This window comes from Halichoeres trimaculatus, unplaced genomic scaffold, assembly GCF_033239565.1.
Source record: "Halichoeres trimaculatus isolate MK-OKI-2021-1 unplaced genomic scaffold, fHalTri1.1 fHalTri1_scaffold_21, whole genome shotgun sequence".
NCBI lineage: Eukaryota > Metazoa > Chordata > Actinopteri > Labriformes > Labridae > Halichoeres > Halichoeres trimaculatus.
Genome location: NW_027437199.1, coordinates 7,176,700 through 7,455,763, shown reverse-complemented (window position 1 = coordinate 7,455,763; position 279,064 = coordinate 7,176,700). Strand labels below are relative to the sequence as shown.

The 279,064-nt window shown below is 41.2% G+C and overlaps 23 protein-coding genes across 34 annotated transcripts; 16 read left to right on the top strand and 7 right to left on the bottom strand.

The window, feature by feature from the left end:
- The first annotated feature begins 9,992 nt into the window (after nt 1-9,992).
- LOC141810558 (A-type voltage-gated potassium channel KCND2-like) lies at nt 9,993-88,955 on the top strand. 2 transcript variants are annotated; one of them, XM_074698233.1, is made up of 6 exons: nt 9,993-12,025; nt 78,911-79,073; nt 81,013-81,111; nt 83,758-83,853; nt 83,957-84,195; nt 84,992-88,955. In XM_074698233.1, the coding sequence occupies exons 1-6, from the start codon at nt 10,914-10,916 to the stop codon at nt 85,176-85,178; spliced, it is 1,896 nt and encodes a 631-aa protein (XP_074554334.1). In that variant the 5' UTR covers nt 9,993-10,913; the 3' UTR covers nt 85,179-88,955. The 2 variants fall into 2 exon arrangements, with proteins under 2 accessions (XP_074554334.1, XP_074554335.1); XM_074698234.1 differs by lacking the exon at nt 81,013-81,111 and having other exon boundaries at nt 9,995-12,025.
- Nucleotides 88,956-89,809: 854 nt separating this feature from the next.
- On the bottom strand, nt 89,810-96,491 carry tspan12 (tetraspanin 12). Its single transcript, XM_074698510.1, has 7 exons — nt 95,807-96,491; nt 94,898-94,980; nt 94,419-94,554; nt 93,259-93,324; nt 92,201-92,308; nt 91,673-91,816; nt 89,810-91,570 (listed from the first exon to the last, which is right to left on the bottom strand). The coding sequence occupies exons 1-7, from the start codon at nt 95,870-95,872 to the stop codon at nt 91,235-91,237; spliced, it is 939 nt and encodes a 312-aa protein (XP_074554611.1). The 5' UTR covers nt 95,873-96,491; the 3' UTR covers nt 89,810-91,234.
- A 754-nt stretch (nt 96,492-97,245) lies between these two features.
- ing3 (inhibitor of growth family, member 3) lies at nt 97,246-102,468 on the top strand. The gene is made up of 12 exons (XM_074698747.1): nt 97,246-97,394; nt 97,537-97,608; nt 98,136-98,236; nt 98,409-98,474; nt 99,481-99,577; nt 99,661-99,732; nt 99,829-99,945; nt 100,033-100,196; nt 100,285-100,475; nt 100,567-100,759; nt 100,887-100,925; nt 101,042-102,468. The coding sequence occupies exons 1-12, from the start codon at nt 97,367-97,369 to the stop codon at nt 101,156-101,158; spliced, it is 1,257 nt and encodes a 418-aa protein (XP_074554848.1). The 5' UTR covers nt 97,246-97,366; the 3' UTR covers nt 101,159-102,468.
- Nucleotides 102,469-105,522: 3,054 nt separating this feature from the next.
- cped1 (cadherin-like and PC-esterase domain containing 1) lies at nt 105,523-125,189 on the top strand. Its single transcript, XM_074697724.1, has 21 exons — nt 105,523-106,739; nt 112,025-112,199; nt 114,566-114,660; nt 114,740-114,824; nt 114,903-114,987; nt 115,061-115,208; nt 115,689-115,819; nt 115,965-116,037; nt 116,693-116,830; nt 116,957-117,061; nt 117,189-117,295; nt 117,385-117,446; nt 117,583-117,769; nt 117,843-118,011; nt 122,595-122,694; nt 122,807-122,943; nt 123,030-123,250; nt 123,328-123,429; nt 123,800-123,887; nt 123,998-124,144; nt 124,670-125,189. Exons 1-21 carry the CDS (start codon nt 106,482-106,484, stop codon nt 124,889-124,891), a joined length of 2,835 nt encoding a protein of 944 aa, XP_074553825.1. The 5' UTR covers nt 105,523-106,481; the 3' UTR covers nt 124,892-125,189.
- Nucleotides 125,190-127,530: 2,341 nt separating this feature from the next.
- On the top strand, nt 127,531-131,241 carry wnt16 (wingless-type MMTV integration site family, member 16). Its single transcript, XM_074698499.1, has 4 exons — nt 127,531-127,633; nt 128,566-128,792; nt 129,754-130,040; nt 130,618-131,241. The coding sequence occupies exons 1-4, from the start codon at nt 127,542-127,544 to the stop codon at nt 131,074-131,076; spliced, it is 1,065 nt and encodes a 354-aa protein (XP_074554600.1). The 5' UTR covers nt 127,531-127,541; the 3' UTR covers nt 131,077-131,241.
- A 2,259-nt stretch (nt 131,242-133,500) lies between these two features.
- On the top strand, nt 133,501-157,477 carry stab2 (stabilin 2). Its single transcript, XM_074698620.1, has 69 exons — nt 133,501-133,606; nt 135,047-135,171; nt 135,325-135,440; nt 136,113-136,198; nt 136,289-136,355; nt 136,435-136,530; nt 136,650-136,772; nt 136,911-137,107; nt 137,280-137,407; nt 137,491-137,624; nt 138,100-138,179; nt 138,402-138,542; nt 138,638-138,781; nt 138,859-138,921; nt 139,013-139,129; nt 139,221-139,274; nt 139,351-139,431; nt 139,594-139,746; nt 140,713-140,769; nt 140,866-140,964; nt 141,111-141,197; nt 141,460-141,571; nt 141,649-141,829; nt 141,993-142,086; nt 142,206-142,364; nt 142,559-142,654; nt 142,736-142,831; nt 142,916-142,963; nt 143,748-143,881; nt 144,056-144,158; nt 144,273-144,350; nt 144,655-144,744; nt 144,826-144,933; nt 145,025-145,156; nt 145,245-145,373; nt 145,477-145,536; nt 145,655-145,753; nt 145,846-146,041; nt 147,298-147,393; nt 147,502-147,559; nt 147,661-147,734; nt 147,823-147,948; nt 148,047-148,120; nt 148,244-148,315; nt 148,425-148,544; nt 148,636-148,680; nt 148,757-148,843; nt 150,298-150,453; nt 150,581-150,703; nt 150,819-150,878; nt 150,992-151,168; nt 151,257-151,346; nt 151,424-151,570; nt 151,717-151,776; nt 151,875-151,998; nt 153,378-153,527; nt 153,598-153,702; nt 153,782-153,889; nt 153,974-154,167; nt 154,250-154,391; nt 154,476-154,609; nt 154,699-154,864; nt 154,988-155,094; nt 155,726-155,845; nt 156,233-156,379; nt 156,662-156,772; nt 156,909-157,046; nt 157,134-157,259; nt 157,344-157,477. Exons 1-69 carry the CDS (start codon nt 133,514-133,516, stop codon nt 157,398-157,400), a joined length of 7,650 nt encoding a protein of 2,549 aa, XP_074554721.1. The 5' UTR covers nt 133,501-133,513; the 3' UTR covers nt 157,401-157,477.
- Nucleotides 157,478-158,495: 1,018 nt separating this feature from the next.
- ovch1 (ovochymase 1) lies at nt 158,496-161,726 on the bottom strand. 2 transcript variants are annotated; one of them, XM_074697823.1, is made up of 12 exons: nt 161,437-161,726; nt 161,212-161,280; nt 161,000-161,083; nt 160,520-160,703; nt 160,371-160,446; nt 160,080-160,269; nt 159,806-159,945; nt 159,446-159,596; nt 159,317-159,358; nt 158,982-159,201; nt 158,731-158,888; nt 158,496-158,653 (listed from the first exon to the last, which is right to left on the bottom strand). In XM_074697823.1, exons 1-12 carry the CDS (start codon nt 161,489-161,491, stop codon nt 158,511-158,513), a joined length of 1,512 nt encoding a protein of 503 aa, XP_074553924.1. In that variant the 5' UTR covers nt 161,492-161,726; the 3' UTR covers nt 158,496-158,510. The 2 variants fall into 2 exon arrangements, with proteins under 2 accessions (XP_074553924.1, XP_074553925.1); XM_074697824.1 differs by lacking the exon at nt 161,437-161,726 and having other exon boundaries at nt 161,184-161,261.
- A 501-nt stretch (nt 161,727-162,227) lies between these two features.
- parp12b (poly (ADP-ribose) polymerase family, member 12b) lies at nt 162,228-169,872 on the top strand. The gene is made up of 8 exons (XM_074697825.1): nt 162,228-162,562; nt 165,642-165,777; nt 166,232-166,481; nt 166,581-166,655; nt 168,466-168,592; nt 168,672-168,840; nt 168,920-169,040; nt 169,180-169,872. Exons 1-8 carry the CDS (start codon nt 162,228-162,230, stop codon nt 169,284-169,286), a joined length of 1,320 nt encoding a protein of 439 aa, XP_074553926.1. The 3' UTR covers nt 169,287-169,872.
- A 598-nt stretch (nt 169,873-170,470) lies between these two features.
- Nucleotides 170,471-185,519, top strand: LOC141810363 (UPF0606 protein KIAA1549). Of its 4 annotated transcripts, none has more exons than XM_074697820.1 (21): nt 170,471-170,768; nt 171,842-172,062; nt 175,269-176,495; nt 176,577-176,659; nt 177,979-178,278; nt 178,359-178,545; nt 178,626-178,685; nt 178,771-178,922; nt 180,060-180,237; nt 180,337-180,521; nt 180,596-180,801; nt 180,930-181,057; nt 181,162-181,176; nt 181,308-181,498; nt 181,593-181,810; nt 181,992-182,127; nt 182,257-182,550; nt 182,634-182,686; nt 182,768-182,895; nt 182,984-183,138; nt 183,250-185,519. In XM_074697820.1, exons 2-21 carry the CDS (start codon nt 171,897-171,899, stop codon nt 183,472-183,474), a joined length of 4,287 nt encoding a protein of 1,428 aa, XP_074553921.1. In that variant the 5' UTR covers nt 170,471-170,768; nt 171,842-171,896; the 3' UTR covers nt 183,475-185,519. The 4 variants fall into 4 exon arrangements, with proteins under 4 accessions (XP_074553921.1, XP_074553922.1, XP_074553919.1 ...); XM_074697821.1 differs by having other exon boundaries at nt 170,472-170,768; nt 181,575-181,810; nt 182,257-182,451; XM_074697818.1 differs by having other exon boundaries at nt 170,472-170,768; nt 181,575-181,810.
- A 2,467-nt stretch (nt 185,520-187,986) lies between these two features.
- Nucleotides 187,987-195,459, top strand: svopl (SVOP-like). The gene is made up of 16 exons (XM_074698570.1): nt 187,987-188,161; nt 189,191-189,297; nt 190,938-191,026; nt 191,123-191,221; nt 191,332-191,403; nt 191,504-191,628; nt 191,708-191,771; nt 192,018-192,143; nt 192,234-192,362; nt 194,142-194,215; nt 194,307-194,503; nt 194,617-194,728; nt 194,814-194,895; nt 194,989-195,078; nt 195,148-195,261; nt 195,358-195,459. Exons 2-16 carry the CDS (start codon nt 189,192-189,194, stop codon nt 195,367-195,369), a joined length of 1,491 nt encoding a protein of 496 aa, XP_074554671.1. The 5' UTR covers nt 187,987-188,161; nt 189,191; the 3' UTR covers nt 195,370-195,459.
- Nucleotides 195,460-195,908: 449 nt separating this feature from the next.
- Nucleotides 195,909-210,273, top strand: LOC141810402 (protein-methionine sulfoxide oxidase mical3b-like). 6 transcript variants are annotated; one of them, XM_074697918.1, is made up of 33 exons: nt 195,910-196,121; nt 197,087-197,444; nt 197,528-197,735; nt 197,811-197,927; nt 198,039-198,140; nt 198,228-198,383; nt 198,468-198,568; nt 198,667-198,924; nt 199,014-199,129; nt 199,228-199,354; nt 199,431-199,521; nt 199,608-199,755; nt 199,841-200,037; nt 200,313-200,413; nt 200,600-200,653; nt 200,822-200,986; nt 201,395-201,484; nt 201,628-201,714; nt 202,749-202,820; nt 202,958-203,108; nt 204,841-204,935; nt 205,172-205,244; nt 205,388-205,583; nt 206,055-206,245; nt 206,360-206,431; nt 206,733-207,380; nt 207,460-207,542; nt 208,250-208,495; nt 208,598-208,691; nt 208,765-208,812; nt 208,907-209,006; nt 209,094-209,167; nt 209,261-210,272. In XM_074697918.1, exons 2-33 carry the CDS (start codon nt 197,181-197,183, stop codon nt 209,443-209,445), a joined length of 4,710 nt encoding a protein of 1,569 aa, XP_074554019.1. In that variant the 5' UTR covers nt 195,910-196,121; nt 197,087-197,180; the 3' UTR covers nt 209,446-210,272. The 6 variants fall into 6 exon arrangements, with proteins under 6 accessions (XP_074554020.1, XP_074554019.1, XP_074554018.1 ...); XM_074697917.1 differs by having other exon boundaries at nt 195,911-196,121; nt 201,392-201,484; XM_074697919.1 differs by lacking the exon at nt 206,360-206,431 and having other exon boundaries at nt 195,909-196,121; nt 201,392-201,484; nt 209,261-210,273.
- Nucleotides 210,274-210,393: 120 nt separating this feature from the next.
- On the bottom strand, nt 210,394-216,732 carry lta4h (leukotriene A4 hydrolase). The gene is made up of 19 exons (XM_074697923.1): nt 216,517-216,732; nt 214,601-214,731; nt 214,402-214,522; nt 213,884-213,952; nt 213,699-213,803; nt 213,514-213,566; nt 213,366-213,438; nt 213,124-213,264; nt 212,998-213,021; nt 212,360-212,430; nt 212,127-212,238; nt 211,906-212,050; nt 211,717-211,820; nt 211,555-211,625; nt 211,418-211,472; nt 211,236-211,331; nt 211,080-211,162; nt 210,892-210,996; nt 210,394-210,769 (listed from the first exon to the last, which is right to left on the bottom strand). The coding sequence occupies exons 1-19, from the start codon at nt 216,664-216,666 to the stop codon at nt 210,643-210,645; spliced, it is 1,836 nt and encodes a 611-aa protein (XP_074554024.1). The 5' UTR covers nt 216,667-216,732; the 3' UTR covers nt 210,394-210,642.
- A 354-nt stretch (nt 216,733-217,086) lies between these two features.
- On the top strand, nt 217,087-221,355 carry dennd6b (DENN/MADD domain containing 6B). Its single transcript, XM_074698838.1, has 20 exons — nt 217,087-217,356; nt 217,808-217,846; nt 217,959-218,001; nt 218,079-218,188; nt 218,282-218,362; nt 218,474-218,579; nt 218,670-218,749; nt 218,827-218,889; nt 218,978-219,033; nt 219,218-219,340; nt 219,553-219,648; nt 219,743-219,837; nt 219,928-219,993; nt 220,074-220,138; nt 220,220-220,309; nt 220,525-220,578; nt 220,669-220,778; nt 220,864-220,966; nt 221,047-221,121; nt 221,206-221,355. The coding sequence occupies exons 1-20, from the start codon at nt 217,213-217,215 to the stop codon at nt 221,326-221,328; spliced, it is 1,722 nt and encodes a 573-aa protein (XP_074554939.1). The 5' UTR covers nt 217,087-217,212; the 3' UTR covers nt 221,329-221,355.
- A 1,728-nt stretch (nt 221,356-223,083) lies between these two features.
- Nucleotides 223,084-226,815, bottom strand: gcc1 (GRIP and coiled-coil domain containing 1). Its single transcript, XM_074697703.1, has 4 exons — nt 226,612-226,815; nt 225,628-226,089; nt 224,813-225,472; nt 223,084-224,691 (listed from the first exon to the last, which is right to left on the bottom strand). Exons 2-4 carry the CDS (start codon nt 225,997-225,999, stop codon nt 223,426-223,428), a joined length of 2,298 nt encoding a protein of 765 aa, XP_074553804.1. The 5' UTR covers nt 226,000-226,089; nt 226,612-226,815; the 3' UTR covers nt 223,084-223,425.
- A 1,196-nt stretch (nt 226,816-228,011) lies between these two features.
- LOC141810830 (ADP-ribosylation factor 4) lies at nt 228,012-231,606 on the top strand. The gene is made up of 6 exons (XM_074698659.1): nt 228,012-228,275; nt 228,661-228,741; nt 229,258-229,367; nt 230,619-230,690; nt 230,795-230,920; nt 231,003-231,606. The coding sequence occupies exons 1-6, from the start codon at nt 228,209-228,211 to the stop codon at nt 231,087-231,089; spliced, it is 543 nt and encodes a 180-aa protein (XP_074554760.1). The 5' UTR covers nt 228,012-228,208; the 3' UTR covers nt 231,090-231,606.
- A 118-nt stretch (nt 231,607-231,724) lies between these two features.
- On the bottom strand, nt 231,725-233,989 carry lamtor4 (late endosomal/lysosomal adaptor, MAPK and MTOR activator 4). The gene is made up of 4 exons (XM_074698266.1): nt 233,878-233,989; nt 233,621-233,704; nt 233,125-233,242; nt 231,725-232,169 (listed from the first exon to the last, which is right to left on the bottom strand). The coding sequence occupies exons 1-4, from the start codon at nt 233,878-233,880 to the stop codon at nt 232,072-232,074; spliced, it is 303 nt and encodes a 100-aa protein (XP_074554367.1). The 5' UTR covers nt 233,881-233,989; the 3' UTR covers nt 231,725-232,071.
- Nucleotides 233,990-234,973: 984 nt separating this feature from the next.
- On the top strand, nt 234,974-236,374 carry atp6v1f (ATPase H+ transporting V1 subunit F). Its single transcript, XM_074698265.1, has 2 exons — nt 234,974-235,241; nt 235,875-236,374. Exons 1-2 carry the CDS (start codon nt 235,084-235,086, stop codon nt 236,074-236,076), a joined length of 360 nt encoding a protein of 119 aa, XP_074554366.1. The 5' UTR covers nt 234,974-235,083; the 3' UTR covers nt 236,077-236,374.
- Nucleotides 236,375-240,946: 4,572 nt separating this feature from the next.
- On the top strand, nt 240,947-246,107 carry drd4-rs (dopamine receptor D4 related sequence). The gene is made up of 6 exons (XM_074698784.1): nt 240,947-241,012; nt 241,539-241,657; nt 241,734-241,999; nt 242,160-242,272; nt 244,238-244,923; nt 245,899-246,107. Exons 2-6 carry the CDS (start codon nt 241,591-241,593, stop codon nt 246,105-246,107), a joined length of 1,341 nt encoding a protein of 446 aa, XP_074554885.1. The 5' UTR covers nt 240,947-241,012; nt 241,539-241,590.
- Nucleotides 246,108-247,608: 1,501 nt separating this feature from the next.
- On the top strand, nt 247,609-251,879 carry irf5 (interferon regulatory factor 5). The gene is made up of 9 exons (XM_074698684.1): nt 247,609-247,825; nt 248,321-248,533; nt 248,724-248,910; nt 249,169-249,194; nt 249,275-249,302; nt 249,679-250,044; nt 250,354-250,743; nt 250,820-250,938; nt 251,054-251,879. The coding sequence occupies exons 2-9, from the start codon at nt 248,360-248,362 to the stop codon at nt 251,240-251,242; spliced, it is 1,479 nt and encodes a 492-aa protein (XP_074554785.1). The 5' UTR covers nt 247,609-247,825; nt 248,321-248,359; the 3' UTR covers nt 251,243-251,879.
- Nucleotides 251,880-252,649: 770 nt separating this feature from the next.
- Nucleotides 252,650-254,920, top strand: calua (calumenin a). Of its 2 annotated transcripts, XM_074698353.1 has the most exons (7): nt 252,650-252,804; nt 253,159-253,374; nt 253,455-253,648; nt 253,728-253,894; nt 253,971-254,031; nt 254,156-254,355; nt 254,442-254,918. In XM_074698353.1, the coding sequence occupies exons 2-7, from the start codon at nt 253,160-253,162 to the stop codon at nt 254,544-254,546; spliced, it is 942 nt and encodes a 313-aa protein (XP_074554454.1). In that variant the 5' UTR covers nt 252,650-252,804; nt 253,159; the 3' UTR covers nt 254,547-254,918. The 2 variants fall into 2 exon arrangements, with proteins under 2 accessions (XP_074554454.1, XP_074554455.1); XM_074698354.1 differs by lacking the exon at nt 252,650-252,804 and having other exon boundaries at nt 254,442-254,920.
- Nucleotides 254,921-255,222: 302 nt separating this feature from the next.
- opn1sw1 (opsin 1 (cone pigments), short-wave-sensitive 1) lies at nt 255,223-257,387 on the bottom strand. The gene is made up of 5 exons (XM_074697788.1): nt 257,048-257,387; nt 256,030-256,198; nt 255,790-255,955; nt 255,443-255,682; nt 255,223-255,324 (listed from the first exon to the last, which is right to left on the bottom strand). The coding sequence occupies exons 1-5, from the start codon at nt 257,385-257,387 to the stop codon at nt 255,223-255,225; spliced, it is 1,017 nt and encodes a 338-aa protein (XP_074553889.1).
- Nucleotides 257,388-261,340: 3,953 nt separating this feature from the next.
- Nucleotides 261,341-273,487, top strand: tnpo3 (transportin 3). Its single transcript, XM_074698701.1, has 23 exons — nt 261,341-261,617; nt 265,272-265,472; nt 265,602-265,675; nt 265,803-265,959; nt 266,093-266,236; nt 266,455-266,630; nt 266,715-266,853; nt 267,006-267,152; nt 267,488-267,595; nt 267,788-267,879; nt 267,957-268,096; nt 268,189-268,380; nt 268,477-268,568; nt 268,649-268,725; nt 268,817-268,877; nt 268,976-269,116; nt 270,448-270,564; nt 270,658-270,752; nt 270,836-270,992; nt 271,066-271,233; nt 271,317-271,429; nt 272,687-272,769; nt 272,881-273,487. The coding sequence occupies exons 1-22, from the start codon at nt 261,498-261,500 to the stop codon at nt 272,745-272,747; spliced, it is 2,772 nt and encodes a 923-aa protein (XP_074554802.1). The 5' UTR covers nt 261,341-261,497; the 3' UTR covers nt 272,748-272,769; nt 272,881-273,487.
- A 452-nt stretch (nt 273,488-273,939) lies between these two features.
- LOC141810870 (E3 ubiquitin-protein ligase TRIM35-like) lies at nt 273,940-278,793 on the bottom strand. The gene is made up of 7 exons (XM_074698710.1): nt 278,726-278,793; nt 277,433-277,874; nt 275,593-275,688; nt 275,283-275,513; nt 275,176-275,198; nt 274,976-275,094; nt 273,940-274,871 (listed from the first exon to the last, which is right to left on the bottom strand). The coding sequence occupies exons 2-7, from the start codon at nt 277,871-277,873 to the stop codon at nt 274,327-274,329; spliced, it is 1,455 nt and encodes a 484-aa protein (XP_074554811.1). The 5' UTR covers nt 277,874; nt 278,726-278,793; the 3' UTR covers nt 273,940-274,326.
- Nucleotides 278,794-279,064: the final 271 nt, after the last annotated feature.

The following is a 279,064-nucleotide window of genomic DNA, read 5'->3' as shown; positions in this document are numbered from 1 at the left end:
ACAAACATGATGAATAAATAATCTCATTTTAAGACTCAAACTCTGGATTCTGCCGAGAAAATCTCTTCAAGGCCAAACAGCAGCTTCCTCACAGTTCACACACACACACATACACACACTGCAGCAGGCCCCAGGGGCTGATGGGAAACAGGAGGAGGAGTTGAGGGGGTGCAGGGGTGTCTGTTCACACCTTTCCTTTCTAAAAATCGACCTGCAGAGCTTCTGTTGTCGAGTTTTTTTTTGCTCCGTTGGCAGCAACGACGCGAGGCCTCCTCTGAGTTTCCTCTTCCTCCTCTCGACTGTGTGAAGACGAGCCCCACGGCCTTCTGGGAAATAAAAAGTTTCTTCGTTGTGCGGCTCAGGAGGGAGCGACTTCAAACCAAGCGTCCCTGAGCTGATCTGAATGCAGAAGAACAAACAGACGGCAGGCGAGGAGGCTCAGTTTGGACTCTGGATGAAAACTGTAAAAAAAAACCTCTAACATGGAAAAAGAATTGTAACTATATTAGAATCTGTGCTTGATACGAGACAGTCTTCAGCTCAAAAAGCCTGTAAACATGACGGTGGAGAAACAGTAACATTGAAAACAGCTTCGAGAAAGTTCCTGATAGATAATGAATATATAAATTTAAATAAAGTGTTAAGTTAAGAAATGGGAAAGTTGCTCTGTTAAAACAAACTTCAAACATTAGAATTAAAATTTCAAACTATGACCTTCTTTTATGAAAGTTTATCTCCTTGTTCAGACCTCTCTGCATTTCCTGCTTCCTGTTTTTCAAAATAAAACCACCTAAGAGAAGAAGTTATTGCTGAATGTACTCAAAACTATGCTTAAAAAGGACTTAAAGTCCACTTTCTGCTAATTTTGCTCATCAAATCAATAAAGTATCAATTTACTAGAATATTCTCCATATTCACTTATTTTAGACATGCTGGAGGAAAACTCTAAAAATGATTCAAAAACTTAAATAAACTGCTTTTATAATGCTTCAGTCTTCCATTTCGTCTGACTCAGCCCTGACATTTCATCACTCTCAGCAAATTATTCCTCCATTTGGTCCCTCTTTTGACTATTTTTGCACATATAAATGCTTGAACATAGAAGATAAATTGAATATTGAAACCAAGCAGGACAAGTTGAAAAAAGCTTAAAGTTTATTACTATAAATGGAAAAAAAACATGAGTCACATTTTTTGGTGAAGTCTTATTTTTCCTTCCATTTATTCTCTCCTCATTAAGATGTTTCCACTCACTAAAAGGTGATCAGGTGGTCAGAAAACCAGAGGATTAATGTCTAAAAAGGTTTTAAATCTCTACCAGGAGCAAAACCCCATGGGGTCCCACCAATCAGGTAGCCCAGGTTGAATCCAGCCTGTGGCCCACATGTCATCCCCGTAGACCGAGTATAGAGTAGACAGTGTGGCTCCACCATTTACCATTGTATGAATTTAAAGCCAAAATACAACAGTCACAGGTGCCACCATTGGCAGCCAGAGTCTGCGCAGTAGAGACTGTGAGGGATTCTGGGAGAATCTGAGTGGAGCTGAGTGACAATTTTTTTTTTTTCTTTCGAGAGTCTAATCACTTCTTGACTCTACCTCCGGACATATTTTACAACTCCCGAAAAAAATACACAATACAGCAGCTTTCAATCATCGTTAAACGCAACATAAAACCTTGTTTTTAACCTCTTATAACTAAGGAAAATGAAACTTTTCAGAAAAAAGAGGACTTGAATACAAGGCAGCCCAATAATATCTTCAAATCACCACAACAATCGGACACGAGAAACATTTCTATGAGGCGTATTCATTTCTTAAAGTTTGACCACAGCCCATCTGGACTGACTGGGGAGATGGATTTTTTGACCAATACTGCAGCCAGCCACCAGAGGGACCAGTTTTTGTGGTAACCTTACATCAAGCCGAGCAAGATGACGTCCTTTTTGTTTTGTTTTTTTACAGTCTATGGTCATTCCCCGCTCTTACCCTGTTTCCTGCTCTGTCCACTGTCCTATCCTCTCTGATTAAAGGTCTAAAAAAGCTAAAAAAGTAACTTGGTAAAAATGAAAAATTTGAACAGAAACATGATGTGAAGGAGAAAAACCTGCAGTGAATTTGTGCTAATATCAGTTCACTCACTCCTGTTTTTGTTGCTGAAATCTGACATTAAACATGCAGCATATCAAGAAGGAGAAAAAAACAGATAAACATTTGTAAAGCTTTGCATAAATAAGTTAAAAAGTAAACACTTAAAGAAATATCGTTGCGAGGAGAAATTTACTTTCATTTCACTGGTGTACAGATTATGAAACGTGTTTACTCCAGCAGCATGAGCAGATTATAAACCAGTTTAAAGGAAGTGTGATGGCTTTTCTTTGCATCATAACCTCAAACACTGATCTGCTCCATGATCCTCCTCTGAACAAGTCGAGAGCATCCTCAGCCTGAATAATGGAGGTAAAGCACAAACGACCTCTCGGTGTGAACGTCTCTCCGGAGACACAAACAGCTGAAGAGGTCGCTCGATATTCTCTGTTTGCGTCGGAGAGGTGTGAACGTTTCAGGACAGAGTCTCCTGAGAGGCTCGATGTGCAGGAGAAGAGGAAGAAGAGGCAGAAGAATGGAGAGGATTCATATTGATTGCATTGATATGTGGTGAGGAAGAAGTGTGAAGCCTTCTGGGTAGGAAGCTCCAGGAGATGTTTAAAGGGTTTAAAAGCTGCAGCAACACAAGCGGACTGCTAATCACAAACATACAAGTGCTAAGGCATCTAATCCTCTGTATATTCGATTCAATTTTAAAAACATTATTCACCCCTCGAGAGGTAATTTAGAGACACTTAAATGTAAAGTATATCTGTATGATCAATGTTGAGCCTTTTCTCTGTGAAATAGTATCTTTAAATAGCTCCTGTTAGCTTGATGCAGAAATGTATGCAGGTATAGCAAACTACAAACTTTGAATCATTTTAACAGTTGTTACTTTTCTTTTTCAATGCACTAAAAGGAAATGCTCATATCTGTGACCAACTAGCAAGAAATGACTCCCAGTCTTGATTTCCCTCTGGAACCACTTGATAAGTAAACACTGAGACACTGAGATTACAGCTTCACTGTAAATAGTAAGTTACACAGAGGCTACACTTTGGCTTACTTTAGCAGTATGAGCCTGGAGAAGTGAAAAGTCAAGTTTTGTCAGGTCTGTACTCAAGTTAAGATGAAAACACAACTTTCCAAATGTCCATTTGCTAAACACGAGAGTTGGTTGAAAAATCCAAAAGCTGATTTTCCTCAAGTTTAAGTCTTAGGGCCTGAGTCTGTTACTTTTTGTTCAAAATTTAAGCATGTTCAGAGAGAAATCCGTCCCCGTGTTTTTGTCAGTGATGTTACCACACTGGAACTGAAACTTTTGTACGTCATTATTTTCCCAAAACAGTTTCCTGGGTTGTTTTAGGGTGGCCCTGATGTGCAAATCACAACCGCCAATAAATCAACTGTAAATTATTGAACACAACCACTCACTGTTCCCTGCGATCTCATCCCCGATCCCCCGAACCTCCGACCCCCGTACCCCAGACCACCCGAACCCCCGACCCATGTTCCCGGAGGTCTCCCTGGGGATAATGAAGGGGTGGAGGAAAGAGAGGACCACAGAGAACTTCCATCTTTTCCCTGGCTCTGCCCCTGCCCCGCTCTTTCCTCCTCTCTATCAGGCTCAAAACACCGCTGAGGAAAACACAGTCGGACTCAGTGATAGCCCGTGCAGGCAGATCCAGCTGGGAACAAATGTTTTGAGAACTTACATTCAAAACCTGTCTCCTCAGAGACTTTCAACCAAGCCTGCTCCTGTTTTTCCGGTCTCGGTAGAGTACACACGTCGTATCGTATAACTCTGGATGATGACACACCACACAGATTGTTTTCTCCTCCATCCTCCGGCGTTGGAGCCGGAGCAGGCGGCAGTTGCCCCCCAACATCGTCAAAACAATGACGTCGTGGGGGAATATTTTGAACTCGAGCGAATTCGCGTCTACCGCCCAAACGCGCCGCGCCAAACGCGCGAATCGCGCCGCCCGAGGCGAATCGGCAGCTAAACGCGTCTTTGCATTGACTTTGTATGTAATCGTGCAGCAAATTCGCGTTTGGTGTGGCCGCACCTTAACACACCAACATAAAGCTAAGATAATTAAATAAAAACACAACCCTAAAAAGCTAAACACAACTGCAAATTAAATAAAAACACAAGAGGCAAAAATCCTAATACAACCTCAAATTAAAAAACACAAGGGCAAAAAGCCTAACACAACAACTGCAAATTTAAAAACACAAGAGGCAAAAAGCCTAACACAGCAACATTAAGCTAAGGTAGGTGAGAGGTAGGACTTGATTGGATGAAGGCACAGCTCATCATTGGAATGGAAGCTACTCTGCTTTTAGCGCTATTTTTTAACATCAGCTCTACGGCAAACGTATCTGTTAATATCAAAGAATACTTTGATTGAAATATGTGTGCTAGGTGTATTTGCCTGACGTTTTTCATCAGATTATAGATCCAAAAATTGGGTCCAAAAATAACAGACTAAGTTTGATCTGGAACAAAGTGTTAGCTTCTCTTGTTTAACATCTGTTTATGAAAATGAATGAAAAACTGATGACAGCTATGGGGTTTTGTGTTCTGCCTTCTTTTGCTCTCCATACAGAGAAACCTGATTGGTCGACACTACTCAGACTACAAACAGACATGAACTACAGTCATTTGTAGAAGCTGTTGACAGAGATGAGCTCCTTTTCACTTCATCTTCTAGTACTCAGCATCATTTAAAGACCATGAAAACTTGTCTGCAGTAAAAATGAGTTTAAGATCTCAGCAAACTGCTGCTTTTCTCTCAGCATCTTTGTCTCTCTGAGTGTCTCGCTTCCTATATAAGATGTAAACACAAACAAAGGGCTGCCTGTGAAGGAGGTGACTGCTTGAGATGAAGGTTAGCTTCTTTTCATCACCATGTGAGTGAAGGTCACAGCTGAAGGTTTGTTTGGTTGGTAAATGGTCCCGCGCGCTGCTGTGAATATTTCAGCGTCTTTAAAGGCAGCACTCACTCTGGTTGGCTGCTTGATTGATCATTATAACAGTTCAAAGTGAACCATAGACCTCTCCTTCTCTGCTGCAGACTCATGTTAATGACGGCAGAGGAGCGCTTCATATTTAATCTGATGCAGCGGAGAGTCAGAGCCGCCTCAGGCTGACCTGCTCAGCACTTTGATGTCGGCATCATGTTAGTGGATCAGGACACGCTGCTCTGACCTCCATCACATCAGACTGCTCGTCAGGATGCAGCTGCAGAGAAAACAGCAGTTTGTGGTGGTTTGTTTAAAAAATAAAAAACTTTGAGGCGTCCCAGCGGGCAGAATGAGGCCAAAGAAAGTTTGGAAAGATCAGAAGTTACAGACATAGAGAATTCCAATCTAAACTGGCCATATACAAAGAACAAGGCTTCAGACTTTCATAGTACAAGTGAGAATGAGCCAGACTTCAACACAAACTTTTAACAAGACCCTAGGTGTCCAAACACTCAACTAATCCCTAATCCTTATGACAAAAGCACTTTTATGTCTGCGTTGACATAATCCATTGGTTTAGGGAGGAGCTGGAGAGCAACAAGTGGTTCCCTTTGAGAGACTTTGTCCTTCCATTCCTGGTCCCCAAAGGTCCAGCTCCACATACACCTGCTAGAGGTTTGTCTGTTTGTCTGTGACCAACATAACTCAAAAAGTAAGGAACAGATCTTGATGAAATTTTCAGGAAATGTCCAAAATGGGATAAGGAAGAAGTCATTAAATTTTGCAGGTGATCCGGATCTCTGTCTGGATCCAGGACTTTTTTTAAAGGATTCTTGACCATTGTGAGATAGGGCCATTTTCACCATATGTTTATAAATGGTCGGATTGCTTTGCAAAACAATACAAGACAAGGTCACCATAATTTCTGACAGATGTAAAAGTACGATCCAGATCCTGGCAATATTCTGGTTACTAAGACCTGGAATATGAAATATGCACTGGGTCATCATAACTTTCAACTTTCCCTTTCAGCAGACAGTCAGCTGAAAGGGAGTATAACATTAAAGTAGGACCAAAGTGTTGGTGATTATTACAATATGATTGGCGGAGGTCTGCACTCTCTGGGTGTTTTTCTAGTTTTGGATTGCAATTATTTCCCAGATGGTTTAGTGATACCTGTCAAAATGTCCAGTTACACCCTTACAATTTTTTTCCCACTAAAATGTGTTATACAATTTATGGAGTCAAATTTTTCGCAAAGGATGAACTTTTAGAATAAAAACAGACAGAACAAACGGATACACCAAGAGAGTTTTTGACATATTCCTGATCCTGAAACTGTCTGAATTTGACCATTTGTTATAAGACTCTTCAGGGACAGCTTGGTTCTCAGAGGACGAGTCTCAAAGATTTTGATGATGTCTGACCTTGGACAGGAAAACAACTTATCTTCTGTTTAATTCTCAAAACTGTTCCTGAACTCTAGTGTTTTAGTGTTCTAAGAAGACAAGATGAACATAATCAGTAAGTTCCTGAACTCTGTCCTGCTCCTCAGAGGATCAACCCTTTAAATTTTGTCACTGACATGCAATGTAAAATATGTGTATTTTGGATTTTAATTTTCATTATGAAAAATGTGCCCATGCCCAAGGAAAGTTTTTGATATCTTTCCCAAACCTAAGAAGACAAACCTTTTGATATTGACTGCTGGGTTACAAAATTCTTGAAGGACAGAAAATCTTGATTAGAGGATAAATCTTTAACCCTGTAAAGCCTGACTCATTGAAAAAAAGCCAGAAAATTTAAATTGTTTGGAACTTATTAACACTTTTTATTCATGTTTCCAAGTGAATGAATCTTGTGAGCCTCCCCTTTGAACCGCCCTTGCCAATCTCAAACACAATCTTTCTTTCTTCAGAGGCTGAACCTTTACAGTTTGAATGAGCGGTTTCTAAATGTTAGAAGTGCCTGGCCTTAAGATAAGGAGAATTTAGACCAATATTAAATCTGAACAGTGACATGAGAAACGACAAAATCTACCTGACAGCTTCGGGCCTCCTTTCCTTTCCTCAGAGGATGAATCCTCATGGAAATGCTGCAAGAGGCCAGAGAACCAGAGAATTAAGGTTTTAAATCTCTACCTGGAGCAAAAAACGATGAGATCCACAAGATGCATGGTCCTGAGAGTTTCTTTTCCTCAGAGAAAAAACTTTGTAGACTTAAATGACTGGAGCCACACATTACAACTAAATATGATGCTGAAATGTCTCAATCCTCTTTGTCACCTCTCACAGTTCAATCAGTTTGACCTTTGACCTGTGAGGTCACAGCCTCCCCGAGGCTCAGCCAATTAGGGAGGGAGACTGAAAGAGAAGAAAAAAGATGGGGGGAGAAAGAGATGGAGGACTGATCAGCCCGTCAGAGAAATTGACTGATTGAAAGTAGGAAGGGAAGCGGTAAGAGGCTGTAACTGATACGATGTGACTGTGCTTCTATTAGCCCGCTAACAGGTAAGCTGCTGATGAGGTAAACAGGAAGTAGAGACAGACAGCAGTAAGAGCCTGAAAATGTAAATTTAATCTGAAAAGAAGAAGAGAGTTATGTGTTTAGGTTCCAGAAAAGCCTTTAGTCAGCGTTTTATTCTCACAAACCCCCACACACACACACACACATCTACAAACACACACTTATACTCGCTGTTAGCTCTGCGGGGAGCCATCAATCACATCTATGGATTGATGGCTCAGTGCGCACAGAGGGGATCATGTGTGTAATGTAAACACACACACACACACACAAACAGAGCATTGATCTGAGTTCCTGCAGGCTCTTTTTGTTCACTGAATTAGAAGCAGAGTGAGAGCTCTTCCCTCAATACTTTATAAAAACCTCAGCAGCTGAACGGCTGTAGCTCAATGGTGGTTACTGGGATGACAACATCACTTGATTATCCGTCTGGTTCAACCTGAGGGGATGAATAAAAACTGGCTGATATATATATAAAAAAAACATTTTCCCAATTATTATGAATGTTCTAGTGATGCTAAGAAGAATCTCTGAGTGAAAGATAATCTAAGAAGCTCTGGAGCAAAGACAGCAGCAGACGGTGGCCACAAGTCGCACATTTGCAAGAAGAAAGAAATTTGAAAGTAAACATAAAAGAAGTTTTGAGATATTGTGGCCAAAAGTCAACATCGTCTGTTTTTTTTTTTTTTTTTTTAGCAGCATCTAGTGGCCACCTGTAGAACTGCAGTTGTAGTAACAGAGCTAGCTGGAGAGGAAGAGCTTTGACATTTCTGCTCAGGGGGCAGCCTCTTTGAGATCTTAGAGGCAAAAAAATTCACACTGGGTTTTACCACTCGTTAAAACAAGTCGTCACTCAATTAAAAAAATGGCCTAAGTCATTTTTTGACGAAAATGAGCTTTTAGTTTAAATCATTTCTTGCTAATGCTGGCCATCTCTGGCAAAATATCTTATAGCTTTAGCTAGAAGGATCATGCTCTTTAACCCCTTTATAGGACAATGGCCTATGTCAAGAGGGCGACTTAGGCCATTTTATTTCTTCCACAAGTCTTTTGACTTTGACTTAAATTTTGATTATTTAGGATAAAATGTGTGACTTGGGCAATTTAACAAGCATTCAAGAAGAAACAGAAACTTAAGTGCAGAATATGATTCTTGAATCAGGTTCAACTTATGAGTGATTCGGCTAACTATCATAAAGGTTAGGGGATAATATTGTGTAGTCATTTAGTCTAAATTTCACAGGTTATAGTTTAAATTTAAAGTAACAAATTTAGCTACTTCCAGCTAGCTACCCATTCCTGGCTAGACCACTTATTTCTGTAACCAAACATAAATGAGCACAAGGCAATATTAATAATGGTAGGGGATGTATGAAAATGCCCATCAGCGTATGATTGACCTGACGTGTTCAGTTTAGGTTGGATTTATTTACGTTTTGAGTTTGCTTTGTGGAATTAAAGGACAGTCAATGGTCAGGTTTCAAAAAGTTGTCAAAACTGGATGTTGGAAATGGGTTAAGTTCAATAAAAATCCAGCAAAAGAAGACCTGGAGGAGTGAGGACAGGGAATGTCTCCTGACCAGTTTGATTTACTTGACATTTGTTTAATTTAACTCAGGGTAATTTCAGTTTTGAGTTTGGGTTATTGAAGGAAAGGGCAGTTTAAGCCAGGTTTAGAGATGTCTAAATCAGACTAGAATGTTAGAAAAATTGGCCCTAGTCACTTTCTTCTTTAATTCTTTCTTTCAGACAGGTGTGGGCCTCTGGGATCAATCTACCTCTCTTCCTGCTTTTGTTCAGGCAAGCTATTGAAACCCAAGGAGAAAAGGAAAATGATTCTTTGTTTCAAAAGCGTCAGACTTAATTTTCTCTAAATCTAAAGCTGTAAAGCTCACTTGTGTTAAAACATAAACAAGTCCTTTAAAATCTGTGGATCATTTGAGGTGCTTCCTCCTGCTATCTCCCCTTCTTGAGCTGAATCGCTTTGTGTTTATGTGAGATGTTCCTCTGTATCTCCTTACATTTTTTTAGAATGGAGAAAAGTTTATCCCAACTCCCTTAAAGTTGAAAGTGTTTTTGCACTTAGTTAAAAGAACAATTTAAAAATGAGAAAGTATTTCTCCCCTTCGCCCACGAGAACTCATAGAGAAAATTAAAACAATAAATGAAATTAAAAGTTACAAAGCTGCACAATTCAAGAAGCAGCTTTATAAAAATAAAGTCCCTATTAAAACTAAAACTGCTGCAGGGGACAGTTAAACTCACATCAAAACCAGTGTTGTGTTCTACTTCCTGATGAATATTTCAAGGCTTCTGATTGGACGAGCTCTGCCACACCTGTCCCCTGGATTCAGTTAAAGCTGATCTGAGGTCAGATTTCATTGAATGAATGTGACAAATCTGATCTGAGAGCTGCTGACGGAGGGAAAACACCCAAACCAGCACCCTGACACGCGATCACCCAGCGTCTGTGGAGAGATTCAACCTGAGTGCGGCACCTTTCTGTGTCTGTGCGTAAAGAGGCGGAGAGTCAGCCGCGCGGGGGTTCCTCCACGGACACGCCCCCAACGAGAGAGGGAGAGAAGGAGAGGGAGAGTTGTGAGCTGCCGTTTCTCTCACCAGCACCTGTGTGACCGGAGCACGGACTGCAGCTTCTGCTCCTCCCTGCCACCTCCTCTCTTCTCTACGGTCCAGTTCGGCTCAGTTCGCTTGGCTCGCTTTGGATCTCCCCTTTGCCCACCCCTCCTTCTGGAACCACTCTGTCGCGGCGGGTGGCTCTCTGAGGGAATATCAAGAAAACCGGAAGACTCTGACAAGGAAACCCGGAGAGGAGCATGCCTGAAGCGGGTCTGAGTCCGCTTCAGGTTCTGGTCTGGAGCGTAGGATTCTCCTGATGCATGCTGGACTTGTTGCTGAAGACGGAAACGCGCGTATTTGGAGGGAAAACAAAACACAGTGAGGAGGAGAGGACTCACTAAAGATCTGGATTTTTAAGTATTTTCACAGAAAACTAAAGCGTGTGGAGTTTGTTTAGCTTCTTCCTCTTGATTGAAAGACTTTGAAGCAACAAAAACGACTTTTTTGAGGAGACGCACAGAACAGATGTGGATTTGTTTGTATCGACTTTGATTCTTGAGCTTTTTCTTTCTCACTCGCGCGTCCGTTTCGTGCGTAAAAACCTCTCCTGGAGAAACTCTGTTGATCATTCATCTGTTGCCGCATCTCCCTTCCTCTCCTGATGTTCGCTCGCTGCTCCTCCGCTCCGTAAACCTCTCTCTCACGAGCCCCACAGAGCTCCAGGACCAGGACCGGGCTCCAGGAGCAACATGGCAGCAGGAGTGGCGGCGTGGCTGCCGTTCGCCCGCGCGGCAGCCATCGGCTGGATGCCGGTGGCTGGTGCGCCTATGCCGGTGCCCCCGAAGGAGAAGCATCGCGGGACGGACGCGCTCATCATGCTGAACGTAAGCGGCACAAAGTTTCAGACCTGGCGGGACACGCTGGAGAGATACCCGGACACTCTGCTGGGCAGCACAGAGCGGGACTTCTTCTTCCACGAGGAGACCAACGAGTACTTTTTCGACCGGGACCCGGACATCTTTCGCCACATCCTCAACTTCTACCGCACGGGGAAGCTGCACTACCCGCGGCAGGAGTGCATCTCCGCGTACGATGAGGAGCTTGCCTTTTTCGGCATCATCCCGGAGATCATCGGGGACTGCTGCTATGAAGACTACAAAGACCGGCGGAGGGAGAACCAGGAGCGGATCCAGGACGATGAGGAGATGGATCCAGCCAATGATCTGGTGGCAGGAGACCTGAACTTCAGGGAGACCATGTGGCGCGCCTTTGAAAACCCGCACACCTCCACCATGGCTCTGGTCTTCTACTACGTCACGGGCTTCTTCATCGCGGTGTCTGTGATGGCTAACGTGGTGGAGACGGTGCCGTGCGGCGCCGCGCCTGGCCGCGTCAAGGAGACGCCCTGTGGGGAGCGGTACGCGCTGGCTTTCTTCTGCCTGGACACCGCGTGCGTCATGATCTTCACAGTGGAGTACCTGCTGCGTCTGCTCGCTGCGCCGAGCCGCTGGAAGTTCGTGAAAAGCGTCATGAGCGTCATCGACGTGGTGGCCATAATGCCGTACTACATCGGCCTCGTCATGACGGACAACGAGGACGTCAGCGGCGCATTCGTCACACTTCGCGTTTTCAGGGTCTTTAGGATCTTTAAGTTCTCGCGACACTCTGCGGGACTTCGCATCCTGGGCTACACGCTGAAGAGCTGCGCGTCAGAGCTCGGCTTCCTGCTTTTCTCCCTTACAATGGCCATCATCATCTTCGCAACTGTCATGTTCTACGCTGAGAAGGGATCCTCGGCTAGCAAGTTCACCAGCATCCCTGCGGCCTTCTGGTACACCATCGTCACCATGACAACGCTTGGGTAAGTGATGCTGAGGGTGAGGTTAGGCGTGGTTTTGGGTGTGTCAGCTGAAGAGTTTAGGTCTGCTGGTTTGACAGTGATGAAGATAAAAGTCTGACTTGTCATTTTGGTTTATTTGTTTGTCAGACGAAGACCTTTATATTATAGATCTGCAACACTCAGTAAAATGTTTCTGGATGTGATTAAAGTGTTTGACTTCCTCCCTTTCGGGAATCACAACACAGCTGAAGCAGAAGAGTTGGCTTAGATAAAGTCAGCAGATGTTCTACTTTAATTTTTTCTCTTGGGTCGGATTTGGTTTGGGAACTTGAGTTAAAGATGATGTATATGCCTACTTTTATTTTACAGGCCTTCAGAGCTAGGATGCTGGTTTGGTGTTTTTTAAAGGAGGAAGTCTTGGAGCAGCAATGTGCTTGAAAGCTTTGAGGCTTATTTCTTCTTGATGCTTGACGCTTGGTCTGATCAGCGGTTGCTGAAGCAGAATTAAAACTTTAGATTTTCATGGCTTATTATCATCCTGACTTAAGGTTAAAACTCAAATCATCTAAGTTTTCTTAGTAGATTTCTCGAAGCACTCGCTTTTTTGCATCTGTGTTGTTGCAGTTTTCCTGCTGTGCCTCTGTCCGTGGTGCTGAAACGAGTCAAACCTCTTCCTGTTGCTGCTGAAGTTAGAGAACATGGAATCAGATTTCAGCTTTCATTCAAGTTAGAGATTGATTTTATATCCACCTGGAGATAAAAGTTGTCTAAATTGGGGTCCCACATGAGTATCTGTGCTCAGTCAGTGTTGTCCTCTGACCCTTGACCTCACCATGCTGCGAAGTTTCCCCTCACCGACAGCTCCTCCTGCTCTAGTTCGGTGTGATTCCACGAAATAAACCTCTGAACTTCTTACCTTCAAAATCTATAAACTGCTGCAGTGGGATGTTTAAACTTGGTTTGTTGTCTCTCATGTTGGTCCTGTTAAAGTTTGGCAGTAACTTTTAAAAGTCAGTTTAAAGCTTTAAAATGTTTGATCTGAAAGTTTTGTGTCTGAGAAAGAGGAACGACTTCAAAGAGAAACAGCTTTTTCCAAAATTAACTTCCTTTCATTGAAATGAACTGAGTCACAGTCATCAATAAACTGTGTCTGTCTGTGTGTGTGTGTGTGTGTGTGTGTGTGTGTGTGTGTGTGTGTGTGTGTGTGTGTGTGTGAGTAACCGCTCAGTAACCTCAGTCTTGAAGTAAATCTCTTCAGTTGTATTTTAATTCAGTTTGAGGCTCAGTCTGTCAGAGGGAAATAAAATCACAGACTCCCTCTCTTCCCCCTCCTCCTTCTCCACCTTCTTCTCCTCCTCTTTCCTCTCCTTCTTCCTTTTTCTTCACTACTTCCTGTCAGCCTCTGATGGCAGTCACAGCTCAAACATGAACTTTTTTCTCCCATATTTCCATCAGGTTCGTGTCAGATCCAGCCTTTTGCCTCTGTCCATGGTGCTGAAACTCAAACTATCCCTACTTTTCATTGACTGAAACCTGTTTGACTAATTTTTGCGTCTTTGGCGAAATTAAGGAGAACATTTTCAAACTGGTGAAACGTAAAACAGAACAGAGCAGAATAGCTGTGCCACTGATTGGACAATGAAACAATCTCAACAACTTCTAAGCCGCCAAGTTAGAAAAAAAAATCACTCAACGTTCAGTGTGTGCCAATTATGAAATCAGCATTTTAGACCCAAGACGTTTTTTGAACCAGGCTGTAAATAAGCTTTTTAATGCCGTAAAAGTGTGTACAGAACTTCCAGTCTTTTTGCAGCCAGCCTCAAGCAGATCCTCGATGAACACCAACTTCCAGCACTTCTGCATAGGCTTTATTTTTACTAACCGGATGTTGCCCCTTGCTCATAAAGCATCTCTGCTGATTCATGCTTGACGTGTCCATGGGGTCCACACGGCTTTGTGAGGACAAATGACGTTGTTTTTGCACCTACGCCGCCTTTTTCACGAAGAAAATTTCTGTGCTGCCCACACTCAAAAATGTCTTGTCTGCTGGATGAAAACGCTCCGACAAGATAGCAGAGGAACAGGATCTTCTAGTGGTTGAAGTGCAGAAATACATGCATATGTTTGACTCTTCCCACAGAGATCACTGTGATAAGAAATAACCTCTGCAAAGAAGAGGAATCGGATAAAAGGTCCTGGAAAAATCTCCAGGACAGATATATTATGTTGTAAACAAAGGCAAACTTCTTTAACTCTCGTTTAGTACTCTGATGGACATATGTTTGTTAGACACCGCCCCCTGCAGTTTGGAAATGGACACCAATGGACGCTGAGTGGGGTGTTGAAAAGCATAAAAGCCTCACACATTCTCTTGTGCAGATCACGTGTCTTATTTCCTTGATAACGCAGCCTTCAGGAGTGTAGACTGTAAAAAAAAAATGGACGTCTGCTTGCTTGGCTCAAAGTGAGGTCACCACAAAAACTGCTCCCCCTGGTGGCTGGCTGCAGGATAGGTTAAAAAATCCGTCTTTCCAGCCATTCCCAATGGGCTGTGGTCAAACTTTAAAAAACGAATACACCTCATAGAAATGTTTCTCACGTCCGATTGTTGTGGTGATTTAAAGATATCATTTGGCTGCCTTGTATTCAAGTCCTTTTTTTCTAAATAATTTGTTTTCATTAGTTATACGAGCTTATAAAGGAGGCTTTACGTAACATTTAAAGATGGTTGACAGCTGCTGTTCTCGTGTATTTTTTTTCAGGGATTGTAAAATATGTCAGGAGGTAGAGTCAAGAAGAGATTAGAATCATGAAAGACAAAAAAGTATTATTATTTTTTTCACCTGGCTCCACTCAGATTCTCCCAGAATCACTCACAGTTTCTACTGCGCAGACTCTGGCTGCAATTGCTGCCAATGGCTGCGCCTGTGACGGGAGTATTTTGGCTCTATATACAGTCTATGTTCAGAAGGACTGGACTTGGGTGAAAACAGACTAAAATAGTTCCTGTTTATGAGTCCAAACACAGACAAATTCATCGTCAACACTCTGTGACTTTTAGTAGCCTTATACGATATGTGTTACTTTTGGAGAGCATGGCAGAAAACATGACAAACACACATGTAAGATGAAATCAGTAACAGTATAATCGGTGCCACTTGGTCCAGAGGGGGTGCCAACATCCCCATAAACACAGATTTCCTCACTGAAGCTTTAAACTCTTTCAGTCGGTTTCTGTCCATGGTGCTGAAACTGAGCTCGCTAACATTCTCCAAACTGTAGAGACTCAAAACCTAATTTCTTTTGCTTGTATGAGACTGTTCAGTTTTTGCTGTCTCATCATGTTCACTAAACAGAGGACTTTGGTTATTTTTAGCTGAGGTAATAGATTTTTTCCCCCAAAATATAAACTGATTTCCTAAACCATGTTACTGTTCTCTGTTTTGGCTCCAGCTTCGTCCTGTTTGGCTTCATCGTACTACAACATCCCACTCACTGTGCCCTCTCCTTTAAAAAGCCACTGAGAGGTCAAAGGTCATCACATGCTTCTTTCAAAACTGTCTTCAGGCATTTTAACTCCTCCTGTCAGGAAGGAGGAGGTGACTGAATCAAACACACATCTGAGATCAGCGCTGCAGATGTTCATGATTGAAGTCTACTGTATGTTTATTATGCAATCATGTTGTTTCACAGTGTGTGTGTGTGTGTGTGTGTGTGTGTGTGTGTGTGTGAGTGAGTGTTTGAGTGTGTGTGTGTGACTCTTTAAGCCATCAACTAGTAAAAACGCAGCTGCAGTCTGATGTTGTCTTTGTGTTCCTGCAGCTCAACGTGTTCACCCACAATACGAGTCTTTGTTACGCTGTGTAAACACACACACACACACACACCTGCTGCTCTGATCACAGGCTGAACAACCACAAAGAGGAGAAAACCTGAAGTCAGATTGTAAAGATCTTTTTGATGTCAGTTTGAATCAATCCGCGGATGATGATGAGGATGAGGATGAAATTCTTGTATGACAAAGAAAACTTCACATTTCCAGCAGCTTTCAGACGTGTTTCTGTTGTCTGTGTGCAGACTGAAGTAAGGAGGAGGAGGAGGAGGAGGAGGAGGAGGAGGAGGAACCTGTAAAATGTCACTGCACAGACATGAATAGTCTCTCCTCCTGTGTGGGCGGAGCTTAATGCGCTCCGTCTCGATTTTCTGTCAGCTGTTTGTCTTTTCTTTGTAGAATACTCCTCCTACTCATCCTCCTCCTCCATTTTCTTCTTCCTACCTCTTTCTCATGTTCTTCCCTCTCTAATTGACTCATTAAGTGTTTTATTCTGAGCGAGCAGTGATGCTGAAACTCTCTCTTGACACTCAGAGCTGATGTAAGGTCTGTTTGTTTATCCATCATGTCGTGGTTTTTACTCGAAGACTTTTGAAAACATCTGATGGGATTAACGCTACATTTATACAAGCGTGTGAACAGATGAAGAAATAAACTGTGAAAAAAAGCAAAATTATCTCTTTTGGCTCCATCCTCTGCAAACTTCCTCATCACCCCCTGCTGCCTTATACTGGTACTGCACTCATACTCCCAGCCCCACCTCCTCACAGCATCCACCTGTAGATTTTACCCCATCACTCCTCAGATTTGAAGACGTGAGTTGTGTGACTGAACGTGACTTTCTGGTTTCACGCCCGCTGTCAGGTTAAGAGCAGAGCTCTGTGACACATGACGGGCTGTGCGCTGGTTACAAACACACACCTGTATGTATCCGTGTGTGTGTCTCATGTTGCAGCTCAGTGACTCATCAGCAGACCTGAACAAACATACACATGTTTTATTCAGTCACATCATGACCTCCTGCTGCTGCTGCACGCACACTAACCCCTGTATCTGGTTTACCTGTTCTGGGCAAACGGGCTGTTATCTGCTTAACGTGATATGTTGCTATTTTGGTCCTCGGACAGCAGGCTGAGGTCGGTTTCGCTGATCGTATATATATGTAATGTTAAGCAACTCATGCATGGTCAGAGACTGATGCGTGATTTAAACCTGACAAGCAGCCCTCTGCCACATGTCATCCCCACCTCCCTCTTTTTCCTCCTTCGTCCTGCTGCTTTGAAGTTGGTGCTTTAACAATGGGCCACCTCCTCAACAGTATCAATATCATTTTGAGTGAGGCTTTAGCCAAACTTTAGAGTGATTGTTGGGAAACTTATGGCTAATGTAGACAATGTGTAAAATTATGTAACATTATGCGATGTTACACAACAAGACATAACACAACACATGGCAAAGCATCATAACGTAATACTGCATACCACATCTTAACTTGTCTCAGTGTATCACAACGTAACACATCCACACATAAAGCATCTCAGCTTAACTTCTTGATAAGTAATGTACCTCAATGCAACATATCACATCAAAACGTTACGTTAGACATCACATCTCTCACTAATTTTAAAAAGCTACTTAAAACCTACTTGCTCAAGCAGGCGTTCCTTTGACCAACTTGATAAAAATCTTTGTTTTATGGAAAAACATAATGTAACACATTACAGGGTAACACAACAGAACACAACAAAGCACAACACAACCCAGCGTAACATAACAGTTTAATGCAACACTATGTAGCACAATACAAAGTAGCGTAACAGAACGTGGCGTAACAGAACGTGGCGTAACAGAACGTGGCATAACAGAACATAGCGTAACAGAACGTAGTTTAACAGAACGTAGCGTAACACAACATAGTGTAACATTACGTAGCGTAACACAACGTAGCGTAACACAACGTAGCGTAACACAACGTAGCGTAACACAACGTAGCGTAACACAACTTAGAGTAACACAACGTAGCGTAACACAACGTAGTGTAACACAATGTAGAGTAACAGAACGTGGCGTAACAGAACGTGGCGTAACAGAACTTGGCGTAACAGAACGTGGCGTAACAGAACGTAGCGTAACAGAACCTAGCGTAACACAACGTAGCGTAACAGAACGTAGCGTAACAAAACGTAGCGTAACACAAAGTAGCATAACACAAAGTAGCGTAACACAACGTAGCGTAACACAATGTAGCGTAACACAATGTAGCGTAACACAACGAAGCATAGCACAACTTAGCGCAACACAACTAAGGGAAACACAACATTGCACAACACAATGTAGCACAACACAACTTAGCAAAACACAACTTAGCCCAACACAATTTAGCGCAACACAACATAACCGAACACACTGTAGCACCATACACTGTAGCACCACACAACGTAGCGCAACACAGTGTAGCGCAACACGTCATAGCGCATCACAATGTAGTGCAACACAATTTAGCGCAACACAATTTAGCGCAACACAATGTAGCGCAACACAATGTAGCGCAACACAATGTAGCGCAACACAATGTAGCGCAACACAATGTAGCACAACACAACACAATGCAACAAAACGCAACACAAAGTAGCACAACACAACATAACGTAACACACATACCACAAAGCAACATAACGCAACACAACATAATGCAGTTCACACAGTGTAACACAATGTTACACAATGCAACACAATGTTACACAATGCAACACAATGTTACACAATGCAACACAACACAACGTCACATAAAAGCATTGTATAACTCAATGTTACGTTACTTAACGCAATGTAACAGAATGTAATGTCATGCAATGCAACATGTTGAAGCTTAACACAATGAAACACAGCAAAGCCCAATGTAATGCAACTCAATGTAACCCAACTCATGTGTCTCAACTTAAAGTAACACAACATAAAGTAACACACTGTGTAACATGAAACAGCTCCCTGCCTCTTTAGGGGCCTATGAGGAAAGCCAAAGCCTGAAGTATGGAGAGCTCACCTCCCTTTTCTCATGTGTATACAGGAAAAGCAGCAGCAGACATCACTGCTGGTATCAGAGAAAATACATATGACACTGGTAAAATCAGATTCAGGGTAAAAGAAGAATGAATGAGTCCAGATCATCAAATAATCATTGCCAACCAGCGGGCAGCAGCACCTCCTCATGTAGGTGCAAGAAGCTTCACTTTAGTTTCCACCCCCAGTCATCTGGAAGGATAAAGGAGTGAGTCGTCAGCGTGTTGTTGCTCACAGGAAGCAGCAGGTGACAGAGCCTGATCAGTCGACCTGCTGGTATCCACCTTCATGTCGAAACATTTCCCCTCTGCACAGCTGTTTTCAGGGGTTACAGTTTCCTCTCCTCCTGTATTTCCCTCTTCTTCTCTGTGTGGGATGATCCGCCGTTAATGCCGCTAATTAAATTAATGCATTAGCTGCTCTGAACACACACACTCACACTGTCTGTGTGTGTAAGTGATTATTTTTAATGGGCTCTGTAATGAAGCCACCTCAGAGGAGCAGCCGAGCGGAGAAGATGGTTTGTGTCGTCAGATCGTCCCTGAACGCTGCTCCTGTTTAATTTGGAAATGACCGTTTTAATGACACTTAGAGCGACTCCGAGCCGAGTGATCCCGGACGCCCGACGATTAGACGTGGCTGACGAACGGTCTCATTAGGGGGAGTGGGAGGATTTGCATATTGGGAGAGTGATGAGGCTTTTCCAAAAACTCACAGACTGACAGGAGGACAGATGGTGCTGACCTGAAAACCAGTGGCAGGGCCCACTTGGCCCAGCTGAGAGGCTTGAGGTCACGCTGAGGATCCACATGCACATAAAAGCATATCCTGCCTCTTCCTGTCTGATCCCATTAAACAGGAGACTGGAAAAGTTCAAACATCTCTTATTGAGGAGTTTCAGTGTTTCGAGGAACATTAATTGTTAATGTGACAGCTGACTTTAGAAAGTCTTTTTTTACTCATGTGGAGCATTTTCCTCTGACACAGCTTTTGTCCTTTTGGTTTTCATCGGCCTGTTTGTGGGTTTTTGGGTTGTGTCCTGTTTTATTACCTCTGCCAAGGAGGTTAAGTTTTTGGGAGAGTTTGTCACATAACTCAAAAAGTAAGGAACAAATCTTGATGAAATTCTCTGGAAATGTTCAAAATGAGATAAGGAAGAAGTGTTTAAATTTTGGAGGTGATTCAGATCAGGAAAGGATTCTTTATCATAGTGAGATAGGGCCATTTTCACTATATGTGTATATAACTCCACCATAAATGGTCGATTGCTTTGCAAAACATTACAAGACAAGGTCACCATAATTTCTAACAGATGTTAAAGTATGATCCAGATCCTGGCAATAATCTGGATACTAAGATCTAGAATATGAAATATGTACTGGGTCATCATAATTTTCAACACTGTCAGGAAACAAATTATGGTACAAACCTGCAACTAACACCAAATTGTAGCAGACAGTCTGCTGAAAGGAAAGTATAACATTAAAGTAGGACTACTCAACCACACTTTCTCAACTGCACTGTTTACGAGAATACATAACCTCTTCTTTTTAAAACAATGTCTAAATGTAAGAAACCAAAGATTTCCGCAGCTGAAAAGTTTGGGTTTCACTTGTTTTCAACAAGTGAAAAGCTCGGGGCTGCAGGCAGGTTAGTTTAGCACCTGGACTCTTCTACTACTGAGCCATTCTGTTGGAGTTTATGCAGAATGTGGTTTGGCATTGTCTTGTTGAAATATGCATGGTCCTACACTGGAAAAACTTAAATCTTATCAAGTGATTTTGTCTTATTTTCAGGAGAAAATGTATTTTTAGATTCAACATGAGCCACATTCACCTGATCAGTCCAGAAAAATGTCTTGTTTCAAGTTATTTAAAGACAAAAGTTAGGTCTGAATTGTTTGTAACCAGTAAAAAAATCTGCCAATGGAACAAGAGAAAAGTTGCTTGTATTAAGACATTATTCTAATTTTAAGCAAATTTTACAGCAAATTTTTCTTATTCTATTGGTAATTTTTTTTACTTGTTTCAATCAATTCAGACCTCATTTTTTTCTTTAAATAACTTAAAAAAATATATTTTTCTGGACTGACCAGTTGTACGTGGCTCCTTTCAAGTATAATAAGACAGTTTTTACTTAAAAAAAAGACAAAAACACTTGATAAGATTTCAGTTTTTTGCAGTGTACCTCAAAAATACATCATTGGACAGCAGTATTTGTTGCTTCACAGGCCACAAAAAATCTCCTCCACACCATCACACCAGCAGCAGCGGCAGGAGGCTGAAGCGTTGATACAAAGCAAGATGGATCCATGCTTTCATGTTGTTTTCTCCAACCTCTGGGACGACAGACTATGGTCCAATTTTGGTGAGCCAGTGTGGATTGTCGCCATAGTTTCCTGTTCTTAGCTGACAAAAGGGTCTTTGTTGGGCCTTTGCAGACCTCGGTTGTGACCTGACAAGTTGTCTTTCTATCATCTCCAGCCTGTCCATTCTCCTCTGACCTCTGACATCAACAAATCACTTTCTTGTCCCAGAAAACTGCTGTTCTCTGGATGTTTTCTCTTTTCTAACTCATTCTCTAATCGCAGTAGATCACCACTTTCTAAAACACACAGACCAACAACCATGCCATGTTTAAAGTCCCTTGAATCACATTTCTTCTCCATTCTGATGCTCAGTTTGAGCTTCAGCAGCTCGTCTTCACCTCGTCTACATGTCTTGATACACTGAGCTGCTGCCACGTGATTGGCTGATTAGAAATTTGGGTTAACGAGCAGTTGCACAGGTGAGTGCAAACAGTATCAACAAATCAGACACTGGATGAATACTCTACAAAGAACTAAAACAAGATTTTCCTGACGTAAATTGATGTTTATTACACGGTTATTTTTATTTTTATGAAGCTGCTGCTTCAGACTCTCTGTGTTTTTTTGAAGCCATTTTTATACGATTAGAAAACCTCTGCTGTCAGATCCATTCTTCCTCTCTTTACCTTTATCACTCGTTCTCTGGAGACTTAACAACCCCCCGCCACACACATGAACACACACACACACTCACACACACATGCTTGCACACAACTACCCCCCCAGCTCCCCTTCATCGCCTCTTCTTTGTGACGAGTCAGCCAAAACCGACGGAAACAGTTTATCTGAGTCCTCTGTTAGAAGAGGAATAAAATAATCTGTGTGTGTATGTGTGTGTGTGTGTGTGTGTGTGTGTGTGTGAGTGTGAGTGAGAAGGGGGCTCATTGATCAGAGCTGGCTGTGCATATCAATGACAGTGCTAAACACACAGCTGCTGCTCATTTACACACACACACACACACACACACACACACACACACACACACACACACACACACACACACACACACACACACACACACACACACACAGAGCTCTTTTATTCAAAGCAGCAGATAAAAAAAGAGGAAAACACCCCAGAGGCTGTGAGCTCTTCATATCTCCCTCGGCATGCTGGGAGCTCGGATCAGCTGATGTCAGCAGAAGCGTTTCTTTAGAACTGGTCTGAGGTTTAATGTGGATCTGATTGGAGCCAGTCTGATGTGGATCTGGTTTTGACTCTGGTCTCAGAGACTCTGCAGATCAGCTCGGTCATGTTGAGACAGCGTATAAATTAACATGTTTATGATTCGTTTTTGAGTCTCAAATTCCCTCGACATCACGTTGAATACCTCCAGATAAAACAAGACGTCTGCCTGAATCCCTCCACTTTTTCAAGGTCATTTCCTAAAGTTCCCAAACGTCACAAATGTACGCCAAGAACGAGACATTTCTTGAAACATTAAATGTATTTTAGTCTCTATAAAGTAAACTTCTCAGTTGTGCTGATGGGGTGAATATCTCAGGAAACACTCCCTGTGAAATCAGTCAGGACGTTTCTTTTCTTTTATTATAAAAATATATAAAACATTAAAGAGTTTCTGTGTGACAGAGATAAACACAAAGCTTCTTTGTGTCTTTGACTGCTAAACAGACTTTGTTTCATTCTTCTGGAAATCCTCAAAGAATGAGGATGAGGGCTTCAGACTGGATTGGATCAGAGAGTTCCTCAGATTGACTGAGTCTTAAACAGAACCACCTGTTAAGGTCTCGTCTGATCCACGTTGATTCACTCTTGTCTTGCATTAACAGATCTGAGGTCAGAGTCGGTGTTTCCTCATAGATCTAAGACTCAGATGTCAGTTTCTGCTCCTCAACACGTGCTGGAGTTTGAGTTTCGCCGTCGGATGTTCTTCAGAAACTGGTATGACTCAGCATCTTTCAGCCAGCCGTCACATGTCCACACCGCTTTCGAAGGATAAGGGCCCATGGGGGCCTCACTGCTACCATCCATGCCTGTCTCAGACCTGGACCATGATCAGGCTCCAATTTCCTCCTCTCCATGTGTTCTCTGTGTGACCTGATCCCTAATCATGTGGATCATGTCGCTCCACGGGGCACATGTCTGCACCTGTGACCTGTGGCCCCGCCCCTTTAACCTGAGTCCCACCTGGACGAGTTTAGGAGCAACATGCAGCTGCAACGTGACGACACAGCTCAACCTGTGAAATGATGAGTCTGAAACACAATAAGCAGCTGATTATGAAACACCTGTGGCTCAGAATCTGAAGAGCAGATAGCGTTAAACTCGGCATTATTTATGAAGTGGCTCTTCTACAAAGAGCACTCGGAGCTCTCAGAGCGGAGTGATTCACTGAGGAGAAAGAGAAATGTACAGAGAAGATTAGATAACAGAGGAAAGAAAAGAAAGGTCATAGAAAGGTATCTGTAGAGCTACAAAATGTCTTCAGTAAAAACTGCCGAAGATTAGAAATCATCAGAATATACGCACAGTTAATAACCAGGGATGAGTCTGAATCTGAATTTGAGGAATCACTTCAAACTTAACAAATACTGATGATATTTTCTACTTTCAAATATGTTGGTTTATCCAAAAATATGAAAATGGAAAGTACATTTTTATGCTGTGGATTTTATGGATGTGCCGCTTGTTTCCTCCTTTGAGTTTATTCACTAAGGCCACATTTCAATCAGACATCTGTATTGTTCATCAATATAAAGCTAAACACTCATGTTTATGTGTTGATTTTGAGTCAGAAGTTTCATATTGTCCGCCAGGTACCATTGGCCACACACAGCTGTCTATCAGTGTCTGCTGAAAGTCATGTGACTGAGGGTGGATTTTTTTTCAAACCCTGCAAGCTCTATTTCCTTCTGCTTAACTCTCTGATACATAAGATATAAAAGAAAGTGTTGAGGTTTTTTTTTTTTTTTGAGCGTTTTAATAATTCTAAGGGCATGAAAAAAATAATATTTGATAATTTTTTGTTTATCTATTTGACAATGAATAAATAAATTAGAGTAATAAAAAATAAAATAACTAAATAAATAATTATAATAGATAAAAAATTAACTTCTAAATAAATAATAAATGATTAAAAATATATATAAATAATAAATAAATGATAAATAAATAAATACTAATAAATAATTATTTTTTGGCCTTGGAAAAATAATTAAAACAAAACAAAACAAACAAAAAAAACCTCACAACTCTGAAGGCAGACCTAAGCAAAGTCTGTGTTTCAGAACATCTTCAACAAGAAAAAAATAATCATTATGGGTCTTTAAAGTACTTCAAGGATGCAGGAAAGGATTCCTGTTTTCAACTGCAGTGATCACTTTGCAGGGTTAAAATCAATCTGAGAGCCCTTGGTTTAAGTGTGACTGAGTTTTATCCTCTAGTATGATAAAATCTGTCATCACTTCGCTTAAATCTGGTCTTTAACACTTCTTAAGGTAATGTATGAGAAAAGGCTGTGGCATATGGAAACCTGGTGTGGAAACTGATTATTCCTTTAAGCCACCATATGAATAATGAAACTTTGACTCTAATGAAATTGCATACAGGTAGTTAGGGATGGGTACTGAATTAGGTACTTTTATAGGTACTGAACGAATTCTGTCAAAAGTACTGGGTACCGGTTCATGTAAAATCAAAAGGTACCATGTTTAGGTGTCTAAATGCATCTTTGTGACTGTGAGGGAGTGGAAGAGTGGGTGACTATCTATACATTGCAAGGTTATATATAGAAGAATAAAAATGTTAAATTGTTAAAAAATACATGTGTTTTTTAATTAAACAAATTATTATGTTTTACCACATAAACACAAATAACTACTGAAAATTGGTGCTGTTGAGTACCTGTACCAATTGCTAGGTACCGAGCACTGGTACCGCATCATTTCAAATGTGAAAGGTACCCATCCCTACAGGTAGTATTTCATGATTATCTTAATACAAATCAACAAGTTACAACAATACTAGATCAACTTGACATCCTTGAGTCTAATATTTGTTTGCAGCTAGCTTTCACCTGGTCTCATCTTTTCTATAAGTGTCAATGCTGAGAGTGACGTCTCTGCTCACCTCTAACAGAATCGTAAACGAACTCTATGAAAGACCTACAATGAAAATAAAGGTCAGATAAAGTCCTGACAGAAGATCCAAAACTCCCTGTACCTGTGTGTCAGGTGTGAAGTGACGTCTGCAGGAAACAAACTCTGAGAGGGCAGTCTGAGAGTTCAGAGACAAACAAGAGTGGACAGAGAGGAGACAGGAGAGGAGAGGAGAGAGCTTTCAGAGGAAGAGGAGGACAGTCTGAGATGTGCCAACAGAGGACAAGGAGAGACAGAGACAGAGAGGCCTGACATTGACCTGCTGCAGCCACCGCTGAGACTTTCTGCACCTTTCAGCCACAGTTCGCTGGCTCATGATGAGATGCCTGAATCTGAGACTCTACTTAAAATAAAAAGGAAACTCAGCCAGGAAAAAAGCAAGTCATGCAGACACCTGATCTGAACCTGCTCCATGCTTTCTCTGCCACGTGTACACACATGTTGTTGGAAACATGATCACATGTGTTCTGTTCGTGTGCACACCTTCACAGGTGTTACATCACTGCAGGTATAGATTGTAGCAGAGCTTAATTTACTCATAACTGGAGTCACTGATCATGTGTTTGGTCTGCTGAGTAGATCCTGCAGAGTTTGTGTCTGCAGGCGTAAACATCCTCCCCCAGGTGTTTTACATCTTGGTAATTCCACTTGAGTGTTTAAAGCTTCACCTGAAGGGATCCTGCAGCAGTTTTCTTGTTGGAGCTGATGGAGCGACTCCTCCTGTTTGTTTCCTGAGATTAAAAACAGACTCAACGACTCCCCGAGGACTGAGGGGAAGAATAAAACTCAATAAATCTCAATAAAACCCTATAAAGAGGCATAAAACAGGATAAAAGAGTGAAAACATGTTACATCGGAGGTATTCGGCAGGATAAACAGGGTAAATTTGAACGGCGGCAGTCTTTCTGAGACGTTACGGAGAGTGATTGATGATCTCTGAGAGCACAATCTGAATATTTTCAGCTCCGTCTGATGTTTTTCTCATTAAAACAGGGAACACAAGAAGTCCATTAACACATCATCACTGCAGCGTGCAGAAACAGGAAGCACATTAAGCGCTAATATGCAAACGCTGCTATAAATCTAACAAACAGTAATAACTGCAAACAGGAGACCAAACTCCTACAGCTCTGTTATTAGAGCAGAGGAATTCTCTCTTTTAGGCGTTCTGCAGAATTTCTGATGTTGGCTTCAGACCTGGAAACACATCAAAATATCCTGAGTGATTACTCACACATCTTTTGTCTTCGCCTGAATTTAGATGTAACATCAGCATTAACGTCTATATTACTCTGAAACCTCCCATGACTCATTTTTCAATCCTTTAATTCATCACAAAAATCAAAATCCTGCATTTAATCTATTTCTCTAGACTGAGGGGTGAAGATTAACTGTGATCTGAAATGTGCTTCAATGTGCATTTTTTACAATCAGCTATTAAATCCATAAGATTAAAAGAAGTGAGAGCTATAATTTACCCTGGCAACCACAAAAAACACCAAATCTTCACTTTTGAGCAAATTAAAACTGTGGACGTTTGTCATTAAGATTGAAAATGACTGAAACAAACATTTTTAGAGAGAAGCAACAGTGACCAAAGATGAGACTAAAGTCTACACAAGAAAAACAAAATAGACTTGTTTCAGATCTTTCCTTGCTAATAAAATTTGCTCTTCACATTAGAGTTGTTAAAATTAAGTAAAGTGTCTGAAATCACACCTGCATGTTCATCATTGGCCCCCAGGTGTGTTTGGTCACAATGCTAATCAAGCTAGCACTGCAACACATGATAACTGTATTGACCCAAATATTGAAAGAGTGAAAAATTGGGGTCATCTTATAACAGGTCTAACATTGACTGTATATAGAGTTGACAGCGTGGCTTCACCATTTATCATTGTACGGTTTTGAAGCCAAAATACCCCCGTCACAGGCGCCGCCATTGTTTTCATTGGTCATAACAAATGAAAACAAAACTTTTTAGAACCAAGAGGACTTGAATTCAAGGCAGTCAAATAATATCTTCAAATCACCACAACAATCCGCCATGAGAAACATTTCTACGAGGTGTATTAGTTTTTTTTAGTTTGACCACAGCCCATCTGGAATGACTGGAGAGACAGATTTTTTGACCTATACTGCAGCCAGCCACCAGGGGGAGCAGTTTTTGTGGCGACATCACTTCGAGCCGAGCAAGATGACGTCCATTTTTTTTTACGGTCTTTGGGGTCTAACCATTGACATACGCTGACAGTTGTCTGGGGTTGCGATGCAGCTGCAACAGCGGAGGGCGCTAGCTTTTTTGTAAAGCCAGTGACATCACTGTGGCTGCGGTGATCTGTCAATCACAGCAGAGACACAGTAACAGGAAATGAGAAATGGAGGAGTGCAGTGATCATCCAGAGCAAAGTGGATCAAAAGTTGGGAGGGTTAACAGACAACTGAGACGGCGTTATAGCCCCGCAGTCTGGATTAAATCAGTACGGTGTGGTACGGGTTGGCTTGGTTAAGCCTGGTCCTGTTTGCGTTTCCACCGCCAACTGTGCCCCCTTGTGGTAGACGGTGTGTGAGCCGGTTGCCAACAGCCGCATTAGTAGCATAATAGTCTGACGCAACACAGTGTACCTCGCTAATAAATCCAACAAAGAAGAAAAACACGACACAGTAAACAAAGAGCAACGATGGAAGACTTCCACTTGTCTCTGTCATCCACTTACGATTCTTTTGACCAATCAACAGTCTGCAGTGTTGTTTCTCCACCTTCCGAGATTGAATTGGTTTAGTCGGGGACCCCTATGGAAGGGTGCCAAAAAGTGGGACAGCTCATCTCAGTTATTTGGGGATCTATCCCAGGATTAGTCAGTGGAAATGCCGTAAAATGCATGCCATGATGAGACGAACTGAACTGAACCACTTGGTGGAAACTGGGCTTTAGATGCTAATTTTAAGACAATGATGGTCAATGCAGCGGAGACATTGGATAACTATCAGTTGAGTTACTGAGTATTATGTCTGAAGATGGTGTGTCTGTAAAAACCATCTGTAGAATGCTAACTGTAAAAGAAAAGCTTATCGTGGTCGTCAAAACAGCCGCATCCAAGAGACTGACTGTGTTATGGAGAAACATGACGAAGGCATGCCTGTTACCAGAAATCTTACAGATACAGGTCTTGGTGGTTGTATTTAAAGCCAGCAATGAAAGCAGACTCTTTTTATGGTTTCAACCTCTGCTACTCAGATGTAAACCTCCTGACCATCCCTGGGACCAGGCACCAAACCTGGGGGGACTGAGCCTCCTCTGTTGCTGCCCCCAGTCTTTGGGAATTCACTGCCACAACACATCTGTGACACCGTACACCCTACTGTCTTCAAGATCACATTAATAACACACCTGTTAATAATGTTTAATGTAGCTCTTTACACACACTTTTTAACTGCATTTGTTTTATTTTCTGTGCTTGTTGACTTCATGTTTTCTTACTGTTATTTCTTCATTTAGTTGTATATTCGTATTCATTTTCAACCTGCACTTTTATCCTTTTACCTTGTGGAAACCTTCTGGAAAGCAGTCTAAAAATATAATGTATTGTTGTTATTATTATTTATCTATCAGGTTTATTATCTGGCATATAAAAGTGTGCCATCTGCAAAGAAATGACAGGAACAGCTTTAGGTTTAATGGAAATAAACGAGGCTCTGACATGGAGCCCTGTGGGACGCCACGTGGAGCAGTGTTTACTGGAAAGCTTCTCTCTCTGAGGTCCTGCTGCTTGATAATGAGGAAACTAAATCTGTCAGATAACCATGAAATAAAAACAACATCACTTGAATCTGACAGCAGAGTATGTGTGCTGTCTTTTAAACAGATGTGTAATTCGTGAAGGATCTTTGGAGTGGAAAACGTAAAAAACATGCAACATGTTTGTTTAGCGTCTGGCCCTTCTGTGCCTTGGTTAATGTAAATATTAGCCATTTGTATCAGAAAAAGTCTGGATATTTTTTGTATAAACTAAATGGAAGTCAGTTATTTCTTTCTCTTCCTCTGGAATACTCTCAGCACATAAACCAACCTATAACACAGCTTTCAATTATCTCTGAGCGGTGTGTTTCTCATGTTTTACCCCATGATATATATGATGTGTGTGTTTCTGTGTGTATGAAGCTGCTGAAGACACACTCAGACATTCAGGGGAAAGGTAAATGTGTTTCCATGGTGATGGCATGGACCTGGTCAGCTGATTGGCTGTAAACTGATTAAGTCAGGAAAAGATGATATTAAAACCAGTGGTAGAAGCACGGTGTGTTTACAACTGATTCTGGCTCAGCTGATCCTCACAGAAAAACAGCTTGATCTTCTTCTGGTTATAAATCATCATGTCATAAAACATCAAAAGAAGTTTTTTAAAGAGGGGGTTATCACGCTTTCCCATGTTTTAGGCATGGATATAAAGTCAGTATGTTGTATGTTCATACTGAATGTGCAGATTTTCAAACAGCTGGTGAAGAATTGAGGTCATCAAATAAGGATCTCCCAAGTGGTTAATGATGCATTTAAGGTGTGGGCCTCAAACACTAAGGTCTACCCATAGCTCTGCCCTTCTGAAAAGCCTTGTACAAGGCTGGCCAATGAGAGGGGAGGGGGTTTTGGAACTGGAAGCCTTAAAGAGATAGCAGCTAAAACAAAGCCTTTCAAACAGAGGCTGAAATAGCGGTTCTCTAAAACACCATATAGGGATTTTAAAAATAGGAATGGGAAGCTAACGGACTTAAAAAGTAAAATACCTCCTCTTTAAACAAAACTTTCAACATGCTTATCTTTAAAGTATGTGATGTCATCATTTTTATACATTTTTATCAGTGTGTTGCATTTTTTCACAGTTTGTGCAGAAATCTAAAGGAATATTTTCAGACTATTTGCACAGACAAACTGTCTTTTTGAAAAACACTAAGCTGCACAAAATGAGTTAAAAGATTGTAAAAAGAAATGTTTTGTGAACCTGTTTCATCAGAAATGTTTCCAGGAGAAGAATGACTGCATCAAAAACAGAAAAACTCTCAAATTTGTGTACAGAAGTGTGGACGGTAGGTGTGTTTTTGGCAGAGGGAGAACAGCAGTGTGTTTGTAAAGTATAAACACACACGCATATGCACACACAAACACAATCTTAAGTAGTGAGTCAGTGTCTGGAGAAAATCTCTTCCTGCTTAGATACATTAGGGTGTAAAGGTGTGTGTGTTTGTGTGTGTGCGGATACTACATCAGCAGACAGCAGGTTGTTTTTATTTATTCCCAGCAGTAGCAGCTCTGTCTCCTACAGACCACATTCCCACACTAATAACTCCTCACGCTTATTTAGATACTCATTAGGAATTAATTAACTGACCTGCAGCGTTGAATACACTCTGATGAAAAGCAATGTGCTGGATTTGAAGGATGAAGTCAGATTCAGATTGGGTGGGCACTGGTGGCCAGTACAGTCGAGTGTGTGTGTCTGCATGTGCAACATTTCCCACGTGTACCTGCTTATCAGCTTCTCTGTTCGAGTTGGTTGGATTCAGAATATTCACAACAGTTTATTTATAATGCCGATTGTTATTCTTTATCTACTTGACATCAAAAAAGCTCCACTCAACCCGAGGATAAAAACAACCCAGCCCTTACAAAGTGGTCCAGTTCCACCTGGACCTGCACAGAGAGGAACAGCTGACACATTTATCCACCAATCAGAAGCAGCAGAATAAAATGAAGACACTCTGACAGCAGCTGGTCCTCTCCTCCCGAGAGTCTGCAGGACAAAAGCTCCTGAAATAAACTCCACTGTTTGTTTCTGCTGTCATCCTCGCAGCCAACATCCTGTCCCACCAAAATAAAACTGCAGGATAATGAGGACAGTGATAAGTGAGCTGTCATTTTGGGCTGTACGGGACGTCGTGATGGAGCCTTGGACGTGTTTAAAGGAGTCTAATGATTCCAGGAGTCCTCGAGAGGAGTCCAGGCCTCTGCATGTCAGCTGCACGACGAAATCATTCAGAGGAAAGGAAATAAGCATGTTTTTACCTGCTTATTATGGCTCACTGTATTTATGGATCCAATTAAACCTGGGGCCTTTTTAAACTTCCTTTACACCATAAGATTTTTAGTTTTCCTAAAGTGCTTTAAATTACATCAATGTATGATTATATTACAGTAATTTACGGTACATAATATCCTGAATTTCTCCTCGGGGAAAAAGTATTTTCAATTCTATTCTATTCTATTCTATTCTATTCTATTCTATTCTATTCCATTCGACCATTATATTTCAGAAACTACTGAATACATTATATAACGGTACATAACTCGCTGTATAATATTATATTACAGTAAATTACTAAATATATCATTATATAAAGGTACATTACTGTGTTGAAGATGAGAGAACAGTACATTATTGTATATAATTAGGGGTGTTCGATACCACTTTTCTTCAGACTTACGCTTCTTAAAGTACTCACAATCAAGCGGCAACCTCCGGTCTAAGAATATGAGAGAATGCTGAAGTGCTAAAATCGGCTGTTTCTCGAGTGTTCTCTTGAGGCTGGCTATGGAAGTACAGGAAGTCACAAACACACCAAGCCAAAAAAAAGCTGTTGTCAAAGTAGAAATTAACCTATTTACAGCCTGGTTCAAAAAACGTCTCCTGTCTGAGTTGCTAATTTTATTATCAGCACACCATGTACGGAGGGTGAATTTTTTTTCTAACTCTGCAGTTCAGAGGATATTTAGATTTTGAGCTCACCCAATCAGGGGCACAGTTCAGTGTCATGTGACAGACAGGCACCCTATAGCTGTATGCAAAGCCCTTGCCACTGCCAATATAGCTGTGAAAGCTGATGTGCTTCATTTTCTGTTTCAGAAACAGATGGGTGACGTCAGGAGACTACATCCATGTTTAATTCAGTTTATGCTCACAACTCCAAGTACAGATACCACACGTATTAATCCATAAATAAAAGTGACAGATCATTTTGAACAAAGACAGCACAGTCACTCCGCCATTAAGTCCAAAATAAAACACAAACAACTCACTCTGAGTTCAAAATTTGTCTTTTATGAATTAACTAAAGTGCACAATTACTGTTGAACTGTTAACTCTCCCTGGTTTATTCATGTTGTCTGAACTGGATAGACTAATATTTGTTGTGGTGACAAACCGTAGCACTGTAGCACCAACTACCGGCAAGGAGGACTTACTGGACGTAAGATTTTTTTTGCCTTGAGTATCAGCTGCTGATAGCCTTCATATAAGGCTGGTATCAGCCTGATATACCAGTACTCACCCATCCTTTGATATAACTCTTATTTTTACCATCTTTATCATTTTAGTACAGTATAGTACTGTTAGGGATGCACAATATATCAGTATCAAAATAAGTATCAGCAGATGTGTAAAAATGGACGGATATTTACTCATTAGCTGCCGGCTATTCTCAGAGCATCTTGAACGATCTTTCAAAACCTAAATAATATTGTTTTCTCTGACTGTGTAAACACCAAAACTACCTACGACGAGTGGACATGGAAAACAATTTTGAAAATAAAGGGAGATATTGAAGAATTCAGTTTGCAGGATTTGCAGTATGTTCACAATTTGATCATTTCAGATTGTTTTTTTTATGTTTTGTTTTGTTTTTGGCCATAACAGCAATATTAATATGGGATATGGGATAAAACATAATCATCATCACAGTATCACAGTAACTTACCCTTTGTAACATTATCCTACAGTGAATTACTGTATATAATTTAACATCACATCACTGTATGTAACATTATATTTCCCATTATTGTGTTTGACGTTTCATTACAGTATACAACTGTAATATATATACAGTGCATCACTGTATATAACCTATATTACAGTACGCCACTGTATATGTTCAGTGAGTGGACGAGTGGAGTAGATTAAAGCTGTCCTGCTTCAGCGTCTGCTCTCCTACATTCAATAAAAGAGAATAAACTCCAGCAGCTGCTGCTTGAGTATTTTTAGCTTCATTGAGATAAACATCAGTCAAGCACACACACATATACACACACATACACCGATCTTTGTGCACAAACAGAGTCGCTGACCGCGTGTCTCTTCGTCTGTCTCTGCTCTTTGTAGAAATGAACAAAATCTGTTTTTATCCTGTAATCCTTTTTTAAGATTTGACATAGAAACAGTAAAACATGGAACTTGGAGCAGAAAGTTGGGATCAGCAGATTAGCTGATGTGATACTTTAAAAAATAGAGCCTTGTTTTACTTGTTTGGTCTTCTTCTTCTTTATTTTTGTAGGGTTTTTTTGTAGTTTTTAGATATCTTTGGTGAAAATGTGGGCTGTTCTGTCACATATAAAAACTCCACTGCTACAACCCTCCTGTTGTCATGCAGAACATGAATGTACACTTCCCTTACATTAGCTGAAATTTGCTTTGTAGTCATGGCTACCATCGATAGACACAATGCATCTATGTTGCACCAGTGTTCTGATTCTGTGACTTGGATGCCAAGTGTTTACTGGACATAAATTAACGTCACAACTTTAAGGCTTTTAAATGAAAGCAGCAAACTGCCACCATCAGACTTCCTGGTCTAGAAACAGTTTAAATCTTGGTTTGTTTGGGGAAAGCTTAGGAAAGCTTAAAGTCTGATTCTCCTGAAGTTATCCTCCAGCTGTGTCGTGTTTGTGTTTGCTTGAAACGTGCTGATAGATCAGGCTGTGTTCTGATAATGCAGTCTGCACTGATTGATTAAACAGAGTCAGGTTTGATATTTTCACTTTTTAACCTGATTAAACTTTGTTTGGAGTTTCAGTCTGCTGATTAATTTAAAGCTTCGTCCTCCTCATCCATCAGAGTTAACAGGTCATTATATCACCCTGACAGCCCAGTGTGTGAGTGTGAGTGTGTGTGTGTGAGAGTGTGAGTGTGGGGGGGAGTTATACAATCCTGTTTGTCCCAGAGGGTAATTACAGCTGCAGGTGTGGAACTTAAGGGAGGAACTCACCTTGTTTCTATACATAATAATACACACACACACACACACACACACACTCACTGTCACACACCTGCTGTAATTACCCCCCCGGGACAAACAGGATTGTATAACCACACTCACACAGAAACACACACACACAAAATAAAACAACAATACCTGCTGACAGCTGTTACCTGTAAACACCTGCTGCGCTCTTTTGTCTCCTTTGGAGGATAAACGCTCACTGTTTGATCAGTTTATCTAAAACCACAGAAGAAGAAGAGGTGTGACATCATTTATACGCTCTGTGTCCCCGTTACACACTGACTCGATTCCTCATGGTCTGAGTTTGTGAATCAGGTCATCAGAGTCTGTGTGTTTGGTGAGTGGCTCTTGTTGACGCCAGAATCTGTCTGTGCACTGCTCAAAACAAACTAGTGTATAAAAATATAATAATAATTATAATAATGATAATAATAATAATAATAATAAATAAATGAATAAAAAGATAAATAAATAAGTAAATAAATAAATAAATAATACAATAAATTTAACAATGATTATAAATTGAAAATTATTATTATTATTAATAATGATAATAATAATAATAACAACAACAACAACAACAACAACAACAATAATAATAATAATAATGATAATAATAATAATAATATACATTAAAAATAATATGAAAATTATTATTATTATTATTATTATTATTATTATTATTATTATTATTATTATTATTATTATTATTATTATTATTATTATTATTATTAATGGAGTGGTCCTCAAACACCAAAGTCTATCCATTCAAGTCTATTAGTCATACCTCTTTCTCTGACAGACCTTCAAGAGGGCTGGCCAATCAGAGAGTAGAGGGTTTGTGGGGATGGAAGTCTTAAAGAGACAGCAGCTAAATAAAGCATTTCAGACAGAGGCAGAAATAAGAATTTTCTAAAACAACAGTGTGAGAAAAATAAAGATATTTTTTAACTGTAAAACCATTTAAATCTACTACAGGGGCCCTGGAGGGACAGATTAAATCCTTAAAATGGCACAGTACCCCTCTTTGTTGTGTCAAAACAGCCAATGACTCCTTGATTTAAGGTTGATCCATTTGATATTTCACTGAATATTGTTATAACGTTAACATTTAGGGTGGGATGGATCTTTTGTAATTGAAATTTGTACTTTCTGTGTGTCCTTAATGTTATTCTTACAGTCAGAAAAAAATAAGTCCTGGCTCTTTTAGAGATCCATGTTTGAAGGCTCTGTTGGTCTTATTGGTAGATGTAGAGGTCAGTTTGGTTTGGAGATTCTTGAGGTCTTTAAGGTGGTCGTGTTTGTTGATCCTTTGGTTCCAGATGTTTCTGGTTGTTGTCCCTGAGGAGGTTTTTGTTCCCTCTAAGACCAGTATTGGCTTACTGTTTGTTCCACATATTTTACATCTTCTCTGCTTCCAATCAATACTGTGGTTTTAGTACCACCACGCATGTTTCCAGTGATGTATTTGAGTGTGATTGGATAGAAGCGGGTCGGCAGCTGGGTGATAAATCATTGAGTGTGTTTTGCATACAGTCTCTCGGTGATAATGTGATAACCTCTGATGCTTCCCTCTCTTTATTGGAGGAGCAGAACATTTGAGGTGTGAAGCGCTCATCTTCTGATAATGTTGATGAGAACAGCTCAGCAGAACAATAAAGCTGTGTTTCCTCTGCGTGCGTGTGTGTTTGATGTAAATGAATGTTGGGCCATGATGGACGACGTGCTGCTGTGTGTTTTTCATTGTTTCTCTGCTTTATATCGATCCCTCTGCTGTAATGTACTCGCCTGGTTAATGTGCTGCGAGAGAGCAAAAGCGCTTTGTTTCTACGGCAACAGGCGGGACGGCGGTTTGAACCCCAAGCTGACTCTGAGCTCTGTTTTAACATCTGTTTAACAAACTGCAGGAGTGTTTTTAACTCAGCCTTTAAGCCTTTAGCCCATTACATCATCCACCCCTGAAAACTTGATCAGTATTAATACTCAGATTAAGGTATATGCTAATTTTGTTCTGAAATTTGACCTCTAATTTCAGAGCAAATGGCAAAAACTACATTTTGTACAGTACAACTTTTCAAGTAATACAACTGCAATACAACATCCTACACACAGACATACTTATATTTCATTTAAGTATTAAATACATGTGTAAATAACCAAAAAATAATTGTTGTTAAAGACCTTTAAAAAAACATGTAACCTTGTTACTTTGCAGCTGAATAGATTGAAAAACACCAGATAAACCCAAATCCCTGAAGAAACTGTGTTTTCTGCATGAAATAATTGGTTTCCAGGATTTAGAACAAAATTCAATTTACAAATTACATTGATGATATCTTGACCATTAAGATTACAGATCAACTTTACAATCTTAAAAGGTTTAACTTTTGTGGGATTGACTCACAGTTCTGGAGGAAAGACATTTGTTTGTTTTTTAATGATGTGGAGAGATGATAAGAAGCAGAAGCACTTGAGCATGTGCAGCACTCAAGACCAGGACAAGTGTCCCCCCTAGGGTAAAATCAAGCATTTCTAATCAAATCTAATCATATTATATTATATGGTATCATATGACCGTAAGTCCTTAAATAGAAGCTTAGGGTTACACATACATGTCTTTACTAACATTTAAATAAGGGTATAAGTCTTAGTTACATTACAAATTACAGCTTGGATTCAGGTTTTGTTGGTGCCTGGTGCTGGTGCATGTGTGTGCTAGTCACTTCACAGTCGACTGCTTTTCCAACTTTGGACAGTCCAACAGAGGGCTAGCGAATAGACTGGTCCTGAATCCAGGCGCATCACCAACCATCCTCCAACAAACCTGGGACCCTGGAAATGTGAGTATTTTAAATGCTGTGTGCTGTGGAGCAGATGTAAGAGCTTTTCCTAAGTGTCCCCCCTGTCTCCGTGTTAGCTTCATGATGCTAACTTTAGCTGCGGTTAGCCTGTTGTTTTGGCCTGTAATGTTACGGTTAACGAGCTTCGCTGTTTTCTAAACATTGTGCACTCGGAGCTCGTGGCGCCGCTCTCAGTGACGTGGAAGAGCGGGGAGGTATCAGCAGTGGCTCATTTACATATGAAGGCCACGCCCACTAAATTACACCGTTCTGAACAGAGGGGCTATGAGAGCCTGGAAACAATGCTGCTGTGCTTGATTTATTGGCTTTTTGGACCAAAACATGTTACTACCATTTCATGAAGACATCAATGATCCATATAAAACTTCAGAAAAGGAGCAGAATATGGGAACTTTAACATAATTATTACCTCTGCCAAGGAGGTAACATTTTTGAGAGAGTTTGTTTGTTTGTCTGTGAACAACATAACTCAAAAAGTTACAAACAGATCATCATGAAATTTTCAGGAAATGTTCAAAATGGAATAAAGAAGAAGTGATTAAATTTTAAAGATGATCTGGATCACTGTCTGGATCCAGGGTTTTTTTTAAAGGATTCTTTATCATTGTGAGATAGGGCCGTTTTTACCATATGTGTATATAACTCCACAATAAATGGTCGGATTGCTTTGCAAAACAATACAAGATAAGGTCAGCATAATTTCTGACAGATGTAAAAGTATGATCAGATCCTGGCAATATTCTGGATACTAAGATCCAGAATATAAAATATGTACTGGGTCAGCACAATTTTCAACACTGTCAGGTAACAAATTATCGTAAAAAGTAGTATAACATAAAAGTAGGACTAAAGTGTTGGTGACAATCACAATATTCTTAACGGAGGTGTGCGCTCTCTGAGTGCTTTTCTTGTTTTTATATGTATTTGTTTTTATCATTATAATAATCATGGGTTGATAAATCCAGGGCTGTCTGTGACACAAAAAAGTATGTCTAAAAAAAGGACTTTTTCTTTCACTTGAATGATCAATGATGCTTTTTGCTAGCTCACCGAAAGAAGTAAGCTGGATATAAACAATGAAATTCATGCCAGCAACGCCTTGCAGTTGCAGCCCCTTCCCTGTCTCTCTTCCCCCCTCTGATCTCATTCCAAAAACCCCACAGAAATAAAACCTTTAATAAAAGCTTAATTTATAACCGAACTTTCATACACTTGACGGTTTTAGGAGTCCAGGTATATGAGGCTTTTAAAATCAATCAGACGTCTCAATAAATAAAACATCACTGTCTGCTCAGGAGGAGCGTTTGTGCTGCAGAGCTCTGAGGGTCAGCCAGCAGTCATCCTGAAGCTACTGATCAATAATTATTGAAAGATCAATACGTTATCTGACAGAATTAACAAGAGGTCACCACCATGTGCAGGGCTGGTGAATCCATTGGGGGTTGAGAACGTACACAGGAGATCTCACCAAAACTCGACCTGTTGTTGAGATTTTCTACGTGGAACCACTCACAGGATGAATCAGGTGATAGCTTCTGATTAATATGTAAGAGTTTACAGGATCAATGCTGGTTTGTAACAGGATGTCCAAAGTGAAGCGTCCACTCGTCCTTGTCTCACATGTTCCCAGAGAATAAAGAGCGTCTGAGTGTTCGGAGTGTAACTCATTTATTCTCCTGACGTTATCTGATGGTATCACACTCACCTTGGTGGGGAAACATTATCACGCAGATAAAGACACACACCCCTCACTGCCTCCTCCTTCTTCTCACCTTCCTCCCTCCTCCTCCTCTCCTGCAGCGGGTCAGCCTGACCATCCAACAGCGAGTCGATAAGTTAGATCTCTCTGGGAAAAAATGGAGGTGAGAGCTGAAGGATTGTGGAGGAAACCAGGGAGGACTCTGATTGGACGCTGGGGGATTAGATGATAAACGATGAAGGATGAAGATAATCTCAAGGATCGAGGGGGAAGCCTACTTGCATGCACACATATAGGTCAAAATAAGAAATAAGAAGTACGACTTGTCCACAGCGGTGCAGAAACCAAAAGAGCCTCACAGGAGCTTTAAATAAAAGTGAACCTCTGATGCATTTACTCTTTAAAAACCCTTTTCCTGTGCATTAATCCATGAGGCATATTTCAGTCCAATAATTAATCCATAAATAATTCCATATTAGGGTTGAACCTTGTGTTTTCTCTTGATTTAAGAAGTGAAGGTCATGTGAGGACCAAATTAGAGTCTGTTATTTCCTGCGGCGAAAACCTGTTCACTAAATTAAAGTCATAAATAAGTTTTTATCTGCAGAGAGTTAATCAGACTGAAGCTGCTGCTGCTCCAACACATCATATAATATATGTGTGTGAGAGTGTGTGTGTGAGTGTGTGTTATATGAAATCAGTGTAAAGGAGCTCAGATTCTGGAGTCAGCAGATTAAAATGTCACAGAAGAAGTAGAAATCATGTTTCTGTGTTTTGATGTATTTACTGTTTAAACACACTAATGGAATCATAACCATAATAGATTAATGTGTTTGTTTATATTATAGTCAGATTTATAATTAAAGGAACAGTCCACTGATTTCACACATGGAGCTCAGTTCTTTGGTCCTGGTCTGTCGTGCTTTAGTTCTCATTAATATGTGATCTGTCTTTGATTTGTGAGTAACATTAGACTGCAGTCTTTGCGGTTGCTTTTACCCTCTGAGAGCTTTTATACTTTTTTTTAGCATCTTACTGATTCCTTCAACATGATGTCAACATGACATCAGCTTCTTGCTGCATCTTTGCTAACCTACTGCTTGCCAACTTGTTGACTTGAAGCTGATGTATGTGTAAACATGTTGCTTACATGGGGCGCATGCACGGTGGCACACTGGTTATCTCCATCAAGGAGGTTATGTATTTGGGAGAGTTTGTCTGTTTGTCTATAAACAACTCAAAAAGTAACAAATGGATCTTGGTGAAATTTTCAGGAAATGTTCAAAATGGGAAAAGGGAGAAGGTATTTAATTTTGGAGGTGATCCGGATCACCATCTGGATCCAGGATTTTTTTAAAAAGGATTCTTTATCATTGTGACATAGGGCCGTTTTCACCATATGTGTATATTGTATGTTTGTGTTGTTCATTGTTGTAATATAAAGATTTCAAAATAAAAATTTAATGCGAGACATGTCATCCTATGTCTTTTTGACACCAAATCATTACGTTCCGACTCAAGATAAGTATTTTCATATAGCAAGAAAGGGAGTGTAACATTAAAGTAGGACTTAAGTGTTGTGTGAGAATGACAGTATGCTTAGCAGAGGTCTGCGCTCTCTGAGTGCTTTTCTAGTTTGCAGTGCTGCCCCATGGCAAGAAGGTCACAACTTGGAATTCCAGTTTAGGCAAGGCAGGCCTTCCTGTGTGAATTTTGCATGTTCTCTCTGTATGAGTGCTACGGTTTACCTCACAGTCCAAAAATATGCTCATCAGGTTAACTGCTAGGGCTGGGATGATATGCTATTCTCAGGATTCAATTGTATTGCGATTTTTGGCGTGCCGATTCGATATTTACAGTTTTTGCGATTTTCCATTTATTTTTTTAACACCAGACCATGTGAAAAAGTTAAATGATGACGATAATATCTTCAGACAGGAGCCATTTTCCCATAAAACGCATATCACATGAGTCAGAAAGAAACATTTCACCCTCTGCTGGAGAAAAGTGGAAACTTTTTTTCCAATCCAGTTTATAAACAAAGAGTGAAATGAAGAATTTGAAAAAAAAAAAATCAATCTTTTTTGACAAAGAATCCTGATTCTGATATTGTCAAACAAAATCCTGATGTATCACATATCAATTGTTTCTCCCACCCCTATTAACTGGTAATTTCTAAAGGTTGGCTAAATGATGTTGACGTGTTGATGACATGATGCTGAAGTGTTCCTGACAGGTTGTTGAGATGTTGCTGGCATGATGCAGACATGTTGACAGCATGGTGCTGTAACGCTTGACATGTTTCTGAAGTGTTGCTGACGTGTTGCCAGTATGATACAGATCTGTTGCCATCACGATGCTGACACATTTTTGATGTGTTGGCAACATTTTTGATCATGTTGCCAGCAGGATGCAGACATGATGCTAATAAGTTGCTCACTTGATGCTTTCATGTTGACATGTTTCTGAAGTGTTGCCGACATGTTGCCAACAATAGAAGCTGTCACTGCCAACATATTGGTGACATGTTTCTTACGTTGCCATTATGTTGCTGACGTGATGCTGAATTTTCCAACACTTTGATGAGTTTTCTCCTCTTGCTTGATAAACCTGGTCATCAGGAATCCCTTTTTGATACCACTTTTTGGGGCCTTTCTTGAAAACTTCCTGTTGAGTTCTTGCAAACTCATGATCAGAAACTTACTCCCAGTTTGTTACCTCTTTGCCTTCTGATTGCAAAACCTTTGTTGATGTGTTTTTAACTTCGTGCCAAATCCTCGTTATCTTGTAGGATTGTTAATTTATCATCAGGGGTCATCACTGGTCTTCCTGAGCACTCAGTGACATCTTGTTTCTGATTCACTGTTGCTCCTTTGCCAGCTTATTCTGAACTACCTGCTGATATTTTTCAGACCTCTTCCAATCTCACCTCTGACTCATCTAAAGTCACTGCCAGCTCACCGTCTTCATGTTGCTGGTTGCTGTTGCGTACAGGCGTCTTGCTGACATGTCTTATCCTGTTTCTCATTTTCCAGTCTCTCTGATTTTCCATGTTTCAAAGCAGAAAAGATCCATCACACTTTTCATCTCTCACACATTCAGCTCTGTATTTGCTACAGGGAGAAATATTTCCACGGTGGCCGCTTGTTGACCCGTGACATCACCTCCTATTTGTGTCAGGTCAGTGACATCATCAGGTGTTTAATGTGGATGAATAAAAAAATAAACCTGATGTTGTTCACAGTGTCAGCAGGTCACTGATCTCATGATAACATGATGCAAACCGGGTGTCACATGTTGGCTTACACAGCTGACTCTGTGTGTGTGTGTGTGTGTGTGTGTGTGTGTGTGTGTGTGTGTGTGTGTGTGTGTGTGTGTATGTGTGTGTGTGTTCAGAGCAGCAGAGCGTGAACTGTAAACTCCTCGCTCTGCTGTTTCACCACAGAGACCAGATGGTGCAGCTTGAAAACCGTCTTCAAGGTGACCTGGGAGCTGTAGGGGGGCTGACCCGCATCACACACACTCACACAAGCGAGTAAAATCCCTGACCTTGACTAAAAAGCAAGACCTGGACTTGGATTTGATGTAGACGCTGGAACAGAATTTGGGGATGTGGAGTCTCTGTGGGATCGCATCAGCTGAAACGCTCAGAGTAAATAAAATACAGAAAAAGTAACGTTTGTTTAGTCGTTGCAGAGCGACAGAGGAAGGGCTGCCACATCTCTGAAAGATCAACGAAGGGATGAAGGGATGAAGGAGGAATAAAAGGAAAGAAGAAAAGGGGCGGGGAGGGAGGTAAGAGGGAAGATAGGAGGAAAGAGTGAGAGAAAGAAGGATGCAAGCAAGTAAAAGAGGAGGAAAGAAAATGAAATAATTGAGGAAGGAAGGAGGAAAGGAAGAGAAGAAGAAAGGAAGATAGGAAGGAAGGAGGGAAGGAGGGAAGAAGAGAGGAAAGGAGGAAGGGAGAAAGAAATACATGTTGGAAGAAAGAGAGGATGAAATAAGTAAAGGATGGAAGTTCAGAAAAAAGAAAGGTGGGAAGAAAAACAGAAAAAAAGGTAGACAAGAAGGAAGGAAGGAAGGGAGGCTGAAGAGGATAGAAGGGAGAGAGGAAGAAGGATGGAAGCAAGTAAAAGAGGAGAGAAAAGAAAAAAAGAACATGAAAGGATGAAGGAGAGAAGGAAAATTGGAAGGAAGGACGGAAGGAAGAAAGAAATAAAGGGCTGGAGGAGGAAAAATGGAAAGAAGAAAGGAAGAATAGGGAGGGAGGAAAGAAGGAAGACAAGAGGAAAGGGAGAGAGGAAGAAAGGAAAGAGGAAAGGTAGAGAGGAAGGGAGAAAGGAGGGAAGAAAAACAGAAAAGAAGGTAGACAAGAAGGAAGGAAGAAAGGAAGGAAGGCTGAAAAGGAGAGAAGGGAGAGAGGAAGAAGGATGGAAGCCAGTAAAAGAGGAAGAAAGAAAGTGAACAGATGAAGGTAGGAAGGAGGAAAAGAAGAGGAGAAGAAAGAAAGGAGGAAAGGAAGAGAGGAAGGGAGAAAGTAAGGAAGGAGGAAAGAAGGAAGAGAGGAAGAAATACATATTGAAGCAAAGAGAGGAAGGAAGAAGAAAAGGAAGGAGGACCAGAGAGAAGGAAGAAAGAAAGAAAAACTGAAAGGAAGGAATGAAGGAAGGAAGAGGAAGCTTGGGAGGAAGGAAAAGAGAGAAAGGATAAAAGGAAATAAAGAAGGGAATCATGAAAGCAAGAAGGAAACTGGAAAAGAGGTAGGAGGGAGGGAGGATTGGGAAAATAAAAAGCATAACTGAGGGGAGGAGGAAAGACAAAGGAGGTAAGTGTTTAAGATGAGGATTAAAGGAGGGAAGAGTTGAAAAGGGGAAGGGGAGATGAAAAAAAGGAATAAAGATGGAGCCAAAGAATAATTTTCTTTGTTTTAATGAAATGTCTGAGATCACTCGGAGCAGAGAGGATGTGTCGATAGTAACTCTGACTTGATTTCCCGCTGCTCATGAAACATCAAAACATGAAATCATCTTCACCTTCACTCACAAAGAAAAGACAAAAACAGACTCCTGCTTGTGAGTCAGAGGCTCTGCCATTAGTTTCTAATGAGGCGGCTTTAATAAACCACAGAACAGGACAGAGATCAGACAAAATAACTTCTGGGCCAACGTCATTTTCAACCCAAACAACACCGAAGAATCAGGTCGAATCATTACAAAGTCTGACTTTCCTTCAAACACGGAGAGTTTCTGAACTGTGCTGCGACCTTTGACCCTTATTAGTGTGTGAGCTGAGCGTCCCTGAAACCAAACTGACTCTTTAATAACACAGTCTGGATTTCTGCAGGAGTCAGCAGAGGACGAGGAAGGAGGACACAAACAAGTTTGGGGGGAAAAGAAAAAAAAAAAAGAGCCAAAGTGTTAAACAATGTATTTCCTGTGTGAATCAATTGAATCTGATGATCAATTTATTGTAAGTTGAAATAGCTCTCCTGGTCATGTGACCTGTTCAAATGCTTACATCATTGATAACGAGCCAATCAGGAGTCATCAAGTGTTCATAATAAACAGCAGACTGCAGCTGATCAGGTGTTATTGACTGACCTTTGACCTCTGATCAGATTCTGCCTGATGATGAAGAAGATGTGTTTGTTTTTAATCCAGGAAGTTGTTCCGCCCCTCCAAAATAAAAGCTTTAAAGGCAGATTTTTTATTTTTCTCACCTGCTGATGGTTGTTTTTCCTCCTCCCTGATTCTTCTCAGTTTCCATGTTTTGGTTCATCCCCCTTCTTTCTGATCTCACAAAGACTTCACGTCAACCCCCTCCTCCTCCTTTTTTTTCTGTTCAGTTTGTTTGTGAAGCAGAGAAATCATGAATAAATCAGGTTTAAAGCCGGCGAGACAAAGTTTGGATGCGTTTCGCTCAAACTTCTCCTTCTGTCTGAGCGCTCAGAGGAGCCTCTTGGTGCGTTTCTGATCGATCTCTCCTCTTCTTCTCCTTCTCTTCACGTGTTTCATGTGGGAGCTGATGAAATCGTCGGAACGATACGGAGTCGGTCCTGTGGAGAGATAACGAGAGGGAAACTCAGCATGCGGCGGCAACACAGTACAGTTAATCTTTATGATTCTTCACATATATGCAGGAAAACATCAAACTGGGGAAGAGATGCAACAATCTAGACGTATGGAGTCTTCATATATGGGATAACATTGTGTTTTCAGAGGTGTGTTGAAAGAAGACAGGAAAAAAATGTAAAAACATCTGAGTTTCATTAAGTGTGTAGTAAAGTGTGTTGTGTAGAGAGCATTTAAACCATGAAATGAACAAATAAAGTCAAACTCTGCGACAGCACGGAGGAGGTTACCACAGCGACAGCAGCATCCCTCAGGCACACCAATGTGATTATCCCCCAAATACATCACTTCCTCTTCCCAAATTAGCAACGAATGCAGCTCAGGAAGAGAAGGATGATGAATTTCCATCCTGTTCTCAGATCAGCTTGCAGGCGTTAACAGCTGATTACTACATATTGATACAACAACAGCAGAGAAAAAGTTTGTTACACGTGTGAGAAAAGCCTTGAGGATCTAGAGGCGGCTTCAAAGATCTTAAAGAGAGAAGCTGCTGCATCCTTGAAAGGCTCCACAAGAGGTGTGTTTGTTCAGAGGTTTGAAGGACGATAACTTACAACTTGTGGATCAATAGACTTCACTGTCTCCATCGTTGGATGCTTGAGTGGATAGAGAGGAGACCCTGAGATGGTTGGAGATGTCCTTTGTTAGCTCAGGATTTCTTTATAATGTGGGATTCAGCTCAGAGAAGATGCAGTTGGTCGTCAGGGTGAATTTTAAACGTATAGATGGATGTATCCAGCTCTGCAACGTCAAAAGGAGGAGAAGAAAAAACCCAGAAGTGGGAGACGCACATCAAAGATGCTCAACAACAAACGCACTGCCTTAGCAATTTGTGTCATTTTGTGTGAAGAGATAACAAACAAACAAAAAAAGACAAAGAAGAAGACATGTAAATACAAGGAATTGTCTGGGCATGCGTTGTCAATACGGTCTCTCAATTTTCAGTGAGAACAGGAGGTAAGCATTGACAGCTAAATTGAACTCTAGACTAACTTCATCCAATTTAAGACCAACTTCAGAGATCACACATGCTCTGTGAAAGAGGTTGAGGCAAGTCGGCTCGTGGTTCTACTTTACGATAGCTTCACGAGGAGCGACCTGTATTTCAAACATGTTTGATTTTCTTGCTATCAGCAGATTTGTGATCGGGAGCACTAGTGGCAAATCGGCTCAAAACGAGCCGACAATCACACAGTGTACGTCCGGCTTAAGATGTTTTAAAGGGGACATATGCTTGTTTTTCCTTTTCACTATGCCAGACTAGGATGCCTGTAAAGCATTTCTGCCCTCAGTACAAGTCATTTAGTTCCTTCATTGCCCCACAATAGTGTTCTCAATATCCTCATTTTAGGCCATTCTGAAGATCTCGTTGAAACGCTCCGTTTCCAGAATGACCTCCAGTAACCTCGTAACGTCACAGCCCTTTGTGCTCTGATTGGTCAGTTCTATCAGAGGGGTGGAGGGGGTAGAGCCAGGGGGCGGTTTTTGCAGCATGGCAGTATTTACAAAATCGCCACACTGAATGGAGCAGACCGAGCGAGTTTGCTGTTTGCCAAAACTTCACCGTAAGGCATTGATAGCACTAATAAAATGGCAGAGTGTAGGATACGTCCTTTTGTATTGGACCCCGAGTCAGACCCGGATGGTTCTGCAGCTCAGGAGGAAGAAAATCCACCTCGACACAGATCATCGGACGCTTCAGTGTGGTGAGTCAAACTGGTACTGTAACATGTATAGTTTATACGTTTATACTCGGCTCTTGGTGGGTGTATCCCTCGGTGGCGGTTGTGTGACTAACTGACATCACAGAGGAGGAGCTGCTTTACCAGATTACTCCAATAAAAAGAAAGGATCCTTGTGTCGTCATGAGGGTCGAAATGGATAATGGTTTTAAAGGACCTTTGGGAGGCTAGAGGGATCCCTGAATGGAGTTTAAGGGTCTTTGAAAGGTTTTAAAATCGCTGACATGGCTCTTAAGAATTGCATTTCTTGTCTGGCTCTGCTCTGTTGCATGTTGACCGTGAAGGTCAACTCACATCAGCTTCAATTTTATTTTGAAAGTCACTAGGTGATTTAAGTTGGTTTCTGTGCACAACTCCCTATCCTGATCTTTCTTTTTTTTGTTAAGTGACACCTTACAGCTATGTCATCCCACAAATTTAATAATAATAATAAAAGATAAGATGGATGGGGGACAGTCAGGTTGAGTAGGCCAGAGGGAATAGATGGGTTTGAGGCGGGATTTGAAAACAGTCTAAGTCAATTGATGAGGCTTGTGTATCTGCCGCAAACTGCTGGAGCAGGGATGCAGCCAGACAACAGCAGAGTGGATCCAGTGTGAGTTAACATATTGACTTGGATAGAAAGCTCTCAGCACTAGGGCCTTGACAGATGGGAGCCAGACCGGAGATGCATCTGGTGTATTTTTGCTGGTAGTCAGACAGGTCCTGCTCTGCAGTGCTCTGTCAGAGAGAATGTTAAAACAGGTGGTTTCGTGCAGCTCATGATGAATCTGCAGTACTTTGTGTCTCACTGTCACAGCTTGTGTCTGCATGTGTGTCTGACTGTCTGACACCTGATCGACCGACACGATGTTCTACCCGCTGTTTCACACCTGAGGCCTCACTCTCTGCTGACACTCAAAACTCACCTGTCTCACACTTTCCCCTTCTTCTTCTTCTTCTTCTTCTTCTTCTTCTTCTTCTTCTTCTTTTCCTTCAGCAGCTCAGAAACTCACACGCCACAGTCTGTTCAGCTGTCACTCAGAGAAACATCAAGAATGCATTACAGGGGTTATGTGTATGTGCTGGAAACGCTATGGATATCGACACACACTCCCCTGTGTATTTACTGGAGAAAACTCACTGCCTCCTGTAAAAAAAACACTGAGCTATCCACAGCTTTAGTCTCATGTTCTAAAGATCTGCAACTCTTACAAAATAATAACCTCTAAAGTTGAGAAAGGAAGCCAAAGTTGCAGTACCATAAGCCTCCACTAGAGGCTGCCCCCTAAAGTGACTCGGTCCCCATAAAACCCCATATTAAAATGTCTAACTTTACAGCAGAAGCAAATGTGTTTACTGCATGGTACAGGAATGACTTTTTGAAATTAAAATGGAGCTTTCCAATACTTAACATGAGGAAAGTTTCAGATTCTGCAGTAGAAGTGAGTCAGAGTAATTCCAGGATGAAGCTGTAGGCTGCGCTGAACAGTTAGTTCAAAACGACACATGACACTTTAGCAAAGTTAACATGAGATCTTCATTGATTTGATTTGATTTGATTTATTTCGGTCAATTTAACAGTGGAAAATAAATACTGAAAGTAGAAAAATACAAAGGCAAAAACAAACAGAAAATGATCGAGTCGTCAAAAAAAACAGAGACTGACCGAAAAGGTGTAGGCTGAAGCAGAGCTTATAACACCTACCCTTATCTCAAAAAGTAAAAAAGAACGAAAAAAGAAAAAGATAAAGTAAGTAGTGACATCAAAAGTTGGTGAAAGTGTGTACTTTTTTGCATGGCAACAGTGAAGGAGGCTTCTAGAATGCTTCAGTTAACCATTTTAGACAGAGACTGAATGGGTTTGCTGAAAGCAAGAATTGAATGTTTGCAAAGACTGTGATGTTTTTAACACAGTGTTTGATTCCCCTCTGATAGCAGATCCATCACGTGTTCACACGGGCAGAAATACGACCGTGTGTTTGAACTGAGCTGATTTATGAGTTTGTCTCATGTGTGTATGAGACACTTAAGGTGAGCTATAAATAATGCGTGAAGTGAACTGTGACTGACAGAGACAAACACAACAAGACGATGTGTGCTGACAGGTGGAGGTGTGAAACCTCTCTCTTCTTCTTCTTTCTTCTTCTTCTGTTTGTTTGTTTCACTCTCAGTACATGCTGTGTGCTCATCGTGCTGTCATTACGGATAAATTACCCACAATCCCAAGCTGTGGTTGTGCATCCTTGTGTGTGTATGTGTGTTCGTGAGTGATGTGTTGCCTCTGTTGTCATGTTTTTCGCCCAGAAGATAACGAACCCGAAAGTCATAAACACGCGTGATTAAACATGTTCATGGCGTGATGCTCTAACACATGTGCATGTTGACAACATGCTAATTCAGACACATGCTGCAGGATACACACATACACACACAGATCCATAAATAAAGACGAATCGAAGGTCCTTGAATCTTCTCATCATAAATGCGGACATGGGGTGTAACACTGTGCATATATTGGCTTTGATACTGGAGCGCAGATTGAAGCACTGATCTCTGCTCTGCTCTTTGATAAATCCTCATGGATATGGAGGATGCTAGAAAGTCATTATCGTTTTTTGGCAGCGTTGGCCCAATTCTATTTTTTTTTCTTCTTTTTTAAAGGGAGGAAACTTTGACAGATAATTAAAATAAAAAAATACACAGGTTCGAATTCAATTCTTGATTTTTCTTTACATTAACCCCTTTCTTGTCATGATATGTTGCCAAATACCAACACTGCTGGGTTGCTTTGAAACCCTTTCCCATTGAATTGAGGTACCCTGACCTGGTCTTTCAAAGTTCAATAAGCCTCTCTTCTTCAAGCTCCTTTTTACTCTGTCTTCCTTTAGCTTTTGTTTTTAACAGTACCCTAAACCTTGTCTCAAGATTCCCATAATTTCCCCATCATAGGTTGGGGTACCAGTTTTGCAGCTCCTGTTTAAGGAACCCTGAAATTCTGTTAGTGTTGCCATAATTTCTGTTTTTTTGGGCTGTTCACACGACAACGGTTTTAGGGTGAAACACAAAAGTTTTTTTGCATTTCAGCCTCGCGTTTAGGCCACGTCGTTTCAGCTGACCTAAAACGCAAACTTTTGAAAATGTCCTCCAGAGTGGAGTTTTTCTGAAGCACTGCCAATACAGTAAGCTAGCGCTTTCAGTGGAAACGCCGACGTCACACTGCAATTTGTGCAAGCGCATACAACAGGATAAGAGTACCTTTGTTACAATCGTTGTGGTCGATCGTGTTGTGTTTGTGCTCCTGAATCTTTCGACGGTCTTTTAAAAAAATGTGCATCTGTTGTTCCGTCTGCTCTTAGTATTTGCCAATACACCACATAATCAGCTCAACTCTACTTCAGTGGAGATATCCCAAAAGCTTCTTCTGGACAAGACAGTTTTAGTGCAACCTACAGGACTGGCATGTTTACTACAGCGTTTATTTCCGCGTAAACGCAATTTTTTTTGACTGCGTTTTGGGGTTTTTGGATGAGATGTTGTCAAGTAAGTCAGGTCTTAAAGTGAACTTTTGTTCCAACATATCTCTGAAGCCTTTTCAAAAATTTCCTTGGCTTGTGTTTCAAGGTACCTGTACATTCTGTAGGAATGTTTCCAACCTGCCAAGTTCTTTTAGTGTCACCACAAATCCTGTAACCAAATGCTTTTAGTTCATGTTACTTCTGAAGCCTATAAAAAGTTTCCCTATTGATTGACTCAAGGTACTCATAGGTTGTTGCCAAAAATTATGCTTTAAGGTATCATCTTTAATCAAGTTTCTGTTTCAAAAAGTCTCTGAAGTGTGCTTAAAGTCTGTTTTAAGTTTTGAGTTAGCTCTTGTCTCAGAGTACACTGAAAAAACCCCCAACTCTTATCACATGTTTCGTCTTATCTTCAGTAAAAATGTCTTTTTAGACTTAATATGACATTCACCTGACCAGTCCAGAAAAATGTCTTATTCATTTCTCTCACCCCACTGGCAGATTTTTTACTTGGCAATTCAGGCCCCATTTTTGTCTTTAGATTACTTGAAATAAGACATTTTTTCAGGACTGGCCAGTTGAATATGGCTCATATTACGTCTAAAAAGACATTTTTACTGAAAATAAGATAAAAACACTTGATAAGATTTCAGTTTTGCAGTGTGCTGTTGAAGGGATCATTAAACTCTGTGTTAAGGTGACCCAAAGGTACTTTTGAAGGGTACACTTTGCTTATGATTTCCTTACAGTTTGCTTTCCTTTTTTCAAAGCAGGTTTAGCTACTGCTCAAGTTCTCCATATATTTTGTTTCGAGGTGTATTTTAGCTAATTACACAGTAATCAGCTAATTCCCATGAATGTCTGTCCTAGGAATTCTTTAACACTTGGTTGATGACAACAAAACTTCTGACTTCATGTTTCTTTAGCCTTTCAACATAGCTTACATGCAGATTCTGTTAAAATGTTATTATTGATTAATAGCCATGCTAGACTCTCAGCATTTTGTGCAGCTTATTAATTAATTAATGTTTTTATTTATTCATTCATTCATTTACGAAGAAAAGAAACACTTGTTTTTAAGTACCCTTAACTTTTCTTTAAGCTACGGTCGACTTTTTATTTAATATATCTGACTGAGTGGAAATCTTTCAACCTTTTCCCAAGGTTTTCCGATTCATTTAATGTTGCTCAAAGATCTCTTCTCTTTCTCATGATACCCAAAACCTCTTTTTGAGGTACCCTCAGCATGTGTCATTTCAAGCGTCATCTTCAAGTTATGTTTCAGGGACCTTTAGCTCCTGATTAAAGGTACCCAAAGAGCCCTTTTTAAAGTACCTGAAACACCTGTTTTTGAGATTTGTCGTGTCTATATCTTCTGTTTCTGTGTACCTGAGGTCATTTTAAGGACAGTTTCTTGCAGCTTCTGTTAATACTGCACCCACTCCCTGAAATCTCCAACACTGGGATAAATTGTGCCGTTCTGTGAATGTATGGATTCATTTTCTGTTGTGTGCTGACTGTGAGGAAACTGCAGAGGTCTTCACGTCTGTGGGAGGACTGATGGAGGTTCAGTCATCTCATTAGTATCCACTTTTTCAAATTAAAATCTTATTACTGCAGTTTTTCCCTCCCGCTTGTTGATGCAGTCGTTTTTCAAACAGAGCTGCAGCTTTCAAAGCTGCGCGGATCATTCTGTGTGTTAATGATCAAATAACGTCAGGATCAATCTCATCATATACCGACCCATCATCAAACTGATGCAGAGTCAAAATATCACTGAAATATAAACTACATCCTGGTCTTCAGCACCTCATCTCTGAATTTGTTGTTCTGTCAGCTGGTTTAACCCTCCACTTCCTCCTGATTCCTCTTCCTCCTCCTCTTCCTCCCCCTTTCTGCTGCAGACTGCTCTGTTCAGAGCGTGACAGTCTGCTGTAACGGAGAGCTGATGTTCGAGCTGCTGCAGGCTCTGATGCTTAGGGGAGGGGGTTAAGTGTGTTTGGATGAAGCGGGGTCTCTGGTGTGTGTGTGTGGGGGGTTGGTTTACAGCCTGAGGGAGCTTTTACACTCTCACACCACAAACACTGTTTCTGTTCAGCTGAGCTGCTGGAAAAAAAACTGTCAAATACTGAGGGATACAACAGAAACATGGTATTTAAACAAGAACAAAGAGATATTAAAGAGGGGGTAGTCTGCTTTCCTGTACTGAAAACAGGGATAAAAAGTGACAATGCTAGATTTTTATGCTAAATGTGTGCAAATTTTCAATCTGTTAAAAATCCATGTGTTGTAGAAATCCTTGAATCTGTATGTAGACTGTTAAAAATTGTCCATTCTAAGAACATCACAAGATCTTGACGAGATCTTAACGAGACTTGCTAAACTGATGATGTCATCATATGAGAAATTCCAAAAGGGCCTCAAACACCAAGGACTGCCCATAACTGTGCCCCCAACAAGCCTCCAGAGAGCTGGCCAATCAGAGGGAAGGGGGTTTGTATAGCAGGAAGCCTTAAAGATACAGCAACTAAAAAGAAGTGTTCGGACAGAGAAGTTAAAAAAAACACCAGTGTCCGAAAAATGTGGATTATTTTAAGCTTTAAATCAAACAAAGCTACTACAGGCGACCAGAGGGACAGAATAAAGCCTTAAAGAAAAACAAAAGCCCCTCTTTAAAAAATATTTAACCTGTTTTTTTTTTCCTGAGCAGGAGAAATTCAACACTTTTGCCCGGCACTGTATAATTTAATAAAAGACTGAGTCTGTCATCAGGCTAGACCGTTCATTAAAACGCAAATCTGAACTTGATACTCTCTGAGTCTGTTCAGCACAACGCCTCTGTTACCATGACTACACTGACACACAGCCAATCAGCCGTCACCCTGAAGGTGTAAAAGTCAAAGTGTTATTTCACACGTGCACACACACACACTGCACAGATGGGCTGAATCACCTCCTGTCCTTTTCATGTTTCAGATTTTCTTTCATCACTTGAACCTCCTGCGGTCACATGACCTTATTGCTGTGATTAACCCTCGATTCCCTCAACTCACCTCATCCCGGCACTGGTAAAGGAGGAGGTTTTTGTTATGTGTGAATTTTGGTGAAATCAAACTTCCTTTTGTTTATTTTCTTTAAATTGGAGCGATGAAGAATCATCAGGTGTTATTATCAAGGGTCTCAAAGCATCGTGACGATGAGAGCGCCTCTCTGTGGACTTCTGACTCTGTGAGATGTGAGATATATCTTCATACATAAATCTGACTCCAGCAGATTATCTCTGCTCTCTAACAGCTCCATGATGAGACGCCGGGCTCTGATTGGCTGAATAAAGTCATGATAAATAACAGCTCCTCTGCAGAGAGCTGACACGTTAATCTGCTGCAGCTCAGCGCACCCGTTCACACCATCCTCCATCGCCCTCTTCAATGAACCTCTTCTTCTTCTTCTTGAGTTGATTACAGGCTCATTTCTAACAAAGGTTAAAGGGGGGAGGGTCTAAAATGTCTGAGTAGAAAACTTGGATCATAAAAAGAGTTCTATTTATAGCTCACAGCATCTAAGTTATGATAAAATAATGAGCTCTTCCAGTGTGTCAAAGGTTAAATGTCTCTCATGTTGAGTTGAACACAATTCGTCACAGCATAAAGAATATTTAACCTCATGTTTTGAGCATTACTATACTGTAGATGTTTTTTCCATTAAAGGGGGCATATCATGCTGATCCCTGATTTAATACTTACATATAATAAAATAAATTTGAAAACAAGACCTTTCACCCCCTGAATTTTCAAAAAATGAGATATTGTATTTTTTCTGATATCCTAGAACGAGATTTGATGCCTCTGGAAATAGGTCATTCCCATATGGCCGCGAGATTTCGACCGTCGTGATGACACGAGGATCCTTTCTGTTTATTGGAGTAATCTGATAAAGCAGCTCCTCCGCTGTGATGTCCATTAGTCACACAACCGCCACCGAGGGATACACCCACCAAGAGCCGAGTATGCTGGATGCAGGGACTCTGCTCTGCTGAGCAGCTCGGCTTTACATGGTGAATTAGCAGTTAAAACACTGTAGTTTTAGCAGACGTCGTAATACTTGTGAGACTGTGATATTTCCATGCTTGTTCTGACATGCACTGTGAACCTGGACCACAATAATGCTGCGGTAATAACATAGTGACGAACTGACGGTAGAGGCGATCTTTAGACGACACTTTCAGCATGATGGATAAAACAGACAGAGAAAAGAGAAGGAGCTGGATGGAGCCCTGTTATAGAAATAGTTTATTGGTGAAGTCTGCCTATATTTCCACGTATAAACTCTACATGTTACAGTACCGGTTTGACTCACCACACTGAAGCGTCCTGAGATGATCTGTGTCAAGGCGAATTTTCTTCCTCCTGAGCTGCAGAATCATCCGGGTCTGACTCGGGGTCCAATACAAAAGGACATATCCTACACTCTGCCATTTTATTAGTGCTATCAATGCCTTACGGTGAAGTTTTGGCAAACAGCAAACTTGCTCAGTCTGCTCCATTCAGTGTGACGATTTTGTAAATACTGCCATGCTGCAAAAACCGCCCCCTGGCTCTACCCCCTCCGCCCCTCTGATAGAACTGACCAATCAGAGCACAGAGGGCTGTGACGTTGCGAGGTTACTGGAGGTCATTCTCCAAACGAAGCGTTTCAACAAGATCTTCAGAATGGCCTAAAATGAGGATATTGAGAACGCTATTGTGGGGCAATGAAGGAACTAAATGACTTGTACTGAGGGCAGAAATGCTTTACAGGCATCCTAGTCTGGCATAGTGAAAAGGAGAAACAAGCATGATATGTCCCCTCTAATTTTCTTTTTTTATTTAATCTTAAAGAAAATTATCGAATTTTTTTTGAATATAAGAGAGTTCTTCAAGAAACCCAGCTTAAACTGCCCTCTTCTTGGATATTTGTCTTTAAAATCAACTTTTTTTGTTGTAAATTTAAAAGTCTTGACAGCAGCAGCCAGATAGTGTCAACCTGTCAGTGTTTTTGGTTTTGGTGCACAGCTGAACCTCGAGAAAGTTAGAGAGAAGTCATCAGGAACATGTTGGGTACACAGAAATAAAATATGTGCATTTTTATTCAGATTTATTCTGTGCTCCTGTCCTCCGTCCTCCACATTTTTCACTCTTTTCAAACATACACGAGGTCCCCGCTCTGCACAAAACAAACCCTGATATTCAAACACAGCTCTGAAATATTCTGAATCATAATGAGTTCAATGTTTAGCGCAGAAACCAAGACTCCAATTTCGAGGATTGAACTCGAAGGCAGCTGCACAACGACCCCTGCGGGCGATGATTATGATGATCTGTAGAAATAAAGTTTGACGGACGTGATAATCTGGTTTTAATCTAAATTCAACAACTAGCAAAGAAACATCAGCTCAAGCTGAAGCTTTTGACACCACCTGTCAGTAAATTTCAGAGTTTATGAGCCTGAAAGAATAAATTTTATCCCTCTGATGAGGCTTTTTGGAACCAGCTCTGTTGAGATGTTTCAAACGTACATCATCGTATCATCTGCGTAAAGACTGATGCAAACTTTTGCACAGATTATCAAAGCTGTGAGTCAGTGTGCCTCCTGGCAGCTCATTAAGAAGCTGAATAAATATCTACCTGTGATGATTCTGTCCTCTTGAGAGAAAGTAACTCAATCAGTGCTTTTTAAAAAGACGAAAGAGCTGCTGAAGTTAGAATCCATGAATTTAAACCTGATGTTAGGAAAAAAGCCCAGTTTTCACAGCTTCAGATAATATTTAACCACAGGCTCTCAGTGTTGATGTTAGATCAGTAAAACACGCCGCACCGTCTCTTCTGTCAACACTGAACCTCTGCTCCACAATCTGGCACACTCCAAAACCACATCTCCCAGAAGGCCAAGCCATTATCTGATGAGAGCAAGCGTGCGGAGGCCGTGCCAGCTGATCCCTCGTTCACAGGCGCTCAGTAATTTAACCCGCAGCGCTGATTCAATTATTCACACAGCACAGCCACACGCACACATCACACAGGAGGGCTAGAGGGTTTAAATACGACTCAGTGAGTAACTCTCTGATATACATTACACACCCACAGCTGCTCGCTCTGTGGGGAACTCTTTGGAGTAACTATAAAGTAACAACACCAGGAGTAAACTCTTTCATCTTAGGTATTGGATGGTCGAGTTGTGTGTGGGGGCACTGCATTGTTGATGCAAAGGAATGCTCCAACCAAAACCCCTTTTCAAAAACATGAGTAAAAAAGTTGTTTTCTTGTGATCCTGCTGTCAAACTTGACAAATCCTGGATTAAGACTTTGGTCGAATCTCCATCCTGATGTAGTTATTTCTGCATCATTCAAGCCTGTTTATTATCAATTAATCACATTCTGAATTTGTGTATTTTGGTTCATAAAAGTGAAGTAAGATGGACAAAGCCCACTTTTGTGTGAGTTTTTCAGATACAGTGAAACTGAGACTCAACAGGCAGGCTTGTAATTAAAAATGGTGCAGAAAACTTAGTGTGAATGTCAACTGTGTGCTGGGACTTTCTTGTTTTTATACAATTTTTATGAGAACAATGGGAAAATGTGGTGTCTTTGCAATATAAAAAACATTTTAAAAAGTAGACACAATGATATCACTTGGTGAGCCAAACCCTATTCAAAAAACAAGTGATTTTTGGATTCTGTTTATTCAATCATTTCACAGTCAGACCTGACAAACCCTGGGTTCAGACTTTTCCCAGATGCTTATCGTGACAGAGTTATGTCAGCATATTTTCAGCTTTTTTATTGTCATTAAGTCACAAAACAGCTTGTTAATTTTGGCTTCATGGAAGTCTTGTAAGACAGATTTTCACCCACTTGCAGCCAAACCTGCCAAATCCTGGAGTCATTCTTTTTCCAGATCACCATCCTAAAATAAAGCTTCCTTTTAACTTGTTTCCTGTCATTTAATTACAGTGAAAATCAGTTTCTTTGTGCTTCATCGAGATCTATTGAGATCAATCTTGCACATTATTGTGTGACTTGTCAGTTACAGTGAAACTGAGACTTAGCAAAAAGAAAAATGCTGGTAGTCGGCGTCCATCAGAGAAATCCTGGTACTGATTCAGAGAGTCTATATCCAGGTAGCATCAATCAGAGGCTTCTAGGTCTGACGATATGCTAGTCTTCCGATTCAATTCTATTACAATTTTTGGGGTGCTTATTTGATTCACACTGTGATTCTTTAATATTTATGATCTTTGCAAATAGTTAATTGATGATGATAATGTCTACAGACTAAATCAGGAGCCAAATTTTCCCATAAAATGCACATCACGTGAGTCAGCAAGAAACATTTCACCCTCTACTGGAGAAAAATGGTAACTTTTTTCAAATCCAGTTTATAAACAAAGACTGAAATGAAGAATTTCAATTTGAATAAAGAATCTTTTTTTTTTTTAATTATTTTTTTATTTTATTTTTTTTTTTTTACAAAGAATCCTGATTTTGACACTGTCAACCAAAAATTCCATTTTATACATTTTCAATTTTTTTCTCCCACCCATAGAGGCTTAGCAAAATAAGGGCAGAGTTTACCATGGTGAACCAAACCCCATTCAAATATATATATATATATATATATATATATATATATATATATATATATATATATATATATATATATATATATATATATATATATATATATATATATATATATATATAATTTATTTTTTTATTTTATTTTTTTTTTTATTTTTTTTTGTTATTTTGCAGACAAGCCAGAGGAATCCTAGACTCCAGCTTTTTACCAGATCACCATTTTGGCACAAAACAGATTTCAGTTGACTATGGTGTGATTTGTCAGATACAATGAAACTGAGACTCAGCAGAGATGGGTTGCCATGGCTGAAACGATTCCCCTCAGGGAGATCCTAGAAGTGATCCTAGCCTTAAAACTGGGCTCTGGTCCAGTTTGATGACCTTTCCTTGAGGAACAGACTGGATTCCTTCACTTACAATATGTGACAGCCAATATGACATTTGACTTTAACATTGTTTTGCCAAACAAAACTGACCCACTTTGCACATTTCTTTAGATAGACTTTAAACCTGTTTGCATTGAACACATTAGTAAAACCTCTGATAACAAAACTCGCTCAGGAATGACTCATTCTCATGGATTATAGAGGCAGTTTTTGATGTTGAACTCTGTGCGACATCACTCAAACGTCTTTTTGATTGGGATAAATAAACCTGTGTCAAAAAAGGAGATACCCTCCAGCCTTTTCAAACAAAACTCAGTTTATTTTCTCACTTCTGCAGGAATATGTTCCCGCCTTGGCACTCTGAGTGTGTGAGTTCTCAACCAGCCCGGTTTCTTTAAACCCTTATTTTACTGCATGAAAGTCCTCAACCACTAAAGCAGAGGGTAGTTAACTGAGCTGCAGATAGCAAACTGTGTGTGTGTGTGTGTGTGTGTGTTTGTGTTGTGCTGTCTTTGTGCCTCTGGCTTAACATTTAGTTTTCTGATGTTTGAGACAATAAAAGTGAAACTGAGCGCGTGCAAAGACTCAGATGCAGATGAGATGTGAAATCAGGGGAATGTGAGTGTGTGTATAAGTGTGTGTGTCCTCCATGTTTAATTAACTCTGTCACCCCCAAGGATTTCTACTCATCTCCCTCTGCTACAGATACTCACATTACCCTCACACACACACACACACCCTCGTCTTTATCGTCCTGTTTTTCTTCTTTAACATTTCACTAACCTCTCCAGAATCTACTCCCATTAAAGCTCCTCTAACCTTTCCTTTAATATCCTCTTTAGATATAATGTTCAGTTGCTCTTTTATGTCTTATTTAATTTTAAATGAGTTTAAACGTGAGCTTTGAAGCTGCTGCTGGTCTGACTGAGCAGATTCAGAGTGAAGGTCAGCTCCTCTAATGTTCCAACATCGGCATTTATCTCCTCCGTCGTCGTCTTCTTCTTGTGTTTTCAGCGTGTTTCAGACTCTGGTGTTTCTGAGCTCCGCATTGAGCAGTTTTTCTCCAGTTGGACATAAATCCTGTGTGCTGCTGATTGAAGAGAACAGAGAGCAGTAAAACAGAGGAATGGCTCATGAGGGAATAAACTGACCTGCTTTTTCTCGCTCTGTATCAGAGGTCTGCTCATGAACCATCTGAAGGTTTTTTATGAATCGTGGAGCTTTCGCTCCTTCTCGCTATGATTGCTGTCAAGGGTCTGCACATATTCCCGACCTTGAGCTCCTCACGGGTCTCAGCTCAGCCGCCTTCTTTTATCTTCCTTTAAAGCTTTAAGAGAAGAAGAAGAGGATGGAGGAAGAGGAGTGGGGGAAGGGTTGTGTATAAACCCTCTTTATCTTCATACTCTGGCTCATCTCCTTCTTATATCACACCCCTCACACTCTCACTCTTTCCTCATCTCTGAGCTCTGGTGGTAATGTGCTGTCACGATCAGCCTGAAGGTGTTCACCGCAGGGTCCATCAGACCTCTGAGGACCCTCAGAGCCTGGATCAGGTCCTGGATTAGGTCCTTGAGGACTTGTATGTAACAGCTCATTTATCTACAGAGAGTTATTTTTAGCTGAGAGCGCCGAGGGAGGCGACTACACTCTGAGTTCGTTTGTGACAAAGATCCTGATTTTACATTTAGAAAGTAGACTGGTGGTTTTAATGAAGTTCACACAGATTAATCACCATTCTTTGGTCTCTTAAAATCTGCAAAAAGATAGAACCCAACATCTAAACTCCAGGTTTTATAAGCGGTTTATGCCTAAATTAAAGCTCCTGTGAGGAATGTTCTGGTTGTCATGGTTTTAGCACCCCCTGTGGACTGTTGATGTTTTCACAGTGTTCTGACAAAACATCCCATCCTGCTTTATTTGAAATGTCCGGTGTGTCAGCATTTTTTTTTACCCAAATCCCAAAATTTTGGTTTTGAATATCAGCCAATACCAAGTCCTGATCCGATTCTTGGGTTTGCAGAGGTAAGCTTTGCTAAAGAGCTCAGAAGGTGAAGCTGAACACTTTTAAAAGGAATAGCTAAAATATACTTGAGCTCATTTATTCTATTTAACAGCCATTCCACATCAATTTCTCACCAAGTTTATGAGGTTTGGCTCAGCAACTTTTGCAAAGTGACAGCTAAGTTGACAAGATTGGCTGAAATACTGGTTACCAATTAGAAAATGCCAAAAATCGGCACAATTAGAGATGGGAGAAAAATCAAAAATCAATACATTGGGATTTTTTGTCTGACAATATCAAAATCAGGATTTTTTTGTCAATTTTTTTTTTCAATTTCAAATTCTTAATTTCAGTCTTTGTTTATAAACTGGATTCGAAAAAGTTACCACTCTTCTCCAGCAGAGGGCAACATGTTTCTCTCTGACTCGCGTGATGTGCATTTTATGGGAAAATATGGCTCCTGATATAGTCTTTAAGATGGGTCGACAGGTGGATGAAATAATTGCAGCCCTGTGCATGTGTGTATATATATTTTTGAACACAGTTTTTTCCTCTGCACCCCAAAGTGGAGATTTTTAAAAACTCCTTTTTTAAAAAATCATAGTTGCGTTGCCGGATAAAAACAAAAATGTTTGGTAGTTTCTGACTTCTCCATTCCATCTTCCATCTTTGCGTTATCTTCGCTGTTTTTCCATTTCAGGGTTGCATGATGCTGGGGCCTATCCTAGCTGTCACTGGGCGTGAGGCAGGGCTTGTCCTGGACCAGGGATGAGTCAGGAATTTTGTTAATCCAGAAAGTTTTTACTTCATAAAGAAATAAATAGCTTACATGACCATTTTCCTATCATCAAATTAGATTTTTATCATTCGCTTGGGCCTGGCTGACAAAAGAAGAAAGCGTTAATGCCAGATTCCAGTAAAAACACACCCAGAGGAAAAAACAAACAAATATTTAAATATTTTAAGGGAAAAGGATTAATTTGTGAAGCTTTAAGTCTAATCCAAGTCCATGAAAGGGAACTTAAACCCAGCCCGTACAGTAATAATGATTTAAAAACCAGTTGAAAACACAGGGTTGTGGAAATGTGTTGATGTTTCTGCCAACAGCTGACGTTTGACCCCGTGACCCCTTTTGGAATAACAACAGTCAAAACGAGAGATTATATTCAGAGAAGTGACCGAGCAGTGAACTGACTCTTAATTTCTCCATAAACATGAAAACATGAGCAGTAAACGTCTGTTTGTCTTTATGACTCTGCTCTGAACCAGAATAAAGGAATGAAAAATAAAGTTTGATGTTTTGTTGAGTTGGCAGACTCCTGACTCTGTCTCCTGTGCCCCCCCACCCGTCCTCCCTTGGGACCCACTTTCACTTTCACACTTCAGATCTGAAACTTCAGAAATCTTGCCCACTTGGCTCAGATTTTCCGTTTTTACAACCTGGAGCTGATTTTCAGACGGGGGTTTTGGCTCTGATCCTGACAGTTATGATGTAAAGTGCTCAGATTCATTTCAGTCCTGAGCTCTGACAGGCTGCGGGATAATCAAGAGAAATGGATCTGAGGTCTTCAGTGAAGAAACGTGTCCCGAATCTGAACCGAGGAAACCGGGACTAACGTGCCAGGAGGGGACCAAACACAGGACCCCCTGTGAGGAAACTTTGGATATCAGCTCCCACAAAAGATGTGTGAATAAAAGATGACAAGTTTACGCAAACAATCCTCTGAGTAGAGCTCGTCTCTTCCTCTGTTTGGCACAGGTTCATGGTTTTTACTCTCTTCTTTTACCGCATTGATGATCTCTGATAGTTCTCCAGCTCTTTGTCAAATAAATAAGATCAAATCAGATTTAAAGTTTAGCTCAAAAGCCCATTTACAAACGCTGGTTGGATGATAAATGTGATTTGTGATCAGAAAAATATATTTCAGCCAGGAACACTCTCATTTAAGGAATAAATTAAAGCATACAGTAAGTTCAATTTAGTGGTATGGGTCCATCTGGGATCCCTCCAATGTGGATCGGCCATCGGCGACCTGTTTCACACAGGTCTGAGCTAAGGCTGCAACGACGAATCGATAAAAGCAATAAAAATAGAGCGTTCACATCATTTTTCCATGATCGATGCACTGTGCTGCACCACTACTGTTTTAGTTTGTCTTCAGTTTGTTTGTCTTCTTCCTTTTGTTGGATTATTTAGCAGTTAGCAACTAGCTAAACGTGCATTACCGCCACCTACTGGACTGGAGTTTGGGAATACTTCACGCTGAGTAAAAGAACACAGCACGGCAGTGCGGCTGCAATGATGCAGCACTTAAAACGCAAACATGTTTGGCTCATGGATGACGAGCCAGGGAGCTCAACAGCAAGGTGAGGAGCAAAGAAATCCCACATACACTCCTTTCATATATTGTGAAATGCATGGTTAGGCTTTAAGGACTCGTTTTGTCTTTTTATTAAATCATCGCCCCGTTTGAAAACTAAGAGGAGTTCATTAAACTAACGTTAGCATTAGCGTTAGCCACTTCATTTAGTGGTTGGGCTGAGGGGGTGAAATGTTTGACCTGCAGGTGAAAAGATTAAGGACACATTTATATATTTTTTTTCCTCTTTGGCCCTCTAAGTTCTTAATCTGACGACATAACAATATTTTTCTATTGTTTTTTCAAAACTGTTGATTCTTTAAGTGACAATACATTCATGTCATTTGTTATACTTTATAAATGTAGCATCTAGTCAGTTTGATTATGTTCAAATATGTTGTTTCTTTGTATATATCTTTAAGCAAACAATAGTCATTAACTAAAATAACAACACAAGTTAGGTTTTGCAAAATTTACTTTATGCATTCTCATCCTTTTTTTTTCCCCGATTCATCGATTAATCGTGAATATAATCATCAGAGTAATCAATTAGTTAAGTAATCATGAGTTGCAGCCCTGGTCTGAGCAGCTGTGAGCATGTGAGACGTTGACATGTTTGTAAACACAGATGCACGTTTAGCCATTTAAATCAAAATTTGTAGAGTTGATCATTTAACATGGGGCTCTATGGGGATACACTCATTTTTGGGGACAGCCTCTAGTGGACACTCAAGGAACTGCAGTTTTTGGGACTTAAAGCTCTTGTTTCACTAATTTTTTTTACGCTACTTGCTTTCGCTTCAGCCCCACTCCATGGCGCTCCCGGTGAAGTCTTGTCTTCTTGTGTTGTATGTGAATCCCGACTCTATCAGGATCCCTGGTGGTCCTCAGGCTCTGAAAGCTGATCCTCCTCAAACGCGGCTCTTTAAACACTTTACAGTAATTAGTGAGCGTGCTCAGGGAGAGTGAGCTCTCTTGGCTCATTAGGGGGATTTTCATGCTCTGGAAGCCGGCAGCTGCCTGCAGGGGTCAGAGGTCAACACTGCAGCAAGAGGGCGACACACGATCCGACTGTTTGATTAGAGATTCACAAACTCACGGGAGACAGTTTGTGAGATATGTCCTTCTTTTTCTGCCTCCTGTAGTTATCACGGTGTCCTTCCTACCTTATTTGTTCTGATTAATTGCTGTATCTATATTTATTTTGGCTTTTTTGTGGTGAAGTGAGGCAGATTTTAGCTGACGTAGGATTGTGAGATACAGTGAAACTGAGACTCAGCTGAGACAGAAGGAGAGTCGCTTCATGGCTGATTAAAAATACAAACATGGACGCAGAATAAATGACCATGATGAGGCGAGAAACGAGGTTGTCTGAAAACTTGCTCCTGAAATATGACTTGTAAAGATGCATGTGTGTGTTTGTGTGTGTATGTGGAGCTGGATTAGCATGTATTGTGTTAGCTGCTGGGTAAGAGGATCAGGCATGGTGATTAAACTGCCACTGAAGGCATTTGGGGTTTTTAATCTGGCCAACACACACACACACACACACACACACACACACACACACACACACACACACACACACACACACACACACACACACACACATCCTGAGGTGTTGTTGCTCCACATAAAGTGAACCCCGACCAGAAGAGAAAGATTGTTTTCAGCTAGAACATCAGAGGCTAAAGAAAAATCATTTCATCTCAAAGTTTCAGTCAGTGAATTTCAAACAGAGTGAGACATCACAAGAAAACTACAAAGAGTGGGAAAAAAAAAGTGAAAGAAAGTGAGTGGATTTCAGATCAGATCAGAGATTAAACAGCTGACTGATGTCCAGCGTCTGTATCTCTGTATGACAGGCGTGTTTCTCTGCTTTAAATCAATTTGAATGAATCTAAATATTTCGGCTGGACAAATTTACTTTCATTTTCTCATATTTACTCTCAGGAAGATTCAGAATTAATCTCAGAATAGGATGTTAAACATACAAAGATGTATGATGAGAAAAAGTGTGTTTTTTATACCTTGGAAATCAGTGCATCTGTTCATATGTGGCCTGTAGGGGGCACTCTCATGCATAACACCAGCATTAATCTTCCTGCCACTACCGCACCGTCGATCATTTCGTTAAATAATCGCTCCATCTCTGCCCGCGGCGGCCACTCTGTGTCAGTTTCAACCTCGGCGTCATGTCGATGGACCAGCTGACGGATGAAGTGTTCAGCTCAGTCCAGTTATCGCCAATCCATAGATCAATACTCCACCTGTGATGTCATCGATCAGCCGGTGGTCGCGCAGAGACGAACCAATCGGGGGTCAGAGCTCAGACGGAGACAGATGGTTTTATAAACGCAGATTTGACCGCTCGCTGGGTGATTTATAGTTCTGTGTTCTCACATCAATACCTCATCTTGCTCTCTGAGCTCAGTCAAAGATCTCACACGAACAACGTGGTTATTTTTTAATATAAGTTAATCAGTCTAAACTGGTTAACCAGCTTTATTAGCTCCAAACATCAGCATAAAACTACTCAGATACTTTAGTGACAGCATTTTTATGCATCTAGGAAATTATCTCCTGTGTGCTCATTATCTCTCCGTGTGGGTTTGATTTATCCTTCCTCATCCAACACTTTCTCATGTCTTTACCTGGTTAACAGAAAATACACAAGATATGTTTAAACAGTGAATGATTGGCTTGTTTCTTCAGCAGAAGTCTACTGAGAGTTTTGTTTTCCAACGAGCTGTTAAATTTGTTTTATTTCTATTTCTATTTTGCATGTTTTCTGTATCTGCTGTCTGTTTGCCTGTTAGATGTTTTGTCTGGACTTTACTTTGAGCTTGTTATTTGCATCTTTTCTAAATTTGTAGTTTCTGTTTCTCTGTAAGCTCATTATGAAGCTGCTGGTGTGTGTCTGCCTGGTCAGTGCAGTCAGCCTGTAAAACTCCACTGTACTGAGTTTTATTTTACAGAAAAAAAACAAAATGCATCTCATTTCATCACATGCTGCAGCTTTGAATGATTCTGTAAATATGCTGAAGTCGACAGGAAAAAGGTGCCAGGTGTAACCCAAACTCGAGTTGAAGTTTTATGATGACTAAGTCCACCTTTAATGACTGCATGCAATAAAAAGATCCAAATCAGAGAGGTCATGAGAGAGATCCTTATTGGATAAAAACTTTATTTTTTAACGGGTCAAAATACTCAGTGAGGAGGAATGAACAAGCTTCCATTTTTATTTGGAAATTGATCTAAAAACTACAAAGTCAGACTTCTGAGGAAAAGGAAAGGGTATTCTGACCTTTTTTTGTCAACTTTTTACTCATGATACTCATTCAATCTCCAATCTTAAAAGGTTTGAAAAATAATGATTCAGATCTTGTTTTGTTTTGTTTTTTGAATATTTATTTTATTTTATTTATTTTGGTTTCTGTATTTTTTATTTATTTATTTATTTATTGCTTTTAGAATTCAGACTTTTTCTTAGAATACAGACTTAGAATTTTATCATTTTTATCATTTTTATCATTTCATCATTTTCTTTTTTCACAATTTTTTACTAAATTTCAGCCCTGAAATATGATTTTTTTTCTCCTAATAACTCTGACCTTTATCTCAGAATTCTGGCTTTTAACTCAAACTACTCAAACCTCAAATTCAGGATTTTAATTTCTCTGAATTATGACTTCAGTCTCAGAAAAATACATTTGTAACGCAAAAATCTAATTGAAATTTCTTTCCTTGAATCTCAGGAAATCTACGCTTAATTTGAAATAGTTCGGGTTCTAAGAAAATTGTGAAAATTAAGTTCGGAGTATTTTTTTTTTTGGTGGAATTTAGACTTAATTATCATAAAATCTGACTTCATTCTTAGAATTAAATTTTCTCAGCGTTCTGAATATAATCTCATGAATTGTTTTCTCAAAATTCAGTCTTAAGTGTCAGATTTATATTTTTTAAGAATTCTGATTTTTATCTCTAACTTTAATTAGTCATATTTCTAAGAAATAAAAACATTATAAAATGATATTTTTTTGTTTGTTTGCAGTCTATTTTTTTTCTTCTAACCCCAAATAGGCTGGACAGTTATCCCTGCAAATAAACTGAAATCTTATCAATTGTTTTTCTCTTGTTTAAGTAAAAGTTGTCTTGAAATACTCGATATGAGCAACATTCAACTGGTCAGTCCAGAAAAGTGTCTTGTTTCAAGTTATTTAAAGACTGGTAGAAAAATCTACCAATGGGACAAGAAAAATTTGCTTAAAACTATAATAATGTCATAATACAAGTAACTTTTCTCTTGTTCCATTGGCAGGTTTTTTAAAAACTTGTTACAGGCAATTCAGACCTCATTTTGTATTTAAAAAACTTGAAATCAGACATTTTTCTGGACTGATCAGGTGAATGTGGCTCAGATCAAGTCTAAAAAAACATTTTTTGCTGAAAATACGACAAAAACACTTGATAAGATTTCGTTTTTTTGCCGTGATTAAGTGTTGGAGAGTTGATCTGATTTATACAATTCTTTAGTGTCTCACTTAATGGTTTTGAAGTCTAAATCACCCTCAGTCAAACAACTGAAAAGAGGTGGTCACTCTTAGCGCTAATGTTACCTGCAGCAGAGTGGCAGTCAGAATTAAAGACCATCAGCCATTGTTAGCCAAACACAAAGAGTCTCCCTCTGTCTGAAACCAAGGACCCACTGTTTTCCTCCTCTGTGCGACTGCAGAGGAAGATTTGACATTAAGTTCAGGTGTTAGCGGAGAAACATGGACAGGATCATCAGCAGAATAAAGAGACTTTTCCTGCACAGACTGCTCGTAACTCCTCACTTTTCCTCTCCCTGTTTCCTCTTCCTCCTTCTCTGATCAGAGGTCGGAGGTCGGCTCGCTGTCGGAGAGGATAATTGAGGTTCGAGTTTGTAATTAAGACGAGAGCTGAGATAAGCTGAGAGCAGAGCAGGTAGCTTTATCGTCCGGCAGGAGAGAGGGATTAATCCCGTACAGACGGAGGACAGAGAGGACGAGTCGGAGACACTAACACACACTTCATGTTGGCCTGTCTGCAGACACACACACACACCTGGAGTGCATCGGATACTGAGACTACAGGAGCACTGACAGACTCTCCTTCAGAGCTGATCTGGAACAAGAGTCAGGATGTTTTGATGGCTGGAGATATTTTGCAGAGGAAGAGGAATTTTGGAAGCACTTTAGATTGATTTCCGCTAAATAACTGTTGTGAAAACATTTTGAGTAGACTTTAAGAAAGTTATGATGCGTTTGTTCCCCAGGTCTGTCAAACCTGTTGCAGATTAAAAACCTGCCACCTCCATCATCATCATCCTTCATCATTAGCTGCGTCTCATCCTTCATGTGGTTCATTTCGCATCCTGTTCAGTTTGAAGGTCGGAGTTAATGGAAAAGTTTCTCCTGTCTGAGCTCTGAGGGATGTTTGTGTTGGTTTACACTCTGTAAGCAGGAATCAGGAGAGCAAAGGTTTGGGAGTTTTTTATGACTTCCAGAGATTCCTGGACTCATGGAGCAGGGAGATGGTTTGAGGAAGCATTTATAGGTTTCATTAGTCAGTAAAAAGAGCACAGTGAATCATCAGGGTGTCTGAGTGGCACAGTATCACTCTCACGAGAGGCTCCAGAAAGACTTAAGCTCCGTTTCCACCAAGCGGTCTGGTTTGGATCAGTAAATCCTGATCCTGTTTGTGTTTCCATAGCCAACTAGGGATGGTTCCAAATTAGGTGCTTTTATAGATACTGACCAAATTCTGTCAAAAGTACTGGGTACCAATTCACATCAAACCAAAAGGTACCATGTTTACGTACCTAAATGCATCCTTGTGACTGTTAGGGAGTGGAAGAGTAGGTGGTTTTCCATGCTGGACATGAACACAGCATTATAAGGTTGTATATTGACGAACAAATATGTTAAACTGGAAAAATACTTTTCTTACTATTAGACAAATTGAAATTTTTTACCACATCAACACAAAAAAGTACCAAAAATTGGTACCGTTAAGTACAGATACCAATTGCCAGGTACCAGGCACCTGTACCGTATCATTTCAAATGTGAAGGTACCCATCCCTATCATAGACTGTATAAAGAGTGGACAGCGTGGCTCCGCCATTTGTCATTGTACGGTTTTAAAGCCAAAATTCCCCCGTCACAGGCGCCACCATTGGTAGCAGTTGTGTAGCCAGAGTTTGCGCAGCAGAGACTGTGAGGGATTCTGGGGGAATCTGAGTGGAGCTGGGCGACAAAATAATATATATTTTCTTTCTTTTAAGAGTTTAATCACTTCTTGACTCTACATCCCGACATATTTTACAACCCCCGAAAAAATACACGAGCGTGGCAGCTATCAATCATCGTTGAATGTTACGGAACACCTTGCTTTTAACCTTGTATAACTAATGAAAACAAAACTTCTCAAAAAAAAGAGGACTTGAATACAAGGCAGCCAAATGATATCTTCAAATCACCTCAACAATCAGACACGAGAAATGTTTCTACGAGGAGTTTTAATTTTCAAAGTTTGACCACAGCCCATCTGGAATGGCTGGAAAGCTGGATTTTTTAACCTATACTGCAGCCAGCCACCAGGGGGAACCAAGCAAGCGGACGTCCATTTTTTTTACAGTCTATGATCCCTACAGCCAACTAGCCAACCTTCTTGAAAGGCGGCCTGAAAGCCAAATGTCTATAGCCACATTAGCTACATAATAGCATGGCGCCATAGCAGCGCGACACAGTGTTTCCCACTAATGAAGTAAAAGTAGAAGAAAGAAGAAGAAGAAAAATGCGGCACAGTAGTTTCACGCTGTTTCATGGCGCCGTTTTACAAACAGAAAGAAAGTTATCTTCATGAAGTCGACTGGAGATTAAAACATGTCAGGGTCAAGTGTTGTTCTTTATCACCACTGTTGCACAGGAAGTGGAGATTCTTTCAACCAATCAACAGACTGCAGTGTTCCTAGCTCCACTTTCTGGAGTCAGATTGGTATGTCTCCCACTCCAACAGAAGGGTACCAAAAAATGGGATGGTACGGGTCGGTAATTTGGGGGTCTGTCCTGGTTTTACTCAAAATGAGGCAAACCAAACTGAACCACATGGTGGAAACAGAGGCTTTAGGTCTGGCCTCAAAGAGTGGATTATGTTGGAGGATCTTGTATTAACTGGGTCATCATGAGGTCACTAGAGAGTTTCTGGTGGTCAATGATGTTCATTGGCTATAATAGTGGTTTTAATGGTGCTTTGTATGATTTTTATAGACCCTTGATATGTTAAAGGATCCATAACAACACGAGGGGTCTTTAAAGTGGCATTAGAGCTGTAATAACAGGTTATTCAGGTCAAGTGAGTGGGTCTTGATGATCTGTAGGTGGTTGTAATGATTATCTCAGGGAGTCTTATGGTCATTAAGGGGTTCTTGTTTATTTTCATGTGTCACGTGTGCGTCCATTGTGCAGATCCCAGTGGTGATAACAGAAAGCAGAGAGCTTCAGTGTCACAGTTTCTAAAACACCAGCTGACTCACAACACCGGTGTTACAGAGAAACGTGAACACACACAGAGCTGCTGCTGGTCAATAACTCTGACTGTGACAGAGACTGATGGACTCCCTTTGTATGTGTGTGTGTGTGTGTGTGTGTTTTTGTGTGTATGAATTCTATTTTCGCTCCTTATTAATGTGGAGCATCGACAGCTGAGAAATAAATTTGCATCCTCTCCCTCTCCTCTCCTCCTCTCCTCCTCTTCTCCTCTTCAGCTGCTGTCAAATTGGTGTTTATATGAATAACTGTGTGTGTGTGTGTGTGTGAGTAGAAAAATAATAGCTTGTTAGAAAAAGACCATAAGCAGTAGTACAGGATAGCCACTGTAAATGTTTAGATATTCAAACAAACGGCTATACATGTCAGAAAAAGCAGCGACACATCATCAGTCGGTGTTATTCCTACAGATTTTAGCCATCTTACTGATTTTCCGTCTTCAAACCAGCCCTTAAACATTTGGACACCGCTCGAATTGGTACATTCAGCACGTCTTCTGTGGGTTTATCTGCTGTATTTAACTCTAACAGAGCAGACTCAGAGATCTGACCTGAAGTGAGCAGTGTTTGTCGATGATCTCAGCAGAGATCCACTAGTTGTTAGCTCCAGGCGGTTTGTGTTGTGTGGCAGAACAACAGAAAAACACGGCTCTGTATGCTGCTGAATCAACACACTGTAACACTGACACACAAAGCAGAAAATACTCGATTACAGGACGCTCTCGGAGCAAGTTCTTTGCAACAAGTTGGAATTTAATAGTCGGAAGATGCTCTGTTTAAAGTTGAAATACAAAAACAATTTAGTAAGTTTAGTTTATATTATTCAGGCCTCTGATCTGCAAGTGTATTGTGTAAGACTTTCATGTTGAACAAAACATAAACTGTAATTGTAATTTTATGAAATTTGATGTTTTGTAAGCAAAGTTTGTGAAATGTGTTGTGTCAAAACCATTAATCTGGAGCTCAGCAGGACAAAACAGCTATTATGAACCAGACTGCAGTAGAAACACGGCAGGAAAGAAACGGAGAAGAGAAAAAAAAAAAAAAATTTCTTCATCAATGTAACTCCAGATGTATATGTTGTAAAATAGAAGTCTGAAATCAACGTGATGTTCCAGCTTGCTGAGAAAATTCCTGTAGTCTCCAAATAAAGACACTATTGTCCAGTAATTTTTTCAGAGCTTGTGGTTGAACCAGCACGATGAAATGGAGACATTACAAAGGGATTAAGAAATAAATAAATCAGCTTTCATGACATGGACGTATTCATCTACAAAGTGTCACTGCTTAACAAAACAACAGAAAACTTTTAACATTACTCTCTGAAAAAAAATCCTTGTTCTGAAGTGCAATTACACATTTTACTCACAGACAAAAGGTCTCCCTGGCTGAAGCGTTTAAAAATGTGGTGAAGTCGGCTCTAGCAAAAAGTATTTTCCTAAGATTGTAACGCCGAAGATAATTTTGTCCAAGATCATAACCATAGACTCTCTAAAAAATGGACATCAACTTGCTTGGCTATAAGTGAGGTCGCCACAAAAACTGCTCCCCCTGGTGGCTGGCTGTAGAATAGGTAAAAAAAAATCTGGCTCTCCAGTCATTCCAGATGGGCTGTGGTCAAACTTTAGAAAATTAATACACCTCGTAGAAATGTTTCTCATGTCTGATTGTTGAGCCGCTTTGAAGATGACATTTGGGCGCCTTGTATTCAAGTCTTCTTTTTTTTTGTAAAGTTTCATTTTCATTAGTTATTTGAGGTTAAAAATGCGACTCTCGCAATAAAAAAAATAATGATTATTTCTGTCACTCAGCTTGACTCAGATTCTCCCAGAATCCCTCACAGTCTCTACTGCTAAGACTCTGCCTACACAACTGCTACCAATGGCGGCACCTGTGACGGGGGAATTTTGGCTTCAAAACCGTACAATCGTAAATGACGGAGCCACAATGTCATAACGTGAAAGATTGTCAGCTCCAAGATCATAGAGTCATAGAGTCATAATGCCACAAAATGTAAAGTCAAAGATTGTAATGTCCAAGATCATAACATCACAAATTGTCTATAGAGTAGGTCGGTGAGAGCGCTCACTCTAATCCTACTAATGCTGATGCTTTTGTTTTGCTAAAACCAAGACAAAAAAGACAAACACAGAGCGCTCACTCTGTCACTGTTTCCAAAACTCAACTGAAAATTGCTCGAAAGACATCACAACTTAAGTTTATAATGTCAGTATGGACTTAAAACATGTTCTGAAATGCAAAATTATGGAATTTTGCACATAGCATTGAAATTGTTATTAACTTTAATTATCTCTAGATATTTTGCGATTATTTGGAATTTGAAAAATGAAGTGTTTCACAGTCCTAACGATAATCGGTAAAAAAAACATGAAAGTGTTTGTTTTTCCTCAGATATACAGAGTTTATAATCTTTTCAGCTCTTTAGCTCTTTGTTGGTTAAGTCGATTCATTAGTATTTTGTATCTGCAGCTTTAGTGTAGGCAAAGAACAAGGTCAGTGGCTGTCTTAAAGTGAATGTTCAAAGTGTCCTCTATGTATCTAATGTAAATCTGTAATGAATAAGCAGCTGAAGGACTTTGAAAACAGTTCACTCTGTATTAAATGTCTGACATTAGCCTTTAGCTTTCTGTTTAAATCATGCATCACACAAACTCTGTGTGGAGCATCAGTTCCCTCACATACTCCCCCCCTCCTCCTGTCTGATCTCAGGGTGTCTCCTTCTCCCTGACGGAGACACAAAGACGAGTTTTTCCTAAAGTCAGAGACAGAGGACACACCGACTGTATGCATGCGTGTGTTTGTGTCGTGATGATGGATGTGTCTCTGATGAGTCCCTGTGTTAAGAGGTCAAAGGTCAAATAAATCAAGGTGCCTCTACATGTTTCATGAACAAGATGGATGGTTTGTGTGAGAGCCACATCTGTGCACGAGACACACACTGCTCTGCTCCCCCTCATCACCATCAGAGCCTCCATCATCTCCTTCTTTAGCGTCCTCTTTCTTTTCCTCTGCTGAAATGATTCCCAAGAGAAGAATTCCAGCTCTTCATGCTCTCCTGATCCCTCACTTACTCCCTGTAGATCCATGTGCTTGTACTCTAACCACTGACTGTGTAAACAGTTGTTTTAGGCACATGTTGTGTTGTGTTTGTGGTATTAGTTTCAGAAGGGGAAGAAGAAACTGTCTCATCAAAGTGAAAGTAAACTGACCTCCTTTCCGAGTTTCGAAAAGCTGTTGCGGCTCCAAGCTACTCAAGTGTTCCAAGTTTGATGCGGGAATAAAAAAATGATGGAGTACAAGAGGATTTAAAAGGTGCTGTGAATGATGGATGATTTTTAACTTCTATGTAAACCTTTGCTAAATGAAAACTGAAGGACTCAGCAGCTTAGAACGTGGAGTTTAATGTCTCCTTCTGCAGATCTGACAGTCAGAGCAGGAGAATAGAATCGAATAGAAAAAACTTTATTTATTCCAGAGGGGAAATTCAGGAGTCACAGCAGCAAACCAGAAAACAAAAGTAAGAACACGTATAAAAGTGCAAAAAGGTCCATAAGAAAATAGATGCTGACAGCTTGTCCATCATCCTCCAGTTCAGCCAGCCTCCACCTCCACTGGGTCCAGGACTGAGCTTCTTCAGCAGTCTGTTCAGTCTCTGTCTCCTGGATCCTGTCTGCTCACAGCAGGTGAAGCTCTTCCAATGTGGTATTAGTGTCTGGTGTTAGCTCTGTTAGCCATGTCTGTGAATACAGCAGCAGCCTTCTGGTATTCCTCTGTTGCTGGGTTAGCACGGCTAGCTCGTCCAGCTTATTGGAGATAGATCTTACGTTCCAAAAACGATGGATGGAAGGACAGGTCGATGTCGTCACTTCTTAGCTCACACCTGAGAACAAGGACATCGTCTTCACCTCCCTCTCCTCACCTTGTGGGGAAACATCCGGTCTTGCACCAGTTAGCATTGACATGCTACAGGCTGCTAACGGCTGATTTCACATGTAAACAATACAGCCATGGTCACATGTAGGATCTCCAGACAAACACAGGAGCAAAAATAGTAAAAATATCACTGAAGACAAAACCAGTTTGGTATCAATACAGAGTAAGGATCCACTCCAAATACAAATATGATGAAAAAGAGACAAAGAAATAACAAGACAAAGAAGAGAGAGCTGCCGCAACAGGCAGCCACAACTAACAGGGCTGCACCTAGCAACTGTTTGATAAGCTCTTAGCCTGTTGACATACGAGCATATAAGCTTTTAGCACATTAGCTGAAATCTGAAAATGGCATGCTCGTAGCGTCTGCATCTCTTCACCTACACACACAGTGGTTCAGTGAGTTGGGGGTTCAACCCCAGGGCCACTTCATGTGGCCGTGCCATCAGCGTGCTAAGGGCATCGACACGGAGGGTGCTTTGCATTGTGTGTGTGTGTGTGTGTGTGTGTGTGTGTGTGTGTGTGTGTGTGTGTGTGTGTGTGTGTGTGTGGTGTGAATGGGTTAATATGACATGTAATGGAAAGCACTTTGAGTGGTTGGGAGAGTGGAGGAAGAGCGGTGTAAATGCAATTCATTTACCATTTACTCTCACACACACATTCACACACAGAAACGCACTCTCACACACACACTTAGCTGTAAATGCTGATCTATAATAAATGCTGTATTCACACATGTTACTTGAACATGTTTCTGAGTGGCACTGCTTTACTGTATGCATGTGTGTGTGTGTGTGCGTGTGGGTGTGTGTGTGTGTTAATGGCAAGACGTCCTTTAAAGTTGAAGCATTAATGATTCAGAGTCAGAAAGTAATGTTAACGCACCGACTAAAGCTGTTACGCTGTCAACACACACACACTCAAAAACACACACACTTCACTGTCCCCATTCATCGCTTGTTCAGAGTGGAAATCTGGAATAAGTCCTTTCAAGATGTGCTCTCCTAAGTGTGCTGCTGTGAAAACCTTCATTACAAAACAGATGAAAGCAGACCTGTTGTCCCTGTTTTAGTGCTGTGTGTGTTTGCGTGTGTGTTTGCGTGTGTGTCTGTGAGAGAAAGAGACAGAGACGGAGATAAGAGATAAAAACTGTGTCTCCTCTGTCGGAGGACGTTGGAGGTAAACTTTAGATGTTAGTGGATGTGACACCGTGTTCTCTTTGTGTGTCTGCTGGGAGAACAAACTGCTGACTGCTGCAACCCTATCTCTCTCTCACTCACACACACACACACACTCACACACACACACAGCTAGCAGAGACGTGTGTGTGGTGATGATGAAGGTGATTGTGGGGATGATGAGTTGTCCTCTTCCTCTGCAGTAAACATGATCTGAACATTTAACACACGTCTACATCAGTGTGAAGGAGCTGTGTCGCCCCCTGCAGGCTGCTCAGCTCATTACACTCATAAAAATAATATATATTACTGTCCGAGCAGCAGGATTAAACTTTTTGATTGCTGAAGAAGAGAAGATTAATTGTTTCTCATTTCCTCAGGGTTAATAAAGTTTCATTTCTTCTTATTTAGTCCAAGCAGAGTGAAAGACTGGCTTCAGAAGGTTTAGAAAATAAAAATTAACAATATAGTGAAAATGAGCAGATGTTAAATGAGACGTTCTTTCAGACAGCTACAAAAAAGCTACATAAATTAATGTGCTGCTGCATCAAAATAGAAGAACATTAACAGGACAACATGAAAACAAAATCAACAACACACCAGAAAAAAACACATTCAACGAACATGAAAACAAATCAACAACAAATTAACAATATAAGAGCAAGATAACATTGACAGAACAACATCATAACAACAACACAATACCAAAGGAGCAACACATTATTATTACATTATTATTTATCCTATATATAAAATTTATTTATCATTACATTATTATTTTTCTATTCTATTTCTATTCTACTTTCTCTATTATTAATACAGCTCAGAAAACAAAAGAAACGTTACACCAAAAAAGACGAAAGAACACATCAAACTAGAATTAAAACAAAATCAACAACACATTAACACTACTGACAATATAACATTAACAGAACAACTCCACAAAAACAACATTAGCACAAGACAAAACAATAACAGCACAGTTTTTACCCATTTAAAAAAACAACAACACAACATTGAAATAACAAAACAACATTGAAAACAGTGAAAATGCAACCATTTCAACACAATATCAAAAATACAATGCAACATAGACTAAACAATGTTTACACAACAGCATCACCAACTCAGGGACACAACAAAACCAACCAGGGGGGTATTCCACGAAGCTGGCTTAGCTCAAAGCCTGGCTTATTTGGGTTAGCCGCGCTAACTTTAGCGAGAGTTGGGTTCCACAAACGAGGCTTAGGGCTAGCGTGGCTTGGTAACCATGGTAAATTAGCCAGTGCGACAAGCCTGGTCCCGGTCAGGCTAAACGTCAGGCTTACCTTAGCTGCGTCTCAGAGAAGGTCAGACCGGCTTCTAAAAGACGCCTTGTGAACTGCAGGTGTCACATTAAATTAATCTATACCTGTAATAGATGATGTTTTTGTTCAGAACCATAAACTGAGACCTTTTGGTAACTTTTCTGACACCTGCTTAAAACCCAAAAAGTCAGTAGGATCGTGAGGCTCCGCTTTCACGGTCCGTATTCATACTGAAAATCAAGATCAAGCGAGCTTTTGTCCTCCAGCTCCACGGGAGGTTTCCGTCCTCCCTGAGCTCGCTTTAGGACACCTGCGTGATCCTTTGACAGGTGAACCGCCCCAGTTATACTAGACTGGAATAACCGTGAGTCAAGACATGTCAGATACTAGACTGTCTGTCCACATTGGAAGAAAGTTGGTGGCTGAGAGGTTAGAGAGTAGGGCACTGATGCACGATAATCTATGTTTTATTTGCGGCGTGGGTTCGATCCCACTTGTGGTAACTATTTGAAAATAATTGATTTTCTTTCTTCTGTCTCCCACGAAGTACAGTCAACATATAACAGAATAAAGGCAGAAATTGTCTTATGATATAAAAGGTGACAACAGCCACAGTTTTCCATAGAAATACCCTCCTTTACCGGCGGTCCGTTCTGATCATGATGATAATGTAAAGGTGATTCCACATGGTGACATAACTTTGTGTCTTCCTCCTTATTTAAATATAGGGCACTGTATCACTGACACATCTCATCTGACAGCTGAATCATCTCTAATAAAAAAAAAATGACATCTCATCTACATGTCTTTTTCTGCTGTTTTAGTCAGTGTTTGATGAAACATCCTTTTATGTGATTTTCACCTTGAAGTCATCATACGACTCCACGAGGGGTGTTTTCTCCGCTGAGGGAAACGTCTCCGCTCTCGGTTTTGACATGATTTGGTCATTTCGACAATCGACACGTCGGGGCTTTTTATCTACCGCGGACGCGCGCTTAGCCGCAGCTTGGATCAGCCTGGCTTGAATAAGCGTCTCTGAAAATCAGCTGAGCCTCGTTAGTGGAACGACTTGCAGCTAAGATTGAAGTGGCCGCTTATTCAAGCCACGCTTACCGGCGATAGCCCAACCTTCTTTAGCCAGCTTCGTGGAATACCCCCCATGGCACGAAGACAGCAACACAATATCAAACGGACAACACAACATTGAAATAATAAAACAACACAACATGATGTCAAAACAAAGTCAAAAACACAAAATTAATGCAAATCAAAATTATGATAACTACACAAAATCAACACAACACCAACACATTTGCTCTTTTCTATTCATTTCTACAATCTGGTCATTCATGTGTGTGCGGCTGTTTCAGGACAGAGGTGTGTTGACAGAGATGAATCACACACAAGTCCTTCTCAACAATAATCAATGAGCAAACATCCTAATCATCATAAATATGCAAACATGATCAATTCATGTGAGAGTGTGTATTAATGACAGGAGTCATAAACATAGATGTGTAAATGCACAGCCACACACACACAGCCTGTGACCTGGCCTGACTCAGATTGAAGGTCTGTGGGAGGAGACGAGGAGATCCGTCACTGACACACAGAAAACAGAAACTTTAATTTATTCATTTTTATTTTCATATGATTTGGCTGAGGTAGAAGTGCTGACAGCATCTTCAGCTGTCAGAACAGAAGAGGAAGATGAGCAGAGGAGGTCAGAGCGGACGTGTAGATTGTTGGAGGAAGATTTATGATAAAGTTTCTCTCTGCTGTCTTCCAATGTGTGACTGTAAACCCAGTCTGATCACAGCGAGGAGCACAACTTCACAGCAGGAGTCTGAGCAGACCACTGGTTCCCCCCTGTGGTTGCAGAATGAACTGCAGCTTGACTCAGAAAATGCTGAGTCAGCTTCAGATTTCTGCTGATTGTCTAAAAAGTTAAACAGAGTGTTTAATCTGAACATAAAGTTGGTGTCAGCAGCTCGAACTGAGCTTTAATATCTCAGAAATGGATTGTATGCAAAACTCATCTGTTTAAATCTGCAGAATCACGGACACATCATCACTCAGCAGGGGGTGAGGGCCATGAAAGTGTGTGCTCATCTAAATAATCTGAAAACTCTGAAAGTTTTATTTCATGCTTTTTGTTTTTTTTTTTAATCTCACAGATATGGAGACATGGTTCCAAAAACCATCATGGGAAAGATCTTCGGCTCCGTTTGCTCTCTGAGTGGCGTGCTCGTCATCGCCCTGCCCGTTCCTGTCATCGTGTCCAACTTCAGCCGGATCTACCACCAGAGCCAGAGAGCGGAGAAGAGACGGGCCCAGAAGGTGAACACACACATTCTTCATAATAAAACACAGAAACTTCAGGTCATTAACAGAGCTCGAGTTCAGTTTGTAACGTCAGCAGAGAAACAAAGTCAGGAAGCGTCTTTGTAAATCATCTGAAGTCTGTACTGAACGGAGACTGAGAGACTCCAAACTAACAGTGAGAGGAGTCAGGCTTGTCTGCTCCACTTCCCAGACAGGTGAAACTAACCAGGTGTGAACACAGTGTACACTCACTGTGTTTGTGTTAAATATTAATGCACTGCTGTCACTGAGGTTTCACCGCAAACATCATCACGAGTTGGGAAATGTTTTTAAGGAGGCACAGACACAGACATGTATCTGACCACAGCTGTGTTTGTACTTGTTTCTTAATGCAGAAGTGTTAATAATCCACAGGAGAGAGGAGAGGAAGGCAGAGAGGAAGCTGAGTCAAGATCTGTTTCCTCCAAACATCAACAGTTTATTAGTTGAGTTGGAGATCTTTGTTTATCCCACAGAGACACATGGAGGCAGAAGATGTAGGAGAGTTACAGCTGAATCATTTCTGTCTTACTAAGAATCTGTCTGCTGCTAGCTAACACTGAGACACATCAATTTAAAACTGGGGGATCAGCTTTAGATACAATTTTAATTAAGTATTTAAAGTACTTATTAATATTGTATCCTGTGTTCAAATGCAAAATGTCAGATTAATATCTTGTTTTCACTTGTTTTTCACAAAACAAGAGTTGCATATTTCATAATAAAATGTTGTGTTGTTCTTGCAAGTTAATATTTTTTGTTCATATAATGTTAGCACAAGTTAGTATAATGTCAACTGTATTATCTTGTTCACACAAAGCAGTATCTTGTTTTTAGGTTAAAGTTTTTTTTGTTTTTTTTTTACATATGTTGGTATCTTTACATGTTACTATCTTTTAACACACTTTAGAATCTTGTTTAAGAAATTCAATCCTCTCAGGTATCTTGTTCATAACACAAAATTTCATCAACACACTTCAGTATCTTGTTCATTCACTTGTGTATTGCACCCAAAAGTGTTTTGTTAGCATGAATTATGATCTTGCTATCTTTTTAACACATAAGAATCCCTTTTTTTTTTTTTTTTTTTACAAATTACTATCCTGTTTATTGGAGAAAGTAATTTGTATCAAAAATTTGTATCCTGTTCACTTGAGAAAGTACTTAAATTACCATGGATGGTGTTTTTTTTTGTTTTTTTTTAACAGAAGTTAGCTTTATGTTACTTCAGTATCTTGTTCACATTACTGTGTATCTTGTTGCAATAATGTAATAATTTTTGGTTCTATCCTGTTACCACAAGTTTGTTTTTGTTGAACTCGTTATCTTGTTTAAATGACATTTTAATCCTGTTAACAGGATTTAGCCCAATGAGCCAATATCTTGCTAACATGAGTTAACATTCAGTTACCAAAAGCTGGTGTCTTGTGACACATCCTGTTTAAGAATTTATCTTGTCAATCATGTAGGTACACTTGTTCAAAAAGATAAGTATCTTGTTAAAATTACTCAATATCTTACTTTGTTCAACTGAGTTTTTCAAAGTATCTTGTTCACATCAGTTAGTTTTTTGCTCTGACAACTCAAAATCTTGGTTGCCACATTAGTTGCTTGTTGCATATATTTTGCTAGCAACAAGATAACACACAAATTATCCTGTTGTATGTTATCTTGTTCAAAAAATTATTTTGTGCCCAAATCAATTATCATCTTGCTCACCCAAGATTTTTTTAAGCATCCTGAAATGAGGCTTTCAGGCAGGACACAAGCTATAAAACACACACACACACACACACACACACACACACACACACACACACACACACACACACACACACACACACACACACACACACACACACATAAATACACACTGCTGGACGGGCTAAATGGATGTGTATGTGTCCACAAACAGAAAACCAGGCTTGCTAGAATTCATGCTGTGAAGAACGGAGGGGCTAGCGCTTATTTGCAGTACAAACACAGCCGGCTGCTGATTGACCTCGATGAGGAGGTAACCACGGAGATGCAGCCGTCGTCGGGTGGTGCTGGTGTTTTTTTGAATTCTTCTTCCTTTGCTGCTTTTCTTTCTCTTTGCTGAGATGTGACAGAAGCTGCTGCAGGCTGCTGCATGCTGGATGCTCCATGTGAACTGGAGACGACTGGCTTCTTTATTATCCCTCATGCTGCTTTTACTGTTTTTATTCAGTTTGTTTTCACCATGACTTTCTATCTTGTTCTTCTATCATGTTCAGCAGTAATACTTACCTCCTTACCCAAAATTTATATATAAAAAAACCTAGAAATGTTTATATTATTTGCACTTTAACAAGTCAAATCTTTAAAATAACTCATTAATAGTTGATAATAACAGTTTATTGGTGTGGTGTAAACAGGAAGTATCACTGCTTAACTGTTTACTTCTCCAGAGTTTGTGCTGCATCACATATTTGTGTCCATTGTTTTCTATCACTGTTGCTCTTTCTTTAGTTTTGCCTCACACTTTTTGTCACCAAAACTCACCTGGACCTCAAGTACAGAAGCAGCTTGGTCTGACCACCCATCCACGTCTTAATTCATCGTCCCAGCTATGTCCTCTACTTCTTCCTCTCCTTCTTCTTCTGTTGCTTTGATTTGATTTTGCATTTGGATTTTTGTTTGGCTCTCCCGTGTGGTTCAGCTGGCGAATGACTGGCCTGCACTGCTCATGACGTCATCACTATGGGCCTTCGGTTCCATCCCGGCGTAGGGGAATGAGATGTGGCTGTGCAGCATGTTAAACAGCCAGCCACGCGGCATGTAAAGGGGCGGAGTCACTGTGACGCAGAGGGGCGCTGCTCGGATAAACTGACCTTTACAAGAGTGGTCTGACATTTTGAGAGGATAGTTTGTCGATATCCTGCTCTGAGCCAGGTGACTTTACTGAAAGACGGAGTGTAGAAAGTAACAGGGTGTCAAAATAAAGCAGATGTGTTTCGGACACATTAAGACTAAAGAAAATGCCAAGCCAAGCCAGCTGTCAGAGCAAACTCCAGGTGAGATTGTCTCTGCAAATGGGCATTGATTATTGTACCCCCAGGATTGAGTTGTAACACCTCATGTAGAGGAATCCATACAGAGCCCTGAGGAACCAGATTTAGTACATTATCTGTTTTTTCCTGGCAGGTTTGTGACAGCCTTAAAGGTCTGATGGAAGTGTCTCAATTAGACTCATTTTTCAAAGGCCTAAAAGTGGACGGCTCATGGAAGACCATCCAAGATTCCCATGGATAGAGGATTATTCTTGGTTTGTGCTTTTTGGGAGAAGGTCCAAATTTTGGGGGGTAAAGTTCCTTAACCTCCTCAGGTGTATTCCTACTTTTGTAGCAAAAGATGATCCCTTGAAATATGGTACTCAGAATTTTCTTCAGGGTACCCTGAGGTTCACGCCGTTTGTCGGGGTTCAAAAGTGTAAAACCCAGTATAAGATGTCTTGGTTTCTCAGACTGTAGGTTTGTGACTCCTTGTGAAGTCCAACAGTTGAGGTTCATCCACTTCTTTTGCAACTTTTTGGCCTACACTAAGTGCAGAATCTGTTTTGTCATACATCTTGTGAAAATCAATCTTGTTTTTTGGATGGGGTTGGAAAAATACAGAAGGTTAGTGATGTCCTTATGAAACATGATGATTAAAGTGGGTCAAACTTTGAGACTCTCCCTGTGGAGGTATGTCACGTTCTGTAGTGTCACAGGTTGTACTCACTACCTGCTTTTGGGGGTCCTTGCAGCTAGATTTGCCATCCCGTTTATGACCCCAGATACCAGATTTAAGATATTCTCTATGGCACAAGGGGAATGGTCCTTGGTTCACAAGTGCAGTACCCCCATTGGAGTCCCACAAGCAATGCGCTTGGCATTGCAAGAGCCCATTGGAACCAGGATCGTTGCTTTCACAAGTCTAGACTGTCTCTTCGTATGGGGTCCCATGGTTGAATTTCTTGATTCCCTAATGAACCATGACTGAGATCTGTCTTTTTGATCCAGGTAATCTAGGGCAGGTAAGAATGACAAATTATAGTGGTGTATTTGTGCTCTTGGGAAATGGCCAAAACTTTTCCTTTGGAGGTCCCCAATGTTTCGCATTGACTCCTGTAGGGAGTCAACTTAAACCTCTGGGCCAGGTTAGGTTCAGGTTTGGACCCTAAATATAGTCGGTCGGACTTCATGATTCTTGGAGATAGAGGCAACAAGAATAACTTTCAAGATGTCAAACAGCTTTGTTGTCAGTCCCTGAGCTTGTCCATCTGCGTCACACTCCCTCTGAACCCTGGGCAGTATGAGTACGGTGGCTCTCCTGGATCAAATGAGGCTTAGGTCCAAACAGATGAAACACATTCAGTGAGGTAGTAATACAGACGCTAAATGGCTGCTATGGGTGGCCTTAGTTTGAACCAGTGAGCAACCCGTTGCTTTCAAACTTACTCTCAACCTGAAGGGGCCTGTTGGTAGAAAAACTGGACAGAGGAAACGTTCTTACAGCAATCTGTTGGAGGAAGAAGGTGAGAACGTTAGCCCTGTCCCTGAGGGCTGCGGTGGGACTCCTCTTTGTGTTTTGGTTCTAGGTGAAATACTGTCTTGTCCAATCACTTTGTGATCATTTGATTTGTGTTTGTGCCCTGAAGGCATCGAAGGAAGCAGGACAGGCACTGGTGTGTAAGAGCAACCCCAACTTTGAGGTGCACCATCACCACCTTCTAAACTGTTTGGAGAAGACCACGGTGAGAACACAGACACACAAAGACACACTGTCCAAAACATGGTACTACCATCACAAGTGTTTTCCTGGCTTCCCCTAACATCATGCCTCTGTATTTGCATCAGAACCATGAGTTTGTGGATGAGAAGACGTACGAGGCGAGCTGCAGGGAGGTGACTCTGCTGAAACAGGTGTCTCGCTCCTCCTCCATCTCCTCCTCCTCGCCTCATGGCTTCTCCTCCTGCTGCAGCCGCAAGAGGAGGAAGACCTTCAATGTTCCCAACTCCAACATGTCTGTGGGTCTACAGGGCAGCATCCAGGAGCTGAGCACCATCCAGATCAGAGAGAGACCTCTCACCAACAGGTAGGACTCTAAAGAAATCTGTCGTTATAGAGATCTGCAGAACTCTGATGGAGCTCTGAGGACCATTGAAAGGAAGTGTCAGATGGTGTCTGAGGTTCTGATAGATGTTGAACAGTTCTGAAGATAGATACAGCCTTTGAGGAAGTTTTGAAGGTCTTTGTGGAAGTTTCAGGTGTTGAATGAAGAAGGTTTTGATGTGCTGTAGGTAGATCCCCAGGCACTTAATCACAGTGCCCATAGCCAGACAACCAACCAGGGGAATTCTTTGATATGAAACAGAGGAAAGCAAAGACACTTTGTTTTTTTTTCTAATCTTTGTAGTACATCTTCAATCAGCACATCTGATTTTTTTGTTATGCAAAAGTTGAAGTTTAAGAGCAGGAGAGATTCAGCTTCAACAAGAAGAAACTCTGAGGTATTAAACACAGCCACAGGCGCAGAATGAGCGAGACGCTCTCATACTGTACATAAACACATGGCCCCAGAGATCATGTGACAGCGTATTCCCATGTACAGTCAGAGAGCAGGAATCCAGAATATGTCCAGCTGTGGGAGGCTGTGGGAGGTCTGGGAACTTTCTCCTAAACATGGACAGCTGGGAAGCGACCCGTCTCCTGTTTCTGTGTGAGACCCAGAGTCACAAACTTTCACTGATGGAGTTCTGGTTACTCTGCTCCCTCCACTAACCCTACAATAACTTTGTATAATGATGCAGAACAGGGCTGGATTTATACACCTGTGTGGATTTCACAGCATCAGTCATCAGTTTTTCATCCTCTGTCTTCTCTCTCTGTAGCCGCTCCAGTCGCTCCAGCCTGAACGCCAAAATCGAGGAGACAGTCCCTCTGAACTGTGACGAGTCCTACATCACCGCCGCCGTCATCAGCATGCCAACCCCGCCTGGCACCACACCTGAAGGAGATGATTCAGCCAGCTCCACCGACTACTCCCAGGCTAACATTGTCCGTGTTTCTGCACTCTAGAAAACATCATCCAGTACCAACTTGGCAACTCCACCCACCCAGGACGACGGGGGTCAGGTATAAGGGGGTTAGGGACCCTTGCACCACAACAGACTCAGAGGGCGGGGTTTTGGACCGCAGGTCCAGGATGGACATCGTGAGTTAGCTTGAACAGTTCGAACTTCCATCAGAAGGAATGTTCATAAACTCCGCTCACATCGCCGAGGATTTATCTTCAGCCTCATCCGAGAGGTTTTATTCCAGCAGTCAAATATCTGAGGGCAGAGGGCCGCTGCACAAGACTGGAGTTTAACTCTTCTTCTTTTTATTTTCAGTCCTGTCAGTCTTTAAATTTGATGTCTTTAAATGTAAAGGTAGTTGATGCTAATGTAGATTTCTTTATTCTGGATGCAGCTCAAAGGAAATGTTTGACATTTTGGGAAAGAACACTGTCACTGTAATTAAGCAAAACTTAGCACAAAGGATTGATTCTTCTTAATTTAGTTGATTTTCAATTCATCCTGAAGCCCCAAACCATTCAAATCAGCTGTAAAGTATTATGTTTTAATGTATTAATCCAGCTGTATAATGTATTTCTATACATATCTGACCCAGAATATTGTCACCACCAATGACTGAATCCAAAATACCATAGATATACGCCAAAGTATTATCAGTATGTAAATATACACAATATATTTAAAATGTTACTGGTTGAATTTTACATTATGTAAATGAAAATTTAAAAATTTCAACCTTTAATATATTTTTTATTTATTTTTCAATTATCTGATTTCATTTTTTTTCTGTTTGGATTTCATTTATTTTGATTCAAATGATGATTTTATAACAGTTAAATTATTGTTAGCATTAATTATTTCATTACATTTGCACTTCTTTATATCTGATGTGTTAAATAAAGTTACTTATTTAAATCAGACTCTAAAGTTACCAAAAGCAGACAGTTTTTTTTTCAAAATGACAGACTTTTCCTTTAATTAGCTGCACCTGTAGGACAAGTTTGAAAAGAGGAACTCTTTGAGCATGCTCAGTGTCCCTTTGTATGTGGGAAAGGAGCAGGTGTCTGAGTGTATGGATCAGAGTGAACCCATGTGTCCTCTGCATGTAAATCTGACTGAATTCTGATCTGGTATCTGTGGATTCGAGCGGCCCTGCTTCTGGTCCTGACTCTGTAGATACTCGTTTTTTTACAGCATCTTTCCATCAGAGCGGACTGCCTTCCTCTCTGCTGTACATAAACATGAACACACATGAACTACACACACCTGAACTGTGCACAGCTGAACTTTGCACACCTTAACCAAACACACCTGAACAGCCATCCTGAAAATGTTGATGTCAGTTTGTAAATCTATTTCTGTCTCTGAGCCGATGTGTGTCTGTTGTCTTGCTTGCAGATTAATTTTATGCACATGTTGCCTGAAAATATATTGATTTTATTTTTTTTGTTGATGTGCTGTCAGTGGGGTCAAAGCCTTGTGGAGGAAAGACGTCACTGTTCATATGAAATGAAAAGTATTTATAAAGATACAGTGATGTTGTAGAGGCTTTACAGATCCTGTACTGTATGAATTTTATACTATCATTGTTACAACCATCCTTTCAGTGCATAATGTCCTAAAATTGCCCCCTTTAAGCCCCTTGAGTCAAACAGGCTGGATGCTGTTTGCTGCTTCTTACTTAGAAATCTTAAATTATTTTTCTTGTTAGCTTTCGCTGTTAGCTGTTTGAGAAATTACACCCTGTTTTGTCTTAATGTTAAAATTTGATCAAAGTGCACATTTTTCTGTTTATGAAGCCAACAGTGTGACGAGTCTGTTGGTTAGTAATTTATATTTATATATTTTAGCATTAGCTGCCTGTGCATGATGTTTTCAGCCCTGTGTATGATAGCTAGCCAGCAGATGAGGAAAAGCAGTCTTAATTACACAGTTATACTTTGAAGTATAACTCAAAGGATGTAAAGACATGTTTTCTCAGTATGAGTACTGAAAGGCGCACACCAGCATTAACAGCTAAATGAGAGATGAATTTGAAATAATGGATATCCTAACGTGGGCTTAGCAAGCTAATATTTTAATGTGAGATTTTGATATAGTTATGTCCCTGCATTTAATATTTTATTATTTCACCAAAAATATTTGGACACTTTAAGCACAGTAGCGCCTGTCAGGTCATTTGCAACATCAACATGCTAAGCAAGAAGAGTCAAAGTGTGGTTAGCCTAGCCTAACCTAGCCTAGCGATGATCAAGCGCTTTTGTCAACAGAAAGCACATATTTCTCACCAGAAATAGACACATTGTCTTAAGTGTTTGTGTGCACTTAACAAATACAAAAAGATATTATTTAGTGAATTTAAAAGAGCTAGCAGGTCTACTTTTGGACTACACACAGAGCTAGGCTAGCTGTTTCCCCTCTGAAGCCTTCAACTGTGTCATAGTTCAAAGTTAGCATCTCACTAAGGACTCAGCTTCTATTGCTAAGGTTAAATTGAAATGTGTTCTTTTATTCTGACGTCACCAGCTGTTCTTGCCCTGCGTCTATTTACATTCACTCTGCTGCCTAGCAAGGTAGCTGGTTCGCTAACCAGCTAAAATAGTGAGGGTCTCGTAACTTCACTATCACCAGAATTTTGAAAAACAACTTAAAGTTTTAAGAAATATGTCTTTTTTTTAAACATTCGTATCACTCTTCATCAGCTTTTATTTCAGCTTTTATGTTAACTAGCTTACTAGCGAGCTAGGTTAGTGTGAAATTCCCCTGTATTTCCTGGAACAGAGAAGTAAACACCAAAGTCAGAATATTCCGGATGCAGTTTTAGCCTCTGTAGTTTGTGTTTGAAACTCTGAAGTTGGTGCACCACTAGATGTAATGCTTCAGGTTGAGCATAAAGGGAATATAAATTGAAGTTAATAGCACAACATTGTGTTGTAAAGGTACACCCTCCATTATTCATGTTCCCTTTACAACCTGTGTTTTGGGGTTAAATTCAAAGTTGGTTCCAAGACAAACTTTTCCGAACTACTTTTTTCCCCTTTTTTCTTTTTCTATGTGAAATCACAGCATCTCTGTTACCACCCCAACCTGTACGTGTACACAGAGGCTGCTTTTCTTTATGGATTATACAGACTGGTTCATTAATTCTGGATTCACCTGGTGGATGTTTACACATCAGGATTTAGAGAGCACAGCAGAATTTTTTTCCTCCTTTTGAAGCCTTGACCCTTTGTGGCTTTGTGGTTTGGAGAGAAAATGCACGTCCCACCTGCTAGCAGCCCCTGAATCATCCACTCCTACAGAATATACAGCGACATATGCAACTCTTTGCTTTACTTTGTTAGATAGAAACATGCAGCTCTGTTTATAGCTGAGGGAGAATGACAGACATCTTTTTGCAGATCATACTCCTGGTTTGAAAAAGAGAGATTCTTCTTACCGTTACCTGTGCACATGTGCTGTAATTGCTGTTTATAGTGTAGACAATACTTTATTTTTCTTTAATTTCCATGAGAAGCTGTAGCTGTGCATCTGTAAGATCACATTCACATGATATTTTTATAAAGCCTTCCTGGTGAAATGTGCATGAGTTCAGAGCGGTCGATGTGTCAGAGAGGGAGATATAAACCTGTACAGTGAAAACATGATGGATGATTAATATGACTATTATTTTTTATTTTATTGCAGCTTGTGTTATATGGATAAATTATGAATAATAGAGGATAAAAGAAAAGAGAAGCTTTATGGTACTAGTCCGGTGCAGTGTCTGAGTAAATACAATAAAACATTGAAACAAGTCTGAGCATCTCTCTTTGGGTTAAATGTGAGTGTGTCTGTTTGATATATTATTTTATGTTTCAAAGACTTTTTCAATCTCTGTCCTTAAAGCCCTCAGGGTACAGCTTTTGGAGTTTTTGCCAAAATGAAATAAGGGCACAATTTCTTTTCTCGAAAGTTTTGCTGAAGGGAAAAACCCTCTTTTCTGAACTTTTGACAAAAAAAAAAAAAAAATCAAGTTTTGAGGAAAAGCACTGGGGACACTTCTGAGACCTCACAGTGACATCCTAGGAGTATTTCAGACCTCACCATATCTATTTTGGAGTTTTTTTTTTTTGCCAAGTTATAAAAAAGGGTGAAAAAAAGCTTATTTTTCCTTGAGATTTTGCTGTGGGGGAAAAAAAAATTCTCGAAAATTTTGACGAAAAATCAAGTTTTGAGAAAATATAATGGGGTCCTCACAGTGACACCCTCGCTGTATTCAATCATGCTCCTTCTCGTCTCTGTTACTGCAAGAGACTGACAGTAAAAAATGATCTATTAATACTCTGTACAGTGGTGGAGGTTGAATTTCATCCATGCTGGACGTTAAGAGCTTTGCACTCTGAACAGCTGAGTGTGTGTGTGTGTGTAAGGCCTCTTTTCTCCAGCAGCTGCAGTCAGACCGAAGAATGTGTTTTAGTTGAGCTGTTTCTGTTTTCAGGCCTCAAAGTCAATTCCTGCAGCTCTTTGCCAGAAACTTGACTGTCATTTTGTACCATAGCTGCATTTTTCTCTTATATTAACCTCACAAAATACAAATATCACTTTTCTTAACAGGAAAAAAGAGGGTTATGATCACAAACTAAACTCTGCCTAGCATTTTTATTCCAAATGCTCAAATTCTCCCATAAACTAAATTAATTACACTTAAATATTCAAGACCATGCACATTTTCTCCAACATATTCTGATAAACACTCACACAAGTACATCTCCAGTGACACAACTCGATAGGAACATCAGCTTAAACTGTAAAAGCTCACAAAGTCTTGAACTGTCAAACAGTCAATGTTTTTCAGTGGTTAGAAACCAGAGATAAAGTTCCTCCTGTCTCACAGAGTGGTTTCTTCCTGTAGTGCTTCAGGTCCGGTTTCTCCAGTGAAGAACCACAAAGAACCAGAATTCATCCCGTCTCAACAGAATCCTTCCAGGAACATGTTTAAAAAGTCCAGGATGTTAGATGGATATTTACACTGCAATCATTTTTGTCATTCCTCATCTCCTTTACACACTGTTTTAACATTTTACAGCTGCTTCCTTGGTTTCTTTGAAGCATAAACAATGTCAACATGACATCATCATACAATATCACAGAGCTAAGTCTCTAAAAAAATCTGGTGGGACATTAAAAACATTTCCAGATCAAACTCAAGATTTCATAACTTATCAGCTAATGTCTAACAACAGGTAACATTAGCATTAAACCACTTCTGGGCTTTATAAACTGTTTTATGACGCAACAGGACAAACATTTGAGCTAAAGTTTGGTGTTAGCTAGGCACCGTTTCTATGCTAAATTAGCTGCTGTGACATAGCCATGAGTAGCGTTTGTGAGCTAGCTGCTCTCATGAATTGCATTTTGAGTTGCTAATCTATTGAGAAGCAAAAGACAACAGCTAACATTAGCATTCAGAAAACACCAAGCCAATAATAGTGTTACCTTCCATAAATGTTAGCGAGAAGTTTTAGCTTTTTTGTTGCATTTAAACCATATTAATCTCCAGCTGTTAGCTAGTTAGCATTTATTAATTGGTTACCTAATATTTTCAAGTAATGCTAAATATTTTCTCATGTTCCTCTATATTCAAGTACAGTTAGCCTGCTAAAACTTTTTCGTACCTGACAAATTGTTTTCTAACTATTTGTTTGATGAAATGTTAGTAAAAAATGCCTTTTCTGTTTCATATTCAACAAAAAGCAAAACACAACAACAAACATTAGCGTTCAATTTGTTATTTGCTAACAATAATGTTAGTAAACACAACCACCAGACAGCTAATATTTACGTTTGCTAGGATGTCAGATGTTCAAGCAAAGTTCAAACCAGTAACAGAAAAAAATTGCATTTAAACCTCCCATGAAGAAAAAAAAAGGCTGTCATTTGATGTTTAGTAATAAACACAGTGTTCAAAACAAAGATTAGAGTCTTCATTGATAGAAATACTGAACAAAACTATCTTTAAATAATCTCAAAATGTTTCTCTGTAGAGTTTATTCCGCAGCTTTTCTTTCATCTCTGCTATGAAAGTCTCTCCATCTCAAACTGTAGATTTGCTGTTTGGACATTAGCACTGATGTTTGTGATGTTACACGCTTTATTTGTGCGGTTACACCCGGACTGTGGAGCTTCACCTGATGCTCCATGTGTCACTGTGAGAGGGGCAGAGTCATCATGAGGGGGAGGAGCAATGGAGTCCAATACCGGGGCCTTCCGTCCATAATAAAGTGCCCACAGCAGCGTTAGCGTAAGCGCCATGGCGAGGATCTGAGCCACACCAATGGACACACCCAGGAAACGCAACACCTGCAGCTGCTTCGTCCCTCGAATGAAACTGTAGATCTTTGGACCACAGCCCTGACCCACACACACATTCACACACAGAATAAAATTAAATTATTTAAGGTTTACATTAGGTCTCCATAACTATCTTGTTCAGAGTATGTAAGTGTGTCTCACCTCTTGATGCAGGTCGCTAAGATCGTGTTGGTGGGCGTGGCGAGCACATCCCGGGTACTGATTGGAGCAGCAAGAGTCAGGTGGAAACTCCATCTCTGTCATCTCCAGCCAATCGGTGAAGTAGATCACCCCACAGCATTTAAACTGAAACACACACTCCTGTCAGCGTGCACCATCTGTGTGTATGAATCTGTGTACGTTTATCTGCCCTAATGGGGTCTCTATACTGATATGTCGCTCATGCACTGGGGACCATGTTTTTCCTAAGATCTGATTGCTTGTTTCCTAATGCATGACTGCTGGAGTCAATAGACAGCATCTTGCCAGCATGTCTGATCCATTTTCTGACTGTTTTAGAACTTTTTTTAGCACCCAGTGGCCAAACACGGTACTGCAGTCCTTGTCTTTGCACCAGTAAGATCTTTTCTCTAACAATCTGAGTCAATTAGATAATCATGATAGATATTTATTTGTGTGTGTGTGTGTGTGTGTGTGTGTGTGTGTGTGAAAGAGAGTGTGACCTCTGACCTCTGTCTGGAAGCTGTTCCAGGTGTGTGTGAGCCACTGGTAGCGCTGCAGGCCAAAATTTGGCATCCGTGACTTCAGACTGATCATATCAGAGCGCTGCACTGGAGGCTGGACACACACACACACACACACACACACACACACACACACACACACACACACACACACACACACACACACACACACACACATAAGATTAACAAAAGCTGATACAAGTAAGTGTTTAACTGTCTGGTTGTTTATTTCATGCAGTAACAGATGTTGACCTAATGGTGGCACAAGAAAAAAACATTGGCCTGTCATGAGCCCAGTTGAGTTCATACTTTCAGAAATCTTTCCACCAAAATTGTGATATTTTTATTGTTGTTTTTTTTTCTGTTTGTGCCATTTAAAGTTAAACAAATATCATATCTCCCTCTGTCACCCTCTTTAGCTCCCGTCTCTTCCAGCTCCCTCCCCACCCCCCACCTTTCTCTTTGTGTACCCTGTGATAGGCATCATCCAGGTGTGTCTGCTCTCTCCTCTCTTGATAACATTCACAGTGACTACAACACCCACAACCCCCTGCAGGCAAACAGAAAACAGCTGATGGATCTTGTGGGTAAACACACACTTCTGTGTTGCTGTGACAATACTTATGTGTCAATTGTGTGGTCATTTTGTGTAGTTTGATGTAGTAAAAGTGTGTAGTAGTGTTGTAGTAGTGTAACAGAGTAGTTGTGGGTCAGACTGTAACAGGATCTGATCTGAGAGCTGCAATCCACTCGTCTCTCACATGTTTGATTATTAATAGACATTCTGTCTGCACCTGCTCTCTGATTGGTCAGACATGTGCAGGTGGATCAAATATTTACTAAAATATTCACAGACATACTTTCTGAGTGTGCAAAACTTTAACATGGTGAGACTTTTAATGTTTATTTTTAGATTATTTTGTAACTGGGAAGAAGGATCAAAGGTTAAGAACATATGATACAAAAACAAAACTTAACAGTAATCTTTGAAGAAAAAAATAAAGAAGTATGATGAAAATATGTAAATGTGCAGGTGTGTTTTACCTGGTCGTAGGTCCACACAGCGCTGGCTAACTCCACACAGAAGATGAGCAGCAGACTGCAGAAATACTGGAAACACACACATTCAGGGTTATTCATTAAAAACAGTTCAGAGTGAGAACAGGGGGTTCATTTGTACCATCAGGTAATTTCCCAGGTGTCTCAGAGTTGTGTGGGTTCACTTCCTGTCTGTCCTGATTTCCCATAATGCTCTCCATCTGTCCTTTCAGCTGCTTCGTGTCCCAGCGTCTCGCTTTACAGAGACACACTGAGGACAATCTTATCTGCTCTGAGGGACAATACAGACACCTGAAGCCTGGCCCCGCCCACACAGGTGACAGCAGGCGGGTGAGGTGATCGCAGAGAGGGGCAGCAGAGACAGACGGAGCTCTGTTTGGAGCTGACAGACGATGTTTAATGAGGACGAGCAGCAGGTGGACTGAGGCTGATGGGACTGGGATTTTGTATTTACAATGTAACACACACATTGCACTAACAAGATTTCCTTTTCTAAATGTTTACACAAGATCTCTGCTAAACAACAGAGTAAAAACTGACAGTTTAACTGGGAAACCTCAGGCCAAAAAGCATGTGAGGAAAAACAGAATTGCGGTATGTAATCCTGCTTCAAAAACTCTCATGTCCTCTGTGTTTACTAAAAGATGAGAACATTATGAAAACGGTAGCTTCTCAATGTATTTTTTTTTCTTTCTCTCTTTTTCTTATTTTATGTTTCTCAAACTTTTGTCTCTAAGAAAAACTATATAGCTGCAACTAAAGGGAATACATGATGGGTATGTGATGCAGATGGTTTAACGGTGGAACAAATGTGAATTTTATAAAACTAGAAGAAAATGAAAGAATGGTTCTGAGCTGCAGTGTATGTATTATATAAAAATCTGCAGATTACTGTCACATGAAAACAAAAAAAGAGTTTAAATTGAAGACTGCTGATGCCATACAGAAAGGTATTGTTTATGAAATACTACAAAATACTTTGTATGTATATCCAACTGTCTAAGCCTTGAGTTTATTAGCCCCTGAAGAAATTCCAGGCTAGTACTTCATAGCTGCAACAGATCAGTGAGTAACAGGATCATTTGACTCTGATGAATAGATTCACAATGACTCAAGATAAACAGGTGTTAAAGATGCAGACGTACCCAGGAGAGCAGCAGCAGGTCACACCTGAGCGTGCCGCAGTATCCCACCATCGCTACGATGAAGAGGAGGCAGCACACGGCGATGAAGACAGGGTGAACTGCAGGAGAATAGGTGAGGACGGCCGCCTCCTCCAGCCTTATATAGACACGGAAAAACACAAATACAGAAAAACAACACAAAGTTAGTCCACACAAGTCAAACAAGTCCCTGCTCACCTGTCGGTCTTATTCAGTGTACAGATTCAGACTGAGAAAACTAATCATAACTAACTCCTTTGTATCATTCTGCAGCACATTAACTTTATTAAACTCAATGAATCATTCTGACATCACAGCCTCATCAAGCTGTGATTGGATGATGTGCATCTTTACTTGTCATGATGTAATCACCACAAACACACACAGGTGTCTTGTTCAAACAACAAGTCTGAGGCCTCAGGCCTGACTGTTACCTTGGACTTGGCTTTAGGTGGACTCACCTGGTGTGGGCTGTCAGGGTCAGCACGGTGTTCAGGGAGTCTCTGATCCACGCTGCCACGCCTAACACACACATTGACATCAGCTGCACACACACACACACACACACACATACACACACAGAGATCAGTTACTGCTGCCTACAAATAACATCTCAGAATGTGAAACACGCTCACACACACACACACACGCACAGATAGTCACACACACACTGGCCTACTTTCCCTGCAGCTCTAAACTATGTTACTGTAAACATGTGTGCGTGTGTGTGCGAACGTGGGGTTAATTACTGCAGACCCTCAGGTTTAAATAAAGTTACTTCTCACTTGTTTACATCTGCGCATGTCTCTCTGTTTTTTCCTTCAGCATGTCAACAGTTTTTAAATCAATCATGTGATCAGTGCTGCAGAGCTCATCAGATTATACCCCTGACATTAGATTAGATTATACTTTATCATCCCCAGAGCAAATTTGCATTAGGTCTTGGTGCAAAAGTGCATCTGGGTTGTGCAACTTCGTGTCTGCAGCTATGTGTGATAGTGCAGCACTTTGGTCAACTTTTGCAGTTTTGAAATGTGATAATGGATGAATCTGCACTGAGTTTAGGGCTTTTCTAAGCATCTATACGCCCATATATATATCATGTATTCATCACAGATGCAGCAACTTTACAGATCAAATAAAAATCTCACATTCACATGTTCAGATCATTTGATTTGACTCCATGTTTTTAAGTATTTAAAGTAAGACCCACGTTTTTCTACCAAAATGATTACGTCATATTGACGTTTTCTCAACCTGTGCTTAATCTGATCCATCAGACTGATGCGTATCGATGGCTGGGTGGACACTCTGTGTTATTAATTATGTGTAATCCATTAGGTATGTTGATCGAGGGTCGATCGTCTCACCCAGAACAGCAGGTTGAGCGCGTACAGCAGACAGCGCAGACATTTCACCGCGTCCTCACGAGCCATCCTGACCGGAGCTCACCTGAGCCCGGGTCACCATGGCAACATGCTCAAGGCAAACACTCAGCCCGGAGCTCGGAGAGATTTCTGCAGAGATTAGCACTCATCTTTTCAGGATCTGCGTTTGCTCCGTGCGTAGAGGCCGCATTCCGCTCCCCCTGCACGCGCGCCTCTCTGTCTCGGCTCAGCTCGGGTTTATCCGTGAGAGGCTCCAGGAAAATTTCACAACAGGTGGTTTCTTACTTTCCCTCAGCCCCGCCGGGATGATGGAGTGACATTTCCAAAGCAATCATCACTCAGTTAGCAGGACGCGCCGAAAATACGCACAGCAAAGAGCGGTTCAAAGAAAGTTTCCACGAAGGGTTACGATTTCAAGAAGTTTGTTATATGTTCCAAAACTACAAACCCAAGCACAAAATAAGAAAAACGTCAAACAAAACTTTACAAAAATCCACCAGTCTGCGTTAAATCCTCTCCAACTCGCTCCAGAGTCTCAGTTTGACGCGTAAAGTTTCCTCCTCAGGTTTAATCCCACAGCCAGCAGAGCTCCAGTCCGGACTGTCTCTGCAGCTCGGACTGAGCCCGGAGCTGCCTGCAGGGGGGCGGTGCGCTGTCCTGCCGCTTCTTCTTCTTCCTCACTAATTAAATGCGCACAGCAGCCGCAGCAGCAGTCTCCCCCTCCTTCTCTCCCTCTCTCCTGGGGGAGGACAGAGGAATGTGTCCGCCTCCAGTCGCAGAACCGCGGGGTCAGCGGGCCAACAGGCTGACAGTAATGTAGTATGGAGGAGGACACGCACACACACAGGCAGACTATGCAGAAATCGAAGAACTGAATCTTTGAAAAAATGAGCAAAACTGATAAAGTCACGAAATTCACATTCACCATGTGGAAACACAATATCCTTTCAAAGTGTATTGTTATACCAAAGAGCTAAATATAGGCCTATTATAACTTGAAAGTTTTTTTGTATTATTTTTTATTGTAAAATATTTATTTGTTGGTGTTTTTTGTACCTGGTTAAAATTTGTGCTCTTACTGAGTGGAAGTTTGGGGTGTTGGTTCACAACTCTTGCTATTTGACAGTTAATTTCAGTGCTGATAAATCTTTGAATTGATCCCAAAAGCCCAATTTTTAATCAAAAGTCACTTTATGAGTAATCTTAAGCCTGTTAGTGCCGATTTTCTGATCTTAACTGTTCAATTAAGATTAAATGTGCAAAGGAATGATATTAGTTAGAATTTAGGTTGAAAATTTCCATTATTTACAGGATAAACTAACAATCGGTGTATGAACTCCATTTCCCATAATGCAACTGTTCTGAAACACAAATCAGCGCCCGCGTAGGTTTAATCCAATCAGAACGCAGGTAGCCTTTTGCGTCACCATCTCTGACCTCAATATTTCTGGCTGTTTTTTCTGAGAGAGACAGCGACTGGCGGCGCCATATTGAAAGAAGAAAATTGTTCTATAAAACGCGAAAAACGTCGAAACTGCAAACATGTTGTACTTGGAGGATTATCTCGAGAGTGAGTATGAGACTACAGCAAACCACGAGAGGCTTTTTTGCCTTGTTTTGTGCATTGAATGTGTGTTATTTTTCGGCCTGTGGTGCTCTGACTGCTAGCCTAGCCATGCTAGTAGTGTAATGGTTTTTTCTGCTCCCGGCAGTGATCGAGCAGCTTCCCATGGATCTCCGCGACAGGTTTACGGAAATGAGAGAGATGGACCTGCAGGTTCAGAGTACGTACAGTAGAGCCGGCAGCTAACACACACCACGTTAACAGGCGAACAGTTAGCAGTATATTATCTACAATGAATGGAGCAGATCTGCAACACAAATACAATGTTTTAGCTCAAGTTTTTAGTAATAGTTTCTGTAATCACATCATCAGTTAGCCGACTCTGCTAACTACTGTACAATAAGAAAGTTTGAACCAGAGCTTTTGTTTACTGAGCACTTGCTGTCGGTGTTTTTGACACGTGAAACATCACCCATTTATGATCTGAATTAATTATAAATACACTTCTTTGTTTCTGTCAGTAACAGGAATGTTTTTAAATAATGACAAACTTACTTTTCAGCTTTTCATACAAACACGCAACCCCAAAATACCACCAATGAACATTCAGAATAAAGCATTTAATACAAATAGAAAACTGTAATATGATACTTTTTAAACTCTTTTCCAACACACAAGCTCATAGCTCCAGGTGAAAGGATATTTTGCAGCCGTTGGCTGAGTGTGTTTGTGTTTTTCTCTGCTCAGACGCCACTGATCAGCTGGAGCAGAAAGTGATTGAATTTTTTGTCAACGCAAAGAAAAACAAACCAGAGTGGAGAGAGGAGCAGATGGAGGGCATTAAAAAGGTAGAAACACTTGGATGATGTCACAGTTAACCTGTCATTGTAGATTACTGCACAGTAGAGGCAACACACTGAAAAAAAGACAACTCTCTCCTTTAACTGCATGGTCAGACCTTTGATGTAAAACAGTTGTCCGTCTTTGGTAAAATGTGATCTTTCTGTTCCTTTTTTTCAGGATTACTACAAAGCTTTGGAAGATGCTGATGAGAAAGTTCAGCTGGCCAATCAGATCTATGACCTGGTGTGTAAAACTTTGTTTTTCTTTGATGTTATAACTGCGTTCTCCTGTTCTCTCACTTGAAGTGATACTCTGGGATGGAACAAGCTGGGTCCTATCACAAGGTTTAGGGCAGAAATTACTCATACAGCAGTGTTTTTATGCAGCAGAAGCCCAGAGCGCTCGCACCGAACACCCCCTCCCTGCTCCTCTGTTTCCTCTGCACTCAGACGGGGCCATATTTTACTTAACCAAAAACACGAATAAACAGACTCCCACCGAAAAAATCTGATATGGGTCTGCATTTACGCTTTATTTAGAGAATTTTCAGCGCGTTACTTTCACACAAAAACACTGCTAAATAAGGCTCAAGTTCTCATCGTGTCTCTTCGTCCTGACAGACTACCTGCGTTTGTTTATATCTGGCACAATAAATTTTTAAAATGTGGTATTGACAGAAGTTTCTTGATCACTGAAGATCTGTGAGATAAACTAGAATTTTTAGATTTGACTAATTATTGGAGTTTTTATTGTTTGGTTTGTTCCACTAAGTGCCCACCAGAGGGCAGCCAGAGACATTGACTAAGTAAAAAGACTTTCCTTCACAGTAAAAGTTTAACCCAGCTCACTATCGTCATTATTGTTGTAAAATAATGATTGAACAGACAAGTTTCAGACAAAGAGCAGCCTTTTCCTCTCTGCTGTGGTTTTGCAGGGAATAGCTTCAGACCAATGTTGTACTTCTTTTTTCCACCAAACTGCAATTTGATTTCAAATGTAGAGGAGGTTTTTAAATCTTAGAGTTTACCATGTTTGAGTTTTAAAGCAAACCTGCTGGACTGACAGAATCAGAAATATTTAATTGATCCCCAAGGAGAAATTACATTTCAGTTTCATCCCTTCCAAGAAACATAAAAAGACAGTGAAATATATCAAGAATGATGGTTTTTAAAGAGGCATCATCAAATTACTCAGGGCTTGATGAGTGTTGTTGATCTTACTGGTGTCTTATCCATTAACCATCCTCCAGGTGGACCGTCACCTGCGTAAACTTGACCAGGAACTCGCCAAGTTCAAGATGGAGCTGGAGGCGGACAACGCTGGCATCACAGAGATCCTCGAGAGACGTAAGACTCTCACTCTGACACTAAAGGCCCAAACTGTGATCATGATTTTACATCATCTGAAGCTTCCTTTCTCTCCTCCTCAGGGTCTTTAGAGATGGACAGTCCGTCTCAGCCCGTCAACAACCATCACGTCCACTCACACGCCACTGCAGAGAGTAAGTACACTCACGCTGATTGTGAGCCACATTGAATAACAGAAGCAGGGATTAATAAAGAATTGTGCATATTTTTTGTGCTGTGTGTGTTCTCAGAGAGGAAATACAGCGCTCCAGCTCATCACACCACAGAACACGTTCCAGAGAAGAAATTTAAATCTGAAGCTCTGCTCTCCACACTCACATCAGACGCCTCCAAGGAAAACACACCAGGTAACAAACACATGCTAATACACCCACACACAGCTGTATATCCTCTGTGTATGTGTGTGTAAAACACTGACGATGTGTCTCCTACAGGCTGCCGTACCAACAGCACGTCTTCGTCCACGAACAATGTGTACAGTGTGAACTCCTCCCAGCCTCTGGCTTCGTACAACCTGAGCTCTCTGCCTGCAGGACCCGGGGCTGGAGCAGGGGCCATCACTATGGCTGCAGCTCAAGCTGTGCAGGCCACGGCACAGGTATGCAAATCACACTCACACATCCCCATGAATCTCAATGTCATCATTCTGGCAGAGTCAATGCATCATGATGAATCTGTGTGTTCAGATGAAGGAGGGCCGCAGGACGTCCAGCCTCAAAGCCAGCTACGAGGCCATCAAGAACAACGACTTCCAGCTGGGAAGAGAGTTCAATCTGTCCAGGGAAAACTCTGGATACTCCTCCTCTGCTCTCGCCTCCACCCTCACGCAGACCCTCACCCCCACCACCGCCTCAGATTCCCGAGGACGAAAGTCCAAGTAAGAGGCTCACGTCTGCACACCTTTGACACCCGTGGAGCTGAAAGTTTAAACTAACATCCAACAAATCTGTGTCCTTCTCTTCCTCCAGAAGCAGCATCAAGTCTTCCAACCACCAGTCGTCATCCTCCTCCTCCTCTTCCTCCCTGTCCTCCTGCTCCTCATCCTCAGCTCTGGCCCAGGAGCTTTCCCAGCAGGCTTCGGCGCTGCCCGAGGCTGAGACCAACAGCCAGGTGGACTGGACCTACGACCCCAACGAGCCACGATACTGCATCTGTAACCAGGTGAGATTCTGAAACACAGGGGGTGGGGTCAGGTGGTTTACCTGGTGGTTTATTATAAGGCAAAATCTTCTGATTGAGCATATTTTATATTCCCCACCATCTAAGAATGTCTGATTCATATTTCCAGGTCTCTTATGGAGAAATGGTCGGCTGTGATAACACAGACGTGAGTATCATCTGTATCTATCATTGTGTTCTTGATCAGGTGTTAAAGCTTTGGCTGAAATTAAAACACCATTAAAGTTATCAGTCTTTAATATTTGTGTGTTTTTCTCCTCCCAGTGCCCGATCGAGTGGTTTCACTACGGCTGTGTGGGCCTGACCGAGGCTCCCAAAGGGAAGTGGTTCTGCCCTCAGTGTACAGCCGCCATGAAGAGGAGGGGCAGCCGGCACAAATAGACTCCACCCACCAGCTCACCCCTCTGTCTGTCTGTTTGTCGACCAAGTTGGATTCTAACGGAAAACACCAACAAACCCCTACAGAGGTCAGAGGTCAACAGATTAACGTATCAACAGAAATGGCTCCAAACTCTGAGATTAAAATCTGGGAACATGATCTCACCAGTTGAAAGATTCTGCTCTCTGATTATCAGATGAACATCAGAAAAAAAAAAACAGTTTAATCTCAGATGAAACAAAGATTTAACTTCCTGGGCCCAGCAGTTGAAGAATAATCTGAAGGGATTAAAACTGTTAGATTAGATTAAATGTTGAAAACAGAAAAAAGAAAACTAGGTGACATCACATTTTCTGTTCTAATTTTCTTGGTCTGATTAATCTTCGGACTACGATTTTAGAAAATTGGATTAGGAGTGTGAATTAGAGTGTCAAAATCAAAGTTTACATATTTAATTAATAGCACTGGTTAATCCCTCTCCGGATTGTGTGGATTTTGGCGCCCCCTGTGAACAGAATAGGTAGTTTGTATTCGCATTCAGAGCTCTGCTAACATGGATAAAATATCTCAACCCCTGAGCCCTGGATTTTACATCTTGTGAGAGAACCAAACAGATCACAGAACATATAAAAAAACAGTTCAGACTGTCCATGAAATCGGGAATCCGCCACCTGTTGAATCAGTAATCCAGATTTGTAAAGATCAGATTGAGCAGGCGTCACGTTGAATGAAAATGAAACAAAAAATAACCAGACTCAATCTGTGAACACAACTGGACTGTTTGCGAAGGAGCAGAAGAAGAAACTGAACCATCTCAGAGTATTTTTATTTTTAAAGAGGACCAAGTTTAGCGACCCCACACAGCGCTCACCTGGACAGGTCAGAGGTCAACCCGTGGGGGTCGGGTTGTTTAAATATGGAGCCTGACTTCAGCAAGAAGAAAAGGAGAAGGACCCATTAACCTTCAGCCCAAGTTTAACAAGTAAAACAAACACTCAAGATTTTTTTCTTTCGTCTCAGTGCTGGAGTGAATTTTTCCCATGAGGCCGTGCTCCTCCTTTGTGATGGATTTAAAAGAAGAAAAAACTACAAATGAGCTGTTGGACTACAACAACAAAATCCAGAATGACTCAAACTTCATGTGATGGATTTTTATCCTGTGAGCTCGAGGAGAAAGAGTTTTCAGAACGAACAGTGGAGTTACAAGTGTATGTGTGTGTGTCTGTGTGTGTTGAAGCATTGGAGTGTGTTACTGTGCGTTTGTGTTAATGTGCGCGTCTGTTTCCTGGATGTTAAACATGAGAAGTCCAATAAACTGATGTTTTGGTATGTGTTGACTGGAAGTCATTTTAACTGTGTGTGAGAAACTGAGGGCATGGTTAGTTCCCCAGAGCCCAGGTTCATTTATTCAGGCAATTTACAGCCATGAAAAATAAACAACAACAGGCTAATTAATGCCACAACAAACTTGTATCGTATTCAAATCAATTCAAATCAAATGCAGTATGTCCAAAAAACATCCATACAATCAATACAGTACTAAGTATGACAAAGCTGCTACATCAGAGTGCACACTGAGCAACCACAAAAATTAGAAGCTAAAAGTGATGATTCACACACACAACAAAAAAAAAAATTATATCATCAATATCACCATTACCGCCTTTATCATCACTGCTGGCATGCATTTATAATAGTTTTACCAATAAATAACAGGTTCAAATAAGAGTGAATGTAAAAACTAAGCTGCTGTTACCTGCAGTTTGTCTGCATTTGGTCAAAACAGAACTTCAACAGCTGCTGTTTCTTGCATTTTACATGCAATTATATTTCAATTTTCAGAAACTAACTGATTATTTTTATAACTCTAGGCTCTGTAATTGAGAATATCTTTCCAGAAAAGTTCCCTGCACACCAGCTTCGTAAAAACATTGTCTTAATTTTACCTTAAAATATTCAACACCAATTTAGCACATTTTAAAGACTATAGTTTAAAAATATGAGATGTAAACTTTCAAATTTTGAGTCCCTGTAGAAATTGACTTGCAGTGTATTCACACAGCCACTAGGTGGCTCTATACACTCACAAAACATAAACAATGTCCCAATGATAGTATTATAATGTTGATTCCCCCCTTTTGTTTGCAATGTCAAAAACTTAATTGTAGCATCCCTAGCTAAGGCCATGGTTTGATTCTCAGCACATGTCTTTTAAACTCTTTATTTTCTTTTTTTCCTCAGTGTCAACTCACACACACTGCAAGAGCAACAGGACAAGACACAACAAAGTGAAACATCACCAATAACATACGCAAAACAGAAATATTTACGACACAAAAATAACAAAAGTTGACAAATACCAGCCTCAGAGTAAAGCGTGGAGTTAAATAACAGTTAAAACTTTACACACATTTAACTGCTAAGATACACAGTCAGCAACCCCAACAAGATCAATATATACTAGTGCTGCACGATTTGGGGAAAAGGTGCGATTTGCGATCAGGTGGACAATATTGTGCTTGCGATTTAATAAAAAAAGTTGTGTCATGATGAGTCTACAGACTTGCTTGTTTATCATGGAGAAAAATCTGAATTGCATGTGCTGACATTGCGATTGCGATTGCGATTGCGATATCCTCTTTTGCGATTACGTAATTGCATGTGCTGACATTGCGATTGCGATAATCGTGCAGCCCTAATATATACGCTTCAAATTACAAATTACTGGTGGGCTTAGAAAGCATTCAAGACACCAAACAAACAAACAAAGCAAGACACAGAGCTAATGAGAAGTTAGAGTAATCCGGCGAACAACTCACTTCCATATAGTCTGTGTGATATCCAAGGTTATAATAGTTTTGGATTTGTCATTATAGTTTAGTTTTAGTTAGTTTTGACATTTCTTTTTCCATTACAGTTTATTTTTAATTAGTTTTAGAGCAGGCATTCTAGTTTTTATTTAGTTTTGATTTTTGCAACAAGGCTTAGTTTTAGTTTAGTTTTATTTTTTTCATACCTTATTAACCAGGTGCAGGATTCAAAAAGGTCAGAGTAAATATTTTGTCATACAGTTTATTTTCAAGTCCAACATAGTGCTCACTGCTCAGTCAATGCTGATACTGAACTGTTGGCTGCTGCCTTAGACACATGAAAATAATATAAACTTTGTATAAAAAATATAAGCATCAATTATATAAAATAATGTTGACATAAATTACATAAAAATAATATAAACGTAAATTATTTAAAAAAAAAACAATATAATATGAGCTTCAATAAATAAAAACTTGGACTCTGTAACAATTAAACTATTACAGACGCTCTGATTCATTGCTCCTCTACGTTTCGTCGCAGCACAGCGCACAGCCAGTCAGTGCAGTAAACAAGCACGTCTCAGTAGGCCGCTATGATGGCGCTGTGCGGCGCTGACAATTGCTGAAAACTGTCGTAAAATAGGTTGGGAAAATGTGTCGGATTAATTCAAATACTAAAGGCTATCAATATTGTCAGAAACTATAACTAAGGGAATTTTGTCTATCATTTTAGTTAGTTTCAGTTAGTTTTGTGAACACAAGATACAGTTTTAGTTTACTTATCGTTTTTGTTTTCTTTTCTAGTTTTTATTAGTTTGAGTTAACTGCAATGTATTTTAAATTTTAGTTTTCCTTTTTAGTTTCGTTTTAGTTGACTATTATAACCTTGGTGATATCTGGCATGTCACTTACGGCTGACTCTTTAAAGCAGCACAAAGTCTTAGATGAGTGGCATACTACTGATTAAACTGGCATGCCACTTTGAAAACTGGAGTATGCCACCAAGGAACTGGCATGTTCCACTAAACTGCAAGTGACATGCCGGACAACACTTTTTGTTTTCAGTGCTCCCTGGCAGGAGGTATCTGCCGGCATTGCAGAATAGATTAGAATAGATTAGAATAGAACATATTTTAGGAATAGAAATTACCGTTACAAAGAAAAATCCAAAATACATTCAGTTAATCCTAAAACACACTTTACTGAGACTACATTTGTCAGCTGGAGTGTGTTCAGAGATTTTTTTTTTTGTTACGGCAAGAAAGTGTGTGATTGTTTTATCACCTGTACACTCAACACCAGGTTTAAAATATGTGAGTTTCATTCTCTGTAACACACATACACACCCTATATATACTGCGTGTGTGTGTGTGTGTGTGTGTGTGTGTGTGTGTGTGTGTGTGTGTGTGTGTGTGTGTGTGTGTGTGTGTGTGTGTGTTCCAGAAATAACTCAGCCTTCAGAGTGTTTCAGCAGGAGGGAGGGGGGAGGAGGGTGAGGAGCTGCTGACCTCCTACAGAGCAGCAGCAGATTTACAGACCAACCAAACTCCAGCAGAAATCTGAAGGAAGGTAAAAACTCTTACTCTGATTCTGTCAGAGAGGATAAAAGCAGAGAGGAAGAGGAGGTGTGTGCAGGTCCAGGTCTTTGTCAGGGTCCAGGTCCAGCCTGAGGAGGACGGGCTTTAACTTTCTTCTTCTTCTTCTTCTTTCTCCTCCTGCTCTCTTAACTCAAACCAGATGGTCTCAGTCTGGCTCCTCCGCCGGGTCTGTTGTTTTTCACTTCTCGCTCAGACCACCAAACTTCACCCACTTTTCGCTTCATTCTAACCCTGAAGTTTGAAACTTTCGCTCAGTTTCACGGAGCAGTTTGGATTGTATTTCCACGTTGACGGATTCTTCTCACCGTCCCGTTATGTGAGTTTGAGTTTCATCCGCTGACAGGACGAGGGGGACTTCAGCGGAGCCGCTGCGCACTCAGAACTGAACCAAACCACGGGGATAATCTGGAGGAATCAAGGGGAAAAGTTTTCCTTTGAAGCTCCAGATGTTCAGAGATTAAACGCGTGATCTCACTCAGGAGGATGCAGTTCGGCTGATCTGAAGCGAAGTTCGCGCCGACGCCGCGCGCTGTGCCCCAACGTCAGCTCGTTGCGCGCAGAGCGTCCGGATCAGGGATTAAAGACAGACTCAACTCTGCACTTGTGAAAGTTTGTGGGTCTCATCAAACCAGTATATTACTGTTTAGAAGTTCGGCTCGGTTTTTATCACCTGGGGGATGTTCACGTTCTTTATCGCCAAACCTGATTGAAAATTAGTGAAATTTAAAACAAGTTTGATTTCACCAAAAGTTTTTGGGCTCACAAGATGAATTTCTACTTCAGCAGACTCACACTGCTCCACTTATAAATTCGGCAAAGAAAGAAACTCAAATCAGGAGTTCTCATTGAGGAGATGGAGATGAGGAGTAAAGGAGAACCCCTCAGTGATGTGAAGTAAAGCACCCCTCCTCCTCATGCGCTGCCTCCTGTTGTCTCTCCTGCGGGAGGCCGGGATGCTGCTCCGCCGCCGGTCCCGCTCCGGGCCGCTGCTGCTGCTCGGGGTGGCGGTGTGTCTCTTCTACCAGACCCTGATGGTGGCCCGGAACAGGCTCCGGTCCGGACCGCAGCACCCTGCAGCGGATGTGAGGAGCAGGAGGCCAACGGAGGAGGTGCTGATGGAGGAGACAAGGAGCTTCATCTCTACTTTGGAGGCTCTGCAGAGAGAGGCACAGGTGAGTTCACCTGCTCAGCACTTGTGTCTACTAAAATAGACCACTGTATTTAAGGGAAACCTTTGCACCAAACTCCATTCAAACTTTTGCGATTTTTTTTTTTAACCTTTATTTTTTTCTCTGTGTGTGTGATTTTATAAATTAATATTTTTAGACACTGTTAAGGAACTTTTCCTACATTCTGGTGTTTCAGCCTGACAGCATTTCCTAAATCAATACAGTTTCAAGGCAGCACACCATGTTGTGTTAGGTTTGACCCTCTTGACCCTGGGAACCTTCACCTTTTGTTTTCAACGCTCTTCACTCACTCTCACCTTCCCAACCACATCAGAAGCTTTGGGAAAGATTTCCACATTTGTTTTGAGATAATTGTTCCCCATCAAACCTATGATGTGAAACACACTTAGAAAACAATGCAGAAATGCCGGGGATGACAGGGATGTAAAAAATATTTATCACCAAAACTTGTTAAAAGACGCTGTTGTTCTAAGATTTTTTACATTTGTTACTTTTTACTTCTTCAAACTCCTTTAAATGGACATTTTAAGGGATTTACGCCTTTATACAGTATGAAAAACGCAGTGAACAGAACAGGAAACATGGAGGGAGTGGGAAGTGACAGGTTGTAATCAAACCCAGGAGGCCTGCTCAGGGACTATTACCTCTGCACATGGGGTGTGCACTTAACCACTTAGCCAAACCAGCACCCTTGAAAGTGGCTTTTCGAAGCGATGTGTCACTAGGGTTTTTTCGACATAAATTCAGGACAGTCTCTTCAAAATAACAGCATTTTAAACTTTAATAGTATTTCATCAATTTCAAGTAGTGACAATTATTTATCTTCCTCTTAAAAATCTACCTTTAAAAAGTTTTTGTCACAAACTGTCCATTTAAAAAAAAAAAAGTTTTTAAGAGCAGACCTGTCCATTACAGATCCCTTGGATTAACATTAACGTTTACTGAAGCCATAAGTCTTGTAAATGCTGTTCAGATGATTTAAAGTAAGTAAGACTGACCACACCACCACCAGCCTGACTCCTGTATTTATAACGTCCCTTAAAACGTCACATTTCTCAATGGGGTTTGGTTAGTGTGTCCTCCTCCTGACCGAGGCTCAGGGCTCCTTCTGTCTCATTGTCTCAGTATTTTTAGATTATGAGGGGATCAATGGCCGCGTGCAGGAGGTGTTATTTTACCGCACAGTGATTGACAGCTGGAGCAACCAGTCACATCCAGTGTTCCCCGTCGGTATGTGTGTGTGTGGTATTTTAAGTGTGTCCTGGTGCTGCTGATCTAAATATTTGTGCCATTAATCAGCTGAGGATCCGGTGTCTGACAGATACACACACACACACATGCACATACACGGACACACTGTGAGGCTGTTAATCTGGTCAGGTTATGATGGTTAAACTGGTTTGTGTTTGCGGCGGTCTGTCACTGTGGGTGATAACAGCTGCTGAAGGAGCTGTCTGGCATTTACGACTAAATGCTGTCTGTTATCAGACGTTCAGAGGGAATATGGAGGCAGAGTTAGATGTTTTATCACTTTGAGTTGTAAATCTGGACTCTGTGAACTCAGTCTGAGCTAAAACAACCTGCTCCCTATACATCACCCTGCCAGTCACACTGCTTTGAAACGTATAAGTTAACACAAAATATATAACATCAAACAAATCTAACTTCTTTCTGTGGATTAAAGTGATGATTACAGTCCATTTTTAATTATAAGAGTCTGCTCCCCAGAAATAACTAACTGCTGTTGTATACTGACCAATCAGAATTAGGTGCTTGTCTCAGCTGTCATGTCTGTCTGCTAGCTTGCAGTGCTACAGTTCTTCCAGTTTACACAGCAGACTTTATAAACCAGACTCTGTGTTTACATGTTTCTAAATGTTCGCTTGAAGCTAGACTGTCTTAGTTTATCCAACCCAAACAAGTAACAAACATCTGTACAGATGTGCAGATGTTAGCTTAAAGCTAGGCTAATGATATACACAGAAAATGTAAACCCCCATGGGTTTGCATTTGTCGTCGCTGTCGTTACTCTCTGAAGCCAGGTGTTACCATGTTTGGATGAGAGTGAGGAAAGTATCTTTTTTTGTTTACATATTTTTATTGGCCATTTTTTGAAATTATTATATTTTGCTTGTGTATTTTCTGTGGATATTTTGGCTCTTTTCTACATTTTATCATGTGGATAGAATTAACATGCTTTCTGTCGAGTTCATGATTGCCAGATGACATCTACACAGCAAAATAAGTCAAAAGCACTCAGAGAGCGCAGACCTCCACCAAGCATACTGTGATTGTCACCAACACTTTAGTCCTACTTTAATGTTATACTCCCTTTCAGCAGACTGTCTGCTACAATTTGGTGTTAGTTGCAGGTTTGTACGATAATTTGTTTCCTAACAGTGTTGAAAATTATGATGACCCAGTACATATTTCATTTTCCAGGTCTTAGTATCCAGAATTTTGCCAGGATCTGGATCATACTTTTACATCTGTCAGAAATTATGGTGACCTTGTCTTGTATTGTTTTGCAAAACAATCCGACCATTTATGGTGGAGTTTTATACACATATGGTGAAAACAGCCCTATCTCAAAATGATAAAGAACCCTTAAAAAAAATCCTAGATCCAGACAGTAATCCAGATCACCTCCAAAATTGAATTACTTCTTTCTTATCCCATTTTGAACACTTCCTGAAAATGTCATCAAGATCTGTTTGTTAGTTTTTGAGTTATGTTGTCCACAGACAAACAGACCAACTCTCCCAAAAACATAACCTCCTTGGTGGAGGTGATAAAGAAATGCTAAAAACTGCAGTTCTTTGAGATTCTACTTTAGGTTGACTACAGAAACACTAGAAACTAACATGTTTCTAACAATTGCTCTTTTTTTTTTTTAGAACACATTATACACAGGATCTTAAACTTTGCCCATTTAAGGGCATTGATGATTCCACTGATAGACAGAAACATTGTAGCTGTCAATAAAGAGGCTAAATGCCTTTTCCTCATCCTAACTCAAATAAAGCTAGACTGAGTTCAGCGTTAAACTGTTGACAATAGGCTTCAAAACTCTGTATCAGAAACATACTAGTGACATCATAGACTCTACTTCCATATGTTATAGTCTACGGTCACACCTAACGTTAGCACCGACCTGACAGGTGAAATATAAATCCTAATTCAAGATACTTCAAGCTAACATACATAGGAACGTATCAGAATGCTCTGTGCTTTTGCACAATTTGGGAGGTATGTTGTTGTTCCACCACCATGAGGTTAAAGGAAGTACACTGGTAAGTTATTTATCACTCTTTCCACTGCTACTTAACAGTCCGTGGCTAACTGATTAGCTCCCCCTGACAGGATGAGCTGACCATGAGGGGGGCACACAGGTGAGGGGTCACACAGGTGAGAGGTCACTTGTTAAAGGTCAGAGTGTTGTCACAGCTGCAGCCTTGAAAGAAGTTTCTCTTTTTGATGTTTAACAGCTGATTTGTCATTCAGACTAAACTTCTCCAACCTGCTGTGAGTCTGAGTGAGTCTCTTCAGACTTCAGCTGTTTGAGCTCTGACACTGAGCGACTTTGATCTCATGTTAGTGACCTGTGCAGGAAACACAGGTAGCTGTTCAGAGATGAAACCTGTGACATCAGGTTTAATCTACATAAAGGACATTCATTTAAAGCCTGTTACTGTGCTACATGGTTATTATGGGATGCATCAGTCAGTGTGCAGCTCAGTGAATCCTCCTCTGTTGACATCAGCCTGATGCTAACAGATCGTCATGTGATCACAGCCTCAGGGGGTCATGTGATGAAGATGATGATGATGACTCGCTCGGTCAGTCAGTGGAATGAGAGCTCGTTAGTGTGTGTTTATGTGTGTGTATGTATGTGGACACAAAGTTCAGCTTCACCGGAGACGGATCTGAAAACACACACACACACAGCTCCAAAAATCAGCGGCAGTGCTTTCACTAGTCTTCGTCTACATCCTCTTCAGACTTTTATTGTGAAAATACTCCAGTCTGTGTGTACATGTGTGGTTTTGTGTGCGATTGTTGAACTCTGAGAGAGGAGAAGTCAACTGATGGAGACACAGAGTCTGCCAACTTCTTACACAACACACACGCTAACTGAATACTAACACACACACACACATGCAGAGGAAGCTTAATCTAAAATCAACAACTTTCTTCTTCTCTATTTTTCCTCTGCAGCCCCACAAACCTACACATGTTCTTCTTCTGTGGTTTTAAATCCTGCGGTGTTAAACTGATGACCAGTTTCAGGTTTCTGCTTGAGTCAGCAGCATAACAGGACACAATGTCAAAATCTGAAACATGCACACACACATTACCACAGAGCAGAGTCAGAGTTTCAAAAACAAGATTTAAGCTTTCAATATTTCCACATTTCCACAAATCTACAGTTTTAACGTGTCTGTTATGAAATTAATAATGAAAAATTTTCAGGATAACAGATTTAGAATTTAACACAGCTCAGGTCAGACCTCAAGTGATAACACTCAACATCCCCGAAGCATCATGGGATCTGTAGTCAGAGAATATTTTCTTAACTTGATGAATTCGCACGGATAGTAAAAGGATTTCTGACACAATCTGTTGGAGTCATTTAGTTTTATTTCTGTTCTGTTAAAAGGTTAAAACCTGTGTCTGTTTGTCTGTGTGAAGAGCTGCTGTTACTTAAACCCTCACGATTATATTTAGTCCATGTTATCTGACACACATACACAAACATGGTCACACCCAGTGAGAGAGCAGCTTGATTACAGGTGGGGAAAATCACAGTTAATATTCAGATCATAAACACACACATGTAAGTCTGAACCCCAGTTAAAGAGCTCTGAACATTTCCTTTCAGGTTTTTTCTGTTTCGTTTATTCTCATGTGAGATCAGCTGTTCTGCTTTAGTGCCTGTTGTGATGCACTGTGGAGTTTAATGTTTGACAGATTTCAGCAGAGCCAGAGGATCACAGAGTGATGTGAACAGTATGAGGAGGAGAGGCTCTGTTTTTATTGAGGATCTTTGATGTTTGATCTCAGATGGAAACTATCAGAGCGTCTACTCCTCTTTAAAAAAAAGATAGAGGGCTAAGAGTTCATGGGAAAGTTTAAACTGCACATTCTTTAGCATCAGGGTGTGCCAAGCTAGCTAAACACCTCCAGCTTGTGTCTCTGGGGTCTGGAAGAGAGCATCAGTTGTTTGTTTATCAAGAGGTTAAAAACATGTCCCTGTGTCCCCTCAGGTCCAGGTCCAGTCTCAGTCACCATCCCGCCGGCGTCGAGCCATAGTTCTGACAGGTCAACATCCAGAGTCTGACACAGAGGTCCAGCTGTACCAGAGAGTCCTGAAGCAGCTCCACTACCAGGTCCAGATGTCCAGATACGCAGAGACGAGCATCTACCTCCGCCAACACCATGGTAACAACACTCTGTTTAAACTGAGGAGGGCGCTGTAACTATACTCTTTCTCACCTGTAACAATGTGCTGTTTAACCTGAGAGGGGCGCTACTACTGTACTCTGACTTGCTTGAAGCAGTTTGCTATTTCTCTTGAGGGGAGGCTGTGACCATGATCCTTCTAAACTGTGACAACACGCTTTTTCTCCCAAGAGATTTTTCCCCTGATGGGATCACTGAGGCAAAAGTTTGGTTTATGCTTGTTGTGTCTGTGAGGTGCATGACCTCATATGAGCAGCCTTGAATCCTCACGCGTTCATTTTCAGGTGGAAAATTTTGGCATAACACACATCCTAAACTTTCTAACTGCCAAACAGAGACCATAGACTGTATATAGAGTGGACAGCGTGGCTCCACCATTCACCATTGTACGGTTTTTAAGCCAAAATGCCTCCGTCATAGTCACTGCCATTGGTAGCAGTTGTGCAGCCAGAGTCTGCGCAGTAGAGATGATGAGGGATTCTGGGAGAATCTGAGTGGAGCCAGGTGACAAAAATGATAAATATATTTTTTTCTTTCGAGAGTCTAATCACTTCTTGACTCTACTTCCTGACAGCAAAAACGAATTGAACACAAAGCAGCCAAATTATATCTTCAAATCACCACAACAATCAGACATGAGACACATTTCTACGAGGTGTATTAATTCTTCAAAGATTGACCACAGCCCATCTGGAATGACTGGAGAGCTGGATTTTTTTTACCTACACTGCAGCCAGCCACCAGGGGGAGCAGTTTTGGTGGCAACCTCACTTTGAGCCAAGCAACATGACATCTGAATGGCAGTTGAACAGGAACTGCAAGAATCCAAAGTACAAAGATACTGGCACTTATAGTGGGGGTGCACCAAAAATTCTGTCACTGAAAATTTTCGGCCAAAAATGTTCAGAAAGTGCTGTAAATATACACTGAGAAATGTAAATAACAGAGCCCAATAGATTAGTAAATTTCTTTTTTTTTCTGCAGTACATACATTTTTTTATTAAATGCCTCAGGTGGTTTAATAATGGTGTTGTTGCTTGATTTGTCCAACAGGTGGTGCTCTGACTCTGGTCTCATTGCATGAAACAGAAAATCAGCTTCACTTTTCAGTACTTTATCAAAAATCTTTCAAAAAGGCTAAAAAATTAAAACTACCTGAAATGTTTTTATACATTTCAGAAACAGTTTCATAAATATGCAAGTGTCTCATAATTCAGTTGTACATGTAAAAATACAGAGCTCAAACCTCTTATTCGTGCCTGTTAAAAGGCTAATGACCCCACAGGAAACACTTTACTGCATGTGTGCGAGTGTGTATGTGTGTGTGTGCACGTGTGTGTGTGTAGGGTGGAGACTTCCTGTTGGAAAAACAGAGCAGCTGTAAAACAAACTGAATGCTGAATGTTTGAACGTTTCAGTAGTTTTCACTTTAACTACCTGAAAGTTTAATCTTTGACTTGAGATACTTTACACCTTTAAACTCATAAGAAACATCTTCTGAAATCTAATTCGAACATAAAGACAATATTGAAGTTTCCCAAAACAGCATTTAATCTCATGCATCTTTCTTAAATAGTCTTACTTAAATAAGGCTCAGGACAGGCTGTTTAAAGAACAGGTGTTTGGGATGATTGACAGCTGTGTCTGCCTGTCCAGAGAGCACAGCAGGGGGCGGGGCTTGATGTTTGCAGCAGCAGGTGAAGAAGAGAGACACATTTTATTACCCTCATAAACTACACAGAGGACAACTGATGAGGTCACATGATCAGTGAGTGATCTAATAGAGAAACAAAAACAGTCACAGATAGAAAGACAAAGAAAGAGACTATCACTAATCATAATTTAATGGAGATGAAAACCTCTAGTTGTAGCTTCGATGTTAGTGATGTTGATGATGATTCTTGCTTGTGTTGTGTTCCTCGGTCTAACTGGGAGTCTGGCTCTGTTCTGGACCTCAGTCTGAGAGCTGCTGTGAGAAACAGGCCCTCTGAGCTCCACAATCACTACCACATGTTTCTGTTTCTGAGCGAGAGGCCATGTTTGGACTCACTGCTTCCTGTTTTTACAAACCCCCACTACTTTGTTCTTTGTTTCTCCAGTTTTCAGTTTCTCTCCGCTGCTCTGTGAAAATAAAGCTTTTTTTTTCTGTGAACTGTAATCTGGCGTTTTGAACCAAACAGAAACAGGGACAGGAATAATAAACTCAGTTTGTCTGCGGACTGAAAGTTCAGCTTCAGTCTGCAACTTTCTCAGGCCTCAAACACAAAGATAAAAAAAGTTTCTTAAATCTAGTTTTAAATGTCTCAGCAGTGTAACTTCCTGTCTTTGTGTCTCTGTGGTTACAGGTGTAGGTGGGTGGAGTCTGTGTCTGTGTCTGAGCAGTGCGGAGAGGAGCTGTCTGAGGAAGATCTCCTTCTCGCACCTGCAGCCTCAGCAAACGGTGAGACTCAGCTCCTGCAGCCAATCAGAGGCAAGCTAACCTCCACCATGGTTACTCACCTGTCTGTCCTTGTCCTCAGGTGAACCTGCTACCTGAGCTGATGGAGGCCTTCTCTGACGCAGGCGAAGGGCTCTGTCAGTTCCTCACTCACTCACACCTCACAGGTGAGTTACACAGTTTAAAGTTCACCAGGTGAGGCATCCTCAGCAGAATGACTTACCTGTCTTTGTTTCTCCCATCAGAATCTGAGCTACCAATGACGCCTCACTCTTGTGGATCGACCAATCAGAAGTTGCCGCTCCCTCAGGAGGTGTATGGTGGGGACAGGTGAGCTTCGGTCTGTTACCTGTGGTTAAGCTCACCTGTTCTGTGTCGTAACATTTCATCTCCATCTTCACAGCAACTCACCTGTCGGAGCTCCACCTCCTGCTGTAGTTGCCATGGTGAATGTTTACGTCCTGGTGACGTCAGTGAATCCACTTATTTCCTTCATGCATGACATCAGCGTGGTGAGGACCAATCAGAAGCCGAAGGGGCGGGCCATAAAGGTAAAGACTTGTTATATTATTATCATTACTTATATCTATATATTTTATACTTTCTGCATTTTTCGTACACATTTTAGATTTTTTTGTTTTTTTTAATAATCTATTTTTTTTATTTTTTCCTATCCTCTAAGATTTTTTTAAGAAGCTTATTTATTGCATGTTTACTTTTTTTTTAAATACTTAACCAGGATTCGCAAGAGGTAAAACTAGTGTTAGTATCATCAATTTTCATTTTATAACCTGTATTTTAACCACAAACTGTTACAAACTTAAAAAAGCTAAGCTAACTAGCTCCTTTGGTTTCACGTTTTGCGTTTAGACATTTTTGAAAAGATTTTTTTCTTTAACCGTTACATCAAAACACAGTCCAAACTTCTGAGAGATGAACTCTTCACCTCCTCATGTGTCGGTTTCTGGGCCTCTGCTGCCCCCTGTTGGTTACACCTTTAACACCTCGTCCTCCTCTTCCCCTCCTTACAGCTTAAGGAATTCCTGCTGCAACAGCTGGGAAGAAACATTTCCCATGATGCATTAGTCCAGGTGAAGAGGGTGACAGGTGAGGTGCTGCAGGCGGCTTTGTCGACCAATCAGAAGAAAGAAAATCCCAACCGGTAAAAACATTATACACCCATCACGTTACATCCATTTCTTTTACTAATGTTTCATATTATAAACAAGATCCAGAATTTTCAATTTACACTTTTAAACTTACTTTATGTCACATTTTCAGTTTTTATATTATTTTGTGTGTGTCAGGTGTGTGCTGTGCTACCAGCTGATGACCTTCACTCTGCAATACAGCGGTTCCATCACACCTGTTGTTGTCCAGGTAAGTAAACATATTTAAATTCTACCAGTCAGAGACAATCTCTGATCAGAAAACATTTGGAAAAGGTTGATGAGAAGTTGGTTCGGAGTTTTAATCCAGAGTGAGGATTCCTGTTCCTTCTTTTGCTGCTGTAGCTTCATAATTACCTGAGAACCAGTCAGTTTACCTGTGGCCCTAACAGTGAGCCGACCTGTACCTTCATCCTTTTTATCACTCTAATCACCATAAACACAGAGAGATCTAAAGGCTCCTTGTGATCACATTAACGATGTGATCATGTTAATCGCTAATGATGATGATGATGATGATGGTGTAATTAGTGAACTTTATATGAACTTGCTGTGAACAGTAAACGTTCTGTTGGAGCCGATCTCTGATCAGTGAAGCTGAAACACTCCTTCCACCTTTTCCTTCTACCTTCTCTCCTTTCCTCTCCTCTGGTAGACTTCCTCATCTTTCTCCCTTTAGTTCCTTCTCTTTTATGCCCTATCCCCCCTTTTTTTTTATCTCCTTTTTTCTTTTTTCTTTCCTTTCTCTCAGATGTTGACTGTGTGTAATGACAGTGAACGTCCAGCAGAGGTCAGCATCCCCACAACTACAACTCTCTAAACAGTCGTTACATTTTGCATGCTTTTCTTTTGCCTTTTTTTCCCAGATTGATGTTGATCTGCAGTTTTTTGCTCTGAGTGACGACACCTTTGAGGGACAGATCACTAAAGACCTGATCCTGGAGGACACACTGCATTTCCTGCTGTCTCCACACACACACCTGTACTCAGAGACACCGAGACAGGCAAGGCACTTTTGGTTTTTGTCAAGGATCACCTTTATTTGAACTAAATGATGTTTTAATGCGGTGATGCTTAATAATCTCATAAGTAAAACATGTTCTAAACCCTGTTTTCTGTCTATGTCTCAGTATGGTGGCTGCAGAGGGACACATGGCAGTTGTTTGTCAGAGGAAGACTTCGCTCTTCTTCTCCAATTTCAGCAGCAGATTAAAACGCCTTCACCTTTCCATCTGGTACTAAAAACCCCACAACATTTTAAATTTACTTCTTAGGAATATCATGCCTCTGTTGTGTGTCGCCTTAATTACAACTTTCTCCTGAAAACAGTTGGCACTGATTTTCCTCTCTCTTCCTCTGTAGGTATCCCCTAAAATCTCCTCATCTTGGCCCTCCTCTTCCTCTTCCTCTCTTCTAAATGTCTCAGACCTTCTAATCGGGATCAGTCGATTCTACAAAAACAGGTCAGAGTACGACTCTGTAAACATTAAATATCTGTGGCCCCAGATGTAATTGTTGATCTTTTTAGTCACTGATGATCTTCACCTGTTTCCTGTAGAGTGGATGAGACACAGGGATTGACCAATCAGGAGTCAGCTCTGTCTTCTTCAGAGGATGAAGGTGAGGATCTGCTTTCCTCAGTGGGATAAAATTTATGTTTATGAAACCATGCTTTTATTTTGAAACACAGCTTCCTGTTGTGGTGCATCTCACAGACTGAAACCTTCTCTGATGTGTTTTTTTCTATGTGTCTCAGATGCCTGCGTGGACCCTCATCTAAGACAGATCTATACTGACCCACCCCTCACTCTGACCCCGCCTTTTAGCCCACACGTGAAGGAGTATCGAGCTGAAGTGACCTTTGATACGGTGACCATAAGAATCCGACCTGAGCCTGTCAGCCCGGCATGTCAGGTCCACCTGGATGAGCACAGAGGACCCAGGTGAGACCAGAACTTCTTGAAAGTTCACCACTAACCTCCAAGCTCTGGTACCTGACGGTCATTTCTCCTGCAGGATGGCGAACTACCCCGTCGGGCTTGGCGACAGCAGGATCAGCATCCTGGTAACAGATGATGCAGAGCTGGAACCCACTGTCATGACGATCTACACCGTGCACGTGTTCAGAGAGAGCCGACCCAGTCTGCCCATGTTTGGAGATCATGTGATGTGCAGCTTCCTGCAGGTACGCCTGGCTCCTCCTCCTTCTTCTCCAAATATGGTCACTTCCTGATCAGTTTTGGTTAGCAGCTGCAGCCTTATTTACAAAAAGTAACATTATGCTCTATTTAAGAAGACTTGAAATCAGAGATTGAATAGAAAAATGTTAAGTTTGGGATTAAATCAACTGTGAAGGCAGATAATTTTCCCCACTGACTTCGATGGAGTGAAAAACCTGAAGTTTGGTGTCTCTTTGCTGGGAGAGTTTTTATTTCATAAAATTTTGGTAACCTTCTGCACTGGTGTGTGTTTGTTTCTTCTTCGTTGGTGCTGCCTGCAGAATGTCTTTGATGTTTCTACCCTCACCTGTCCTCTGACACACCTGTGGGCTTCGCTTGCTCTCAGGTGGATGAAGACAGAAGGGGTGTATTTATGTTGCTGTGGGGTCAGTGGGGCCCCTGGTGAGGCCCCTACAGAACAGTAGGGACATTGATGCAGGGTGGCGTGTGCTCTTTGAAGTTTGATCATGAGGAGATTAAAAGGGAGAGGACAGGTGAAGAGGACAGGTAAAGAGAAGTGCTCACAGACCCGAGCTGACCATCCTGAGTTTGTCGTCTTTTCCTCAGGATGATGTCGATCTCCTTTTCTTGATGTTTGTTCAGCGTTTTCACTCTGCAGACTCTGTGTGATCTCTTAGAGAAACCTCCAGCCGTGTCTCAAAGAAAAACTTTATTTTTATCTCTCAGCACGAAAACCTCATCAGTCATTCATCGCTGCTGTTACCATGACTATTTGGTTTACGTCCAGCGATGGTTAATGACGCGTGGCTTTTCATAGTAACAACACTGAGTTCAAGCCAAGAAGTGGTCCATGCAGGACTTACTTTGATCAACTTTTGACAAGCAGTGCTTCAGGAAAAAATATTAAAAAGAGACAAATAGAGCCAAAAAAAAATCTTTGTAATTCTTCATAGGCATGTGGAAGGGCAGGGAGCTCCCAGAACATAAACATACTGCCAAGTATAACTTCTTACAAAAAAAATAGTCAAAACTTTTGTTAAAAATGGTCAGCGTGTTTTGTTTTGTTATTTTTTTTCTTCTTTGAAACACAGCTAGCTGGTGTTTTGCTAGCATGCTATCAGGCTGTACACTCAGATATCTCTGCAGGTTTGGTTGGACATAATTTAAGACAGTTTTAAACTGCTAAAATTACAACTTTTACAAAACAGGTTCACCAAAGGAAACAAAAGCTAAGCTAGCAAAAGTGCTAATGCTGTTACAGATTTGGCTAGACTGAATTTGTGATAAATCTGCTGGGAAATAGATTGCAGATTAAGGAATTTTTAACTCTCTATAATATAAAGCATTTGCTTAAGGTTTCAAAATTTAAATCAATCAGTAAATGTTTATTTTTGTTTTGTTTTGTTGACCAGAAAACCCACAGTTATATTTATCTTTTTTCTCCTCTTTCTTCTCTTCTATATTTTTGTTTTCATCTTCTTTAATCACCATAATAAATAATATGAAATTGTTTAATTGAGAAACTACTTGGATTAAACCACAGTGTAGCTCCACTAATATAAAACTTTTACAGCCAATGTTGAATAATGAAAGCTAACTTTTAGATTGGCTTTTGAACACTTACTTATTTTTAGTAAACTATAAAGTGAGCTTGGTGGAACAATAGCTAATTGATGCTAATGTAGCTAACATTAGCTGTCTATTTGTGTTGTAGCTGGGTTAACTGTCACATTGTGCCTGCTCCCCCTCATGTTTAATAACCTCAGAGGATTACTGTTTCGTTCCGCTTCTTCTTCTGTGATCTTTATTACTGTCAGTCTCAACAGCAACTCTGAGGCTCAGGATGAAGCGTCTCTGTGTCTCTGCTTTAGAATCAGAGCATCCTGTAGTCCTGAACCTCCTGATCCTTGTCTTATCCCTGATGATGATCCACATGGATCAGGTCCAGGTCTCTTTGGGTCTCACCTTAAATAACTTCAGAGAGCCAGAGACCCCCAAGTTCTTGTTCAGTCTGAGGATAACGGTGAGCAGTCTGTTTCATATATTAAAGGCTGCTCATTAAAACTTTATTAGAGCTGGACACAGTACTCCATTTAGCTAACTAGCATGTTAGCTACTAAATAATTGGATGTTAACATTCTCCCACACCAAAGTAGGTCACTGTGTCTGTTTTCTCACGTATCTGTTTTTAGCTTTTAGCTGACAGGCTTTTAACTCAAGGTGAAAATTGAAATTTTCAGTGCGTAAAGTGCACATTACATTTGTTGCGTTGTAGTTTCATGATGAAGCTGTAACTCTTTGGAAAATGTCTGAATTCCTTTTTGGCAAGACAACAAACCTAACCTGGGGTTATGCAGCAGCTCCTACAAAGTCTTTTTATATAAATACAAAAAAAATATTATAAAGCACATTAGTTTGAGAAAGAATTAAAAGTGTATCAAATTATTTCTTCTTATGTGTTGTGAACACAGAATGTTAAAATAAATACTCCTATAAATCTGAATTAATCCAAATATACAGTTTTACAAAGGAACATGGACCCACTCTAAAAAATGTAAAAGCTTGAAATCTGTGTGTTTTAATAAAAAACACCCCTACATGTGTCTGTGCATGTGTGTTGCTGTTGATTGTTTTAGAGGATCTTCTGTCCTCCTGCAGGAATGTGGTTAAATCTGCCACAGACTCAGAGGCTCAGTCGAACAACAAATCTAATATGAAAAATTCACAGCAGAGGAGAAGTTGTTCTGTAATAATGAGCTGAAAAAACACACACTCACACACCCACTGAGTGAGATTTCTGTGTGAAAACAGTAAAAACAAGAAACTTGACCCTCAAAATTCACTTTCTAAAATAGAGTTGTAAGGTTTTTCAAAAAGTTAAGTTTAAAAGACCAGATACACAATCTAACACTCATTATAAACTTTATTATTAAACATAGAAATGAATCACAAAGGATAAAATGCAGACAAAAATTGTTGTTTCTTTTAGAGAGTTTTATTTAGACCTGAAAATCACAGGGCTGAGTCAAAATCCTGAAAGAAATAATTTAATCTTCATAATGAAATAAATTTATGTATATTTTATATTGAAGTTTTTCATTTTAAAGTGACAGGGGGAAAATTAAGGTTTTTAACCATTGAAAACTTTTATCAAACTTTATTCAAAATGAAAAAAGGAAGAAAAAAGAAGAAAGAAAAACAATGAAGGGAAAAAATTCAAATGGTCATTATAAAAATGTAAAGATGCTGTGAATTTTGAAACAATAATGCAGTTCAAAGGTTCAAGTAAATGTAAGCACCATAAAGTGTTTTAAGTCTCGCAGATTCTGAAAATTTGGATATTAGAGATTAAGATGGTCCTGAAAAATTATTCTATAACATCTGGAATTGTGAATGCCATATTTAAGTAAAACCATAAAATGTGAACAATTTTGTCGATAATTTTCTTGTTTAACGTATAACAAGAAAAAAGGTGAGCAAGGATTTCCTGACAGCTTTGACTGTTTGCCACCTACAGGCTGTTACCTGCATAATGAACCACCTGTTTGTTTTACATGCATCATCCTTTTTGTAAAGAAACCAAACAGTCAAAATTTGTTTTGAATTTGATAATGATTAGTAATATGATCAAACATTTGCGCTCAGTTTTGTCTTAAAATCAAACATGAAAGTAAAGCTGTCAACAGATTAACTTTTTAAATCTGACACAAGATGAGTTAGTATAAATTCTTATGAAAATGACCTGAGGACCTTCCCACCTCAGTTTCATACTCATGTCCTCGTAATGACTGTAAACAAACACACAGGTAAACACAAAAGGTGCGTGTGTGTGTGTGTGTGTGTGTGTGTGTGGACGTGGCATCTTTCTCTCTTTTGCTCTCTATCACCCTCTCTGGACCTTAGATGAAAGCAAGCGGCATGTTTGGTGTTCTTCTGACGCTATCAGTGTGTATGTGGGTGTTTCAGTGTGTGTGTTTGTGTGTATGTGTGTTACAGCCCTGCTGCAGCGTTTACACTGAGCTCAGGTACGAACAAGAAAATCCCTGTTAAGTTTTCTTGTCTCACTTTGTCGCGAGCTGCAGCGCCGCCGTGCAGAATGTGACGCTGCTGCGCCGAAACCCGCGGCAGAAGAAGAAGAAGAGAGTGTGTGTGTGTGAGGCGGTCGCTCTGATGTCAGGGCCAGACGTGGCGGCTCCCACGGGGCCCCTGAGCCAAGCCGGGTGGTTTGTTTGACCTCTGAACTCTGACCAAAGGAGGACGATGGAACGGTCGCAAAGAGGAAGGAGGAGGAGGTGAAGGTGTCTTTGATTTACGGAGAGCGGGAGAAAAAAAGGACATCAGAGGAAGGAGACGTGAAGTGCAGAAGGAGAAGACGTCTGAATTTCATAAGAACTGGGACACAAAATGTTGACACAGGATACATTTGATGGTTTACAAATTGTTTAAACACTAAATCTAAATCATGCAGGCAGAAGTCCCAAACTACTACTGGGCAGCCGTCATCTTCATACCGTAAATGCGACTCTGTAGTGGAACTCACTGCATGGGGCTCAAGTCATGACCTTCCGTTCTTGTCTTTTCATTTCAGGACTGTGGTCTGGTGGTGCAGCCAGAGCACTCCTGCGGTCTGCAACCCATCATCCAGACTCAAAGTTCTCTACACACCTGCAGCTCAGGACACCAACCAGGTTTGACATCACTTCCTGTTTCTTACCTGTGAACAGGTGTTCTTGAAGCAAAACCAGAACCTTTATCCATAAAAACACAGATTGATAATCAGATCTGTCTCACCTTGCTCAGGTCGTTGGGTGGTCCCGTGTCTCAGTTGCTCTGACAACAGGACGTGTGATTGGAGAGAGGTTGCCTGGCAGCCAGATGGCTGTTATCACCCGTTAGTGGAGCGCCCCCTGCTGCAGGACTGTATGAGGGACAGGAAGGTAAGGTCCATGATAGATTCCTCTTTAAGTCAAGGTCTTGTCCAAGGTGTCCTGATGGTGGGGATGTTTCACCTGTGTCTCCTCAGGTGTTGTTCATCGGGGACTCGACCAATCGCGGGATGATGTACTTCCTATTGGAGCAGGTGAACTCCACTCTTGAAGACTGGGGAAAGGCCCATGACCTGTTGGTCTACAGGAACCTGAACTCAGGCCGGACCCAGGTCAGCTATTCCTACTATCCTCAGTTCTGGTTGGAGAAGCAGCTCAGGCCCACCTTCAGACAGGCTCTACTGCAGCTGATTCACAGGTGAGAACACAGGTGAGCTTGTGTAATTTATAGGAGGTCATGTGATGTTGGAGTGCTGATTGGTGTGTCCTCTGAAGGTCACAACCTCTGGTGAACTCCAACAAGACCGTTCTGGTGGTGGGTGGGGTTCAGTGGCTCAACACGGACCACCTGAGGACAGTGAGGGAGGTGCTTGACAGGTGAGAATCTGCAAATAAATTCCCCCATGACTTAATTTTTTTTTTCACACTTTATTTTATTGAAAGAGAATCATGCAACAGTCATGTCACTGGTAGTACAGTATCATCAGGGTATTGTGTTATGTACAGAAATTGAATAAAAGGGGACCTAACATGGAGCCCTGTGGTACACCTTTTTTAGTTCTCAGATGACATGAACATTTATTTATTAACTGATTAAACAACTTCAGACAAAACCTTAAAAACATCACCAGTTAGTGTCTAATTTTGTAGGTTAAAAGCTTTACGCATGTTTCGATGGATGAAATGCGTGAGATATGGTCTGAACCTTGCTGTTTGTGTAACAACACATTGTTTTTCTGTTCCCCAGAGAGTCTCTCAGTGAGGTCCTGGTGGTGGTGAAATCTCTGGGGATGGGTTTCCATCTCCCTGTGGACGGGATCCGCTCTCTCACTCTGGTACGTTTCTGTTTCATGCTGCGTGAGGGCTAAAGGGTTCATATTTCACCCTTTTTACATCATCACACCCATCTTTGTCTTTTTCCATTTTTTTCTTTATCCACTGTTAGAGAGAAGTCCAGCAGCTCTACAGAGAGAACAGTGAAATAATCTCCACAGCAAAGCATCATGGGTATGAGGTGATCGACACATTTAGCATCACGATGGGCCGCTACAAAGAGTTTCTGCAGGGGCGGTGCGCCTGCCACTTTCACGAGGTAATGCAAGTTCATAGTGGAGAAAACTTCAAGAAATGTTTAAGACTAGTCAGATCCAATGTGGAGTTCAGCTGCTGTTTAATGTCAGGAAAGAAAATGAAGGAGCCTGTATGAGTCTGATTGAAAATAACAAAGCCGGTTAAAAGTAGTGACACAGTATGAATAAAGCTTGGAAATAGTTATTCTATTCATCAGACGAACAATGAATTCACAGAGTTTGATTCTTTATATACATGAAGGTGTCCCTCAGGGAAACATTCTGGGTCCTCTGTATTTTATTCATAAATGCTTATTTTCTTATACATAGCATAAGCAACATTTTTCAGTTGTTTTTGATTCTCTCTTCGGTTTATTTCTTCTACTAAAATTGTGTTAAGCACCATTTTTTATATACGTTTAGTGAAGTGTTAGCCCTTATAATCCCACAGTTGAACAAACTGTGAGAGCATGATTTATGTATGGGGGAAAAAAAACACTCATACAAAGACTAAAGCAAAATCTCTTCACAACTTATTTTTTTTTTAGGTGGAGAAGATAGAGTCCTCCAGCCTCTCAGAAAACACAACAACCCCAACCAACAGAACCAAATCCACCAACACAGCTCCTCGACTCAGCAGCCAATCAGCCGTGCAGGACACGGACCAACAGGTGTTTCCCAAAGCCTTGTCCTATCATGTGAGAGGACCAGTAAACCAGGTGTACTCTGAGATCCTGCTGAGCCGTCTGTGTCCCAGAACCAGGGACTGAAAATCTGAGTAAATGATGGAAACAAGGAATTAGTGTGTGTGTGTGAGTGTGAGTGTGTGTGAGTGCGTGTGTGTGAGGACTCTACTGTCTTATTCACCTGCAGCCCGACATGTACCTGGAGTCACAGACGGAGGAAGAGTTGATCTCTGCCGAAAGATGAAAACAGAGTGAAAAGAATATACTGATAGGTTTTTTTTTTCCTTCAGAGGATCTCTGAGGGCTGAAGGGATTTTGAGTTTTGTAAAACTATATTTTTTTATATTTCAAGGTCCAAACTGATGCATTCAGTGTCCTAACTGTTTGATACAAAACACACATCATTTATAAGCTACAGTTATATATCACATGTCCGATTTGTGAATATGTCAACACAAGATGATTTTTATGTATTTCCTTTGATGTATCACACAAAATTGTCAGTAATTTGGTTTTATAGCAGGAGATTTTCAGTGAATGATTAACATGTTCGCTTTTAGTTTCACTAAGCGTCCAACAAAATCATCTTAGTATCACTGCAAGTGAAAATGGTTTTTAAGAAAGACAATTCATTTTTGATGACTCTCACTTGTAACAGCTTTTATCAGCCATGCTGAGAGGAAATCTATACTTAATCATTTTTCTTTGTACTTATGGCTATTTAAATGTACCCGCTTGCTGTAGTATTTATTTAACTAAAAAGAAACAATCCTATTTGTACCAGCAAGTTAAAAAACACCTAACTATTATGTATCCGTTCTGTACTAATTAGCCTTTTTAAGCATTCAGATGCTACCTACACCTGTCTTGCCCTGTAGTCTTTTGAGTATGCTAGCTAGTTTTTTAGTACATGTTAGCTTAAGTGAAATGAAGTTTTGTTGTCTACTTTTGGCACACCTTTCTTCTCTTTGCTAACTAGACAGTAGCTAGTTTATGTTAGCATTAGTTTTTACTGTGTGCTAACCAGTCTTAAAGGTGAATATAGACAGTTTAGGTATACACCTGCTGCTTTTTACAAAGTTCTGTTTTCGTTTGTGTAAAATAACTATTTTCACATCTCATTTTGTTCCTGCAGTATGTAGCCATGCTACTTTATAGCCTTTGCAAACTAGTCAGGTGCACGGACCAGTTTCAGATGTGTATCAAATGGTGCCTAATGTTGACTCAGTGTTCTTTAAATGAACAGAAGCCATTTTCCAAAGTCTGCTAATTAATCTGTGTTATAAACCAAGTATTTCCAATGTGCTGTAAGTGGTTCTCTAGCTATTCTGAGCACATGTAAGCTTGTTTATCTTGTATATTAGCCTTGCAATGCAACAACTAACTGTAATACAAGCAACCTTTGTTTTTGATATGACCGAGCTTTAGCTGCTTTCCAGTAAAAGCTACTAACAAATGTCGAGTGAATGTATAATAATGAGCACCAGCTAGCTTGACAGGTAGCCCAGTCGTCCAGCCCTGCTAAGAGGTCTCTGCTTGAGTTCTTGTTAGCAAGTAATTAATATGCAATAGCTAGCAATTGATTAAATGTTCTGGAGGTCAGTTTTAGAGTTAACTCTTTTATTTTGTTCAGTAACTAGTCTTAGTGCACACTAACTGATCAGAAAAGATCAGCAGATTTATTTTAAAGCTTTCACATCAGATGCTAATATTTCATTTCTTTAACACCAGACTGATGCTTTCTCTTTGTGGCAACCTGTATGTCCACATATGAATATATTTCTATACCTCAATCATATTATTTTGTATTATATTATTGTTGTATATTGTGTTGTGTATATAAGATAATAATGAAACCAAAGACTCCATGATAATTTAGTTATCATGACAAAGAAAGGTCTTATTTGTTAATATACTTTATTTTTCTACGGATGAATATTGTCTTTATGTTTGAACATGTTTACATATTGGATAAAAAAAGGATTAAGAATATTTTTACGAATGTTATACTTTTCCTCCATGTGGTTTACTATGAATGTGAGGACAGGAGATCACTTTGTGTTTGACTTTTCTTTTTATTAATAAATCTGCATCATCTCACTTTAAAAAAATGTCTTCTTTCACATTTTGAGGATTATTACAATGGAAAAATCTTCATCTTTATATATTTTACTGACTGTCATTACATTTGTTTGGACCAGAAAACTACTTCCTGTTTTTATTCTTTTTCTTTTTTCTTATTTTTTACTGTGTTCAGTTTTGAGATTTTGTTGGAGAGTTTCTTGGTGAATACTGAATAGAATTAAAAATGTGAAAGTAATCCAAGAAAATGCCATGTTTTTGATCCACTTATCCTTTAAGATCTGTTATTAAACGCTTATTTATTTTGTTATGGAGGTCGGTCCTTTGGAGAAACTTTCTGTCCAATCGCCGTCAAGCTCTGACGTCACCGTCTGGAATACTTTGAATCCCCCCCAATGAGGATCCTTTTAGACTCGAACTGGTCCCCCAGGTCCATCTTCCAACCCTGCAGATTGAAGTCTGGACTGAGAGAAGATCACGCTGTGTCAGGAAGATCATCTTCATCATTATCACCTTCTGCTGCTGTAACAGAGACCGGGATCGTTAACAGAGACCAGGACCATTTAACCGCTCCGGGGTTTGAGTATGAGTCAGAGGCTGCTGATGGACAGACCGAGAGCGCAGTTTGCTGGATTAGATCCATGAGGACGACATGGAGACTCGGAGCCGAGGAGTCCGGCACATGTGCACTCTGAGTCTGCTGCTGGTGTCCGTGTGTCCGCTCCGGTGCAGCTCCAGCTGGATGTGAGTATCAGAGCATCAGCCTTTGAGGATCAAAGTCCTCAACAGAAATTTAGGAGTCAAGCGCGCTCAAAGATCAAACTTAGAAAACACATGGACTCAATTAACGAAATACAGTTCTAAAATAAAATCAAAACAACCGACAAAGTCATAAATAAATCCAGCTGGGTCAAATTTGAGCGTTTGTTCATCAGAGTTTAATGCGGATTTTACGCAACAGCCTCTCGTGATCCATCAACGACAAACTCAATTTAAGATTATGTAATTTTTTTTTTTTTTTTTTTTTTGGAAGAATATATTAATTTGAATTTTTTAAAAAATATATAAATTCTGTTTTTAAAGATTAAAAAAATGGTCCAATCTTCAATCCGTGGCACAAGAAAGAAGATTCATGGCAAAAAATGGCTTTCTTCAACAGTTAACAAGCACTTAAACCACGTCTGTGCGCATTCAAACTTAAACTTAGGAAACATAAATAAATAAATAAAAAAATCAAGAATAAGAATTAAAATTTCTGGTGGTCAAAACTCAGCCATTCATGGGTGTTGTAGGCCAAATCTGAATGAATCTCCTTAAATAACCTCATATCTGTGTCAGTCTAACCAGAGACAGTTAAGTTTAATTCTGCTCACATGTTTTGCTCCTGTAACAATCAAATGCTTCCCACAAATGATTCAGAGCGTGTTTTATGTTTTCTTTCTTTTTTATGATGATATAAAAAGTTTCTTAGTTAAAAGACATACACATGCTGCTCCTCATTTTCACTGCCATAAAAAATCATTTATGTTGTTATATGAGTGAATTCCATTGTAAATCACTTTACCTCCCTCTCTTTAAAATTTCAGTGGTTAAATAATAAAATTAGATCAATTATTTGAAGTATTTTACTATTTTTTTTTACTGTTCAGTTGGTTTCTGACACGTGTTCTCCTCAGGTGGCTGGGTGTGACCTCGGCAGGGGTCTCAGAGAAGCTGGACTGCGCTAACCTCCCTCTGAGCCCCAGACAGCGGGACCTGTGCCGCAAGAAGCCGTTCCTGCTGCCGAGCATCCAGGACGGAGCCCGGCTGGCTGTGTCCGAGTGCCAGAGTCAGTTCAGACACGAGAGGTGGAACTGCTCCACGAGTGAGAAGCCACCTGTGTTCGGACACGAGCTGACCAGTGGTGAGGATGTTTAGACTCATCTGTTTCCATGGCTAATAATGTTAGCATTGATCAAAGCCATAAATAATCCCGTGATATAATCAGAACAAACCCATTTGCTAGATTAAAAAAAGAACAAAAGGATCCAAAAGTTCATTAGGAAAATATTTGAAATACTTGTGAATTTTCAACTGGGGAAGTTCAAATTGCCTCTCATCTCTGCAGATGTTTAATCTGTTTTATGAACAGGACTTCAATAAAGTCGGACACATTCTTAAATTTTATTAAATTCAAAATATCTTTCATGTACAGATGAAGTGGAAAACAGTGGTTGTATTTAGAAGGAGGTAAACAGACCCACAGGGATGTTGTAAAATCTGCTGTGCAATGAACTCATCACAAGTTTTGAATCATAGTATCAAAAGCATGTGAGCCATTAATCATCAGATACACAGAGGATAAAACTGCACTCTATATATTCTGCAATAGCTCATGATGTTAAGTGATCCTTTGTTAAATTTTATTGTGCTTTTGTAAAGTTTTTCTTCTTCATTCCTAAGTTTTATGATGTCACATTGCGTCCCGGGGCTGCACGGTGGTGCAACGGTTAGCGCTGCAGCCTCACAGCAAGAAGGTCACCGGTTCAAATCCCCACCTCGGCCGGTGGGCCTTTCTGTGCGGAGTTTGCATGTTCTCCCCGTGCATGTGTGGGTTCTCTCCGGGTACTCCGGCTTCCTCCCACAGTCCAAAAACATGCTTACCAGGTTAATTGGTCACACCAAATTGTCCCTAGGTGTGCGTGTGTGCGTGCATGGTTGTCTGTCTATGTGTCAGCCCTGCGATTGACTGGCGGCCAGTCCAGGGTGTACCCTGCCTCTCGCCCAATGATTGCTGGGATAGGCTCCAGCCACCCGCGACCCTACACAGGATAAGCGGTATAGAAAATGAATGAATGAATGAATGACATCGCGTCCCCCTGCAGGAACCAAAGAGACAGCTTTTATCCATGCTGTGATGGCAGCCGGGCTGGTCCATGCTGTCACACGTTCCTGTAGCCAGGGGAACACAACAGAGTGCGGCTGCGATGCCCGCCTGCAGGGCGGTGGCTCCGCGGTGGACGGCTGGCACTGGGGCGGCTGCTCGGACCACATCCATTACGGGACCTGGTTCAGCCGCAGGTTCATGGACAACGCCAAAAACACATCAGCGATTCGAGGAGGGTACACGCTGAGCACCATGAATCAACATAACAGTGAGGTGGGACGGCAGGTGAGGACAACATTAACGGTTTTATCAATTAAGTTCTCAAAGATGGCGCTGTAGGGTGATGTTAACCATTTAAGCAAAATTGAATACAGCTTTAAACAAAATAGAAGGGGTTGAGGGGCTATTATTTCACAGTTAGCGTCATGCCATTCGACAAATGGTCATGGACCAGAGACAGTGAAGCAGGCCTAACTCATTTGGCTTGTAAAAAAAAAAGAGAAATAATGTGAAATTCAAACCAACATGCAGAAAAATGAAATCACAACAGGAGGTCCCTGCTCTATTTGAGGTCCAAAAACAAAGTCCCCACAATGTCATTATTCACGTTCGTGTGTGTTTTAGGTTAATATTGTTACTGTGTCTTCATGGAACAAACAGTTTTGATTCTGGATGTTTACATGTGTTCACCTCTGCGCTACTTACTGAAGCCAAGTGTGCTCATCTGTGTGAGTGTGTGTTTGTGTGTTATTTTCATGAAGCTAGACACAGACAACCTCAAAAGTTCTCAGAAGTCAGACTAAAACAGCACTAAAATGAAGAAAAACCCTTCATTGTATCCTCCTCTTCCTACTCTCTCTAGGCCATAGAGAGGACAATGTCCACAGACTGCCGCTGCCACGGCGTCTCTGGATCCTGTGCCGTAAAGACATGTTGGAGAATGATGGCACCATTTGACCATGTGGGTGTTTACCTCAAAGAGCGCTATGAGAACAGCATCCAGGTGTCCGACCGCTCCAAGAGGAAGATGAGGAGGAAAGATCAGCGTCGCCCCCCTGTGGACAAACAGCAGCTTATCTTCTTAAATAAGTCTCCAAATTACTGCCTTGCGGATCGACGCCGCGGTGTGGCAGGCACCAGGGGACGCCGCTGTAACCGCACATCGACAGGTTCAGATAGCTGCAACCTCCTGTGCTGCGGGCGCGGGTACAACACCCACGTGGTGCGACACGTACAACGCTGCGAGTGCAAGTTCGTGTGGTGCTGCTATGTCCGCTGCAGGCGCTGCGAGAGCATGAACGACATGCACACCTGTAAATAAGACGCCTGGACACAGCAAAAGACAATGATACACCTGAAAGTAAACATGATACAAAGACAAGACACAAAGAGATGAACTCACCTGGAGATCAAGATGAATCAGTGTGACAAGAGTGACGGCCTGTGATTGGTTGTCAGTTGTGACATCATCATTTGAGACTTTACAGTGTTTCACATCATCCTCAAAATGTGAACAAAAGAAGAAAGAATTTGTTGTATTTCTAATTTTCTGTTTTGTATGGCAGCTCTTTGTTGCTTTTGTGCTGAAATATTTAACATATTTTTTATAAATACATAAATACTTTTTCTATAACAACAGGATTCTGTTTTTTTGTTTTGTTTTGTGTTGTTTTGTTGTGTTTTTTTTTTTCCTTTAGACCGGGCAATCGTAAGACAATGTTCAGAAACAAGCTGATCCTGGATTTGTTCTATGGGATGGAATGGAGTTTTTCTCTGGGGTAAAATAAATATTTTTACAGAGAGGACCAAAAGGAACAAGCATTATAATGTTTGTTGTTGTTGTTGCTGTTTTTTTTAAATCCCAGCCTTGATCGGGAAATCAGAAACAGTCTCACTCCTGGCAAATGAAAATATCAGTAAGTGAATAAAGTTTTTTTTTGTATTTTATTTTTCCAATAAACTTTTATTTATGTAAAAAAAATATTCTCATTCTGGGATATTAATTTGTTATATTTAAAAGAAGATTCTAAGTACACATTAACTTTTTTTTACACTTGGACATTTGTTTTCAGTTCATAGACGTAGTTCATCTCCTTTCTGTGTCTTGGTGAGCATCCAGCAGAGTCACTCTGACTCCTAGTGGACACAGGAAGAACTACGAGATGGAGTCTCAACACTACAAAGCCCAAACTTCTCTGCTGAAAAGAAAGTAAAGGCAAAAGTTGAAAGTTTTCACATCAAAATAAAGACAAAGAAGAATCTGTAAGTAAAAATAATAAACAGCGCAGTAGAGAGGAATAAATGAATGCTAGCTTTGATGTGCTATTGTTTTTATACTTTGTATTAAATGTGTGGCAAATAAAACAGAATGTAATTTCTGCCAAATGACTAGAGAAAAATTAAAAAATAGAATTTATTTTAAAATAATAATAATAATAATAATAAAAGAAGAGAAAGTCAATTGTGTGAAGTTCAAATTTGTTACTGATGTGAACTTTTCTCCAAAAACAGTATTACAAATGTGTGTAAAATCTATGGTTATTGTTTACTTATGAACTGAACTCAGATATGTGGAAATTAAATTTTTAAGTGTGATGTCAAAGCATCTGGGGAAAAATATTTCAACAAAAAAAACTTGAAAAAGTAATCCAAAGTTGTATTCACTTTAATAAGAAGTTGGGACATAAACAACAGTTTTTAGCTGTATTATAACAACATGTTGTGACTTTAAAACATCAACATCAAACAACACAACAAGTTTTAAAATACATTAGGAACCCAAAGGACACCACTGAATTGAATCATTTGACCTGAAACTTTATTTGGCCTTCAGTTGTGAACAGAACAACATCATCAGCATATAGAATAATACCAATAATGTGATGGGAGGATTAGAGCGCAGGCTCTTTAAAGTGTACAGAGCCATCTTCTGTTTCTGTGTTTGTCCCCCTGCTGGCCACAAATGGAAAACACTCCACACATCCATTCATATAACAACATTTTAACGGACAGTCTGAGACTGATTTATATTCACATGATTTGATACATTTCTGTAAATTGAAGAACTTAAGGTGATTTTGTAAAACATGTAATACATGGTTTTACAACCAGCTCTGTTGATCGTGCCATTCAGCACTTTGTATGTGTGTGTGTGTCTGTGTGTGTGTGTGAATAGCAGGAAATCCTGGAGTCGTTTTTTTCTCTTTCCTGGAACTTTCTGCTCAGTCATCACACAAAGCTGATAACACACACACACACACACACACACATATGCACACAATGTACATGTACCATGAATCAGTCAGGAATCAGTGTGTGTATTAAATACTATAATAATAAGATGCATTGAATGTACAAAATGTGTGTGAAAGAATGATGTAAGGCATATGTTACATGAAGTGTGTGTCTATTCCTATGTGTATATCAAAGGTAAGTGTCACATATATGTATGAATCATCACAATATATAAATTTATTACACTGTTTATATCTCAGTGACTTTTACTTCATGTACAGGAAGCATTCTCTGATCTGACCTCACACTCATATTTTTTTCTTTCTTTTGATCTATGAAAGAAAAACAGAATAAATCAAACTTCTAACAGAGTCTGTGAGTAAGAATCACCTGAATCAGCAACAGGGATTCAGGAAACAGAGTGGGGACAGGAGGAGGAGGAGGAGGAGGAGGGGAGATGGAGTCGTGAAAAGCAGGACGGACTGGGACAGAGCTAGTAGAGACTAGCTGAGAGGACAGGGGTCATGGCGTGGAGACTGAAGCTGCTGTTTGTCCCTCTGATGATGATGATGATGGTGATGATGGAGGTGAAGATGACCTCTGCTGTATCACAACAGGTACAAACTCTTTACTCACTCCTTTTCATACCACCACCTGCTGTCTGTGATTTATCAAAATGGGCTTTGATCAGAAGAATCTTTACAATCATTGACGTGAACCCTAAGTTATGGACACAGCTCTTCAGTTAAGTAAGATTTTACATTTTGAACGAACATGGTGTGTTTGACTCCAGGCTTTTCCAGGGCCTGTGTTTGTGTTTCAGTGTGTTTCCAGGGTGGATCAGATAAAGCTGATTGCACAGTTATTACGCTCACTTCCTGTTTACACTCTAGTCCACACACCGAGTGCCCGTCACATCTCTCAAGTTCCTGATGTTTTCAAAAGTTCTGATGTTCAGAGAGTTTTCATCTGTTCTAACGTCCCTGATGTATCGACCAGATTGTCTTGTTGGTCTTTTTGTCCTGAAGAGTTCTGATGGTCTTGATATTGGGTTTTACTACTCCTGATATTTCTGGTTGTTTTCATGTTCACCATGGCTGTGATGATCCTCTCAGAAATAATTATATGACTTTGCATAGTTGAGCAAAATCAATGCTCATACAAGTAATTTTGAAAATGAAAACACTTTTCTTTACTGTGTCTCACAAAGCTATTTAAAGTTATTTATTTCATATAGTTACTGAACATCCACATGGTACAAATACTAGGCCTATGTCCTCAAAGACATTTAGCAATATCACGGAAACAACAGGGGACACAGCATGCTCCTTTGAAACAAAAATAGTGCATTTTCCATCCTTTTAAATAAGAAATAGTAATAAAACTGAACACCTGCTTTAGGCCTTTTTTTCCCCATGAATGACTACTGTATTTTCATCAATTTAAAAATTATATGTGATAAAAATTCAAACATGGGCAGCAGGCCGAATAAAAACGGTCACAGGCCAACTTTGGCTCGTGGGGCCCAAATTGGACAACCCTGGTCTTGATAGTTGTAATTAATCTTAATCTTCTCATGTCCCTGATAGTTCTGATTATCTCACAGGTTCTGTTGGTTCTGATGGTTTGACTATTTCTTTTTTGATGATCCCTTTTGTCCTGATGGTTTTAATGTTCAAGTTCTTCTGATGGTTCCTATGAACCTTAACTGTTCATGATGTTCCAGATGGTTTCTGTGTCTGGCGGCCTTGGCGGTCTTGATCATTTTGATTTTTCTAATTGCTCTGGTGATTCTGATTACATTGATGTGCCCGAAAATAATTGATCCTGGTGGTTCTGATGGGTTGGTCCGGGGGATTATAAATCTGTAATATCCATCGACAGATATTGGCCGATGTTTTTTGTATGTTCACTGCTCTCACATTCGTCAAAAGCTTTTTGCATTAGCAGCATTAAGTATAAGCAAGCAAAACTGAGAGCAGAGTTATTTATAGCTTATGAAACAATAAGTGTTTCATTTTGTTTTGTTTATTTGTTTATTTTGTTTATTTGTTCAGAACTTCTGCTCCAACTTGACTGTGTTAAGGACTCGGACAGCGTGTCACTCTTGCGGCATCAGCCTGTTGATCCCATGTCCATCAGGATACAAACGGACTCTCCGATCCAACGCCAAAGACTGCAAGTATGAAACATTCTCCCTTTCAAAATAAAAGACTTTGTAAAATGTATTATGTTAACAGTTTTAAACATGAACACTAACATGAAGGAATGTAAACAACGAGTGAACCCTGAAGATGTTTAAACATAGTCACTTATTTTGATAACATCTTTGCAGCTATTACATCCGTACGTCCAGTATGAAGATACCCATTAGCGGCTGCTCCTTCGAGTGTAGCAAAGAAATGGAGGTGAAGAGCTGCTGTCCTGGTTTCTGGGGTCCAGACTGCAATGGTGAGCTTGTGTTAATATAAAATAATCAGGATCCACCTCTGGAAAGAAGGAATGAGGTTTTAAATCTTTTTATCCCAAGATTTTTTAATGTTATCAGCATTGGTCAGGGTTTGATTTGAAATCTGTGTCCTTTCCCATAAGTGGGTTTTTTTTCCTCTGGAGAGCAGGTTTTCAATTTTAAAATAATGGAAAATATGATGTAGAATTAATGGTCTATTTTTAATGTGAGTGAATCAGACAGAAGAAACTTTTAGGTCAAATTCAGGTGAGCTGAGTCACATGATCAGTCCTGCAGGATATGGATCAGTCCTGCAGGATCCAGGACTTCCTTCCTTCCTCTCTGCTGATTCTCAGTCAGCAGGACAAAAAAGTGCTGACACTTAGAGCGTTGCTCTGAGGGGACGCTGATTTGTACAACCCCCAGTGGAAATTTGTGGAACTGCATTTTGGGGGCTTCCATTTTTCTGCATTCTCCAAGACTGGAGGCTGACACTGACACTTGGTATGTTGGGACAGTCCAGGTCTTTGTTCTGAGAGAGGGGAAAGCAGAGCTGGACTCAAAGTGATGACAAGCAGAGATCAGAGAGAGGAAGGATGATCTGTTTCCTGTCAGAGAGGAAAAAAAAAACATGGAAACACTGCTCCACTGACTGTTTCCTGTGTGTGTTTCAGAGTGTCCTGACCAGGCAAGCAAGCCCTGCAGTGGCAGAGGAACCTGCTCTGATGGACTTGGAGGGAACGGGACCTGCAGCTGTCAGGTACATCACAAACACACAAATTTGCTTTTTGTTACAAATGGATTCTCACAATCACAGCCATGACTTAATGTGTGAGTGGGTGTGTTGCAGGAGGGTTTTGCAGGTACAGCGTGTGAGCTTTGTGCACCTGGTCGATATGGTCCCTCATGCAGCTCAGGTGAGTTTAAAAAAAAAGTTTGCATCTTCACAAAATTCTTTCACACATTGAAGTTTTCCCTGTTTTTCTCTGTGTGCAGTGTGTTCCTGTGTGCACGGCCTGTGTGACTCTGGTCTGACAGGTTCTGGTTCCTGCACCTGTTTCTCTGGATATAAAGGTCTAAAATGTGACCAGGGTCAGTATGTGTGTGCTCCATCTTTACTGCACATTTTCGGAGGTTGAAATGTAGATACAGACGCTGTCTTACTGTCTGCAGAGGATGGGATATTGATAAAATGTTACCTGTGTTTTCAGAGTTACCTGAGTGTGCATCTCTCAGGTGTCAGCAGAACTCTCGCTGTATGGAAGACGCTCTGACAGGAGAGCTGATGTGTCAGTGTATGCCCGGGTACCAGATGTCTGGAGCTCAGTGTCTGTGTGAGGAAATCTGATCCTTTTAAAACTGAGTGTTACTTTGTTTCTGTCTGATTTACAACTGAGATAATCTGTCCAATCAAACACCTCTGAGAGGATGTGGTTTCTGTTATATTTGTCTTTTAAACCTTGTCTCAACAGCCATAAATCCATGTCTTCAGCGAGTCTGTCACGCCCAAGCCACTTGCATCCACTCGGGTCCCAACCAGCACCTGTGTGCCTGTAAAGAGGGCTACACCGGGGATGGACGGGTCTGCATGGCCATCGACCCATGCCAGACCAAACAGGGAGGCTGCTCTCCCGGGTCAGCGAGATGTGTCTACGACGGACCAGGAAAGGTACTAAAACACGGGGAGCAGGGTCAAAATCAGGATCATATGAGTCAAGATCAGATCAAGCTTGTTTCCCCATGTATCATCTGATGTGTTAATATCTGTAATAACCCGAGAAGCCTATAGGGGGCAGCAGAGATTCAGGTATCCTATCCCTGTTTGCACTTGCCTTGTTCAGTCTCACTGCGAGTGTCTACCTGGTTTCGAGCAACTGTCTGACGGCAGCTGTACCCTGAAGGAGGCGTGCCGACCTGGTTCTTGCGATGAAAACGCCAACTGTACCACCGTGGCGCCCGGACAAGTCGAGTCAGTCTCTTATTCTCAGTCTCCACCCAATGGAAAGGTGTTATAGCCTTATAACAAATCTTACCTGTCCCTCTTCTCCTTAGATGCACCTGTCTGGAGGGTTACTATGGTAACGGTCAAACGTGTTATGGGAACATCATCCAGCGCCTGAACAGTCTGAACACAGACCCTAAGGGAGAGTGGAGGGGTCAGCTGAGCAAAGCTATCTCGTTGTTTGGTAAGTCAAATAATTTAGCTTTAGTAATAAAGAGTCAGGCTAGCTTTTTCCTGTTTCTTGATGTTATGCTAAGCTAAGTGAGCTATAAGTTAAGCTCTGCTCTGAAATATAATGTAAGTGGGTGTAGCTTCCATGACATCAACCCCCATTTTCTTTGCTACTCTGTAGCTCCACCCTCTAATCCATATATGGCCATATTAGGGCTGATTAAACTAGCTCGTGTTCTTGGTGCATTGGCATCTTTTAACAACTCTGATATTCAGAATGGTGCTAACATAGGCTAGCATAAACAGAAGGATACTTAATGCTAGAGATACTGACCATACTACTTTTACAAACAGTGTGATTTAACCCAATGACACAACACACACCACTTTTGAGCCTTATCAAACTTTTTGCTCTTTCTGATTAATAAAATTAATATTTGTTCTCCTTGCTCATGCTATACATTCATCATGTTTGTTTACTTTTTAAGGTTCTGTGTCGTGGCCTCTGCAGAATTTGGGACCGTTCACCCTTTTTGTCCCGATCAATAGTGGTTTTAGAGGACTTTTGGTAAGAACCAATCAGAAACTACATAAAAGACTTAATGTCACTTAGAATGTCTTCAGTTTTTTTTCAATCCTGAAACATTCACACTACTTTTCCTGTTGGCTCTGAAGAACTTTTATTTTGAAGGTTCATCTGAGAGACACATAAAAATACACTCCTGTTGATTGCATAATCGAATGTACGACTTCAATCTGAAACTGATGTATATCTTGGTTTGTTGACCAGATGTTACCTGGGAGTCCCGCAGCTAAGTACCTCTGTAAGTTACACCTGGTTGCTGGAGCGATGCCGTTCAGCTCTCTGAAGAAAACAGACGTGTTTTACACTCTCACTGGAAAATCAGCAGAGACAGACTCCTCAGGAGGAGTATGTTTTCTTTAGTTAATAATAACAGTAACTTATCAGATCGTAAACCTCACAAGTATCCTTCTGAATGTTCTTCTCTGTGTTTTTCTTTTCAGAACTCTCAGACTAAAATCCGTCTTCATGGCAGCAGGAAGAAAGGAGTGATCCTGAAATCTGACCTGTTGGCGTCCAACGGGATGATCCACATCATTAGCAAACTGATGGACAGTGTTTCTGCCACTGTGGCCAGTGACACTCAGGTACACACTCGACTAATGTGTATGGTGATGTTTTTATGTTAGCCTGCCATTCACTGATTGCTCTGCTTTTCTATCAGGAGAACTTGCTGAAAATCATCTCTGACTACGGAAAATTCGACACATTCAAGTCTTTACTGGAGGTGAAAATCAAAGATTCTATATTTCAGGTTTAATATTGTACATTCTAGTTCTTATCATGCTATCTCTGACGTTAAACTGTCTCCTGAGCAGAAAGCCGACCTGACCTCAATCCTGGATGGTCCTGGTCCAATCACAGTCTTCGCTCCCACCAGCTCCGCCTTCAGCAAAATGACTGATGGACACCTGCAGTACCTACAGAGTGATGAGGTCAAAACCAATCAAAAACCAAGATTTTGTCATTCTTAAAATGTTAAACGTAGAACTTGACTGATCCAGAGGCTAAACTGTGAACCTGCAGGGTCACAACAAGCTGCTGGAGTTTCTGAGGAACCATCTGGTCCCATCCACCACGGTCAGTATCACACAGTGTGCTTTGATCAAGGTGTAATGACAGACAGATCTCTAATGATGTCTCTTCTGGCTGAAAGCTGGAGGTCTTCAATGCTGTGTCCAGCCCCAGGATCACAACGATGGCCAATCAGGTTCTGAGCATCAACGTTACTGAAAATGTGAGTGTGGTCTTTTCAGCACCTCTTTATCCCGGAGACATGTTGTCAAGACATGTTGACACCAAAGCTTGCTTTGATTCATCAAAGCTACTTAAACACCAACTCTCTGACGAAAGTCTTAATAATAGACTTGTTCATTATTTCTGTGTCTTCATGTTTCAGGGTCAAATATTTGTTGACAGTGCAGCTGTGTTGGAGGCAGACGTGGAAGCTAAAAATGGACGCCTGTATGTTATAGATCAAGTTTTAACTCCACTCTCTATCCAACCTGTGTTGCCACACAGGTGTGACATCAACGAGACCAAAATCATCAAGGTGAGCTTGCGCCCAGATTTCATTTTAATCGCATATCAATATTTGACATGAGAAACAGGTTTTCCAGTTTAAATGTAGTTGGTAGTGGTGGTAGAAAAAAATCGTATTAATCAGAGATTAATAAGATTTGATTAATCACAGTTAATGGAATAGAATAGAATAGAATAGAATAGAATAGAATAGAATATCCTCCGATGTGGCGTTGGTGTCTGTTGTTAGCTCTGTTAGTCATGTCTGTGAACATATGATACTCTGCCTTCTAGTATTCCCTCTGTTGCTGGGTTAGCATAGCTAGCTTGTCCATCTTACTGGAGATAGATCTTACCTTCCCAGTAACGATGGATGGAAGAACAGGTCGATGTCGTCACTTCTTAGCTCACACCTGAGAACCAGCGCGTCATCCTCACCTCCTTTTCCTCACCTTGTGGGAAACATCTGGCCTTGCACCAGTTAGCATTGACATGCTAAAGGCTGCTAACAGCTGATTTCACGTGTAAACAACATGGCCATGGTTATATGTGGGATCTCCAGACAAACTCAGGAGCAAAAAACAGCAAAAAAAAAAAAAGAAACACTGAAGACAAAACCAGTTTGGTGTCCATGACCAACAAATGAAACATACAAAGTAAGGATCCACTCCAAATGCAAAAATGACAAAAAAGAGGTGAAAAAAACAACAAGAAACGGACAAGTGTTTGAGGACTTTTTGTTAACTTGTATTGGGTGTAGGCTAGTGACATTGCATGTTCAAACTTGGTCCTACCCACTACCATATACAGTCTGTGGCTGCGAAAGGAGGATGCAATGAAAGATAAACTTTAATTATAATCTACACACAACAATGCCCTTATACACTGTTTTTTGTACTTGTTATTTCAATGATCTCATTAACAGCACTGTCTAAAATTCAAAAGGTGTATCTGTGTCTGAGTTATGATCGATAACAGTGTTTATGTCGTGTTTCAGGGTGAATGTGGGAGCTGCTCCAAAGTCCGGAATGGGTGCTCGTCTGGAGTATTTACAGTAAGACCTCTCACTCTGTTAAGTTTCTCTGTGTTTAATTTCCTAGACTTGGTGTCTTTCCTCAGAAACATCATGACACCTCTGTGTGCTGCTTAGGGCTCCACAATCGGATGTCTGTACACTCTGTCCCATGGAAAATCACTTATCAGGATCCCAAGCACAGGCTGCTCGCCACTCTGTAACACAACAGTCACGGTAAACACAAAACAACAGAATAAGATGACATTTCATGTTTTAGATATTAATACAGATTAATGTTATAAATAATGAAAGATGCGAGTTATGGTTGGGTGAGGATTAAAATCGCTCATTTTATGCTCAGTGTTTGTGTCTCTTTTCAGACTCCAGCATGCTGTAAAGGTTTCTACGGTCCAGACTGCAGTCCTTGTCCAGGTGGGCACTTGACACCCTGCTCTGGACATGGTCAGGTAGGTCAGATTCAACACCTGCAGACTCTTTTAAAAAGTTTATTTAAGTGGAGTTAATCTGTGTTTCATGCTTCCTTTAGACTTGTATTCACGCTCCTTGTGGAGTTCCACAAGGTTCGATTCTAGGCCCCCTTGTTTCCCCCGGAATGCTTCCATCTGTCATAATAATTTGTGTCATGTTCAGTATTTAAGTAATTTCTTTTATTTGTGTCTGAAAGAAGTTAAAGTGTGTTTGATTCTGTTGCCTGCGTATTGTGTGTAGTGTCAGGATGGGATTATAGGAAGTGGAATCTGTGTCTGTAATCCAAACTTTGGAGGTTCTCGCTGTCAGTACTGCACCAACTCCAACAAATACGGACCAAACTGTGACACAAGTAAGTTTCAGCCCTGATGTCATCACATGTGATGTCACAATATGGGATGTGAGCTCACCTTACCTGTGTGTTCTCAGCCTGTCCCTGTGTGCACGGTCGGTGTGATAACCGCCCAGACTCAGACGGTCGCTGTAAAGAGGGCTCTTGTCAGATGGGTTTCACCAGTCCGTTCTGCGATCGTAGGACTGCGGCGTGTGGCGTTCAGGCCCAGTTCTGTCATGCTCACGCTGACTGTGACTTCAGCCAAGCAACCCCCAGGTGAGCTTACCTGTTCGGACCCTTCAGGTCAAACTTCAGAAGAACAGTTTCATTGCAGCTTACCAGCAGGGGGTAGCACTGGGATTTAGTCTGGTGCAAAGAAACTAGTTAGTGTTGACTTCTTTGTACATAATATGTCCGTACCTGTGGTGTGTTCCCCAAGGTGTGTTTGTAAACCTGGCTACCAAGGAGACGGGATTACCTGTGTTGAGTCTGACCCTTGTGCCCCGCCCCTCCGAGGTGGCTGCAGTGTCAATGTTGGTTTTTATTTAACTCTTCAATAATTTTTTTCAATATTTGCAGATTTAGCAACACTGATGACTAAGCTTACTAACTGACTTACTGTGTGCTTGTGTTTGTTTGGCGCCCCTTACAGGCTAAATGTGTAAAGATCGGACTTGGTTCTCACACCTGTCAGTGTCTGAGTGGGTGGACTGAGGATGGAGATGACTGCCAGCCAATCAATAACTGTTTGCGTCCTGACAGAGGAGGCTGCCACACCAATGCCTCTTGCATCTATGTGGGACCTGGACAGGTAACAGCCAATCAAGTTACAGCTTCACATTAGAAGGTAGTTGATTCAACATATGTCCCACCCCTAAAGACTCTACCACCTCTTGGGACATGCACTTGCTTGTATGATGATGCTGTAGTTGATGAAGCAGGAAGTCTAACATTTTAATAGAACTATAACTGTCAATCTTCCTTATGGTTTTTATTTCCTGTCAGAGTGACTGCGCTTGTAAGCCGGGCTACAAAGGGACAGGCTGGGACTGTGAGGCTGTCAACCAGTGTGTGACGGCTAACGGAGGCTGCCATTATCTGGTGAGGATGATGAACACTCTTTATCTTCATCAAACCTGACCACCAAGTAAACACAGAGTAACCAGAGTAACCCATCCCCAGGCCAGCTGTCTTTACCTGATGAGCTCTGGATGGACGTGTGTGTGTGACGAGGGTTATATCGGGGATGGAAAGCTGTGTTATGGCTCGGTCAGACAGGTGAGAGTAAACAGGTGAACTAAGAAGTGACTTTTGTCAAAACTGCGTGCCACTAACTTCACTTTATGTTTGTGATGCCTTCAGGAACTGTTGGTGCTGCCTGACCCCCAAGAGTTCATAGCATGGTCCACTGTGAGTACGATACACAACGACGTGCTAATTGTACCATTAAGCTTGTGTTATGATTGCTGTGCTATATCAGTGTTGTTATGTTGAACTTGTTGAAAGAAGATGCTTGTTGTATTCTTCTGTGTCGTGGGTTATTATGTTTTTGCTCTGGAGTCTTTTGATGTTGTTTTTGTTGTTGATTGTTGATGTTTTGATTGTGTTGTCTTGCTTTGTTGTGGCGTGTTGTTTTGGTGTATGTTGTGTTTTTATTGCTGTTTGATGGTTGTCTTTTTGTATGTTGACAATATTGTATGCTGTTTCTGTGTGCTGTTTTAAGTTGATGTTGAGATTGTATTGTTATGATGATGGTTATTGTTCTGTGTGTTTGAGTTGTTTTTATTGTGTGTTGCATGTTGGTGGTGTATTGTGTTGGTGTTGTTGGTTGAGTTGTACATTCTTGGATCTTAATTTATTTTGGATTCTTTGTTGCAATGTTGTGTTGTTTTTGTTGCTGCATTGTCAATATTGTAATATAGAAATGAGGCTTTAGTTGCTGTGTGTTGTGTCATTCATGTTGTTTGTCGTGTGTCCATGTTTTTTTGCTTGTTGCGTTGTCCATGTTGTGCTTAGTTTATGAGGTTATTGTTGTGTTATTATCAGAGGTGGTTGTTGCTGTGTGTTGCAGTTTCACTGTATGTTGTGTTTTTTTTCTTGTTGTTTGGCAGTTATCATATTTTTTTGTTGTATTGTTTGCTGGGTTTTTTTTGTTGTTTTCATGACATTGTTGTGTATTTTTCATACTTATTAGGACTCAGGTCTGTCATGGTCTATGTCAGATGAGAACCTGACCCTCTTGGTCCCATCCTCGGAGGCGGTCTCCAAAATGTCCTTGGAGGACAAAAACTTCTGGACCATGAAAGGGAACTTGCAGAGTCTTGTCAGGTGGCTCCATTTCTTTTTCATGTTAAAGTGAATTAAATCTTTTAAATGAATTTACTCTGAGAGTTATACATCGTAAACCTTATCCTGTCCTGGAAGTCTCTGGACCAAGATTAGTTTCAGATTAACAAAATGTGTAACAGCCAATTCCTGTTTCTGTTGTCTCCTGTGTCTCAGAAATCACATGATCTCAGGTGTGTATCCACTATCCAACCTGAGTAGCCTCTCCTCTGTCACTTCCCTCCTCAAGACCACACTTCCTGTTTCAAAAACCAATGAGGTAAACTTATAGAGAAAGTTAAAAAATTGATTATTTAGGTCAAGTTTAGTTCAATATCGGTGATATTTCAGTATTTTTTTTTTTATGATGGCATTCAGATCTTTTTTTTCTCAGCTCATAGCCATCGGGGGAGCGACCATCACAACACCCAACATCGCAGCTACCAATGGCCTGATCCACCTCATCGATAAGGTCCAAATATGATCAGGCTAAGGATGCTAACAATGCTAATCATAATAACAAAATTACGTATGCTAACAATACTAACAGAGCTAATTTCACTAACAGTCTTAATGTTGCTAACATTACCAGTAAGGCTAATAATGTTAATGATGCTTACAGTGCCAACATTGCTAATGGTTTTAGTGATGCTAAGACCGACAGTAATTCTAAGAGTGCTTAAAATGATAAAGATACCACTAAGGCAAGCAATGCTAGTGATGCGTACACTGTTTTTATGATGCTAACGTCGCTAAAAGTAAGTCTCCATTTGCAGGTTTTGGTTCCTGACAGGAAGCTAAGTGAAGGTCTGCTAGCGACTCTCGCTCTGAGGCCAGAATTTTCTCTCTTCAGATCTTACCTCACTGTACGGACTCACACACAACTAAATTCAAGCACCAGTGTGTCTGCTTCATGGTCTCTGTGTAATTTTTTGATTTTCTTTCAGGATTACAACCTGACAGATGAGATCGAACAATCGGGTGAGTTCACCGTGTTTGCTCCAACAGACGCCGCCATCTCGGATTATCTGAAGAAAACGTCTGCTACTGCTTTGGTATGCCTCGGCTTACAGATAGAACAAGTTGAACGTTTAGTCAAACACAGTCAGCGATTTGGTATCTCTCATTTGTCATTTTTGGTAACAGGATGTGAATACCACGCGCTACCATGTGGTGGCGTCAGAGCGTCTGTTGAAGACCGATCTGCAGCCTGGGGGGTACAAAGAGACGATGCTTGGGTTCTCTTTTCAGCTGGGCTTCTTTCCCCGAGATGGGAAGGTCTGGATCAGAAACAGGACTAATGCATGATCAAATGATGACATAACCATCTGAGGTTAGGTCCAGACTGAATGTGTTTCTCTTCCAGCTGTTTGTAAACAACGCTCAGATTAACTCATCTAATCTGCTGAGTGGTAACGGCGTGATTCACGGACTGTCCTCCGTCCTCCAGATCAACAGGAACCGCTGTGACCAGGACGTGTACACAAAAACCTCGGTAACCTCTTCAGTTTAAACTGTCAATCCACAGACAGTAAACAGGGCTTAAATTACAGAAACTGATCAGCAGGTCCACACCTTTGTGTGTTTTTCCTCCTCAGGACTGTGTGGACTGTTTTCTCCCTCCAAGCAAAATGTGTCATAACAATTCTGTGCCAGATGTAAGACTTAAACCTCGACATCAACCAAACTATTATTGTTCCTTTTACAACTCAGATAACACATTCATAACATATGATAACAGTGGAAACATACTCTGATCAGACATGTTCTTTGCAGATGACAACAAAGATGAGAAAATGTTCCCGGGAGCGATGGTTTGAGGGGGAGCGGCTGCTGGCAATGGGCTGCAGAGTTATCTGCCTGCATAAAAGCATTGTAAGACGTCCCTTCTTTCTATATTTGATAGTTATTGTTGTTGTGAAAATTAATTCTCCTGATGTTTTGTAAAAACTTTCTTCGGGTCTCAGGAGCGGAAGTGTTGCGAGGGTTTTTTCGGCGAGCACTGTGAGTCGTGTCCCGGGCCGAAGGGTCAGCCCTGCTTTGGAAATGGACGCTGTGTGGACGGGGTGACAGGGTCTGGAGTGTGTCAGTGTCTGAAAGGCTTCAAGGGGACGGCCTGTGAGAGCTGTGAGGACGGGAAGTTTGGAATCCACTGTGACCAGGGTACAGACACTGAATACAATCTTAAACCCAGCACAAAGTATTTTCTAAAATACACACGGAAAAATTTTAAAAAGGATGAGTGCACATCGACAAAAAAAGAAAAAAAAATCTAGAATTTTTTTTCTGACTTTATTCTCATAATTCTGAGAAACTGAGATATATCTGATATAGAAAAATTTAATCCTAATAATCATAAAAAATATTACATATACATTTTTTTTATTTCATTTATTTATTTTATTTATATTTATTTACCTAACGTGGCATTTGAAGATTTGAGTTGGTGTGACTTTTTTTCCTCAGAATATTTTGAAAGAATACAAGAAAATGAATTTTAGTTGCAGATTTTCTTTTTTCTGTCGTAATGAAATTCCAACTTTTCACCCTGAAAATCCTGATTTTGTCTACAAAATATAAAGTTTTATGTCAGATATAATAAAGAAAAAAATGTCTCTTTTTTTTCTTAGGATTCTAACTCTTAAACAAAAATTCTGATTTCAATTTTATGATTCTGATGTTTTTCAGCTCTTATAATCAGAATTCTGACTTTAACCTTTGCAAATAACTTTTTCTCACTGTTTTGTTTTTAATTTGAAAACTCCTTGAGGTCAGAATTTCCAGGTTAATTTTTTAAAATTAATTTTTAATCTAGCCCTGTGACTGACTGGCGGCCAGCCTAGGGTGTACCCCGCCTCCTGCCCTAAGAGAGCTGGCATAGGCTTCAGCCACCCATGACCCTGCACAGGATAACCAGTATGAGAAATTAATAAAAGAATGAGTTAAATTTTTTATTTTTATTTTCTTACAATGACACTTAGGTCAAAATTCTGACTTTGTCACTAAAAAATTCACCTAAATGTCAGAATTCTGACTTTTATTAAAGCTCACTTCATCTTCTCAGGAATCTTAAATGTCAGTCAGATCAAAAAAATATATATATATTTTTTATCATTATTTTATTCTTTTTTTAGCTGGCTTATGAATAAATTTAAAAAAGTAATCCCTGTTTTTGCTTAATGTAGTTTATTTATTTATTGTATCTATTTATCTATTTATTTGTTTTAAATATTTGTTTGTTTATCTCAAATATTTAATTCAATAGGTGTGTATGTGGTTTCCGATATGTTTTCTTCTCTTCTTCACGTGGACTCTCATTTTTATGCTGAATTGGGGGCATGGCTGATTTGATTTGGAAAACACAAGTGATACACATGACAGCACCACGTTCACACGTCTGCCTCATTGTGTCCCTGCAGACTGTCGCTGTAAAAGTGGACGCTGTAATGAAGGACTCAAAGGAGATGGGACGTGCGTCTGTGACGTTGGTTGGAGAGGCGTCCTCTGCGATGAGAGTAAGACAAGAAGTTTTTGTTTACAGTGAAGCTGAGACTCACATGGTTCAAGATTTGGTCCTAAAAGTTGTTGATGTTTGCGTTATGTGTGTGTTTTTCTTGTTTCAGAGATTGAATCAAAAGCTGACGAGTTGTGTGGATCAGTCAAATGTCACACCAGTGGAAAGTCAGTCAGCACACACTCTAACACGAGTGACTTGTTTGTTTGTAACCTGTTTAAATTCTGAGTTTTTCTTTCTCACTGTAACATTTCCTCTCATTCGTCAGCTGTTTGATCGGAGCGGCTGGTCCGTGGTGTTCCTGTGCCGCTGGGTTTGAAGGAAACGGAACTTTCTGTCAGGGTAACTTATCAACCTCACACACACACACCTGCACCTGCTCAACTAAACAAACACACACTTTGGTTTGAAATTATTTTTCCATGTGTAGCCATAGATCCGTGTGCGGCGAATAACGGCGGTTGCAGTGAGAATGGCGTGTGTAAAAGGACATCACCCGGCCTCAGAGAGTGTGTGTGTAACACCGGTTACAAGGGTGATGGTTTGGTGTGTGTTGGTATGTTTACTTTTTTCTTTATCTATTGTTTTAATTTGAATTCAAACCGGCTGTGTGATGTGTTCAAGTGCTGCAGGATGTTTGTGTTTCTCCCCCAGAGATCAACCCCTGTTTGGAGGGAAACGCTGGATGTCATGCTGATGCAGAGTGTATTCACGTGGGACCAAACAAAGTAAAAACTGACTGATTTTGGTCTTTGTTTGTATTTTAGTATCTGTTATTTAACTGTTTTATTCTTTAAGATATTGCTATGTTCAAAATTAACACAGTGAGGCTTTTATTGTTGTGGTCACAGACTTCCTGTGCCTGCAGAAATGGTTACTCAGGTAATGGTCAGGACTGCAAGATGATCAACCTGTGTCGAAAGGTGAGTTCAGATACACGCTAACTTGACATGCTACACAGTATCAACAATTGATGCTAATATTAGTTCACTGACCTGATTGGTTTCTCCATCGCTGATTTGATGTTTCTAGAAGAACGGTGGCTGTCATGACTACGCCAAGTGTAACATGACAGGTCCAGGTGTTCGCACCTGCAAGTGTCCCAGCAACTTCATCGGAGACGGATTCACCTGCACAGGCTCGTTGGTGAAGGTGAGCTGCAGAAAGAGACTCCACCCTCAGTAACAACACTAAATGTGATGTATGATGTTTTAAAACCATTTATCCTGTCGTGTTTCTGCAGGAGATGATGAAGAGGAAGCTCAGGGACTTCTACATGGGCCTGCTAGTGAGTCACACTCTCTCTGCCGCCACCTACAGGAAAAATAGACTATCCTCATCATCTTTTTAAATTTCTCTTTAAGGGTGCAGACATTTTTCTAATGGGTAGAGGACCTTTCACCGTGTTCGCCCCTTCGATCAATGCGTCCATCTCAGAAAAACACAACTGGGTGAGCAGCTCATTTCCTGTTCCAGGTCACATGACTCTGGCAAAATACAGGAACTATCAAGAACTAACAGAAGCTGCCAAGATTTACCAGGGGCTAACATTAACTAACATCAGCTCATCAGACGAAACAGGAACGAGTAAGAGCTTACAAAACTATCAAGAGCTAACCGTAGCTTATGGGAAAGCGCTGACAGGGGCTTACATGAGCTAGAAAGAACTAGCAAGAGCTTAAAAAAATAACAAGAGCTAACAAAACCTAACAAGAGCTAGCTAGAGCTTAAATCAACTAACAGGAGCTAACAGGAACTGACAAGAGCTGGGAGCAATTTACAAAACCTAACAAGAGCTAGCTAGCGCTTAAAGGAACTAACAAGAGCCAACAGGAGCTAACATATGCAGATGAGAAACAGGAACTAGCAAGAGCAAAGAGTGAGTTACAAGAACTAACAAGAGCTAGCTAGAGCTTAAATGAACTAACAAGAGCTAACAGAAACTGACAAGAGCTAGAAACAACTTACAAAAACTAAAGAGATAGCTAGAGCTTAAAGAAAATAACAAAAGCTAACAGGAACTGAAAAAAGCTAGGAGCAACTTACAAAAACTAACAAGAGCTAGTTAGTGCTTAAATAAACTAACAAGAGTTAACAGGAACTGACAAGAGCTAGGAGCAACTGACAAGAACTAAGAAGAGTTAGCTACAACTTAAAGGAACTAACAAGAGATAACAGGGGCTAGCATATGCAGATGAGAAACAGGAACTAGCAAGAGCAAAGAGTGAATTACAAGAACTAACAAGAGCTAGCTAGAGCTTAAATGAACTAACAAGAGCTAAAAGGAACCAACAGGAGCTAACACTTACATGAGTTCATGAGGAATAACAGGAACTAGCAAGAGCAAAGAGTGAATTACAAGAACTAACAAGAGCTAGCTAGAGCTTAAATGAACTAACAAGAGCTAAAAGGAACCAACAGGAGCTAACACTTACATGAGTTCATGAGGAATAACAGGAACTAGCAAGAGTTAACAGGAGCTGGTCGGAACTAACATGAGGTAACAGTAGCTAAAAAGAGATAAGGAAGCTAACGGTCACTATCAAGATCAAAGGAAGCTCTCAAGAACCAACTTAAGCTAACAGGAACTAACCAGATCAAAAGAAGCTAACAAAACCTAACAATCACTAATGAGAACTTAAGGAGCTCACAAAAACTATCAGGAGGAGCTAACAGGATACTGGAGCTTCCACCAGCTAACAGGCTAACTTTGCGGACCGTTTTTTAAACTAGCTTATTAAATGTATCTGATAAGCTAGCATGCTAACGTGCTGAGATAAAGCTGTCACTGAATAAAAACACACCTAACAGGAACTTACAAGAGCTGGCAGTAATGCTAACAGGGACTAGCAGGAGCTAGCAGGAGCTGTTTCTGTCTGACCGTTTGTGTTTTTGTTTTTTTCAGTTAAATTTACTTTCACCAGATAAAAACAGAGAAAAAGGTTTCAACATCATGCGTAGCTTCATCGTCGGGTGTCACACTCTGCTGCCCACTGACCTGAGCCAACCACGAAACCTGACAACTCTGTCTGGGATCCGCCTGACCACCAGGTCAAGCCAGGTGACCAATTTTTTACCGATAAATTTGGGGTTAAAGACATTTTATCAGCTGTTCTGGGGAAGACATCAATAATGGTCGTGTGTCTTCTGATTATGAGGCATTTTGTTTGTATGCCGGATGTTTTCAGGGTAGCATCTTCATCAATGAGGCCAATGTGACACACAGCCACGATGTCTGCTCCAATGGCATCTTCTATGAGACCGACAGGATTCTGTTCTCGCTCAGTACCGACAACACAAAAGTCCCTCCTGTAGGTCCTGGGTACAGTTTCTGGTTGATGAGTTCATCAGTTTTAGATTCAAAGGCAAAGTGACGATTTACTAAATAATCATCTGATGAATTTTCGTCTATTTTATTGATCTCAGATGAATCTGAGTGAAGTGGCTGAACTTCACGGGTATAAAACCTTCTACAGATTGATGGAGGTATGAGGATCAGGTTTTTTCTTTCACGAATAACAGTACACACACACACAGCTATGATTGACTTGCTCTAACAACTTCTTAACAGTTGTCTTCTTTGTGTGCTTGTGGTTTAGGACTCAGGTGTGATGGACCTGGTGGGAAACACCTTGAACCAGCCGGTGACAATCTTCCTGCCCTCAGACAGTGCCATGGCTTCTCTGCCACAGGAGCAGAAGGACTTCCTGTTCCACCGAGACAACCGAGCTCAGCTGCAAGAGTACTTGAAGTTCCACATCCTGCATTCCCAGAAGGTGGGAAACATACAAACGTGAACTCCAGTGGCCACCAGGGGGGGAACTTTTCAGTCATGGCATTTACAGTTGTGTTCTGTCTTTTCAGACCTACGCTGAAAGGCTGATCTACCTGAACCAGCCTAAGACTTTGCAGGGCTCCTCGCTGTCCTTCAGCTGTGGGGGGAAGGATGAAATTGTAAGAACAGGAGAGACAGATTCAAACACCAAAGATGAAGAGTTTCCTTGATGATGTGGTTTGCCGTGTGTGCACAGGGAGAAATTTTTGTCAATGATGGAAAGTGCCGGATCATTCAGAGACATCTGGCATTCAAGACTGGGATTGCCTATGGGATCGACTGCCTGCTCACTCCACCCAGCCTCGGAGGACACTGCACCGAACAGACAACTCTTGACCTTGAGGTGATTCATGTAAAGCCAGCTGATAGATTTAAAAGACAAACCAAATTAAAAAGTTGTTGTTCTTGATGTCATTTCAAAGTAAATTTCATTAACTCCTCTCTTGAGAAGATGTACACCTTCAATAACGTCTTCTTCTTCTGTGGTAGTTGGCCTGTGGACAGTGCTCTGTTCCTGGCTATGTCTGTCCAAAAGGATCTAAATTAAAGGTTAGAGTGCTCTTCTTTTTTTAATATACCAGCTCTATCTGCCACATTTCTGCCTCTGTTAAAGTCCTGTCTGATGTGTGTCTGTCTTTCATCCTCAGGAGGTCAAGAAGTGCGACCTGCCGATTGTATATGTTTCCAAAAACACAGGCTGCCGTTCCCTCTGCACTTTCACCTTCAGGAAACCAAAGTGTTGTGCTGGTTACTATGGACGAGACTGTATGGGTGAGAGGATAACAGGAAAAAAAAAGTCCAAAAGTGTCCACAAAAATGACAAAAATGTCCCTTGCATGAAGGCGACATATTACTAACATCTCAATAACATTTCGAAATTGTGTCTGCATATGTCCACAACCAAACACGTCATGTTAACTGCAGATCAACTGCATGTCCACAGCATACCTATTTACACTTTATTAGGAACACCTTGCTGCCACACCAGGTTGGACCCCCTTTTGCCTTCAGAACTGCCTTAATCCCTCATAGCATAGATTTAACAAGGTACTAGAAACACTCCTCTGAAAGTTTGGTCCATATTGACATGATAGCGTCACACAGTTGCTGCTGATTTGTCAGCTGAACATCCATGATGAGAATCTCTCGTTCCACCACATCCCAAAGGTGCTCTATTAGATTGAGATCTGGGGACTGTGGAGGACATTTGAGTACAGGGAACTCATTGTCATGTTGAGGAAACCAGTCTGAGATGATCCCAGCTTTATGACATGGAGCGTTATCCTGCTGGAAGTAGCCATCAGAAGATGGGTACACTGTGCTCATAAAGGGATGGACATGGTCAGCAACAATACTCAGGTAGGCTGTGGACTTTAAACCATGCTCAGTTGGTACCAAGGGGCCCAAAGTGAGCCAAGAAAATATCCCCCACACCATTACACCACCAGCAGCAGCCTGAACCGTTGATACAAGGCAGGATGGATCCATGCTTTCATGTTGTTGACGCCAAATTCTGACCCTACCATCTGAATGTGGAGCAGAAATCCAGACTCATCAGACCAGGCAACGTTTTTCCAATCTTCTATTGTCCAGTTTTGGTGTTGCTGTGTGAATTGTAGCCTCAGTTTCCTGTTCTTAGCTGACAGGAGGGTCACCCGGTGTGGTCCTCTGCTGCTGTAGCCCATCTGCCTCAAGGTTGGACGTGTTGTGTGTTCAGAGATGCTCTTCTGCAGACCTCGGTTGTAACCAGTGGTTATTTGAGTTACTGTTGCCTTTCTATCAGCTCCAACCAGTCTGTCCATTCTCCTCTGACCTCTGGCATCAACAAGGCATTTTGGCCCACAGAACTGCTGCTCACTGGGTATTTCCTCTTTTTGGGACCATTCTCTGTAAACCCTAGAGATGGTTGTGGGTTAAAATCCCAGTAGATCAGCAGTTTCTGAAATACTCAGACCAACAACCATGCCACGATCAAAGTCCCTTAATTCACCTTTCTTCCCCATTCTGATGCTCGGTTTGCTGACAGAAACATTTTGGTCAGAAAAGAGTTAAAGCATTTCATCCTAATGGACCAACTTTAACCTTAAACTGAAATGAAGGAATAAAAAGGTGAGCTTGTTGACTCACCCTGTCTTCGTGTCTCTGTGCAGCCTGTCCTGGTGGCAGCAGCTCCCCCTGCAGTGGCCGGGGCAAGTGTGATGAAGGTCATCTTGGAAACGGCACCTGCACCTGTGAGGCTGGTTTTGGGGGCGTGGCCTGTGAGCAGTGCAGTGAAGGGTTCTATGGAGGTCGCTGTAAAGGTGAGCAGCAGGCCCACAGTTTCCTGTTGATGCGTCTGTGGTTACTGACTGTTTGTTTCCTTTTTCTCAGCCTGTAACTGTTCAGAACATGGGTCATGTGACCAGGGCCGTAAAGGGACTGGTGCGTGTTTCTGTGAGGCTGGCTGGACTGGAGAGCGCTGTGAGACAAAACAAGGTGAGTTCAAGGTCATTTCACAAGGACGATGTTCACTCTCAGTGTGCACACCGAGTCTGATGTATGTGTGTGTTTACAGCTGAGGTTTTGGTGTGCTCTCCGCCCTGCTCTCCAAAAGGCGTTTGTCGGGAGAACAACATGTGTGTCTGTAGACCATATTATGAAGGCGACGGTTTCACCTGTACAGGTACGAATCCGAAGTTCACTTTATTTCTTAAAAGCAACGTATCATACATGTCGGTCGTCACAGTGTCTGTTTCTGCTTCTGCAGCGGAGAATATGTGCAAGATATGGAACGGCGGCTGCGCCAAAGGAGCAAAATGTTCTCAGTCAGGAGAGAAGGTGACCTGCACCTGCCCCAAAAACCACCAGGGGGACGGCTTCACCTGTTTACCCATAGACCCCTGCGTCTCTGCGGACAACGGGGGCTGCCACGAGCACGCCACCTGCACCATGACAGCTCCGGTAGGGACAGTCAAGTTTCTTACTCCAGATGTCAGCATCACAGTTGTGTGACTGAGAAACCGGTGACTTCCTGTTTGTACAGGGGAAGAAAAAGTGCACCTGTAAGGACAGGTACATCGGGGATGGCGTCACCTGTGAGGTCAAACAGCTGCCAGTCAGTCGCTGCCTTCAAGACAATGGACAATGTCATCAGGATGCTAAATGTACAGATCTGCACTTTGAAGGTATCTGAATAAATTATTTAAAAAAGATTTTTTAAACTCTTAAGTTTTTTGAAGATATGAATGAACCCTTGTGTTTGTTTGTAGATGCAACATTAGGAGTCTTTCACTACCGCTCAGCTAAAGGTCAGTACAAGCTGAGCTACAGTGAAGCTCAGCAGGCCTGCACTGCAGGGGGAGGCAGCCTGGCTACATACACTCAGCTATCCTACGCTCAGCAGGTCAGTGAATGCAACATTCAACACTTGACAAAGATGAACTCAGACTAACTTCTTGCTGTCTGCTGTTTGTTTTAAAAAAAATCTTGCAGGGGGGTTTGAATATGTGTGCTGCCGGCTGGTTGGACCAGGCACGTGTTGGGTACCCAACCACCTTCTCAAGCCCTCAGTGTGGATTTGGACATGTGGGCATAGTGGACTATGGTACCCGGAAAAACCTGAGTGAGACTTGGGACACCTTTTGCTTTAGGATAAAAGGTAAGAATGTCCAACCACCAAGAGGTTAACAAGAAAAATAATCACACAGTCAGTCAAGTGCAAGTTACTCTTAGATAGTTATGAATAATCTGAGGACATGAGTAAAGCGCCTCTTTGTTTCAGAGGTGAAGTGTGAGTGTAAGCCAGGATACATAGGAGACGGTCTCAGCTGTGTCGGAAACTTACTGCAGGTCCTCCGATCCAACCCCAACTTCTCAAACTTCCTCACAGTGAGTCTCTTCTGCTTATTCTTGTGTACATTTTTTTGGCTTTCTTCTCCTTCAAATTGTGTCTGATTTTCACTGTTGAAGTTTAAAACTGTTCTGCTTCTTCAGGGGTTGTGTTTTATGACATGTCACATCTCTAACCTTTTAACTTATTGATTTATTCATTTTTGGTAACAAAATCTTTCCCATTGAAATTGACAACTCAATTTCTGCTGTAACTGCTTTGACTTTAAGATGCTGAAACATCAGCATACATACACACAAACTTCATTTTTGCTTTAAAATGTTCACTTATCCATCAATTATTTGTGTTTGATTTAAATATTGAATATATTTCACAGGTTTTTGAGATATCACAGTTTTGGCATGATCTGTCAGAGTGCACAAGCAGTTGATGAGACTGAAGAAATCTTCTGAAAAACTGCCATAAGATCCACAAACTCCACTCCACAGACATAAAAAAACAACTTCTTCTACTTTTTTTATTGTTTCACATTTCTTCATTTTCAGCTTTGTTTCACTTCTTTTAGCCATCAGCTTCAGTATCTGAAAGCATCTGCTGCAAAGAAACAAAACATCACTGGTTGATCATGATTTTTGATGAAGGCATTTCTTCTAATCTTTCCATCCTCAGCAAATCCTGAACTCGTCTCAGGCGTCCGAATCAGGAAGACAGTTTATGAAGCGCCTCAGTAACATCACAGTCCAGTCAACTCTCTTTGTACCCGACAACAACGGCCTGCCGGACAACCAGGTGAGTGTCTGCTGAGTAACCTACCTCACAATTAGAAAAAATTGGTACTCAACAGTACCAATTTGTGGTACTTTTGTGTGTGTTTTTTTTGGTAATACATATAAATTTGTTTAATAATAAAATCTCAAAGTTTCTCAGTCTAACACATCATTCTTCGATGTATAACCTTGCAATGCTGTGTTTATGTACAGCAGGGAAAATCACTTTCCAGTCTCTCACAGTCACAAGGATGCGTTTGGATACCTGTGATTTTACGTGATTCAATACTCAGACAGAATTTAGTCAGTACCTATAAAAGTTCCTAATGCGGTACCCATCCCTACTCACAACATGACGATTTAACTAAAATGAAGCTGCACAACTTTAAAACCTTGTCTCCTCCTCCAGACTCTGTCCATGCGGGATATTGAGTTCCACCTCTCCGAGGGTCAGGCTCTTCTTGTGGCGCACCTGAAAAACGGCAGTCGGATCAGGACTCGTGTTGGCAGCCTGACTGTACTTGGAGTTGCTGATCTTCTGAACCCATCGACTCTGGTCTGTTTAATACTGGTTCTAAACACAAGGGGGCGACACTAACACTAACTTCAGAGCTTCTTGTTGAACAGGAGTCTACCTGATTTTTATCCAAAGTAGAGAACAAATGAAATGAATCAAAAGCAAATAACTGTAAATGGCTGTGAGTCTTGCTAATCAAACTCCAACAGTGCAGGATTTTCTTGTTTTTTGTTTTTTTTTTTTTGCTGTAAATATCATAGAAATTCTGGATCTTATGTTTAAAAGTTTTCAAATAAAGAATTTTAACTTCTATCTTTTCAGTCTTCACGCTACATCAACGATCGCTTTATCACCGACTCCGACATCCGGGCTTCAAATGGGGTCATACATGTTCTCCAGGGACCACTGAAAGCCCCGCCTCCTCGCCCAGAAGTGAGTTATATCATCAAACACAGTATTTATTGTTTATGCTAACGAACTAGTGTAATAGATTTTGAATAAATGATGATTGTACTCATACCCCAGCGTTCCCACTCTTTGACCTTTAACCCTATGTGTGATTGCTCAGATGCAAATGCAGGTGGCTCATAAGGCGGGGCTTGGCGTTGGAGTCGTGGTTCTGATCATCCTGGTGGCTGCAGTCGTCTTTGTCGGATACAACTTTTACACCCAGAAAACCAAACCATTCATGTTTCACTACTTTAAGGTCAGAGCGAATCGTCGTAGCACTAGATCTTTTTTTTTTGTTTCACGACAATACCCAGTGCTGACCTTTGACCCTTGATGCTCCCAGGAGGATGAAGCAGAAGCAGAGGAGGAAGAAGAAGCTCCGCCCCCTGTCAACGGGAATCGGTACATCTCTAACCCAGTTTATGACTCCACTCCAGAGCTTGCAGCGTCTGACACACCTGAGGCCAAGGTGAGACTCAAATTAAAAATTCATTTATAAAATCCCAATATGAAGTAGTTTGGTGGTGTTTAAGTTTAGACTTCCTGTTTCCAGGTGGAGGACAAACATGAAGTGGAGAACGGAGGATTGGACAACCTGCTGGACAGCTGAGAGGACATGTGACGCTGCTGCCTGTCAGACTCAAACCCTCCTAGTTTTTATACCTTTATATAACTGGATACAAGGTCTCTCAAAGTCGTACGCTGAGTTTATTTTGAAGGGAAGCAGCCATTTCCTTTCTAGGGTTTTCTCTGAGATTTGAACTCTAACTCCAGACCGATGATGGAGGACTCATCTTACAATCATAGTTTACAGCCCTTCCCCCATCCTCACAGAAAAAACAATGATTCATTCAGGTGCATAAGCTAAATGTCTAAAAACACAGCTCTGAGGACAGCTAAAGTTACTGATCACATTGACACCCCCAGTGTCTGGTTTAAGTTTTGAATCAAGGCTTTTACATTTGGTTTCAAGCGACTAAAGTTAAACTTCAACTGTTATTTGTATTTTTTTAAGAATCTTGTATAACTGTGAATTTAAACTTGATTAAACTGCAGAGACAAAGATCTGTACTCCATGATTTTGAGTGTTTTTAATATATGGCTAACAGACTGTTATGCAATCAAACCATGTGACTTTAGCTTGAGTAAAAAATTCAGTTGAATTAAAAAAACAAAAACATATTTCCTCAAGTTTTCCTTTTCTTTAGGTAACTAAGTCTCATTACTTTGGGCAGAAACTGTTCTCCAATAAAGGCTCTGACACGAATTAAAGGAAGAAAAAGTTTTCCGAATAAAAGTTTATTTTCCATTAAACATCATCAGTTATTTCAGAGATCCACGAGTGATAATCTGAAACTCTGGTGAATATCGATGGTTTGTTTGCATCACAGCGCCTGCTCCCCCATGTGACCACGCCAAACAGGAAGTAGGAGCTACGCTTCCTACAGAGCAGGGGAGCACCCTGGTCCCCCTGCAGAGGAAGAAAAGCTCTTCACCATCTGTAGTCTGAATGATATCTTAAGAATAATAAGAATGAGGGGATGTTACCATGCAGGAGGCGGAGCCTGCAGGATGGGCACAGATGTGAGAGTCACTGATAAGCCCCGCCCACTTCTCTCTGCAGCTTGTTTCATTGACATGAGGCAGTCCTACTTGGTGCAGCCGGTCTGGATCAATGTACTCTGCAGAGGACGAGACACATGAAGGCAGTCTTCAGAGACTACATAAGGACAGTTACAGGTAGAGACAAGGTGTGAACACAACCTTCTGCTTTGGTGGATCCCCAGCCGGTCGTCACACAGGACCAGCTGCTGTCCAGCTCCTCGTCCTCCTCAGGAACACAAACCGGGGCCACATTAGAGCCTGGAACAAGAGGAAAGTGTCATGATGCAACATCCAGGAAGTGAAATTTCAAAATAAAACATTGTTTGTGTTATTACTGAATCTTGCAGGAACACTGAGACGAAGCAGAGACAGATCAGACTTTGAAGGAAAGCTGCCGTCTTCTGGTAGGTCAAAGACCTCGTCCACAGGGATGGATTGAGATGACGAGAAGTGGAGGTCATGGACTCCGAGGACCACCACATCCTCTTTTGCTCTGAAGGGACAAGCCAGGAGCAGTCAGAGAAGAACCTTAGTACCTTTGTAGTGCCATAGTTTTGTAGTCATAGTTGTTGTGGTGGACATGTACTTGACGTTGCAGTGTTTGGCAGTCAGGACCCAGCGGTGGTGAATCAATGCCCCGCTGCAGTAGTGGCTCCCAGCAGACTGCAGACTGACCTGCCAGGGCCAGGAGAAGGCGCAGGACTCTGAAACGTTCCCCACAGATGCTTTACCATTCTGGGATGCAATGAAAGCAAGACCTGGAGCACGGTGACAGCTGGAGCTTGGCTTCTTCCCACACCTGTCCTCTAAGTCCAGGCAAAGAATTACACAAAGATGGACAGAGTCAGAAGAGTTTTTACCAACAGATCTTTGTTTATAAAAATCAGAAATTGGATAAATCATAAACTGTGACGACAGAACCTTCAGCATCAGAGTCGTCTGCGTACAAGACGTCTGGATCACCTGGGAATGAAACAACATGGTCTTAACAAGACAGCTGTGGACCTTCTTCTGGTAAAAAGCAACCTGTCTATTATCGAAGTTACTCACTCAGGATGTTGGACATCCACGCAGTGTGTTGCTGGATTTTGGTATAGACTCCTGGTTTTCTGGCTCGTCCACAACCAACCCCCCAACTCACCAAACCTGCTAGCTCATACCTGCTGCCAGTGAAGCAGGACAGAGGACCACCAGAGTCCCCCTGCCACAAGGACAGGGTAGAGACAAGAAGCAGAAGTTAACAACAGGTCCACATCAGGGAAGGGAAGTGGACCCAAAGACAAATTCAAGTAAGACACAAGGAAAAAGTCACATCTGAAGTGGATGGGGACAGATCTGTGAGGAGTCAAAAGTCTCTAGGAGGAGAGATCAGGACTTCGTCTCTACAGTCCCTGAAGGTCTCAGTCTTACCTGGCAGGCATCAGCCCCGCCTCCTTCCTTGCCGGCACAGAACATGGAGGGTCTCATCCTGCCCAGGTAGTACTTGTTACAGACCTCTTGGGGCAGTATGGTCACATTCACCTCCTGCAGTCTGTTCACTCGAGGACCATCTGTGGAACCAGAGACCAGAACCTGCATCAGTGATTCGTTAGACCAGCTCTACCTTCACTGTATTCATGAAGCAGAAAGCAATGGGATTGATTGCCTGCTCCCTGGATACCGGGGCAACCGAAGGATAACTCACTCTCTCGGGTGGACCCCCATCCGGTGATGGTGCACTTTCTGTGAGGGGGCAGGGGGATGTTCCAGATATCAATGGGCCTGACGAATTCGTTAAAGACAAGCGGCTGCTGCAGCTTCAGCAGAGCCAGGTCGCACTCTTTGGTGCGAGGGTTGTAGGCGTGATGGGAGATGATCATAGCGACTCTGACAAGCTGGATGCAAAAACAAGACAACTTAACAACTCTAACCAGACTGGCTCTGTCCTTCATTACTCACTGATGGTTTAATCTGTGTGTGTGGGAGTGTGTCCTACCTGTTGTCCAGGCTCATGAGGGTTATCCAGGTCATGTTTTCCCGCTGACACCGTCCAATAAGAAGCTTTGTTATACCTGCAGACGAAGCAAACAAACAGATTCAGGTCCAGATCCAGATATGATTCAAGTCCATCAGGTGACGTCTGACCTTTTGAAGCAGTGGGCAGCTGAGATGATCCACAGCGGTCCGATGATGGCGCCCCCACAGGCCGGCATGGTGGCAAAGCGCAGGGACACCTGCCAGGGCCAGGAGTGAGCCCAGGCCTCCTGACCTCCGATGATCCTGGTCTCCATCTCCTGTTCTGGAGTAAAGACTCGGAGCCCTGCCAGGTCTGACCCCCACAAAAACACAATATTAGAGCATTTACTTAAATCCTTTCGGTGTCAATTTTTCAAATTAAAACTAATATCAATTCTTTCACATATAAAATTTACTTTTACAATATGATTTGTTTTATTTATATATTATGATGTTTGTACTTGTGTTCAGTTGTGTATCCAGTTGATATTTGTCTAATTGTCTGTGGACTACTGTTTTCAAGATGTTCATATAAAAATTGTTTCTTTTTTTACATTATATCTTAAATGTGTCAACATAAAATATAAACCAGGATTTTTTTAAACTCACCGCTGAATCCAAAGTCCGCAGAGAGAGCCTGAGTTTCACTCGCCGTCTCATTTTGCTGATTCAGGGTCTGATTTAAGAATTTATCTAGGAAAAAAAGTAAACATATAGTTGACCTAGCTTTGCAGATTATCATAAATAGAGATTTAGAGTCAGCAAGGTCTGCTAATCTGAAGGCAGCTCTTACAGAAGAAATGAGGAACATGAAGTCAGACCTGATCCAGAATCAGCTCCAGATGAGACGTTCAGAGCCGACGAACTCAAGTGATGCAGCCCCGGAGCAGCTGGAAATATAGATTAATAAGAGCTGTGTCAGTGAATCTGATCAGAGGTCAGCTGGTAACCAAAACACAAAGACAGATTATAATCTGTTTTAATTAATCTGACTGAGACACAGCCTAACGTGAAAATAATCCAACATCAGGTGTCAGAGTTCTCACCTGTGTTCAGGTAAAACAGATTTAACATCAGCAGACTGAACTCAACCAGCTTCATGATTTTCTGACCATCAGCACACTGATCCACACACACATTGAAGCTCACCTGCTGAGTCAGACACACCTGTGTGATTGGACACACCTGAAGCTCCACTGACAGCACATCATACAGTGAGAATTTCAGACTTCAAACAGCCTTTGAGGGTTTTATTCTCGCTTTGTGGAGCGGTGAGCTGACAGTGATCTGTCTCAGTAGACTCTGGATGAAGTCAACACTTTGTGCCTGTTCACAATGAAGATAACACATCCTGAAGGAAAGAAGGAAGGAAGGAAGGAAGGAAGGAAGGAAGGAAGAAGGGGCTGTCTGTAGCTCTGCACTCCTGATCGCTTCTCTCTCTTCTGTTCCTCTGCAGCTGTGTGTCTGGAGATAAAACATTACAGAAACTGTGAGGACATTTGGTGAGGACACAACAGACGTCACATGTTACATATACACTCATACAAAGAGTTTCAGTTGATTAATATGGTATTTCATATTGTCAGTTGTCTCATATTACAAAACAAAATCTGTGAAACTATACAAAATAAATTTAGTAAAATGAGACAATAAACAGAGGTTGTTGAAAAAATATACATATCAAGTTATTTGGCACAGATTTTAAGTAACAGGATGTTGTGTGGAACTGCTTTTATTCTGGCAGGTGATGAGCGGACGTGACATGTCTTTGATGTAACCTACCTATCGGTCCTCCCTAAATCAGTTCCAGTTGGTCCCACTCAGCTGATCAGGGAGGATGTACAGAAGGGAGATCCTGGAGGCTACCCGAGCGCTCTGCAGCGCGGGAGGCGCGCTCGCGCTGGGGGAGCTGTACCTGAAGCTGAAGCAGAGCTTCGAAACCAGCCAAGAAGAGTTCCTCTTCATCATGGACGGCTGCTCCCGCTTCCTTCTGGTCCCGGGACCGGCAGAAGTCGGCGGGGAGCAGTGGAGGGACAGCAAGGTGGTCGCGCGGACCTCACTGCGGCTGTGTGGCGCGTACTGCCACGGAGAGTGCGCGGAGGGAGAGTCATGTCAGAACCTCCACCTGTGCAGGTTCTTCATCTACGGGAACTGTAGGTTCGGCAAGGGCAGGTGAGCTGTGAGCGTTAGTAGGGAACTATTCTATGAGTTCCTCCGCGGCGGAGGGAAACAGACTCAGAAACGAAACTTAAGGAAGTAGAAACTGGAGCTGAGCCCAGAAAATCAATAAGAGGAAGTTTTTCTCAATATGTTTTGTTTGTTTACATATGTAAAAAATGTGTCGTCAGCAATGCAAACACATTTTGTTGTGCGGGAACATTGACGTCACGGAAGAGCTGGTTAGTTTCTCTTATCGAGAAACGAAACTAGACTTTGAAAATCTAGTTGACTAAAATTATTAATTTTAATTTGAAAAATAAATGTCAGTGAAAAGTTTTAAGCGTTTTATATCAAATATTTTGGCCAAATAATTTGTAAGTATTTTAGGTGTACACCAACTGTAAGTTGGTCAGACACATCTCTAATAAATTGAATTTGTTGAAAAAAAAAAATCATGGAAAAAAGTTGAAACTCAATAACTTCTTTCAATTGTAATACTTAGCTTTACATTTGATTTCAAAAGATGCACCAGACTTCAGTGAAGGTGATTTGACCCAATTTGATGATTTATTATTTGTGTTTGAGTAAGTTTTGGGGTAAAGTGTGCACCCTGGCCCTATGATCATAAAATAGGTCAAAGTGCAGGCCCTGGATGACTTTTGGATTTTCTAAAGGTATATTCTTGGGAGTCTCTGGGTGTACTACAAATACCACACAATAAACAAAAAATTGGGCTGTGGGAAAAATTACATGTATTGTGAAAGAGGTGCTTTATAATACTCCGTGTCTGGGGGCTCAAATGTATGTTGACACTTAAAAATGAGGAAATGAAAATACTGACTCAAAAAGCGTCAGCATTTAAGAAATTAAAATAAAATTCAATTTTTATACACTTGATTATCCCTTCTTATTTTGATTTTACAATCTTAAAAAAAGCTTTCAAGGTTTGGCAACTGGAGTAATTTTTCAAAAAGTTTGTTATGGTCATTAAAACTTGATGACACTTTGAATAGTTTGTTTTGACTATACAAAGTCTTATCACGTGACCCTGACTGATTTTTATTTAATGGATTGTTTTATCTGATTCAGTTATCAGATAAAATGGAATTTAAGAGCCCTTTTGACATTATTGCAAAAACAGAAACATGGATTAAAGAAGAGAAAGTCATGGACTTTTAATTAGAAGGATATAACCTTGTCTGTATGAACAGAGACAACAAAGTTGGTGCGGGTAGCACATGTTCATGTTTGTTGTATTTACAGAGCACCAGGTTCGAATTTGAACAACTTCATCACATATGCTGGAGATCTTTTCTCAAAAATTTGGCAGATTTTTTTTTTTTCTATGGTGATACTAACATTGACTTACTAAACCCAAATAAACACAAGCTCAATGAGGAGTTCTCAAACTCCCTGTACAGTTTAGGGTTTGAACCACTTATCACTCACCCGACCAGAATCATAAAACACAGAGCTACAGTAATTGACATTTTTTCTAACATGCTCGAGGATAATATAATAAGTAGGCTGTTTGTGAATGACATAAGTGATCATCTACCAATTTTTGTGGTCTATGACCAGACCTGTGAGGGGAAAGAGATGCAGAATACAACTGTTAGCACAAGAATAAATCGGAGGTATATCTAAATAGATTTAAAAAATGCTCTAAAAGAAGAAAAATGGCAAGAAGTGCTCAAGGCCACAGATGTGAACAGTGCGTACAACAAGTTCTTACATTTACAAAACTGTTTGTAGTGAGAAGTAAGAAATACATCGAAAGCCATGACTGTCACAGTTAGTGGAGTCAATCAGTGGAAGAGCAGGTGCAGTGATTCCATGAACATATTTAAGAAAAAAATTGTCCAAATGACCTTTGACGGATGTGAAGATGATAACAGCTAAGTGTGTATCATCTAAAAATTGTCAAGACCTGAAGGATGTTGAAACGTAAACATGTGAGTTTGTTTGGTCTGTAAGACAGCAGGAAAGACCAGATGTTCCAAAACAATGATAGTGAATGAAGTGATGGTGTACGACAAGTGAGGTAGCAGTATATGGGTGCGTTCGAAAACTCCTTTTTGGTAAGGAACCTTCCTTACTGAAGGAATGACCCGGAAGTATTTCAGCATCGGCCATGATATAGGCTGTTCGAATTCTCCAAACGTTAAGGAAAGGAAGGTCGTTGCTTCCTTTATTAGCTCCTTTAGCTTAGGAAACACTGGACCATCCTTTACGAAAGGAAAGGAGAAAGGACGCCCCATAATGCATTGCGGCAGCTGACGTATATAAATACGTCACTTGTATTTATGTTTTAGTTTTGAGGGACAATGAAGATATGTAGACAATACAGAGTAAACATTTGGGCAGGCATAAAGAAAAATATATATGCTTCAAAGATAACCTTCTGTTTATATCTTTAACATTTAATTTATTGGTGGACAGATAAATAATTGCATGTTATTATTTATAAAGCAGTTACTTTCAAGCATTTACTTTTCTCCATAATTGCCCATAATGTTGATGAATATCAAACAACTGTGCTACTTGTTTCCTATATTAATATTATATACTAATTACCATATTTTCATCCGTCTTAATAAATTAAGTTAATCATTGTAATAATAAGACAGAACAATGGGGTCTCCAGTAATGTTTATTGTGAAACAATCAATAAAAGAAAGACATATTTGGTATTTTACAATCGTTCTCAATGATAATGTGTAATTAAAAAAAGGTAAACATGTATTAGCAAGCTTAAGGTTTTAATTTGTAAACATTTTACATTATTTAATTACATTACATTAATTACATTATTTATCGACCACACTAAAAGACAATCAAGAATTATGTCATACTTCTGTAAATGGAATAAAAATTTATAATAATCTAATGATATGTGAAAAAGAGGAGACTAAATATTGAGGAAATGGGGACGGGACGAGATAAGCTCTGCTTCTCCCGTCTTCCCTTTCGGACATGTACAATGTGATCATCTATTGACAATGTGTGACGTTGTATAAGTGTGCTGACATGACCGAAACAAAAATCAATTCAATTATAGATTCTAATATTTTTATTTATTTTTTGGCAGGAGGCTGTGTAAATTTTCTCACGACTTTCGATCCAGTCACAACTATCCATTACTGAGAGAGTGCACGCTGCACGAGCTGAACGATGATCAGCTGATCCTGATGCTGCTGCAAAACGACAACACACTGCTGCCTGGGGTAACACCCCAAACACACACACGACACACATATCAACACATGACCATACTGTAGTTTAACTCCACCCTCTGAGCTTTTATGGTAGTTGCAGAGTTTGTCCAGCAGAGGGTGATACAGTTTTATCTTTGTCTCCTGATTCCTCTACATGTGCACCAAGAAACACCTCTGACAAACTAGACCTCACAGTGCAGACACTGTAATGAGAACAAAAAGAAGAAGAAGAAAAAGTGAAGAAAAGAAGACCCTTAAAACAAAAAAAAAAGAAAAAAAAAAAAAAAAAGAGAAAGACTGTTTTTCCAGAGGAGTGGGGGAAGTTTACGTATCGAGGTACAAAATTAAAAAGAAACACATAGATTGTCAGGTTTATTTGTTGAGTTCTTAAACTTTTCCTCTTTTTTTCTCTGCTGATTTTTTCTCTCTAAAGTATAACAGGTAACTGTCTCCCTCCCCTCAGGTGTGTTCTCACTACAACAAAGGCTCTGCTCCTTTGGGTGACTGCACCTTCCAGGTGAGCTGCACCAAAGTGCACCTGTGTCAGCACTTTGTTCAGGGGGACTGTGCATTTGGCCAAAACTGTAAACGTCTGCACGCTATCGACCAACATGGCTGCCGAATGCTGGAGGAGCGAGGACTGAGCAGAGACGTGGTCCAGGAGCTGCCTTTCATCTACAGGAACATCTACCACTTGAGCCATGCCAACACAGGTGAGTCTGACTCACCTGCACTGTAAAAGTCTCTCTAGTGACCTTCATCATAATTATCAGCACCATCAGCGTTTGTGTGTGTGTGTGTGTGTCTGTCAGAGAGGAGTGTGGAGCCTCAGGATGAAACAAATGAGATTTGTCTGCACTTCATCAGGAACAGCTGCAAGTTCAACGGTGAGTTCACCATCACCATCATCATCTTTATCATCAGTCCAACTCTCAGGTTTTATAATCTTTGACATCAGAAACATTTCTTATACCATTGCCATATTTGTGAATTAGCCAAAAAGACCATACAATCTATTTAAATAAGTTCTTGTTTGTCAGTAGAGGATGTTCAGGTCTGTTTATTTGTGTTCAGTCTACAGCAGGGGTGGCCAACGAGTCAGGGACCAAGAGCCACAAAATGACTGTGGTATTACAAAGAGCCACAAAAGAAACGTGGTCTTATGTAATCAAATTTGCATAAAATGAAAATCAATACATTTCCAATTTTTAAAACGAGACTCATTGTGTTTGTAAAGTATGTTTAAAATTTGTACTTGGAGCCGTGTCAAAGACAAATTTCTGTTTCTACTGCAGAAGAGACAAAGTTCCATCTATCTATCTATCTATCTATCTATCTATCTATCTATCTATCTATCTATCTATCTATCTATCTATCTATCTATCTATCTATCTATCTATCTACAAGCACAAAAGCAATTGAGAGAAGCGCATGTAGAGAAAAGAAACTGAAACTTAAGTATCAACCTCGTCACACAAGTACTGATCAGTACTGATCCCAATGTTGGCATCAATTTATCAGTTTGATGAATGGATCAAAGAGCCGTACAATGAAAGTCAAAGAGCCACATGCGGGTCACGAGCCACAGGTTGGCCACCCATGGTCTTTAGCTTCGTAGAGTTAATGTTGGTGTTGTTACTGTAGTTTGATGGTATCTTGACTATACTTTTGTTGGTGATGAGATTGTAAAGATTGTTATTGTAGATTTTAACGATGTGGTTGAGACTGTAGCGGTTTTTATGTAACTGAAACTGTTTTGTTAAAGAAATAATTGTAGATTATTTATCTCTCTCTCTCGCTCTCTCTCTCTCTCTCTCTCTCTCTCTGTGTATATATATATATATATATATATATATATATATATATATATATATATATATGTATATATATATATATATATATATATATATATATATATATATGTATATATGTATATATATATATATATATATATATATATATATGTATATATATATATATATATATATATATATGTATATATATATATATATATATATATATGTATATATATATATATATATATATATATATATGTATATATATATATATATATATATATATATATATATATATATATATATATATATATATATGTATATATATATATATATATATATATATATATATATATATATATATATATATATATATATATATATATATATATATATATAAGTGTGATAGATGTGACAAGTGCTTCTATTACTCTCAAGGTTATTGTGATTGTGATTTTGTTGTGATTGTAGTACTTGTGGTGTGATTGTAGCTTTATGAACTGTGACTTTGTTTTTTTTAGTGTCGTGACTGTAATTTTTGTGTATTAACATGAGCTTTTTTAAGTTGTTTTTCCACTATTACTGTAGTAGATTTTTGTTGCTTCTACTGTGGTTTCATTGGTGTTTTATTCGTAGTTCATGCAGGAGATGTAACTGTAATTTATGTGACTTTATTGTTGGTCTTCCTTTGGGATTTTTTTTTTTACTGCTGTAGCTTTCATGTTTGGTGGTGTCATGTTCTGCACTTTGTTTTGGTGTTGTGACTGTAGGTTTTTGTTTAGCTGTATTTTTTTGGTACAGTTGAAGTTTTAGTTGTTTTGTTGCTATTTTTGTGACAGCAGTTTTGTGTTGTTTTGTAAATGTTGTGTATCTTACTAGTGTTTTGTTTTTCTCTGTGCAGGAGAATGTCGCCGTGTTCACTTCCCTCTGCCGTACAAGTGGGAAGCTCTTGATGGCAACACCTGGACAACCCTGCAGGATATGGAGGACATTGAGAGAGATTTCTGTGACCCAACTAAGACTCAAAGGTCAGAGGTCGCTACTTTTTCATCGGTGAAGATAATCTTTTCATGAGGTAGACACTATGACTTTTCTGTTCTCTTCTAGCAGTGGCAATCAGGCTGTCGACTTTGTGTCCATGAGATGGGGGTCAAGACCTGTTCGTCGTCTCTCCACTGTTTCTTCTGTAACAAAGCCACCTCACTATGTCCTGACCACTGATTGGCTGTGGTACTACAAGGGGGATCGGGGTAAATGGGTAGAGTATGGACAGCCGGTGAGTTGAAGGATGAAGGTTTAAAAGTTAAAGATCATAAGCTGCAAGTTGTGGTTCTTACACCTCTTTATGTTCTCAGGATGAAAAGCAGCGCACCATGTCAATGACATCTCAGACTCTGGAGAAGTTGTATTTGGATGACAGAGATGCTGAGGTCAAAGTGGTGAAAGGCCACAGGGAGTATGTCCTCAGCTTCAAAGGTATGAATTCTTCTCACTTCCTGGCAGTGGGAGTTGTTTAGGTTCATCTCCTCCACTGAATCTGTACCGTAGCTTAATCCTTGGGTTAGTGTAGTCCTGTACTCACAGAGGAGCCTCTGATTTTTTCTTCTTCCTGCAGACATGTGCCAGAGAAATCCCAAATACAACACCAAGAGGAGAGTTCGCCGACGTCCACGCTTTGTCCCTGTGGTCCAGGTGCAGAGTCTGTATGTTCAGAAGACCTGAAGTGGTCAAGACTGAACCTGGTCCCGTGCCTTAAAAACATGTTAAGAACTAGCTCTAAACTGAACACAAGTTACTTTTTCCTGTGGTCCACTTTTCTGACTTCCTGGGCACACTGAAGAAGCATATCAACTAACATCTTTTTGTTATCTAATCAGCTTATTCTAATCACAGCATTAGCAAAATCTGTATTTGAAAAGAAAGAAGAAACTTCAAACATGTCCAAATGCTAGATGCTAGCATGCTATCATTAACGTGATGTTTTTGTCCTAAAAGACTTTTAACAAGATCGACTTTAGCTCAAAAGCTAATCTGCTCCTTCAACCCTTGCACAAACAATGCTAACCACAAATCTGTGTTGTAATCCAAACAAAAGCTAATGTTAGCTTATACGTTACAGCAAACACAACTGCTTCCAGCTCCTGCAGCCAAGTACACTCCTTTTTGTTATGATGAGCCATTGTTACAGCAACAGAATAGAGATATTTTAGTTTTAGCAGCTAATGTTTGTTTAGCATTTGTATTGAAGTATTTGACTGTATGTCTGGTAGGCGATATATGTATATTTTACTGTAACCTGAAAATAAAACTGAGAAACTGAATTAAAGGGCTCTGTGTAATTTCTCTGACGTTTCAGTACAAGCTGCACTTCCTGAACTCCTCATTATGTTTTGCATATTAGCATGCTAACTGTATGCTAAGCTATCACAAAAAGTATTATGTATTAAAAAATTGTCTGCCAGTTTCAACTGTAGCAGGAAGCAGTACTTGTTTTAAACTTACCAAAGCACTTTAGCGGCTAACAGTTAGCCACCATGACTCAGCTTTTAATGCTAACATAGCTAACAAGTGTTGAATTGTTGCTGTCCAGCGTGTCAGTGTTCCACAGGGGGCGCCAGAGAATACATGGACTTAGGCAGAAGCCAGAGAACTTGAGTTGCCTTCTCCAGGCCACCGTAGATTTATGTTCTGATCCAAAACTAGACCCTAAAAGTAAGATTGTTTGAGTATGGGGAGTGCAAAATAATTTATTGACACTTAGTCTGACCTAGATCTGTCAGTTCAGTTTCTGACAGAACTGATCCATCTCTCTGTCTCTCTCCCTCTGTGTGTGTGTGTGTGTGTGTGTGTGTGTGTGTGTGTGTGTGTGTGTGTGTGTGTGTGTGTGTGTGTGTGTGTGTGTGTGTGTGTGAAAAACAAGATGTCGTTTGAATTGTAGATCTGATCACCTGACGCGGAGACTGGTCGGACTGGTACCGGGACCGACGTGCTTTGTATTCATCTAACGGATCCGAAACAAGCAGCGTCAGGTCCAGATCTTCGAACTCCGTCTTCGTCTCGTGCAGGATGAGGAGGTGAAAAAGACTGCGGGCTGATGAAGGTCTGATTCTGCGGGGACTCTCCTCCTCCTCCTCCCGCGCAGGGAGCGCGCCGCGCGGCTGCGGAGAGGCGTGACGCGCCGGAACCGCATCTCCAGGATGGCAGGTAGGTGTGAGCGCTATGTGAGGATTTAGCCGGTAATGCTCGCCCGGATCGGATCGGCTCGGCTTCCTCTCTTTTTAAACCTTATGCTTAGTTGATCCGTGAGGCTGCGGGTCTGGTCCGCATCGCTGGGACTCGGTGTCGGTGCAGCTCCAGCTGCAGCTCTGCACCGCTCACATGAAGCAAAGAGGCAGGGAGGCGGCTCCGCTGATCTGGACCAGAACCGGATCATAATTATAACCGGATTCCTGCATGCAAACACGTGAAACCGGGTCGAGGAGGAGGGCACGGATGCTCTGCAGCTGTGGCCCGGGACGGAGCCTGAAGAGCGGCAAAAGAGCAGCGGGGTGTCCGCGAAGGAGGAAGGCAGGCCGGGGTGTCTGTCCAATAATGGGGTCAGTGTGAGAGGAGACCGAGCCGAGCCGAGCCAGGCCAGCAGAGGTGTGAGAGGCCTGAAACTGAGCTGAGCTGGACCAGAGCAAAACCGAACAGAAAGAGAAAGGAAAGGAGATTCAAAGGGAATAAATTAATTAAATATTTAAAAAATCTTTTGAGGGAGAGTCATTTAAACCCTTATTAACGTGAGTAGTAATCCATTGATCAGAGAAGTTCAGACAACAACCTGCTGATAATCGTTCAATAATTGATTATTGGTCCGTTTGATCATGTGGTTGCTTGTGATTCACAGCTAATTTACTTAAACTCCCTAGAGGGACTCAGTTCACTTATGATCCCCACAGTGAGGCATCACTGGAGTCAGGGTGTCTTTTGAGGGTCTGTATCTGTGGTATTAATTATTAAATAGTAAAATTCTAGGTCATTGTTATCCTCAAGTTTAAAAGGGTCAGGCTTTCACATCCATTTTTTTTTTTACTTAAAAAGGACTGAATCATGATTAAGCAACAAAAAACTGATGATTTATTTCTGTGAATTGTTTCCAAAAAGCATCTGATGACTTTGAGTCCAGCTCTCTCAAACAGGTTTTTGTTTCTCAGCTAAATGTTTCTACTGACCCAGATTAGGTAGATAAATACTTCACAGTGATTTTGACCTGGTGGGGTCTCTCTGTGCTTCAGGTCCTCCTGAAGGGCCCTCCGCTCTCTGTACAGGGATCAAACTCGTGGCTCTCTGATGAACATGGATCCTGTGATCCCGGCGGGCCCTGGCTCCAAGACCAGTGCCAGGACCAGGACCAGGATGGAGCTTAGAGCCTCAACCAGCAGACGTACACTCGCTGTGATCCTGCTGGTGGCTGGCATGCTGGTTTCCATGGTGGCATCAAGCTCACCTGCTGCAGGTGAGCTGAGATTTAAAGGTGCAGTTCGCAGGTGTCACAGGTCAGAAATCAAGGTGTAGGTCTTCAGTTTGATGATGTGGATGTTTAACTGGCAGGGAGCCGCTTTCCTTAATTTTCGGGGATCAGGGATCAGCCCATCCTTGCATATGAAACTAATTTTATATACCTCCGGGAAGGTCTGTCAGCCAGCCTTTGTTGCTATTTGCTCTGAGACCTATAACTCAGGACACTTAATTGGTTGTTTAAGTTAAAAACCATAAAGATTTTGTTGCTTCAAAGGCATTGATCAATGATTTTCAGTTAATTAAGATTGCAACATTGAAGGTAAATGCCGTCATTTATAAGAAAATTTTAAAAAATTGGTTTCGACCCAATTGGTGATCAGTGATTGGCCAGGAAACTGTAATGGGTGCACCCTTACGTTGAGGTGTATCATGGGTAGTGTAGGCTCAAGAGTTTTTGTCCTACAGTTCTCACCCTAAGGTGCCCTTGACCCCGCCAAAATAAAACACTGCAGAGTAAGAGCAGCAGAAGTAGAACGGAGAAAGAAAAGGATGGTTGAAACACACAACTGTCTCGAAACCTCATTAACAAAAACTGTAGCTGACTTCAGAGGACGGAGTTATTCATCTAACTCCAGCTTAACTGTTTTAGTGTTTTTGCGTGTAACTTAAATATTCTGTTCAGTCAGATTTCATCATTTCAAACATCAGAGTCACACAACACAAACTAACTCACTGACAAAGACAAAGGTAGACTGTCCCCTATACATTCAAAGTCATTCTTTAAATGCAATCTGGTGTGTGTAGAGCGTGATGTCCAAGCTGTTAAAAGTTAAAAGAATTATCGTCTTCTTCTTTAACAAAGATTTCAAACATAAAGAACATGAAATTAAAACAATCAGATAAGAATATTTTAAACATAGTGACCAGGTTTAAAATACCAGAATTCATCCATCATCCACTTATTTTAGGACACACCTGACCTTTGACCCCAGAACTACCTGTAGGAACAGGACCTTCCTTATAAGTACATGTGATGGCTGTCAGTGAGGCAGAAATAAATCTTATTGAGTCTTCCTCCTCCTCCACATCCTCATCCTCCCACTACTACTGACTCACACACTCACACGCACAAACATACACACAGTCTGATGTCACAATAAGGATCGTCGGGTTTATATCTTGCAGAGTGAAACAGAGCAAACACACAGTCAACGACATTTAAATGAATTGAGCTGATCAGCCTTGATTAATATGCTGAATTGAACAGATTTAAGAGAGGTAGGTGTCAGAGTTTGATATAAAGAGGTCTTTCTGTTTGTGTTTGAAATGCAACGGTCAGAGCTTTTACTTTGAAAGAGGAAGAAAGGAGGTGAGGAGAGGAAAGGATCTTTTTGCAGTCATAAATCACTTCAGACTGAGCACGCTCAAAAGATGACTTCCTGTTCATCTATCGTTCTCTCTATCTATCCATCCATCTATATGTCTAATCTATCTCATCTGGGTTCCCTCTATCCCTCTCTTTCTCTCCACTACGAGGGCGTCTCCTCTTGAATACTGATGATTCGTCTCTCTCCTGCACGTGATGCTGCCGCAAAGCACTGCGTCACCACGGCAACCAGGCACTAGATGAGAGCAAGCAAGCGAGAGAGAGGGTGTGTGTGTGTGTGTGTGTGAAAGATGACACAAAGACAAACAGGTTAAAAGAGACTGCAGAGGGAAAAGAGAAAACAAGAAACAGGATGTTGGGAAAAAAATATAACCCTAACACACGTCTAGGAACAACAAGAAAATTTTATTGTTCATAAAAATGATTAAATGCAGAAATGACAAGAGTCCCGTAAATTTAATGTATGTTAGGTTTAGATCTTAGCATAAAGACAGACAGAAACAGCTGGGCTTTTCATTATTTAGGACACATCTTAACCTCACTGATGAGTGTTTTATAACAAGCCATTTTCCTTATCAGCACACACAGTAAAGTGTTAAATTTCCTGTGCCAAACAAACCCACTTTGAAAAAAACAACAATGTATCCATCTGCCCAGTGAGTCTCCCAGCATGACGGAGACTAAACTCCAAAGCCGATATCTAAATATAAATCAGGACCACATTTAAAAAAGAGACATGGCTGTCCCAGTAGATAAGAGGCTTGTTTCCTCATGGATTTTAAGCACTAGTCAGGACTCCTGTAAAATTACAAATTCTCATGTTTGTCTCTAAAGTTTGTCAGGGGGATGATGCTTGTCAGTTCAATTTTTTTATTTTACCATTTTTAGATTTCACTCATGGTTTTCAGAATTGTTTGGTGAGCTTTGTGTTTTTCAGGACTGTCCCGTTTGCCAGGTTACTTTAAAAGAATTTTTTCTTAGTCTGGATTTTTGTCTTTGTTATAACTATGATTGTGATCAGGTCTCCATTGTTCTGAAGGACTAAAGGCTTTGTTATGAATTTCATATTTCGTCAGGATGTCCTTTTTTAAGGACTCTGTTGTTTTTTCAGGACTCCAACACTTAATAAGTCTCGTTGGCTTATCAGCACTGTTGTGTTTTTATAGCATTTGGATGTTGGTCAGGGAGTTTAATTTCTATCAGAATCTGCATATCTGTCCTTACTTCGAGGTTAGGGATGCTTGATATATCGGTATCAATATTGATATTGGCCGATGTTGGTCATTTTTTAAGGTATCGTATCGGCCGATATTTACTTGTTAGCTGCTGACCATTTTCAGACCATCTTGAACGATCTTTCAAGACCCAAATAATCTTGTTTTCTACTACTATGTAAACCCCAAAACTACCTAAAAAGAGTGGACTCTCTTTTTTATGTATCTCTTCCTGTCCTTGATAAAAAAAACAGACAAAATGTACTTTTTTGATCACGTTCATCCCGGGAAATCAATCCTTTGATCCTCTCCATGGACGTCTTTTCTCACGATTGCACCGCTCTTTCTCTCTGAACTACCTCGACACATCATCTCAGATTGTTTTTTTATCGGTAAATATTGGTTATCGGCCATAACAACAATATTGATATCGGATATTGGTATCAGACAAAATGTTCATATCATAGGACACTGATCTTTGTTGAGGTTACCCAGTTTGCCAGGACTTTTACGTTTGCCATGTTTTTACGGACCCTAAAGCTCGTCAGGACTCTCATTATTTGGTCAGGTGAGAAGTATAACCCGTCTTTTCTCCCACAGGTGTGCTGGACGTTAACAGGACAAAAGAGTCTGTATCAGATCCTTCATCATCACTGCCTTCCTCCTCCTCCTCCTCCTCTCCTTCCCGACCCTTGGCCCCTAGCATGCCACAAGACTCTGGTTATCGTGGTAACACCGGTGGGGCAGGCTCAGCGGAGGACTCAGACTCTGGTGCTCAAGGGATTCACCTCCTACTGAGACCCCCAGACCTTTTGTCCCCCAGTCTACCTCCACCTCTCCCTCCTCACAACCAGCCTACCCTCACCCCTCCTCCCCCCTGGGAGCAGGGTCCGTCTTTAGAGGAGGCCTGGGGTTCTGGAGACTACCTAGAAACTCTTTCCTTTATGGTGCCTGATGGGGAGGAGCTGGCTCTGGCCACCCCCCTGCCCAACCACCCTTATGATGAGGATGATGGAGGGGACTGGGTCTCTTATGACACCACCTTCCCAGCTCGTCCCACCCTCCCCCTCTCCTCCCGCCTTCCCCTCTCACCCTCTTCCCCCACCCCCAGAATCCCCTTGCACACTCGCCCCACTCATCCTGACGTCTTTCCTACCTGGGACGAGGACTATGACATGGAGGACATGATGCCTCTGGAGCCGACGGAGCTGCTGCTGCCGGACATGAACAGTCTGGAGTATTACACAAACCTGCTGGCACGGGAGAAGGAGAGGGAGAGAGAAAGGGAGAAAGACCAGGTCAACCAGACCATCTTAAAACCCCCCATTAGTCCTACCGTGACCCAAACGCCAAGTACCCTTCCATCTCCATCCCCAAGCTCTGGTCCTCCTCGAGGACAGGAGCCAAAACGCCCCCCAGTTGGACCTACCCCTCCTCTCACCCTTTCACCTACACTCACAGGTGAGGAAAGGCTACACCCACCATCAACCACCTTGAGAACTCCTTCTGCACCTTCCCCTCCTGCTCCTAAACCCAAAGACCACGCCCCACCACCAGGCAGACACCCTCTGCGACCCCCTTCAAACACCACCAGCCGGGTGCCTCCTCCTCCCCCATTGGGACCCCCCACACGCCCAGACAGGCCTCCTGTGATTGTAGAAAAGCCTCCACCCACACGGACTACCACCAAGGCTACCACCACCCAGATCACTGTCATCAGCCTCACCAGGGCGCCCCCGGTCACCACACCTAAAGTGGCTCAGACCCCGCCCACCAGACAGTACCTGTGTAACGTCACCAAGCCGGAGCTGTACCTGGTCAGAGTTGGTGAGTGAAGCTATGGTTGATCATGTGACAGGGACTAACTGCCTCACAGTCAGCTTGACCGTGTCTGTTTCTCTCTTGCAGTCAGTTCCAGAGGTTCACCAGCTGGTTTTAGCCAGGTGAGAGACCTTCTGAAGAAAGAGTTCAACCGCTCAGTGGAGCTACAGGTAAGCACACCTTTAGATCAAGCTATTGCCCCGTCTCCACCAAGCTGTTCAGTTCAGCTCGAAACTATAAACAAAAACTAAAATTTAAAATACATCGCAGTTAACTCAAACTGATAAAAACTAGAAAAGGAAACAAAAACGATAAGTAAACTGAAACTGTATCTTGTGTTCACAAAACTAACTGAAAATGATAGACAAAATTCCCTTAGTTATAATTTTTGACAATATTAATAGCCTTTAGGATTTAAATTAATCCGACACATTTTCCCAGCAGTTGTCAGTGCCCTACTGCACCATCATACTGGCGTATAGGGATGAGCTTGTTTACTGCGCTGACTGGCTGTGTGCTGTGCTGAGACGAAACGTAGTGGAGCAATGAATCAGAGCATCTGTAATAGTTTAATTGTTACAGAGTCCAAGTTTTTATTTATTGAAGCTCATATTATATTGTTTTTTACAATTTATGTTCATATCATTTTTATGTAATTTATGACAACATTATTCTATACAATTGATGCTTATATTTTTTATACTAAGTTTATATTATTTTCTTGTGTTTAAGGCAGCAGCCAACATTTCGGTATCAGCATTGACTGAGCAGTGAGCACTATGTTAGACTTGAAACTAAACAGTATGACCAAATATTTACTCTGACCTTTTTGAATCCTGCACCTGGTTAAAAAGGTATGAAAAAACTAAAATTAAACTAAAACTAAAATAAAACTAAGCCTTGTTGCAAAAATCAAAACTAAATAAAAACTAGAATGCCCGCTCTAAAACTAATTAAAACTAAACTGTAATGGGAAATAAAATGTCAAAACTAACTAAAACTAAACTATAATGACAAATCCGAAACTATTATAACCTAATTAATTATAATTATAATAATAATTGACGAGCCATCCCACTTTTTGGGACCCTTCCATAGGGGTGCTAGACTAAACCGAACCGATCTTGGAAGGTGGAGCTACAACACTGCAGACCATTGATTGGTCAAAAAAATCGTCACTTACCATGCAACAGCGGCTGTACTTCTCCAGGCGTCACACAGTCTTCTCTGAAAGAGAAAGTTGGATTTATTAGTGGGGTACACTGTGTCATGCTGCTATGGCGTCACACTATTGTGTTACTGATGGCATCCAGCTTACACGCCACCAACCATGAGTGGAAACACAAGCAAGACCTAGCTTAACCGGGCCAACCAGTACCAAACCATACCGATCTAATCCAGACTGCTTGGTGGAGATGGAGCTTTTGACATCACTTTAACGATACCATGTGGTTGACATTTGTCTATCATCTGACTTTTTCCTGATCAGTTCCTGAGAACCCCGTCCAGTTTCGCCTTCCGTGTTGTGTCCGGACCGCTGATCTACACAGCGATCTCTGTCATAAACGCCCTCCGCTCACCACCACGCAGCGCTGGTCCGATTCCCACTGTGTCACCACTCTACACCATACCTGACCTCAGGTACCAGGTGCACTCTGTGCTGCAGTTCGTCCCCGCCCACATCGACGTCCGAATCTGTAACTTCAGCGAGCGGGTGGAGAAGGGGCTGATGATGGCGTACGCTGAGACACGGAGACGGTCGCATGAGACAGGAAATGTCAGCATACAGGTGAGTCTTTTGATTATTTCTAGACAAAGAATGCAACAACTTGGTGAGCTGTGTGTAATTTTATTGGCTGTCTTCTCCAGCTGTTAAACATCACTATGAGCATGACCCTCCTGGATGCAGAGAAGAAAGTTCCAGTTGATATTACCTTTGCGGTACGTGATGGGCGGGACTATCTCCCGGGGTCAGAGGTCAGCGAACATCTAAGGAAGCTAAACCTGGTGGAATTCAGCTTTTACGTCGGATTTCCAGCCCTACAGATTGCAGAACGTATGACAAACACATTAAAGCATATACACTTGTCAGTGCGTGTAAATACACGAGTGTTAAACTGTGTTAAATGTTTACAGCGTTTCACTACCCTGAGCTCAACACGTCTTATCACCTGCGCTCCACCTGGATCCGAACAGGTGAGAACATCACCCCTGCTGTTTCAAAATGTGACTTTCTGTGAAACCACCAGGAATTACTGTGTGTTTGTGCCTGTGTGTGTAGTTCTGTTGGGTGTTCAGGAGCAGCTGGTATCAGAGAGGAGTTTTAAAGCACGTCTGGAGAGACGTCTGGCTCTGCTGCTGGAGGAGGGACTACAGGGAGCCAGCAGGAGGCGCTGGAGGAGAGCTACAGCTGTGGGCAACAACAGTCTGCAGGTACACAGAACGCTGGAGGTGACTTTTTACAGGGATGTAGACATATTGTACCAGTGAATAAACATACAGGTATAACTGGTGTTTATGACAGGGTGTCCGCCAGGTCTTAAAAAGTATTAAAAGTTGATAAATCAATTGTGGGAAAATTAAGGCCCTTAAAAAGTATTAAAAAGTCTTAATCGTAATGTTATGAGGTATTAAATTTTATTGGTATTCAAGCTTTGACTCCAAAAGTATCCACGAATATTTATTTTCCTCTTTGTGTCTGTTACAAACTAACCTGATACGCCAGACAGACAGTTCCATATATTCACCACGGAAATAGTCCATCTGATTTGAAAATGTTTTCAGGGTCTGAACCTTCAAAAATAACCACACCTGGTGATTGGACGATCATTTTGCTCATCACACTCATCACAGACCAGCGTGAGGATCTGGAAAAAGCTTTAGCAGCTCAAATATTTCTCTCTAGATTAGAAGAGTTTCTCAAGTCTCCTGAGAAAATTTCTCTGACTTTTGAGGACCTGGGATCTTGGATTCTCATGATTCAGGCTTCCCCTGATCTCAGTTGTTTTGGAACAAATTTTCTTTGTTAAAATCACCTTTTTACTGGATACAAGGTGATGAGATAAGGTATTTATCAATACAGTTACGTAGCGCTGTAGTTTGAGACGTGACACCAAGCAAAGTTGTAATTTTATGAGGTGCGGGCTATACGTGGCGCTAGCAGCTGAACATATCTGTAGGCTAATGTGACAACTAACTCAGTTTGTACAGTAGTTTAGTAGCCGTCCGTATGTATTTTATGCAAGTTGGCCATAAATAACTGTTACTTGCTGTGGTAATGGGAATGTCAATTAACCTGCCTTTAGTTTCATTTCTTCTTTCAAGCTTTACTCCTTCTCATCTTACCTAATTTATGTTAAAGTGAAAACTACAATCATCAAAGATTGGTTGCTAACAGCAGCTTAAAGTCGCAGTAAGGTCTTAAGACTTTGTGAAAGGTTTTTTAAAAAGTCTTAAAAAGGTATTGAATTTAACTTCAGGATTTCAGCATATACCCTGTTATGTCAGTGACTGAATCAGGGTTATGAGTCCAAATCTTTCTCGATCTAAACTGTGGATTTGTTGTCTCAGGTGGTTCGGGTTTCAAGGATGTCTGGCCCAGAACGCCCTCTTGAGATCTTGTACTTTGTCGAGGGTCCAGGTGGTGAACGAATTCCAGCAGAGGCCGCAGCAGCTACTCTGAACCGTGTTGACCTCCAAAGAGCTGCCATTGTCCTTGGACACCGCGTTCAGAGACCCCTTGCCCAACGTGAGTCCAGACCTGAATCTACTCTGAACACAGATCATAGACCACCTCTTTCCGCTCATGTCTCATCCTTCCCTGTGTGTCTCACCTATTTGTTTGCAGCGGCAGAAACCCTGTCCGTCCCTCCTGCAGAGACTCAGAGCAGCAGTATCTGGCTGATCGTGGGTGTGGTTGTCCCGGTCCTTCTCGCCGTCTTTATCATCATCATCCTCTACTGGAAGCTGTGTGGTTCAGAGAAGCTGGAGTTCCAGCCAGATGCCATTAACACCATCCAGCAGAGGCAAAAGGTCAGTTGTCAACAGGAAGCGGTTGTTTTTTCTTGTTACTGAGGTTCTGACAGCTGATCTGTGTCCGCTCTCAGCTTCAGGCTCCCAGCGTGAAAGGCTTTGACTTTGCCAAGCTCCACCTCGGTCAACACAGCAAAGACGACATCATGGTGATCCAGGAGCCTGGCCCGCTGCCCGTCCCTGTCAAGGAGGCAACACCTTCTGACGGCGGAGATCTCAATACACCCAAATCCAAAGGCTCGTCCACCAAGGCAGCACGGTCTGGCCGCCGAAGGGGCAGGTAGGGCTCCACTTAGCAACCATAAATATTTTTATTGGGCCAATTTGGACAGAAATGTCCAAGACTGTCAGAACTTTGGAACACTCAGAACATGATTCAGAAACATGAATCTGTTTCTCTGAGTTCAGGCTCAGCCCATCAGATGGCGACTCATTAGGGAGTGACCAATCCAGTGGCAGAGAATCAGCAGAAGAAAGCACTCGACCTGTGGCCACACCAAGTGAGGGCAAACAACACAGGAAGACGCCCAAAAATGGTAAAAGATGCTGTGACATCATCACCTGGACTGATTGGTCCAGTGCATACATATTTGCTAAACACTGCTGTGTGTGTTTTTTTTTCACTGCTCTTGGTCTGAAGGGAGGGGCAAGATGGGTAAGTTTACACCCTAAAACTACCATCACCTTATCAATAATAAAATATCGTAAAAATCTTTTATAGTCAAATTACTGCAGTGCTGAGACCTTTATTTACTTCTTATACCTCATCCCTCTGACCCTTACCAGGGAGTGGTCCTGATGAACTTCTCTCCTCATCCTCCATCTTCGATCATGTGGACCGGCTGTCTCGTGGCTCATCAGACGGCACCCGTCGCCAGGCCAACAAGGTACAGCTGATAGCCATGCAACCCCGACCGAGCCCCCCTCACGCTCTCCCACAGCCCAGCCCCACCTTAACCGAGAAGGTGAACACAGAGGTGAGGGGTCACAACAAGCACACTATGCCCCTTTTTGTCTCAAACATGCTTGATATAATCAAATGCTTACCTGCAGGTGGCGCTGAGACACAAGTCGGAAATTGAGCATCACAGAAACAAACTCCGGCAGCGAGCCAAGAGGCGGGGCCAGTGTGAGTTTCCGTCCATGGACGACATCATGGATGCGTTTGGAGATGGACCGGTACAGAGCGAGGTGGCACAGAGACTCTATAGCTCCGCCCATGACCACATGGACTGCATCCTACAGGCTGACGCTGCTTCACCACCAACCCCAACTGACTCCAGGAAGAGGTCAGATTCAAAACATACAAACTGATCTGATGGTTAATCTAGCAGTAAGATAAACGTATTACAAGAAGCACACCACATGCAAGCCATTAGTCGAATTGAATTTTGGCCCTTTTGACTTTCCATACAAACAAAACCAGGATCATTATAAAGTGTCTTTAAATGTATGTAACGGTCTATACAGAGGGAGGCGCTCTCCTCGGGGACGGCGGGCTCAGCCAGGACCTGGGAGTCTTCCTGACACAGACAGAGACCGGCTTCTTACCGATCAGAGTGCAACCTACAGGAAATATCCAGGACTCAACAACGTGGCCTACATGGTGAGACAAAGTCATTCATACGCAAGAATGGAAAATACTTTGGCTCCTCATGTTCTTGCCAAGTTCTTGTGAAGTGATGCTAGAACCAGTTCAGAGCTGCACTCTAGATATTTCTTTTATCTCTTGCAGTCGGACCCAGACCTGCCTCCTGACCACGGCAGTCCCTCCCCCACTGATGAGGTGTTTGACCCCGCCCCACCACCGCCCCCCTACATGCCACCTCAGCCCTCCATTGAGGAGGCACGGCAGCAGATGCACTCCCTCCTGGATGACGCCTTCGCCCTTGTGTCGCCGTCCTCACAAGGCAGCGCCGGGGTGAGCGGGGTAAGCCCTGCCCTGCCTAGCCCCTCCCCCCAGGCCCGCCCTCCAGGCAGGCAGTGGGGCTCTTACCCAGCAGCCCCTTCCCACAGCCCTTTTTCTGCAGTGAGTGTGCTGTCCTGCAGCTGAGGCCGTTTTCTGTTATATTACATTTTAGTGAAGTTTGGTTTCCTCTTCTCTTCCTGCAGAGATATGCAGAGCTGGGGATGTCTCCCACATCAGTCCAAGGCCTGCTGCAGAGGTCAGAGCCAAACTCATAAACAAGGGTCAAGTCTGCAGTCTGGACCAGAACTAGCACTGACTCTCTGTGTTATCTATCCAGACAGGGCCTGAGCTCAGGGGGGTATGTTTCTACTGGAGACCAGATGCAAGAGTCTATCTACTCCAGCAGGGGGCAGTATGATGACCCCCCTTCTTCATCCAGACCTCGACCTGTAGGGGGCAGCACAGGTAAAATCATATCTAGATATTATTTTCAAGCAATGATCTTGTTGCTTGTGTTTATTCGCTCTTGTTTACTGAATTTGTTGACCTCCAGGTGCACAGCTCCACCACTTAACCCAGGTGGGTCTATCGAGTCATATCGGTGCATACCCTGGGGTGGGGCGCAGCATGTCAGGTCCAACTGGCTCTAGCTGGAACCAGCAGCATTCAGACCAGGACCTGTCCAGACCAGGAGCCAGCAGAGAGAGTGTGAGTCTCCAGTAGTGCTCTGTTTAATATTTGATAATCACTATAAAAAAAAGAAGAGCAATAACTAATCCCATCTTTGTCTTTATTTTTCTGTTGGACATCTCTCTACAGGTGCTGTCGTTCCCAGAGTTCTCCTCCTCCTCTGTTTTCCAGATGCCCAGCTCCTCGTTGCGGGACCCACAAGCTCCACCTCTCCTTCTAACTTCACCGACCCCAGAGTACCCACCTGAGGACGCCTCACCGTCAGCGCACACCTCTGCCTCCCTCATAAAGGCAATCAGGGAGGAGCTGCGACGTCTGGCCCAGAAACAGGCAGCAGTGACTAGCTACCCGTAGACTGGTCCAGAATTGTTTGGATCAGAACTCTGGATCAGGTTTCAGCAATTACTGTTTCTGATCTCTCAGAACCTGAGAGGACTGGATTACTACCACTGATCTGATTGATCCACACGCTGGACGCTTGGAGCTAATCTACGTCTGTGCCGTTAAACACATTTTGGACCATGATCCACGTCTGAAAATAAGAGGACAGTGTCTCCGAACTGATAGACCTCCGGTACTTTACAGGGTCCCGTCTGTTCAACTATCCATCATCATTCAACTCAGTGTTCATCAGAAGGGTTTGACTCTTCATGTTTCCATTGAGGTGCTTCCTGAACCAGTTCATCAACTGATGATCCTTCCACTACATCAGTAGCCTTAGTTTTTTCCTGAAAGTTTGGAAAGTCTTTCCTGACTTGAATCGTGAATGAATCGTCTCCTGGGGGTTTGATGGGGAGCACCACCCTGAGCTTCCAGAAGGGTTAATTCTCCAAGGCTTTCCTGGAGGGGATGGTCCCTCCTGACCTTTTTTGGGAGACCATTTTTTCCTTGACATCAGTTTTGGATCTTCTCTGTCCCTTGTTGGAATCCTAGGGGAATGGTCTCTCCTGATGGTCTTGAGTGCCTGGTGCCAGTAGGACCCTCTGCAGAGATTTGGTCCTGTTGAAGTCTTTGAGGGAATGATCTCTCCTGATGGTCTTGAGTGCCTGTCTACAGTAGCACCAAGTCTCAACATAGGGTTCTGATAGTCTTAAAAGGAATTGTTTCTCCCAATGGTCTTGAGTGCCTGGTTCCATTGGGACCCTATGCAGAGATTTGGTCCTGCTAGAGTGCTGGGGAGAATGACCTCCTCTGATGGTCTTTAGTGCTTGGTTCCAATGGGACTCTTTGGTCCTGTTGGAGTCTTTGAGAAAATGATCTCTCCTGATAGTCTTGAGTGCCTGGTTACAGCAGGACCAAGTATGTGCAGAGGGTCCGGCTGGAGTCTTGGAGAGAATAGTCTCTCCTGATGGTCACAAGTGCCTGGTTACAGCAGGACCCTTTGCAGAGTTCGGTCCTTTTGTTGTCCTGGAAGAAATGGTCTCTTCTGATGGTCATGAGTGCCTGGTTTCTTTCGGCCCTCAGAGATTTGGTCCTGCTGGAGTGCTAGAGTAGGCAGTCCCTCTTGATCTTCTGGGAAGATTATGTGAGCTTTGGATTCCTTTTGATGGTCCAGGTAAAGTGTCCTTCCTAACTTTCTGGAACTGGCAAGCCCTCCTGACGTCCTGGAGAGGATTGTCCTTCGGGACCTTCTGTGGTGCTAAGCGTCAGCTTCATACCATCTCCTCATCAACCACTTATTGCCTTTCATACTCCCATCAGCCACGGGGAACTGCTTTCCTTCCATCAACCATATCAGTGAGGTCTCTGCACTGTCGACAGCTGGAGGCGGCGTTCAGGTCCTACAGCAAGGGGACACAAATAGAAAAAAAAATCTATAAAGTTGATATAAATATCTGTAAAGAGATAGAATCCCAATGAGCACAATATTAATGTAAGAGTAATTATTGGAGTATTGAGATGTTATTATTTTTTATTGCTTCTATATGAAAGTATACTTTGAACCCTTTATTTTGATGAAAAAAGACCAAACTACTGTTCTATGGTTGTATTCCTCTTGTGTTTGAGCTCGCTGTACATTAGAGCCAGGGCTTGTTTCTCAGTGGAGGCGTTGCTTACCGTAGCTGCTCGCTCGTTGTGTTCATGTATCGGTGGCAATGAAAAAAAAATATGGCTAATGCATCGCTTTGATATATCAAGATTCTTTATTGGTAATCTGTTGCATTCATCAACTTGTGGGCAGAAAAATATAGCTGAGTTTTTCTGTATGAGGCAAAGATGAAACCAGTCATTCATCACATCCAGAAACTGAAGCTGAGAAGAAACACAGAGCGTCCCCTAAAGGCTTTAGCATTCATGATACTGTAAAAATAACCACCAGTTGAATGTAATCAGTGCAGCAGTGGCTGAAAAAACCTGAGGTCGACTTCCTGCAGAGAAACTAGCATAGCAAAAAATAAGACTACGGCATGAATGGTTGTTTTTAATAAGGGCAGCTTTGGTAGTCGTCTGTTTTCAGTTCAGTAACAGACATTACCACCTTTTTCTTCTTTTTCAGTGACTCTGTGAAGCAGAGAACCATGAAGACTCTCCTTAAAACAAAGTTAGACAGACTTGATGCCACTAACACAGACATCTAATGAGACCTCAGGTTTAAAAAGCTCTGACACTTTCCATCTTCAAGTGCTGGCCGTGCTGCTGAATGACTGGTTCCCCTCTCTGCCGATCGGCTGTTTTCTTTGTCGTGTTGTAAGAAAGTCAGTCGCTCGTAAAAATCTGGTTTCAACGAGTGAGAGAGAGTTTGTTCGTCTCTGCTCTTTTTCAGCATGTTTGACTAAGTTTGAGGCTTTACTCGTGGTGTTCCAGTTAATGTTAGCATGCTGCTAAAAGATGTTAAAAACAAAGTTTTAAAAAGAAATGAGTTGTTCCACATCAAGTTTAGAGTGAGCAAAGAGTGCCATAAAACCATCGCTCATCCCGAACACAGAAGAAGAAAAAAAGAATCATATGAATCATGTTTTTTAGTTTTGCATTTCCAGAAGATATTTTTGAACCTGAATAAAGATGGTGACAGTAAACCGTGTATAAATGAAAGTGGATATGGTGTTTAATAGAAAACTATATATATATATATATATAAATATATAAAATATTTTATCCGTGATCGGTCTGCTTGAACAGACTCAAAGTTCTGCCCGACAAAAGGGCCAACACATCCTCCATGGACCAGAAACCAACCACAGAACTCTTTGCTCTGATTGGACCTAGCACCTGTCGGTTAGGCTGTAGGACTCAGGCCCACCTACAGGATCACATGGTGCTAATTCTACGACTCCAGGTGTGTCTGAAACTTGTCAGATCACAGCTGAAACGCAAAATAAAATCCTGCAGGTGTGGTGTTAATCGGACTGTGGATTGAAGCTGCTGCTCTGCAGGTTTCTCAAACTCCTCCTGAATGTTTCCTCTATGTTTTCTAGAGTTTCTGTGTTTTCTAGATCTGAGACTCTGAGTGCTGAGACGTTCACTCATGACACAGCTACAAAAGACACAGAGGGAGCCTTTGCACAAGATTTCAGGTTGTGCCACAACACCAGGTCATGAAAAAGATACAAGCTGGTTCTCACAAGGTTATATCAACATGTTAAGTTTGAAGAAAACCATGTGAGCATGAACAAGATACCTGTTACCACTGCCAAGTCAAATAAGAACGTGTGTAGACAAATTATGGCCCCAACACTGGCTGTTTCCTCAAGATACTATCATGCTTAGTCCCAAAAGTTTTCTTTTAACTTGTTTGTGAGGAAAATGCAGGATACTAATGTATGAACAAGATATCAATAAATTTCAGCAAGATTATAATTTCTATCAAATTGTCAAAAATTGCCCAATTTGCTCACATGAGCAAGATATCCACTTTTCACCAGGGTCCCTCTTTATTTACACAATATCTTTAATTTGTGACTCAAGCTACAAGATACTAACTTGAATAGACTCGAATAAAACATAAAAAAAATCTTTGAAACAAGATAACAGTAAAACACAGATATTTGATTTTGTGCTATTGTTTGCAGATGATACTATCTTTTGCTACATAAATAGATAAACTTGTGCTTCTAGTTGGTTTAATCAAATTTAAACTAAAAGTATCTTGTTAATCAACATGTTCACTTTTAAAAAACATACTTTTTGGAACCAGATGACCATGTGTATCTTGAGTTTATCTGGCTGTTTGGCATGGATCAAGTCTGAAACAGGATTAAGTATGAATGCTTTCCCTATCTGAGTTTGTAGTTTTGTCCTGAATGAACTTCACACTCGTCTCACTCCGAGTCTAACCACATTCCTGCTGCTCCTCTAAGGCTATGTTCCACTGCGCAGCTTCACTGACACACACCTGAGTTAACATCCAGGTTACTCAGTGAAGCGGCCCAGTGGAAACAAAGCCTGGAAAAAAAAAAGTTACTCTAATGTGACATCAGTAACCTGGGAACACTGCCAGAAGTCTCACCTGTCCATCAGCAGCCAGGTGAGTCTGAGTGAGTCACATGACAGGACCTATCTGGACTCTGTGTGAGCTGCATCCTGTGCTGTCTGAAAGATTGTGTTAACCAACATTAAAGAGATGTGTTCAAATACAGACTGTGATGGAGGATTATTTATTACACTTATGTTTACACATGCTGTCACCAACCAAACCCTTTTAAAATTTTTGCAATTTAAAGTTTTCTTCCACTTACAGATCAAAAAGTTAAGACTTATTCCGCTTATAAAGTCACTGCACAGTAAAATGTGACATCTTATCTGTATAATATCTACAGCATAACGTGGAAATATATGGAAAGAATCCAAAAGTGATGACCAAGTTTATTTAACCTGCCTTCAAATGTTTGAGATGTTCTTGAACATCTCAACAGGGCTGAACCCCTCCCAGTATCCAAACAGATCCCTCCCCTTACTCCTCCTCCTGCCTCCCGGTGACGGTGAGACACCTGGCCAGGTGAACAACACTTCACAGTAGAGTCCCCTGTGTATTTTCGTACAGGATCACCAGGAGCATCAAAAGACACGAACCGGGTATTTCCATCATTTAACCATCTGTAAAGTGAGTATTCTTTGAATTCGGACAAATATTACAAATCGCGGACGCTGATTAACCATAGTTGATCTCCGACTTCCTGCATTACAAAAGCCAAGACACTTATAAGACTGAGTGTTTTATTATATCTCTCATAAAACATGTTTCCACCTGACGGTTTGTTTTTATTTATCATGTTTTTCGAATGATTTCAATCCGAACCGCTTAGAATTTTCTAGTGGTAAAATCTGTAAACCAAACCCCTTTGAAAATATGTCAATTTACAGCTTTCTATCTAAAAACTATATTTTTATGCACAAAAATGAAAGAAAACTACTTTAAATCAACAATAACTGCTTTCTTGTAAATTCGGCTGACATAAAACTCCACTTTCAGACTCTCAAGTTTTGCAAAATAAGTTAAACCCTCCCGATTTAACCGGACATACAGCGGATAAAAAACACTGCTGCTCACTGTGAGGCATTCAGATTGACTCAGATCACACACTCATCTTGAGAGCGTTTAATTATTTCTTAACAATGGCAGCATCCTGTTGCTGCTTCAGGTTATGCTATATTAAATTATTGTTTTTCTAAACGAAGTTTGGCGGAATAAACGAGCTGAGGGATGGAGGAATGCAGAAAGCTGATTAGAGTTTCTCCTAAAAAGGTTTTAATTAGGAAAGTTTCAGTGAGTTTTTCTGTGAAACTGAACATTTGGAGTTGATCCAGAAAATCCCTCGATATAATCATGTGTGTAGACATATTAGTGTGAGTGTTTGGGTGAATGAATGAACTGAATCACTGCTGTAAGACAATGAACACCCCTCCACTGTAACACTGACACACTTAAAGTGGTTTAACCGGTGAAACTGGTCAAGGTCATATGAGCCTGAATCAGAACTATAGACTAAACACAGCATCAAAACAACCAGGTCTCATTCTTTGAATTATTTTATGCAGATTATCCCTCTAAATAGAAACCATTTCACCTGTGCAGGTTCAAGTCCTGATTATAAATCCTGTTCTTTTTTTTTCTTTTTTTTTTTTTTTTAAGGATGGGCGATGGGATGAAGACGCAGCTGGTGAGCGCCATTCACCTGCAGGAGGTGGAGTTACAGGAGAAACCTGCAGTCAAGCTGCAGGGCGCCAACAACAAACGTGGTGAGTCTGACACTGTTGATCAATAACCACAGAGAGATCTGTAATATCTGTTCACTCCTCTTGTTAAATATTTACTTAGATTTTTAATTTAATTTCTATTTAAACTTAGCTTTAATTTTTATTGTTCCTGAAACAACACTGATTAGTCTGGTGTTGTGTACCCTCTGGCAATCTCTTCATGTATCAATGACTGAAACATGTAAAATAGTACTTGATTGTTTGTTTTTACAATTATTATTAAGTTTAAAAATATTTTTTTAAATGAGTTGGAAAAAGTCTGGACTATAATTCTATCAAAATATAAATTTGAAAAAGCGGCTCATGTTTTTTTCAGTGAATATCATAAATAGAATTTAAAAAAAAAAAACCTTGTTGTTCCTTTTTTGACCACTAGGGGCAACAGCTGCTTTCTCAGCCGCCCTATTGAAGTTACAGTTTAATTTGTAGATTTGTAACTTTTTAAACTCTGATTCTGAGCTTTGTGCAATCTAATGATTAAAAATAAAAATATGAAACAAATTGATTAAAATCCTGTCATTTTCCCTGAAACATGAAAATTGAATTTTCACTTTTCTGGTCGAAGCTTAAGCTGGGTTCAACACCAACCTCAAAATAATTTAAAGGTCCCATATTGTGCTCCTTTTCTGCAGTTTAATATGAATCATTGATGTCTTCATGAAATGGTAGTAACATGTTTTGGTCCAAAAAGCCAATAAATCAAGCACAGCAGCATTGTTTCCAGGCTCTCATAGCCCCTCTGTTCAGAACGCTCTGATTTAGTGGGCGTGGCCTTCATATGTAAATGAGCCACCACTGATACCGCCCCGCTCTCCCACGTCACTGAGAGCGGCGCCACAAGCTCCGTGTGCACAATGTTAAGAAGACAGCGAAGCTCGTTTACAGTAACATTACAGGCTATAAAAACAGGCTAACCACAGCTAAAGTTAGCATCCTGAAGCTAACACAGAGACAGGGAGGACACTGAGGAAAAGCTCTTCCATCTGCTCCACAGCACACAGCATTTAAAATACTCACATTTACAGGGTCCCAGGTTTGTTGGTGGATGGTTGGTAATGCACCTGGATTCAGGACCAGTCTTTTCGCTAGCCCTCTGTTGTACTGTCCAAAGTTGGAAAAGCAGTCGGCTGTGAAGTGACTAGCACACACATGCACAGTTTTACTGAGTGTAGCTGGAACATCTCCTAAATGAACTCTAGACACTTAGTCTGTCTTCTTCTGGGATTGGAAGCTTGTGCATGGAACTATGTGGCTGTTCACAGCCAAAAACAAAGCAGTGATGGCTCTTCAACTTTGGCAGGGTGGGGAGTGGGCAGGGAGGGGGTTGGGGGGTATCTGCTCCGGTGGACCAATCAGGTCAGACTTGCTCCTGATTGGTCAGAAAAGGGGATCGCTAACGTCGGCAAATCCCCAACATCCAAACAGCTCGTTTTAGGTCAGGATTTTACTTTCACAAGAACTACTAAGTACAGGTTTTGTAATTAAATATCACATTTTGTGGGCTGGGAGGAAAGCCAAAGACCCACAAATTTCACTTAAAGACTTAATAAAGTGATTTTTGCTTAATATGGGACCTTTAAAGGAACATGACTTAAAACTCTGATGTTTCCTGTGTGTCCCAGATGAGACGTTTACTGTCGAAGAAGCGGTGGAAACTATCGGCTTTGGCCGTTTTCACATCCTGCTGTTCTTCATCATGGGAAGCACTAGTGTAAGAAAACATGAAAATGTGTTCATTCTGTTCTGTACTTTATGAAAGAGACACTCTGTAGTGTGTTACAGAGTGTGTATTGTTGTGTATGAACAGATAGTGGAGGCGATGGAGATCATGCTGCTGGCTGTGGTTTCTCCCGAGATTCGGTGTGAGTGGCATTTAGAGGACTGGCAGGTTGCTCTCGTCTCCACGGTGAGTCACATACCACCTCATCGGGCAAATAAAGGGTTATACTGTAAAATTTTACCACAGTATCTTACAGTATTTTATTTGGGGTGTGTGTTTGTGTGTGTATGTGTCAGATGGTGTTTCTGGGCTTCATGCTGTGTGGAGCTTTATCAGGATTCATCGCTGATCGATACGGGCGCTGGAAGGTCAGAAAACACAAATTTTTGATGTTATTGAATTTTGTCATGTATTATAATGACATGTAACTATGTGTGCGTGTTTGTGTGTGTGTGTGTGTATTTTCAGGTTGTGTTTGGAGGCTTTGTGTGGAGCTCGTATTTCTCTCTACTCACATCGTTCGCACCGTCGTACGGGTGGTTTATCTTCCTACGCAGCATGGTGGGCTGTGGAGTCGCGGGAGTGTCACAGGGGTCAGAACACACACACCAAGCACACACACATTTATACCTATACACGCAATGATTACATGTAAAGTTTTTGTTGTTCCAGGTTCGTCCTGAAGACCGAGTTCATCCCTGCAAAGTATCGAGCCTTCCTGCTTCCTCTGGCTGCTGTGAGAAACTTTTCCATTCCTCTTTCTGTTATAGTTGTTTTAGCATCAGTATTAAAAGGATAAACACACTCAGGGTGTGTGTTTGTGGGTTTGTATGAAGTGTGAAACTGATCACACCCTGACTCTCCTTCATGTTGCCAAAGAGAAATAATTCAAGCTATGATTCGACGTGATTCAGATGTTTTTTGTCCATCTGTCGTACGGCAAGGATCTTTGATGTGTTCCCACTCTGTGATGATGTAACAGATCTTCTGGATGACTGGGTCCATGCTGATCATCATTCTAGGAATGTTGTTGGTTCCAACTCTGGGCTGGAGGTGGATGATCCGTATCTCTGTGGCCCCGAGCATCATCCTCATCTTCCTCTTCAGGGTACACACCTGTCTGTCTCACCTGTCTGCATGTCTTACCTGTCTTTGTGAATCTCACTTCCACACCCTCTGTCTCTTGTTCACCTGTCAGTTCATACCTGAGTCCGCTCGTTACAATGTGTCTGCGGGGAACGTTCAGGCGGCCGTCAACGACCTGCAGAAGATCGCCAAAATGAATAGATCCTCTCTCCCTGCAGGACGTCTGGTGGAGCCACCTGTGGTAGGTAGATTATACACAAGGGACATAAATCCACCCCTTCTGTTCTTAAGTCTGATAAAATCTGGAATTTGACACAAGTTTTCAGGGCTTCTAGGTTAACTTTGGTCCTGTTCAACAGGTTTTAAGCTCTAACCATGCAACAGATACAAATCTCTGTGTATGAGCCATCTACCTGTGTTGTTCATGGATTTTGGGCAGGTAAACGTTACAAAAAGGGACACAGGTGAAGTAGTGATGTTGGGAACAGGAAGAGCACCCTTTAGGAAGCCGTATGCCCTTGTACTTTTAAATTTTTACCTCCACCAAGGAGGTTGTGTTTTTGGGAGAGTTTGTCTGTGAACAACGTAACTCAAAAAGTAACAAACAGATCTCGATGAAATTTTCAGGAAATGTTCAAAATGGGATAAGGAAGAAGTGATTAAATTTTGGAGGTGATCTGGATCACCGTCTGGATCCAGGACTTTTTTTAAGGATTCTTTATCATTGTGAGATAGGGCCGTTTTCACCATATGTGTATATAACTCCACCATAAATGGTCGGATTGCTTTGCTTAACAATACAAGACAAGGTCACCATAATTTCTGACAGATGTTAAAGTACGATCCAGATCCTGGCAATATTCTGGATACTAAGACCTAGAATATAAAATATGTACAGGGTCATCATCATTTTCAACACTGTAAGGAAACAAATTATCGTAAAAACTTGCAACTAACACCAAATTGTAGCAGATAGTCTGCTGAAAGGGAGTATAACATTAAAGTAGGACTAAAGTATTGCATGACAATCACAATATGCCTGGTGGAGGTCTGCGCTCTCTGAGTGGCAAAAATAACTCGACAATAATTAGTAAACCGTTAGCACTGACAGTCAAGTAGTATGTTGACTTGAAATGGAGATCTCAACTTCAGAAACACCAGACTACATTGATAAAAACAGTTCTGCTGGTTTGCATCTGCACAGAGGAGGCTAGTCACCAAGGTACGTTATAATACAGATATAAAAATATTTGCATCGAACAAGGTCCAAAGGCGATTAGTCTAAAGGCGACAGTAAACTTATCATGTTCATGAAGCAAGTGTTGTGTGATGACGCAGGTATAAATACCGAAGGGTGACAGAAGTGCTAAAAGTTGCTGTTCATCAAGAATCCCAGAAAAACTGGAAACCACATGCACACCAAGCCAGAAAATACTGACTTTTACAGCACTAAAAACATATGTACGTCCTGGTTCAAAAATGGTTTGGGTCTGAAACGCTAACTTTGCTATCCTCACACACCCTACGGGGGGGTTATTTTTATCTGGCTCGGCGGTTTACCTGCTTTGTGAAGAACTTCAGGTCTCATAACAACTCAGAAAAAAAAAAAAGTTTCAAAAATATGATAAAACATATAGAAAACATTGAATTAGCTGTGTGTTAGCATTTTATAATGCAAATGTTTAAACATTTTAGCTAGTAGAAAATAATTTGGTTAGCTTGAATTACTTCACAACAACGTAGTGACATCACAGGAGTGTTTGGTATTAACTCAGAGATGACCTCAAATTTTGTAAATTGTGTCTCGATCAAGCAGAAATAACTTTTTCTGATGAGTTTTGGTGGGATGTCGATACAGCGCAACTCTGCAGGGGCTCCAGCAGAGGGCGCTCTTGCCACACAACATACACCAATACTCCTCTATTCACTTCAATTGTTTCATCTTTTTGCTCCCGTCTTGACCCCCTCCTCATGATAAATCCAGTAAAATGTAGATGAGGTTTATATTGTGTTGTTTCAGAGGGAGAGAGGCAGCTGGAGGATTCTTCTAAGTCCAGCTTACAGGAGGACCTCCTTCCTGCTCTGGTTTGCATGGTAATGCATCTACACTACAGTTCCCATGATTCAAAGTTTTATTCCTTGAGTTCATCAGCTTCTCAGCTCCGAAACTGCACCTGTTTTTCAGGTTTGTGGCGTCCTTTGGATACTACGGCTCAGTGCTGAGCAGCTCCGAGCTGCTGGAGAAGAATTTGCTGTGTATTAAGGATGCAGACAAGGAGCATCAGGTGAAACACCTGCATGAAGACGGGCTGTGCTACTGCATCCCATTTGGACTCAGCGACTACCAAACACTGCTCATCAGCTGCCTGGGAGAAGTCGCCTGTAAGTTTTTAATGATCCATAAATATCATTTTAGCAAGCTATCCACGTGTAAGGGCTTTTTCAATGGTTTTGATGCTAACATGCTAACCCTGTGTGCCTCTTTTTCCTCTCAGTGGTCCCTCTGAACATCTGCCTCCTCAACGTTATCGGACGTAAAATGAGTCTGACGGTGCTGCAAACGCTGGCGGCGATGATGTTTTTGTTACTCAATATCTGCACTACCATGTAAGAAACAAACACACACTGATTTATGAGGATATCAGGGTCAATTCTGCTGATTCATGGGGGCCTTGTTGCTGTGTTTCTCCAGGTTTGGATTCACAGTTCTCCTGTTCCTGCTCCGGTCCCTCGTCTCCATGAACTTTAGTGTTGTTTACATTTACACTGCAGAGGTTTGTGCGTTCTTTCATCACATGCTTATTGTTTTTGTGTGGTGTTTGGTTTAATAGAATAAATGTGATGAAAAAGGTGTGTTTTTTTCTCAGGTTTACCCCACAGCAGCCCGGTCTCTGGGGATGGGTTTCTGTACGTCGTTCAGTCGTATCGGGGGGATGATCGCTCCGTTCATCGCTCAGGTTGGTTTAGAGTCCTGATGTTGTTGTCTCAGATGAACCCTCAGGTGTTTGACTCTGTGTGTACTTCAGGTGTTGATGTCTCACTCAGTGATTCTGGCCCTCACTCCATTTACTGTGGCGTGCTTGATTTGCGCTGTGGGGAACTTCCTGTTACCGATTGAGACAAAAGGACGAGCTCTACTGGTGAGAAACTCTTTATTATTCTTACAAACATTATTCAGTTTAATTTGGATTTATTAAAACCTAACTTCTTTTTATTCATATCTGTTTGTTTTTCAGCAAAATTCCTGAAGACGTTTGTTAATATTCACCTATAAATATGACAAAGCTGCTCTGTGCTCTGATTTACAGTCAGAGCTGAATATTTATTCATTCATGAAGGAGGACTGGTTTAAGGAACCAGAGGTTGTTCTGTGAATAAAACGTTAATAAAACGTTTACACTGTTTAAAAAAGTCTTTTTTCTGATGTCAGTTCAAATTAATTTATATCAAACTTAATGAGATTTAAGTTTGAATTTATTTACTGATCAAAACATGTTCATGTTAATTTGCTCTTGACTGTTCTTGCTGTAATGACCAGATTTGAACACTAGAGGGCGACTGGTTTCACCTCCTGCTTATGAACTTAATGTGAAGCTGTTTTTTTATTTTAAATATGTTTGTACAAAAAAATAAAAATATAAATAAAGTGTTTTCTGAATGCTCAGATATCTACTGTCATCTCTGGTTATTGGAGATATAAACATGTTCCCACCTGTTGGTGGCGCTGCTGCACATGTAGAGCACACTAATGGTGATAATGGTGATGATGGTGATGTTTAAGATGATCTCTGGCTCCTGATCTTCCCCCTGTAATCCTGTTTGCTCAGACACTAAGATTAAGATTAGTGTCTGTGCTCAGTGGGCGGGGTTAAACTGGACCCCACCCCTTGACCTAGGATTCGGTGTGTGTGTGTGTGCGTGTGTGTGTATGTGTGTGTGATTAGGGTGGATTTAGACGCAGGCTGGCAGCAGTTGAAGATGGAGAGGAGCTCTGTGAGACGTGAGTACACACTGGCGCATTTCTCACTTTGAAAAGTTTATTTCTCAGAGTTTTTGTGTGTGTGTGTGACACTGTGTGTGTATGAGTGTGTGTTTCCCTTTATGTCCTTATGGACTGTGTTTTCTTCTCTCATTTTGAAAATGTTCCAAAGATTAAGAAAGAGTATCTCACCTGACAGAGTTTGTCAGACAGGTGTTCCTACTGAGTGACGACACGCCAACACACACCCACACACGGGAGATTGATCTGTGTCGTGTGTGAGCTGTCTGGAGGTGTGTTGGTTACTCTTTTACCTGACAGATTTTAGTGAAGAGTAAGGAGTTGGTTTTATTTTTATTTTTTTTCTAACAGAAAAATTTAAAGAAAGTTTTCATCTATACTTTGATAAACATAAGAAGGCAACATGGAAAAATAAATATACAAAAAAATAATAAATGAGCTCATTATATACTCAACACCTATGTGATTTTAATTGCTTATATAATGTGAATTAATCTGATTTACTAATACTACTTTCGGACTTGTGTGCTTGTGTCAGCAAGTGTGTGTGTGTTGGTGCTTGGTACAGAGGGATCTGTTTCTGTAAGAGCTCCTTTGTTTCCTTTGTTCACCCTGCTCACACACACACTCTTATGCATTCACACTAAAACACTTGCAGAGTTAAAGTCAATGGTGGGGATGTGACCTTAAGCCAGTGACATCATCATGACAGTGATGAATTTTAAAGCTTCTTTAAATGTGTCAACAACTTCAGACTCCATGTGGACGCTTGTCTGCTGTTTACTGTCTGCTCAGCGGGACGTTTGAACTCCAGCCAACTCACACGCCGACACAGACACAATCACCTTAAGAACACTGTAGACCTCAAAAACAAATCAAATATAAATATAATAAATTATACCTGGAACTATTTTGATTTTTAATGTCTGAGAATCCAAATAATCTCCCCTCCTGGTTCGTTCCAGGACGTTCCTCTGATGTTAGGAGGCGACCTGGACTCCCTCTGTGACACAACCAGCAGGTGACGCCCTCCCATGGTGCCCTGCAGCCTCTGTCACAATGGGCGATGAGTCGTTCCCAGAATGCCGTGCCCAGGAGCTGTTTGATGAGTTTGTCTCAGCGACAACCTGCAGGGCGGCGCTGTGGTCCTTCAGCCAGCTGTGTGAGCACCTACGGCTGGACCGCAGCGCCGCTGAGAGGCCGCTGTACCGACCAATCAAACAACGGCTCAACTACTGGAAGGCTAACCCCTTGTGGACGAAACTGGACAGAAGGGCCGCCTCACCTGAGTACCTGAGGGCCCGTGCCTGCTTGAACACCACCGTGGGTTTTTTACCATTACCATGACAGAATTATATGTTGTTTGAAGTACGTTTTTGTGACTAGTCTCTTCTGTGATTGGTCAGGTTGTAATCATAGGGGCGGGGCCATGTGGTCTGAGGACAGCGATAGAGCTGGGTTTCATGGGTGCCCGGGTCATCCTCCTGGAGAAAAGGGACTCATTCTCCAGGAACAATGTGCTGCACCTGTGGCCCTACACCATCCACGACCTGCGAGGTCTCGGGGCCAAAAAGTTCTACGGAAAGTTCTGCGCTGGCTCCATTGACCACATCAGTGAGTGTGCGACTCATTACATCAGTCTGTCCCTTGTTCAGTTCCTCCAATCAGGTAACTTTCACCTGTCTGCAGGTATCCGCCAGCTGCAGCTGGTCCTCCTGAAGGTGGCGTTACTGCTGGGGGTGGAGGTCCATGTGAATGTGGAGTTCAAGAAGCTGGTGGAGCCACCGGAGGACCAGAGCAGACATCGTGAGAGACAGGGGCACAAACAGGACATACCTGTGGCTGGTGTTGTTCAATCTTGTACATGTGAACCCGTCTGTTTTTCTACCTCACCTGTCTACCTGTGTGCCTGTGCAGGGTTGGGCTGGAGGATGGAGGTGAGTCCAAGTTCCGACCCGCTGAACCAGCTCCAGTTTGATGTGATCATCGGAGCAGACGGACGCAGGAACACTCTGCCAGGTGTGTCAAAGAAATTTGTCAAAGTGCTACGACTAGGCGCCTTGTGTCCGAAAGACTCACAGCGTCTTCTGTTCATCGGTTCCTCAGGTTTCAGACGTAAAGAGTTCAGGGGAAAGTTAGCCATTGCCATTACAACAAACTTCAAAAACCGAAACACCACAGCAGAGGCCAAAGTGGAGGAGATCAGTGGTGTCGCCTTCATCTTCAACCAAAGGTTCTTCCAGGATCTACGTCAGGAAACTGGTACCAAATATGAAAATACAGATTACACCTGGTGAATGTCAAGTCTTCACTGTGTCTTCAAATGCTAAAATGTGACTCTGCCAGGGATCGACCTTGAGAACATTGTGTACTACAAAGATGACACTCATTACTTTGTGATGACGGCAAAGAAACAGAGTCTGCTGGACAAAGGAGTCATACTTCAGGTACATCCACACACACATTAGAGGAAGCCAAAGACAAAATTTCGAAAACATCCCAACAAGGCTGAGTTGGTCGAGTTAAACATCTGACCTTTTTTTAGGACTTTGCGGACACAGAGCAGCTCCTCTCGAGAGACAACGTGGATCAGAAGGCATTGCAAGCGTACGCCCGAGAAGCCGCAGACTTTTCTACCAATCATCAGCTGCCATCCCTAGACTTTGCCATGAACCACTACGGTCAGCCTGACGTTGCCATGTTTGACTTCACCTGTATGTATGCCTCTGAAAATGCTGCCATGGTTCGACAACGCCACGGGCACCAGCTGCTCGTCACTCTGGTGGGAGACAGTTTGCTGGAGGTGAGACAGGTGATCAGACAGGTTAAAAACTTTTCAAAAACTTTATGTCACCGACAAATGTAATACGAAGATATCTGTCTGTCTTTCAGCCGTTCTGGCCCATGGGAACTGGAATAGCTCGGGGGTTTTTGGCTGCTCTGGACTCAGCCTGGATGATCAGGAACTGGTCCCAGGGTGGATCCCCACTGGACGTGCTGGCAGAGAGGTCAGTGATGATCTGATTGGCAGGTTGGGTCCGTCACCTGTCCAGGAACCTCTGGTCTGGCACTACCTCTGACACATCTTTGTCTGTGTGTCTCTCAGAGAGTCGTTGTACCGCCTACTCCCTCAGACGACTCCAGAGAACCTTCAGAAGAACTTCAGCTTGTTTACAGTCGATCCAGCGACGCGTTACCTGAACGTCAACACACAGCTGATCACACCTGCTCAGGTACTCATGCACACACATACACAGACACTGCCTCTCACACTGACCGTTTAAAACACTGACTAAGTTCTTCTTACAGGTGAGACACTTGGTGAACACAGGCGAGGAAACTAAAGAAATTACAGATGATGACATCACACGATTATCATCACCTGGACACATCAGTCAAAGTGAGTTTACCTTCCCTTCCTGTCATCGTCTCCTGTCTGATGTGATGTCTTTGGTGTCATATGTCTGATGTATGTTGTTCTTACAGGTTCCATGTCTCAGTCCAATAAGCTGCTGTCGTGGTGTCAGGAGCAGACTCGTGGTTACTGCGGCGTATCAGTTACTGACCTGACAACTTCCTGGAAGAGTGGCCTGGCTCTGTGTGCCCTGATTCATCGATACCGACCTGACCTCATGTAAACTTCTGCGCATACACCTAACACCCTGATACTTTCCCCATGACTCAACTTTGACCCCTCTCTTCTTCCTGTCCATATTCAGAGACTTTGACTCTCTGGACGAGGCAGCGGTGGAGGAGAACACTCGTCTGGGTTTTGACGTGGCTGAGCGGGAGTTTGGGATTTCTCCTCTGATGACGGTGGAGGAGATGTCTCTGGTGGGGGAGCCAGACTCTCTGTCCATGGTGATGTACCTGATCCAGTTCTACCAGCTGCTCAAAGACACAACGCCCTCTGCTGGTGAGTTTCCACAGCTGTTGTAGCTGTCTTACTCTACCCAGCTTTACCCCAGCTCTTTTTTTTATGCTGTTTCTAATTTTATAAACTTTACATTCTCACTGATGCTCTCCCGTTCTATATGGGGCACTTTGCTGATGCTCTGCCTGCCTTAGGCTTTGGCATTCCACTTAGGCACATGGAAGGGCAGGGAGATCTCAAAACCGAGCCATTTAGCAAAATATAACTATAACTTTATAAATAATTTGTTCCTCTTTTGTGTATTTTTGTGTTTTCAGGCTGCCTGAGTCAGATTTCTGACCTGAGATCCGCTCTCATAACGCCGGCTTCACTGCTCAGCAGAATGGGACTCAGCCCATCCAGGAAGAGGAACCCAAAGGTACCCAAGCTCTTGGTAGCAGCAATCATTGCTCAAGTTAATCCTCATATTCAGGAGTTTCAGGCAATGCAGCAGACCAATGAATTGCAAACCTTTTGGAATCAGGGTTGTGTCTCTTTATTTATTCGTTTTCATTTTTCTCTGTTGACACATTTTTGAAGTGTAAACACAACTTTGCCTCCACAGGAGCAGAGAGACGCTCAAGGTAAACGGAGAAAGACCAGCCAAGAGCAGCAGGAGGTCAGAATGACACCAGTAACAGTCTATTTTATTCACTTTAAACATAAAGAAAACAGAGTTTCTGTCAGACTTTTGATGTTTTTAGAGAAGCTAAAGAAAAGACATCTTAGTTTAGGAGCTAGACAATCTCTTGGGAGCTGTCTGTAATGATTCAGTTTTTGTTTCCAGTCATGTGACCTCAATGGAGGTGACAACAGCCAGGTGCAGGATGCGGGCGGGTCCAGTCACTCCAAAGTGCGTCTGATGGCCAATCAGCTGCAGGCGAAGCTGGAAGAGAGCTCCACGCCCTGCAGGACTTCTTCTCCTGCCTCTTCTACGGGCACACGTCGACAGGTAAGTCTAATATGATTTTTATATAATATATATCATATAAAATGTCTATTTATCATTTTAATATGAACATTTCTCTTGAAACAATTTGCCTTGAGGCTAAATACTGAAAGCAATGCTCTGGCGCAGGTTTATCCAGTTGCTAAATAAAACTTAATCATCAATATGAACAAACTCCTTGTTCAGCAAAGTGTTTCCACTGAAAAATGTCAGAAATGTGAAAATAAACAAGGTGGTACAGGTGATCAGCTGATGTCAGACTTCCGGCACTGACTGATCCATCAAATTGTTAGTATAATATATTTATTGATTTGTTAAAAATTTTGATTAGGTAGAGCAAACTTCTCAAGAAAAAAAAAAAAACCTGTTTTGATGTGAACACTGTCTGTGACTTTACATTTTAACCAGCAGGGGGAGCTGGTGTCCCAACCACAGTCTCCAGTCTGTCCCCCTCCTGAGGCTCCAGCACAGACACCATCATCATCAACATCATGGAGACCGGTAATAACTGTTGGCAGTAAAGTATCAGAGGAAGAAAATAGAGATTAGAGAACAGCACTGGAAGATAAACTGATTTACTCCTCGCTGAACATCTTTTGGTTGTAAAAGTTTCCTCTTGTCCGTCTTCCTGTTGCCTCCATCAGAGGAAAAGAACCCTGCTACAGGAGCAGTTGAGTTTTCGTTTCAAAGAGAAGATCAGGTCTCAGTCTGCCCTCAGCGGCAAGGAGCAGGTACTTTGGTAGTGTGTAGTATTTGTGGATGCTGTATAAACTCTCAGGGAGACCAAACTCATCTCTAAATCAGTTTGAACAGACCCATTCACAGTTCTCTGTCTTTCCTCATCTGTCGCTGAGTCCTGAGTCTTTAGTCGTCTTTGTTTAGTGTGATCGCCGTCCTCTCTGTGTCCTCAGGGTGTAGTCTGTGTCTCTTAAAGATATTTCTCTGAATGGTGGAGCTCTAGGCAGATTAATCATGTGATCAGTAACTGCCCTCACTGTTTGTCGCTTGAAGCGTCCTGCCTGTCCTCCTATTTAGATAGAATTTAAAGAGGGGGTATCATGCTTTCTCATGTTCTAAATATGGGTGTTCAGTAACAATGCTGGATGTTTGGACTAAACTTATGCAGATATTTAAACCTCTACTTAGTCGAATGTCGTAGAAATCCCCAAATATGTCTGTAAACTGTTTAAAGTGGTCCAATCTAACAAAAAGCGTGAGATCTTCAAGAGGTTGATGATGAGGTCATAACATAAGGGTTTTCTGACTGCTTTATGACACATTAGTGGAGCAGGCCTTAAACACCAAGGTCTTCCCATAGCCCTCCCTTTAACAGACCTCCAGGGGGCTGACCAATCAGGAAAAAGGGGGTTTGCGGAGCAGGGAGCTTTAAAGAGACAGCAGCTAACAGGAAGCATTCTATACAGAGGAAGAAATAATAATATTTTTAGTTGTATATCATGTAAAGCTACTACAGGGTACCAGACGGACAGTTTAAAAATTGAAAGAAAAACACACGACACCCCCTCTTTAATGGAAACTTCTAGGTGCCATCTTTTAGATATGAATGTGATTCAGCTTTAACCCAACACACTCAGGTTCATGTTAATACAACTTGTATCTAGAGGTATGTGCAGATATGTATGAGCAACCAAACTGTGAGACACAGCTCTGTGTATAACACTTTAACAATCTCCTGTGTTTGTCTGTCCCTTTGTCTGTCTTTGTCTTTGTCTGCTGGTCTCTCCGTCTGTCTGTCTGTCTACAGATGTCTAGTGAAGTCAGCTCATTGGCTGAGCAAGTAACCAATCAGATTCAGAGTCCAGAGGAAGTGACCTCGGTAAAAACCTGATGTGATAAAACCGTCTGTGTCTCTCTGTCTATCTGTGTCTGTGTGTCTCTCCTCCAGCCTGTATCTCTTTGTACCTGTCTATCTCACACCACCTGTGTGTCTCTTTGCACCTGTCCGTCTCTCAGTCCTCAGGTCAGTGTTACTTCTGTAAGGACCGGGTCTATCTGATGGAGCGTCTGAGCGCTGAGGGTTTGTTCTTCCATCGTGCCTGTTTTCAGTGTTTCACCTGTAGCTCCGCCCTCAAACTGGCTGCCTACAACTACGACCACAACACAGGTACGAACATAGTTTTCTGTTGATATAATCAGATCACAACACGTCTTACACTCTCCTCTATTGGTGTCAGTTAAACACACAGAGCCTCTCATTGAACAGAATAATCCCTGTTAGCACAGATCTCTAGAAGACTTCTAACCTTTGACCTCTGACTCCACGCTTTAATCTATTCTGAGCCCCGCTGCTCATTTTTCTGATCATGTGATCCGTTACTGTCCTTCAGATTTAATAAGTGTGAATACTCTGTTGTTAATAGAGGGTGTTTGGACAGCCTGAGGATGAACACATGACTAATTCAGTCTGTTCATACGTTGAAAGCATAAAGCAGCTCTGTGTCACTGCAGAGGTATCAATGACATGTCAATGACATGCCAACACTCAGACTATGGCCTCTAACCATGTATACACATATCTACACTTTTGCAGGTTTAGTAGTGTCTATATGGGTCTGTATGTATATGTTATTTTCTGTTAAACTCATCCTAAGGAGGCCACTGAGGTGTTTGTACAAGTGAGGGGGTTCAAGAAATATGTCTTAATTGTTGTTTCTAAATTTTCCAAAGTCCTGTTTTAATCTTTGTTCCATCTTCTTGTGTTAAAATATGAAGCTAATGTGGACAAACCTGCAATTCCTTTAGTGACCACTTGAGGCTGGCTCCAAAAGTTCTAAAAGACACATACACACCCATTCAAAAAAATATCATATATATATATATATATATATATATATATATATATATATATATATATATATATATATATATATATATATATATATATATATATATATATATATATATATATATATATATATATATATATATATATATAAAATAAAATAAAATAAATTAATAATAATAATAATAATAATAATAATAATTAGTTAATACAATTATTATTTTAATTTACTGCCTGGTTTAAAAATTATTTGGATTTGAATTAATTATGTATCTTTTTGTACGTATCAGAGGATGAATTTTGTTATTTAACTTATTCCTGTCAAAATATGTAGTTTAAGACTTTTGCACAATTACAGCTACAGCTAGCTGCTAGCAAGGAAGCTAAAGTCTTGTTTCCTGGTCTGATGTTAGGTCAACTGATCATAGGCTTTAAATCTTCTCTTTAAAAATTAATGGTTGACATCACTGAGATCATGTTCATTTTTTACACCATCTACAATACCCTCTGCACTAACTGAGCTCTGAAAACTCTCTAGAATGTACAACTGCGTCAGTTGTTTCCTTATTTGGTGTCATATTAGCTATAAGTAAAATTGTCAAAGGTCAAAGGTGGGAGTTGTATTTCTCCTGGTGTGATTGCAGGATTTTGCAGCAGGCGTTCGTGGCCTACATTATTGTGTACACACAGAGCTTACACTGACTGTAGTGTTTAACCTAAAGACTCACTGAGCTGTCATTGAACAGCACATAGATTTAACACTAATGAACCACATGATGCATGTGTGTGGGTATATATGTGTTTAAGTTCTGCCTTCACAAAGCTCTCGTGTATGTTAGCTGAAGCCTTTGGGCAGCCCAACAGAGCCCAGGGGTCACATGACCTCTGTAAGAGAGTGGTTATAAAATCATGAAGTTCAGTCAGACTCGGAGAGGAGCTTGGACCATTACAACCTATTTTTCATGATTTGGTGGTTGGTTTATATTTTTTTAATCTGTCTCTAACATGAGTATTATGACAGGTTATTAACTCTGTTTTTATGTGTGTGTCTCAGGGAGGTTTTACTGCCTGCAGAACTGTGACTCTGATCTAAACGCTCCAGCTGTGAGGAGAAGGACTGACAGATCTGCTTCTCTTCAAACATCCACAGTAAGAACAACTTTAATTGAATATCAAATATTTATGGTAGCTAACCCAAACCCTGGCACTATTAAGTTTATTAGGTGTTGTACAGGTGTTTCTAAGTTGTAGCACTATGTGGTAACCATTCATTGCAAGTACTCAGAGTTTTAGTATTCAATAAAAAGTAAATAATACATGTGTTTATTTTATTTGATCATTAATTGTGACACTTCTATTTAATGATGTGGCTGTAATCCTCTCAGGTGTCTCTTAGCTCCGCCCCCTCACCCTCCTCTGTAAACTCTCTGGTCTCTGTGGCTCGTCGTCGCTCTTCAGGTAAGCTCTGCTCACCTGTGCTGTCGTTTGACTCACATGTCTGCACTGAGCATGCTCCTTAAACTGCGTCACTGTGGGCTTTAGTGTGTGTGTGCTTCTACGTGTGTCTGTGTGTGTGCGCGGCTGTGCTGCTGTGCGTGCAGTGGTTTCTGTGAAGACAGCCACACCCGAGAGGATCGAGCTGGAGAACTACTGCCGCCGCCGCAGCTCGACCATGGAGGCGGGGCTTCTGGAGGAGGGGGAGGAGCCTGAGGAGGTGTCTGAGGAGGTGCTGAACCGCTTTAATCTCGACCTGGACCTGGACGTCAATCTGGAGCAGAAACAAGAGGAGAAGTCCAGGTCTGAGAGTCCTGTGTATGAGGGGCCAACAGGGCCAAAATTATCAAGATACCCTAATTTTAAATTTATCTTTTTGATTTTTTAATTTTTGATAGTATAAAAAGTTCTTAAAATAAGATGTAATTTCCAGAAACTGTTGCATTTAAATTAGATTTGCAATGTCTTAAAAACAAACAAACAAAAGCTAAACAGCTGATGTGCATGGATGCACTCTAAAGTCAGTTTAAATCTCCTGAGTTTATGACACCAGATTAAAAATCTAAGGTGACTCTTCGGAGTCTAATCCTAAATCCTGTAAACCAGATACACACCTGTAGAATAACAAATGTCATACACATATACTATGAGATCTCAAAGAATATTGTTAATGGTTTTTTTAATTTTTGTTTTTGTGTTTTGATAAGTTTATATTCTGTCATCATTGGGTCTCCGTACCTCAGTGGGCTCAGTCGGTGTGTGTCTGTGTTTCAGCTCAGAGTCAGAGGCTGAGGAGCGGGAGGAGGAGGAGGAGGCTGTGTCTTTGTGGAGAGAAACTCTGCTGCTCCACCTGAAACAGAACAAGGAGAAGGAGGACGAGGATGAAGATGATGAAGAGGAGGAAGAGGAAGGAGAGGTGGAAGATTATGATGAGGATGCAGACAGCGAGATGGAGTCCAGTGACGGTGAGCTGAATTCCTTGTCAATGTTGTTCTTTGTTGTCTTGTTGTGTGGTAGTGTTGTATGTTGTGTTGTGATGTCATTGTGTGTTGTGGTGTTTTGTCTCCCTCTGCTGGTAGAGGGGGAGTACAGCCCCTGGGACTCAGAGCGCCGCTCTGGTTTGTGGCTCCTGATAGAGGAGGATGAGACAGGTATAGACCAAATTCAATTCGTGACAGCATTAAATCAGGACTAACAAGATGCTCCTGACCACCTATGGGGCATTATGGGAAATGTAGTTCTGTTGAGAAACTATCAGGATACATCTGCCGTCAATCGTCTTTGGTTTTGCCCTGAATTTATAAACCCTATAACAGAACTCACATGCCTACCCTGAAGGTTTTGCCCCTTGACCTTTTAGTTAACAGGAAATGTATCAAGAAAATGTTTCTTATCCGCTGTGCAAAAGTAAATTCTTTTCTTTCCTCACTTGTTTATCTTTTTTTAAAACAGGAAGTGACATCACACACAGAGAAACACCTGTAGAGCCAGACTCAACCTCCAGCCCTTCAACATTCACCACCTTCTCAACTCCTATACCGCCCCACCCCCTTTTCCACACACCCTCCACCGCCTCCTATGTCACCACACCTGACTCCACCCATGATGATGTGGACACAGCCCCGCCCACACTCATCACACCTGTAATTGTCATTGAACAAGCAGCTCAAGAGCAAGGCCCACACCAATTCAGAAGAGGACGTGGTTCATTTGATAAAATCAGCCCAGAAATGTCTCAGAAGAAGCCCCACCGCCCGCAGAACAAAGAGGCGGAGCCAGAAGAGGGGATAGAGATGGAGCTTGAGGGCCCAGAGTACGATGTAGGGAGTTGGAGAAGGCGACACAAAGGAGCACACACCCTCCCTCCTCGCCTCCTCCCTCCCCCTCTTCAAACTGGAGGTGGAGCCCTTCTCCGCCAGCTGAAAGGATTTAAAGAAGCTCCGCCTGCTGGACAGCTGGAGATGGATGGAGGTGGAGCCCGAGCCCTGTGGAGAGCGATGTTCTCCGGAAACAGGATGGAGAAGAAGAAGAACAAGAGAGGTGGGACTTTACCTGTGGAGAGGATGAGGAAGGGAGCAACCAATCAGAGGAGAGCTACAGGTGAGGGTTTCCCACACAATTACCTCTCCAGCTTAAAGTGTGAGTGATGATGTCATAACTGTGCTTCCTGTGTGCTTAGCTATGTGGGGAGGTCCGACTGAGGAGTCAGAGCTGGAATCATCGGTCCTGATGCACAGGTGTTCGCTGACTCCGAGAAACAATGTAAGTCACACACACCTGAGCATGACATCATCAGCATAACATGTCTCTTATCTATCTCTGATTAACAGTCCAAGATCACGTAACTAGTTGCAGAGTGATGTACAAATAAAACTCTACAGGTCTTAGACTCGAGCCCTGAGGTACCCCAGTGAAGGGATCAGGCTAATACCTGGATTTTCTAAGTCTTAACCCCAATCTGTTCTGTTGTGATGTTTGAAGCTGCGTCTGGAGCTGGTCGACCTCACGGCAAATATTGAGAGAGTGACACTAAGCGAGGAAGAGGAGGACCAGGAGGTACCAGCTGTGCTGCATTCAGGGACCTGTGCTCTGTCGGAAATATGTGCTTTGATTTGTTTTGGATCTGTGGCTGTAGCGGTTGGATTTGGTGTTTGATAAAATTAGAGTGTAGATCCCTGTTCCTAGTTATATACATAAATCATTAGACTAGGACACAGACCTTAGACATTCAGCTGGACTTAAGTGATGACTCTTTTGGAATCGTGTTTGACTTGTTAAAGTCTTTTCTGTTTTTGACTCTTTCTGTCCCTCGTGTCTCTCAGCCTGCGTACGTTCCTCATGCTCTTGCCTTTAAACGAGCGTATGCCATCAAGGTACAAACTCAGGTCATCATGTGACCACGTGGACTCTGGTTTCTAGTGGTCTAACAGTTCAGACTTGGTGTATTATGGAATTTGTTTTTGCTGCAGAGACATGCCAAGAAGGTCTCAGCCCCCCTCAAGGACACAGAAGACGGGTCCTCGTGTCCCACAGAGGTTGTGGGAATCATCGTCCAGCCTAAGGAGCTCTCCAGTCTGAGTGTGAAGGAGACCTTGTTCCAAAGGGGACAGGAGGAGGAAAACGAAGACTTGGACACCAAGATCACTCGACGAGTCCAGAGAGCGGCGAGACGGACAGCCAAACAGGACCAGCTGAAGAGACTCCACAAAGCCCAGGTGACTTCACCTTGTAGACCAGACTCGGTCCACCTGAGGACATAGTTTCTGGTCTGAATTATTGGAGCAAGACAGATGAGACTTCCTGTGTTTGTGTTTCAGATGATCCAGAGGCAGCTGCAGCAAGTGGAGGAGAAGCAGAGACAGCTGGAGGAGAGAGGAGTGATGGTGGAGAAAGCTCTGAGAGGAGAAGCAGGTAACTGCACAAACACACGCACACACACATACACATTGACATACATGTTGTTTATGTGAGTGTGTGTTTTCAGATTATTGGGGAGAAAATGAAGGTCCAGACATGGAGCTTCACCTGGAAGGTGAGTTTCACCTGCTTTACAGACTCATATAATCACCCCACCTTCCTCTGTCCTGTGTGAACTCTGGTCCAGCAGTCTGTCTCTGCCCCTTCAGGTCTCGGTAAACTGGAGAATCCGGCTCTGATGCAGCAATGGTTCCAGCTGGTCCAGCAGAAAAACTCTCTGCTTCGCTACGAGTCTGAACTCATGATATTGTGAGTAACAGAACCAGGTCTATCAGATCCAGGAGATCATTGCCAGGTATACAGTGCAGTCCAGGTCTCAGTCTGTCTGTGTTTCAGTGCTCGGGAGCTGGAGCTGGAGGACCGTCAGAGTCGGCTGCAGCAGGAGCTCAGAGAGAGGATGGCTGTGGATGGTAACCAATCAGAGATACATATTCAATCAGCGTAATAGGTAATTTTTTCAGATTAGACTGAAATCTTTTCTCTGTGTACCCGTGCTACCTCAGACCACCTGAAGGGGGCGTGTCAGCTGGTGGAGGAGCGTCTCATCCTGGAGGAGATGTTGGACGTTGTGGAGCAGAGAGACGCTCTGGTGTCTCTGCTGGAGGAGCAGAGGCTGCAGGAACGACAAGAAGACCAGGATCTGGAGCAGGTCATGATGACTAAAGGACTTGGACTCAGTTGGACCTGAACCACTGTAAACTGGTTGAAAGAGGTTTTAATTTTGAAAGAGAGAAGAAGGTTGCAGGTTGAGATTTTAGCTCTCTTAAATCACCTATGGGAAAACAAGAAGTCCAGATGGGAATAACTATTTACGCTGTAATATTCCAACATTCATTTTGTTAAATTGTTGGATTATTCAGTTAAAAATCATCTAATAATTTGTTTGAAACTATCATGAAAAGTATAATTTGTTCACTGTTTAACCAGCAGCAGAGGACTCTCCTCCCTTACTGTCACTCAACCACAGACTGCTCTGTTAACTTGAAGCTACATAATATTAGCATTGAGCTAACGTTTGAAATGCAAGCTAGCTAGCTTGGCTCAGCTCTATGTTCCCATGAACCTGTGGTCCCAAATTCCTTTAACTGTGGGAACATGGACATTAAAACATGCTACAGAGCTAACTAGGAAGTAACGCCTACTAGCTGCTGGTTAGCATTAGCACTTAGACATGAAATTGCAATTAACTTGTTGATCACTTTTTAAGTGTAGGTAGCTAACTCAGTAACTCGAAGCTTGTTGGGGCGCTGTGATATTAAACTTGATTTTATAGCCTCATAAAAACAGAATACTTAAAACTGTGTCGAAACAGATGTATTGTGCCAAATGTGAATCAATGATCAGCTCTGTCGTCAGACTCCACCCGTTAGCCTTATCTCACCTGATCAAGACCTGTTACTGATGATGCTAGTGTGTTCAGAGGGTCATGTGACTGATCAGCCAAAAAAAGAACGAACTACAAACTGACTTTTTACCACCTTTAATAAAACATTCATACCTGAAGTGTGTCATTGTGCTTTTCTTTAGATGGAGGGAAGCTAGCTAGCGTGTATAAGAAGCTAACTCCAGCTGCACCAATTACACAGTACATATCTATGAAAAAATGCACAACAGACTGTTATTTGTTCAACGAGGGTTCTTTTATTTTCATTTCTTCACTTAATTTTCTATTTGCGTGTTTTTCTTCTGTAAACCTCAGATTTTCTTTCCGTTTTCAGATCGTACAGTAATAACAGTGCACTTTATTTGTTTTATTTTCCCTGAGAGGAAATGTTTAAAACACAAACAGGAAGTGTATAAAACAGTTGATTAAAAAAACTGGCAATTATAATTACTGTGTGGTAATACTGGTTACAGTCTGGCTTCAACAGTGTTTTTTTTTTTTTTACAGACTAGCGTCCACCTTCAGGTCTTTAGCCACGAGTCCAGCAGTGACTGGATGCATTGCTCCTCTGTTAGCCAGGAAAGTCTGGAGAGCTTCTTGTTTATACTTATCGAAATTGAAAACCTCCCTGAAAAGAAGACAGAGGAGAATAAAAACACAAGTTAACAGTGGGAAAAAAAATAGACGTGGTGTTATCTGATTCTGTTTGATAAGACGTAAAGCCGCCAGGTGACAGGTAAGCATTCACACCTGAAGAGAGGTCGAGTGAACTTCATCCGGCCCTGCTCTGTCGCCATCTTCAGCGCCAAGGGAACCGCCTCCTCCCACTTGGACCGCACACACAACCTCAGCCACCTGCAGGGGTATCAGCCAATCAGAGAGTGAGTACAGTAGAGAAGAGGGAGGGGCTTAACACAAAGGATGTGAACATGACTCACCTGAAGCGGATCTCAGAGTTCATGAAGGAGTTCAGGTTGTAGACTTCCTGCATCTTCTTCACGTGGGACAGAGGGAGAGGGTTCTGGAGGAGAGACAGAGGAGTGTTAAGGAGAGTGAAGGACTTGAGTGGACTTAAGTGGGCTGAAGGGGTTTACCTCCTGGAGGAGTAGTGACAGAAACTCGATATGCTGGTGGGAGGAGAGGCTCTTCAAGTCGGATTCTTTGAAGCCGCTCAGGTTCTGCTCTGTGGCCTGAAGAGTGTCAGAGGAAGAGGTTAGTCTCAGAAAAAAAAAACCCCAAACACTTGAACCAGCTCCAGATAAGCTCTAAGTTTTACCTTGATCCACCTCTGGCTCAAAGCGATGCAGGCGTCAGCGAGTGTGGTGTCATACCTGAAACCCAAAAAAGAAGCATCAGAATAAAAGGATTCAGGCCAGAGTGGGACCAGAGGACCTGATGAGGATCTGGACTCACTGAGGTTTGACTGGAGGCATCCCAGGCGTGAACATCCAAGCGTTCCAGTCCACTTTGTTCAGGATGTCCACCTGCGACACAAATACAGAGTTACACACCAAACAAGTCCTGATCCTCCTGACCCAGATCTCTACAAACTACCTGTCCTCAGGTGTGCCTCACCTTGTCCTTGAAGTAGGTGAACAGGTAATTCTTCCACTCCTCTGAGGTGACGCTGCTGTAAGCAAACAGCTGGATGTACGACTTCACGAAGCCCATGAACACCTCTGAGACGAACACACGTGATCCACAGGTGAGTCACACAGGTGACTTTATCAAACAGTCTGTGTGTAACTGTCATACAGGTGTTACCTGGACCCCCCATCAGCTCCTCCAGGTGATACAGCAGAGCAAAGCCTTTCTCATAGGGCACCGAGGAGAAGGCATCATCAGGGTCCACCTCGTTCAGGCTGGGGACCAGGTTGGTGAGGGGGTTGTTGGCTCCAAAGGTGTTCACCTGGGTGATGTCAGACAGGTGAGAAACACAGTTTGGGAACGGAAACAGAGATGTAAAGACAGGTCCAGGTCCTTACAGAGTCCTGCAGGTCCTTCCAGCCTCCCATGGCTTTAAACTGTCTGAACTGCTCACTCTCCATGCTCCTGCCGATCATCCTCTCCAGGTACACGGTGTGACCCTCGTTCAGCCTGAGCACCAGGAAAGAGACCACAGCTTTTTATCTTTGTGTGTTTTCATATTTTCATTTTCAGTTTTTTGACCATATATGGAAACAGGAAACAAAATTTTACAGCCGGTGTTTTAATTTACCAGAAGTGTTCCCAGGTCTTGTTGGTCACCAGGTTACCTGTCCAACTGTGAGAGATCTCATGAGCGATCACCTGACGGGAATAAGCACAAATAAACACCTGAGCAGGCTGGAACATTCATAACGTAATAAAAACATAAACAGGTGAGCTTAAGGTGAATGGTAGGGCTGGGACGATATGCTACTCTCATGATTCGATTTGATTCTGTTTCTTGGGGTGCTGATTTGATTTAAATCGCGATTCTTCGATATCTAGGATTTTTATTTTGCTTTTTTAACACCAGACCATGTGAAAAAGTTAAATGATGATGATAATGTCTACAGACTATATCAGGAGCCATATTTTTCCATAATATGCACATCATGTGAGTCAGAGAGAAACATTTCACCCTCTGCTGGAGAAAATTGGTAACTTTTTTCCAATCCAGTTTATAAAGAAAGACTGAAATGAAGAATTTGAAATTGAAAATAAAAATCTTATTGACAAAGAATCCAAATTTTGATACTGCCCAACAAAAAAACTCCTGATATATCTCATATTGATTTTTTTTTCTCACACCCCTAACGAATGGGTTAGGAAACTCAGAGTTTCTGGCCCCATACTAACTGATATGACCAAGTTCAAGTGTTGGATACTCACATTGGACAGAGATTTGTCTCCAGCCTGTAAAAAAAATAGATGAAATGATGCAGTTACACATGTTAACACCCATATTCAGATTAATTGTATATGTGGTTAAAGCGTCATATAAGTTTTTAAATGTACCAGCAGTGTGGGCGTGGCAAAGGTGAGACACGGGTTTTCCATGCCTCCGTAGGGGAACGATGGCGGGAGGACCAGGATGTCGTACTGACCCCAAACATACGGACCAGCCAGGTCTTCAGCTGTTTTCAGCATGGTCTCTGTCTGAAAGAGGGACACACACACACACACACACATTTATTTTCATTTAGTCAGTCAATGTCTCTCGTTTCCACACACAAAATCATGATGAGTGAGTGCGTTACCTCTGAGAACTCAAACGCAGCTTTGTCCACGTACTCCTTCTCTGACCACACTCTGGATCGTGGCCCGATCTCCCTGTCGACCAATCAGAGGACTTTAAACCTGCAGCAAGTGAACCATGACATCATTCACAGAGGAGGCGGGGCTTACCTGCTCTCCAGAGCTCCTACAACAATGGCAATCAGGTAAGAAGGCATGGGCACCTGAGGTCAGAGGTCAGAGTGACATCATCAAAAACATTACAGGGTAATTAAAGGTACAGTGAGTAGAAATAAATATTCTGCAGACTCAGCAACACTTTTATTAAAAGTAGAAGAAGAAGAAAAGCGACTGACCGGCTGTCTGAACCTGTAGACCACACGGTTGCTATCCTGAGGATCCACTTCCTGCCCGTCTCTCACTGCACTCATCACCGCCACAAGGTCCTTAGGCACAGACACCTGGCAGACAAAACACAGGTCACACATGACGGATAAAACACAGGTCACATTTGATATGTGTGTATATGTGTGTGTGTTACCTGTGCATAATAGGTGTGTTTGATGGATGGACTGTCCTGACAGGGAACCATACTCCTGCAGTGATGAGCCTGTAAGACAAAAGTCAGGGTGTCGGAAGCAGAGGAAATGGACAGGGGTTGGTTCCTTTATTTCATTTCAGATTATTTTGTGTCTAAAGTGTTTCATCCTGATGAAGTTCAAAGTTTTTTTAATTCTCTGACTGAAAGTGTGTTGTGAGAAATCCCTGAGTTGTGACAGTTTGTCAACTTTTTACCACAGGAAGTTAAGTAAGAAGAAGTTGTGTCAGGTAGAAGCTGCAGGTGACCGTTTGGAGAAATAATAATTACAAAGATGGATCATAACGACATAAAAACAGGAAGAAAAAAAGAAGAAGGACAAAAAAACTGTTGGGACACTTTGGTTTTACAACACACTATTACAACACACACTACATTACATTCAAACAGCACACATTATACATACACACACAGTCAGTGTGTGTTTCTCTTTGTGAGCATCTCAGTGTGTGTTTGGTCACCTGGCACTGGCTGAACAGGTAGGGGTGTGTCTTCCCGGCGGTCTGCTCAGGTGAGAGCCACTGCAGCGCCGTGGCGGACGGAGACGTCTCATAGGTCACCTCCAGGATCACCTGCTGCCCTCTAATTGGTTGACATCCAACACATTAATACATTTCATTCAGGAAAGACCTCACCTGAGGACAGAGGAAGAGTGCTCACCTGGAGAGCTCGAAGGGTAGGGTGATTTCCAACGGTGTCCCCTTGAAGGAGTGTTTGGGGCCCATGGTAAAATTGGCTGCCTGTCCATTAGCCTTCACGGAGATGATGTTCAGGGCTCCGGTATCAAGAGTCTGCAGAGAAAAAGAAAACAGCTGTTACACCTGCTGAGACAGCAATAACACAAACACACACACCTGCTGATTAATACTCAGATACACTCACAAACCTTACCTTTGAGACAAAGTCCAGGAAAAACATACACACACATCAAACTCCACTGATAAACACACACTCATTGGCACCTGGAATTAATTACACACTGTCCTGATAAGTCAGCCTGTAAGTCAAAGTCCAGGGATCATGAGCTCTTTAAGCTGGATCAGACCAAACTTACTTAAAAAGGCTTTTTAAAATTTCTTTGATCAAACATCTAAAAGAAAAAATAGCTAACATTTTATAACTGTGACTTTTAGGACAATGGGTAATACAAAAGTTATCATCCTTTTTAAAAAAGCAGAACATGATTACACAGAGGTTTTTTTTTTCAACCAATTTCAGCATCAAGGTTTTTTCAGGAAATTTCAGCAGTGTGTGGTGAAGCAAACTTATGCTGAAAGAGTGAAAGAGTCTACAATAATAAATCCTTGATTTGTTGGTATACTTTGTCTTCAGAAGCCACACCCTGCAGACCTTTGACACTAATTCTGTGACTTTTGAGGTCAGATTTAGGCTCAGATTTGCCCTCATTTAATGCAGTGGTTACCAAAAAGCTCTCTGACAACTTGCAATTACATATTTAATCAATTAATGTGAACATACATATCTATTTAAACACTAGGATTTAAATTTCTTTTGAAACTTGCAAACATAAAATGTTTGATTTGTTTTCACGTTTTTTTTTGTGTTGTCACAACACAACTGAGATAACAAAGCCAGGAAAACTGCTTCGTTGGCAGCAGATTGATCTGGAAAACTTAGCAATAGGTGTGAAAAGATGGTGTAGTTTTAGCTGATCTTTTGTTGAAATATCCAAGATTTTGGTTGTTTTTGGATTAGGGTTACAGCCTTGCTGACCTGAGATCATTAATATCAAACATGTATTAAAGTGTATAATTCCTGATCACACTGATGAAAAGAGAAGATCAAAAGCATCATCAGCAGAGTGTTGGATACCTTTAAAGCCAGCTGCATTTACACTTGAAGACTCTGGTGCTAAAGGCTTTGGGAGTTTGTCTGTACCTTAACAAGACACATTTAATAATAATAAAAAAAAAACCTAAAGCTTTTTTACACATTGTTATTTTCCTCTCTTTTTCAAGATCTGCCTATTAGAGACATCTTTTTGTACTAGTCTTAAGAAGCTCTCCTACTCTATTCTTTTTTTTTTAGTTTTGCAGACTTCATTTGATCAAAATAAACCATTAATATGTATCAAAGTAACAACTGCCGAGTTATTTTGTTACATGTTTTAAACTTAATCCAGTTTATCCAACTAAAAGAGAAACTGAAACACATCTGTTTCATAACCACTCTGTCACTATTCAGGTTGAGTTACCTGAATGTTCACAGGTCACACACCTGTCTCTGTCTTAGTGCCAAAGTCCCAAACACAATCACCTGCTCCACAGAAATCTCACTGCTTCACTATATTTCCATTAGAAAATGTTCTCATCATTTCTAGATCATAAAATCAGGTCTACTCTTCACATTTCTTTCAATTTAACTTCCTGAAATAGTGTTTTGTTCATCTTTGGAGACGTTCAACCCGTGTCTGACCTTTTACTGCTCCACATATTGTGTATTCAGTGTTGTATCGTGATGCCTTCACGGACCGTACACACGGCGTGAATTCAGAACACTCAGTCCTTTAGCTCCTAGGCTAGTAAGCAGCAGAGAACCGGGTCCGTTCACATTACCAGGGAGGAGAACCGGTCCTCCAGAGCCTCCACCGTCAGTTCCACCTGGCCCCTGATGACGCGTCTGTCGAAGTCCACGTGCAGGGACAGGTTCAGGTGTTTGGTCACGCACCTGGTGAAGGAGGAGAAGGAGCACGGATCTGAGGACATGTTGATGGCCCGGTAACAACGGAGACAGTGAAGTGACGGGCTCACTGGAAACTGGTTATCTACAGGAAAGTGCCTCACACACATCCGGTACCGGCCCTTTCAAAATAAAACAATCAACAAACAGGGAGCTGCAGAATATCTGCTTTTCAAAGTCATTATGATACTTGATATTATCTGAAAAACTGTTTATAATTGGTATCTGTCCAATCATAAGTAGTTTTTCAGTTAAGCCTGAAGAATACATCCACTTTGACATTTTTAAAAAACAGCATTAACACAAAACTAGACAAAAGATTCAAATTGACACACTATTAAGTCACTAAAACATGTTCCAAAAAGCATAAAAATATAAAAATTGAAGGGGAATACATTTATCAGAGGTAAACTGCGGTACTCAGTGTTATTGTTCCGGGGTGCAGTACCGTCTGTCCTCTAACAGGGGCACCCTCCGCTGTCCGGTATCTTTCTGCACTGTTTCTCGTGATGGAGGACCGGAGGAGAACCGGAGGAGGCTGATGGAGGTCTCGGGGCGGTGATTCGGCCGTGATGAATCCGTTTGACGCCTCCGGTTCCCCGCGGCGGGAGGAGGCGGAGCGCGGGGACAGCCGGTGTCCGTGGGCCCGCTTCTCCTGCTGGCTGGAGTGCGTGTGTGTGGTTACCTTCGACCTGGAGCTCGGACAAGCCATAGAGGTAAAAGGCTGTTAGCTTAGCATCATAGCATCAATCTCAGTTGGAGTTATTGTTGAACTGATAATTATAAATAATAAACACTCATTTGGCTCAGGTGTTTGAGCAGAAGAATCAGGTGATTATGCGTTAAAATGCACCTGTTCGCTGTGTTAATGACAGGTGAACCAAACCTCCTTTTGAAAAATGTCTTTTTTCTCTTTGTGCTTTTTCCTAGAGCAGAGCAGTATTTCTGTGTCATCATATTCAGATATAATTTAAAACAAAGTCTGCTGAGGAGTTCTGCGAACATATGCAGCCTAAATATCCACATTAAATAAAGAAACTGTGAATAATTCAACATGCTAAAGTAATTATTTTATCCTCAGCAGCAAAATCTGTGTTGACAACACTTCACTTAGTCACAGAAATCTGAATGGGGTTTGGTGTAACTGGTTTGTTTATGTGTTTTCAGCTGGTATATCCTCAGGATGTGAAGCTCACTGAGAAAGAGGTACTCTTCATTACTTCGACTCTGATCATCATAATTTAATAGTGAACTTAATTGATCAAAGATTTATTGATTTTACATTTACTGATGCCTTTTTTTTTTAACATTTTGACAGAAAACTAGTATCTGCTACCTGTCCTTTCCCGACTCCTATTCAGGTAAACTATAATGCAATGAAAATAATGTGTAAGGAAAATATAAGGTCAGAGGTGACATGTTTCACTTCGTTTCCCAGGATGCCTTGGGGACACTCAGTTCAGCTTCAGGTTACGTCAGTCAGTGGGACGCAGAGCTGTATGGAGGGGGGAGGATGTGTACAACCGAGATGCTCCGGTCACCCTTCAGGTCAGGTGACACCACCATCACATAATGATGATAATAACATGTATTTGTTGTTTAATCTCTATGAATAAACATGTTTCATGTTTCTCTCTGCAGACTGAAGCGTCCCATTTCTTCGGTTTTGTATATTTTAGACAAGTAAAGGATGTTTCTGTGAAAAGAGGATATTTCCAAAAGGTAAGACACACCTGCTCCCACTTTTTTTACCCTTTTCCAACACCTCTTTATTTCTATTATATCATATTATTGTTGAAACTTTTATATTAATCATGTGACCATGTGTTGCAGTCTCTCGTGTTGGTGTCCAGGTTGCCGTACACTCACCTGTTCAACTCGCTGCTGCAGCTGGTAGCTCCAGAGTTCTTTGAGAAGCTCGAGCCCTGTCTGGAAACAGGTGATGATGACACAGTGACACCACGATCACAGACCAATCAAATGATCTTATTACTGAGACGTAATCTAACTGTCACCTGTCCTGCATTAGTGTGTAATGAGATTGACCAATGGCCTCCTCCCGTGCCTGGGCTGACCCTCAACCTGCCTGTGATGGGTGTGGTCTTACAGGTGAGCAATGGGGGCTCGGTGCACACAATTATAGTTTGTATTTTAGTGATTTACTTATTTTATTTTATTTTTTTCAGGTGCGGATTCCTTCAAAATCTGACAAACCAGGAGGAAGTCCCATCAAACAGGCGGCTCGAGAGGTCAGGAAGAAAAGAGATGCTTTATAAACTACATAAGCTTTGAACAATAAAAAATATTTTTTGTTTTGTTTTTCTTTGTTTCCTTTAGGACCTTTTGCCAGCTCCGACCCTGCTGCCCACCATCCATGAACTTGACCTCTTTAAGTCTGTACCCTTATTTTATTCCTGTATTTGGTTTTTGTAGTTTTTTAACTTTTTTTTTTTCAAGTTTTAGTCGTAAAACTTTGAAATCATGAATTAGATAAGTGAGATACATTTTACTGTTTTTTTTTACTTTTGACCTCATTCATTTCATAACCTTGTCTTAACCTGACCTTTGACCTTCCAGGTGTTTTCAGTCCGTCCTTGTTCACCTCCAGATGCTCTGGGAGCTTGTGTTGCTAGGGGAGCCGCTGGTCATTATGGCACCGTCTCCCACCGTCTCCTCGGAAACAGTGCTGGCACTCGTCAGGTAAGACATCAACCAATCAGAGCCTGCCTGAGATTCTACTGAAAACGAGAAGAAAAATTGTGTTTTGTTTTTCAGATTATTTCATACCGAGCTCTAATTTCATAAAAATACAAGAAAATTTTGTTCCTTGTCTTTAAATTAAGCTGTGATGTCACCAGCTCCAGCAGCCAATCAGGAAGTGGTGTTTGTGTTTTTTGTGTGTCCTCTCTCAGCTCCATCAGTCCTTTGAAGTTCTGCTGTGACTTCCGACCATATTTCACCATCCACGACAGCGAATTCAGAGAATACACCACCCGCACTCAAGCCCCGTACGTACTTCACACACATAAACACACACACACACACACACACACACACAAATCTGACAGACGTGAACAAGCTTCTTTTACTGTCTGTTTTCAGGCCCAGCGTGGTCCTGGGTGTCACCAACCCCTTCTTCATAAAGACGTTTCAGAGCTGGCCTCATGTCGTACGGCTTGGAGAAATCAAGATGTCAGGTAGCTAAAAGCACTAAACACAGGAAGTGATGTCATCATGATAACTTTTTAACTAACCTGTGTCCTGCACTGTGCTTCTGGTTTCCTCAGGTGATTTACCCAAACAGGTGAAGGTGAAGAAACTATCCAAGCTAAAAACACTCGACACCAAACCAGGTAACAACACACTCATATTTTGCTGTTCTTTTCAGAATAAAAGCCTGTTTATTTCAGTAACTTTGACTTTCTGTGCATAGGTGTTTACACAGCGTTCAGGTCGTTTCTGCACAAAGACAAGATTTTGATTAGGAGACTGCTGAAGGTAAAAAACAAAACATGCAAATAGAAATACACCTGAATGTCTCACATGTGTGTGTTCATAACAACATGTGTGTGTCTGCAGGGTATCCAGAGGAAAAGGCCGTCTGAAGTTCAGAGTGCGATCATTAGGAGGCACCTGTTAGAGCTCACACAGAGCTTCATTATACCACTGGTGAGATAACCAATCACATCACTCCATCACACAAAGGGTTAAATTTACCTGTTAACCAATTTAAGTGTGAATTATGCCTTTACTGCCATTATTGGGGTAAACAATCCCAGAGTTTTGTCTGTCAGGTGCAGTTTATCTGGTGTTTAGCTTGAAAAGTTTGGTGGTTTCTTGTGTTTTGTCTGTCAGGAGTAGCAATATTTGTGCTGTCCTTTCAGGAGAGATACATGGCCAGCCTGATGCCTCTACAGCGCTCAGTGACAGCATGGAAGGTAAACAGGAAGTGTAATAACCTCACAGTGATGTCATCTGCTGGTTAGTGACACCTTTTTGACTGAAGCTTTGTGCTTTTGCGTGTTAAGACTCCTCCTCAGGTGCGACCCTTCAGTCAGGATGAGTTCATGTCAACACTGGAGCACACGGGGCCTCAGCTCACGTCAATGCTCAAAGGTGATTGGATGGGACTTTACAGGTAAATGTACATCTTTATTGACATTTAGCAATGTTGCTACGTTAATAGAAACATCTGTGATCCTTTTATCTTAAAATGTTTACAGGAAGTTCTTCAGGTCTCCAAACTTTGACGGCTGGTATCGGCAGCGACACAAAGAAATGACGCAGAAACTGGAGAGTCTGCACCTGGAGGTCATCTGTGACGCGGTGAGTCATCACTTGTGAAATGTTACCTATGGCAATAACATTATAGATATTTCAGTGCTCACCTGTGTCGGTTTCCTCAGGACCTGCTGGGCTGGACCAAAGATAAGTCTGAGGTAGAGATTGTGGATCTGATCCTTAAGCTCAGAGAGAAGCTGGTGAGTAAGGACAGAAAATAAAACCTAATGTCAAAAACCAGATTTTTTATCTATTGCCCTCCAATAAATGTTTGTTTTTCTCAGATGAGAGCTCGACGGCAGCATCTGCAAGTAAGAGACGGAGTTTTAAACAAACTGGATGATTTCATTCATGGGGTTATCGGCTCGCTTCCTAAAGACCTGCAGACTGTCCTCAACGCACAATAACACACAATATTCACACAACAAACACACTAATGCTTGTTCATTGGTCAGTTAATCCAAGCCTAAAGTAAACTGCTAACAGACCACAGGTAGTTCCTGAGTTGGTTTATAGTTAGTTATTAACAGCTGTTAGAAATTATGGATTGATGCTGTGAGCTGTGAGGAATCACATTTAATCAGAAAAGTCAAGTCAGGATAAAATCTGAGATTATTCAGGTTTCACTCTAAAAACAGTGAATCTCTGAAGTGGCTGATTGTTTATTTATGTGTAATTTTATTTATATTCCCATTGTTTGTTTGACTAATTTGATTTTGTTGTGTTAAGATGTTTTTATACAGTATTTACGTTGTTTATCGCTTTGATGGTTAGGTTAAGTTTCTTGTGTTTCATCTCTAAAGGGACAAAGTTGTGATGTTTATTAATTTTTTGATTCTGGAAAAAGTTCAGACCTAATCCTCTCGCTGCCTGTTGTGTTAAAATACAGTATTATTAACAATATGGGACAGTCTGTTTGTTTAAGACAACAGAGGAATGATTTTTTTGTTTTCATAAAAGAAAATGTGAAATAAAATCAATATTATTTTTTATTTATGTTAAGATGAAAAAGTTTGTGTGTATTTTTTTTAAGAATCAAAGGTTTTGATATGAGGGCTATGTTATTATCTGTTGAAACTTTTAAAACAGTGCCTAGATGAAACCCTGAAGATTAAAAGCAGATTCAAATGAACCCAACTTCCTCCAGCAGGTGGTGCTGTTACTATGACAAAATACATATCTGGAGATAAACTGAAGCTGGGACTCTCAAATATCCTGTAAATTTTAGAGCAGATCAAAGTGTGATTGAAGAGGGGCTGATTTGGTTTTTAGACTTTTAAATGAGCCCGTAGTAACTTGGATTGAGTGGCAGCTAATTAAGTTTTTTCTGATACTGGTGTTTTAGAAAAACAAATTCAGCTTTTGGGTGACACTCTTTGTTTAGCTGCTGTCTCTTTAAGGCTTTCTACTCTAAAACCCTCCTTTTCTCTGTTTGGCCAGTTTACTGTAGGCCTGTCTGATGGTACCATATTATTTAAGATTGTTTAATCTGATTACTTGTAATGTGATTACTTTTGAGAATGTACTTTGATTTCAAGTAATGAGATTACTTTTGGAAAGCAATGAGATTACTTTTGGAAAGTAACCAGATTACTGTTGGAAAGTAATTAGATTACTTTTGGAAAGTAATCAGATTACTTGCAATTGATTACTTTTGGAAAGTAATCTGATTACTTGCAATTGATTACTTGTGGAAAGTAATCAGATTACTTGTAATTGATTACTTTTGGGAAAGTCTTACTTTAAGGACAGTAATCTAGTGTAATAAAAATTTAGGATTAGTACTCTAACTCTGTAATCTTTGAAGTCCAATATCATTTAATCTGATTACTTTTCGGAAAGTATTCCAATTCCATTACTTTGCAAAAAGTTATTTAATTTCTTGTTATCCTATAATTTGGAAGATTAATTGGATTACATGTATTTCAACTACTTTGGGTGAAGCTCAACTGTTGTTGCCACTGGTGGGAAACAAATCAATAATTATTGTGTAATTTGTGTACAATAACTGATTATAGCTGAGGTTGGAAAAAATACTGAATTATTCAAACTGCTCATGTTTAAATGTACAATATCTTTTTAATGATGTAAAGAATCAGAAAGATGAATTTTTAGATGATAATTTATGAATACAAACAGTTAAACCTTTACCCGACCTCCCCCTGTCAGTTTATAATCAGCTAAAGTCAAACTGTTTGCAAATTCAGATCCTTAAAATAAACCAAACTTTGCTGCTGAAGCAGGAAAAATAGTTTAATTTGAACAAGAGAATCCAAAATATACACACCGGAGATCTGGAGAAACAATTTAACCAAAGTTATTTGAAGGTCTTTAATCACAGTGACACTCCGTCAGTTCTATAATTTAATGTTAAATAATATTATTTACACACAGCTCAGAGGAAACTTTGGAACAGCTGGTAAAAACCAGACTTCATTAAGATTTTTAAAGATTTAAAGATCAGAGAGGAACATATTCATCCCTCTGAATGTCCTGGAGAGTCTTTATGTCCTGCTAGGAGTCCACCAGGGGGCGCTCTGCAGCCTCATGACGCTCTGTCTCTCCTGCGGGCTAAAATGCAGGATGGTTAAGATGGCAGTGAGCGTCTGATGCCGCCCGCTGGCGTCCTGCAGCGTCAGGAACTTGTAGATGACGTTCTTCAGATACTCCAGGTTGGCGCCCTCCCTGCTCTGGTCCCGGGTCAGTTTGTCTAGTCGTCCTCGAAGCTCGGACACTTCCTCATCGTGGCGCTCTCCGTTAGCGATGAGCTTCGCCTGCAGCTGATGGACGTCCTCTTCGAGCTGGTGTTTCTGCCGCCGCAGCCCGCCCACCTCCACCTCCTTCCTGGCGAGCTGCTCGGCGTACAGCAGCAGCGTTGGCTCATTGGAAGAAACCCGCCGCAGGGCCTGACTGATGATGTCACCCTCAGTGTCAGGACTGGGCTCGTGCTCATGCTCTATCATCTTGGTGGTGTTACAGGCGGCGCTGAATGCGGCAGCGCGCAGCCTCTCCAGCTCCTGGTCCTTCTCATCCAGCAGCGCCATCGTTCTCTCCCTCTGTTTGTGAAGCTCCGCCTCCACACACAGCAGCGCATCACGGTGCTGAGCCTCCACTCGCTCCATTTCCTGTTTGTGAGTCTGCTGCAGTGCCACCGTCTGCTGCTGCCGCTCCTCCAGCTGACGCCGGTGTGCAACCTCTGCTTCGTCGCTCTGGATCCGCAGGTTGATGTACTTCTCCTTCAGCTCGTTCAGCTGGTCCCGCACCTCCTCCAGCTCTTTGGCCTGGCAGCCATCTTTGGCGTTCTTGTTCTTCAGCACCACCTGCGCCCGCAGCTTGTAGCGCTCAAACTCATCCTTGAGTTGCCGCAGCTCTTGCTGGTAGAAAAGCACCGAGCCTTTGTCTCCACTCAGCTCTGCCTCGGTTTCCGCCAGGTTCTGGATGCTCTGCTCCGGGTTCCTCTGACTCGCCAGCAGCAGCAGCTTCTTCACCTTCTCCATCTTCTCCCTCAGAGCGTACACATCCAGCTGGGACTCATCCAGACTGAGGTCTCCGCTGGTCCTGCTGGATGATGCCATGGCCAGTGTCTTGTTCTCCATGTCAAGCTGCAGAATCCGGTCTCGAAGTCTCTGAGCCGTCTGCTGGTCTCTCTGTTTGGTCTTCTCACAGGAACCCAGAAGCTCTGACAGCTCTGAGACCCTCTGCTCCAGACCAGCAACCCGAGCCTCTGCAGACTGGGCGCGCTCACGGGCGTGCTCCTCTGATTCTCTCGTCTGCAGAAGAAAAAACAGAGACGATTTGTTCATTAGCACTTCATAACGTGTTTGTTACAACCTGACCTACTCTGGTCTCAGTTTAGAACTGGTTTCAGGGGAATGTGGTTTGGGTTTTTACCTTTCTGGTCTCGAGCTGGATCTGCTGCTGGAAGTGGTTTTTCAGCTCTGTCAGCTCCCTCTGCAGCTCTTCCACTCTGGGATCTGGTCTCTTCTGGTCCTCCTCCGCAGCCTGCAGCCTCCTCTTCAGCTCGTCTCTTTCTGTCATCACCTGACTCAGGTGGGCTTCAGTCTCCGCCCCTCGGTCCACAGCCTGCGTCGTGATTAGGAGTGTTTCGTTGGTGTCCTGCAGACGGAGCTCTGCGTCCTGTCTCAGGTCTCGCTCCTGCTGCAGGATCTTCTGGAGCTCCCTGAGCTGCTGGACGTGGTCCCCCTGCTCCTGTTCCCTCTCGTGCTGCTGCGTGATGATGCGGGCTCGACTTTCAGCCAGCTGCTGCTGAAGTGTTCGAAGCTCCGCCTCCTGCTGAGTCGTTATAGCAGCCAGTCGGTCCTGCAGCTCCTCCATCTCCTGCTTCAGCTGGCGCTTGTCGGCCTGGAAACTAGCCTCCATCCGGGACTTCTCCTGGGTCACTGTGGCCAGGGCACCAGTGAGCGTGCTCAGTTGGCTCTTGAGCTGGAGGATTCGGCGGTCAGTCTCCACGTTGAGAGAGGGCGTGGCCTGCTGCTGCTCTGTTCCCACACTGCTGTCTGAGCTGGCAGCGTCATGGTCTGACCTCAGCGACTGCAGATGGAAACAAGAAGAACAAAAAAGATCATTTTACATCCATAGAGATTGGTGTCTCATCTGTACTGCACATGAGTGACTCTGGACAAAGACAGTTATCAGGTAAGATGTATGACTTGCAACTACTTTTGTCAACAGGCAAAGATTCGTACCGCTGAGCTGGGCTTTCCCACTGGATCTCCCTGCTCCTCTTCACTCTGCTCTCCTCTGGTGGTCTCACTGGGAGTGTCCATAGAAGCTGCAGTGTCCAAGCTATCCTCACTGTGCAGCGAGCAACCATCTTCCAGAACATCCGATAGAGGAGTGTCTTGAATCTGCTGGTTTAGATCCACCTCCTGAGTCACTGTCAGGACCTTTAAACTAGCCTCCAGCGCCTCCTTCTCCTTCAGGAGGCTCTTGTATGCCCGTACCACATCTTTGAAGCGGGTCTGGTACTGGACCAGCTGCTTCTTCTGGGTCTCAATGGTGTCCTGCAGTTCTTTTCTGCTGGGTCCGCCCCCAAAACTCATCCCGAACTTCTCCATGGTTCTGATGGTCTGTTGGGGTCCAAATGGGTCTGGATCATGTGGTGCTGTTCATGGTGAAACAGTGGGTCTGGCTGGACTTGTGGGTGTCTGAAATGGGACACCAAACAAATTTTCACAAAAAAACAACAACAACAAAACGACACAATAGTGAGAAGCAGTTGCAGATAATTTTAATTGTGTAAGGTCTTAGCACTGGCTTTATGAACTCATGAATAGCTAGACTGAATATGAATATGAAGCAAGTAAAACCTGTTATACAACTCAATGTATTATGTCAGTCCATTGTTTGTTTTGCTTTTTCTTAACTTATAAGTGTAGTATTATAAAAGTCCAGCTGTGTTTAATGTGAAAAGACAAATTCAACACTTTGAATACTCTCATCTCATTGTCTGTTTTTTTTTTTTTATTGACTTTTGACTAAATTCCCAAACGGCTTACTGATGGTACTAAATAACACGCATGTGTCCAGTTTTAATCCAAAGTCACACAGACAGGTCACTATATAGTGAAAAAAACAGACAATAAAATACGTTTCAAATAACTCTTAGTGTAATATCCGACTTTTATCAGTAAACACCGACATTAACTTCCGTTTTTCTATATTCTTACCTGATAAATCGTCATCAGAAGAGAGTTTGTGGATTTCTAACAACAATTCAACACTCAAAATTGACAGAAAGATGATTTACTTCATCATATAACTGAAAATATAAAAAAATAAGCCCAGAGTTGGTCCTGTCAGAGAACAGTCGCCATGATGGTCTGAGCCGGAACTGGAGGAGGAAAGGGGAGGCGGGAATGTGACGCTGCGTTCAATGGTATCGGGAAAGGATCGGCCGAACGCACAACAAACTTTTTATTTATTTATTTATTTATTTATTTATTTATTTATTTATTTATTTATTTATTTGTTTATTTATTTGTTTATTTATTTATTTCTATATTCAATTAGAAATAAGAAAATATTATCACAGGTTGAGATTTTTACAAATTAAAAACTTTTAAATGACTGAGTATACATAAACTGAAAAAAAGAATTTTAGTTTGACATCTTTTCGTTTCAAATGTAAAACATATAGTTTTTTTAACATTTGTTTATAGAGACACTTAATTTTTTATTTTTATTCAGAGTTTTTTCAAGTGAGTCACTGAATTATTTTATAGCAAAAATGGTTGTAGTTTTCTTACATATAGTTTTAATAACGTGAAAATGATCGGTACATAACATTAACATGAAAATGAAAATTACAAAATACACCTGACATTCTGACAAAGCTTTATCCGCCTTACCACCCCTTCTCATTCCCTCAGGTCTTCCTCCTCTCTCCACTTCTCTGTGCCCATGGGGGGCAGAACTTTCAGTGGCTCTGCTCCTCAACTCTTGAACTCACTTCCACCTCACATCAGAAACACTGACACTCTTGCTTTATTTAAATCAAAACTCAAAACCTATCTGTTCCAATCTGCATTTTCCATTCCCACTGATTAATTTTAACTTCATGCCACTCCTGTTTGTCTGTTGGTATTATTCATCTCTATTGTGATTGTCTTTTGAATTGTGTTTTTTTATTACTGCAAAGTGTCCTCTGGTGTTTTGTAAGGCGCTTTGAAAAAAAAAAGTATTATTATTACTATTATTATAATTATTATTATTATTATTATTACTGCTACTACTACAACTACTATTATTGTTTTTCCCCTTTATGTTTTTATCTTTATGTCTCTGTAGTATTCCACCTACGCCATAATTACTCGTCTGTTAAATGTTTTTCTTGTCGTCCCCCTGATTCTCTGCTTTGCTTTTATCAGTATTTACACATTTAAACATTTTTTGAAGTTTTCTTAATTTAAAAAAGTTATTTTTTTAAATTAAATATTAAACTCAATTTTTCATTAGTCTCAGTTGACAAAGATGATTTTTGTATTTTTTCTAGCAGCACTTGAACGCCGTATTGTCATTCTTGTTAAAATAAAGTTTTTTTCCCCCTTTTTTTCAGCAGTGACGTCATTTATTCCGCGTTGGCCTGGACGTGGCACCGAGAAAAAGCTGCGCCCACTACGCCCGTTCGCCGTTACTCCGCCTGTAATCGTCTCTCGCTTCTGCGGCTCCGAGTAGCGGCTTCTACCGCCTTTGGTCCTTCGCCGTCCCGCCGCTGACCCGGGACCCTCAAATTACAGATTCAGAAACACCGACTGAAGATCAAAGATGGGGCTGACGATTTCGTCTCTGTTCTCCAAACTGTTCGGGAAGAAGCAGATGAGGATCCTGATGGGTGAGCTAACCAGGCTAACGGTACTAACCGGGCTAAGCTAACTAGCTCGGAGGCTCTTCGACAGAGACCGGCGGGAGGCTGAAACCTCTCCAAACTCTAATTTTATTGCTAATTTTAAATTTTGGCATCACGTTTTCATCTATTAAAATTTCCTTTTTTGAATTTAAGCTTAATTTGTTAACTTTAAGCACGTAAAACAAGAAGCTGACAACATGGCCAGCCAATAAAAGCTAACGGAAACTGTAGCAGACGCAGGCAAAGCTGTTTGTCAGCTGTAGTTTAACGACAGTTTCATCTTTCTTTCTGTGTCATTTAACGCTTTAATTTCATCATGTTTTTGTTTTTTAATCTGGAGAGTCTGACTGACCCTTTCTTCTTCTTTCAGTCGGTTTGGACGCAGCTGGTAAAACGACCATTCTCTACAAACTGAAGCTCGGAGAGATCGTCACCACCATCCCGACCATCGGTAATAAACATTATCATAACAGTAAAACAACAAGAATAATAAAAAACAACTCATAGACATGTACTGCTGCTGGAATCAAATGATAAACAGACCAATTGTTTGTTTCAGCAGCTGTTAGGTCCACAAAGGTACATATGAAGAGGTCTCACTCTGAGCAGGAAATGGTTATCTTAAAGACAGCAGAGCAGGAAGTGTCACTCTGATTGAAAACATGAACACATGTCACTGGGAGAACTTTCTCCACCATATTTTCAGTGGAGTTTGGACTCTACTTAATCAAGATGTTGACAGTACAGTCAGGGAAGCCAAAACATGTAGAGCTCTCCCTGGTGGTCACAAGGTTTGCTTCCTCCATGTTCAGATGGGACTAGAGTCATAGTGTAAAATCAAAATGTCATTGTCACATTTTCTAACTAGTTTCTATCATTAGATTTATAGATTTAAATAGTTAAATTGTTAAGAACCTGCATGAGCACTGTTCACCTGAATATGTTTGTTTCTTAATGTGTCTTCCAGGGTTCAATGTAGAGACAGTGGAATACAAGAACATCTGTTTCACAGTCTGGGACGTCGGCGGTCAGGACAAGATCCGACCTCTGTGGAGACACTACTTTCAGAACACACAGGTATGGCAGACTCTTAACTCAGCTGGTTGCAAAACCAGATACACAGCACATTTCAAAGATGTTTGACATTTAAGATCTAAAGTCGGGGAGGCTGTGACTCAGTCAGGATTAGTTAAATATGGACACACCAGAGGAATCTTTAGACTAGTATTTGTTTTCAATGAGCTCTGAAACAGGCCACACCCTCTTATAAGTGATAAGCCCTAATCTGATCTCCAATCTTTACTATAATGGTAGCCTGATTTACAGGTTTAATGCCTCAGAGACTTGTGTTAACAGGTTTTAAGACAAGCCTCAGGTTAAACAGTCAGTCAGGGGCTCAGTATGTAGCTTAGCTAACCAGCAGTTCAGTCATTCATAAACATTGTATTAAGATCTTCTGAAGTGTTCTGACTTGAATGTTGCAGGTTTGAAGCTCATGCTCCTTGTTCTCAGTTAGCTTAGGCCTTTTACTGCCAGGAGTACTTTAAAATTACTTTCTCATATTTTGACCTTTTCATATATTTACTGTCTTTCTTATTCATTTGACTTTCTGATATTGTCCCTAACCCCCTCATATTTTCACATACTTGCTTTCTCATATTCAACATATCATTGTAATAAATCTTGACCCTCTTGTTCAAAACTTTTACAGACTTTCTCATGATTTCATTTACATTTACTCTATATTTGACTTTTCCCCCTCATTATTTCACCTACTTTCTTAAAATTTTACTTTTCATCTACCTTCTCATATTTAAGTTACTTTCTCTTAAGTGAACTTACTTTGTCATATCTATTCTTTCTCTTATTTTAACTATCTTTCTTATAGATTTGATCCCTTTTCTCAAAATCTTGGCTCCTTTTGTGTCATTTTCAAACTATTCTTATAGTTTTGGCTTTTTTTAATCTCATAATAAATTACCACTTTACATCTCACAAATATGGCTCACTGTCTTATATTTCCAACTTTTTATCACGGGTCACACTTTCTCACAATGTTAACTTACCTTTTCATATTTTTTCTTTTTTTCTTGTAGTTTTGAAGTGTAATTTTATAATCATGATGTACAATCTCAGAATTTGGACCCTTTATCTCATGATGACTTGGCATCTCATAATTATAACATAATATTTGTTTTGTTTTTTTCTTTAAGGACAAGTCTCCCTTCCTATTTTCATTTTTTTAAAACATATATTTATGTAAACGAAGTGTTTGTATCATCAACCAGTCTGACTGTCTTTTGATCTGTGTGTGTCTGTTGTGTTCAGGGTTTGATCTTCGTGGTGGACAGTAACGACAGAGAGAGAGTCTCAGAGTCGGCTGAGGAGCTTAATAAGATGGTGAGAAACAACAACACACACACACACACACACTACAGGCATAATTTCATCAGCGAAGACCCTGGCCCTGTTGCTCCATGTCATCATCCATTCTCTGTCCCCAGATCCAGGAGGATGAGCTGAAGGAGGCTGTTATTCTGGTGTTTGCTAACAAACAGGATCTTCCAAACGCCATGGCCGTCAGTGAACTCACTGACAAACTGGGTCTGCACACCCTGCGCGGCAAAACTGTAAGATGAATGCATGATCACATGTTAGGCATGAAACATTCTCCTGTACACATTTGTCTGATTGCTCTGTCTTCTCTCTCAGTGGTACGTCCAGGCAACCTGTGCCACTCAGGGGACAGGTCTCTATGAGGGTCTTGACTGGTTGTCGACTGAGCTGTCCAAACGTTAGACCACCTGACAGCAAACAGGAAGCAGCTAAGTGATGTCATCACCTGAATTCACCCGAAGAAGACGAGGAGGAGTTTTAATGGACTGAATTTGTTTTATGTTTCTTTTGTTTCCTTTTTTTAAATTATAAACCTGTCTGTAAGAGGAAGTGAGATCATGGACTCTGAGCTCACCTTGATTTCCCATCATCCTCTTCTTCTACTCTCTCGTTCCTGCAGATGTTTGTTTTTTCTTTTACTTCGCATGTTTTTACCCGAACCATGTGACAGGAAGGTAACCGTGAGGAGGGGCGGGGTTTACGACAGGTGGCAGTGCACCTGTAGTGAAGGGGAAGGGTTAACTACTATGACAGTTACCCATGGGGCAGGGGAAGGGGCTCCAATGGGTGACAATGCACCTGTGGGCAGGGGGTGGGCGGGGTTACAGGCAGGTGACAGTTACCTTGAGATGTGATGCTCATTCCGTACCCGAAGGCCTCGTCATTCCTTAACGATGAAGAAGAAGCAGAAATGACTGAAGATGCAATAAAGGTTTTTTTTTTCTTCTCACTTGTTTCTTGTTTGTGTTATTTCACATTAAAATCAAAACACTTGAACAGATTAAATGTTTATCATTTGTTTTATTTTTTTAACTTATCATTTACATCAACAACACTCCTGTTAAATATTGAGAGCTCCTCCGTTAATAACCTCATCTATTGATTGGTTGGAAAAGTCGAAGGCTAGGCGATTGATTTATTGATGAGCTGAAGGTCGATTGGATTAGTTTATTGTTTCGTAAACTGATTGACGATAGCATGAAAAGGACAAAATGTTTACAAACAGGAAGTAAGTTTGTGGAGTTTTTATTTCCAGGTTAAATACACAAAACCAAACATACAAAAAGTACACTAATCACAGCTCAACAGTTACTATCATGCTCCCACATCATGCTGCAGATCGCTCTGGACCTCCAAAAGTTGACCTCTGATGCCCTCACTTCCTCTAAACACTGACTGGTTCGTGCTGGTTGTTCTGGCGTTTGACGACGAAGACTTTCTGACCAGAAACAGTCACTGTGTAGACGAAATCCTCCAGGATTACTGAGACACAACGGGAGAGGGAGAAATGAATGATAATCTACTTAATTTTAACTACGAAATCAATTGATTTTGATGCTAATCACTGATTTAAGTCAGATTTGTAGAGAAAGATGATGTATGTAATTTTCCAGAAACTTAAAATCTAATGAAATAATCCCAGAGCTCCTGAGATATCAACAAAGCAGTCTATTCATGTGGAAAAGACAAAAGAGTGAAGTAAATGGTAATAGTTTATTTAATGATGGTAAAAATGTTTTGCGTGTATCAAAGCAGGACACAGAATAAATAAAGCAAAGCATGTTTTTCTTGTACAGGTGTTGAAAAGTAAATACACAACGACTGTTTTATTAGAGTAATTACAGTGAACACGTGTGCAGACAAAAACAGCTGATGAGATGAAGTAAAATTAACTATTTTTTTCATTTTTACATCATTTTGATGTTTTTTTCCCTCAATTTTGACATTTTTCCCCATGTTTTTGACTTTGTACCTTCTGAGACATCACGAAAGAAGTCTATTCATGTAGATAAGATAAAGAAGGTCATTATCAGATACACACCAAGTATAATCACAAAAATACTAATAGTTTGTTTCGTAAAAGTAAAAGCAGGACACTGAGTAAACAGTGCAGGTCGTTCCTTTTTTTACATGTGTTAGTTTAACAGTTGATATGCAACAAATGAGTGTAACTGTATGTGTATGAAAGCAATTATAGTGCATGTGTGCAGACATAAACAGCGGTTTGGACGAAGGACAGCTGATCTGTTATGATCAGCTGACAAAGTTAAACATGTCTGAGAACCAGTTCTCATTTACAAACATGACCTGGCCCATCTTCAACATCTCATCTCTTAAAGATATTTCCTCATTCTTTATTTTTTCTAGCGTGGTTGTGACTTAAAGGTAGTGGGGTTTACCCACAGAGTGTGTGACAGAGGGATGTGTGTTAGTTTACCTGACATGCGTTTGAAGGGTGGATCAGGTGATCCAGGTAGTCTGAATCTACTGGCCGTACGCACCATCTGCATCATCACACCTGCTGTGTGTTCGTCGTTCTCCAGCTCACCTGCAGACTGAGGGGGAGAGGTCAGAGGTTACGTGTCTGGTAAGAGCAGGGTATCGGCTTTAAAAACTACTAAAACCCAATTTCTTAAAAAAAAAATACATTATCTAATTTATTCTAATGGTTATTTTTTTGAGTACTTTATGGGGAAATTATCCAGTTTTTAAATTAATTATTCATGTAATTTACTCTAAAATCAGTTCATAACAGTTGATATGAAAAAAATCCAGAAGAGTTTGAAGTCCAGGTCGTCAGTGTACAAGAAAAAAAGAAAATGTTGGTGTGAAAAAACTTCTAACACTTAGGTCAGGTGACTTTTTGTCAGCCCAGACAGTATTTGTAAAATTCTACGATAAAAGTTTGAAGTAACTGTTTCATGAACACTCACAGCCAGCACTCCGTCCTCGCTGATCACCAGGTACCCGAGCTGATCCGGGATCCGCTCCAGACCCGCAGTCAGAGCTGCTGTAGTCTGAAAACGACACATACACACACAAGCACACACTGAGCTAACATGCTAACGAAAAACAGGCTAGACAGAGTTCTTCTACTCTGTAAAACTTAATTTTCCAATAAAAATTAGATGTCACAGAGAAAATAAGCAACAAACTTTGCGAAATTAAAACATAAAAAACTGATTCTTACCATTTCTTTCTCTTTTAGCTGTTGGGATCAGCTGTAGTGCTGTTCTCTTTCCGGTTTCATCTGTGGACCGTCATGTGACTAGTGTTGCCTTCAGTGTTTGTTGGAAAATACACGACCTACAGTCCTAACACTGCAGAACAGAGCAGCCAGCACATGAGTTACAAACATTTAACGCAAAAAAACAATAATAATAAAATAATATCAATAACTTAAAATAATTATATTAATAATAATAATAATAATAATAATAATAATAATAATAATAATAATAATAATATATAATGAATAATGAATAAATAAATAAAAAAACATTCATTTTTATAGAAAAAATGAAAAAAAAAAGAAATAAAATCTAAACACTGTAAAGACAATGGGTTTAAAGTGAAAAATAAATAGAAACTTCCCACAGGTTTTAATGGGTGGCATCTTCTAAGCCCCACTTCACTGGCTCCTCCTGAGTTTTAAGAAATATTTTGATATCTTACTGTTAACTTTAAAGCAACTAAGGGTCTGGCTCCAAGTTACATATCTAATTTGTTAACCCTGTAGACTTGGATCCTCTGATGGGATCCTCCTGGCTTAAACCAAATGTTGTTGGGTTTTTGTGCTGCCTGGTTTTTATGCTATTGGGGTTTTGTATAATTGCTGATTATGAGATTGTACCCTTTGATTTGGTTTTACCAGTGCTCTATTGAATTGCTGGGTTGTTATTTTATTAATTTATTTTGTTCAAGGACTTCTTTTGTTCTTGACTATTATTATTAATATTATTATTATTATTATTATTATTATTATGATTATGATTATGATTATGGTTATTATTATTATTATTATTATTATTATTATAAAAACGTAACTGTTTAAACGTGAGTTTATAAAATCCAGGAAGACCGTGAATGTAGCAAATAGCATTTTTTAACTTTTTGACGCTGGCATGTAATTTCCAGATCTCGACATAACAATAAACAAGTAAAGATGCGTTTTTGTTGAATCATTACATAGTAATGTGCCAGAACCAATGTTTTCTGATTGACTCAATCGTCGACATTCCCATGACGTATTTCCTGTTGTCCTCAGAGGGAAGGCGGAAGTCACGGTCAGCCGATCTGATCACATGACCTGCAGCATCTGTCACGGAGGAGCTAAATCTATCGCCTCCTTCTCGGTTCTTCCTCCTCTTCTTCCTCTTCTCTCCGGGGCTTAGGGATGGCTGGCCGTGGGAAACTGATCGCCGTGATCGGTGATGAGGACACGTGCACAGGCTTTCTGCTCGGTGGGATCGGTGAGCTCAACAAAAACCGAAAACCGAATTTCCTGGTGGTGGAGAAGGACACGAGCATCACGGAGATAGAGGAGACCTTCAAGTGAGTCTGCATGAGAAACAAACAGCCCCATACTGCACAGACCTAACACCTGTTTGTGTGAACGGTTTCTGATAGCAGAAGCTGCAAATTCTCCATGAGGATTTATGACCAAGTGTAATCAGCTGTTTTCTGTATGAGGTTTGGTTTATCGACGTTTGGGTCCCTCCAAAGTCACGTGATGTGGTTACCTGATAACACAATGATCAAACGTGTCATTGAGCCAAACCAAACCTCATTCATTAATCAGGCAGTTAAACTTTGTGTGTGGTGTTTTTTGTGCCAGAGACAGTAATTTCTGCTTTTCATCATTTTAGGTTGAATCTGACAAACAATAGATAAATTCTGCATAATCAAACTGCAGCAACAGTTGTGTTTCTATACTCACACGTTTACTAATTTATACACACATAAACACAGAGATCTGAGCCAGTTTTATGTTTGGTTTTTTCAATAATGTGTTTTCCATCCTATGTCAGAAGAACTGTGAATATTTTCAACCATTGAAACACCTATTTGATGGTTAATTATCTGTCTAAAGAGATAAAAAATATAAATTTCAGTACAGTTAGTGGGATATGTACAAGATTTAAATGAAGTCTGGTCTTTGCTGATTTAATTCCTTTCACCACACAGGAGCTTCTTGGCGCGCAACGACATCGGCATCATCCTCATCAACCAGTTCATTGCTGAGATGATTCGACATGCCATAGACGCCCACATGCAGTCCATCCCCGCCGTGCTGGAGATCCCATCAAAAGAACACCCATACGACGCATCCAAGGACTCCATCCTACGCCGTGCCAAGGGCATGTTCTCCGCTGAGGACTTCCGCTAAACACACACTGTATTTGATGTGATCGTCCCTGACTCTCTGTTCGATGTTTGATTAGCTGATCATTAACTAAATGTGGTGATTTGTTCTCTCTCTTCCTCTGAATGTGTTTTTTTGTTCATTTACAGTGTGTGTGTGCATGGGAGTGAGTGTGAGAAACATTCCATTTGACGTTCAGAAACAGGAAGAAGGTCATGTGACTCGTCCTGATGGATGTGTGTGTTCTGTCAGCTGAGACTGACTCAAACAAGAAACATGTTTTTGTTTTAATTTATTGAACTAAAACCTCTTTGTGAAACCAAAACATTTGATTTATTTTGTTTTTATTTCTTAAAATGTGTGAAATGTTTTCAGTCTCTAATCATGGGCACAACATATGAAAGCTTCAGCAGTACAGAAGCCCTGAAAGGTCATTTCACATATCACACTGTGTCATCTCTCCTTGAAGGAGTCCCTCGTCTGAAATAGACCACTCTCTGTACTAATATCGTTCTAAATTGGGGCTAAGAATGTTGTTTCAAGGTCAAAATAGTACATAAAACATCACAAGAAGAATCCTGATAAAATCCAGATCCTTATCCTGCCATAAATATATATAGACACATTTTTCCCACATCGCCCCCTAATGGAGAACATTTTCCTTGAGAGGAAGCAGAGTTTGGTGATGTTTATGCAGCTAGTTTGGGATAAAAATGTAAACATCCTCTGGTATCAAGACTACTTAGGGACAAGTGACATTTTGTAGCCTGTGATGATGGCCTGTTTGACAAAACTTTGCGATTGTTTTTAAGAGAAACATCAAATTTAGCCGTAATAACATTGTTTTTTTGTTTTTTTTTTTTTATCTTTGACAGATAAATGTGCCAGTATTGGCTGCTAGCTTTTGGACATTTTCACAAAAACAAACGTGGCTAGCTTTGAAAAAGTTTGGACATTCCTGTCGTATACTATGGCTTTGGGCTTATGAATCCTCCTCTTCAGTTAGCTAGATTGGACTGCATTTCATAATACCTGAACCAAAGTGTTGCAAAGAGTACTTAAATTAGGGATGGAAATATAAAGTCTTTGGAAAAAACTTTCACAGAGGGGATAAATCAACACTAGTAGGATTGTTTCTCAAAGATTTGCAGTCCGACTGATTTTAAAACTGGTGAAGTCACCCTCTACAGACAGTATGAGAGAATGCAGGCTGAGGATGTTTCTTGTTCTTTCTCACATTAATGAAGCAGGTGAGGTCAGAGGTCAAAGAGTTCTCATAGAGGTGATGATGTCACAGCTGATAAAGCCCCAGCGTCAATATTTACACACACAAACACACACACACATACACACACTGACCTTCCAGCAGGTTTCAGTTGATCATGTGACCCTCACTGTGAGAGAATTTAAAATCAGCTTGGAGCGGGGGGGAGTGAAGCACTTTCTTCACGCTCTCTGTGAGGATGAAGATGATGAAGACCATAATCTTAGTGATACTGATGGTCTGCGTGTCAGCTGGTCCTCTTTCTCCTCTAAATGGCTCCTCCAGGTGAGATTTTATTCGACATTACCGAAGTAAAGAACCAACAGAAATTATTTTTTATGTCCAATCAGTGAAACGTTTTCTGTTTTCAGTCGGGATGAAGGGACCAAAGAGGAACTTCACACCCTCAGCAGAGATACAGATAAAGACTCCATCAGGTGAGAAAATAATAAAACAATCATCTCATAATAGTATGATATTTATTGATTCTTTCAAAAAAATAACTACACTTTAACTTATAACTTTGAGATATGTTAATTTTCTTTAAGGGAGTCAATATTTTTAGGAACCAGGTTTAGAACAAAATAGTTAAAGGCTTACCACTAAGTGTTTGTACATGTATTTACTTGTTTATTTTAAGGTTTGTTTTTAAATGTGTTTATGTGATTGTATCATGTTTATATTGTTTTCTAATTATTTTTTGTTGCATTCGTTTGGTAGTCCATCTGTTTGCATGCTTGTTTTGGCGTTTTTTGCTCAGTCTTTGTTCTTGTTTTTTTTCGTTTATTAGTTTTTTCTCTGTAGTTTTTTGCATTTTTGTGTGTCTTTATTTTTTTTATTTTATTTTATTGGCTATTTCTTTGTCTATTTGTTTGCCATTTGCTGCAAAAGAATTTTGATGTAATATGAGATTGTTTGCCACTTATTTCTGTTTATTTTTTGCATACTTGTGTCCGTTATGAGTTCTGTCTTGGTGTTTTTGCTTGCCTATTTGTTATCATGGTTTTCTCACACTATTTACACTTCTTTATCTGATTGTATGCATTTTGTTATTTGAATAGAGTGGATCCACCAGCAAACTCTTCACAGTTTGGGACTTGGGGGTTAGTTTTCATTTTTGATTCTGATAAATATGAATGAAAAAAAAACTCCCTTTTAAAATATTTTGTGTTTTTGATAGAACTATATCTGCTGATCCAATTAAAGTCCATCACAAAAAAGAATTGTTTCTTTCTTCAGGAATGACTCTTCAGTTTTGAACCTCACACGCCGTCCGTATGTATATGCATTTAGTAATTAAGTGTTTATTGGGGCAAAAACTAATTAACACAGATTGATGCCAGTAAAGATATTTACATGCACAGCTCTTTGCATTCACTTTAAGTGTTAGGACTCCAAACTTAACCTGTGTTTCATCTGTTGTTATCAGACATGATGAGATGAGCCGCATCTACCATCTGCCCACCTGTGTGCTTGATAAACTGGGCTCAGACTTGCAGCGTGGTGATGAAAAAGCAGGCGATTCCACCAGAGACCCTATTGGCCCAGGAAAGAAATAACAGCACATGGCTGTTCTCTGATGACATCATCGCCGTATCTTGACCCACAGCTGTGTGGGTCAGTTCTCTATAACCAATGTTGCACAACATGTATTCTGCATTCAAGGCTCTATGAAAAAATCTGTATGTTCCACCTTTATGATCAACAGTCTGAGACCCACACCTCAGGCATATCAGTCGATGGATTTTTCTGATTAGCTCTTTCTTTCTTCAAGTACTCTGCTCTTATTATAAAAATATCATGATGAAAAAAATCTCTTTGTTGGTTGAAATAAACTCAGTGGAAGTTCACTTCTGAAGGTAAAATGTGATTCTAAGAGTCAACATCAGGGGGCAACAGCATGACAGTCCGTCTACAAGAACTGCTCTACGAGTAAATTTTTCTTTTTTTTTTAAAATTCATCCAAAGACTACATTTCCCATGAGTCTTTAAGTCTCTCACACCTAGCAGTTAGGTTCTGTGATTGAAATGAAGCTGAATGGGACTGTATCTGATATTTTGTTGTAACTGTTTCTGCAACTTCTTACACAATTAAAAAACAGATTAAAACAGATTACAGTGTAGCAAATTCTCAGTCTGCAAATTAAATGAATAATTTATGAAACATACATCAGACATAAAAGGGACGAGCCTGCTGCCTGCTCTTACGGATGCTAATCACACACACACACACACACACACACACACACACACACACACACACACACACACACACACACACACACACACACACACACACACACACACACACACACACACACACACAGCTGATCAACATTTGCAGGATGTGTTCATTATAACAGAGATCAGAAAAACAGGATAATTTCAACACCAGCTAATTCAATAATAACACCAATAATATGACATCACTCAATCAATATATGTCAAAATTTGTTGTTGTTTTGAGGAACTGGGTGTAATTAAGATTAAGCAACTTTAATGGAGGGATATATTTATACCTTTTATTGTATATAATGCAACTTGTGCAAAAAGAAACAGGTCACAGGGGTCTGCAACGTGTAAGAGTATTGAAGATTTATTTATAGAATTTTTGCAGTAGAAGTATTTTTCAATCTTTATACATAATAAATGCCTTACAAATATATTTCAAATAAATCCAACAGTCATGCGTTAAGTGTATTGTATTGTTTTAATGTACTAACAGTGATACCAGTGAGTGGAGTAACTGGAAATGCTAAAGTATGCTTATGGGGGTTTAATTGTTTCTTGTAAGAATAAATGAGGCTTTTATAAAAAAAAAAAAAAAAAAAAAGAAAAAAAAAGAAGAATAAATGAATAAAAGCAGCATGGTGTGACCTGCTATATGCTTTATATGATAGGTGACATTGTGGATACCGTGTCAACACATTATACAGTCTATGAATAATGCTTAATCATTCAAACAGCACTTCAAAATCATATATCCACTTTAGAGTGGGTAGCCATTGATTCTGTAGTGGTAGATACACATTCAGTCCATACTGTGGTTTCAGAGGGGAAGTGCTTTTAATGTAGCGCCATCTTGTGGTGTTCTGAGGTTCTATTGGACTCTGCTCTGTGTTAGAGAGTAAGGCTTATTTCTTTAATTTGGATTTCACTCATCTCATCACCATCTATTGTTACATTGCAGCCAATCCAGTATCCTCCTGATGATTGTACATATGTAACAGGATAATGAATGTTCCTCTCCTCACTTCGATCATTTGATCACAAATTACACCTGTATGAATACAGCGAGGTTACATCATTCACAAATGCCACATAGGAAGAAAATCAGAACAAAAAGAGGTGGAGGTCTTCATCACAGCAGACTGTCAGCCAATCAAAGAGCTGCAATCAAGACAGAAGAGGGGGGCAAACGAGTCACACAAACTCAGGGAGCCAGAGAGATCGAAAGAGAGACGGAGAGGGTGATGGTGTGATAAATCTTTTTATAGACGTGCAGAAAAAAAGTTTCTCTCTTCAGCTCAGAGGAGGAGAACAAAGAGGAGAAGGAGGAGAGGAGGGAAGAGAGGATGGAAGTAGAGGGTAACAAACGAGGAGAAAGTGTCGAGCAGGAGAAGAAGCAGGAGGAAATGTGACATAAATAATTGGAATCAAGAAACTGATCAACGGAAAGAGGAGGAGTAAATCTCAGTGAGTAAATCTTAAAACCTTTTAAAATGTTGAAATTTATGTTTTTATCTATCTTATTTGTGTTCATATTTTAACTCAAGATTAATGGTAAAAAAAAAAAATCATTATAACAAAACATAAAACTAATTTAACTGTAAATTCATTGATCGATTCAGACTCAACTGAAATCAGTGTGTTTGTTTTGAAATCCCTTAAAAATGCTCTTTTTTTACACAGAAATTTCTATGATAAGCCTGGAATCAATGTTTTCAACTTTAAATTGTTGTGTTTAGTGTAGAATTATAGTTTTATTGCTAAAACTGATGAATTTGCTTTAAAACCACTAAATTTAAATTCATTTCATTTAGTCTGAAATAACTGTTCTGAATGTTTGGGATTAATCATATATTGTTGCAATTACACAACTACACTGTATTGAGTTCAATTTGAAATCACTGAAATCAGTTAGACGTCATAGTATTTCATCATTTACGATTGTAGTTAGTCTGAAATCATTTTCATCTGTCTAAAATTATTGTTTGTTTAGCGCTGCATGCTAACAGAGACACATGAGAACTTCCCAATTATTGTGTCACTGAATGAAGAGACGCTGCTCCAGTTTGTCACCCAACCAAAACTGTCACACACCTCAGACACCTGCAAAAGGTAACAGTCATCTGTAAGATAATCGTTCCTAAAAATAAAGATACCGTCATCAGTCATCTGTCTGCTCTCTGTGCAGATGCTAACTGCGGTACCGCCTTTACCATGATCAATGTGACACCTGGTACCCCACCAACTGAGATGCTCCTGAATGGCCATAACTACCTGGCATTGGTTGTCGGCGTCCTGCTGATCCTGGTCATCATTCTCGGCAACACACTGGTGTGTTTGAGCGTGCTCACTGAGCGCTCGCTAAAGACAGCTACCAATTACTTCATCATCAGCCTAGCGGTTGCTGACCTGCTGCTGGCCGTGCTCGTGCTGCCGCTCTTCATCTATTCAGAGGTCAGAGTTTGACCCCACCAGGGGACCTTGATACGCAACATGGTGTAATTAGAGGCAAGGTTTTCATGGGTACCCTGTGTCTAGATGTCTAGATTGGCTTTACATTGTGGTTGAGTGAGCACATGGGAGTTTGTGTTTATCAATGTGTTTGTGTCCTTAGTTTCTCGGAGGAGTCTGGACTTTCAGCACCTTTACCTGTGATGCTCTGATGACCATGGATGTGATGCTGTGTACGGCTTCCATTCTCAATCTGTGTGCTATCAGCATTGACAGGTGGGTGTACCTGAGCGTGTCCCTCTGCACTGATCATTGACTGTATAAACCTTCCTGCCTCACAAGTTGCCCTCAGTTATGGCATCACAGAGTTAATTAACAACGAATCTAGTTAAAATCTTTGGTCCGATCTGAATGAGTCAGTCTTAATATTTCTCTTTCTTAAAAAAGTTGTGAGAATTAATTTCATGATTGTTCAGGAAATAAGGAGAATGAAGTCTGTAATTGTAGTAATAGTGACGCAGATCCTTGGAAGCTGATTAATCACATGACTCGTATCGTGTCTGGCACTGAAGTACTGTTTTAGAGGTGTTAGAATTTAATGAAACAGCTTGTCACGGGTTATTCAATTGAGAGGTTCAGTTTCACTGTCTGTGACACATCACATCATCACCTCAACAGGCACTGAGCCAAGAAGTCTCATCTAAAACCTCCCTGAACTCTGACTTTTGAATAGTCTACCTGAACATTTACTTATCTCAGTTCTACGAGAAAGATTCAGCTCTGAATGTAGAATACCCTAACAAATATTACTCAACCTAAATTCTTGCTCACCTGAGTACTGACTTACCTTCTGTAGGTATACACTACCTCTACCTATACCCTTGCTCAACTCACTTCTTACACTCTGATACTCTACCTGAGCACTTGCTCACCTCAGTGCTTTCGGAAATATGCCCTAACTGTATCTTCGCCATTTTATGTTCTGCCTGATGCTCTACCTTTATGTTTGCTTACCCCTGTTCTATTCTGACTGACTTCTCCATACTCTACCTGTTCACGTCAGATTCGATTGATTTTTGCTCTATCTCAAGTATTGCCCACCTCAGTACAAATAATGGCCTACCTTTACCTTAGTCCACCTAATTTCTGACAGTTTCTGACTGATGCATACTCTACCTGAATGTATGCTAACCTCAGTTCTGACTGAAAGATACCTTTACATTTACTGAGCTCACTTTCTACTCTACCTGGACTCGCTTGCTTCGGCTGTGAATGTAGGATACACTACCTGTAGGTGTGAAGATAAAAACACCTCACAAATACCACCTGAAATCTTGCTCATCTGAGTACTGACTGATACATATTCTACCTATACACCTGACACCTGATTACCTCAGTTCAGAGTGACAAATACTCCACCTGTGCACTTCCTCAACCCAGTTCTTGCAGAGAGATACCCTACCTGTGTTTTTGCTACCCTATGTTCTGAGTGTCTGATACTCTACCTGTTCACTTTAGTTCTGACTGTTTTTGACTTTCACTTAACCCTTTCTCACCTCAGTACTAACAACTTTTTGCCTACCTGTACCGTTGTCCATCTCAGTTCTGACAACCAGATACTCTATCTTCATTTCATCACACTAGTACAGACTGAAAGATACTCCACCTGTTTGCTTGATCACCTCATTTCTAATTAGGGATGGGTACCTTTCACGTTTGAAACGGCACAGTACCTGGCAATCAGTGTCGGTACTCAACGGTACCAGTTTTCGATACTTTTGTGGGTTTATGTGGTAAAAAATATCAATTTGTTTAATAGTAAAATTTAAATTATTTTAAATTTCACATATATAATCTTCAATATATAACCTCGCAATGCTGTGTTGATGTCCAGCATGGAAAATTGCTTACTCCCGTACAGTCATAAGGATGCATTTAGGTACCTAAACATGGTACCTTTTGATTACATGTGAACCGGTACCCTGTACTTTTGACAGAATTCGGTCAGTACCTATAAAAGTACCTATTTCGGTACCCACACCTATTTCTAATTGTTGGGCATTCTACTTTTACATACTCTACCTCAGCCCGGACTCACAGGAACTCTACTTGTATCCTTGTTCACCTCAGCTCTGACTGTTGGACACTCTATCTGAACCCTTACTCAGTTCCCACTTGCCTTTTCACATCCCTGCTGTCTTTGTGTTTTGTAGTCTAATGTGGTCTCTCTGTTGTTTTCAGATACATTGCAGTGGTGGTCCCTCTGAAGTACAACAGAAACCAGTTTAGTGTCCGTCAGCTGGCTCTCATCGCTGCCACCTGGCTGCTGTCTCTGGGTGTGGCCAGTCCAGTGATTTTTGGTCTGAACCAGGTCCCAGGTCGAGATCCAAGCGTGTGCAGACTGGAGGACGAGCGGTTTGTGGTGTACTCGTCTGTTTGCTCATTCTTCGTACCATGCCCTGTCATGCTCTTCCTGTACTACTGGATGTTTCAAGGCCTTCGGCGTTGGAGTGGGAGGAGTCGGTCTCAGGGGGCTCGAGCTGCTCGTCCATCTTTCTCACTGAGCCTGGGCTCTGTCCTGCAGCGAGCTAAGTCCACAACAACAGAAAGTCAAGAGAAAGTCCTATATGCCACTCCGGCCTGCCTTAGCCCCACCACTCCATCTTCCATTTCCATCACAACGCCCTCTGTGACTCAGGTGACAGAGGAGCAGCATGATCTGGGGGTAACAGCAGTAGAAAGTGACCCAATGACCATGCGGGTCGACAGTGTGTCGGATGGAGAGTTCACAGAGAGGAGGGGAGCCAGCAGGGGGGAGAACAGCCTGGTGATGAGGAGTGCTGCAAAGAGGGGTAGAAGAACCAGCAAGAGCAGCCGAGTCAGCGGGAAGGAGCGGAAAGCCATGAGGGTACTTCCTGTGGTCGTTGGTGAGTCCTTTATGACCATCAAGGTTCCAGTAGATTTTTAACAGATTATCTATAAAGAATGATGACTATTAGGTAATCAAATTCTCATTCATAAAAGAAACACGTTTAAAAAATTCAAAACAAAATCAGAGGACCAGAAACTGAGCCATGAAATCTCCCATAATTCACCTTATACTGATGATGTAATGGTTTTACTGGTGAATTACATATAATAAAAAACAATAAACATATTATTCTGATATATTAATGATACAAACGGTGAAATATAAATCATGAAAATAATCAGGTGTATCAAGCATCTCTCCAGGACGTCTCCATCCTTTTTTGACGACCGACTCAGCTTGTTCCTCACACGCCTCATGTTTCATGTTAAACACAGACACTGTGATCATCTCGGTAAAAATAGAATCTGCTTCTATCTAATCTCCGTGGAAACCACTTTAGTGTCTTAGCAGCAGCTTCATACACACAAACAGGCATGCACACACATGGACACATGCTTGCATAAACAGGTCTGTGCTGTTTGCATTATTTATTTAATTTCATAGGTTAGGTTAAAGAAATCAAACCAATTTTTGAATGCTGGTCCTCAACTAATAGAGCTGTAGAGGAGTCGAAGTAAAAACTGATAGTTTCAGAGGAAGCCGTGTTATCAGGAGAATAGAATGGTTTGTAGAGCAGGTGTGAAAACGGGCGTAAAAACTGAGATGAAGCTGAGAGGATAAAGTTTTTTTTCAGAAAGTACAGCCAATAATAAACACTTGCTCAAAGATAACACAGAATATGAATCAGAGTTACTCAGTTAATATATTCATAGGTAAGTAAAATATAGTGTATGTATTTAAACTTTTCAACATTTTCATATAATAGTTTATATTTATTTTAGCATTTTTTTTACTATATAAGATTTTTAACTTTTGTAATGCTGTCTCCTTTCTTTCCCCTCAAACCTGTTTTCACTTTGTTTATATCCAGGTGTGTTTCTTGCCTGTTGGACACCTTTCTTCATCGTCCATGTAACCAACGTGTTGTGTCAGTCATGTGACATCGGCCCAACCCTCATCTCAGTAGTAACGTGGCTGGGATATGTCAACAGCGCAGTAAACCCAATAATCTACACAGCCTTCAACGTCGAATTCAGAAATGTGTTTCACAAACTGCTGTGCTGTCGATCACAAAACTAGAGCTCAAGAAACACAGTCACTGACTTTTTTTTTCCGAACGTTTTATCAAATGTCAGACTCATATTTAAGAGTTTTGAATTTTGTGATTTGTAAAAAAAAAAAGAAAGAAATCCAAAATATAGAAATGATGTACAGAGCTGTCATGTTCAAATTGTGTTTTTTAAACTTCTAAATGAAAAATCTTTTCTTAAAACATATTAACATTTTTCATAGCATTTTTTTTCTATAATCTTTATTTAATGAAAACTAGTGGACTAAGTGGATGTAAGTGTTGAAGTTGTTATTAAAATTCTTAATGTTGAATCTGTGAAATTGATGTGAAAACAGAACAACAGTAATGTGTTTTTGTTTCGGTCTTTTCTATATTATTTAATTTAAGTATTTCAGTTTAGTTTTCATCAGGCAAGTCCTGAATCTGACCAATTTTTTTTTTTCAAAAAGAAAAATCTGTATTTTAAAGCAGAATTTTAATATGCCAAATTTAAACAGAACCTTTTTTTTGATTCAGTCTAAGAGTTTTTTTTTTTTTTTACATCTTATTACTTGATTCAGATTCGGTCAACATTCGGGATCAGGATTCGAATTGATCCCAGAACATGATCTTGATCTAATTTGAAAGGACGTAATTTATTAAAATTGAATTAAAAATACAGTCAATATACATTAAGCTAGGAAACTGCTAAGCACTCAGAGCTTAAATATTAGCCCCAGGAGTGCATCAGACTCTAACACCAATATAGTATTTCATGTGACTAAACTGAATTTGTTATTCTGGTTTATATTGATGTGTGAGTGTGGGGGGTGTCACAGTCTATGGCATGGAGGGAAATCTGAAAGTAGAACTTCCTCTTTAACTTCCTGGGTGAGGTCATTTGCAGTAAGTGAATCTGGTTTCTAGAATCACAATGACTGAGTACCCATAAACCATGCTTTGGGCATGCAGTTTTGCTGTGTCCCAGGTTCTAAAAACCTAAGTAAGGAAAAATAGTATTTTCATCCTTCAGATTCATATGAAATTTCAAATTATATACACACATATGCTATTTACTTACCATAAGCTTGTTTCTGAAATGGCTAATGTTGGTATCAGGCACTTTTATGCTAACCGTAGACTGTTTATGACGACAACATTTACATCTCAAAGTTTTAAACTTGGATGTGAATATTAAAAATGACTTGGTATGTCACTAACATCCAACTAGCCAACAAAGTAACTCACACCATGCTGTAAAGAAGAACTACAACTGCAACTTCTGACTGACAAACGACTGACAAACACTTCTCTTGAATCACCTGAGTTAAGAAAATAAAAGCTTGTGCTAATGTGATCACACCTCTGCACCTGTATTAACAAACTTTCACATTTGTATTTTGGAAAACTATCCAATGCCATTCATTCCTTATTTTAATCCTCGTTTTAAAAAATTTTTTGCATCTACAAATGTTTCTTGTTTCAGATGTGAAGCTTTTATTTTATTGCTGTAACCGGAAGTACTTGACCCTGTTGCGTGACGTTGATGCGGATTTGATCTCAGTTCCGTCAAACTTTTAGTGAGGGTGTAGTGAGCTGCTTCGGTCCTCGGTTTTTTTTTGTTTTTTTGATTGTATGTTTTTTTGTTTGTCTTTTACTGTGGGTTGTTTGTGCGTTTGTGTTTGGATGACGTCACGGCGAATGACAGTAACTCTCGGACCAATTCACGGAGCAGCAGCAGAACCAGGTGAGTCCATCAGTGAAATCACTGCCCACATACAGTATCACTCACACTAACACACAAACACACACACACACACACACACACACACACCTAAAATCTTCATCGTTGTTAAGGTGTTTAACTCACCTTTGTGACGTCATGAGTTTGTTTTTATCATGTACTGATCCCATGACTGTGGCTCGATGACTTCCCAAAACTTTTAGGGAACAAAAACGTATAGAACAAAGGTGTGTGTGTGTGTGGCAGTGAGAGTCTTGTGTAAGTATTGAAAAATTTCATTAATAAATACGCTTGCATCGGTGATCTCTGCTCACTGAGATGAGTGGTACAGAATGTTTCCGTGTAAAATTAGTAATTTCTCCTCATGGTTTGGTTAGGGTGTGGTTAGGATTTGTTTAGTTGGATTGATTAGTTAGTTAAGTTTGTTATGTAAGGCTAAAATCTCTCTTTACAGGAATCTGGAGTTAATGTGGAGTGTGTTCTGCTGCTCTCCCACAGCTTCCACTCTCCTCAGGACCTCATCCCAGTGACCTCATCATGAGCATCCAGCCCCGCAGGATCCGTCTGAAGCCCTGGTTGCTGGCTCAGGTGAACAGCGGCAGGTACCCTGGTCTACAGTGGCTGAGTCCAGACCACCGGCTCTTCCAGATCCCGTGGAAACATGCTACACGACATACGCCCACATCAGACGAGGAGAACACAATCTTTAAGGTGAGAGTCTCTCGAATCCTCTGACCTCTGACATCACAAACGAACTCACCTGTTGTACACACCTGTCTAGTAGTTGTGAGACCAATGGTGTTCCAATGGTTTTGATGCTTGCTTTTTAAAAGTGTTTTAACAAGAAAATCAAGTTGCATATTTAATTGTGCTTGTCTAACCCCTGCACTGTGTCTTCCAGGCGTGGGCTCTGGAGACAGGTAAGTATCAGGATGGCGTGGATGAACCCGATCCCGCCAAGTGGAAAGCCAACCTTCGCTGCGCTCTGAACAAAAGCCGTGAGTTTCAGCTGAAGTACGACGGGACTAAAGAAACACCTGTACAACCGTACAAAATCTACGAGGTCTGTGAGCAGCCAGGGAGCACAGGTAAGTGCAAACTTGCAGCTAAGTTCGTTACTTTAACCTGATTATCATTCTTCTTTTTGCTGTTGTTGGTATTATCACGTGTATTGTCGGGTGTCTTTGTATTCAGTTGTTACACCAGAAGCAGGAACAGATCAAACTTTCTGTTGTACTTTTAAAATAGAGGTAGAAAGTAGAAATCTTACTCTGTCTGTCTGTCTGTTTTGTTTTTAATGAACTTCAATGTTGCACCCTGACATGTCTTACTTGTTTCTGCTTTAGATGGAGGTGATGAGGATGAAGAGGAGGTAAGGAAATAAACTGCAATTATCATATTTTATCATCATCTGAGACAGAAACAAACAAAAAAATGCACTTTTTTTTCCAGATGCCAAACCTGATGGAGCTCTCAATCAGTGAGTGAAACTTCAGTTTAAAGAGCAATAAAGAAAAACTTTGTAGATTAAAAACTGTATTTTATTTCACTTCCAGACGCTGCCAAGCATCAGCGCTAAAAACAACATTTTCACTGAGCAAACTACAGGAACTTAAGCAGAATGTTAGGAAATGAAACCGGCTGAGTTAGCAGAAAGAGTCATTTCAAAAGAATCAACGTAAACAATCTAGTGTTCTTAGAGTGCTACTTCACTTTTCTCATTTAGCTCCATGAAAATAAAACATTTCTTACACAGGATCATTTCATCACATTTAAGCCCCGCCCCCTGAAATAGCTCATTCTGTGTTTGATGTAGAAATGACTGATGGTAGCTCTGTGGTGTCATGTCTCCTCAGACCCAGGGACAACTCATCCTCCCTCCTACGACTTTATGGCGGCATCAGAGGCGTCTCAGTTCAGATTGGCCCCCACAGCGTTTGGAACTCCACCTGTCCTCGACATGACCCCTGAACTCCTAATGACCTCAGACCACTCCATGACCTCGCAACCAACCTTGACCTCTGACCTTCCACATCGAGTGGTGGCTCAGGGGTCTTTTGTCTGTCCTCCAAGTCTTCAGGACCTGAACACTCTGCCCCCCTCGGCTGCTGCTGCCCCCTCTGGGCCGGCCTCTATGGAGACCGGCAGCATTGGAGGAGTCCAGACTCAGGGAGACCCTCAGAACCAGTCCTACAAGTACGACCTGCTGAGCAGCATCCCACGTAAGTATGACCTCTGACCTTTGATCTGGTTCTGCTGATCTTAGCAGAGCCTCTGTGGATCCTGTAGTAGGAACCTTAGATTTAACTAAGACAGGTTCAAAGGGGGTTGCAAAGGTCCAGGCAGGTCTGAAGGCAGGTCTGAAGGCAGAGTTAGCCTAGCTTAGCATCTAGCAGAAGGCACAGGGAGAATATTAGCCTTGAACCATGTCTGACCTTGCCAGCTGCCGAGTCACTCCTTGAGGTGCAGCGTGTAGTCTTGGTTTGCTGCCCTCTCCTGGTTGCTGTAGTAGTTCAACCCTCTGTCTTCAGTTACAGATCTGGATCTAAAGTTCCAGTACCGGGGACGTACGGCAGGCTCTCTGACCGTCAGTAACCCTCAGGGCTGCAGGCTCTACTTTGGACACCTGGAGCCAACCCCGGAGCAAGTGGAACTGTTTGGACCTGTTACTCTGCAGCAGGTCCGGTTTCCAGCAGCATCTGAGATCCAGAACCAGAAGCAGCGCTTCTACACGGAGGCCCTACTGGATGTCATGGATCGGGGTCTGATCCTGGAGATCTGGGAGCAGGACATCTACGCTATCCGCCTCTGTCAGTGTAAGGTGTTCTGGTCTGGACCTGGCATGCCAGATCAGGGTCCACCAAACCCCATGGAGAGGGAAAAGAAGATCAAGGTGTTCAGTCTCAACGGGTTTCTGCAAGGTGACCAATCAGAGCACAGATCAAAACCAGTTGAATGTAGATTTGAAACTTAACCTGTGAAATAATTTGTCCCCAGAGTTGATCCAGTTCCAGAAGGGGGAGGCTCAACACCCACCTCCCTTTGAGATCAACTTCTGTTTTGGGGAGGACTGGCCAGACAAGAAGCCCAGAGAGAAGAAGCTCATCATGGTCCAGGTGGTTTAAGTAACCTGCGTGTTTTCCTAGCGAAAAAAAATTCAAGCAAAATCTTTAGCAAACTGTGGATTCTGTGCCCCGTCTGATGGTCTCATTTTGATCTGGATCTCCTCAGGTGGTTCCTGTTGTGGCTCGAATCCTGACAGAGATGTTCTCTGGGGAACTCAGCTGGTCCACGGACAGCATCCGCCTCCAGATCTCAAACCCTGACGTAAAGGACCAGACGGTTGAGCAGTTCAAAGAGCTCCAGAGGCTCCTGCAGAGCCAGCAGATCCAGGGACCCTGGACCCCTGCTGGCCACTGAAGACCTGGACTCTGATGGGGGTGCAGAGAGCTGTATCGCCTTGCTGTCTTCATCAAGTCCAGGAGGATCTTCAGGGCCCCTGTGCCCTCTACACCTTCCTTTCATAACCTCGTACAGTATTGATCCTGATTGGTACTAGTATGGATCAGGTTTTTTTCACCCTGATCTTTGTCTGCAGGTTAAGGCGTCCGTTTCACAGGGGGTTTTCCTCAGTACCTAAGCTTCATTTTCAGTTAAGCTCAAATATTTTTCACATCATTCCAGAAACTTTTCTTCTCTCTGGGTCTAATCCTAATTTCAACAAATGCCACTCAGTATTTGGTCGGCTGCTTTTTCAGAAAATACACAGGAAGTATGTCACGGACTGGTTCTACCGAGACCTGGTCCACTTGAATACAAAGGCCTCAGTGAAACTGCCCCTGTTAAATTTATTAACCTGCTTTAATCGAATGAAACTACTGACTCTGATTTCTAAAATCACAAACTGAAATGATCCTGTTCGTGACCTCAAATAAATATTTTTATAATTGTCTGTGAGTTAACTGATCATAAAACTCTTGGTTCAATATTTCCTGCTTTTTTTATGAATAAAAAAATGTGAATCTGACTTTTAAATGATTTTATTCCTTCAACTTCTTTAACTGGCGCAATGATTATTCTTTTTTATATTTCTTCATTATTTCTGCTCATTCATAAATCCATCAGCCGTTTTACTCTGTGGTGCCCCCTTCAGGACACACACTGCATGATCAAATCATATGATTCTCAATATTTCTTCAGATTTTCTTTGGCTCGCTTTGAATCCATGTTTACAGAGTTTATTTGATATTTGTATCTAATTTAGGCTCAGGTTTCAGTTAAAGATGATTTCTTTAGGGTATAACATACTGCTTGGTGTCAAGGTCTTGTCTTACCGTGTTAGGACTCTATTTTGCATAACTACCTGATAAAAAATGTTATCCCTTTCACACCTTTATTTAGCTTATTTTTAAAACAGTTTTTCAACTTAATATTTGTTCATAAAAAATGGCCTTAGAAAATATATATCATCACAGGATACAAATATTTTTTACAATTTTATGTATTCCTAAAAACGTCAGTTTAAATTATTTTTGCCAAAAACCCAGACCTAAACACAATGTTTTTTTTCCAATAAACATGCTTTGGTTAATCATAAGCATGCATTTAAATGATAAAAAGTATACATGTAAATACAAAAATCTGTTATGTTATTAAGATTGATAATTGTCGGTGTCTCTGATTTCAGATCTGAGGACGTGGCAGCGCTGCTGTTACTTTTCTCACCGCTGTAACTTTGACTGTTTCTAATTGGCCCATATAAAACCAATAGCCAGTAGCCATTGGGTACAATGACAACTCCTCTTGACGTCACGGGCAGAATCTCCACGCTTACTGAAGTTGACCAATCAACACGGGGGATGTGTTCCGAGCCCCCCCTGATTGGCCGCAGTAAGGCGGAAGTGTTTCTGCGAGGCAGGAGACAAAACAGAGAAGACCCGTTACGTTTCGGAGCCAGGTGAAAATCCTTGGTGAAAACTTAGGTGAGGACTACAGAATCGCCGGCATGTGATAGAAAAAATTGAGTTCACACGTTTCTGTTTGTATCATTGATTTATACGACTATAAAGCGGAGTGACTTATCGCGAGATTTGACCTGTAATGAACTGTGCATAAATTCCAGCTGTTAATTGTAACTTTGTTGTTGTATTTTAAAGGTATATTGTTTGTATCATGTTAAATTAGAGTGTGTAAATGAAAAAACATGAAAGAACGCGGTAAAACGAGCTTTAATCTATAAATGGATTCAAGTGTTGATGTAAACACTCATAAATAGGCATGTAAGACACCCTTTCTTCCTGTCTCAGTCTCCATCCATGTGTCTCTGTCCCTCTCAGGATGATCCGTCTCTTGTGGGCGTGTCTCGCCCTATGTGTGGTCAGCAGCAGTAAACCAACAGAGAAGAAGAGTCGAGTTCATGCTGAAGAACCCCTAAGTCCCCTCGAACATGATGATAATAAAAACTTTGACTACGACCATGAAGCATTTTTGGGTCATGATGAGGCGAAAACCTTTGACCAGCTCCCACAGGAGGAGAGCAAGCGCAGGCTTGGGTAAGTTTCTCAGACGTGAAAATGTTTAGAGCTCTGAAACTCTATAAATCATACCCCTTACCTATGCGTTTTGTGTTTAGTATAATTGTCGATCAAATGGACAGCAACTCTGATGGCTTTGTTTCGGAGGATGAGCTGAAGGCTTGGATAAAAACTGTTCAGAGGAAACACATTTATGAGAGCGTGGAGCGCCAGTGGAAGGACTTTGACGAGAACAACGATGGCTTGATCAGCTGGGATGAGTACAAGAATATCACCTATGGAACCTACCTGGGTGAGAATGATCCACCATAAACTATTATTTTAATCCATCTGATTGTCCTCTAACTGGTTTCTGGAACTGGTTCTTACAGATGACCCTCAGGCCGACCTGGAGTTTAACTACACTGCCATGATGGCGAGAGATGAAAGGCGGTTCAGAGCTGCTGACACCAACAGAGATCTGATTGCTGACAAACTTGAGTTCACAGCCTTCCTCCATCCTGAGGAACACGACCACATGAAGGATGTCGTGGTGCAGGTGAGCATGATGTCCCTGCTAGGTTTGACTCAGGTGATGTGACTCAGGTGACTCATGTGCTCACTCCCTGTTACAGGAAACTATTGAAGACATTGACAAGAATGGAGATGGTTTCATTGACGTGGACGAGTACATCGGTCAGTGTGTCTTCTTTTCTGTGATCTGTCATCTATACATCCTAGTCTGGTTGGTGATCATTTAACTATTCTGTTTTTTTTTCAGTTTGTTATAAGCTCATTACGTGTTTTGTGTGGTCTGCAGGTGACATGTACACAGCCGAGGACCATGGCCAGGAACCTGACTGGGTGGAGTCAGAGCGGCAGCAGTTTTCAGAGTTTAGGGACAAAAACAAAGATGGAAAAATGGACAAAGAGGAAACTCTGGACTGGATTCTCCCATCAGATTACGACCATGCTGATGCTGAGTCTAAACATCTCCTGCATGAGTCTGACATCAACCATGTGAGTGTGATCCATCACCTGTGTGATACATGTGTCATATCTGTAAAAACACCTTGAGTAACACTCGCCTTTGTGTCTGTTTTTAGGATGGAAAACTCACGAAAGAGGAGATCCTTGACAAGTTTGAGGTGTTTGTTGGGAGTCAGGTGACAGACTTTGGGGAGGCATTATTACGACACGACGAGTTTTAGACATAGATTCCTGAGAAGTTATCAAGATATTTATGTGTTTTCCAAAGTTATTTATTCATAAAAGTTTTGAATGAAATTTGAAACTAAGAGTTGTTACATTTATTATAAAAAGCTTCATATGTCGATTTTTTTGTTTTTATCTTTTGTCAATTTTTAAAGGGTTTCTGGTCAATGACATCACTGCCTCTCATGTAATCTGATTTGTCACGTTTTTTAAGCTATATTTGTAAAGTTATTGCCTGTTTGTGCTGCCACCTGGTGGTTCCTGATGGAAAAAACACTAAACTTTTCAGGGAACTGTTCAGAAATTTCTTGAAATGCTTTAGATTTTTATACTGACTTGAAAAATGTCATTTATTGTGGAAGAGGATTCTAGTGTTGATATTTTTAACTTTTATCCTGTTTAATAAAAATACAAAGTGAAAATCATGTTTTTTGCAATTTTTTCTGCAGCACTGCCCCCCTCAGGTGAAAAAAAGCAACAGAAAGAAAGTTAAAAACAAGAGCTCATTTTTTTTATTAGATTTTTTTTTTCTTGCCCATGAACTATACAAATTTACTACAGTAAAACATCATTTGTTGTGTTAAAATTTTTACAAGCCTCCTAAAGAGAGAAGAAAATATACAATGTTGGATCAAAAAGTCAAAGAATGTCCGTCTGTCCTCAGCTGGAGAATTAAGATGCTGTGGACACAGAGGAAGTCTCTGTTTTTGAAGAAACTTCAGATGTTTCATCCATTTTCTTTCCAAACACCGTCTCCATGATGGCACCATAAAACTACACACACACAAACACACAAAACATCGATCAGGTGATTAACCTCCAATCTCATGATGAATTTAAAAAAAGAAACAGTGAATTGTTTAAACCTCACATAAATCTTGTGTGGACTCACCTGTTTGTTCATGAAGGTGTAGATCAGCGGGTTGTACACACACGAGCTCTTGGAGAAAAATGCAGGAATGGTGACGAGTCTGTAATCCTTGTTTTCCTCAGGTGAGTAGGCGAAGTAGAGAGCAGCGATCGCATATGGACCGTAACAGGTGATGTAGGATCCAACCATCAAAATGATCATCCTTGACACTTCTTTCTCTGCCTTCTGGGTGGAGACTGACTCTGTCTGCTGAGCTGCTACCTGAGAATAACACCAACAAAGAAGAAGAAGAAGAAGTAGAAATCATTGTCTTTTTAGAACTGGTTGATGAGACGTTACAATTCTTTTGATGATCAGGTGTCACTCACAGCCCTCAGCGCGCCCAGAAGCTGTGAGTAAGAGAAGATGATGATGGTTAGCGGGGCGATGAAGCATGTCACCATCAGAAAATTGGTGTAAGAGTGGGTGTGGTACTCCTCGTTGTGTGTGTACCAGTCTGGTCCACAGGAGCAGCCCAGACCTTCAGGGATGTACCTAAAAACAGATGAGTGATGAGGTCACATGATCATGTTTAAGTTACCTGGAGCGTCCTAAAGGTGTGCTCATACCTGCTCCAGCCAAAGAAAGGTGGGATGGCACAACCGATACCCATGACCCAGGTGAAGACAACAGCACCGAGGGCGTGGTTACTGCCGAACTTAAAGGCTCCAAACGGTTTACAAATGACCAGATACCGCTCGAAGGACAGGACTGCGAGAGACCAGGCCTGCACCAGAGCTGAGGACAAGATACAGAAGACAAGATGCTTCAGGCTAAACACAGAGGAAATGACGCAGAAGACAAGATTTATCGAACAAAGAACAGAAGATGAGACACAAAAAACAAGACAGGGAAGACAAGATGTGTAACTCAAGATACAGGAGACAAGATATATATAACAAGATTTAGAAAACAGGGTATACATAAATGAATGACAAAATTAAAATAAAGATAATGAAAACATGATGCAAAAAACCAGGATACACAAAAAAAAAGTTTTAGAACAAGATGTAGGAGACAAGATATAAAAAACAAGATAAGGAAAGCAAGATGTAAAGACCAACAGACTTGGGTTAAGATCTAAAGAACAAGATATTTCAATCAAAATACAGAAAACTTGATAGGAAAACAAGCTAAGGAAGATAAGATTCCCAAAACAAGATCTTACAGACGGGATATATTGAATAAGATACAGAATACAAAATATATATAACAAGATACAGGAGACAAGATATGAAACAAGATATACAGAACAAGATGAAGGAGTCAAAGTAAATAGAGCGACATAAAGGAGATGGGATGTACAGACAAGATATATAAAACAAGATACTGGAGATGAGATAAGATTTATAGTTCAAGATCCAAGAAACTCAAGATATATCTAAGAAAGAATACAAGACCATCAGTGGACCAGAGAACAAAACGCATTAGACAGAAGACAAGTCACATGACTCAAGGACAAGATACAAATGACAGGATACAGAAAAGAAAAGACAAAAGAAAGAACCGATAACAGAAGATAGAAGAGACAAAGAACAAGATAAAGGAGATGAGCTTGTGGTTATAACCTACACTGAAGTGTTTTACCTGATACAGATCCCATGGCAGACTCCATGGCACACATGGTGTGTCCCAGGAAGTAGTATCCCCTCATGGTGGAGATGAACACCTGGCTGACGGAGAAGGTGACGAAGATAAAACCTGCCACGGAGATGTTGATCAAGACATAGTTCAGAGGGACTCGGATCTTCTTGTACTTTGCTGCCACGAGGAGGACCACAAAATTTAAAGGTGTCCCAGCAAACAGGACAAAGCCCATGAAAGCAGTCTGCAGGTGGAACACATAGGAAGGGGCCAGGTGATACTGGGGCCCCTCGAAGGGGCTCACTTTGGAAATGTTCTCGAACAGGTGGAAGTGTTTCCCCATGGTGAGCGGTGTAGCACACCTGTGGAGTTTAGCCTCTTTATATACACACATAAACCACTTAGACAAAAGATTCTACATGATGAGCTGCTTTACTTTTCACAAAGTCACATTTACGGATTAAAATCTCCACCTTTGTCATCTGTCTGACCCTTCTTTTACTTCTAGCCCTAACAGGCTCTATGGATGTTAATTGCACGGCACTTTAATCTGCTTAGAGGTCAGTCAGAGGAGCCGGACATCCTCCGTGTGTAAATAAATACACATTTACTACCTGTCTTTGCAGATAGATAAAGGTTTAAAATAATCTGTGTGTGCCTTAATTTTATTAGTATAAATATCCGGAACAGAGAATCTAGAAATCTTTTTTGACAACATTTCAGATTGACAAATAGGTAACAAGTATACAAAGTAAAACTAAACTGAGAAAAAATCGCAATGATGTAATGTATTTAACATTTATACACAACTAGTGTAGATATAAGTAACATTAAAAGTAAACAAACTGTAACTCTTGTTAATTCTAGCCAAATTATTTGACCATTTTCAGCTTAAATTATGATAATTTGACAATTAATTTGTTTCTGTGATCAAACATCCTGCACCACTGTGGAATTCAACTCTTAACCTGTTAAACAATTAACCTGTTAAACCAGATCCCATTAAACTATTACCCATTAAACCATCAAGTATTTAACCAGTAACAGACAGACTTATGCTTACCTGTTTGTTGATTTTAACCTTTGATAATCAATTTTTCAATCTATTAATATCCACTTACTCACATTCTCTTTAACACAGACTTTAAAAACACTATGGAACCATAATAGCTACATTTATTTACATATTTATTAGATTAATGTAACTTCATATTGGCCACATTTTTAAAACTGTTGTTCTTACTTTAAATTTTTGAAGTCACACTTTGACATTTTAGACCCTTTCACTTCCTTACAGAAATCCATATTTATTGTTTTCAATAAATAAACACTATTTTTGAAAATACTTTAAACACCCTCTTAAAGTCATGCCCATTGTTTTCATGTTTTTTTTTTTTTTTTTACAAAACACAACAAAATTGACCAAACACTTAAAATATATGACTTTATTTAGACTTTTACTTAAAAGATAAGGACAATACATGACTATCAAGCTGCTAGCTTCAGTAACATAGTTATTTATAGCCTGGCCTTTATTAAAGTAAACTTTGTCATTTACTAACGAACTCTGAAACCCAGAATTAACTTCAGTGGGCAAGTATCACAAGGACCTGATGTTGTCCAAAAAATAAATAAATAAATAAATAAATAAAAAATAATAAAATAAGTAAATAAATAATAATAACAATAAAAATACTTAGTTCATTATTTTAGGAGTATGGTGGTTTCCAAGTTAAACACTGGCTTTTTACATGCATTAACCATGAAATGGTTTATTATGACATTTGCAGTATTTTTGGCAGATTTTCAGTCAACATTTGGGATTTATTAATTCAGCTAACTGGTTGAAAATAAATAATTCAGTTTCATGACAGTGGTGCCTTCAAGGGGGGCCAAGGGGGGCCATAGCCACACTGATACATTTGCTGCCCCCTCCCCTCACCAGGAGTATGTACAGTTTTTTTTTTTTTTTTTTTTAAACCGCTGGAACTAGGTATTCCAGTAATTTCATATTGACATGAAATAATCAGCAACATTTACCATGAAATAAGAAACCAGAGATATCAGCAGGTGATTCTCATGTTCCCATAGTTTCAGACTAGTCGATAAGCCACAACAGCATTACACAGTTCCTGAACTTCAGTTATGGCTTTTAGCTTTGGTGTGCCATACCAAGATTTTCAGGGGTCCCATCTTGCCACCCCTGGTTATAAATTCTGGAGGTGCCACTGCTGCAGGATGTAATCAGCCTGTGTACATTGTGTGTATCCATATGCATTGCATGTCTTTAAGTCTGTATATCAAGGTAGTAACGAGTTTGTGTGCAGGTAGGAACAGAGCAGTCGGCTAATCCAGTAAGAACCTTTAAGTTTTCACTCCGTGTGAGATCAGCTTCTAATCCGGATGTTTCAGATTTACCTGTCCAGGTCAACATTGTCAATCCTCGTAATCCTGCAAACGTTTTCAGTAATCAGATTATAAACAAAAAGCCGGGGCAGAATCTCTAAAAGCTCCACAGGGGATGATAAAGGGTTAATCTGACAGAGGTCATGACGTACACATGGGTCTGTTTTAAAAGGCTCCACACCAACGTCTGATCATCACCGTGTGGATTCATCGCAACATTGTTTCAACTGCTGATCATTTCATCATCTCATCACTTCTTAACTTCATCAAATCATCCCATTCCTTCATCAACTCTATCACTCCATCCACTCATTCCTTCATCTTCCCTTTGGTTCGTTTCCTCAGCACTTTATCACTTCATCATGTCATTTCTGAAGACCAAGCTCATTTATCATCTCTTCATGTCCTCTGTGCAGGAGCTGCAGTACAAACCTGTAGGTGAGTTTTTCATCAGTGTTCTTCAACATTTAATCAACTCTGACAATGATCATCTTAAAGTTCTCCTCAAATCTCCTGAACCAAACTGTTTCCTTTGTGTGTTTGTTTTTCAGACCCCGCTGAGCTTCTCATACTAAACTGTTTGTTTCCTTTTCAGTTTTTCTTCTCTTCATTTTTATACAATTTAGTATTTAAATTTTCTTTTTACATTTTCTTTTTATTTATTTATTTTGTTGTTTTGTGAAACACTTTGTGACCATGTTTAGAAAAGTGCTGTCTAAATAAAGTTTACAAAGGTTTCATGCATTCATCCATTGATGTTATTGATCTTCAGAGCAGGGGCTGTATCATAACCAGACTGTAAGAATCATGAAGCATGGGTATGATACGACCTCACTTTGGAGGTGAACACCAGCAAAAGAAGAAAAAAATACCTGTCATCACTAAAAACCATTCTTTTTTTTTTTTTTTAATTTTTCAAAATAAAAGTCCTCATTTGCTCTCTGTGTTCTTCTTTGTTGTTTTTTTTTAAGGCAGAGTCCTTGTCTTGGTACACACAAGAACAGAATGCACCATTCTGATCAGAATTACTCTGATTTCATTATTACCCACTTAATGCATGTCAAATAAAGGCTTTGTCTGTCTAAATGTTGTATCATCCTCTCAAATATCTTGGAGGTATATCTGATTGGAGGTGAATGCATGATCAACGATCGCCAACAACATGTCTCTGCCTCTTTGGAGACAGACCTGCTCTTCCAGCTCCATCTGGGTTTTTCTCATGCAGACAAGAGGTGATGCAGGATCAAAGAACAGGAAAAAATCCAAACAAAAGTTGTCTTTTTTTTTTTTTTTTTATATATATTTTGCCTTTACCAGTTTATGTACAAAGCTTTAATACATGTCCACTAAGATTACACAGATTTCCCCCAATATGACATCATTAAAGCACTGTATAAGGTGAGCTGTTGTAAACTGTGCTGCTATGTAAGTCAGACTTTTTGCTTTGGTTCCTTTTTACATGTACATCTACAGAACAAAATAAAAAGGAAAAAAAAAAATGTTGAGCCATTGTCTTTGTGTATCCGCCTCAATTTAAAGACTCTTAAGTGTTTCCATGTTACTGTAACTTCTTAGAGGAAAAACCTTTATACAGACTACTAATCAACAGACAAGTAAACACGCAAACCTGTAGTCTGTTGACCATTTCTGGCGATTTCAGTTTTCTATAATTCAAAAAGTCTGAATGGTCTTTACAAAAATAAAAACAAAAAAACATAAAGCTATATATATATTTAATGATTTCTAAAAAAAAAAAAAAAAAAAAAAAAAAGAAATTTGTTCAAAACAAATGTCCCCATTACAGTCGACCCCCCTCTCTTTGTTTTTATCGAGTGTGCGTGTTTGTTGGTTAAAGTCATGCGTGGATGCCTCACGTCAGTGCAGGGCGGAACCAAGTTTTTTCGCCGTGTTTCCTCCGGCAGAAGATCTTCGTAGCACGCGGGAAACCTGTGCGAGATGGCGGCCGACAGTCAGATCGTTTAGGAGTCTTCAGCCCGGCTGTGTCTCAACCTGTCTGCCTTAAACCTTCTCTGATCCGACCTGAGCAATGGAGGGCGGCAAACCCAATCTGACCCTGGTCTACCAGGCGGTCCAGGCCCTGTACCACGACCCGGACCCGTCCGGGAAGGAGCGAGCGTCGGTGTGGCTTGGGGAGCTCCAGAGATCGGTGAGCGAACAGGGGAGGCCGGGAGACCGGACCGGGACACCGTATCTGTGTGGGGCGGGGTCCAGGGGGGTTAAATGCGGCCCGGGTTGATCCTTAAACCAGGTTTGGAAAGGTTGGCCAAAGTGAACTGCGCAGACTCCGTGCGAGCTGCCGTTTGCATGAGAGCTAAGAGAAGCTAGCTAAATGAATGGATCAAAACACAAACCGCTAGCTCTCTGTATGTAGCTTAGCTTGGTTAGCTGCATGCTGTTGGGTTATAATCCTGCTCTCTGGGGACGGTTTAAGAACTACAAATAAAATTATATACTGACAAAAAGTTGGCATTGGTAGCCCGTTAGCTCCTTTTGCTTGACAGAGTTAGCACGCTACCCCCGTCTTCCCTGAGGCAACCCTGCTAGCACGGTAGCATGACTGTATTCCTGAAAGTTTGCCTGACCAGTTCTCTGTTCAGGTGTGTCGGGGATTAGCACGTCGGAAAGTTCACAAGAAAACACCGTTAAAACTCTAGGCATTTTAACCTACGGGTGTATTAGTTATACCTGCATGTGTTGCGTGACAGAAACTCAGAGAACGTTAAACAGCATTTGTAAAGTCATTACAGAAGGTCTACCATCTGTAATCCATGCAAGTAGGCTACATGTCAAGCTCCAGGTCGAGAGGATTCAATACGGTTCTAAGAACCAACTGAGTTTAATACGTAATTGAGTCTGTCTGCATCAGGGCGTGGCACTACCAAAACCAGGACCATGTCCAGGTTTCACCCCTGAATCCATGTGTTTGGATCTTTGGAGTCAGAATTGTTAGCGTCTGGATCATTAGAGGCAGAGAACTGCAGTATGTTTGTATCCTGATGTTTCTGTATCTTATGAGTCAGAATTTGTATTACCTGTATCTGCAACTGTGTATCTGTGAAATCTAGATCTCTAGATTCTGTGTCTTTTAACCCAGATACAGAAGAGTTTTGAACCAGAGACTCCAAAACTTTTGGGTCTTAGCTCTAGAATTTAAACCCGAAGACACTTTAACTTTTAATGTGTATTTTAAAGTATGGATCTCAGTGGTCTAGATCGTAAAATTCAAGATTTATATGTTCTAGATCTGTGGAGACTATATCTTTAGGGCCAGAATTGTTAATGTGTGAATTTTTGAAGACAAAATTTAGACAGTGTATATGCAGATGTTTTTGCATCTTTTGATTTAGAGTTTTAATTATCTGGATCTGTAAAATTTTGATTTGTAGATTGTGTGTCTGCACCTCTTGACTTTGGAAATCAAAAGTTTAAGACCGACTCTTCCAAGTCTGCGTTTTAAAAGTATGGCTCTCGATAGATCTTTAAAATCAAGATTTATAGGCGCTTGATTTGTGCAAGCTGGATTTATAAAATCACGTTCTGTAAACTTTGAGTAAGGATCTTAAAACACTGAAAGTCTTAATATCTTAATTCTAATGTTGATTAAGTTCTGCTGCATTTACTGAACTAAAGTGTCAAAACAGTTTGCAGCATCCTGTCACACATTCTTGAAACTATTGTCACAGACTGATGTTGCAATACACCCTTTTAAACCAAGCACAATACACAGCCTGTGTGCATATCACATTGCGTGCACTCTGTGCCGGTTTTCACCACAATATCCTATTTCTATGCAACTTTAGAGAAGTGCTTGTTACACGTTTCATTCCTTTGGATGATGAAAAGTCAAAACAGAGGAGTGCAATATCTAATCAGTTCTGGTCCAATGTGAAAACACCCTTGCATAGCTAGGGCTAGAGTCACTCACTGGTGATGTTCAGTGATCCCTCATCCATGCAAAATATGCACTTTTCACCACTTCCAGTTTGAATGTAAAAACAATCATGCACCATAAGCTATAAGACAGATCACAACATGCAAACTTGAGGACATGAGTTTTCCACAGGTTTGAATGTCCTTCAGTCATTTTCCACCCATTTAGCAGCTGCTAACTCCTGTAACTGAGTGTCATCCACAGGTCAGCGGTGATTAGCTCACTAAAAAAAACAGGGCTCTGCAGGCCTTTGGCATGGTTGCCTGCTGACATCAGTCTAATAGCTGCTACTGCACGCTTAGGTTGAACTCTGTGGTACTTTCGTGATATTTCAAGCCCTTTTGACACAATTTTCATACCACTCTTGACCTGTCAACCAAGTTTTGTGGTAGCAGGAAATAGGTGCACAGAAAGAGACTTCTTCTTTTTCATTTTCTTGTCTTAACTGAATTGAAGCAAGAACCAGAGTGAACAGGAGCGGCAAAGTAGTACTACAGTGTGCAATTGATAAATAAGTACAGGATTAAAAAAGAGAAAAGGCTTTGATTAAGACTTTAATCGCTTCAAGATAAACTTGTTAATGCTGACAGCTCTGATAATGATGTGGTTTGTGATAGGTGAAATGTCAGAGAACTGGTGTTATTGATATGGGAAGTGGTGTGCTATTACAGTTATCATGACAGCATAAAGAATGTGTGTTGAACTATTTACAGTTTAGCTAGAGTGTGACATGTATTAAACTATTATAACATGTGTAATAACTCAGCTATAACAGTTTTCATGTCAAGTGTAATCAAAGTATTAATCGGCTGTTCTAAACGTTAATATAAACAGGTGTTAAACATGTGTTAGACATGTGTAATGATAGTTATCAGCATGAATCTTTAGAGTGTTATAAATAGATATCCAATAATAGATGTCAGGTTTTAACAGCATAAACATGTTTTTGTTAGTACAGGTTAAAAAGACATAGTCAGGTCAAATGATAGTGTATTACACTGTTGCAACTTTGTAATAACATAGTTATAACAGTCACGACATGAGTAATAAATGTTTTTGTGACTTTTGTTCTGACAGACCATTTTTTAAAGGATATTGACAGCTGTTTTGATAAACAGATATTTGACATGTATTTATAACATATTCTATAATGTGTGATGACAGGTCTAAAGACTGTTATAACTAAAGGTCTGTCAATGAAGTGATCTTAGTAATGATAATATACACCAGGACAGGTATAATCAAAGCTGTGGTTGTGACAACATGAACAGGTGTCATGTCAGCTGTTATTACTTCCATGTGTAATAACATGGTTACAACAGGTGTAAGCAAAGGCTCCATGACTATAATCCTGAGAGGCTACTATATCAGACATACTGCCAGCTGTTTTGATGTTACTAGATGTTTGACATATGTAATAACATGATCTTTGTTGTGATAACATCTTCCAGCAGAGTAATAACAGTCGTCAAGACGTGTCAGGATTGTTGTACACAGAGCTGTGTTGACACATGGTCACTGTAAGTTGTAATAACAGCGTGAAGTGACAGGTGTAATAACTGTTTAATTACAGTTTTATTACACCTATAATGTAGGTTGGCATACAAACAATAAAGTAATTAAGTAGTAATGGAAAGCAAAAATAAGTTAGGACTAAAAACTGAAGTAAATACGTTAGAAGTGCAGAATAGTTGGAAAAAGCTGTGTTGAAACACTGATGACAGTTGATCTCAGGGAAATCCTTCATGACAGGTGTGATGACAAGTACCAGTTCACGTATTAAAAAATGTTATGATATGTGAAATAGTATTTCTGTTTGGAGATGCTCAGGTGTGAGCTTGTATAATGACATCACTTCCTGTCCTTCAGATGTACGCGTGGGAGATCTCAGACCAGCTGCTGCAGCTCAAACAGGACGTGGAGTCGTGTTACTTCGCCGCTCAGACGATGAAGATGAAAATCCAAACATCGTTCTTCGAGCTTCCTCCTGAGACCCACAACGCACTGCGAGACTCCCTGCTGACCCACATCCAGAACCTCAAAGACCTGTCACCAATCATCGTCACACAGGTAAACACATCTTACCTGACCCCCTTTTTTCTCTGGTTTCTGAGTGAATCAAACTGAAATGTCATCAGCATGATGAAAGTTAATACATTTTAACAATCCTTGCCTCTCTTCTCTGTGTTTGTCCCTCAGCTGGCTTTAGCAATCGCAGACCTGGCTCTTCAGATGGCCTCGTGGAAAGGATGTGTTCACACGCTCATAGAGAAGTAAGCAGAAACAAAGACACTGAACATGTAACCTCAGTACTCTGGTCTCTTTAACCCCTTTCTTTTTTCATTTTGAGCTGTTTCTGCTGATGTTCTGACACATGTTCTTTTCTCCTCCTCTTCTCAGGTACAACAATGACATCAGCTCAATGCCCTTCCTCATAGAGATCCTCACTGTGCTGCCGGAGGAAGTTCACAGTCGATCCCTTAGAATTGGAGCCAATCGGAGGACGGAGATCATCGAAGATCTAGCGTATTATTCCAGCACTGTGGTTACTCTGCTGGTCAGACACATTTTAATATATTTTACTTCATTGTTCATAACATCCTTACACTTTTAATAACTGTTCACTCTTTTTTTCTGATTTTTTTTTCTATTCCTTAATCATTGTTGCTTTTTTCTTTCTCTTCTTTCAGACGACGTGTGTGGAGAAGACAGGAAACGATGAGAAAATGCTTATCAAGGTGTTTCGATGTCTGGGCAGCTGGTTTAACCTTGGAGTCCTCGACACCAACTTCATGGCCAACAACCAGCTGCTCATGGTCCTCTTCCAAGTCCTGGTGAGAGTCACACTCAGAAGTTTGGTCTGGTTTACACGAGACAGACTGTTTTTTTTTTTTTAAGCAGTCAGGCTGATTTAATTTGTTGTAATAGTATAAAAGCTCTAAAAACACAGTAAAGGTCTAAACAGAAGGTATTAATGTAGAAAAACGAGAAAATATGAAAGAAAGACAGAATAAAATAAAAAGAAACATCTGTTTGTTTTCTGTCTTAACAGCAAAGGGATGAAACCTCCACAAACCTCCACGAGGCAGCGTCAGACTGCGTCTGCTCAGCTCTTTATGCCATCGAGAACGTAGACACAAACATGGCGTTAGCGTCGCAGCTGTTCCAGGGTGTCCTGACGCTGGAGACGGCCTATCACATGGCTGTGGCTCGAGAAGACCTGGACAAGTGAGGACTCTTTCATCTTCCTGTTTCTGATCGTAACTGTTAAGTCTACGTTCAGGGTTTTGAAAATTCAGCTTCTGTCCTCAGAGTCCTGAACTACTGCCGGATCTTCACTGAGCTGTGTGAGACCTTCTTAGAAACCACAGTCAGGAGCCCCGGGCAGGGCATGGGGGACCTGAGGACCCTGGAGCTGCTGCTGATCTGTGCAGGACACCCTCAGTATGAGGTGCGAAAATCACCATTACACCGCTGCAGTATGAGATCACAAAATAACTTTATCTTTGGTTCTAGTTCTGGATCTATTCCTCAGTTTCTCATTTTGATCTGTGTTGTTCTGGGCTCGTGTCTCTTCCCGTCCTGATCTCGTTTTGGATCCAGGTGGTGGAGATCTCCTTTAACTTCTGGTACCGACTCGGAGAACATCTTTATAAAATAAACGATGCAGCTCTTCACACCATCTTCAGACCTTACATCCAGAGACTTCTGCACTGTTTGGCCCGACACTGTCAGCTCGATCCAGATCACGTGAGTCTCATGATCCAGACTGTGAAGAATCTGTTGTTAAGCGACACTGTTTCAGATGTGATCCTGGTTGAAACCTCTTTTTCACCAAACCAGTTCTAGTTTAAACCCTACTTTGTGTTTCTATCAGCAAAGAACCGACCCTAGACCAGAAAGACTGGTTCCAGAGTAGCACCAGCTCCAGAGGCTTCTTTAAAACTACACCAACCAAAACTTTGTTGGGGCTTAACCTAAATAATAAATAAGTCAAATTAAAGTGCTCCAGACATGTAGGCTTATGGATCTGTGTCAAAATTTCACTTTAATTTTCAAAATAAAACAAACTTTTTATTCAACAGGAGGGAATCCCAGAAGACACAGACGACTTCGGAGAATTCAGGATGAGAGTTTCAGACCTCGTTAAAGATGTCATTTTCCTCGTTGGATCCATGGAGTGTTTCTCTCAGGTAACTTTCATCTGATTGCTGATTTAAATCCTCAGACTTTTATCTGCAGTGGGATCGTTTCCCCTTATGTATTCTACTTCAAAGACTTGCAGCTTTTGAAGTTTGAGGAGGTGGGAAACTGATCTGTGCTTTCCTAGAAGACATTCTGTGTGTTCTCAGATCTGTAACGTACAGCGTGTGTTTTGTTTCCAGTTGTATTCCACGTTGAAGGAAGGGAGTCCATCCTGGGAGGTGACCGAGGCGGTTCTTTTCATCATGGCTGCGATCGCAAAGAGTGTTGACCCGTGAGTGTCCGGACTCTTCTTTGTGTAATGATTTCTCTCTGTGGGAGTGGACTCATTGTGCTCTTCTTTTCTTGCAGGGAGAACAATCCCACGCTGTCAGAGGTTCTGCAGCAGGTGGTTCTGCTTCCTGAAAACGTCCACGTGGCGGTGCGTTACACAAGCATCGAGCTGGTGGGAGAGATGAGCGAGGTGGTGGATCGGAATCCAAGGTTCCTTGGTAAGAGCTTCAGAACATGAGCAGATGATGAATCAGGTAATTTTGTAAAATATTAAGAAAATGTGTCTTTACTCTTTTCTTTTTCACGTCAGATCCGGTCCTGAACTTCCTGATGAAGGGTCTCAGGGAGAAGCCGTTGGCGTCGGCAGCAGCGAAGGCAATCCACAACATTTGCTCTGTGTGCAGAGATCACATGACCCAACACTTCCAGGGTCTACTCGACATCGCCCGAGCTCTCGACTCCTTCGCTTTGTCCACTGAGGCCGCTGTGGGCCTCCTTAAAGGTACATTACGCCACACTTTCATGACACCCTTCAACCCACAGCAACAAAAGTCTCAATAAAACAGGTTTAACTCATATCATTCTCCTGTCTCTGCAGGTACGGCTCTAGTCCTGGCTCGTCTTCCCCTGGAGAAGATCGCAGAGTGTCTCAGCGATCTGTGTGCGGTCCAGGTGTTGGCTCTTAAAAAGGTAAGTGTAATCCAAACCTACCTTGAACTCATTGTTTAAAAGCAAAAACAGGAATAACACCAGGTTTTGTTTTATTTCAGCTTCTGGCTGAAGAATCAACAAACGGTAAATCAGCTGATCCCACTGTGTGGCTTGACAGACTGGCTGTCATTTTCAGGTGAGTTCACCTGGACGTATTCAAATGTTATTCAAACACTGAAGAGACATGAGGCAGCAGGCGAACACTCACCGTTTGTTTTTTCCTGCAGACACACAAACCCCATCGTGGAAAATGGACAAACACACCCCTGTCAAAAAGTCATCCAGGAGGTAAATCACCTGAAGATGCTTTTCATATCCCCCTGTGAATCACATGATGATCTCACGGTTTTTGTGTTTCTCACCTGTGTCATGTGACTCTCCTGTAGATCTGGCCCGTTCTCTCCGAGACTCTGAACACTCATCAGGCTGATAATCGGATCGTGGAGCGGTGCTGTCGCTGCCTAAGGTTCGCTGTACGATGTGTTGGGAAAGGCTCCGCCTCCTTGCTGCAGCCGCTTGTCACTCAGGTGAGACAAACCTGAACCTTTAGATTTTAACCCTTAAAGATCTACCAACTTTGAGGGCGCCTGACTCAGCTATACATTATTCCATCCAACTGAAATGTACTCACCTGCCACTTTGTTAGGCACACATGTCCAACTGCTTGTTAACACAAATTTTTAATCAGCCAATCGCATGGCAGCAACTCACTGCATTTAGGCATGTAGACACGGTCAAGACGAGCTGCTGCAGTTCAAACGGAGCAACAGAACGAGGAAGAAAGGTGATTTAAGTGACTTTAAACGTGGAGTGGTTGTTGGTCTGAGTATTTCAGAAACTGCTGATCTACTGGGATTTTAACCCACAACCATCTCTGGGGTTTACAGAGAATGGTCCCAAAAAGAGAAAATATCCAGTGAGCAGCAGTTCTGTGGGCCAAAATGTCTTGTTGATGCCAGAGGTCAGAGGAGAATGGACAGACTGGTTGGAGCTGATAGAAAGGCAACAGTAACTCAAATAACCACTGGTTACAACCGAGGTCTGCAGAAGAGCATCTCTGAACACACAACACGTCCAACCTTGAGGCAGATGGGCTACAGCAGCAGAAGACCACACCGGGTGACCCTCCTGTCAGCTAAGAACAGGAAACTGAGGCTACAATTCACACAGCAACACCAAAACTGGACAATAGAAGATTGGAAAAACGTTGCCTGGTCTGATGAATCTGGATTTCTGCTCCACATTCAGATGGTAGGGTCAGAATTTGGCCTCAACAACATGAAAGCATGGATCCATCCTGCCTTGTATCAACGGTTCAGGCTGCTGCCGGTGGTGTAATGGTGTGGGGGATATTTTCTTGGCTCACTTTGGGCCCCTTAGTACCAACTGAGCATGGTTTAAAGTCCACAGACTACCTGAGTATTGTTGCTGACCATGTCCATCCCTTTATGAGCACAGTGTACCCATCTTCTGATGGCTACTTCCAGCAGGATAACGCTCCATGTCATAAAGCTGGAATCATCTCAGACTGGTTTCTTCAACATGACAATGAGTTCCCTGTACTCAAATGTCCTCCACAGTCCCCAGATCTCAATCCAATAGAGCACCTTTGGGATGTGGTGGAACGGGAGATTCTCATCATGGATGTTCAGCCGACAAATCTGCAGCAACTGTGTGATGCTATCATGTCAATATGGACCAAACTCTCCGAGGAAGGTTTCCAGGACCTTGTTGAATCAATGCTACGAAGGATTAAGGCAGTTCTGAAGGCAAAAGGGGGTCCAACCCGGTACCAGCAAGGTGTACCTAACCCTAACCCTAGTAAAACACTTCCTCAATTGTCTTCTGTTGTCTTCAGATGGTGAGCGTGTACCAGGTGTATCCACACTCCTGCTTCCTGTACCTGGGCAGCATCCTAGTGGATGAATACGGCATGGAGGAGGGCTGTAGGCAAGGTCTGCTCGACATGTTGCAGGTAAACACACACACACACACACACCTCTCCTACAGGTAAAAACCAACACTGTGATCGTTAAAATGAATGTAACATTCATGATGTCTTCCTCAGGCTCTGTGTATGCCGACCTTCCAGCTGTTGGAGCAGCAGAACGGTCTGAGGAACCATCCAGACACAGTGGATGATCTGTTCAGGTTGGCCACCAGGTGAGAGCTCAGAATCACCTTCACAGGTTTAGAGATCATCTTCAGTTTAAATCCACCTGATGCCTTTTCCATTTGTCCTTCAGGTTTGTGCAAAGGAGTCCAGTCACTCTGCTCAGTAGCAGTGTAATCGTTCACATCATCCAGTGTGCGATCGCCGCCGCCTCATTGGACCATCGGGACGCAAACTGCAGCGTCATGAAGTTCGTGAGGGATCTGATCCACACCGGGGTCGCTAACGATGTAAGTGTGGAGAAACTAAAAAGACAAGAGGAACGCTGTAAGGCATGAAGTAACAAACTCTTCCCCTCTTCAGCACGAGGAGGACTTTGAGCTGAGGAAGCAGCTGATTGGCCAGGCCATGGAGCAACACGGGCAGCAACTTGTCACCCAGCTTATGCACTCGTGTTGTTTCTGTTTGCCACCGTACACGCTGCCGGATGTGGCCGAGGTGCTGTGGGAGATCATGGTGTTTGACAGACCTGTAAGTAAAAGCAGCATCGCCTGTCACGTGTTGAGTCACTCTGAGGATTCCACGCTAAGATGTTTACGACATGTTTGTTTCAGACGTTCTGTCGCTGGTTGGAGAACGCTCTGAAAGGGTTACCGAAAGAAACGAGCGGAGGAGCCGTGACTGTGACACACAAACAACTGACTGACTTTCACAAACAGGTCACCAGGTGAGCAACACGAGAAGAACTAACTGTGTTAACAGCAATAAAAACAGAAACAGGAAGTTACTGTACAAAAAGAAAAAACGATCAGGCAATGAGGTGTTCAGGGACATCTGGATAAGAGTTAGACTTTTACTCATGCTGCAACGTGTCAGGCATTTATAGACGTGTAGAAGCTCATGTGTTGAGGCATTCAGGGATGCTCAGGGATTCTGAGAAAAAGAAGGATAAATGTAGTATTTAGGGACATATGAAGCAGAGTGAGGCGTTCAGGGACCTTTTGTAGAGTAAGGACATCTCAGATATGTGGAGTAGAGTGTAGTGTTCAGGGACATTTTTTCAGAAAGTGAGGCATTATGGGACATTTAGTCAACATTTAGCCATTCAGGGCCACAGAAAGCTTAGGAAGGCTTTCAGGGACAGAAGGCTGAGGGCTGAAGTGTTCAGGAATGAGCAGAAAAGTAAGGCATTTATAGACCTGAAAGGCACTCCGACACCAAAATCATTGTGAGGCGTTCAGGGACTTGTGGAGAAGAGTGAGGTATTTCATCAAACAGTAAAAAAACGAGGCATTCAAAGAAGGGTAGAAGGCATGTGTTGATGCATTCAGGGATGCCCAGGGATTCTGAGAAAAAAGAAGGATAAATGTAGTATTTAGGGACTTATGAAGCAGAGTGAGGTGTTCAGGGACCTTTTGTAGAGTAAGGACATCTCAGATATGTGGAGCAGAGTGAAGTGTTCAGGGACATTTTTTAGGAAAGTGAGGCATTATGGGACATTTAGTCAACATTTAGCCATTCTGGGCCACAGAAAGTGTTGTGATGCATTCAGGGACACAGAAAGCTTAGGAAGGCTTTCAGGGACAGAAGGCTGAGGGCTGCAGTGTTCAGGAATGTGGAGAAAAATGAGGCATTTAAGGACCTGAAAGGCACTCAGAGACACCAAAATCATAGTGAGGCATTCAGGGACATGTGTACAAGAGTGAATTGTTCAGGAACGTCTGGAAAAAAGTGAGCCATATATAGATGCAAAAGTTATGATGAGGCATTCAGAGACACCAAAATCATTGTGGGGCATTCAGGGACTCAGAAAGTTAAAAGAAGCCTTTAGGGTCACGGAAACCATAGTGAGATGCCAGGATCACTTGAGCAGAGTGAGACTTTTAGAGAGGAAGTGCAGTGAGGCGTTCAGGGGCAAATATAACCCTACACAGAGAGATGACAGTAAATCTGGACACGGTCTTGTTTTTTTTCTCATGTTCAGCGCTGAGGAATGTAAGCAGGTGTGCTGGGCCATCAGAGAGTTCACACGACTGTTTCGATAGCTGCGAACTTCACACGACACAGGTAACCACACACACACACACACACACACACACACACACACACACATTGAAACACAGGGCTACACACACAAAAGTAGTAACCCTTTTCTACATCTTCTGTTTTGTTTCTCAGGTTAAATCTTTTGTTGACCAACTTTCAGAGGTGACGGCAAAAAGCTGCGACTGCAGACCCGGATCCAAAGGGACAAGGCTAAGATGATGAAGATAAAGATGGAAAGACTTTGAATGTGAAACAGGAAGTATCACTCTGAGCGACAGAGTAAGGAGTACTTGGACAGATTGAGTCCTCCACCCCTGACCCCTGACCTCACCTGCAGCAGGTGTCAGGCGGTTGGGGTCAGGTCCTGCAGGTGGGCGGAGTTTACTGGGTGAACTGGTGTGGATCAGTGCTGTTGGATCTTCATCAGTACTCTACTGTAGGACGTGCCTGGTCAACTATTTTTAAGAGATTTATTTTTGGGACTATGGTCGAGATGTATTTTGTCCGTGCCATACAAAGAGCCAAAAGATTTCCCATGATGCTCTTGGCTGAGCGACTGCTTGTGCAGGCTGAATGCTGGAGGATTTGGCGTCACCTTTGACTTTTTAACTTTGTTTGAATTTTAGTTGTTTTTCCTCAAAGTGAGACGGCGTGAACTCAAATGAAGGAGACAGAGAGACTGACACCATGACATCATCGGTGATGTAGCCTTGTTGTAAACAATAAAAAACAACTCAAACAACCATTTTTGTGTTGAATTTTTTTCTGCAGTCAGACCTGATTTTTCCCAGAAGAACAGGAATCGATTTACGTCACGTAGACTAAGGCCATTCCCAATTTCTCCTCCTGCTGCTCGTCTAATCCTTCCCCTTAGCTCTTTGTTTTGAGGGCCAATGGAAAGGGATGACAACCATAGATAGTATATAGCAAAATAATATCTTTAAATCACATCAACAATCAGACGTGGGAAACATTTCTACGAGGTGTATTTATTTTTTGAAGTTTGACCACAGCCCATCTGAAATGACTGGAGAGCTGGATTCTTTGACCTATACTGCAGCCAGCCACCAGGGGGAGCCCTCCATGGCTGTTATAGGCAGTGCGACTATTTACTTCCAAACAGAACACATTCTTACAAACTGATGATAAAAAAATGACAACAAATTTAAACACATGAATGTATTTTATTTAAATTCTAAATATATGTCATGTAAATATAATTCAACACAATTAATTCATACTTGGACGGATGTTTCGTATCCAACATGCATTCCACAACACTGGTTTAATCAAACAGGAGCCACATTTCTGAATGATGCTTTAAGGCTACACTTTTTATCTGAAACACACATGGTTATGGCGCCATATTGCACAAACAACTGAGACTATAAAGAGGAAAGATGTTTTAAAGTGCAAAGATCAAACTGAAGTAAGTAGTAGTAAAGGACTGTCACAAGTAATTTATGTCTGAAAATCAAAAACAGTAGTGTCGAAATTATGCAACCTTCTCGTTCTGTGTGAAATTCAAAATTCCTTTTTGTTAGAAAACCCAAAGTATGACAAGCAAATAAACTGCTTTCAAATATTTTCGAGAGCTTTCACAGAAACCTCGAATGGTTCCACTATCAAAGGACACTGCTGACATCCCACCCAGAAGTATGGAAAGACTTTCTCAGTGATCGCGTGTTTGAAAGTGTAGATGTTCGAGTTGTCTTGAGGGTCGATGAAAGACACCCTGCCTTTGTCGCAGTCCAGCAGCACCCGCACCTTTGTGGGGTTCTTCTTCAGGGTGAGCCTTGTCAAAGGAGAAGTTCCTGCAAAGTACATTTTATGGTAGAAGTACACGCACAGGTACCCGTTCTTCAGCACCGAGGACAACTTTTCTTTCTTCACCACAGATTCTTTCGCCACTCCGACGACCCACGCTGTGTTGTCTCCCACGCTGACGTCCCAGGAGTGTTTCCCCGAGGTGAAGCCGTCACGGCCCAGGACGGCTGTGTCGGGGTCGAAGCGCTCTGGGTTGTCAGGTAACTTCTGCTTCACCTCGCTGTCGCAGACGCTGGTGAGGTCGTCTGACAGGATGAGCCACGGGGCGGCCGTGTTGGGGTCGAGGGTCACCGGGGCTGCAGTGGACGTGACAGACTCTCAGATCTTACCAAGTCTAGGAACTCACAACTTGAGGAAAAAGCATCCAACATTACACGGATAAATCAAGAACTGTACTTACTGTATTTGACAGTTTTATGCATTTTCTCCCAAACACGGAACGGCAGAGAACCCAGATATTTCGCGACATCTATGAGCGCCCCTGGAGCCATGACCGGATCTTCAACCGGGCAGGTTGCTCTACAGAAAGCACAGAGAGCTTGAATATCTTGTTTTTACAGTAAAGAAAAGCAAAGTTAAAAAGATTAAAGCCTGCTTCACCTTGCCAGTGTCCTTTTGCAATTCTGAAAAGACAAACCGCAAATTCAATAAAAAAAGTCAAAATCCAATTTTTGGAACTGATTCATTTGCAGATTTATAAAACTCACATGAAGTACGGATACGCCCTCCAGAGCAAGATCCTCCTCTAGAAGTCGGATTGATTCGATCACAGACGTTATCTCTCCGGTGATTTCTTCTATCTTCTGCATCATCGCTCGACTCTTCTGCTCCTCTTCTCGTCTCAGCTCCTCCATCCTGGCCTCCTCTTCGACTCTCAGGAAGGCGTGGAGCTTTTCGAACTCCTCATGGGTTCGACTTTGCACAAACTGGACCTGGACCTGTTGGAAAAATATGAACAGGAAATAAGTCTTGGGAATGTCTTTACAAAGAAGTCTGCGACTGCAGCGTCACTCTTACCTGAATGTACGCCACCGTGTCTTCATAGTTCTTCTTCATTTTGTCGAATGCGTCCTTCTTTTCTTGCAAAGAACTGAGGGCTGTCTTCATTTTCTCCTGAACAGATCATAAAGAGAAGTTTATTATGAAAGCTAAATCTACTCAAGCCTCTGATACTACCACAAATGCACTTTTTTTATGTGATGATTAATGTTTGGGATGGTAGGTGGTAAAATAATTCCTCCTGTTCTTTCTCCTTTCCATTTCTTTCTTCTATACTATGAGTTTCTTTGGACTGGTTTCAGAACATAAATAATTGGGATGCACGATATATCGGTATTGGCCGATATTTACTCATTAGCTGCCGGCATTTTCAGCGCATCTTAAACAATCTTCCAAGACCCAAATAATATAGTGTAAGATTGAATTGCGACTTTTCTGGCAGATATTGTGATTTCAATTCGATTCACGATTTTCTTCAAATCAAGCTTTGGGATATTCACATGTAGGGCTGATTTTAGGAAAAGATCTAATTTTCTGGCAGATATTGCAATTCACGATTTTTTAATCCTCAATAGTGATGATAAATAATCTGTTTTCATCAACTTCTACTCCTAAACAGAGGCTTTGTGTTGTTGACCTGCTTACCAGCACTTTTAACATATAGATTGTCTACAAATTTGTAAAACAGAATGTGTATAATACTTGACACAACAGATCCTGAGTCAGTCAGGAGCGCTGCAAAAAATTGCTGCTTTGGCGATCTCAAAATTGCATTGTCTAAAATTGCGATTTCGATCTGAAAACGATAAATTTTTCAGCCCTACTGTGAAATATAAAGTAAACACCTCATGCGCGGTTTCCCCTCCAACTTGCAGGCTCCTTTGGTAATTGAAATGACCAAGCATAAATCTTAGAATTTCTGCCATGCTGGTTTGTTTACATCCCAGAATTCTTTGCGCTCAAACTGAAGTTGTAAATTGCCTGGAACACTTTCAGGTCAGAACTCAGAGATTTCAAATGGGAAACATACGAGTTACAGGTTGCCTCGAACGCACCGTCAGTTACTTGTAGGACGTCAGTGTAATCAAGAAAAGTGGCTCCAGCTGTGAAGGAAGGCGGGACTTGATGCACTGGATTTGTTAAAACACCACAACTCTACAGACAACGCACACCTTGGACTACTGATTGAAACCAGTTAGTGTCCTTTTGTTAAAACTCAACTTATTAAAACAATATGAACTTTGAGCAGCTTGTCCCAGCTTGTCATCAGACTCCGAAGCCCAGGTGAGCTTATCTCCTCTTGACTTCTGGGTTCTGAAATCAGTCCTCATTCTCCTCCTGTCCTTTTGTTTCCACACTGCACATTTTAAGATTAGCTTCCAGGTTTATGCTTTTCCTTAGACACTACCAAACCTTTAATAATTAGGGTAAAAGCAACAAGAGAACAGAGCAAGAGGTGGGTATAAAGTCAAAAAGACCAAACAATCACTGCTTTTACACCACTTATCCTGTGTTCAGGGTTTCCCACAGGATGACGGTTACCTGTGGTAGGAGGAAGGCTTCAGAAGCAAAGTAACACCCAAAATATAAAAAATTGCACTATTTTTACATTTTTAATGCTTTTCTTAGGTTAGATTTTTATATTTTTACATACAATTTTTATGAATACAGTGATTAAAACTCAAAATTTGTCTCCTGCGGCATATCCAGCCCCACCTCATACTGTTTCTCCTTGCCTCTCGTGTGTGACTGATCTTCAAACAGTATTTTCCTGCAGCTAGTTTAGGCCAATCATTTTTTAGAAGAGGCTTGTTAAAGGCGTCAGAAGCTGGGAAGCTTATCAACATCCAATATTTACCTTCACGTCTACGACAGCCTCGCTGACAGGGCAGCAGTCGTGCTGTTTGTGCTTCCTGGAGGTGTGGCAAACCACACAGATGGGCTGCTTGTCCAGGAGGCAGAAAAGCTTCAGCTTCTCCCCGTGAAGCTGACACATCTCCCCTGGATCGCAATACAGCTCTCCTCCTTCTCCTCTTTCTCCTCCTCCTGTTTCCTCCACGCCTTCGCTCTCCTGGATGTACGCCTCGCACAGGTTTCTGAGGGTCAGGCTGGGCACGGGGTCGTCCACGGACTGGTTTCTGCACAGAGGGCAGTCCCGGCTCCGTCCGCGCGTCCAGTACTGCTGCAGGCATGGCGAGCAGAAGCTGTGGCTGCACTTGAGGACCACCGGCTCTCTGAAGATGTCGCAGCAGATGGGGCAGGAGAGATCCACCTCTGGGAGTGAGAGTCTGCCCGCCATCCTGGACAACGAAAACCCAAACTTGTTAGTTTTTGTATTTAGAGCTTGTTTTGTCAAGCTGTCTCCCAGCACTAACACAGAATGCCCAATGAGATGAAGAAGAATCCCAAATAGAGCACTTGGGTGTTCCACAGCACTACTGGCAAAATATTACGAAGACAGATGAAACTAAAGTTGAGTTTGAAAGAAACATTCGGGGACTATGTGCTGAGGAAAAAAGGCACAGCAAACCTTAACCTAAACCTTATCCCAACCGTGAAGTATAGTGGAGAGGGAATCATGGTTTTGAGACTGTTTGATGCTTCAGGGCCTTGACTTCTAAAGGGTTCAAATACTTTTCCTTAAAACTGTATAAACAATTCACTTTTACATAACTTCCCAATTTGACATGCTGAAAATATCTACTTCCCTTTGTTTCTTATCCTTTCGTCACTTCTACTCCATATATTTGGAGTTATCTTGTAAATAAACTGTACTTTAATCTTCACCTTTGCATGATCACCTGGTTTGTTTTGATGAGTCTTTCAGGTCATATCACCTCATATTTATTTTTGGGTGTGGTTTATAGTCGAGCTATTTCAGTTTCTATCACACATACAGCTTCTTTATCTTCTTTATATGTTTTAAAGTTACTAAAGTTACACTAAACTTGACAGAATAACCTGGACTCGTGTTTTACTGGAAATGAAACTAGGGGAAAGGTGCAAGCACTGATGCAGCCAAAAATAACTCTGGGTCGAATAAGGTTTTATTTCAAAGTCTGTGTGGTTTTTCTGGAAATACCTGAACAGTTTGAAGCTTTTTAATGTAAAGTGAAGCGATATTATGAGAAAAGTTAAGAGCCAAACATACCTGACAGCTCCAGCCCTGTGACTGTGCTTACGCTCCGTGTTTGGATGTGAGCACTTCCTGCTTCCTGTTATGATGAGTCACCAAGAAGGGGCGGAGTCTCAGGCACTTAACCCTTCACGGACAGGTGCAGGTTAAAGCTCCTGTTTTTTTTTCTCTGATGCTTTTGTATAACCTTCAAAAAGAAAAAAAAAAAAAAAAAAAAAAATGAAACCTTCAGTGCTACTATTCAATATTCCTGTTTTATTTTTTTCACAACTCTTAAAACTGTTGTCGGGAGTAGAATAAAAGTTTATTACAACAGTAATGTAATGTATTTAGTTTTAATGAAGCCAGATTAAA

What these genes read in the sequence shown, in the direction of transcription:
- LOC141810558 (XM_074698233.1), top strand. Translation starts at nt 10,914, where the DNA reads ATGGCAGCAGGAGTGGCGGCGTGGCTGCCGTTCGCCCGCGCGGCAGCC. An exon ending in GTCACCATGACAACGCTTGG is followed by an intron (nt 12,026 to 78,910) that starts GTAAGTGATGCT and finishes TTAATCTCACAG; the next exon opens with ATATGGAGACATGGTTCCAA. An exon ending in AGAAGAGACGGGCCCAGAAG is followed by an intron (nt 79,074 to 81,012) that starts GTGAACACACAC and finishes GTCCACAAACAG; the next exon opens with AAAACCAGGCTTGCTAGAAT.
- tspan12 (XM_074698510.1), bottom strand. Translation starts at nt 95,872, where the DNA reads ATGGCTCGTGAGGACGCGGTGAAATGTCTGCGCTGTCTGCTGTACGCG. An exon ending in ACCCTGACAGCCCACACCAG is followed by an intron (nt 94,555 to 94,897) that starts GTGAGTCCACCT and finishes TGTCTATATAAG; the next exon opens with GCTGGAGGAGGCGGCCGTCC. An exon ending in GGAACAGCTTCCAGACAGAG is followed by an intron (nt 91,817 to 92,200) that starts GTCAGAGGTCAC and finishes TGTGTGTTTCAG; the next exon opens with TTTAAATGCTGTGGGGTGAT.
- ing3 (XM_074698747.1), top strand. Translation starts at nt 97,367, where the DNA reads ATGTTGTACTTGGAGGATTATCTCGAGA. An exon ending in CTCACACGCCACTGCAGAGA is followed by an intron (nt 99,733 to 99,828) that starts GTAAGTACACTC and finishes GTGTGTTCTCAG; the next exon opens with AGAGGAAATACAGCGCTCCA. An exon ending in TCCCGAGGACGAAAGTCCAA is followed by an intron (nt 100,476 to 100,566) that starts GTAAGAGGCTCA and finishes CTCTTCCTCCAG; the next exon opens with AAGCAGCATCAAGTCTTCCA.
- cped1 (XM_074697724.1), top strand. Translation starts at nt 106,482, where the DNA reads ATGCGCTGCCTCCTGTTGTCTCTCCTGCGGGAGGCCGGGATGCTGCTC. An exon ending in GAGGTGTATGGTGGGGACAG is followed by an intron (nt 114,988 to 115,060) that starts GTGAGCTTCGGT and finishes CCATCTTCACAG; the next exon opens with CAACTCACCTGTCGGAGCTC. An exon ending in AAGAAAGAAAATCCCAACCG is followed by an intron (nt 115,820 to 115,964) that starts GTAAAAACATTA and finishes TGTGTGTGTCAG; the next exon opens with GTGTGTGCTGTGCTACCAGC.
- wnt16 (XM_074698499.1), top strand. Translation starts at nt 127,542, where the DNA reads ATGGAGACTCGGAGCCGAGGAGTCCGGCACATGTGCACTCTGAGTCTG. An exon ending in CGGTGCAGCTCCAGCTGGAT is followed by an intron (nt 127,634 to 128,565) that starts GTGAGTATCAGA and finishes TGTTCTCCTCAG; the next exon opens with GTGGCTGGGTGTGACCTCGG. An exon ending in ACAGTGAGGTGGGACGGCAG is followed by an intron (nt 130,041 to 130,617) that starts GTGAGGACAACA and finishes TACTCTCTCTAG; the next exon opens with GCCATAGAGAGGACAATGTC.
- stab2 (XM_074698620.1), top strand. Translation starts at nt 133,514, where the DNA reads ATGGCGTGGAGACTGAAGCTGCTGTTTGTCCCTCTGATGATGATGATG. An exon ending in GTCTGGAGCTCAGTGTCTGT is followed by an intron (nt 136,773 to 136,910) that starts GTGAGGAAATCT and finishes TTGTCTCAACAG; the next exon opens with CCATAAATCCATGTCTTCAG. An exon ending in TCTACGACGGACCAGGAAAG is followed by an intron (nt 137,108 to 137,279) that starts GTACTAAAACAC and finishes TGCCTTGTTCAG; the next exon opens with TCTCACTGCGAGTGTCTACC.
- ovch1 (XM_074697823.1), bottom strand. Translation starts at nt 161,491, where the DNA reads ATGAAGCTGGTTGAGTTCAGTCTGCTGATGTTAAATCTGTTTTACCTG. An exon ending in CTCATGAGCCTGGACAACAG is followed by an intron (nt 160,270 to 160,370) that starts GTAGGACACACT and finishes TTTTGCATCCAG; the next exon opens with CTTGTCAGAGTCGCTATGAT. An exon ending in CAGTGTTCCTGCAAGATTCA is followed by an intron (nt 158,654 to 158,730) that starts GTAATAACACAA and finishes CTCTTGTTCCAG; the next exon opens with GCTCTAATGTGGCCCCGGTT.
- parp12b (XM_074697825.1), top strand. Translation starts at nt 162,228, where the DNA reads ATGTACAGAAGGGAGATCCTGGAGGCTACCCGAGCGCTCTGCAGCGCG. An exon ending in GAACAGCTGCAAGTTCAACG is followed by an intron (nt 166,656 to 168,465) that starts GTGAGTTCACCA and finishes TTCTCTGTGCAG; the next exon opens with GAGAATGTCGCCGTGTTCAC. An exon ending in GTATGTCCTCAGCTTCAAAG is followed by an intron (nt 169,041 to 169,179) that starts GTATGAATTCTT and finishes TTCTTCCTGCAG; the next exon opens with ACATGTGCCAGAGAAATCCC.
- LOC141810363 (XM_074697818.1), top strand. Translation starts at nt 171,897, where the DNA reads ATGAACATGGATCCTGTGATCCCGGCGGGCCCTGGCTCCAAGACCAGT. An exon ending in ACCGCTCAGTGGAGCTACAG is followed by an intron (nt 176,660 to 177,978) that starts GTAAGCACACCT and finishes TTTCCTGATCAG; the next exon opens with TTCCTGAGAACCCCGTCCAG. An exon ending in GTCCAAGGCCTGCTGCAGAG is followed by an intron (nt 182,687 to 182,767) that starts GTCAGAGCCAAA and finishes TTATCTATCCAG; the next exon opens with ACAGGGCCTGAGCTCAGGGG.
- svopl (XM_074698570.1), top strand. Translation starts at nt 189,192, where the DNA reads ATGGGCGATGGGATGAAGACGCAGCTGGTGAGCGCCATTCACCTGCAG. An exon ending in GTCTGGTGGAGCCACCTGTG is followed by an intron (nt 192,363 to 194,141) that starts GTAGGTAGATTA and finishes GTGTTGTTTCAG; the next exon opens with AGGGAGAGAGGCAGCTGGAG. An exon ending in CTGCCTGGGAGAAGTCGCCT is followed by an intron (nt 194,504 to 194,616) that starts GTAAGTTTTTAA and finishes TTTTCCTCTCAG; the next exon opens with TGGTCCCTCTGAACATCTGC.
- LOC141810402 (XM_074697917.1), top strand. Translation starts at nt 197,181, where the DNA reads ATGGGCGATGAGTCGTTCCCAGAATGCCGTGCCCAGGAGCTGTTTGAT. An exon ending in AGACACAACGCCCTCTGCTG is followed by an intron (nt 200,038 to 200,312) that starts GTGAGTTTCCAC and finishes TTGTGTTTTCAG; the next exon opens with GCTGCCTGAGTCAGATTTCT. An exon ending in GTCCAGAGGAAGTGACCTCG is followed by an intron (nt 202,821 to 202,957) that starts GTAAAAACCTGA and finishes TCCGTCTCTCAG; the next exon opens with TCCTCAGGTCAGTGTTACTT.
- lta4h (XM_074697923.1), bottom strand. Translation starts at nt 216,666, where the DNA reads ATGTCCTCAGATCCGTGCTCCTTCTCCTCCTTCACCAGGTGCGTGACC. An exon ending in ACCTGTTCAGCCAGTGCCAG is followed by an intron (nt 213,953 to 214,401) that starts GTGACCAAACAC and finishes TTTGTCTTACAG; the next exon opens with GCTCATCACTGCAGGAGTAT. An exon ending in CTGCGTTTGAGTTCTCAGAG is followed by an intron (nt 213,265 to 213,365) that starts GTAACGCACTCA and finishes TCCCTCTTTCAG; the next exon opens with ACAGAGACCATGCTGAAAAC.
- dennd6b (XM_074698838.1), top strand. Translation starts at nt 217,213, where the DNA reads ATGAATCCGTTTGACGCCTCCGGTTCCCCGCGGCGGGAGGAGGCGGAG. An exon ending in TGAAGCTCACTGAGAAAGAG is followed by an intron (nt 217,847 to 217,958) that starts GTACTCTTCATT and finishes ACATTTTGACAG; the next exon opens with AAAACTAGTATCTGCTACCT. An exon ending in TGGAGAAATCAAGATGTCAG is followed by an intron (nt 219,838 to 219,927) that starts GTAGCTAAAAGC and finishes TGGTTTCCTCAG; the next exon opens with GTGATTTACCCAAACAGGTG.
- gcc1 (XM_074697703.1), bottom strand. Translation starts at nt 225,999, where the DNA reads ATGGAGAAGTTCGGGATGAGTTTTGGGGGCGGACCCAGCAGAAAAGAA. An exon ending in TGGGAAAGCCCAGCTCAGCG is followed by an intron (nt 225,473 to 225,627) that starts GTACGAATCTTT and finishes TTCCATCTGCAG; the next exon opens with TCGCTGAGGTCAGACCATGA. An exon ending in TCCAGCTCGAGACCAGAAAG is followed by an intron (nt 224,692 to 224,812) that starts GTAAAAACCCAA and finishes TTTCTTCTGCAG; the next exon opens with ACGAGAGAATCAGAGGAGCA.
- LOC141810830 (XM_074698659.1), top strand. Translation starts at nt 228,209, where the DNA reads ATGGGGCTGACGATTTCGTCTCTGTTCTCCAAACTGTTCGGGAAGAAG. An exon ending in CACCACCATCCCGACCATCG is followed by an intron (nt 228,742 to 229,257) that starts GTAATAAACATT and finishes TGTGTCTTCCAG; the next exon opens with GGTTCAATGTAGAGACAGTG. An exon ending in ACTACTTTCAGAACACACAG is followed by an intron (nt 229,368 to 230,618) that starts GTATGGCAGACT and finishes TGTTGTGTTCAG; the next exon opens with GGTTTGATCTTCGTGGTGGA.
- lamtor4 (XM_074698266.1), bottom strand. An exon ending in GCGAGGACGGAGTGCTGGCT is followed by an intron (nt 233,243 to 233,620) that starts GTGAGTGTTCAT and finishes TCTCCCCCTCAG; the next exon opens with TCTGCAGGTGAGCTGGAGAA. An exon ending in ACCCTTCAAACGCATGTCAG is followed by an intron (nt 232,170 to 233,124) that starts GTAAACTAACAC and finishes GTTGTGTCTCAG; the next exon opens with TAATCCTGGAGGATTTCGTC.
- atp6v1f (XM_074698265.1), top strand. Translation starts at nt 235,084, where the DNA reads ATGGCTGGCCGTGGGAAACTGATCGCCGTGATCGGTGATGAGGACACG. An exon ending in GAGATAGAGGAGACCTTCAA is followed by an intron (nt 235,242 to 235,874) that starts GTGAGTCTGCAT and finishes TTCACCACACAG; the next exon opens with GAGCTTCTTGGCGCGCAACG.
- drd4-rs (XM_074698784.1), top strand. Translation starts at nt 241,591, where the DNA reads ATGAAGAGACGCTGCTCCAGTTTGTCACCCAACCAAAACTGTCACACA. An exon ending in ACCTCAGACACCTGCAAAAG is followed by an intron (nt 241,658 to 241,733) that starts GTAACAGTCATC and finishes CTCTCTGTGCAG; the next exon opens with ATGCTAACTGCGGTACCGCC. An exon ending in TGTGCTATCAGCATTGACAG is followed by an intron (nt 242,273 to 244,237) that starts GTGGGTGTACCT and finishes TGTTGTTTTCAG; the next exon opens with ATACATTGCAGTGGTGGTCC.
- irf5 (XM_074698684.1), top strand. Translation starts at nt 248,360, where the DNA reads ATGAGCATCCAGCCCCGCAGGATCCGTCTGAAGCCCTGGTTGCTGGCT. An exon ending in GTGATGAGGATGAAGAGGAG is followed by an intron (nt 249,195 to 249,274) that starts GTAAGGAAATAA and finishes TTTTTTTTCCAG; the next exon opens with ATGCCAAACCTGATGGAGCT. An exon ending in AGAAGCTCATCATGGTCCAG is followed by an intron (nt 250,939 to 251,053) that starts GTGGTTTAAGTA and finishes GGATCTCCTCAG; the next exon opens with GTGGTTCCTGTTGTGGCTCG.
- calua (XM_074698354.1), top strand. Translation starts at nt 253,160, where the DNA reads ATGATCCGTCTCTTGTGGGCGTGTCTCGCCCTATGTGTGGTCAGCAGC. An exon ending in CACCTATGGAACCTACCTGG is followed by an intron (nt 253,649 to 253,727) that starts GTGAGAATGATC and finishes TGGTTCTTACAG; the next exon opens with ATGACCCTCAGGCCGACCTG. An exon ending in ATGAGTCTGACATCAACCAT is followed by an intron (nt 254,356 to 254,441) that starts GTGAGTGTGATC and finishes GTCTGTTTTTAG; the next exon opens with GATGGAAAACTCACGAAAGA.
- opn1sw1 (XM_074697788.1), bottom strand. Translation starts at nt 257,387, where the DNA reads ATGGGGAAACACTTCCACCTGTTCGAGAACATTTCCAAAGTGAGCCCC. An exon ending in TGCCATGGGATCTGTATCAG is followed by an intron (nt 256,199 to 257,047) that starts GTAAAACACTTC and finishes TCTTGTCCTCAG; the next exon opens with CTCTGGTGCAGGCCTGGTCT. An exon ending in CCTTTCTTTGGCTGGAGCAG is followed by an intron (nt 255,956 to 256,029) that starts GTATGAGCACAC and finishes ATCTGTTTTTAG; the next exon opens with GTACATCCCTGAAGGTCTGG.
- tnpo3 (XM_074698701.1), top strand. Translation starts at nt 261,498, where the DNA reads ATGGAGGGCGGCAAACCCAATCTGACCCTGGTCTACCAGGCGGTCCAG. An exon ending in CACCAATCATCGTCACACAG is followed by an intron (nt 265,473 to 265,601) that starts GTAAACACATCT and finishes TTTGTCCCTCAG; the next exon opens with CTGGCTTTAGCAATCGCAGA. An exon ending in GTCTGCTCGACATGTTGCAG is followed by an intron (nt 270,565 to 270,657) that starts GTAAACACACAC and finishes TGTCTTCCTCAG; the next exon opens with GCTCTGTGTATGCCGACCTT.
- LOC141810870 (XM_074698710.1), bottom strand. Translation starts at nt 277,873, where the DNA reads ATGGCGGGCAGACTCTCACTCCCAGAGGTGGATCTCTCCTGCCCCATC. An exon ending in AGGCTGTCGTAGACGTGAAG is followed by an intron (nt 275,689 to 277,432) that starts GTAAATATTGGA and finishes TGATCTGTTCAG; the next exon opens with GAGAAAATGAAGACAGCCCT. An exon ending in GCATAAAACTGTCAAATACA is followed by an intron (nt 274,872 to 274,975) that starts GTAAGTACAGTT and finishes CGTCCACTGCAG; the next exon opens with CCCCGGTGACCCTCGACCCC.